At 40.9% G+C, this 252763-nt stretch overlaps 11 protein-coding genes across 12 annotated transcripts; 4 read left to right on the top strand and 7 right to left on the bottom strand.

Moving 5' to 3' along the window:
- Positions 1 to 15233: 15233 nt before the first annotated feature.
- macir (macrophage immunometabolism regulator) lies at positions 15234 to 21918 on the bottom strand. Its single transcript, XM_084572725.1, has 2 exons — positions 21832 to 21918; positions 15234 to 18713 (listed from the first exon to the last, which is right to left on the bottom strand). Exon 2 carries the CDS (start codon positions 18704 to 18706, stop codon positions 18053 to 18055), a length of 654 nt encoding a protein of 217 aa, XP_084428851.1. The 5' UTR covers positions 18707 to 18713; positions 21832 to 21918; the 3' UTR covers positions 15234 to 18052.
- A 6553-nt stretch (positions 21919 to 28471) lies between these two features.
- reep5 (receptor accessory protein 5) lies at positions 28472 to 37605 on the top strand. The gene is made up of 5 exons (XM_084572906.1): positions 28472 to 28690; positions 28955 to 29048; positions 34685 to 34823; positions 35336 to 35504; positions 37317 to 37605. The coding sequence occupies exons 1-5, from the start codon at positions 28573 to 28575 to the stop codon at positions 37364 to 37366; spliced, it is 570 nt and encodes a 189-aa protein (XP_084429032.1). The 5' UTR covers positions 28472 to 28572; the 3' UTR covers positions 37367 to 37605.
- Positions 37606 to 38153: 548 nt separating this feature from the next.
- On the bottom strand, positions 38154 to 58163 carry chd1 (chromodomain helicase DNA binding protein 1). Its single transcript, XM_084572008.1, has 35 exons — positions 57917 to 58163; positions 56488 to 56695; positions 56020 to 56151; positions 55680 to 55876; positions 55226 to 55500; positions 54781 to 55006; positions 54470 to 54570; positions 54199 to 54377; positions 53903 to 54027; positions 53474 to 53690; positions 53062 to 53151; positions 52748 to 52938; positions 52222 to 52410; positions 50386 to 50548; positions 49805 to 49957; positions 49606 to 49677; positions 49363 to 49512; positions 49058 to 49206; positions 48833 to 48929; positions 48636 to 48731; positions 48372 to 48548; positions 47596 to 47756; positions 47465 to 47506; positions 47256 to 47386; positions 45465 to 45603; positions 44839 to 44989; positions 44049 to 44171; positions 43813 to 43956; positions 43421 to 43723; positions 43166 to 43297; positions 42744 to 42922; positions 42378 to 42477; positions 42239 to 42290; positions 41899 to 42151; positions 38154 to 41590 (listed from the first exon to the last, which is right to left on the bottom strand). Exons 1-35 carry the CDS (start codon positions 58048 to 58050, stop codon positions 41302 to 41304), a joined length of 5520 nt encoding a protein of 1839 aa, XP_084428134.1. The 5' UTR covers positions 58051 to 58163; the 3' UTR covers positions 38154 to 41301.
- Positions 58164 to 66429: 8266 nt separating this feature from the next.
- On the top strand, positions 66430 to 86785 carry syk (spleen tyrosine kinase). Its single transcript, XM_084572128.1, has 15 exons — positions 66430 to 66613; positions 66717 to 66811; positions 70169 to 70640; positions 71173 to 71333; positions 77764 to 77899; positions 78808 to 78877; positions 79076 to 79113; positions 80517 to 80579; positions 82450 to 82525; positions 83420 to 83579; positions 84423 to 84629; positions 85471 to 85660; positions 85912 to 86052; positions 86269 to 86381; positions 86465 to 86785. The coding sequence occupies exons 3-15, from the start codon at positions 70239 to 70241 to the stop codon at positions 86535 to 86537; spliced, it is 1830 nt and encodes a 609-aa protein (XP_084428254.1). The 5' UTR covers positions 66430 to 66613; positions 66717 to 66811; positions 70169 to 70238; the 3' UTR covers positions 86538 to 86785.
- A 12750-nt stretch (positions 86786 to 99535) lies between these two features.
- On the bottom strand, positions 99536 to 109492 carry auh (AU RNA binding protein/enoyl-CoA hydratase). Its single transcript, XM_084571733.1, has 10 exons — positions 109056 to 109492; positions 108004 to 108071; positions 106438 to 106525; positions 106122 to 106208; positions 105532 to 105624; positions 104402 to 104458; positions 104028 to 104215; positions 103861 to 103911; positions 102671 to 102718; positions 99536 to 101299 (listed from the first exon to the last, which is right to left on the bottom strand). Exons 1-10 carry the CDS (start codon positions 109285 to 109287, stop codon positions 101222 to 101224), a joined length of 990 nt encoding a protein of 329 aa, XP_084427859.1. The 5' UTR covers positions 109288 to 109492; the 3' UTR covers positions 99536 to 101221.
- Positions 109493 to 110304: 812 nt separating this feature from the next.
- Positions 110305 to 117811, bottom strand: nfil3 (nuclear factor, interleukin 3 regulated). 2 transcript variants are annotated; one of them, XM_084571731.1, is made up of 2 exons: positions 117104 to 117811; positions 110305 to 114297 (listed from the first exon to the last, which is right to left on the bottom strand). In XM_084571731.1, the coding sequence occupies exon 2, from the start codon at positions 114190 to 114192 to the stop codon at positions 112816 to 112818; it is 1377 nt and encodes a 458-aa protein (XP_084427857.1). In that variant the 5' UTR covers positions 114193 to 114297; positions 117104 to 117811; the 3' UTR covers positions 110305 to 112815. The 2 variants fall into 2 exon arrangements, with proteins under 2 accessions (XP_084427857.1, XP_084427858.1); XM_084571732.1 differs by lacking the exon at positions 117104 to 117811 and adding an exon at positions 114440 to 114718.
- Positions 117812 to 121401: 3590 nt separating this feature from the next.
- On the bottom strand, positions 121402 to 167119 carry ror2 (receptor tyrosine kinase-like orphan receptor 2). The gene is made up of 8 exons (XM_084572255.1): positions 166943 to 167119; positions 146969 to 147040; positions 136755 to 137100; positions 128976 to 129097; positions 128516 to 128830; positions 127872 to 128126; positions 125435 to 125640; positions 121402 to 124782 (listed from the first exon to the last, which is right to left on the bottom strand). Exons 1-8 carry the CDS (start codon positions 167004 to 167006, stop codon positions 123325 to 123327), a joined length of 2838 nt encoding a protein of 945 aa, XP_084428381.1. The 5' UTR covers positions 167007 to 167119; the 3' UTR covers positions 121402 to 123324.
- Positions 167120 to 169310: 2191 nt separating this feature from the next.
- sptlc1 (serine palmitoyltransferase, long chain base subunit 1) lies at positions 169311 to 178495 on the bottom strand. The gene is made up of 15 exons (XM_084571841.1): positions 178288 to 178495; positions 176787 to 176894; positions 176579 to 176673; positions 175532 to 175625; positions 175376 to 175448; positions 175140 to 175272; positions 174820 to 174949; positions 174571 to 174660; positions 173750 to 173857; positions 173302 to 173397; positions 172822 to 172918; positions 172531 to 172585; positions 171473 to 171590; positions 171067 to 171140; positions 169311 to 170776 (listed from the first exon to the last, which is right to left on the bottom strand). The coding sequence occupies exons 1-15, from the start codon at positions 178339 to 178341 to the stop codon at positions 170683 to 170685; spliced, it is 1419 nt and encodes a 472-aa protein (XP_084427967.1). The 5' UTR covers positions 178342 to 178495; the 3' UTR covers positions 169311 to 170682.
- Positions 178496 to 179512: 1017 nt separating this feature from the next.
- On the bottom strand, positions 179513 to 186733 carry chsy3 (chondroitin sulfate synthase 3). The gene is made up of 3 exons (XM_084572007.1): positions 185475 to 186733; positions 184277 to 184560; positions 179513 to 183992 (listed from the first exon to the last, which is right to left on the bottom strand). Exons 1-3 carry the CDS (start codon positions 186049 to 186051, stop codon positions 182421 to 182423), a joined length of 2433 nt encoding a protein of 810 aa, XP_084428133.1. The 5' UTR covers positions 186052 to 186733; the 3' UTR covers positions 179513 to 182420.
- An 11946-nt stretch (positions 186734 to 198679) lies between these two features.
- Positions 198680 to 237635, top strand: megf10 (multiple EGF-like-domains 10). Its single transcript, XM_084572724.1, has 24 exons — positions 198680 to 198941; positions 201331 to 201432; positions 204013 to 204113; positions 206762 to 206854; positions 218022 to 218268; positions 219295 to 219415; positions 219980 to 220116; positions 221929 to 222141; positions 223768 to 223942; positions 224690 to 224810; positions 225324 to 225487; positions 225889 to 225991; positions 226621 to 226767; positions 227159 to 227293; positions 227655 to 227783; positions 227899 to 228027; positions 228727 to 228855; positions 229012 to 229140; positions 229281 to 229508; positions 229890 to 230005; positions 230101 to 230224; positions 230937 to 230981; positions 231065 to 231274; positions 234300 to 237635. The coding sequence occupies exons 1-24, from the start codon at positions 198823 to 198825 to the stop codon at positions 234464 to 234466; spliced, it is 3384 nt and encodes a 1127-aa protein (XP_084428850.1). The 5' UTR covers positions 198680 to 198822; the 3' UTR covers positions 234467 to 237635.
- A 1409-nt stretch (positions 237636 to 239044) lies between these two features.
- Positions 239045 to 252320, top strand: LOC311507681 (long-chain fatty acid transport protein 2). Its single transcript, XM_084572123.1, has 10 exons — positions 239045 to 239803; positions 241917 to 242120; positions 243339 to 243497; positions 245288 to 245412; positions 245866 to 246060; positions 246477 to 246567; positions 246681 to 246879; positions 249212 to 249309; positions 250451 to 250581; positions 250668 to 252320. Exons 1-10 carry the CDS (start codon positions 239326 to 239328, stop codon positions 250842 to 250844), a joined length of 1857 nt encoding a protein of 618 aa, XP_084428249.1. The 5' UTR covers positions 239045 to 239325; the 3' UTR covers positions 250845 to 252320.
- Positions 252321 to 252763: the final 443 nt, after the last annotated feature.

Genomic DNA, 252763 nt, shown 5'->3' with positions numbered 1-252763 from the left:
TTTATATTCAATTCAAACGGTCACAAGATACACAGAACTTAAGTCTGAAACCTCCAGAGTAAGCACTGAGAGCAGCAGTAAGCAGAACCTAGCTCATGGAGGGACCCATCTGTTTGACACCAGCCGAGTAGAGCCAGAAAACGAGAGAGAAGATAAGATTGGAGTGAGCAGCAGGAGGAACAAGATCATACACACAGCTGAATAAAGCATACATGCAGTACAAGATATATCTGACGCATGTTACATGAGAGAATGAAAATTAATTAAAAAAGGATGGATGGAGCTAGCATTCCAAATATTCATTGTAGAAAGGTTTAGCGTGTTTGCAGAGAGCTTTTGGTTTTCGGAATAAACTAGAGCACAGGGGTATAAAACTGTCTAGTAGTTTAATTAAAGTATGATGATATGATAACGTAAGAGGTAGCATAAGCAGGCTGGATAATTAACATTCATGTAGGAATGGATAACTTAAAGCCATGAACAAAGGCAGGTTTATGAGGCCAGGACTGCACATCAGAAACATACAGTTGCAGGCAAGAGACACCCACAAGAATATGGGGGAGGAGGAGAAGGGGGGAAAGGGCGACACACCTCATTACATACTATACAGTAGTAGCACAGTAGTAATGGGCGTGCTGCAGTAGAGCAGGTTGTCCACGAACCAGAGGGTTAGGGTTTTGATCCCCGGCACATGGATCACATGCAGACGTCCTTGAGCAAGATACTGAACCCTGAGTTTTGCCACCAAAAAGGTTAGCAAAAACAATAATAAAGAAACAAGCTCACCCTAACACAGAAATTAACTAATACAACCAACATGGCTGCAACACTGAGGACCCACTGGCCACTGAGTGGAGGTATCATTCATTCATTCATCTTCTGTAACCGCTTGTTCCTGTGAAGGGTCGCGGGGTCTGCTGGAGCCTATCCCAGCTGTCATCGGGCGAGAGGCGGGGGTACACCCTGGACAGGTCGCCAGTCTATCTCAGGGCTAACACAGAGAGACAGACAACCATTCACACTCACATGCACACCTACGGCCAATTTAGAATCACCAATGAACCTAACCAGCATGTCTTTGGACAGTGGGTGGAAGCTGGAGTACCTGGAGAGAACCCACGCAGACACAGGGAGAACATGCAAACTCCACACAGAAAGGCCCAGTGGGTCCTCGAATTCAAATCCGGGACCTTCTCGCTGTGAGGCATCAGTGCTGACCACCTCGCCACTGTGTCGCCCTGAGCGGAGACATCTTCCATCTTAAATACCCAACTGATCACCTGCACCTGTGCGCATCAGCTGACGGTCACCGGATGGGTGGAGACAAGAGCACAAGCGGTGTCACATACAGGAAGCCAGTGAAGAGAGCTAAAACTGGAGTAATATGATCTTGCTTGTTAATTCCAACCAGTAATCTTCCTGCAACATTTTGAATGAATTGGAGGATTTTTAAAGATTTTTGGACAGCCAGACAGTAATGAATTACAGAAATCCAGCCCGATAGAAACTAATGCATGAACTATTTTTTAGCATCACTCTGAGACAGGATGTTCCTAATTTTGATGATGAGAAGGCATTCCAAGTCACTTGTTGTATGTATAAATTAAAGCAGTCTTCAAGTCTTCAATGTTCAAGTCTTCAACAGGGGGTCTGGGACCCCTAGGGGGTCCACGAAGGTGCTGTAGAGGGGTTGCGAATTTTTTTCCCCATAAATGTAAATGTCTTTAAATACACATATACATGAGTAACATCAGTTTGGGGGTCCTTGGCCTGGAAAAGTTGAAGACCCCTGAATTAAAAAACACATTCTTGTCAAATACGTATAACACCAAAGTTTCTCACAGTAGTACTGGAGGCCAAGGTAATGCCATCCAAAGAAAGTAAGATACCATTCAAACTAGTGTAATGTGGTTCCTTTAATCTTGATCACACTTCCAAATCTTTAGTAAAATATTGCAATCAATAGTGTCAAATGCAGCAGATAGTTAGTAAGGCATTATGACAAGGAGTGTCTCCACAAAGGTACACCTGGTAACACAGGGTAAGAGGGTCAAACTGAAAAGTAGATTTGATAAAAAGTCTGTTAAACATGTACATACTGTATTTAAACATACAGCTATATGATCATTTTCTCAATTGTCCTCATTTGAGAGTGGAAGCATCACGGAATAAACAAGCTCCGTGCTGGCAACCCTCCAGTGGCTGATGAGATTAAACAGCTTTAAGCTGCTTTGCGTTGAGAATAGAAACAATAAGAAGTGGAGCAGTCTGAGAGTCACAGACAATGTGGACGGTGTGGAGAAGCAGCAGCTGCTCACAGACCATCCGTCTGTCTGTCCTGTCATATCCAACATTTAAAGTTTTGATAGCACCTATCAGGACTTGACACCAGTAGGTAAGTTCAGTTGTTTTGTGTGGGTTTGTTTTGTGTTGGGTATGTGTAGTTTATAATCCACCAGGTCATCATGACCTCATAGATACACTGTTTTAAATATGCATTCTCATAGCATTGTACTGTAGCTCTCCAACTGGACTCAAAATAAATGGAATACTTAAATTAAAATAGCTTAGAAACTGTCTGATTTACTTTATTTAGCGTATTTTCATTGACAATTATCTGCTTATATCTTTCTGATTAAAAAGAAACATACAACTTTAACAAATGGATAATATATAACAAGATCTGACAATATAAACATTTTTCAGTTTTATCTGTTTATAGCCAGTGTTCATTCAGACAGAATGAACCTTTTACCTCAGCAGACACTTAATTGTGGATCTGCTGGCTCTGTTGGCAGGAGCACCACAGGTGTCTGATGCACATGTCAGCACAGTCGTGTTCATTTGGATGCCAAAAGTTTAGCCTCGACTGACAAATGTGCTTAAAACATGTAATTACACATTTGCCGTTCATAACTTTTTATATCTTAATGTTCCTTTTCGTTCAGTGATGTGGAAATATTCCAGCAGTCAGTCATCTCTATGATGATGTATTGTACAGATGGAATATTTGACAGTTAAACATTTAGATGGAATATATTTTCTGCTTACTCTGTTTACACACTGTTTTCATGTCCATGTTAGGAGGAGTCTGCTCTGTGTGCTATCCGACAAATGTGCTGACGTTTACATTTTAAATGTCTTGTCATAGCTTACACAAATGCAAAACCTCTTTATTTTCATTGATTCATCTTGCAGTTGATGTGAAACTGTGCCGTATTTAAGAATGAGCAAAAGGGGGAGGAGGAGGAACAGCAAGAGGAGGAAGAGCTCCAGCAGCAGCAAACGTGAGTTGGAGCTTTGGCTGGGGGCGTGGAGGGAGTGAGGTTAATCTTGTGCTTAGCTGAGTCACATTTTTCCCACACCTGCATGCGGTTTGCCAGCACTCGGACTTATTTAGAACAGTGGAGGACTCGGGATGGCTACTACTAAATAGTGTATTTTATCAGTTTGTATGAGGTAGATGGGCTCAGCTGGCTGCTCCGTCAGTCAGGATCAACCTGTTCACATGGGCTGTCCCTGTAATAAAGATCACCATTTACATTACTCCAGAAAATTACTGGGTGAAACTCTGCCATGCGTAATACAGAGCGCAGAGGAGGGTTGTAAATGGGCAATCATGTAGAGACAGAAATAACATGCCATTGTGTAAATAAGTAAAAAATAACATAAGGTTATTTAGTTTGTTTAATAAAATCACAAATAATGGTGAGGGAAACACAAAGGATATATGTAAATGAATTAATACTGAGTGAAATCAGAACAGAATCTCATTGTATCCTGCCACTTAACTTGAACGTTAATATAAATAATATTCAGATATCATTAATATGTAGAAGACTAAACACCAGAATTTTAAAACATATTTGAAACTAAACCAGTCACTCCCAAGTTTGAATTAATGTCAACATTTCAGTGTTTGACATGAAGTTTGTTGTTGTCTTTTACTTTCAGAGAGTGTCTCGCCATACATCTTCCAAAAGCAGAACAAAAGCAACAGCATCAGCTACAAAGATGACATTGTTGAAAAGGGGGAAACAGACTGCCTTCGAAAGGAGAGCATTCTGTCGGTGTCTGAAGATGAGGAGAAAGACAACAGTGCTCCGCCCAAGGAGAAAAGATTTAAACAAGATTACCACATCATATCGTTTCCCCACCAAAAGAGCATTTACACCAAGACGACAGAGGACGAAGAGAATGGGGTGAAGATAGTAACGTCGGTGTCTGTCAGTGACACGGAGGATTCCTCTCCAAACATCTTGTTTCAGCAGTCACATGAACCCTTGTCTGAAAATCTGTCCGACTCATCAAAGCCAGTTACCAACATCCTGAAAATTAACTGCACCGGATCACATGTCAGGCTGGAAATTCAAGAAATGATGCAGCTTAATAAGTCTGGCTTCAAGACCACGTTTGTTTTTATGAATGAAAACATGAGCAGCTCTGAGTTGTTGTTTAACAGTACATGTGAGAGGACGTGGATGTCCAACAATGAGTCATCTGAGAACTCCTCACAAAGTGTGAGCAATCGCTGTGCAAATCCAAACACAAATTACACGTTCACCTTTGGCAGCGCGAGTGAACAAACTGAAGCTCGTAATGATTCTAAATCTGTCAGCTTAACGGACATGTGGGACAACCCGAGCTGCTGCCAGTGCTGCAGCGCTCGCAAACAACACCTATCAGCAGCCAGTCATCCATCAAACCCATCACTGCTCAGCCCTCAAGGAAAAAGGAAAAGTTTTCACAAAAGCTCCAGCGGTGATCATTTCTGGGACATTCCTCCCCCGCAAGAGTTTGCAGACATTAAATGTAACACTTTAGAAGACCTGGCACATGACCTGGCTTCCTGCAGGATTGGAGTTTGCAGTCCTACTGTCAAGCAGCAAAGGGAATTTCACCAGACCCTCAGTGAAGAATCTAGATACCCACAAGAAGAGGAACAAGCAGATCTGGCATATCCTTTTGATCAGTTATCAGAATCTGACAATTATGAGCCCATGTTCATGAGACCCTCCTTATCCACCAACAGGTCCAGCTTCACCAACGATTTCATCAGCTGTCAGAAGAGAAAATCCTGGATTAGAAACAACAGTATTGGCACCGTTGAACACAGAACCTGTTCATTGCCAAAGAAAAGACGCCAGACATTTCCCGGGATGTCTCAGGGTCCCGGATTGATGCAAGAAGATTTTCTGCTGCCCTGTAGTGAGTCTTTTTCCTCTTTGGTCATGTGCCCACTTCCGTTCCAGACAGAGAGGCTGGGGAGGATTCACCAAGGCGACGACAGGTTTTCTGCATTTGGAATAGGAAGTCATATTTCTTCACAAATCAAAGGGAGTTCTCAGGCTGTCTCAGAAATCTCAGACAGGCATGATGGAAAACACATGTTGCTCAGTCCATTCTATGTGACCAGCTCTGACGATAATCCCGATGATGTGTTCGCTGTCAGTGAGCAATACAGAAGACGAAGCAGCAACAGACAACAGGACGTGGACTCAATGGGGAGAGTTTGTAAGGACATGGAAAGTCTGGACACTGATGAATGTGAATATAAAGTTGATCAGAGTGAAGTAGCAGACAGTGGATTTGACCAAGAAATGGGAGATGTAGAATATCACAGCCGAGAGTCCCTCAGACTGGGGCTCAGTCCAAGAGCCCTTGCTATACAAGTCATCCCTCCATCTTGCAGTGGGTCAGAGGAACAGCTACAGCCGGGTCAAAAGGACACTGTGTCTGTTGTCCCTGTACACAGGAAGTCCTCAGTCATGACGATAACTGTTGGTGCTGTGGAGCAAAGATTCCTGCAGACGGACTCAAGATCTTCACTGGGTAGCAGTATGGAAAAGGATCTTAGAAACGCTTTGGAGGACCCTTGCAATTCATCTTTGCAAGACTCAGATGCAAGTTCATTAAACACAAACGATGTTCCAGAGGAGACTGAATCTAAACGGTCGGGAAGTAGCTGCCTTTCTCTGCCACAGGGGACAGATTATCTGCAGCTGCACTCAGGAAATGTTGGCACAGACGACTCAAATAAATCTGTCGTCGCATCATGTCCTGCCAAAGGATGCACGGACACACAAACCAAAGCAAAAGAGCTGCCCACTAAACCAACAGCATCCAGATGTAAGTTCTAGTAATGTTTGTAAAATGTTTTCAGATTAGTTTTGTAGAATTATTTTCATGTGAAAATGCAGCATACATGGAACTGACCCACTGTGGCTTTTCATGTCCACTTCCAGCTTCCTTAGACGCCAAGGAGCATCTGAAGCTTGTGGTTCCTAAAGACCAAGACAGTGGTGGCCCTGACCACTGGGCCAAGAGGAGAACACTCTTTAAGGAGACCAAGCAGTGGAGCTCTGCTGGAGGAAGCTCGATCACCAGCGACATCACAGAGGAATCAGGTACGTCTCACAGGGGACGTCTTACTGGATGTGGCACAGTGGTGAACGGCCACTTTCACTGAGTGCATGAACTCAAGTGCTGTGATTTCCTGACGTACTCACCACTCATTTGTAGCGCCTCATCACTGGGAGTCACTCTCTCACTGTTTTGTGGTTCATTTTTAAGTTTTATAGCCATTGAAAAAAAATTACAACTTGGGTTTGACGTCATGAAAAGGCTTAGTGGCCAAGCTAGGCCAAGGTTGTAGTCTGAACACTGAAAAGGGACGAAGGGACACCACAAGCATAATTATGAACTTGCAAGGCAGTAAAAAGACCAGGTACAGACCAGGTAGAAATAACAGCCACCAAGAAATGACCAATGTTAGCTAACAATGGCCCGCCTTGTATTCACTCATAGTAATGTAAGGTTTTCTGATCAGGATTTAACAAAACTAGAACTGATCATTTAACAATTTGTATTGTTACTGATGCTATATAAATGAAATTGAACTGAACTGAATGAATACTTGCAGGAGTATTGATACATACCAAAGCAGAAAAGAATGAACAAGGATTAGCAACTCTTTTCATGACATAAATCAACATTACCATCAACATTAAATGCAAAATCAGTTGATATTTGACATTTCTAATGTTTAACAACTGATGGCTGTTTCTTTGGGGCATGCATTTCTACACTGGATTTGCAGATTATTGGCTCGTATGTGTATGAGCTGACCTTTGATGTGTTGCAATGTCATGTACTGCAAATTATGGTTAAAAAACCAATGTTCTGACATAATGTCCAGATAACACGCTTAAAAAAACAGTACATATCCAACTGGTTTACATGGAAAAATATGGAATATTGTTTATTTAGAATAAGAGTTGAAGATTATTGTCCATGTAACATACTGACTGATTTCTAATAACGGCACTATACATATATTTTTCCAGTATCTGAGGACACTCGTTCTATGGATGTGACAGTTCAAGACAAAGAAGACAGGGGCTTTTACACAGAGACATTCCACTCTTCAGCGTGGATTTACCAGGGAGATGACGTGGTCTCTGGGGCCATTTGTCCCGGCCTCACCAACAGAACTCGAGCTGTCTCAAGTAAGATTTTACTCGAAAATCAACTTTAATCGGCTTGGCCAATGGGAATGTTTATTCAGTGTTTTATCTAATGCAGATTATTTTTCTGAATCTGAAAAAGCGGTTCAGATACCACAAAGAAATGCTCTTGTAGACTGAACTAAGTAAATGAAACGCACAGTGCATACTATATGTTGCTGCACTGACTTAAACGTCTCCTTCTCTCTCAGTTCGAGAAAGGACTGTCAAGATCAGCAAAGGGACAGGGGAGTATCCTTGGGGCTTTCGGATACAGTTTTCTAAACCCATTGTGGTTACAGAGGTTGACACAAGTAAGTGAATTCCTACTTCACAGTGCTGACTCCACATGGCGTTATACTGTAGTCTCTGAATCGAGAGGCTTCTTCAAAAAGTGTCAAATCAGGGTTTTAATCCGTGACTGACACCACTGGAGATAACCTTTCTTCAAATCTGATAGTTTGTCTGCATTAAATTAAACGAAAAATTAGGTTTATACCACTTTTTAGGGTCACAACTGACCATTCCACCAGGCTTTGGGAAAGAGCTGCGATGCACCCTAGCCAGGCTGACATGTCACATCAGCAAACGCACGTACAAACACGTACAAATTCACACCAGTGGTCAGTTTGGAGCTTCCACTTCACATAGGCTGCATGTTGTGCGGGAGAACATCTAGTCAGACACACACAGAACACAGAGGGGTTGTCTTGTCAGTGTGAACTTGCGATGTAACTGCATTTGTTCAGTGCTGATTTTGTCTGTTTACGTCAGTGTTGTCATTTGTTTTGGTAAGTGCAGGTCTTTGTGTTTGCTCTGCAAGGTACAGTTTGAATTTCTGTGGTTTCAGATGGAGCTGCCGAGGAAGCAGGCTTGATGGTAGGAGACTATGTCCTAGCTGTCAATGGAATAGATGTCACCAGCATTCCACATTCTGAGGCAGCTGATTTAGCCAGACAAGGTATGCTATATTATCAGCCTGAGGCCGGACAGTAATCACTCTGCGTGCTTACAGCCTTGTTCCACTAAGTACCTTGTTAAAATGATTGTTGTCAATATGGCAGGTCCAGATGTTCTAACTCTGACCATTGGGTCAGACATTGCTCGCGATCCAAACACGCCCAGGCCAGCATGTCGTGGTTACCTTCACAAGCGTACCCAGTCTGGTCTGATTAAAGGCTGGAGGAAGAGATGGTTTGTGCTCACACATGACTGCTGCCTATACTACTACAGGCATAAACGGGTGAGAAGGGGAAGCCATGCATTCTGGAACAGCCCAGACAGAAATGAAACCAGCCTCCTTTTAAATTGACTTCATATTCCCCACAGGATGAAGGCAAGAGGCGGGCTTTGTCAGCAGTAAAGCTGGAAGGCGCCGATGTGGGACCGGATCTTTCCCTGGGAAAACCGTTTGTGTTCAAGTGCCGCCCACCGTCTGGCAGTCGAATGTACTTCTTCTGTGCCACTTCAAACCAGGAAATGAAAAGGTAAAGTGCAGATTAGAACCATCCATAACAAATATTATATTAAAAGTATTTACATTTAGCCTCAAAGCCGGGCAGTTTTTTGTTTGTGGTGGAAAGATGATCTGGATTTGCTCCAATGGGAGCTGATTAGGCTCTGGTAAAGATCTGCCGGGCCTAATCAAATCATTTGGGCAGGCTTTAGGCAGACATACATGTCATCTGAAGACTAACAGCAATGCAGTCGTACATGTCATGTTCATGCTGCTGATTTGATTTTAGGTGGCTGGAAGCAATGGAGAAAGCCATTCATCCTGTCACACAGGTAACAAATCAGATGGGCACCATTCCTGGGGTTAACCTGTGACTGTATCTATCACAGAGGTGGTTTAGACTCTGGCCGTTGATCAAACTGGCTTATCACCTGTCACGTTAGCCTCTCAGGCCGATACTTATCTCCTCAATTAAATCTCATGTTTCAGAACCACGTGTGGGTGGATGTCACCAGACACAACTCTAATCTGCCGCCGCTTGCTGTGAAAAACCCGGACTGTCTCGGGTTGCTTCATAAAATGGACAAAAGCAAGGACACGTGGGTCCAGAACTACTGCATTCTGAAGGACAGTTGCCTCTACCTGTACAGCGGCATCCGCGCAACTCATGCACACGGTACGTATGTGTTTCATGTTTTAAACAGGTAGTTTCAGAAGGTGCTAAGAACTGTAATAAAACTGTAAAATGTTTGACTGTAAAATGAATTTGACAGATTACCACATGTCACCAGCAGGGTGTGCTAAAGGGCCAGTGCTTGCTCTGTAGTGCAGCTTTACCTTAAACTTCTTACCTTGTGCTTATTAAATCAAGACATAAGACATCACCAGACAGGACATTTGAATTTGATGTAGTTTTGGCATTGACAACATTAGTTTTTTAAAGACAGAACATATTTCTCCTGATACTGTAACTTCATGCAGCCTCTCCTTTAGCAAATAATGAGCTGCTGAGAAGAGGAAGAGTTGTGCACACATAGTTAATTGTTTGTGTTTAAAATAACAATACAATTCTGTTTCAGTCAAGGCCATGTAGCAGGAATACACAGCATAGAGACTGCATAAAATAGTATACAGACAAGAAACAGACAATAGAAGACAAGCTATAAAGTGTACTTTATACACTGTTAATGAGGGGGCCTGTCTGTGCCTGTCTTTTTGCAGAAGTAGATTCCCATCTTGTTTTGTGGGTGTACTGAACCAAAGATGCCATTCATGGCGTTATATTGTTACCATTAATATTATTGTCACAGATGTTCTTTTTATTTTTCTATCTCTCTATTCACCGCTTTGATTTTCAGTTAAGGAGAAAGTTAAGGGAACCTCAACTCACAGCGTGGAGTGAACATTTGTCCGTTGTATGAGCCTGTTAATGCTGTAAAAGTGTATAAGACATTTTAGGTGAAACTAAAATAGAAAGAATATTTGAACTCTTTACATCTGGACCTATTGGTTAATCTGGAAGTATTTTGGAAGTTTGAGTAACTTAAAATACGCTGGTCCTACCTGGTACATGGCATGCATTGTGAACAACTGTGATGCACTATATCTGTATTGTAAGAGTGTGCTATTGTGATTGAAATGTAATTTAATTCATTAAAATTAACTAAAATATTTATTTTGTAAATTAAACTAACTGTTTTAAAGTAATGCAGTTGAGGTAACCTTTTTTTTTTTTGCAGTTTTCAGTAGTTCATTGTTCTATGAAGGATCTTTACTCTTCTAAATGAGTTATATATTGATCCTCGTGTGTCTTCAGGTGGGATCTACCTTCAAGGTTACATGGTGCGAGAACAGCCCTACGGACCCAAGAAATCCACCATTGAGCTGAAACCTCCGTCTGATGAGTTCAAGACTTTCTACTTCTGTGCTGAAAACCCAAATGAAAACAAAAGGTGAGAACTCGTCAAGATGACACACAAACCGGTCAGTTGCCGTTAGCTGTGGTTGCTTTGTGTAGTTGTTTTAAAATGTATTGATCTTTACCGTAAGACCCTCTAGGACACATGTGTTGTTGTTATTCATTATTCCTGACTGCCTTCACTGCACAGTAGCACAGTGACACCAGCACATCTGTCTTAGGCAAAAAATGTTCATCTCTCAGTATTATATATCTTCGGACTCAGTCACTGTGGTTTGGGGTTCAGTTTCCCTCCTTCATTAGTGGTTATCCAGCAAATATCAGGCTCACAGTCCACAGGGAAGCTGTATTAGTTCCACTGGCAGACTGTTTGTTTTGAAGGAGAGGTGGAGAATGCAGGTGATTCCCACTGAAAGCTACTGGCCCAACATAACAGCAACAATGTGCTATTTGGTCAATAATGACACCTGCAACACTTCAGGGAACACTTCAAATCATAATAAACATAATGCCTCAATTGTCTGCCAGGCATTGTGCAAGAAAATGAGGAAGTGTTACTGATGGAGCATGTTTATATTCTTCATTGTGGTATCATATTAATAATATATTGATTCGGTGGGAGCCAGGTATTGTGTCAACATTACATGTCACCAGCAGGGGGTGCTAAAGGACCAGTACTTGCTCAATAGTGCAGTTTATTTTAAACCTCTTAATTTATGCCTATTTAAGCAAGACTTAAGGTATAACCAGACATTTGAGTTTGATGTAGTTTTTGTATTGACAACATAAGATTTTCAAAGATAAGATCCCAGTTTAGGGCTGGGTAATTATGAAAATATCCAATTTTCACAATTACCCAGCCCTAATCTGGGTAGTTCCTGGAGTGAGAAGAGACACCAGCTGAAGACTCAGTGAAGTCATGTTGATTGTTCTGGTGCTCTTTACAGATGGATCGCAGCTATCAAAGCTTCCATAAGTAAGTGGCTGCTCCTACACCAGGCCCTTCAGGACTACATGAACTGCCCGTCAGAAGAGACCAGAATGTGAGACACAGCAGACTCTGCAAGTTGAGTCAGCGCACTGGACCACTGGATGAGGCTCCTGTTTGAAGATCACCGCACTATTTGTGGAGGTGCTGGCATTTAGTTGAGACTCGTGGCCTTCATCAGGGTCACCTGGTTTAATAAAGTTGTTCCATTTTCTAAAAATGCTTGTGGAGTCTTGACCTTTCTACAAATTATTTTCCTCCTTTGTGCACCTTGGTAGCACGTGAAGTTGCACCAGAAATATAAATCTTCCTTGAGGATGATTTCACATTTTCAAATCTGCAGCTAGAGTGATTCAAGCCGTGGTGAGAAGTCAATTTTAAATTTTTTTTTTTTTTTTAAAGCACATGTACTAAAATTAAATAATTTCATGGAAAGATTGTTGTTTCATCAGGGTTTTAAAAATCTCCAGATTATATAAATCGGTCCACTGTAAGGACAATCCTCCCTAAGTGGTGGTCACAGCAGACATGTTTGGCACAAACCAAACACAGCTTTTCAAGAGAAGAACTTCATACCAATTGTAAAGCACGGTCGTGGGTGGCTTTGTCAGAGGCCAGGAAGCTCGCATTCAAGGATTCAACTATGAATGCAGCTTCATATCAAAGAATGCTTGAAAATAATGTGAGGCAGTCGGTCTGAAAGTTGTATTTGGAAGAGAAGTGTACTTTTCTGCAGCTAGAGTGATTCAGAAAGGAGGGTTATACAACAGCCCTGGCCAAAGCCCAGATTTGAATCCCACTGAAAAGTCGTGAGGTCATTTGAAACGGGCAGAACATGCAAACAAATGTTCACAATATATCAGCTTTATCTGTGGGCACTGTGTCAAAGAAGATCAAAGGTTGGCTTTTACAGATAATCCATGTTATAGATTGTTTTTTATTTCTGGTGCAACTTCACCTGCTACCAAGGTGCATGGAGGAGGAAAAGAAATTGTAGAAAGCACTTGTAGGCCATGGAACAACATTGTTAGACAGACGCATTTCGGCTCGTGGCCCTCCTCCATCAGGGTCATTAAGAAACACATTGCAAAGGACATTTTAAATAGTGTATGAAGTAAAGAAAAATTGTAATTTTAACTGGAAACTATTTCAGATATTGTATGTGAAAAGAGATCCATGAACTTACTATTAACTGGAATGTACTAATGCCAATGAGGCATCTTTGTGAAATGACCCTTGATACTCTTTGCCTCTATCAGCAGAACCTGCTACCCAAGCAGTGTGAAGGTTATGTTCTGTATCGGGTATTTGGATTGTGCCATAAGCTTTCTAAATAAGATTCAGCAATTTATGAAACTTCTGATGGCCCAGTTGTTTTCTGAATGGGGATGTGGCATCCTTTTATTCTCTGCCGTTTGCATGTACTGTATATTAATTCATAACTTTTTAGACAATCTTTCAGTCATTGTTTAAAAATTTCCAGGGAGGTCTCATTTTGTCATATGTAATACTGAGATTTGTATGCTTTTATACTGACACTGTGATTTCTGCTACACGTAGAATAATTGTGTGCAATCATCTTTTGATACGGCTTTTACTCACTGTAGGACAGAGTAATGCCTCAAAGTGTTAGCCAATAAATTCTACTATTATAATTTTTGACTACTTTATTGTCATTTCCATTTACGTCTTACAGTAGAAGACTAAAACAACTGTCCACCGTATCGTTGCTGCTTCGTTCGTGACTTATGACACTACATGTTCTTGTACTGTCTTGTACTCTTGGGAAAGACGCAACAATAAACAGGTTCAAATTGGTTCAGGCGTAGGCGTCTGTAAGCGTATGTCTAATCTCCTCAGATCTGTTAGTAATAAGCTTTAATTCATTTAATTAACAGTCATTGGTTAACATCAAGTGTCCATTTTCTTTTGGCTTAAGGGCTTAATAGAAGTGCACAAAGAGACATACAGTAAAGAGTGAAACACAATGAAAACCCCTTGAGTTTTAATAATAAAACTGATGTCACCAAATAGGTTTTTAAAGAATTTTGACACAAAATGACAAAACAATTTTAGCCAGTATTTAATGTAGCCACATTAGTAGCTAAGATTGAACTTATTCTACACAAATGTATCACTAATATCTAATAATATGATTATAATAAGAAAAAAAGAGAAATGTGCCTTAAAGGGGAATTACTGTTTTTTACAATCTGGACCTAATTTCTGGCATAAAATGCGATCGTTTACTCACCCATATAACTTTTGTGTCATTTGTAGTCAGTCCGGAGATATCTAGATCTGCGTATATCCATATAGTGGGAGTGACTGGGGCACCGAAACGCAGCCTCTAAATAATGCATTATCTGCCACGAAACTCATTTCATTTCACCAATATTTACTAGCTACTGCTATGGTTCGTCCACAACATCAGAATCAGAAAAATATTCAGCCACGTTGCAAAAAACTAGCAGTAGCAAATTACAGGTAAACAAGCCGACCCGTGGTGCCCGTGCCGGTCAGAGATGAAATCATCCAGGTCAGAAGACATGATGATAACAGGCAACTCTGGATTCAACGGGGAATAGCACTAGTGTACGATAACAAAATATTGGTGAAATGAATGAGTTTCGCAGCAGATAATGCGTTATTTAGAGGCTGCGTTTCGGTGCCCCAGTCACTCCCACTATATGGATATACGCTGATCTGAGTATCTCCCAAATGACTACAAATTACACAAATGTTATATGGGTGAGTAAACAATCATATTTTATGCCAGATATAAGGTCCAGGTTGTAAAAAATGGTAGTTCCCTTTTAAACATATAAAGGCTTGGATGACATGCAACTCCCTGCTCTTAAACTCAGACAGAAGTCCTTGTATTTGGACAATACCTTAGTTTCCCTGGATGGCATTATCTTGGCCTCCAGTGCTACTGTGAAAAAACTGTTACATGAGCATATGTCCTTTAATTCGCACATAAAGCAAGTAACCAGGACTGCCTTCTTTCACCTGTGGAATATCGTCAAAATTAGGAACATCCTGTCTCGGTGATGCTGACAATCTAGTTAATGCATTTGTGTCTTCCAGGCTGCATTACTGTAATTCATTACTGTGTGGCTGTCCAAATAGCTCTTTAAAAAGCCACAGCAAGAGCACTGACAGGAATTAGCAAGAGAGATCATATTACTGCAGTTTTAGCTTCTCTTCATTGGCTCCCTTTAAATACACCTGTTTGTGTCTGTAACATACAGCAGGATTCAGTGCAACAACTATAAGGCGTTCTCCTTATTATTCTGTAATGTGGATCATGACAGCAGCCATTACAGTTATTGACAACAAAACAACAGGACAGCAGCACCCATGACAAAGTTACTTTTATGAATTTATTGATCAACCTAAAAATACTGAACACAATAAGATGAGTACAACAAAGCTGAAGAAAAGAAGAATACCACCCAACATGTCTAGAAGCGCCACGTTCCACTGGTTGCAGGATGGCAATGTCACTGTAGCCTAAACGACCAACACTTCACATCCTCCACTGCTAAGATTCAGCTTTTAGTCACATACATGCTCACTGATGCCAACCTTAAAAATGGCTGTAGCATTATCTTTTTCCTCTAAACATTTATAAAAGGTCTCAGTGAAATTCTAATGAACTCTGAGACATCATGTGACATCCACTTCAAGCGCACATAAGAGTTGGGCTCCATTCAAATGTATTTCAAATCTCAACTAAATCACCACAACCAAATACAAATCAATGCGTGTTTCCATCCTCTGACATTGCAGAGGTCAGCGTGACAATATGAGGACAAGAGAAATTCAGTTCAACCTTAAGACAAACACATGATGTGCTCTCTTACTAGTTTCATCTATTAATTTAAGGAAGGTCACATTCTCGTCATCAATCCACAAAGATATGATGTTTTTGACTATGGCCATTTTTGCTGCAGCTTCAGTTTTTGTATGTCACAATTAATTTGCTGTTTCTATATGGAAAACAAACCTCATTATAGTAATGAGCATATTCACTTAAAATAACAACCACTAAATTATTCAAAATACTTCATTTTCAAAGTCATGCTCTTCACGTTGATTCTAACAAACAACTTTTAGACCAACTTCAATACTTAAAGAATGAATGTATATACTCTAAATTATAAATGAAGCATAACATCTACTTAGAGATGTGTATTTGAACATTTCTAACTGGTAATTGTCTTGTCGTATTCAAAAGACAGTGTCAGACAGGAATGCACTGTCCCTAATAATCTGACCTGAGAATACCGAGATGAATGGGCTCAGACTACACCAGTTTTACTCAGATTGTTTCATTTTCTACAACAGAACAATTAGAAAGATGCATTTATCACATTCAAATTCAACACAGAAGCCTGTTACATGTGGATTAAATAAACTGAACGTTCTAGTGTTTCAGTGTAACAGAAAACACAAAGTTCTGAGACAAAAAAGGAAAGACAAAGCACCACAAACTGTGCTAAAACTCAAGGGGTGAACGGATTTTTCCAGAGAAGTGTAAGTGTTCAAATGGCTTACTTATGTACAATACTCAAGCGTTTACAGTGAACGCTGAATCGGTGCCATGGCGGTGACGATATCAAGGTGCACTGACATTTCCAGAGATAGTCTGACAGTAGATGTCCAACAGTGCAATCATGTGCAGAAAACCCGTTTCTGCAGTAGAGGCATTGGGAACCCATCCATTACCAGCTGTAAGGGCAACATACACACACATTTAAAAAGACACGTCTACATACTGCTGTGCGCTCACAACCAATATACAAAAGTAATGATACACCGATATGGTTTTCTAAAGCCAACATATTCCCAAATATATTTGCAAACAGTAACCAATAAGTGGATGAAGGAAAAATGAAGTGATACTCCACTCATGTGTATCTATGTGTCTGTGTATATGAACTCTCCCACTCTCTATGTGGAGTGGAGAATACTGTAGCCTCTTAGAACGATTCACACTATAGCAGCGGTTCACAAACTGGGGGACTGGCCCCACCGGCAGAGCCGTGGATGAGCTGGGACAGGATATGGAGTGAAACTAACCAGAATTAGTATGATTTATGGATTAATGCTTTCAATTATGGAGTGATAAGCTTGTTTTGGCTACATTTCAAAAAGTTTGAGAACCACTGTATTAAAGCAATCAAAAGCCCAAATAGGTAGCTGGTTGCTATCATTCTTCTGTCCTATCAGGCTAGGAAGTGGAACTCTTAAGAGAAGTCCCCGGTCTGTGTAAAAACACATTTTTAAATTCTATCCCACACCTTTAACAGTGGAGTCGCATTAGGAAGAGGTTGTTCTGGAGCGTTTGCATCACCAGAGGTCTAAGGAGCTGACCAAAGTGGCCAAAGATGCCATTCCTCCTCTCATTATTTCCAATGTCCCTCTAATGGTGCTAAACTACTCCAGTGTATAAAACAAAAATTCACAAAAGGGTTCACTTTAGCAGCAGTATGGACAGAGAGAATGTTCGCATCAACCACTAACTCTTAAAAATGGCTAAAGAATATTGTATTAGGGCTGAATTTAAGAAGTATATCCTTACTCATTCTTCAATAAATAAATTTGGAATGGAGTATCACCTCTTACATCACTGCCTTATGGTATACAAGAGGTTTGGCATTGACTGACAGCAATATAACATAAATAAATAAATAAATAAATAGCCTACATTTGCAGCACAATAAAGTATCATCTTGCCAAACTGACAGTTCTATTCAATTCCATATTCTAAAAAAAACAACCACTAACAACTCCTCACGGTTCAACAGTAAAACTAGTATTGGACTGATAGCGATGGTGCATTTTAAAGCTGATACAGTATGTGATATGTGCTTCTCTCAGCTGTAAGCTGATATATCAGTGCGTATCTGACCAGTACACACACACACACAACGCTGTCAATACATAGGTCCACCAGTTATTGCTAAGTTTATATAATTCACATTTTTAACCTCAATGACCTCACAATGTTATGCGTACAGTACACAGTAAACCCCTCACATAATAATATAACAGGATTATCAGGCTGTCTGCTTAGAGAACTGTCTATAATCTGAGTAGAAAGAAACAAGCTGGAAATAGCACCTAAATCCCAAGGAGGGTGAAAAGACGCCTAAAAAAGTCCCTCCGCTGTGCTTTCATGTCTTGTTTCTGGTAAATACTCGTTCCCCTCGCAGGTTGAGGTGTTGCAGTTGGTACTGTAACACCTCAGTGTCTGATGACTCTTTGATACTTATTTTGTCCAGATTAAGGTAGTCCAGAGACTTGGACTGGGCCCCTTTCCCTTTGAGCAGACAGAGGGGAAGTGGAGAATGCAGAGCCTTCCCAGGCTCACTAAGAGCCATGGACCTGAGGAGGGTTTCACTTGAGCTGGGCATGCGCCTTCGCCTCCGCCCGTTGGCAGCAGGAATGTCGTAGGGTTGGTAGTAGCGACCTTTGGCTTTAAAGATTCGTGAGGACCGGTGGATGCCCAAGTCTGCAGACTTGGGGGCAGTGCTCTGGATGGAACTAGGCACGTCTTCTGATACAGAGCCCTTCTCTGGCGTGCCCTCTGACCACTTGTGGGCCAGTTTGAGCAGCTCCTCGCCAGTGGTGAAGCCCACCAAATAGTTGGAGTCCATGTGGAGGATCTGGTATCCTGCAACAGTTCCTCTGATGGGTGAGCACGGGGTGCTGGCACAGCGAGGTCTCTCTACTTCTGGTTTCAATGTGGCTTTGATCTCAGATGTGGGAAGAATGGAGACATGTGCCCTGGACACTCCACTGACATCCATTTCCATTCCTACAGACATTTCCTGACTGTGGAGAGGTAGAGAAAAAACATCACTTAGGGGCAAAACAGTTACCCTGAAAGCAAACACTAAAGGGCACACATTCACTGTAAACACTTAGATAATCATTCTGATAATCACTGACTTTGGCTTTGAAAGAAGTAACAGGACCACATCTTGGTGATACATGCAGATATTTATTGCCTTATCTGTGGGACCTTTCCCCTAATATTTAATAAGTAAATATTTTGTGCAACAGTTAAACCTCTGTATTCTTCCAACATAGCCAAACAATTGGCTCCGACTTCTCTTATGGCATGGCAAACTAGAATGGCTTTGGACATGTTGCTCGCTGAAAGAGGAGGCGTATATTGAATGTTCGGAACGTTCTGTTGTACGTTCTGATGGCGATCTGAGGATGCTGCTGTGTCCCTTGCATCAGAGGACTCATACAGTGCTGGATTGAGACCATCATGCTTTATATCACTGCTTTATCTTACACACTCAACCTTTTAAACAGAACTAGTCTCTGCCTTTTTCCAGCAGGATTATTTAGTCTGTCTCTTTCAACAGAATTATTCAAATTAACCAACCCAAGAGTTCAGTGAGCCCGTTGTGTTCTCTTTAGGATCCCGTCACCCTTCCTCCTCCCAGCAGGTACCGGCCTCTTAACACAACAATTCAGTTGGAGGTCTTTCTGTAAGAGTCCCAGACTAACACTTCCGGTGTCGGCCCCCAAAACCTGGACGGAGGAAAGGCTGGGATCCAGCTCAAAGGACCAAGTTGTTCCGGAAATTCATATATATAAGGTTACATTGACTTTTCTATAGTAGGTAGTCCCGACCTAGTAATGGTTAGAGAGAGACAGCCCTGCTCAATTAGTCATAATAAAAGTAGACTTAGTGCAGCGGTACCTTATCTGTTACCTACCTAATATTTAATAAGAAGATGAGAGTAAATATTTTGTGCGACAGTTTAACCTTGGTATTTTTCCAACAGAGCTTCTGAATGAATGAGGGAATTACAGTGACTTGTTTAGCAGCAAGTGAATGAATGAGGTATTAATCCTGAACTCATGAATGAGTCAGGGTTAAACGGTTGAGCTAACCACTCATTCAGTTGTACTAGTGCACCCGTTGTGTTTGAAGATGGATGAAGGCTTACTGAAGGATCAAAAATATAATTGTTTAAGATAAAAGACAACTTGGAAAAAGAAGAAAAGAAGAAAGGAGGCTTGGGGAGTAAACTAAGAAAACTTAATAAAAAAAAAAGAAAAATTACACAACTGGAGGAGATTTAAGACGACAATTACCCGCCACAGTAGTTGTCAATCAACAAAGATCATTACAAAAGCAAGACACGGAGGTCACATAGGAACCCAGGGTAACTTCTAAGCAGCTAAATGCCTCTTTTACATTGACTAATGTTCAAGAATCCACCATCAGAAGAACAACCATGGCATGCATGGCAGAGTGGCAAGGGTAAAGCCACCACTCTCTAAAAAGAACATTTCTGCCCATCAACAGTTTAATAAACATCATGTGGACAAGCCAAAGACATTTCTACTATGGTTTAAATGAGATGCTCATGTCTGGAGACTAAAAACCACTGTACTCCAGCATCAGAACCTCATCACGTCTGTGAAACATGGGGGTGCTAATGTTCTCGCCTGGGCCTGTTTTTTTTGCATCTGGACCGGGATGGCTTGATCTCATTGGTGGACCAGTGAATCTGGGATTATTTTATTTTAAAAGAAAATGTCAGGACATTGGAACTTGGTCGTGCAGCAATACAATGACCACAAGAACATGTTTTTAACATGTGTTTTATGTCATGTTTTTATCTATGTTTGTACTGTCTGTCTATATGTTTTATGTAACATGTTGTTAACCATGATCTACAGTTTGTTTTATTTGTTCTATACTGTATGTTTCATGGTTTGTGTGGTGTATGTCATGTGGTGGTCTATCAGTGTAAAGGATGTCCTGCCTCTTAGACTGTAAACCTAGTTTACCTATGGGTACCAATAAAGTAACCTGAACCTGAACCTGAATCATTCTACAAAATGATGGTTACGGAGGAACTAAATAAGAGTTTTGGAAAAATCCTGACCTTAAATCCAGCAGAAATGTTGTGGAAGGATCTGAAACAAATAGTTCATGTGAGGACACCCACCAAGAACTGAAGTGGTTCTGTATTTAGGAAGCTCCTGGCAACTGAAGATGACTGACTGTATATACTGTGTTGTCTATACTACATACACTCAATATTACACTATTATTGTAAAACACTTATGCAATAGTCATGGCTTGTACCCTATCACGGCGTTCATTTTGCCCAGTGAAAGTGCATTTGCTTGTGTACCCATACTACATGCAATGGTAATAAAATAGAACATAATCTAAACTAACTGAATGAAATACTACACATATTTTTGTTATTTGTAAATAGGGAGGGTGTATGCTCATTCCTGGTTTACATGTCATGTTCTAATTTAAGATTTAAGCTAAGAAAAATAGGCTATGCTGCTTCCACTGTAAATGAATAAGGCGTACTCAGATGTTTAACATAAGAGGAGCAGCACACAGAGGAGTGAAGCCGCAGCAGAATGGCGGGGCCAGTTTGAGCCAGTCTGGAAAAGCTGCAACAGCGACAATTAAAGACTGAAGTGTCTTTATCACTGATGTAACAGGCTCCAAGTCTCAGACTTCACACGCTCAGACACGTAACCGGCATGATATAGGCCCTATTCGTTAATACATGTAGGCTAGCATTGTCAGAGCACCAGTAACAGATAACATGACAGTGGAAAAGATGGCTGTTGCAACAAACGACAGGTCGGCTTCATTCTGTCTCTGCTGAAAGGGACTCCGAGCAGCACCGGGCTGACAGTAGCACTAACATCCTCTCAACACGCACAACAAACGCGTTTCCATTTGTCTAACACGCTCTTAAACGCGACGTATCGGTCATTTTTTAACATCGGCTCTGCTAACACATGACTGTCAGGACCAGACCATGAGCGACGTTTGCGGGGAAAAAAAATAAATAAGCACACTTCATCTTCGCCGTTTAACCTTCTCCGAATATGTCATAATTTCACAACCCGTGGCAAAACTGACTGGTTATTTTTTTGTAGCACTAACCTGTTTGACAGCGGAGAATCCAAATTCTACCTTCCCGTCCCTCTGTGCGGTCGAGTCTGCACTCCGCTGTCTCACGCCCTTGTTCCGTCAACAGCAGCAAGGAAGAGGAACACTTCCGGTCTCCTCACACACACACACGCACACAATGGCACGCGCACACACGTAGCCAGGCTGTACGTAACTGTCTCTAAAATTAAATTAAATTAAATTAAATTAAATTAAATTAAATTGTAATACACCTTGACTTGTTGTAAAGTCCTTTCTTCAGTGTAAGCCACTTAAAGAAAAATATTTTTCAGTTGCCCATGACAGCTGACAGTAACAGTAACGGTACCCTAACTCCACTCTGTTATTTTTTTCCACACAAAAACTGACAAACATGAGCACAAACATCCATCGACATTAACAGAAAGACTCGTCTTTCCAGTAATGCTGCTGCGGCTGACATGTCTACCTCCTGCAGGAGTGGTGAGCAGGGGAGGTACTGCTCTATCCACTGGAAACTGATTCAAGTCAGGTGACCTGGATTGACCCCTTTGCCCCCACTCCTGTTTGACAGAGCTGTTATGGCAGCAGGCTCAATGGACAAAAAACACCAAAACCGGTAGACTGGTGCACATTCTATAAGCACTGTTGTAGGTCATGTGTTTCTGGGATGTGGGACATGGTCCATTTTTTATTTTATTTTTATTTTTTTTTGTGTGTGTGTGTGAGGTGTGTGTAGTTTTTCCTCTTGCACAAGTCCTGCAACACAGTTTTTGAAATTCCAGGTGAGTCTGTAGCCACAGTGTCTGCTCTTGTAACACCTATAATTAGTGCACATTGATCGATTCTGGTAAAAGATTGTTATCTCTTGCTTTGTATCTTGTGCCGTCTGTTTTGACATAATTGGGGCATCCAGTGTGAGAAGCTGGATTATTACTCCTCTCCACACCTGCAACATTTCTATACTTCATTACAAGCTCTCTCATCGTGGTCTTCCACACATTTTCGGTGCCATTCCTTTCCTTTCATGTGGCATCTCTTGCTCATACTTACAGTGGTTAAAACATCCTAAATGTAGTCGTACATCCTTTCTAATTAAACCTCATTTACCCAAGTCAGTACTTTTCATGGTCATTCATCATCTTTAAAGGTAAGGAGCGCTGGGATAGATCCTCATTTTTATTTTTTTTACCTTTGACCTTGCATTTTCCTCTTATGATATGGTAACCTTCCACACTGTTATCATTAGCTCTTGTCCAGACTCACCTATTGATGCATTTCAGGACTCCTTCAGTTTCTGCACCTGAACGCAACTTGAGGACTGTGACTCCATCCTGTTGGTGCACACATGTGACCTCTCAATTGTTAAGACAGCAGCACAAATAACTTCACCTTTCCCTTTTTTAAATGATTTTGATAACATTACAGGACTGGCAAGATAAAAATTTGGGTTGTGGTCAAATAGTATTTTTGCTTAGGAAGGCTGTAAACTGACTGTAATAACCCAGAGGTCTGCCCTCAGCTTTAATTGGGAGTTTTGCTCTGATTTCATTTTCTGTATTTTATCCTACATAACTATTGTTGGACTTTTTTTCACCTTTGACATGATTCTGTATTCAAGGTATGTTCCTGCTTATGACATTTCACTGTTCCACACTCTATTTTCCCATGGGTAGGTGGACGGTTGGTGAAAAGAGAACAGGAAGGATGACCCTTGTACAGACATGACCTGGCAGGCAGGAACAGTTTAGATGGTTCATTGTTAAAGATCAAAAGCAAGTTCACGTGCAGGTTTGTCAGGCAACAAGAACAGGAAAAACCAGGAGACAACAGAATGACATCATAAAACAAGATCAAGAGCAACAGCACAGTAAAAGGCCAGGTGAGCAGAAGGAAAGTATGGGGCCATCTGGTGTACGGCTGTGGTAGGACAGGAGACTGAGCTCATTTTCTTCCTTTAACACTGGATCTGTTTGTTTTTTTTCTGACCCAGCAATATGTCTGTAAAACAGGCCGTTTAAGTTTTACTGCATATTAAGTAACTTTTTTTAACATTATATCCATCTAAAGTGAGTGTGAACACAGTATGATGTAATTTAAAATTTAATTTAATGTGAGAGATCAATATATAATTGCAATGCACACAATTAACTGGTGGTGTTCTACTTCAGTTTTCTTCTTCTTTCTTACCCACAGACACAACATTGTAGTGTAGTCCAAGTTGATTACATATTTAAAAAGGGATATTTTTTTTGTATGTACAACATCAGGTGAATAATGACTGTTTCTGCCCAGTTTCCTACCAACATGCTTTTGTGTAACTTAAAGATATCTAATGCAGTTACAAACTATTTCTAGGGAAAGAAACCAATAACAAAGAATACAGGCTGAATTTTAGTGAGAGAATCAGCAAACATTATTTTCTTTTTTTCCACTACATGAATGGTATTGATATATTGAGTAGTTTCAATCCATATTTTTCCCTGTGGTGATTCTTTTGCACTGACTCTATGCATTATCCCAAGCATGACCCCCCCCCCCCCCCCCCCCCCCCCCCCCCCCAAAGTTCGGGCCTGTTCAGACCTTGCATTAAGATCTGATCTGGGCTATCTGATCCCAAGTGACCAGCTTTAGGGTTCAGATATGGCATTTACATGTGTCTCCAGATCCAATCTCAGTTTTCAACCCTAACATCACTTAGAGGACAGTAGAATATTTTAACAGTCACTGTCTCTAATGGACAGGATCTCGAACTCAGGACACATTGTGTTCACACCACCAAAGAAATGCGGACACATGTGGACACACGTGATACAGACCACCTCCAAATGTGGTCAGAGATCGGATCTCAAATGTGATTTTCGCACCTGTCTTTTATGTGATTGGATCACCCAGATCAGATCCTTATGCAAAGTCTGAACAGACCCCTTGAGGACCACTGACCTAATGGAACATGGGCACTAACTGTGTCTAGTGATTGTTTGGTTGTATATCTACAGTACAGCATGGTTTTCTTACTAAGGCACTCAAACAAATGAAACAGTCAAACTCTAGCGCTATCTGAGCAAATGTTCCTTCCTTCTAATGCAAGACGGAACCTGCAGTACCTGTGCATCCAGTCTCATGAGCTTTCAAACCTAAAACTATCTTGTACACATAGTGATGATGAAGATAATTTAGTGTACCCAGCACTAGATACCCATTCACTATCTACTGTTATGTGTTTAAATCTATGGATGTCTCACAAATAATCTGGGAGGTAAAGGATGAGACTGTTTCACGTCCTCCCTCTCATTTTCACCTGTATGGCAGCTGTAGCGGATAGTTTTAATGCCCTGAAAAATATTCTTTCTTGAGGTTGTTGCCATAGAGAAACAAATCCGTCAACCCAGACTTGCAAAAGTGCAGCTTTGACACGTCTCGCTTGAATACAATGAAAGAATTGTTGATATTGAGGTGATTTTATATGAGAGTAACTTTATTACTATATGTGTTGATACAATTATCTCATTTAGCTACACTTACAGATGATAAAATATAAAAATATTGAGCAAAAGTTAAGATTGACATTCAAGTGGCCATTTATCTTATGGACACTGAAATTACTGAACTCTTTTCTGACAGTAATTTATACAATTAACGGCTGGTCAGCTCTGTCCTGGACTGCTCTCTGGACTCCATCGAGGAGGTGGGTGAGAGGAGGATGTTAGCCAAGCTGACATCAATCATGGACAACCCCTCTCACCCACTGCATCAGACCGTAGGAGACCTAAGCAGCTCCTGACTGCTGTATCCACGCTGCAAGAAGGAATGCTACCGAAGGTCCTTCATCCCAACTGCCATCAGGCTGTACAACACCAGCCTGAGTCAACAATAACCCACACCCTGGACTTGGCTTCGTTTTTGGTTTTTACAGTCATTTTTTACACTAATAAATCCGCCACACTGTACATATAGAATACCTTTATATTTCTATTCAGTGTTCTTTTTTGTAATATTCCTGTCAAATTCATTGTTGTTGTTTTTTTGTATATATTCTTGTCAAATTCAGTGCTACTGTGACAAGGAAATTTCCCATACATGGGATTAATAAACAGTTTCTTATCTTATCTTATCTTATCTTATCTTATCTTATCTTATCTTATCTTATCATATCTTATCTTATCTTATCTCATCTTAATCCTCGGCTCTCCAGTGGGAATGTTAAGCTCCTTCTTCAGATTCTTCTTTATCTTTATTAACAGTCATCTATTACTGATCCTCCATCGTCAGTAATGTACTACAGTATTACAGTAATGTAATGAATGATCAGGCTATTGAATGCATTAGATTATGCTACAATATTGATTGTATTGTTAGCTGTCTGTGTTGGTCTCTGTGGATTTATTTTCAAACTGTAGCATCACAAACTACAACTAATATTGCAACATTAAACATAAAGATTGTTTTCTGACAGGTTTCAGTCTTTCTCTGGTGTTGCAGGTGCACCGTGGACAATGTGACATGGTTGGGCCTTTGAATGAATGACTGACTACAGCCAACACATCATCTAACTGGAGATCAGGGGTGTCACACTCATTTTAGTTCAGGGGCCACACAGCTCAATTTGGTCTCAATATGGGCCGGACCAGTAACAGAATAGCATAATAAGCTATAGAAATAACAATAACTCCAGATTCTTCCTTTGTTTTAGTGCAAATAAGTACATGCACTTCATGTTCCTTTGTTCTCATTTTTATCTTCCTCCCCTCCTCCTTTTCGCCTTCCTCCTTCTTCTTCTTCTTCTCCTCCTTCCCCATCTACTTCTCCTCATCATCATCTTCTTCTCCTTCTGTCCCCCATTCTCCCCCTTCTCCCCCCCCCCCCCCCCCTTCTTCTTCTTCCTTCTTTCTCATTTTATCTTCCTCCTCCTCCTCCTCCCTTTGTTCAATTCATTCTGGGGTCCAGATTGGACCCTCTGCTGTGTCGGTTTTGGCCCCCTGATGAAACAGCCTGCGTTTTAGGAAAACCTACTAAGCAGAGGAAACGAGCAAAGCCTAAATGCATCATAAATTATTAAATGGACATTTTTAAATGGTATTAAAACTCCTCTCCCTAATTAATGTCAGGGAAGATTATGAGTCAAAAGCAGCAACTGGAAGCACACAGCCGGCTGTCTGAAATAACTGCATTTTGTGCTAGCAGTTGTGTTTTGCATTGTCATCAGCCTGTAGGAAGGGTGTGTCTGCAGCGAGGCCAGTGTTAGCTTTACATTATTGATGCCCTCACTGTAACCTCTCAGGAGATATTCCTTGGAAGTCATCAGTTCTGCAGCAGCTAACGGTAATTTCTAAACAAGCCTGATCTCAAAACCCCATAACCCGAGGGCTGCCGATGGCTCCAGTTTTTTGCCAGATTACACACTCTTTACACACTGTAAATTTACAAAGCCTGCAAGACATCAGTGAGGGGAAAGTCTTCTCTTTTATAACTGTTGCGCACCAGCTGCATCAAGCTAGCCCGGGTTACAGTGGCTGACACTTCCATTTACCTTCACAGTAAATGCAGATACGAGGAGGAAACAGGAAAAGCAGCTAAGCAAAAGAGGGTGCTTGATGACAATGCAGCGGAGTCCAGACAAATGAAACATACTGAGACAGGTAAAACGTCAGCTTGAGGCCACCTTTTCAGTTTTTCTGCTAGGGTCCATTTGTAAGATTAACACCTGTAAACCTGGGCCTTGTGCAGACGTGCAGTAACAGCTGAACACAAACACTTGTAGTCATTGTGGGTGATGGTAAACACATTAAAACACACATTAAGACAGGAGAATATCTCACAGACGACTGTGCTGAAGCTCACGTCATGGATACATAAGCTTGCTGAGGAAAGAGGAAGAAGCTGGCCATTTTCAAGGGTTTTCATCAGCTGCTTGAGTTTGCTCACTCGTCACGGAGATACAACAGTGGTCATCTGTTTAACCCGTCTGATGAGAAAGATCACAAGACGCAGGGGGGAAGAGCTAAACAAAATTTTGCGTCTCCAAATGCGACCTTCTACTCTGACACACAGTGCTCTGGGAAAGATTTAAACACTTAATGTAGATTCTGACTACATATAAACTTCTTATGCTGTATGCAGTACCATCAGGGATGTGTCAGAATGCTTCCACATCCATTCTGCAGCAGGGCAACATTCCCTAATGTCCAGGCAGAGTAAAATCATTCATTCTGGGTGTGTTCACACGTGTACTTTAAGATGACCCCTCACGATTGCGGATTCCCAGGACGTTGATGCGAGATTTGAACGCAGGGCCGAAGTAATAAAGAGCTATCAGCAGCTACAGGAAGAACAAGGTGATTCCTGAGGCGCATGTGTGGGCCCCAGAGCTGTGATCTTAACATCATGGAGTCGATCTGAAATCACACGGAGAAACAGATCACTGAGACAGGTCAGCTTCTGTTTTAAAGACAAATCACATTTAGTTTTTTTCATTACTGCACTTTGAATGATGTAAACTAAAAACCCCAAAAATATTTCATTGTTTCGTGTGTCTGTTTCTTCCGCATTAAGACACACGTGACTCGAGGAGCTCTAAACACGCCTTGTGCTTTTATTTTGGAGCGTCCGGTGCCAGGCAGCTCCCTCACATCCCGTGTGACTTGACTTGACTCTTCTCTCCGAGCGTCTGAGACCAGCGGCGTGTTGGGTTGCAGGGGTGTCGCAGTTTGATTCAGGTCTATTTCGTAATTCATCGCCGAAGGAGGAAGTGCAGCCATGGCGCAGGGGATCAAAGAAAGATTCGAAAAGTTTCTCCATGAGAAGAATCTCATGACAGACCTCCTCGCCAAAGTCGAGGCCAAGACGGGAGTGAGCAGGACGTACATCGCTGTCGGTGAGTGTTGACAGGGAGAGGGATGGAAAAAGAGAAAAAAAAAACAAAAAAAACGGAAGGAGACCGCCTGCATCACAAAGGAACGGATCTATGTGAAGAGAGAGATGCATTTGCTTTCAATCACAATCGAAGAGTAGAAAACGAATTATTCTTATTTTTTAATCAGCTGTAATCCAGCTGTTTTGTATCATTTCGTTAATGTGTTAGAGAAAAAGAAAAAAAAAAAAAAAAAACGTGGCAAACATGTGGTGTGATTTCTTGCAGCTGTCATCGCTGTCATCGCTATCTACTTGGTGATCGGTTACGGAGCCTCCCTGCTGTGTAACCTCATCGGATTTATTTATCCAGCCTACATATCGTAAGTGTATTATTCTCAGAACGCTCCTGTGGAAGAGGAAGAGGGGGAGGAAGAGGAGGAGGAGGGGGAGGAGGGGCCTGGGCCGCGCCACTACCCAACACACAAACACACGCACACAGGAATAGGTCTTAGTGCATATGTGTAGCCTGCTGAAGCCTTACGCACGATTTAAAGGACCATACTTGAAATTTCTGTATTTTATTTTTGTTAAAAAAATCGATATCTAGCCTCTAAAAAGACATAATTCTTGCTGGCCAGTTCATTATTATTAAATTGAATAAGTTATAAAATCTAAAATGACATAGATTATAAAAAATGATCTTGAGCCATGATCTTACAAAGTGATGACTAAAGCAGAGGCCCCTGTACACTAACATGTGGGCCATTTTCATTTCACTAAATCCTCTGACACTTGATATCAGACAAACAGGATTATGGGTGTTGGTTGTTTTTTTTCACCGCAAAGCACACCTACGGCCAGGGAAAACATCATCCACATGTTTCCACAGGCTGCTAGTAAACTCAACTGAGCCTCGCGTGTGTGGGAAGTTTCCCTGTGATAACCTCGTGATCATTTCTGACGGACGGGACCGAGCATCAGATTTTGAACGCAGAGATTTAATTGGCTTGTCACGTGAAGTTATGAAAGATTATTCTGGAATGGTTTCACAATGCCTCCATGCAGACAGTGCTGTGTCACATGTCGGCCCGCCGCCGTCCTCATCCGTCCCTTTGGTTCTGCTTTGTTCTGGCCTCGAGGATGATACTTAGAGTTACAGTCAAATGATCAGTCTGGCAGGTTGAATTGAAGTTGCCGATGCACCAGTTGTCGTCTTTATGAAGTAGTAGTGACCTAAAGCAGTCAGTCTGATGGTATCAGGACCACAACCGCTCTTCTTCCTTCCTGTTCTTGTTGTCATGGTGATCAAGTTACATTAATGTTGTGTCAGTGACTTGATGGTGCATTAAAGCGGCTGCAAAGTGTGGTTTTATCGTCGTCAGGTATTTGTGACTAATACCATGTAAATGCATAAATAACTTGCCAGCCGTTGAAGCTTCACAGCTTAGTCACGCTGAGGTAGGTAATTTCCTACTGCTGTCCTCTATTGATTCATTACTAAAGGTGAACTAACACCCCCAACCTGCAGGGCTTTGTGTGAGAGGTGCCCAGGCTTGCCTTGACGTAGAGACGATCATGTGGATAATAACATCTAAAGCTAACAGCCATTATATTTGATCAGTGAACGACCACCAACGCTACGTCTGACAGCCAGAACCGGTTTTAAACTTGGCTCTTTTTCACTTCTGCGTTGGTTTTTGAATCGATCAACACGCTGATCAGCCGTGCTCAAAGTGAGCAGGGTTATTAAACACTAAAAGGACTTGAGCAGTGGTTACACCCAGGTCGTTACAGCGTCATCAGCACAGGGATATCAGCTCCGCTTGTTCCTATCATCTCCTTGATAAGTAGCGGGTCGGACCGATATGAACAGGGTTTATAGCATTGATTTAGTCTAATTGCCCCATGTCGGTTGAAAGAAAAGCTGTCACTATGTTACTGTTTATATTCATTTTAGAGAGTCTGGTGAAAGAAATGGATGTTATGACACTGCTTTTGAGTAGCTAAAATAATATATAGTTTAGACTAAGACAGACTGTATCCACAAGAGAAATTGCTTGGTCACAGTAGCTCAGTAGCACATAAAAGAAAACACTCTGGAATCCACTAGTAAAAGATTGGTGTAAGGTGTAACAGTAAAAATAAAAAAATATTGGTGATAATGGTAAGGTGTAATAACATGAATGCAGTTATCTTTTACAGGATGGAGAGTTATCTTGTGACTATATGAGCCAGTATTTAAACCCTAACCCCCCACCAGTCCTTTAGAACAGAAGTATCTACTTGGATGAGTGGAGAATCATCTCCAAGGAACTCTACCAGTCAAGTGGCTCTTGTTTCATCTTGTTGTTTTTGGAAAAGTGCAATATAAATAAATTTTGATTTGATTTGATTTGATATGTGACAATATGACAAGAAAAAACTGAGACAAGTCATCGACCAAACACTAGCGTCATGACATATGATTCAATATGCATCATGTCAAAATTTCGTGGGCACTTTAAGGGAAACGCAAACACTCATTTCAGAGTGGATTGTGAAGTATCTTAGTTTTCAGAGTTGCCTCTGCGCTTGGAAGCGATTACGAGTATGTCACACTGGTTTTGACTGATACCAGCGATGATCTGAAATGTAAAATTGAGATTAATTAAGATGACGTTAGTAACAATAGTAGCAGACGTGTGGAGGGTCACCTCTGAGAGCTCAGTATTTTAATGATCACCGTCCTTTTTGTGTCGTTACCAACAGCTTTGCATATGCCACCTGCAGACAGGTACGCCTGCAGGCACACTGTAGTGAAAGCCGAGGCCAGCCGTAACTTTGCCAAGCTTTTCAGGGGAGTGTTGAGACGATCTAGATTGTAGCTGAGCTGTTTGCCGGTGTCTGCAGAGAGGCCTCAGGGTGGATGTAAAGTCACGACAAAGACTAGGAAGACAGAAAGACAGAAAGTTCAACAGAGGACTAAGTGCTGGCCGTTTTTCCTCTACCGTTTCACACATCCCTCAGTGCTGCTTTCTGTTTGACAACAGGGCATGAAATGTAGTCAAATCCAACAGGAACAAGACGGCAGTGTCTGTTCCTGTAAGCCTATGGAACAATACGGCGTCTGTTTAAAAAAAGTAAACATATGAATTAAATAGTCATGTTATCTATGCTAAAGAGCTATAGTGCAATAAGCCTGATAGAAATAGAACGTATTAGAACATGTATTACATTTAAATTATGTTTATGTGCACAAATTAATAACGGGTGGCAGTCTATTATGTTATTCTCTCTTTGTTTTTCTTGACTCCACTAATATAGCTGACAGTGTAATGGATATGTGACTTTGTGTGCCTTTGTTGAAATGAATCAGCAGAAATAAAAGACACTTTATTGTCCAACTGAATTACATAATAAAACACCGGTTCGTACCATAAAACTGAGAGTTAATAACAACCACAATTTTGTTACGAGAGAAGGGACAGAAAAATGTCTCTCGGGTGCTGAGAATGTGTAACGCTAGAGACAGAGCATGAGTGCAGCAACCACAAATGGGCACTCTGGGCTAATTGCAGAGCTGAAAGGCCTGTTGTTACATTTCTGCTGTGCATTTCCACGTTGCCACATTGCGACACGGTGATGTATAGTATATTACAACTTGCGAGCACAGCGCTTGGCTACAATAATATTATATTTTGCGTGCTTTTGGTGATTGTGTTGGTCTAGTTTGGATCTAGTTTGGATCATCGATGCCGGATGTATGCAGAAACATGTGTTTGAATGAAGGAAAGCTAACATGTAATATGCCTCCGTTTGCACTTCTGAAACTGGAACTTCCAGATTTATTACACATAACTGTTGTGCTGTCGTAGGTGGGTGCAGGGATTTAAAGTCTTACCCCGCCAACTGAACACATAGAGGACAGTCACATAGTTGCAGTCAGTGCAGTTCAGCCTGTGAAAACAATTTTTACAATGTATTCTCTGGAGGAGCTTTGTCAACTCACCACAAGATATCAAGGTGTCACCAAAGATGAGAATCAGTTGATTATTGTTTGCAATGCTAAATCAGTGGGCTTCCCTGTCTTCAAACATTGCAGTGAACTTTAGATCAGGGCACTGAAATTCATGCTACTGTGGAAATTAAATCTGAATGGTTGTACAGCTTTAAGTAGATTTATCATTCAATTATTCATTTGCATTTTATTATACTCAAGTGTAACTGAATGTTTGCTTTTGAGAATCAGGTCGGAACATTTTGCATAGCTGTACAGATGGTAGTAAACGAATGACTGAATTTATGCAATAAACCAAACAAGCTGGTTTGTTGATGGTTGCAGCTTCGCATATCAGCTCATCGCGATCAGATAATTGTCTGTGATTCAGCACGCAAACGTTCATCAAGTGAGCATGATTCCTCACCGGGTTTCTGTTTTTACACATGCACTGCATTCCTGGCCATTCCTAGGCATTACCTAGGGGAGCTAGGGTTCACAAACAAGTGCTACCCCCAACGCCTGGACAGTAGTGTGCATTCAGATGCAGAGGAACAGGTATGTGTGATAAAATATTGCACTAGTCTTCACCATACACAAAGAGTAAGGAGGAAGCGGGCAGAAGCTGGAAACTTGTTTGATGAGAAAAACAGTGGGTCAGAGACAGTGATATGTCCGTCTCTCGGTGGGACCCAAAGCCACACTTAAAGGAGGGTGGGGTCGTTCAGCAGCTGAATGTGCAGCTGCTATGAAAGACTTTGTGTAGATGTCATTGTGTGAGTATAGATGTACAGATGACTGAAGTAGCTTGTTGGAAAGAGCCAACAGCTCAAATCCTTAATTTGGTATTCAAAACGGTGACATACTGCTGTTTGCAGTCCACGTTGGAGGAAGTCGGATTGGTGTTAAGGTGAAACTGAAGCAGAGAGATGTAATGCATAATATGTACAGCTATAGATAGATGTTATATTTCTCGATTCATAATAGTATCATGAATAACAGAGAGGGGAGGTGGATGATGGATCAAGTGGATGGATGAAAGGGGTCGTAGGGAACGGATGAGTGGGGAGATGGATGATGCTCTTCAGATATGAAGGAACCAAGGGAATGAGACTCAGGGGCACATCTCTGGGAGCTTTGGTTCCTTGTCCCCCTGGTTCCTGTAATGAAAGAGGGAAAAGGCAGAGAGAAAAGAGCGAGGGTGGGGAGAGTGGGGTTGGAGAACTGAGACAAACAGAGAGAGGTAGGGACTTCCCACTGGCTATATGTTTGCAGGTTATGGTAACATATGGTAACCCTTCAGTTTGGCACACTGTATATGTGGCTACAAATGAAAATGGAACTGTGCTTGTCTAAGATGAAAGCAGCCTTTGGATTTCTACAAGGGTATATTTAAATGCTCTGTAAACACTGCAGAGGATAAGTAGCTCAATAACTAGCTGCTGGGCACCGACTCTGTTTTGTCAACCGGTAGAAGGTCTTATATTGAGAAGGTAAACTGACTACACAAACAGAGTGCCTATATTTTCTCTGTTTGCCATAGATGAAGAGGGGAGCAACCGTAGCGAGGAGATTGAGTATCCTACAGCAACTAGGAGTATGGGCCAGAAACAAGAGTAACCATGGTTCCTCTGGCAGTAAACAAGCATGAAGTACAATCAAGGAAGCCTCCAGGAAATGTTTCTGATGCTCCACCTTAAAAAACAAACGGGTCATTCAGAGGAAGGCTTACAGTCTGCAAAATAAAGGGACTGGCCGCAAGAACTAAAACAGATATGGCTTCCCCTTATTGGAGAATGCTGAAAGAAAAGAAGGGTCTTGGGTTGTTGACTGTAGGCCTATATCGTGTCATCTGTTAGCAGAGTTTGTGCAATTACTCTCACTGCCAGAAGGGGGAGACAAATGTTCCGCACTGTATCTTTAAATCTGAATCTGAAAATAGAGAATAGTTTTAATTTTTTTTAAAAAAAGAACCACATAATGGATCAGATAACATATTAAACTAATGACTAACATGCTGTGTTTCTCTCTCTCCCTCAGGATTAAGGCCATTGAAAGCGCTACCAAAGACGATGATACTAAATGGCTGACCTACTGGGTGGTGTATGGAGTCTTCAGTGTGGCCGAGTTTTTTGCTGACATCTTCCTCTCCTGGTTCCCATTCTACTATATTGGAAAGGTAATCCAGCCGCACTCTGGGCTTGTTTTCTGTATCAGTGAGCAAGAATGGTAAATGTGTTCAAATATTGATTTATACCAAATAAAAAGACTCAATCAGAAGTGAGTATCCTCACCTTCGATGTCTGACATGGTGAGGGAGCAGCTGTGAGTTTGGAGCACGCTGCACGGATGTTAAAGAACACCTGAGTGCTGAGAGCTCTGTCAGCAGGTGCTCCAGCAGCCGGTAATGCACTGTGTTTGCTTTAAGGGATGTGCAGTGTATGAGATAATCTTCATCCAAACAGAGGACTGACAGGCAGGGAGCGGTAGATAGAGAGAGTCTGCTCTGTGTCGACACTAATATCATTTTGTCTTGCCATTAACTCCTGTCATACAGTAAAATATAGATTCTGATGTGGTCAACTTTTATAATGTGCAGCCACGTGCTCTGTAGGCTACTGTACACCACATGCTGGTAGTTTTACCAGACTGTGTCCTGTTTTATGAGAGAGCTCTTGTCTTCTTTCTCAGTGTGCCTTCTTGGTGTGGTGCATGGCTCCGACCCCCTCCAACGGATCAGTCCAGATTTATAACCGCATCATTCGACCGTTTTTCCTGAAGAATGAAGCCAAGATTGACGACGTGGTGAAGAACCTCACGGACAAGGCGTCAGAGGCTGCTGACAAGATCAAGGATGAGGGTGAGGACGTCATCATGTTTGTATGGTGTTCACAGTAAACAGAGTATGACCTATATACCTAGTACTACACTGTACACATGTTGTACAGTATCAGACAATATACAATAGAATCTGTATTAGAGTTTACATTAATAGCAAAAGAGAAAAACAATAGGTTTGTAATAGTAAACATAATTATTAAGGCTAATAAATAAAAAGTACTAAGAAAGTATTAAAACGCTGAAAACATTATCTATATAAATTTATATAATTTATATCTTATATATGCCATAGACTGTATAAAGGACAGTTCATCTAAAGTGAAACCAAAGCAAGCAGAGTTCCTGCTGGTGACTGGCTGCAGTATAGGTCATAACCTCCTCCATGTTAGTGGATGGGGCCATTTTAGGTAGTTAATATAATACTGATGCATGTTCAAGTGTCCACTATTCTGATAAGTTTTGTTTTAGTTAGTTGTCACATAACAAAACAGCTATAGAAACAGGATGTGACATCATGAAGTTGCCATGACAACTGTGAAGCGGGTTCATAGGACCATGAGAGTTGGAATAAATAATAAATAAGTACAGTGTATGATCCAACATTTTTTTGTAACTGGTGGAGGTAGAGCAGAGCGCAGTATTAATTAAATGAAAACACGAGTGAGTCTGGAGGAAGTCCATATTTATATACAGTCTATGGTACATGCACATCAGACCTATTGACCCATTTTAATGACTTAAATATAGCTTTACAGTAACATTATGATTTACTCTGTGTCTCAGCTCCATGCCCAAAATAGGACCAAAGTGTTTTGTGATCGATATAGAAGGTTTAATAAACCACGTTGTTAATAACGTTATCAGTTGAATGGTTGAAACAAACTGGCCTTCTGTCCAGTCAGGTCTATTTTACTAATGGTGTGGTATTCACTAGAGGGAGCTAAAGCCCAAAAGTGTTAAGTCTGGCTCTCTTATCACATAAGATAACAGCTGAGCTGCCATGTCATAATGTTCTGATAGGATTAGAATGAACCACTTCCTCCCTCTTTATTCTTTCCTCTAAATGTTTTAACAGTTGTTTGTGTAACCCTTATGAATCATTATCTATCAGTTTGTCTGTTTGTTCACACAGGAAACGTTTAAAACATTCAAAAGCCAACATGAGTAGTTATCAATACTCAGGCCTGTCTAATGCTAGAGATATACAGTGGAACTAATCTGCGTCTATTGGTCATGCTCAGTCTTGCCAAAGAGAAATATAGACAAATAGCTAAAACATCTCTGAAATATTATAAGCAAAACGATCATTTGAAGTGGTGCTGCTGGCAAACATTCACTCGTTTTGATCTATATTTTTGGTCCTGCTCCTGACAGATATATCTGGTAGTTATACACCTTGACTGCAGGAAAAAAACAGGCCTCAGATAACACATATAGCAGCATTTATGCTGCAGAGTCTGCATTGCAGTTGTAGTAAATGATTTGTGTTAATGTGTGTTAACTTGAATCTAGTGATAGCCCGAGTATATATATTTTACAAACATGAATTTTTGTTTAATTCATTACTTTTTGCCACTTCTACTTGCATGTTTCTTTTGTTTTGTTTAGAGCGAGGTCTTGTGTTAGAGAAAGTCATCATTTCCTGCATAGATATAAAAAAACAAAAACCTTCCAGTGGCTGTAAGGGGGTCATGCCCCTTTGCTGGCAGGTGCTTGAGGTCAAACATCTGCAGGAAGTGTTGGCTTTGATTGACAGCAGCTTTACACTGAAGAAGACATGTGTTGTACTCTTGATAACCAACGTGGCACCTTGTTTGTTATTTGTTCACAGCCAAGAGAGCCACAGCAAACATCATGTTTGAGGAGAAGAAGAGCTCCTAAGAACGAGGCCTTGCGCACAGCGTCCACTCTGGATCCAACCCTGTTACAGAAGAAATGTGGCCTTGAAAACGTGTGTTCAGTACATAAACGTAACCACCCTCCCAGCTGTATTAGTGTTACACATGCATCCATTAAAGTCGTTCCACGTGTCAGTTTACTTATTTAACTTGTGGAGGGCTCTCAAGAAATCTGGTCTGGGTTTGCTTTATGAAATAAATAAAAATAAACTCACTGAAGTCCTCGAATGTGGATTCTTTCGGTTTGTCTCAATAGAAAAATGGAAAAACGTCAAACTACATGCGAAAAGGTAAATAAATAGTAGCATGTCCACTCATTTTCGTTAGACCTTCTGAACAGGTTGATACACTTCTCCATCCACAGAAGAAACACAGAAGGGTTAGGCTGCTTCCAGGCTTTTACAGCAGGACTGTAAAAAACATGCAGACTGTGTTTATTTAGGAGGAGGCCTTCTGCACATAAGCAGTTCCATTGCAGAACAGGTGCACAGCAGTGGTGTGATGGGCGTGTAACAAAATTAAATTATCTCCAAGGCGAGTCCTTGTATTTTTACCTGAATTTACAATATTTATGAATACCAGCATACAACCTGTGTGTTGTGCAGATGCACAAGTATAAACTACATAAGCATTACCCATGCAGGACATGCATATAGAGGTCCTGCCAGTGTTGTGTTTAGTTTGTTTCCCAGGTTTGGAACATGTTGATCTGAAAACTTATTTTGAAATTTAATTTAGTTTATAGAAACCTTGTGCAGAACCAAGCTCATAAGGGTGTACCCATCTGCTGGATGCCAGCTGGATAGAGACAGAAAAAGGGAGAGAAGAGAGGAGAGCAGGAGGATGAGATCAGTTCATACATGCAACTGAATGAAGCATACATGCAGAATAGTAACATGATAGAAACAAGTGCAAGATATAGCTGATGCATGTTAAAGTCATTCATCTTCTGTAACCGCTTATTCCTGTGAAGGGTCGTGGGTTTGCTGGAGCCTATCCCAGCTGTTTTCAGGCAAGAGGTACACCCCTGACAGGTCTCCAGTCTATCTCAGGGCTAACATAGAGAGACAGCCATTCACATTCACACCTACGGCCAATTTAGAATCACCAATGAACCTAGCCAGCATGTCTTTGGATGGTGGGAAGAAGCTGGAGTACCTGGAGAGAACCCACGCAGACACAGGGAGAACATGCAAACTCCACACAGAAAGGCCCAGTCGGCCCATGGATTCGAACCCGGGACCTTCTCGCTGTGAGGCATCAGTGCTAACCACCTCTCCACTGTGCAGCCCTCATGTTAAATTAAGGTGTGATAATGAATAAAAAAGAATGGTAGAGATAACATTCAAAAAATTGATTCTAGAAAGATTTAATGTGTATACAGAGTGCTCATAAAGCTACTGTTACAGGGATGACCCTGGGTCAAAGAACTGTCAGTGACAGCAGTAGCAGGTGAGGTAGTTGGTATAATATATAAATGTAAAAAGTATCATAGGCAGGCTGGAGAATTCTGAATTAACGCAGGAATCGATGGCGCAGGTTGATGAGGCCAGGAGCATAAATGAGAAGTATGGAGCCCCACAGGTCAGAAACACCCTTGTATTGGAGACTGCTATTTAAGAGCTGACAACTTGTCCTCATCTCAGGTGCCTGCTAGTCACGTGATTTATTTTCTCAGTCTCGTTTCTAGGGGGAATACTGCCGGCTTCGTGAACGTGGTTTCAACTAAGAGCAGTTATAGAGATCTCTGCTTTACTCTGAGCTAAAGACGTTTCGAAACCTTTTCTCAACTAATTCTTTCTATGTCCTGGTGCTTTCTAGGATTGGGAAACATGTGCCAATGCAACTTTGACTGCATATTGCATTGTTATTGCGTTATTTTGACATTTTACATTTGTTACTCATCTCTGAGTGTTATGCTGCCCTGAGTCCAGTAGGTTTTAAGGTGTTTGGTCGTTTTTATTATGATATCAACACTAGTGTTTCCAAAGACAACATACAGGCCCCTTTAAACTAAGGTAAACTGCGATTCATCAGCTCAGAAGATGAGGAGCCTGCGTTCCTGTGCTTTGCCTTTTTTGTGTGTGTGCTAGATGAACCTCTGCATGAGTGATTCGGAATTATCATCATTATATTATTTAGCCAACAGAAGCTTGACACATGAATAGAGAATCCTTATTTGGACATGCAGAGAGCTGGTCTTAGCTGGAGATGTGGTGAGCCTTGCAGCTAGGTTGAGTTTAGAACTGGAGCGATGGTCTGGGTGTTCAGAGTTGGAACATGTCAAGAAATCATTAAGCATTTGTTTTGAGACAATGTGGTCTCCTGAGTCTTCTTCCTGCATAGTTAACCTGTTCACAGGGCTGCCGTCAAAAACAAAGCATAAAACTGCAGTGCCTATTTGGCCCTGCAGGAGGCAGAAGTGAAGCCCAAACTGTGCCCTCTTCCTTTTTAAACATGACTGAACTCTAAAACATATTTACTGTGATTGTGTTTTGACCGATGTTATTGCTTGTGCCAAATCCAAAAAGTGACACTTTGTTCAAGAGAGTTGGTACGAGTGAGTACAGTGATTGATTTTAATGGCTTCATAAACAACTATATAAAACAGTTCATAAAAATTCATGCACTTTCAGTGTAAATTCATTTGGAAATATAGAGGAAATTTATGTACAACAGTGCGAACCATAACAGTGACTTCATTCAGTTGGGTGGTTCACCACAAATATAGTTGGCTGCATAGAAAACATTGACATTATTATTGCCTACATAGAAAAATAAAAGGAAAGGTAAAAAAAAGAAAAAAAAAAAAAAGAAAAGAAAAAAGGTCATGTAAAAAGTCTATTTCATTTAAGATCTAACAGGAGCTTCTATAGAAAGACAACCGTCTTCTTTCCGAGACAAGTCAGTTCCTGCCAACTCTGATTTAAACACACCGAGAAAAAAAAACGACAACTAAGAACTAGTGAATAAAACTGAGTATTGTTAAAGAACTTTCCCTTTACCAAAAGTTACATTCTGAAAGCATTATCATGAAAGTACTATTATACACAAACTCACTCGTAGAACGACAAAAAAGCCTGAGTTGATGGGGAAAGTAGAGTCATGACAAATCCAAAAAGCCTGAGGAAAAAGACCACTGATTTACTATTTTACAAAAAATTTACAACTGTATTATTTAAGAAAAAAACAAAAAACAAAAACATGAGTTGCTCTCAGAAAAAAAAAAAAAAGCAGGTTATTTTTTTTTATTTTTTTTACAGCTAGGATATGTTATTAAATAATTCACACCTGGTGGAAAAAGGAAAACCTGCTGAGGAAATGACAAATGCTTTAAATGAGGTACTTCAGGTGGTGAGCCTGAGTCCAGACTGGATTCAACCAGACACCGTTATATCACCTTGTAACATGATTCATGTGACAACCGACTTCTCATTGAGTTAACACTTAAATAAGGTAGATAATCATGTTAAGCATGATAGAGACACAGAGACAGACAGACAAACATAGAGAACAGTCAAATACAGGATCCAGTGTCATGGGTTGGTGGGAGTATGAGGCAGCACTCAGGGTCAATTGTGTCCAGAGTTTTAAAAAAAAGTTTTATAAAAAAATAACAAAAAGAAAAAAGTGCTGCACGCTGTTGAGCCCACGCAACAATGCAGCTTAAACTCTTAAATATAAAAATAAGCTTAGATTATTTTTTTTTCAATCTGCTGCTGGGTTTGAGCCAACCCCTGGTGTTCACCTCCCAGATTCCAGAGATGATCTGCTGCTGAAGCGAGGAGATGACAGCCATGCTGAACTGACTGATACACAGTGCTTCAAACAGCTTCAGGTTGGAGTCCACAGTCCATTTAAGGCATTTGCTGTGTTGCTGAGTCTATGGCTGCTACGAGCAGACCCGGACAGCTCCTGTTATGTCTTGCGGCTGCTCCAGATCTGCTCCGGTGTGCTCTTGTGGTCTGACGAGTAGTCGAAAGGTGAGCGGTGTCCCATTGGTGAGCGGGAGTTGTAGGGCGAGCGCTGGTCTCGGGGAGAGCGGGGCCCGCTGGCTGAGGCCCGCTGCTCCGTCTGCCAGTCTGAGTGGTATCGGTAGGAAGAGCGGTGGTCTGAATGGGAATGTTCCTTCACGTCCAGCCGATGTTCTCGGTCTCTGCTGGTGCGGAATTCATCCACCTTCCTGTGTTTACTGTCGTTGTAGTATCTGCACATACACATCATCATTGGTATGACTGGCCAACAACACAGCTGCGAAGCTTTAATCAAAGTCCCTCTAAATGTCTCATGTAACACCCATTAAAGACTTTCCATCAGATTCAGATGTGGTTAGACACTGAGGTGTTGGGCTGCACTGCATGGTCAGACACCTGCTGACATTAAAGGCTAAAAAGATAGTAAAAACTATCTTTATTTGCAATATGTGACACAGTTTTCATTTTTTCCACTGTCTAGGCTGACATCAGAGGGTAGATAATACTACTAAAGAAACACTTCATGTCCTTTGTTCCTCACCTGTCCTGTCTGTCTCTGTCCCGGCTGTCTGGCCTGTAGTGGTCTCTATCTCTGTGATCTTTGCCGTTGCTGAAGGAGGAGTACGGTCTTTTCCTGGACTCTCCTGCTGTCGTCTTCCTGTGGGACTCTGAGCTGTGTCTCTCCTTGCTGCTGCTGCTTTCATGGTATCGACTTGAGGGCTGATGTCTGTCTGAGCTGTAGCTGTCCCTGCTGCTCTCGTCCTGGTGAGAGTTGTCCTTCAGTCTTTCAATATCTGAGGGCGAACACAATAAATGAATTAGTTAGCAGTGACAGCTATCTCATCTCATCTTCTGTTCCAGCAGAGGGAAACCGACTTTACCTGCATGTTTGTAGCCATGGGTATTTATACTTCTAGTGTTCTGGTCCATTGCCTGAAGAAACAGAATCATCATCATCATCATCATGACTGCGTTGAGGAGGTCATACTGGTTAATAATCACTGCTGGATCTTCACATACCTGGGCGTTCTCTTGCCTTTTCTTGATTGCATGCTTATACAGTTTATGTAGTTTTCTGGCATCAAATTCGGTGAATTTGGAAACAAATATCCACAGGTTTCTGTAAAGAACAAACATCATCAGCTTAATAAATGTAACATACTAACAAAGTTCTATTCATGGCAACCTTCTTGTGACCTGAGATGTTCTCATGTAGTTAAACAATATCCTGTCTCTTGTCTATCTCTTAGCACTCCATCTTCCAATGCTGTGTTTAAACTGATACGAAAACTAAAGACTCAAGTTAAATGTGCATTTTTGTGGAACTAAGGATATACAGTATATTTGATAAATGCATTTCATTAGAAGGAATTTGCAGGTACTGACTTTCTCCACTGTTTGATCAGGTCAGGATTTGAGTACTCCTTCAGACACTCCGTGATGTGATCTCCGATCTTTATGAGGCACTGCCTCGTGTGCTCCAGCTGTTCGCGTTCCGACAGCCCTTTCTCCGGTCTGTCTAGCTGCTTCAGGGCTGCTTTCACTGGCCGCATCCTCTCTTTACACTGCAACATTAAAGCAAAAGGAAATTGCAGGAAGTCCAATCCACAACTGCTTGTTGAACAAATTTGATCATAGTCATTAATCAATGACATGATATGATACACAAGATATTTGAAGTTAAAGAATAAAGTATTAGACTACACTCTGGCTACATACATGCAAACAGAATGTATTTTTGCGATTAACTGAGAATTGAACCACAACTTATTTCCTGATTGGAAATTTTCCTTTTTAGCTGAACATACCACACTGAAGGTCCTCTGGTCCAGTTCCTCAGACTCCTCAGACACTGGCACATTCTCTCCACTGGCTGTTATATGAACCGGCACGTCGGAGGGTTTTTTGGGCCGTTCTCGTACCTCAGGCTTTGTGTCATTCTGATGAAGAGTTGATGAAGAGAGTGAAAAAGATTATCACCTTTTTTTCTTACTGGATGGCTACAGTAGGAGCAGAACTATCCAGTCATTCAATCACTCACAACATATAGAACTATTAATTACCTTTTCCATGATCTCCTCCTGTTTATATACTGCCTCCAGAGGCTTCGTCTCTTTTTTATCTTTTGGTTCCTTTGTCTCTTTTATGTCAAAACTTTCCTCCTTCTTCTCCTTTTTTCCTTCTTTTTTGATCTCTTTTTCTTTGACGTCCATCTCCCCTGATGAAGAAGCCTCCTCCTGCTCAGGCTCATCGTCGTCTTCATCATCGTCGTCCTCCTCCTCCTCCTCTTCCTCTTCCTCCTCCTCTTTCACCACCACTCTGTCTGCTCGGCTCCGTCTGGTTGGTGCCTTCACTGGTGCCACCTCCTGAACGGGTGGAAGCATGTCACATTAACGCCAAACACAAAACACTCAATTTAGGCATCAACGAGAAAAAGAGTATTTTCTAAATGTACCTTTTCTTCCTCAATTTCATCTTCATCATCTGACCTCTTGTCAGATGGGAGATCTGAGGATGGGCTTTTTATCACCTCTTCTGTCTTAGCTGGCTTTAGAGTTTTGCTCTTTTTACTCCTTGGTTTTCTCTTCCGTGAATTGGCCTAAATAAACACAAAGAGACATGGTAGACTCTGGCAGACATACGTCATGATATCATCATATCATTGATATTTAGAGTTGTGGTCATACTTACTGTCCCTGCTTGTTTCTGTGCTTCTTTTTTTGCCAGGTCCTTGCTCAGTAACTTGATGAGGTAGTCTGCTCTGGTCTGTAGCTGTTTGGCCTGTGGCTTCTTGTCAGGGTCATCTGGTAGGAGCTGATCAACAAAAGACACAGTGATGTGTAATTTCCATTAGGGATACATTTATATGTTGTTGGCTTAAGTATCAAATTATTACAATTATGTCCATGTGACAAAAACATAAAAAGATTCTATGGTCACATTCCAAACACAGCTTTTCTGAACAGCTTAAATCATGAGGGCCTTAAATCTCACTATGTTCACTTTGTTAGTATTCAGTCATACTTCACAGGATGTTTGTTTTTGACATCCTCAAAGAAGAAAAAGGAAAAAAAGACCAGATTTCAACGATGGGATTTCTCATATGGAAATAATTAAACTTTATTTATACCTCATGTTTGTAGACAAACATTTTTTTTAAATTCCTTTTAGATCTAACTTGATTTAGCCAAGCTTGTTATTTTCATTCTTAACCAAATACACATTCAGAATGCTGCAAAAAGACTTCTCACTGAATTCAGTAAAAGACTAACAACCTGTCAGAGTGGTTCCAGCAGGCTGTCTGTTTTCTCCTTGAAGTCCCTTAACTTAGGTCTACATTTAATTAACATTATATGATAATTTTACATTTTCTATCTCTTTAGAGTACTTTTTGGTCATTATTAAAGGCATTACTATACCATCATCAGTGATATCAGAACAATGTCTAATGCACAAACAAAGAGATGAGAAATGGACTCACCTTGTGTGTGAGATTGAGGTCTGGGTCCATCTTAATCATCTCCCAGCTGCCGTAACCATACTCATAGATTCCTATGAGGAGGCTTGAGTCATCCTCCTTACCCCACTCAATGTCAAAGTGCGCTGCCTTCGAGTGGCATGGAATCATATACCTAATCAAATACACACATTTAAAACACAGACATTTAAAATACAAATACATTTTGTTAGATCACATTTAACAATAGTGTTGGTGGATGTTAGGCAATATTAACAAAACAGTTTGATATCAACCTCAGATTTAGATTAGATTATGTAAAGGACACTTTTGTCTTCTTTCATTTATTATCAAACTATGCAAGAGAGATATGCAGAAAGACTACAAGGCCACCTTGGAAAATAACAGATGAGGTACATGCTTTCTTGCACCAACCACCTTTCTCAGCTCAGCTGTCAGTTGTCTGTATTATGACTGACCTCTGCTGGCACAAGTCATACTTTTGGGATTTCTAAATAGAGATGGCTTAATATTACTATACAACCAATGCTTAATCAATAACTTACTAACTAATCACTCTGATCAACAGAATAAGTTATGAAGGCCAGACTTGATTTACAGTAATCACACAGTAGCACCAGGAGACTTACTTCTTTCTCTCCTCGGGGTCTGCAGGAATGGCCTTATGGAGAGGAGCCAGCTCTTCCTCGTGGGAGATGACAAGCTTGGCATTCACCTGCACTCCAGAGATCCTGAATGTGGGGCCCTTCACCTTCCCTCGTCTTCCTCCTGATGACCAAACAAGTGGAAAAAAAGCTGTTCAATAACTGAATAACCATTTAACCCTACATTACAGAAGTCTCAATTAATTCATATTTGAGCAACATACATGTAGGTAAACAAAACTTGAGATCATGCTGCTCAGTTACTGTTAATGTGCCCCAAGGGAACAGCTGACATTACAAGCTGAGATTACATTACATTATAATTGTGAAAATGTTCGATTTAAATAGACACAGGCGTGACTAGTGTCTGTTTAATACCGCAATCTCCTTCTCAACCACCTTAAAATCAGACAGCCAATTAAATGTCAAAATTCCCGTCCTTAAGACGACGAAAAATGTCAATTGTGAACAAAACATGGAGCAAGTGACTGAACTAGCAAGTTATCAACTTTTGAGTTAAATGTCAGGGCATCTATAAATATCCCTGATATTATCGGTACCAAAAATCCAGTACTGGTTGTGTTCTAGCAACACATGCTCCAATTTAAGGTGCGCCTGACATTAAAATTAGGGCCGGGACTCGATTAAAAAAATTAATCTAATTAATTAGAGGCTTTGTAATTAATTAATCGAAATTAATCGCATTTTAATCGCATATAAATATTTGACCTGAGAACAGTGAGAAGTAATTTTTTTCATATGGATTTTTAGTATACCATTGAATAATGACTAAATTTCCCATCCACGGGGCCAACCAAAGCGGTCTCATCAGCTTCTTCTTTCATGTTCACTGTGGTTTGTTGTTGTCTGAAGTAATGAACAGTGTTGCCAACTCTTCAGGAAATGAAATTAGCTATTGTCTGTCCTAAAAGTCGCTAGAAGTCGCTAAATGACGTCATCGGCTAATTTGCATAATTTACATTTTGGATGTAATTGTGATGGACGCTGTATTATTAACGCGCCTCCTTTATCAGGGCTTGGTATTGGCAAAATGACTCTAAAGAGACACTCTGGCACAGTAACTTAAGTTTTTTTTTTTTTTTTGTTTGTTTTTCTTAAGTTTGGTTTAGTTTCTAGCCTACAAGTCACAGGCACAGAAGAACATGAGCATTTTTTGCCATAACTAAAATATTTTTAACATTTTTTGTACAAACCGTTTTTACTTGACAAAATTAACAATCTAAATGGATTATTATTTTATTATTTATTTTAGTGTGACAGTGAAGAAACATTTACATCCCGCTCTAAACCAGGGCGCGATCAGCGGCAGCTTTGCGCATGCGTCATTCGTTTGCAGTCTGGACGCGGTGGCGTGGTTCTCCCTCTCTGCTCTGACCGCTGCTGCGCGGGGCTACTGTGAGACTGACCGCCTGTGAGTGCTTTGGGATGGGAGAGGGGCTCACGGCAGCACCCGCTGCTTGTTGAGGACACTGGTAATGAACGCTAGTTGGTGCTCCAGTATAATCGGTCCGCCGAAACTCATCCAGTGAGAAACGTTCCGCGGTGCAAAAATAAGTGTGATTAAAATGCGTTAAAAAAAATTAACGCGTTATTTTTGTGTAATTAATTAATCTTAATTAACGCGTTAAAGTCCCGGCCCTAATTAAAATGTCTTCCATGATTTAATAATTAGATCAACTGGTATTAAAAAACAAACAATCAAAAACACATTTCTCATCACTTTCATCATAACTTTAACAGATCTCTTGGGAGTACCTGAATTCCTCTCTCCACAGGGGTTTTCTCGTAGTGTTCTCACACAACCGTTGTGAACAGTCTCTGCCAAACGTTTCAGGTCATGTTCCGACTTGTCCACAAGTTCAGCATCACGAGCAATAGCATCCAACCTGAATGAAGACAATACATGTTAAGCAAAATGTATGGCATCTTGTTGTTTGTAATAAAAACAAAAAGTCCAAGCTTACCTTTCCAGTGGTCCTCCAAATTTTTTGTAGCTCTTGACGAACCTGGCAGTAATTCACACACATTAAACAGGATTAGGTGAGGATAAGCAGAGCAATAGCTACACAAAGAAATCAGTTGTTAGTATAATCACCTCCGAATCTCAGCATCACTAAAACCCTTGATATTTTCTCGTGGAATGGTCCGAGGCCGTCCTCTTTTCTTTGGCCTCTTTCGATCTGACGGGGAGTCGCTGTCGGACCCAGAGTACCTCCTGTTCCTACTCTGCCGCCCCTCATTAGAATTAAAGCTTATCTGTTACCAAAAACAAGAAAAATCGGCTGGAGTTTAATTAAGACAACAAAATGCACAATACCACTGAAATTATTATATTTTTTTCTAGACTAAAAGCTTGCAATGTACCAATACACTTACATTTGGGTACACTGCTGATACAGGGCTTTTACATAGGCTTGGTAATATATCTGCAGTTCTAACAATGGTTTAAAAATGTTTTTTCCAGACCAGATGGTAGGGTTGCTGCACTGGACCAACACCTGCTACAGTTATCAGTGCCTCCCTGCTAAAAACATAAGTTACATATCTTTATGCTGTGTATACAGCCTAAGCTGAGGTAGCAAAGCAGCAGCAAACAGCAGCATCTCTGACACACTCTCTGTATCTGCAAAGGAGATGCTCAAGCACAGTACTGAGTATAGGTCAACCGCATTTTAGAACCCCTCAGTCCATGACACTAGTACGACATAGTGCGCATGTCAATGCAGTACAACAGACTTGCATCAGGCCTTGTTTTCAGGCAGGTAGTGCAATTTGTGTTTCCATAGATAGCTTGATTAATTGAAACAGAACATTGCTTAAACGCCTTGTGTAGATGTGCTGTGACATAAATGGGTATGGCTGCAGGTGTACCTGTTTGGCACAATTCCTCATTCGTGGTAGCATGTATATTTCTTCAAGCTCCTTCTGTCTCTCCTCCTCCTCCATCCTCCTCCTCTGTTCCTCAGGAATGATATCGTCCCAACTCCGCTGACTTCGCTCAGAGTCAAGGTCTATATCCTCATCCTCCATCATGGTGAAGTTGGCCACCTGTATATGTCAGGCCAAATATACTGTAAGTGTACTAAATAATAGAACATAACACTTTTGGACGTTTTTGGAGAAATTTCTTCCAACCTTGAATTGAGACAGCAGCTCCTCTCCCACTGTGGAGGGTCCAGGGTCATTCTCTCTGGTCTCAGCTCTTTTAAGAATCTCATCAATGTCCATTTCCTGTAACACAGAACCATAACATCCATATTCACCATCATACATTACGCAATTGTGTACAGTACAGTGTAAAAGTTTTAGACATAGTGTTTTTAAGTACGTACCTGAGGTTCCTGCTCTTCACCTTCTGGTTCTTTGAAAAGCTCCTCAGCACCAAATTTCAAGATGGCAGACAGCTCCTCCTTGTTGAACGGTGCTGAACTGTATGCAATAAAACACATTCTATTGACTCTGCCAGAAACAATGAGGTCAACAAGCACAGAAACAATACACAATAGGAAAAGGGAGGAGAGTCAGTTAAGCAGCAGAATGTTGTATGAATTACTTGCCTGGAAGGAGCAGAACCAGTATGGAGGACAGTTTTCCCTGTGGTATCCATCCTCTGAATGACAAGGTGGTCTAGCACCATTTTCTTCTTTGCCTTCTCAATAATGTCTTCCTCCACTGAGCCTTTTGTCACCAGACGGTAAATATTCACCTGCCAGTCCACAAGCCCACAATCAGATACAGAACAACATTTGAACATATTTAAGCAGTGCACTTTGACATATTGGTGACAGCTTGCACATCTACAAAGCATTAACGAGCGCAAGCAAAGCAGTGGAAATGGAAAGATTTCTGGCATATTGCTGACCTGTCTTTTCTGTCCAATCCTGTGGGCTCGGGCCTGGGCCTGCAGGTCATTTTGTGGGTTCCAGTCTGAGTCAAAGATGACTACTGTGTCAGCTGATGCCAGATTGATACCCAGACCACCAGCACGTGTGGATAACAAGAAGCAGAAATCCTGGGCACACAACAAGAGGTTTGTTTATGTTAACAATCCTGGTTTATTATTTATAAAACTGTATTTACTGTATCAACAGGAAACTCACTGTACCTCTGAACCTTCAGCATTAAAATGATCCAGTGCCTGCTTCCTCATCTCCCCTTTGATGGAGCCATCTAATCTCTACACAAAGTAACAACATTTCAAAATTATGACACATGTATACATAGCATTTTACCTTTTCCGAGTTAGCGGTAGCACAATTCTCATATATATGTATAGTGTGTAGTAAGTCACAGTGCGCAGCTACCTGAAAGAGGAACTGCCGACTCTTCAGATATTCAGCGAGGATATCCAGCATCCGTACCATCTGGGAGAAGATGAGAACTCTGTGACCTCGCTCTTTCAAGCGCAAAAGCAGTTTGTCCAACAAAACCAGCTTTCCACTGCTGCGGATCAGTTGCTGTGAGAAGAAAGAAGAGCAGAAAATATACTGTAACCCAGAAATATAAAATATATATATATAAATTTATATGATGCTGCTGGAATTAATCACAGCCTCCCTTTTTTCTTTCATGCTCCCATTTTGTAGGTAATTTTAAAATCGGTCCACGTCAACGTATAGGATTTCCATCCAAATGTAGCTTAAATTTTACCTACATTTTTACAAACGTTGGTAAATGCCACTAAATGAATGCATATTACATAACAGTAGATAGAAATGATTCCATTTGATATAATCGAAAGAGCACCAATCAAATATTAAATGGTGAAATGACACAGTGAAAAGAGGGAAACTCCAAAATGTGATATTGTATTAGTATATTATTTTGATGGGTAATGCCTTAACAGAAATGCTGATGTTGTAACACATTAACAAAATAAACAGACCTGCAAAGCCTCAGCTCTGTTGAGAAACTCGTTGTCCTCTGGTGGCTTGATAAGGTAACAGTGGTTACAGCACTTCTTCAGCTCCATCATGATGTTTAGGAAGCCTGACGTGCTGCCTTTGGTACCTTTACTCAGGGCCTTGTAGTTGCGGGTCAGGATCCATCTGATAATCAATATAACATAAGCGCACATGTTACCACTAATACATTAAAATTACCATAACTACAAATTGTATAATACCATACCATCTTCCACAGCTAACTGACTGTGTCACATGAGCAGGAAGTGATTAAAGATCACCTGATTAAATGGCACTTTCACGAATATATTTCTCAATACACAGTCTGACAATTTCAGAGTAGCATACTTAGTCAAGTTCAAGGACCAGATGATCAGCATGGGCACAGATGTTTTAAAATAAGGATTATTTGGATAAATTAGCCACATACACTGCCTGGCCAAAATAAAATTAATAATTGCCATCTGGATTTAACTAAGCCAATAGGTACGAGCCTCATATTGGATGCAATGAGTAGCTTCTCATTTCTTATACAACAATGTCGAAAGACACATCCCGTGGTTGTGGAAAAGACGTTAGTCTGTTTGAGAAGAGTCAAATCATTGGCATGCATCAAGCAGAGAAAACATCTAAGGAGATTGAAGAAACTACTAAAATTGGGTTAAGAACTGTCCAACGCATTATTAAAAACTGGAAGCATAGTGGGGAACCATCATCTTTGAGGAAGAATGTGGTCAGAAAAAAAATCCTGATTGATCGTGATCTGTGATCACTTAAACGTTTGGTGAAATCAAATGGAAGAAAAACAACAGTAGGCTTTGGTTAATGGTGAAAGTAAGAGCATTTCCACACGTACAATGTGAAGAGAACTCAAGGGATTGGGACTGAACAGCTGTGTAGCCTTAAGAAAACCACTAATCAGTGAAGCTAACTGGAAAAAAAGACTTCAATTTGCTAGGGAGCATAAAGACTGGACTCTGTAGCAATGGAAGAAGGTCATGTGATCTGATGAGTCCAGATTTACCCATCATGCCTAGTGTCTACTGTACAAGCCTGTGGGGGCAGTGCTATGATCTGGGGTTGCTGCAGTTGCTCAGGTCTAGGTTCAGCAACATTATGTGTCCAAAGAATGAGGTCAGCTGACTACCTGAATATACTGAATGACCAGGTTATTCCATCAATGGATTTTTTTTTCCCTTCCCTGATGACACGGGATCTTGGAATATGCATGACAGACATCATTTTCACACATGGATTGGCCACCACAGTGTAAGACCTTAAACCCATTGAGAATCTTTGGGATGTGCTGGAGAAGACTTTGCGTAGTGGTCAGACTCTCCCATCATCAATACAAGATCTTGGTGAAAAATTAATGTAACACTGGATGGAAATAAATCTGGTGACATTGCAGAAGCTTATTGAAACAATGCCACAGTGAATGAGTGCTGTAATCAAAGCTAAAGCTTTTTGGTGGTGACTTTTGTTTTTTTGGCCAGGTTCTATCACCTGCAAAAAAGTCTAAACACATGATAGCAATTGCACAAACCATTGCCCATGGTAGGTGTAAAATGCATTCCGGGCCGCTTATTTAATTTCACAAAGTATCTTCCATAACAGTTGGAACAAAAACACTTCTAAATAGTGTAGTATTCCAGAATAACAATATTCAGGATCAGAGAATTTCAATATCACTGTATTAGAGAAGCAAGTGTTGCACCTGGATATGCTTCCAGTTCAATTCAATAAATCATTACAAGTCAAAGCCAGGATATCTTAAACAAACTGACTGGGGCATAATGACTTTCTTCAGCTCTTACTTGTAATACTGCTTCTGGATAGCACTCATCTCCACTCTTAGGATCTGCTCCACTTTAGCCGGAAGAGATTTCTCCACATCCTTCTTGACGCGGCGTAGCAGAAAAGGTTCCAGCTCTTTGTGTAGACTGGTGTAGCCTGAGTCCCTGCCCTTACCATGTTCCTCCTCAAACAGCTCCCAAGAGTGAAACCTTAAGAAACAACAAACACAGAACACATCAGCAGGGGTGTAGCTATTAGTTAACCTCTGGTCATTTTTCTTAACATGACATCACTTGAGGTTTATCAGACAGACACAGCTACATCTGGGGACATAAAAGCATTGATACAAGTTCTTTCAGAGTTATAGTTAAGGCCTGATAACTCACAAGTCTGGTGGGTCATATTACCGTTTGGGGAAAGGTATGCTCACCCTACAGTAGCATGAAAGAGTATAGACCATATTCAGAGTACAAGAACATCACTACAGCAAGAAGAAATTTTAAAATGACAAAGTCAGTCTTTAGAGTAACAACTGATATGGCTTACTTCTCAGGCATAATGAAGTGCAGCAAGGACCATAGCTCTTTCAGGGAGTTCTGTAGTGGCGTTCCTGTGATCAGAAGCCTGTGATTGGACTTGAAGTCGATCATTGTCTTGTAGAGGAGGGAGTCATCATTTTTCAGTCGGTGGGCCTCATCCACACCAATGAAGGCCCAGTTAACACTGCCCAAAAATGACTGAAGACACACATTAAAGACAAGTTTTACATGTGCGTACATCACACTACATAGCTTCAGAACTTAACTGTATGTGACAAACAACAAGTCTGGGATGCATGGTAAAGCGATGGAGCTGCTGACCTTGTCTTTGAGAAGAATCTCATACGTTGTGAGGAGGATGTTGAATTTAAGTCTCTTGTTATGGACATGCATCCACTCATGTGTTCTGATCTGATAAATGAAAAACATCTTACAATTAAAATATGTACAGAAGTTATGGAGTGAAATTACAGCAGAGCACACTTTATCTTTCTCTAGCTAACACAACACAACACCACCACTAGCTTACCACAACCAGAACCCTCTCCCTTAAAGGAATTATGTCCACAAACACAGAAAGTGATGGCATACAGCAGTGTATACAATGCACACAAAATCACCAATTATGGTGGATATGGCTCTCAACGGTATAGTTTTTTTCCCCCCTCAGATACAACTTGTTGCACAGGTATGCTTACTACTGTGTGTGTAACGGATGTTTGAACCACCATACCATGTTCCTGCTGCTGATGTCTCCCAGGTAAACCACAACATTCATCTGAGGGGCCCATAACTGGATTTCTCTCTGCCAAGAGGTTAGCGTGGAGAGAGGTACCACCAGTAGGAAGGGCCCATAGAGTTGGTGCTCATTGAACAGGTAGTTGAGGAAGGAGATGGTCTGAATTGTCTTTCCTAACCCCATCTCATCAGCAAGGATGCAACTGTTGCCTCTATGAATCAAAACAGACCAGAGGAGAGCAACAGCAAAAGTTCAGAATGCGTACACACACACACACACACAAATAACATCAATATAAAAGGCTTCACTGTAAACTGGCACGGATCCAGGGAAATACAGATTACAAGGGTTCTGTGCCCACATCGTTACAGAATGGACCATCAGACAATATTTGATAAGAATTCAAGGATTGTTGAGTCATACTTGCACCAGGAGTGGGCCATCCAGTTCAAACTGTCCAACTGGTAGTCTCTGAGCTCCAGTCCTTCACCTCCTATGTAAGATGGCTGCTTCTTCATAGGCACAAATCTGGGTCTCTGTTTCAGCACCTAAAGAAAAGAACAGAAAGCGTTTGAGTCAAAGCTCACAGTTCCGTTTATTTAAGATTGGAAGGCTGAATTGGAAAATTAAAAGTATCACCTGACTACTCTACCAAAGGTGTAAACATTACCCACGTGTAATGCTGACTCTATCAAAACAAAAACTTGGCAGTGAGTTACCTTGCAGTCTCTGAATGGAATGGTTTTAGACTGGTTTCTGCTCATGTAGTCGTCAATGCACTTCTGAAACTTTTTGGCAATCAGAGCACCATCTTCCCAGCTACATTCAGAGTATGGTAAACCCTGCCATTTGCACAGGTAGTCAGGGTAGCCAGCCGCTGACTTCTGGTTTGAATGTCCTGCTCAAAGAAAATCAGAGACATATTTAGTTCCACAAATCTACAAGTATCAAAAATATTCAGGACTGATTGCTTCATACGGACGGTAATACCTATGATTCGCTCTACAAGCTGGTATTGAGAGTGCAAGTCGTCCATTAATTCTTCTTGACAATTTAAATATTCTATATCCTCTGGTGATGCCGCTTTTAACCTGGGGAGATAGAAAATAACATTATAAGACAGCAATTTCTATTTTTTGAAATTCAAAAATAAGGCAACTTGCGACAAGAAGATTGATTTGAATCTACATTGAAAACCAGGAAACCATAGGCATTAAGTGCTGAGGCAAAAGACGAACTTTACATCCTCATACCAACCCAATGTTCCCACTTAGGAGCACTGGTATCAACAAAGCGCTCACCATCTCTTTCTCTCCTGATCCTTCTTCTTGAAATTGTCCAGTTTCTTCATGCCTTTAACGTTCTGGAGTTTCAGTGACTCCTCTGTCTCCCAAGTGTTATGGATGTGGGCCCAGTTCTTCCACTTTATTAAATACTGGATTTCACCAGCTTCTTTGTTGGGATTAAAGTTGGCATTGGGGTCCCCATCCGCTTCTATAGCATACACAGTGGTCGTACTTCCTGTTGCTGTTAGGGAGTAAAATAAAGGGGATAAATTACTTGTTTTGTTTTGAACGTGGAGGGTACAGAAAAAAACAAATAGAAGCTTTGTCACAGAGAAGTAAGAACCATCTCACTGGTCGGTCGCGACCTCCCTCATTGTCCCTACCCTACACCCTTCAAATTTTGACTACATTCCTGTTAACAGGCCAAATTAAGTTACAGTCTTAGCACTGTGTTCCTTACCTCTTTTCCTTCCCGTTCTGCTATCCATCACTCTCTCCAGTGTTTCAAACTCATCTTCCTCAGGCTGTGGGACATCTTCACCCAGAACCTCTACCAAATCGTCTGAGTCCGTCTTCAGCTCGTCGTCCTCCTTGTAGCTGATGTTGACCGTGGCCTGCCGCCGTGGCCCTGCAGACACCACTTTCTTGTAGTTATCATCCTCATCATCGGAAGAAGAACATTTCGGGGGTTTCTTCTTCTGGGTGCTGCTTTTCTTTCCATTCCGAAAATTCATCCTGAGACGAGATTAAGAGTTAGTGCTACAGCAGAGGTAAACTCAAACCACTCCGTGTATTCCTTCACAAGATCTTAGCACTCATGATCAATACCTTAATAGTTGAAGTGAGAGGCCACTATGAAATATTTAGAAAAGGAAGTTATAAGGCAGCCATTTAAAAGGCTAAAGGCCACTTACTTGGTGGGAGGCTTTTTGCTTTTGATTTTATTACTGGGCTCATAGTCTGACGCCGTTTCGTCACTGTTGTTTCTTGCTGATGAGTCTGACCCAGAACCACTCCCAGAATCAGAACCTGATCCCGAGTCAGAGGAGCCTGAATTTTTTCTCCTTTTGGATCCACTTGATGAATCGGATTCATCACTACTTGAGGAGTCCTAGGATAGATTATCACCAAAGACAAAATGAATAATCAAATCGTGATAAATTTTTAGTACACTAATCACATCTACAATTGGTGCCAATTACTTTTCAGTCAAGCAACAGGGAAACATGTGCAAGGATGCAGTTTGAAACAAACCTCATCAGATCCACTATTTGATGAACTCTGTCTCTGTTGCTGTTGTTGCTGCTGCTGTTGCTGCTGAAGCTGCTGTTTCCTGAGCATAGCAGACCTTTGCACTGCTAGGATACTTGGGTTTGACTTCCAGAACTGCAATCAATTAATGTATTGAAAGGTTAGCCAAAAATACACAAAAAGTTTAAGGAGCTTTTCCCTGACAAATGTCGACCACCATGTTAAACACCCTTAGTTAACCGTGTTCCAATAACGGCACAGTGAAAATGTGTAAAACTATGTCATTAATATTACTGCAAGTGCAAGTAAATGCTGAGTCTATTCTGACACATAGTTTCACTCAGTGTTTTTGTTAACATGGATTATATAAAAAGAATATTTACAGTTCACGAATACTGTAATTATCTCTAGATGTCTAATTTGGCAGCCTGTCTTTGATATTTTCAAATAAAACTTGTTGTTGTCGTTTACCTCAGCTCCGTCAATGTTTGACTTATTTGGTGGTTCCATCTTCTCCTTGGATTTCTCTGTATCAGAATCTGACTGACTGCCAGAGTCTGAGCCACTTCCTGAGTCACTGCTCCCTGATTGGCTGCTGCTGCTGGATGAGCTGGAACTGGAGCCTGAGCCAGACCCTGATGCTGAGCCCGATCCAGAACCAGATTCATCATCAGAATTACTGTGATGTGTAAAGACAAAAATACATAATTGTGCATTAGTAAATGTCACATGAATCATTCTCAAATTAAAACATTTGACAAGTAATTGAGAAGGTTTACTCATTCGAGTGATTCAAAATCTTTTATAGTAGCGCCCATATTATACCTGGCAATCCCTGTCTATATCAGTCTTTAGCAAGAATCAACAAGTTCTTCAACAATACAACATTTACAGAGGGTAGTTCGACTTTGTTTACTATATTGGCATCCATGCTGGCCATGAACATAGATAAACACAGTAATGCATTGTAATTTAAGCGACCACATGTGTAGTTCACATATTTACATGAACAACAAAACAGATAAATACACTCAATCGTTAATTTCAATGACATAACTGTATTAATGCAGCTGGAACCCCTGCCACTCAAAAATGGGCTTTGGTTGTTGTTGCTTCTCTTGGATGTTTGAGCTCCACTGTACATACTGATGCATGTGCAGTGTTTGACACTGAACAGCTGTTTAAGTTTCAAAAGTGGAATGTTCTTCTGGAAGTGGAAAGTTTCTGAGCAAAATTCTAATTGTATGACGTCTACCAGCTTTGTTTATATCAAAACTAATTTCAAGATAATCCTGGACCAAATAGAAACCAAAATAAGTGTGATGTGGAACACTAAAGCCTACACTGCATTAACACTCAGAATGGACTTTCAGTTATATAGGAGACGTCATAAACCCAATGCTTAATCTTGCATATTTATAGATTGTGTATTCTGAATGAAAAAAGATGTGTAGCTGACATTTTATGGATTTCTGACAGTGCATTGTAAAGTGTAACATAGAAAGGCCAGATTAGACTAAATTTATTATTTAGGTAATATGTTATCCAAATACATATGTGCATGGCCCAATTTCACTACCCAGGTACCCAAATTTGTATAATCCTGCCTCAATACAGAAACAGACTTGTACAAAACAACACTATCAACAACAGTATCATATCATTAGATTATCATTAGATAAGGGTTCACAACTTTATGACTGACACATTTCAAGATTATCTATCAGGAGATGGGTGTATCCCAAGCACAGAAATGGTAGACAAAAGGTCTGAAAGTGTTTGCTTCCGGTCCACCGTATAAATTAATGGTCATGTAAACCACATCTTTAAATCAAGATTTAAATCAGCATCTCTAAAAATACTTTTATGTCCTCTGTGAAGGGTGATGAATTGACTTTACCTTGATTCGCCACTGCTGTTGCTTACACTTTCATCCTCACTGCGTCCAGCCATGCTGAAGTCCAAATTACAGACTTCCCCCTGACAATCTGTAATATAATGTTCCACGTGATTGACCTGTGGGATGAGATACATATTAATAATTTCAGAAAAGATGTATAGGAAATAACAGACTTATGCCACAATGGACTACTATCATACTTTTCCGGCAATATGCATCAACATGGCAAAATAAAACAATACTCATGTTTGTACAAAAATGCTTTTGCGGAACAGTACACCATCCTTGGCCAACTACAACCCGTGCATCAAAGTTCAGCCAATGAACTCTCCCTACGGAGATGTCAAGACACTTAACGTCAGTAATTTCAAATAAATGCTTCTAAATGAATTTATGCTACGCGGTTTAGATTTGAGAGATGTTAACCGTAGTGCATCTACACACTTATTTCTATGAATATCTCAAGTTAAAACCACAACAAACAGACCCGTGTGGCTTGCGTTAGCTACATATAACTTAGCTGAACGCTATTTGTTCCCTCACCGCAGAGGCCTAACGGGCCTGCACATCAGCAGCGTGTTTTCACATCCACGTAAAGCTCCACGCACTAAATAAACGCGAAATAACGGAAGCCCCCCAAACAGTCTAATAGTAAACGCTCTTATGCCAACCTCTGTGTCGTCAATTTGGGGTACCATTTAGACTTAATGTGGCTACAGCTGAGCTTGTAGCGTTAGCCAACAAGCTAAACTAGCTAGCGGCTAAATACACAGTATTAGCTATTGGCGGGGTAGGTTAGCAATAATGTATGCAGACTCCCACAACGCGCCAGCCAGTATTTTATCTACAAATTCAAGCTAGGAACAATACAATTAATTAATCTGTTATTACATCACCATCAGCGCAACTTTATTGCTTAAGGATAAAGACCTTTCATATGTTTAACCAATTACAGTTTGCTAGCTTGTATATGTTATGCTAGTATTTTGGTTTTCTAGGTTAGTAAGTCATAACTCTTGTAAAACAATAAAAGCAACATCCAGTGTGATATTTCCACAACGTGTGCCACGACCACGAGGGTCAAACATTAAATGCCGTGCGATATTAACAATTTCAGGTCAACGTGGGGGCTGTAAACACGAAGAGAGGAATCATAGCGTTTACAGGGGTTGTCAAGGAAAAGTGGCGTTAGCTAGCGCTATAAAGCACGAGGCTAGCGCGGAAGCTAACAAAATGACAAAACTTTGCGCTAACAGGGAACCACTGGAATGTTCACTTTCCGGACAGATGCGAAACTCGGCGTCCGACCGTCAATGATATTTAACTATGCAAATATCTGTGAACGTAATGAACCGCAGCAGAGCGTTACACCTATTTAGTATTCATTATTAAACCCGCAAATCCAAATTAGCTAACCTAACCTAACTTCACCCTCTTCCATCTTGTTTTCATTCGCCGCTCACTTCTCGCGGCTTTTACCCCATCAACATGCAATGTTAGCTTACTTACTCGCTGAACAAGGGAATAAGTAACTCTACTCTGTGTGCTGTCTGGTGTTCATTTGGATTACCTGGGAAACGCCAAAGAAATAGTTGTCAAAATTCGCCTTTCCACTCCAGAGGTCCTTTCTTCTTTTATTTAACTGGTGAGCTAGCAGCTGCTGATAGCTAACGCTACCGTACGCTAGCTAGCTATCTCCCGGTTAGGGAGAGCAGCTCCGAACGACTCAGTTCGGTAGAACTTGTGGAATGCTGGTTTTCCTCTCCGTTCAAAAATCTGGTAAATCCCCTTTGCCGTTTAGAGTGTAAGCAAAGTCTAGTGTCCGTCGGTCAGCAGCGATTGTAGAAAGCTGGCATGTCAATCCATGGTCTTCCAACAACCGGCCTCCGCCATGACGCCGTAGGGTTCACTTCACTAGGAAACCCCGGACAGTGACGTAACGACTGTGTTCCTTACTACACTGCAACAGCAGTAAACATCTGGCAGCGGGGCTTTTAACAAGAAATACTTCTTAAGTAATTGAAATATACACTGATCAAATTAACTTGACCACCAACAACAAGACTAAAACGCGAGATCACACTTTGATTAAAGGATTGAAAAAAATCATGATCCCAGTATTTCTAAAAACATTTTCTGCGCGCGCCTGTGCACCTGCCTGATCGTGATCTTCTGCCTAAAGACTATTAAAGTGTGTTTTGGTGGTTACCATGTATAATACTGTATTGCCTTTATTGCCTGCCGATGATGCCGTTTTGGTAAAATCTATAAGTGTTACCTAAAATCGTATCGTATTGGCATTATCCCCGTTTCTAAGATTTCCAACACAAATCGGTACACTTAAAGGCACCGACTCTCGCCTCACGTTGGCAACAATTAAGATGTTATTTTAACGTTTAATCGGGACCAGTTCTCTGAATTCAAACGACGGCCTATTTCGTCTCCGTGTTTTGATACGCCAATGGATTTTCTTTTGTATTGGTGTTTACTTATGTCCAAGTTAAGTTTTTGTGCCACTCGCCCCCCCCCCAAAAAAATAAAAAAAAAATTAAAAAAAATTAAATTGTTTCCACTTCCATTTTTGAATTTAACATTTGAATTAGACTTGAGACTTGAAATGTGAGAATGGAGATTAAAAAAAAGGAAACCAAATGGGAAAATGTCTTTTAGGCCACACATTTTCATTTACGCGTACATTACTTTTGATGTGGTGCCTAAGTACTCAACAGTGAAGTGCATGGATAAGTGCGTAGCAGTTATGTTTGTGAACGTGTGTAGCAGCACCACCTGCTGGCGGTACCCTTTAACACACGATGGAGTAGTCTATAATTAGGTCTCTGTGCTCTAATAAATTACACGTTTAACCGTTTTACAATATATGCACAATATATGATAATACATGATAATAAATACATTTAGAAAAAAGATAGGCCTTATTAAACTGGCAACACCATTTGTTTCTACGTGCCCCATTGGCTGGATGAATGTGTTTATGACTATGGACCAATAGGAAGTGATCCAGGAATATCGCATCTCCGGAACGGAAGCGTTCTGCATCTACAAAATATTTAAAGCAGTAATAATAGGATGTTGCCGCTGAGCTGTGAGGAGGCATACAGTCCCGTTATCGGCACAGAATCAGACTCGTCAAGCATTTTAATATTAAAGTTCTGGGCGACCTTTCTGAACAATAATGCGGTGACAGACAGCGACTGTCCGGAATAAATGGACTGCACCTCCAGAAGGTGAGTAGCCTGCACGCACGCAAGTATCGACGCATTCTCACAGTTTCGGAGCATTCACCCAACAGCAAACACGGAACATCAGGGGTGGCTGTTGATAGACAGACGAGTTAAATTGACGGGCCGATGCCTCAGTAGGAGAACTAAACGCAATGCGGAGGATGGAATGAGACAAATTAGGGAGTCGCGTCCCAGATGATCATCAGAGAGAGGGGACCCTTCTGTCGCAGACACAAGCAGTTTACTCTGCAGTGCTTCTACAGGGATTATTTAAAGGCACGTTTCACTGGATATCATATTGAATATGGGTCATTATGCATAAGTAAACACGGGACAGAAGCCAGGCTCATATTAACCGGGTCCTCATGGGACAAAATGAGCTGTGAGCTCCTGCATTGCGTAGACATAGCTGCGTGTCTGTATTCATATTCTAATTCCCATTTCCAATGCATTACCAGTCAAAAGTATTTTCTTTTTTTATTAATATATATATAAAACACATTTCTACATTGTAGAACAATACTAAGACACAAAAGTAACACATTACTGTAGGCAGTAGCACTTTTAAACAAAGCAGAATATGTTTTGCATTATACACACTGCCCTAATCTATGTGTGTATGTGTTAAAGCTGTGAAGAAGACATTTGGTGTTATTTTCATTAACGATGAGTGTTGATCTGGTTTGTTCTGACAATGCAGATAAGTGTTTACAACAGCAATTTGGTTTAACAGATGCATTTCTGGCAATAGTCAATGGAGTACACTCCGTCATTGCTAGAACAACTGAGAAGAGGACATTGTTTAAGGTGTGTGTTATGCAGAAATGAAACTGTCACAGTCAGTGCCCAGTGTCTCCCAGACAAGTGTCAGTCTGCCACCTGCTGATTAAAGATGGAACTGTACAGGAATGCCTTGGTTAAATTAAACTTGTTTTAATTTTTTTTTAATTTTTTTTTTTTGACATCTTTGTGTGTGTGTAAAAACATCACGTCATTATGGCTTTTCTCCACATCTTAACACTGGAAGCAGCCACCAATCCACTCACTCATTCATGTGACTTTACAGTTTTTCATTTTTCTTATACTTCCGTTATTCCCACTTTACTCCTTCCTATTATATTCACACAGAATATGAATGTTTAAGAACTCAAAACCTGCTAAAAGAGAGCAAATGATAACATTAATCATGACTTTCATCATACAAACATACAGCATGTAGCAGTTTGCACTGTCTTCATAACTGTGTATACCTGTGAATATCAGTGCTGTTGATATTTACTGTATATTTAAGTAATTGTCAGCAACTGTCTACAAGTGGGTGTGAGTGCAATAAAATATGAACAGTGAAACAAATTGTACTTGTCATCTGTCCATACTTTATTTATTTTGTCATACCAATTATCTCAGTTTTTGTCTCAATAAATGTTTTTCTTTTTTCATAAGTGAACAAGCTTATGAAAGCTTTTTTTTTTTTGTCACATTTACAACTTGTATGTTCTGTCCTTTGTCATTTGTTTTGTTTATAAAGTAATTCATTTTGTAGACTGACCTTGAAGGAGGTGGGAATAGTTATTGTGTTAATCATTTAAATCCTTAACTTTTTTGAATAATTTAAATCAACTTATTAGATAAGTTGACAATATAATCCACAGAATCTGTCGCCCGACATGCTTATAAACACCTACCAACAGCAAAGTTTACGCTGCATAAAATGTTAATTAATAATAGAAGACAGGAACTTGCTGAATGCAAAAAAAAAGAGAACACGACTGCAGCTAAAGAAGAGATGTCCTTCTCTAACCAAGCTCAGTCAAGCACGCTGACATTTGGTTAATCAAAGTAAACTATTTCGCAAGCAACCTGATATGTGTTGCTCTATTATTATTTTCTACAGACATTCAGACTAGTCATAGCGGGGACATAAGAGGTGAAATAGTGTAATTTCAGTCAGTAAATAGCAGAAACTTTCAGAGCCCAGAGAGGAAGTTTAATTTGAACGCTGATATTTGGTTCTCAGTACAGATAAAGAGCAGATTTCTCGATCTTGTCTGAAGACTATCTCACGCCTTGCCAGATCCACACAGATACTCCTCTTGATGAATATTATGAAATTATACAAGATTTAAAACAAATTAAAGGGAACCATCAACAGAAATATTAAGTGCTTTCATTTTAGTGTGAGATGACCACAGCCAATGTAGTGTGTAACTGTACTGGTTTGTGGGTATAATATACTTTGTATTTAAGAAATCCATCATGTGTGCTGGTAAAATGTGATTATCCATCAGAACACCGTCATCTGTAATGTTTTCCTGGTTGACTTTAAAAATGATTTATAATAATTGTAATAGTATTCTTCCACAAGGTGGAGCCATACTGCATGACGTATAAATAAATGTGTCTACCAATCATTTTAATTTAAGTCCTGATCATCTTTTTTTTTTTTTCATATCAAATTTCATCTTAAAAAAACACCTCACTGTATGTGATGGCACTTCATGGGACATCAGTAATCCAACTTCTCATACTTATATTAGTTGTGGTTGTCAGTCGCAGATAAAAAAGGGTGACATTTCATATATGTTCGCTCTCTTTTTTTTCTTTCTTTAATTTAGCCCTGCAGCTTTTTAAGGCAGCATTTCAAAGAGCAGCTGAGCAAGCCAAGACAGTTCACTTCCTTCGGTGGGAAGACACTCGAGCAGGTTGACATAGTTGCAGTGAGGGGACAGTACAAAGACCGCAAAGTGTAAAATACACATCACACGTTAAGATTTTTCCATTCCTCAGTGCATCGAGTCCAAACAAACGTGAGCCACATCACCTTGAAGGTGAACTAAAAACTGCGTGTAGCCTCTTTAGACTAAAATGTCAGTGTTGCGCAACCTCTTTCATGCAGTGTGGTAGATTGCTCTACAGTTCTCCTTTTCACTTTTTCTCAGATCATGTGACGGAAATTGCTGCAGCATGATAAAGAAAACTCTAACTTCATCTAAAATGAATAAGCAGGCGATATTTTTTACAGTTAATGTTTGAGATTTTTCACAAACTTAGATATAGAGGATTTTCAGATTTATTATTATTATTACTTTCTATTTATTTCTATTAATTCAATCAAATTATTTCACTAAATATCACAATTATCTTTAAAAATCTGAAGAAGCCTTTGAAAGTAAAGAAGAAAGAAAACATGAACAATCTCTTTGTGTTTCAATACGTTTATAACACATTACTATCTCCATGTATCAGCTTAGTTTTAGATGTAATAGAAATGAAAAGGGACATTTGTGGTTCATTCAAAAGCATAATATATATATATATATATATATATATATATATATATATATATAAATCACTTTAATATCAGTAAAATGAAGGGTTTAATGAGTGATTTCACATTTTACAAGTGTCGTACTGGAAACCACTGTTTCCAGCGTTACAGTATTCAAATATCTGCAGATTTTCTGTACATTTGTGGTCACATAGGTTAAACAAAACACAGGCAGCTAGCTGCTAAGTGTTGGTATAGTGTCCATTTGCTGTTTTTTTTTTTTTTGCAATAAGGGACTAGTATTTCCTACTGTTAAAAGAAAAATACACATAGGAAGAATACATGTTCAAAACAGCCCGTTTCATTGATTGAAAGAAACACAAGAAGAAGAAGAAGAAGTGCACCATAAGGGTGATCACACTTGTGATACAGACAGTGCTGATGTGCTCTGAAGTTTGAGGAAGTGCAAACAGTATACAGGCCACACAAACAAATATAAGCCCCCATGTTTGTATTTCTCTGCCTGTGAGGCCATACTCCTACATGGCTAATTCCAACTTTTAATTTATCCTAAACCTAATCCCACTATAAGGGTTAAGCCTTCAATCAGGCTCTATAGCTCTGCACACACACTCACATAATTGGTCATGACAAGTCATACAGGCAGTACGGATACAGTATGATACAGTAATCTCTCCTCCTTTAGTCTCAGAGTGAAATCATTTTATATTTCCACGCATTTCGCCATTGGTCATGTTCACCAATCGGCAAAAGGCTGCAGCTTCAGGGAGCCTGTGTCTTCTGTGTCTGTGGGCGTGAGTGTGAGTATATAGAGCGTATGATACACACCAAAGCCAGCTGACACTTCCTGAGTCGTAAACACGTCTGTCAAGAGTGTCCCTGCATGCTTAGCTCTGCTCGATGCTAACACCCACACCCAGTCCGCATGTGTTGAACAGGAGTGTCAGAATTTGTGTTACACAAAAAGTGAGAAAACTTAGAAGTTTTAACTTCTTATGTGGTATTTTTTATTTTCTCATTTTTTCAAAATTACACACAAGTAAGGCTTATTTATACAGATGGTCAGTCAAAAATGGCTGATGAAAAAATCCTTAGAATATATATATATATATATATATATATATAAAAACCTGCAGCATGTTAACAAACTCCTATAACACACTCAGCTTAAGTCGATAGATCTGTGCCTCTTTTTGAAAACTAGTGGTGCATTCATGCAAATATTCCACCAAAATACAGACTTGAGGTTATGAGTATTTTGTCCATTTCTGTTCACTTTGAACTTGCTTCACTTTATTTTAAAAAATCAGCTGTTGTGTAATTACTTTTCATATAATGTTGCTTCATCCAAAGCATAAGACAAGATAAGATGCAATGTAAGTCACAACTAATTTAAATAATAATCTACACAATAAAACATGCCTGTACTGATTACTGTCAGGCATGGTACATCATTTTATATTTTGACGTACATGTGACACCTTACTCTAATTTAAAACCATAAAATAGCCATTTCTAATGAAATTAGCAGTATGATTATTAGTTATTTTTTCAGTATAACATTTACAAAAACATATATAGCTAAATTATTCATTCATTCTTTCATTTTCCATCCTTGTCCTCTGCTTGTCCTCTGGAAGACAAGCGATTGTTAACAGATATACAGTATCATGTATTTAAAATGTCTTAAATAAGTCATGAAAAGAAATTAAAATACATGAAACAATAAAAAGCTAATAATTATACTTAATAATTATATTTTATCAAATAAATGCATTACAATTTCAGATTACAGGCCAGACACTAAAACTAAATATTAAAGATTATAAATAAATAATAATAATAAAAAAATCTCCTTTTTGCTGTTGCTTTTAGCTGCATCTAAACATCTTCCTCCTCAGCACCTAGTTAAAAAAAATAAATAAAAAATATATGTTGTTCAAAAGTTCACGATATATTAAAGGTGGTTTCGCGTCATTTGTGTCATTACTGTTGTCACACCATTTCCTGGTGCTCTACAGATGTGTTGGTCAGCGTGCAGATTAAAAAAAAGGAAGTAAAAGTCGTTGAAATGAGGAAGCATCAGAGCTCCACCACTTAACTGTGTGTCTGTACATGGACTGAAGTTGAAGCTGGTCCTGCAGGAAAACTCAGTCAGGATTGCCCGTGAGTAACTGACTGTGTTTTTTTTTTTTTTTCTTTTTTTTTTATGTGGTTTTGTTTGTCAGGAACTGGTGAATTGAAGATGACATGTTCATATGTTGTTCAGACCGCCGGCAGCTGATATGCTGAAGCACTGAAAAGACCGAAAGACCGAACTGGAGGTGAATCGAAGTCTGGAACTAGTTTACCACATTACATACGGTAAGTGAAGTATTTGTGTTTTCTTTAAGAAAGACTGTTCAATCTTTACTGCTGTTCCCTGTTTTTAAATGTTCTCCTTTAGTGTAAGCAATGAATTACAGTTCCCTTTTTTTACTGTGTTTTAGACTAGTCAAGTCGTTTCTCACTGACTTCTGACTCATTTTTAACCTGAAACACTTGCTGCTGTTGTTCAGTTTTGAGTAATTAAAAATTATCTTGACAAATGAATTGCCCAACTCTGTGACTAGTAATTTGACAATTTGAATCACCTAAATTAAAATAAAGTAGTTAAAGCTAACCATTTACAACAAGTATTTAAATGTAGGATATTCAATATATTGTCTGGCACACAATAATGTTATTACTGCAAATGTCCTGCTTTACATTACTGTTTTAGACTTAAGTAAATGGATCAGAATTTTACTAACCAAGAAACTGAAATTGTTGTGTGACTGTTAGCACGTCTCCTCACTTGACACAGCTTAGATCTTGTCCTCCATGTTGGGGATAATTTAGAACATATGATCAATGGATTTAACGCTGATTTGTCATGTGCATAAATGTTCACAACTTTCTCACGTTGGAGATGCCCACATAAATCCTGCCGGTATCTAATAATCCCAGAGGAAAGACTCCTACAAGTGGCTGGAAGCAAGGTTCCTGTTAACATTTTGAACCTAATTACATTCATTACTCCTGAGACTTCAGTGAAACTCTCTGTGGCTGTAACGTTGTGTTTTATAGATATTTTAAAGATTTTTAATCAAAGAAAAATTGTGGTAGTTAGGAAAAGCTCAAGCTACATATAAGGTGTTTTGTGATTTTGAAGAGGGTCTGATATTCTGCTGAAATCCAACCCCCTGCAGAAGATTACCTTCATTTGGTACTCGTCATTGCAAAAGATGGCAACTAACACACAAACTGTGTCTTTTGCACTCTTGTGCTTCTGATTTGCTTATGTGCAGAGAAAGTCTGCTTTAACCTTTTTTTTTTTTTTCATGAAGGAGGAGGAGCTTTTAAGGGGCTCCTCATAGCGTGAGATCTGTTTGTGCGACATGAAAGCATGAGAAGGAACTTGAAAGCATGGGACTCACACGGTGGGATGTCATCTAACAGATGTCATCAAAAAATAGTTTCCGTATGAATTTGCCGTGTAAACATTATTTTCTGATATGTTTACGCAGTCATTAAATATGTGTGACTGATCTGACCTCTGAGTCTGCTGCGGTAGTTTTACAAGAACACAAAGGTTAAGATAAGTGCAGTTCAAAATGTATAAGAAATACTTCAGTGAATAATCCATCTACATCAAACAAAAGACAGCGTGCGGGTTAATCGCTGCGGTAAAGAAGCAACGCCCCTTAAACGCCCCTTAAACTCAACAAAGCCAAAATTTAGACTGAGCTTTTCTCAAGAAGCAGATCTTATATTTGGAGCTCTGGATGCTCTGAAGCTGGCCACAAACATTTGCAATATTTTGACATGGTATTGGAATTGTGGATAGATACACATGCTTTTTATTCTATGGTGTGGTAGAAACAAAGACGTAAGCTTGCTTAGTTTGAAGTCAAATTTGCAAAGTGGCTTCTCATGACTTTCATATGACCTTAATGGAGGTCAGCCACCACCTCTAGAGCTCCATACACACTCGTACCAATAAATGTTACTATGGCACACTTTGAGGAAAATGAACAGAGAACACATGGGCATAAAGACATATGATTGTGATAAATGCGATCCACGCTCCAATTCAGAATGTGAAGCTTTCTCTCATGGGGGTTTGGGACGGCGGAGCATCAAGGTGGTGTGTCTTTCACCTTGTCTGTGTAATGACAGGTGTTTTCAATGTGTGATATTAATGTTTATAATATATTTTGAGGTGGGCGACTCTGTTTTTTACGCTCCTTTTTTTCTACACATGGTGTTCACACACGTTGTGACTTCCGCCTGTGCTACTGCAGCTTCTATATTAAAAACGGAGTCAATCCCCTCCATGAATGCAGCAACAAGAGAACCTGTATCCATATTAGTCTGTATATCCAAGCAGAAATCTGATGTGTGGGTGAGTCCAGGACGATGGGATGCACAGCCAATGCTTTAAACGGGTCCCCACTTCCTTGTATTGGCCAAACCGATGCTAGCTTCCTGGGCATACGGGCGTGGCCATCTTGCGAGTTTGGCGCCAGAGTCTGTGCAGTACTGTCCGAGAGTAGAGGCGCATTATCGATGACCCTCCCATACTTCCGCCGGACTCACTCGTGTTTTTGTTAAATTAATACTGCGCTCTGCTCTACCCCCAGCAGTTAGGGTTATGTTAGGGTTAGGGTTAGGGTTGGATTTTACTCTGTACTTAATTATTTATTTATTTTTTCCTATTCTCACTTCACAGTTATCATGGACCAGCAAACATTTAAAATGTAAATTTCTCTAAAATGATCTCATTGGGCTATCTTACAAACAAATTTAACATTGATCAACCATCATTCAAATCATTCAACATAGACCAAACACAGTTTGCCATCCAGCTTTCCAAACTTATTTGTAAATGGTGAATAATGGGATTGCAGAGGCCGGAGTATTACTAGTGATCAGATATTAATCAGGCTGTGTTTTCGAACATAAGGTGGTGTGTATTAATACACAGAAATATCTTCACACAGGAAGTTTGTGACAAAATGTCATCCTAAGCGAATAATTTACACTGATCAGGAATAACATTATGACCACCATGTAGGTCTCCCTTGTGCCTCCAAAACAGTTGTGACTCATCAGAGAATGGGCATGGGCCTTCTCAGGGTGTCCTGTGGTGTCTGGCAACACATGTTGGTAGTGGGGGCCTTTGGGTCCTATGGGTTAAGGGGAGGGGCCTCTGTGGATCATCAAACAGATACTTGATCAGTTTGGGATCTAGTGAATTTGGAGGCCAGGTCAACTCCATGTGCTGTCTTTCATGGTTTTTGAGCTGTTTCATGTTTTTTGAGTTGTTCCTAAACTGTCTTTGTGTGTATGACAATGTCAAGGAGAACCATAGCTCTATACATGGCGATGTCAGCAGGTTTAAAGTCTGTTTATTGCTCTTGCAAGAGTGTTCAAATTATAGTCCGCTGGTTGGGGTGGTGCAAAATGTTATCATGCACCTGTTATGTGCTTCATTTTCACTGTACAAAAAGGAGCCTACAAACCTCATTACCACAGTAATGAGGTGACATCAGCCAGCGCTTCCTGTCAGAAGGTTCCATTATTGAGGCTACTTATTTCTGTAAAATGGAAGGGAAACATCAGAATTAAATTTCAAGATTTGAATATGTTTAAACATTTAGTAATATTCTTGATCTTTGATTATGTTTTTGTTTTCAGGTTAATTCTATCCTGGTGGCTGAACATTGTGAAGCGACTTCCTTAAGGGAGGCTCCATCCGGAAGCCAACATGGCTGACGTTGTGAATTCATTGCCATTCTTCTATGGCAACATCACCAGGGAGGATGCAGAGGACTACCTGCGGCAGGCAGGCATGGGCAACGGCTTATACCTGCTAAGGCAAAGCCGAAACTATCTTGGAGGCTTTGCACTGTCTGTGGCAAATACAGGCCGCTGCTACCACTACACCATTGAAAGACAGCCCAATGAAACGTATGCAATCGCCGGTGGTAAGAGCCACAGGAACCCTGTGGATGTAATTGACTACCATTCCCAGGAGATGGATGGTCTTGTGTGTCTGCTGAAGAAGCCCTGCAACAGGCCCAAAAACATGCAGCCCAAGGTGGGCCCATTTGAGGACCTGAAGGAAAAGCTGATCCGGGAGTATGTGAAGGAGACCTGGAACCTGCAGGTTAGTTTCACCTGTAAGAAGGAAAGTTTGTGCAATAATTTTACTGCATGCTTCTTGGCGCATCTGACTTCTTTGTAGTGGCTTCAAGCAGATGGGTCCCCCATATGAGCCTTCTTGCCGCCGTCAGTCTTATGCTTGCTCTTGTGGTTTCAGGCTCTGGGTTCTGTGAAGCATCTTCAGACAATTTGTAATAAAGTTGAAGCTAAATAAATAAAATTGAATTGGATTAATACTGAATTGATTCAACAGTGTTCCCAGATCTCAGCAATTACTTGTACTTATTCAGGGGTTCCTTCCCCATATTATATGATATCCTGCAAAGGATGAATACCTCTTATTAACTGATTCCTGGTGGTTTTGTTGCTTCATGCTGGTGAGCTGCCTTTTGACTTATTGAGTTTTTACCACTGTGTTTGGTGTGTTTTCATTGCTGACCATGTATTGAAAATCATATAATGGTTAAAGATTTAATACCCAGTTCCTTATATAATATAATTCTAATGATAATCACGTTTATCATGCATGTGTACAGGGGGCAGCTCTGGAGCAGGCCATCATCAGCCAGAGGCCTCAACTGGAGAAACGCATTGCCACCACTGCTCACCAAAGAATGCCCTGGTTCCACGGACAAATAACACGAGAAGCGTGCGAGCCAAGGCTTCAAAATGGCTCCCGTACAAATGGAAAATTCTTGTAAGTATTTTATAGCTGTCTTTCTGTACGTTATGGCTATGGTTATGATCACAGTAAATGCTGTAATTAACATATCCAAATTTGCTAATTATGGCAAGAATGTCAACAACACAATTCCCCTCATGAAACAATCAAATTCTTCTTCTTCTAACACGAGTCACATGCAATGAAACTTTTGCCTCAAAAGGTAAAACTGCAAATGTTGGTTTGTGTGTTTCTAAAGAAATTTCCTGCCCTTGAAATCCGCTTGTTAGTCAAGGTTTTACTCCAAGTATGTGATTGCCCCTCCAACAACTTTTTTCAATTCAAGCTTCAGCAAACCATTTCAGACATCTTGAACCATCTTGACCAAGTTTTCCTAAAGGCCATGACACACCAGGCCGACGGTTGGCCCCGGTGCCAGGCTGTTGGCAAGCATCTGTGGCCCTAGCTTTTGGTCCAACTAGAGCCAAGACTGTGTCCTGTGACCCCTGTCATTGGCTTTTTCAGCTGAATCCAAATCAGAACAAGGAATTTGATTTGGTGTTGTTGCACCCATTACGCATAAACAAATAAAATGAGCATGTTGAATCCGTGGTGAAGTGAGATGGTAAGACACAACGCTCTGATTGGCTGTTCAGCTTAGTGAACCAGTGCACCAGGAGAGAAACGGAAGATTTAATCAAGCGGAAATGAAGGGAGGTATTAGTTTAAGTTATTAATGAAAGTTATCAAAACAGCAAAAGTTGCTGCATAAAATTTAAGGCGGTTTAGGATTCTGTATCATTTTGACGGCGTAGCTACAGCGACGGGGACACAGACCATAAGAGCTGTGACTGGTCTGGTTGGTTGTAGCATATTTACGCTTTACTGTTTTCGGCTGCTTCTCCATCTCCGCAATTTTTGAGCGTTTGGGTGGTGTTTTTACAGAGCGAACCAGACTGACGAGCCCACAAGTATAAATGGCTCGCACTGGTGTCTGCGCCTGGTCACCCAGAGGCATAAACTCTGCTTTAGTGTGAAAGAACTAGTGTGTGACTAGCTGAAGTGTGATTTTGTTTGACACAGATATACAGGTTGTGAACAGGAAGCCTCACCTCACAAATTCCAATTTTTAAATTTAGTGATACGTGATGTGCTCGTTAACGGCTTTCTGCGACTGCTAATGCAGCTTCTATGTCAGGACTACTGCGGTCAGTAACCGTTTCATTTACATTCATTATCAAAATGTCATGTGACATCATCAGCTATATCTTGCATTGGTATCACGACTGGATTCTATATTTACGCGTCACATATACACTGTTGCCCATATAGTTGGAATAAAAGATTTTTTAGCTCTGCTCATGAAATGATCATGACAGCGTGATTTATATAGATAGGAATAAAAAAGAGGTATGTGTCTGAAAACAAAATTATTCCAACTTCATGACCAATAGTGTATGGATCTATGTCACGTGTATGTGTATCAACGCCAGACTGAATATATATTTCTGTAATTTGATCTTGCAACCTGTGTACAAACTAAAAACTCTTTATCACACACATAATATGATCAACAGTACAAAGGGAAGCACTTGATTGTGTAGCTGGATAGCATACAGCAAACATACAACCATAAGAAGAGCAAGGGGTTCTACAGCACATGACACCACAGACTCAAGATTACATGATCTCAACATCATTCACAGGGTAGGTTGCTTACAGAAAATATTCATTTGATTTGCTTTTTTCTCTTTCCTGCACTTTGTAGGAATTGATCATACCTATTCAATTTCAATTTCAATTTCAATTTATTTATATAGCGTCAATAACAATACAAATCGTCTCAAGACGCTTTACAAAAACCCGGCCTGAAACCCCCAGAGCAAGCCTGAAGGCAACGGCGGCAAGGAAAAACTCCCTTTTAACAGGAAGAAACCTCGAGCAGAACCCAGCTCATATGGAGGGACCCATCTGCCTAAGGCCAGACAGGTAGAGACAGAAGAAAGAGAGAAGAGAACAGCAAAGAGAGAAGAGAACAGCAAAGAGAACAGCAAAGAGAGAAGAGAACAGCAAAGAGAACAGCAAAGAGAGAAGAGAACAGCAAGATAAACATACATCTGTCATAGATACACGTACACATTCATGCCATTGTTTTTGAAACAATGCTTGCTTTACTCGTTTGCATTTTTTGCATTAGGTCTACTGTTGGCTCATTCAGACTAAGAATTAAAAAATGATTAGTCAAAATGAAAACAAATAAACAAATGACAAAATGAGTTTGGAAAGGCCAACATGTTGTTGTTGCTGTTTAAAATAAGCCAAACTAATTAAGCATAAAAGCAATAGTAAAAGGGACAAATGGTCCTGTACTGGGTGTGTCCCTTTATGTACATTCATTAATTCGGATTCAACATGCTCTTGACTCGGCTCAAATTGTGAAACATTGAAATTAGACCTGTTCAACAGGTCTCACAATTCTTGTAATGCAGTCAGGGGTCGTGGTCACCTTAAGTTACTTATTCTGTAGTGCTGAACTTTATCCCCCACTGTTAACTGTGCCAGACTGAAAGTAAATGACTAGGGTTAGGGTTAGGGGTATATCTGAAAAGCTTCAACGTCACTGCAATATCAACCACAGACTGTCTGCTTCATTTTGTCAGTGATAAAGATTATTGTGCTTGAGTAAAAATTTTAGTTAGAGAGAGCTGAACTTGTGCAGTGGTAACAAAAGCAGTATCAAAACAGATTTTTTGGCTTTGCTATTTAAGTTTTCTTTCGAACTGTGACACGAATGGTGGAACCACTTCCAGACAATAGTAAGTCTCTTGTAAGAGACTAGTAAGCTGGTGGTTCATATCTTGAGATTTATTGACGTTATTGTGTAACTTTTTTGAAATTTACCCCGGAAACGTCGAAGATATGGGACAAAAAGTCTGCTTGTGTGAATAAGAAATAGCTTTTAAAAATGCATACGTTAAAATTTCTTTTTGCCAAGGGCCCTGAAGCCTGATATTTGATGATGGTAGTTACTGTCCTTAGTATATGTCTTTAACAATAGTGACTTAGTCGGGGTTTTAGCAGAAAAGTGTTGCGTTCCTCCTGTGCTAATGTTACATAAGTCTGTGGTGCAAATGTCATATGGATCTACTTTGTAACCCTGAGTTGTGAAATTAGCAAAAATGCTGCAAAAGCCGACATTCTAAACAAGCTACAAGTGAAGCATTAATTACTTTTATATTTAATTCACTATATAAAATACTAATGCAAATGTTTCTTTTGCCTCGTTACATTTGAATGGAGTGCATGTGGAGTATTTATAGCCGCAGATGCTTCGGTTGAAGAAGAAACACAGGGGAACACACACACACACAGACAAACAGTGTGGTTTCCGCTCTGGCAGTTTGCAAAGGACTTCCTGAAGTAGCCATACCAAGAGGAAGAATGACAGCAGGGCGAGATGTAACTGTTGGGTCCCTTTTCTCATGAAGCACTGAGTAGAAGGCTTTTTTTTTTTTTTTTTTTTGTTCCACTGAAACATGCCGTTACAGTTTTAGCTTGAAATTTGAAAAAAAAAAAATCATAAATGTTTCATACATTTCAGCTGGAATATTCGGAAGTCATTTGCAAATTGCACAGGCTCTCACTTTCAACAGTGACCAAGAAAAGACATACAAATACAAAACGTGAACAAATACAACAGGACGTTTTTTTGCATATTTGTTATGTTTGAGAATATCATTTTAGGACCACAGAGCAGCTATTTATAATGACACACAGGCCTTGTCTCTAAGTTCCTGTTTAGTTCCTGTAAACTTGCCTCCTCTGTCTTACTGTAACGTCTCAGCGTGTTCTTTCTCAGATCCTAAATTTTGAAAATAGTTACACCCAGTCATGGTTGGCATGTTGTGTGGTTGCAGGTGGGGTTAAGTATTATTGACATCTTTTCAAGAATTATATAAGTGTGAAAAAACAACAACAATGGTATAATAACAGACATGAAGCTTTGGTAAAAGAAAGTAAAACACACGATCGAAAAGAACGGGAAAATCACAAAAACCAAGTGACATAGACGCAGCAGTTAGCTGAATGTGTACGTCTGACATCCCCCAACTGCTGATTTACTGAGTTAACAGGGGTGATAGCTATAAAACAACTCCACTGACACAATCTACAAGAAAAAACTAACCAAAAAGAACAACTAAGGTCTAATTCTAAGTTCTTCCTGATTTGTTCTTCTCTCTTTTTCTGTCTCTACCCGGCCAGCTTTAGGCAGATGGGTCCCTCCATATGAGCTGGGTTCTGCTCAAGGTTTCTTCCTGTTAAAAGGGAGGTTTTGATTACCACCATCGCCTTTGAGCTTGCTCTGGGGGTTTCTGGCCGGGTTTTGTAAAGCGCCTTGAGATCATTTGTATTGTTGCTGACGCTATATAAATAAGACTCCGAATTGCATGCTTGCTGGTGGAGAAATACTTAATGTCTTAAACAAAAACTATTAGTCAAACCATAGATAGATAGATAGATAGATAGATAGATAGATAGATGCTGTATTAATCCCAAACTGGGAAATTTCACAGTTGCAGTAGCAATGTACAGGCACTTGACACCATAATATATTCCAAAAAAGCTAAAATAACAATAAAAAATAGAAAAATAAAACAAAAAAATCTATATACACAATATTTACAAGAACTATAAAATAAGTGACTATTAAAAAAATTAAAAAAACAATGAAATTGCAATGAAATTAAATTAATTTACAATGAGAAGTTGTTCAGGCGGATGGCTTGAGGCAGTAAAGATTTCCTGTAGCGTTCTTTGAGACACCGAAGTCGTCTGAGCCTTCTGGAGAAGGTGCTCCGTTGTCTGTCTGTTGTGTGGTGGAGAGGGAGGTCAGGGACAATATGTTCTATTGTCTCACATGGAACTAGGAGCTCAGTAATATAATGTAATCATAGTATTTTCAAAGTCTACAGAGAGGAGAGCAAGGTTCTCACTCAGATCTAGGGCGGGTGGTGGTGATGTGTGTGTCTTCTTCAAGTTTGGGCTCTTTAACAGAGGCCTGAGAGTCTGATCGTTCAGGGCAGTATCTTAGCTCCACCCTTATGACTCCACTGCTCAGGTGTTGTTCTTGGGATGTGCTGGAGCCACTCTTGTATTTCTCTTACTGGGACCTCCAACCCATTCTCATATATTCCTGCACAATATCCCAGCCGCTTTATGCTTCTAGGTGTATGCTGTCACAGCCTGCACCTGGATCTGGTGTTCAGTGCTTGTTCCTGTGCTACCGTGATCAGATCTTGTGCTATTCGGTGCTATTTTTATGGCTAGAAAAAGCTAGTCTGAAGGAAAGAGTTTTTTTCTAGCCAGTGGTAGGATTTCTGGATGTCAGTTAAGTCCTCTATGTGTAGTTATTAAATGCCTCGAACTACATAAGCGGTTTTATAGTTAACACAAGTACTGTATAAAAAGTTTTATTTTGTCATTCTGTGAGACAGACTTTAGGCTTTTAGTTAAAAAGAAAATGACATGCAGCAAGTTGATGCTACTCCTGTCCACATGCTATAAGGAAACAAAAGCAATTCACAAAAATATAAGAAAGTGCTGTCACTGAAATCTCACTGTCACTTAAAAGAAGAAAATCATATTCTTCAAAGAGACACCTCTTTTCCCTTCAGACTTTTCAACTTGAGTCGAGCGTCTCTTGTAACCTTGATGTATTTCCTGTATGGTTTATTTTTCGATCTTTTACTGATAAATTTGTTATGATGAAGGGCTATGATCTCTTTTAATATTCTCTTTACTTGATCAATTTGAGCCGTTTGTCATTGCCTCAGCCGTGTAAACCTCTGGGCCTTGTGTGTTTGAGGTACATTTTAATATGCAGGTTTTGGACAGTGGCAAAAAGCTGGAATGCCCATAGAAAAGCTCCGGGAGAACATTTGAACTCCACACAAAACTAGCAGATTTGGTCTGCCTCGAACCAGAACCTTCTCTCATGCTGTGGGACGTCAGAGTTAACCACAACATCACTGAAGCACAAAATGAAAAGTGTCATAGTCATTATGGTGGGACGTTTTAATCCCTTAGTATGTACAGAACATACAGCTGTTAATTATTCATAATAAATACTTCATAGTCTGTATATCACAGCCAAAATGTATAGCATTATGTGTGAACCCATACTAAATGTGGTGATAATAAAGCTGAATCTAATCTAATCTGAGATAATATCATTGGGTGTGGCTGTGGACCCATAGGTAGAGCAGATTGTTTACAAAGCAGAAGGTTAGGGTTCAGTACCCTGTGCCAAGTGCCACTGAGCTTGGCACTGGTGTGTGAACATATTTTATTGACTTAAAATATCCTAATGCGTTTGTGTCTGATGTTACTTTTGCAGCATGTTCAGAAAGCATCAGTCTTATCTATGAAGGAATGTCAGTGTCTTATTGGTCTTGTCTCTGTGCAGGATTCGACAGAGGGATCCGAAATCCTACGCCCTGTGTTTACTGCACGAAGGACAAGTCATGCATTATCGCATCGACATGGACAGGACGAGCAAGCTCTCCATCCCAGACGGAAAGAAGTTTGACACCCTGTGGCAGGTTAACACAACGGGTTTATATTTCTGTGTCGCTCAGTGTTTTTCACCCGTTTTATTATTTCAGAAACTATATTTGGATGTATGTTGCATAGACATTTATTCTACACACTGTCATGTCGCCAAAATTTTAGAAATACTGTGGTCGGTGGTCAAAATTCCTCCGCAAGAGACACGTAACAGTTTCTGTTCAGTTTCAGTTTCTATGCACAATTGTCCCTACATTTAATACTTGTTAATGTAATCAGTGTGACACTGAATGATCACAGTCAGCTTTGCAAGCACCTCAAGTAGTGCTGAGCACTTCTTGACTGTCATCTCTGGCTACTTCCAGTTGTGTTGTCTTTACCGGAGCACTTATAGCAACCAATATGTTTCTGTTTGTATGCAGATTAAACTATTGAAATACATAATGTCTTTCCATATTTAGAGGTGTTAGTGGGTTTTACACATGGAACAGAGCCAGACCAGCAGGTTTTCTCTGCGCTTTATATGCAAAGTTAAATTTACCTCATGCTCACTTACTCTCAGCGTACATGACACCAAGATGTGAGATTAATTAATGGTTTTTGAAAGAAAGAAAAAACCCTATATTTCCCCAAATGTTGAACTATTCCTTTTAACTGATGACACGAACTTAGTGTAATCAATTGTAGTTAAAGCCTAGCATGCTTCTCAGAGGATCAGCGGCCCTTTTGCATCACCCTCACCGCCAGCATTTTAATGTTAAGCTTGTGGAAGGCTCTAAGAATAACTCTTTCAGTTCCTGTTTTCTGTGGTATAAAAAAAACACATTTTGGCTTCTGAACAGGGTTGAAAGACTTTAGACCGTTAGTCTTGTGTAGGTGTGGATGTACATACTCAATCGTGACTGGTGTCTGCCATGTTTGCATGTCTTGTCTTTTAACACAGCTCGTGGAGCACTACTCGTACAAGCCAGACGGCCTGCTGCGAGTGCTAACAGACCCCTGTCCAAGACCGGGTAATAAGAATTCACAAAACACTGTCAATCAAACCAAAGCTCACAGCATATTGATATCTAACAACAAAACGTATAGCGACCCATTTATATATATATACGTAACAGGTCATTTTCCTGTGCACTGCTGGTGTATAAATAAATGTCAAATAAGTGTTCATCTAAGATCTGCTCCATATTTGTCATATTCTGTGTTCATAGACCGGCCACTTCCACAGCCAGGACTCGTGCCTACTATTGTAAGTAGTGTGTGTTTGCATTAACAAATCCAGACTGACACAGTGACTGGTAAAACCTGCCTCAGGGAACCGTCCGCATGGGTCAGCTCGTGCCCGGCTGACTCGGCCAGGGTTTAAACCGGTTCAGTCACAGCTGAGTGGGGTCCCTGACGCAGGTCGCCAGTGAGGAATCTTATCAGTTGTCATGAACAGGTCAAACATGGGTTTCACGTGTAGAAGTGGTCTGCACATGTGGGGCCATCAATGCATTTGCAAGTTTTTACGTTTAGAGAACATGAACTAAGGTCAATTACTGCATGTGTGTCACACGATTAGCGAACGGAAACAAGGACTCTGCAGATGCTGATGCATGTATCACTGCGTTATTTTACCGTCACTGTGGAAATTCTGTTTATCACAAGTTTTCTGTGTATTTTGAATATTACAATTACAGCTTTTACATATTGTAACTTGTTTGTTCACCCTATTTCTTATGCATCGTTGACATTTAAAGGGTTGATTCAGGAAACAAGAATGAAAAAAACAACACACACCTAGTGGTATTTGTTCATGCGGAAAATGCTGGCTTTACTTGTTTAGATATCTGCCTCTGAGATCTCACATTGTCTCAGAATTTTTTAAATTACTTATCTGTGTGAATGCATTAAGAGTTTTTAATAGATATTTAAGATAACACACCATTGTCCAGCAGTCAGATGGGCTACATCCAAAGCATACCTAACTTATAGCTAGAAAACAAAACTTCTTTCGAAATAATCACTTCATTTAGATTAGTCATACATTGTATTAGAATGCAATAGTAGCTCTGGTAGATAATAGTAGTAGCTAACAGCAGCCAAAGTTTGACCACTATTGCTGAAACTATAGCAATAGCTCATCACGGACAATGTGGTGATCATGTCAATATGAAGGAAAGAAAACCATATTTGGACCAAAACACAGCCCCTCGCTGAAGGTTGGTCCCTAACTAGCTGGAATAGAAACAACAACCTATAACATCAGCTCTTACTACTTAAAGTAAATGCTAGCAGCAGTTTAGATAGTCAAACCACAAATAATCTAACCCAAAAGATCTGCTTACCTGAAATGCCATCTTGTTTTGACTGAAAAACATGTACGTTTGGGACTTTTGGACATGGACTTTTGCCTGTTGTGTTATTTTGAACTTAATGTTTTTTTTTTATTAAACTTTTAGTCCTGCCCCTGTACCTCAAATGAATACGTATCCAAATGAGTAATTTGTGAACATGACTTATTAATTTGGGGGCCATAAATAGTATGAGGTGACACATCCTTGTTTGGAGCTAACCTTTCCTCTGAATCAGTTTCTTCTGTAATGATCACATGCATGTTCTTAACGCTAACAGGTTCACTGATAACCTCTCTGACATTTTTGGTTCTAGCAAACTGCGGCAGAAGGATTTGTCTCCATGATCAAAAATATTCCCATACCTGGCCGAACAAAGGTGCACTAACACACCTCGTACCCCCTTGTGAACCTAATGGCCGCTTTGTGTAACACCAGCCCTTCCCTGCCCTCTCCCCTTCACTAATGCTTCGGTGTGGATTGGTATTTACTAACCTCGGAGTCTTTCTTCAGAGCAGACAGTTTCACAACTGGAGTTGACTGCACACTTGCACAGCTTGCCGAAGTTTGTGTGAGATCACAAGGCCTCGGCTCACTTGTGATTACATTCTAACACCATCCAGAGGTTACTTAGCGCAGTTACATCTAATCCACAGCCGGTGGTCGCATTCAGTAGCTGCCTCTTTCTGTGCGAGCGTCATAAACTGGTCACGCCTCTGTTCTCTTCCAAAGGCTCCTCTGGTACTATCTGTAAGATCCAATCCTCCTTTGGGTACTGGGATTGTTCAATTTGAATTATAAAATATTTAGTAAGGTTTTAATAATTTTGTATGGAAACTAAATATAGGGAAGACAACATTTTACAGTATTCATTTATTGTTTATTTGAATTTTTAGCCATGCCAATGAGGTAGACTTAAGGAATGTAAGTCTGTGAGCTACCACTATGACAAACTGACTTTACACTGTCACATGTATTATTCCTGCTGTAGTCACATGGGGAGTATGTGTGACTCTAACTTACCTTGACCCCTTTGTTCATAAAAAACTTGAAATACCACAAAACTAAATTCAAAAAGTCCTCTTGAATTATTTATATGCATCACTTTTCCTCATGAATTATCTATTTGCAGAAAAGGTTCTCGTGTGTCTCCTATTACCTCTAGTTTTTCTTTCAACAATATTGAACTTTTCAAATTTAGAAAACAAGACAAAGCATAAGGCCAACAAAGTGACGTCCTTAAAGGTCACTATAACAGTGCAAACAAACTGGGAGAGAGAAAAAAAAGCCACACAGCAATGCCTGGCTTACTTGTACTTTTCCATGTTAAAGCTATGGAAGTGATATACACCCTCATCAGCCAGTTGTTGTACCCGTCGCTGTCTGGGCTGTTTTACATATGCTGTGCCACTGTTGCGATGTTAATTCCTCCTGTAGATCTGAATTCCATGCATTGAACTTAGAGTCAGAAGACTCAGTTGAGGAGGCTTTCAGTAATGTAAATTAGTTCCATTCCATCATTGCTGAATTACATTTCCAGACACCATCCCCAGAAAATATACATAGCTGACATTTACTTGGAAGTATCTGGATCTGTAAAATAAAACGTTAACCACAATATGAGGAGACACCCTCATTTATCAGACAAAAACAACAATGTTGTAGCATTCTGGAGACCTAACGCCACCTAGTAACTACAGTACTGGATTGGAGAAGCCTTTGGGTTTGAACAGCAGCGTCGGCCTGTTACTATGTATTTGATTTTGAAATGTATAACTGAAAGGAGATGTGAGGCTCCGTGCTAAAAGTCTGGTGAATCCCCCTCATCCTGTTTGTGAGCTTTGAAGGAGGCAGCCCCTGAAACGAATCCTGACTGACCCTTCTGATTTTGTTGCCTGGTTTTGCTAATCTCATGCCTTCCTTTTTTCTTTTTTTAATATCATCATTTTTACATTTCCATTTGCTGAAATGTACAATGGAATTAAGAAACTCCAATCACCTGTGCTTGAGATTCAAAACAGTACTTCTGTACGTTCACATGCTTTTTAAAGCATGGGTGTGGGACAATGTTAACGCGTCATTGAACTCTAGCTATTATAATACAAACAGCAAATCAGTTTCCAAACTTGTCCCACATCCCTTCTTTAAATGCAGACAACATTTCAGCTCCGCACTCCGTGTCAAACTATGTTGTATGCATCATACACAGTCTGCTCTCTGACATGTTGTCTTTTGTGCTGAACTGATAGACGACTTCAGGACGTCAAACCAACCAAGATAATCTCAATCCTTATGAGACCAGTGTCCCCCATGCTAGGGGTAAAGGTAAGACGTTCAAATATAGATGAGCGATCGCACCTTGTATTCAACAAAATGATGAGCGTGTATTGTTCCTTTGCTATAGCTAACTTGCTTGTTAGTACATTTGTCCCGGGCCATCTGCTATTATGTAGGTCTCTGTAGAAATTTACATATTATTCTCCAGACAGCTTTTCTTTAAGGAGTCTGTCCACATAAGGTAAAGACAAAATATTACAAAGTATTTGTTTACGCGCCACATTTATATTGTCTACATTCACTGTGTGGTCAGAAGCAGGTCAATGCCTCAGCAAATAAAACCGAGATTGGTTTCCTGGCTAGAAAATAGAATGGAAATATGGGAGGATTTCTCATTTACAAGGCTGAGGTAGGTGACTGTTAACGGACACTAGTTGTGGCAGTTTCTGGTGATTAACAGAAACATGCCAAGCAAGTTTTCTGATGGGCTACACCCACAGATGTTCCTATTTAAACCTCAACTCTCCACCAGAACTGAAGAAGCTACTCGGATGAGTGGTGAAACGTCTTCTAAAAAAAAAAAAAAAAACTCTACAAGTCCAGTTGTCTTTCTTTAATGTTTTTTGGACATACCATGACCTGGATGACTGAGAACCTTCACAGATGAAAGAAAAGCATCTCTGACTTTTACCATAACTGGCCACCTAGTCCACACATTTGGTCTATCAGGCACGATAACATTCAGGCTTTCTAAATACTGAGTAGTTCACTCTTGTACACACTAACAAATTGTCATGTTGTTATCATTCTTCCTGTTCCTACCGGCCATTACAACATACATTTCTAAAATACAGTTGTGTATCGGCATGGGTGGCAGTGGCACTGTGTGCACAGCTGTCTAAACTGCAACTGTCTACTGAACTTGTACACTTTCTACATCAGAGGTCTTGCCAATGGACACAGAAGTATATGAGAGTCCATACGCAGATCCAGATGAACTGAGGACTTCTACAGTGGACCGCAGTCAGCTCTTCCTAGAGGATGGAGAACTGGGCTCTGGGAACTTTGGCACCGTCATGAAGGGCATCTACAAGATGAGAAAGTATGTCGCCTTACATCACATTACTACATACAAACAAGAGCACCCCTACACTTCAGTCATGGTTATGGCTTGTTAGATATATGCAGACTACCCCCAAATTCTCCCCATCATAAATCATATTCAAGATTGATTGCAACCACAAAGTTAGTAAATTTCGATATAATAGGCGCAGCATCTCTAATAGAAATATCCAACTTCCACACATACTTTTTCTCTGTTTTCTATCTAACTTACAAAATCCTAAACCCACAGCTCATATCAAACAGGCCATGTGTACAAACCACACAAGAAACTCACCGTGACGGACCTTGTTTTCTCTGACATAAAGATGATTACTCCTCCCTTCACAGTTTCACACAGAACCAATTTGATCCATTTAAACAGAAATTCAGAAAACACTGAACTGAATACATCTATTCAAAGGCAAAATGCCTGTATGATGACATACAGAATGGTAGACACAGTCTGCACAAGACCAAACACCAGCGAGAAAGTTGAAAAAGCATTGTAAGTGTATAATATTAAACAAGAAACGTGATTCACTGCTTAATTCAGTGATCTTCCAATCTCAATGATGCTTTAAAAAATACCATATTATTTGTCATTTGATATCATTCAGAGTTCAATAAAGTCAAACAAGCTGTTTGCCTTCTGAGCAGTTCTCCTCAGAACACACAAACAGTGGTCCAAGCTACTTGACAGGGAGGTTGTTCAGCAACAACACACAGTGTCTTCTGTCTCTTATCCCAGACTGTCAGGACTGTTGAGAGCTGGTGTCTGAAATGTCTGAGAAATGCATTGATGGTGAAGTAATCCTCTCAAAAACCTTTTCCCGTGTATCAGGACAGAAAAGACAGTCGCTGTCAAAATCCTGAAGAACGATGATAACTCAGCAGTACGAGATGAAATGCTGCGAGAAGCCGACGTCATGCAACAACTGGACAATCCCTATATTGTCCGGATGATTGGTATCTGCGAGGCAGAGAACTTGATGCTGGTCATGGAGCTGGCTGAGCTGGGACCACTCCACAAGTTCCTCCAAAAAAACAAGTATGTACTCCAGCTGGGCCTTGTCCTTTCTCTCAGTTTAGACATTCTGGCATTGGTTTTTCACATTAATTGTTAGGAACGTATACAGACCTCTCCCTCTGCAGATGGACAGGACTGGTCTCAGTGGTTTCACTTATCCACTTTTGACCCCAAATATCAGCTGGAGATAAGGGATTCTTATAAATGACTGCGCTTTGGACTTGGTCCAAAAGCTAAACATTTATCAAATATCTTAAAAGTATAAGGTCTCAGTCACTGAAAGAAAATATATATTTGTAATTACTTTGTAATACTACAGTTAATTCAATGAGGAGAGATCACGTTGGAGTGGAACATTTATTGAGGAAACATGAGAAAGCATTGCATTTAGGCAATTCGATCGATAGATAGATACAGGACCCCTGGAGTCTAGACGCTGGTGTTAGTGGAGAAGTAAATTAAGCTAAAAGGTGGATGAAGGAGACCTCTGGTGAGACAGAGGTGGAGATGGGGAAGATGCGAGCATGATTACTGGCTCAGAGAAGGCGAGCAAATCGATTATAGGACCTGAGTGGTGAGGTAGAAATTTAGAATGAATGGATTTTGACAGCGTGGGAAGAGATGAGGAAATAGAGCAGCAACTTTTTGAATGAAGTGAAGAGCTTGATATACTGCTGGTTACTCCCATGTCTAGTGGAAAGGGGCGGCACAGTGGTGTGGTGGTTGTCACTGATGTCTCACAGCCAGAAGGTTCTGGGTTTGAATCCATTGGCCGACTGGGATCTTTCTGTGCAGAGTTAGCATGTTCTCCCTGAGCTTTACTTACTTGCTTACTTTTAATATAACAACCGATCATCTGCAGGCAAACGTCCATAAAGAACATCACAGAGCTGGTCCACCAGGTGTCCATGGGGATGAAGTACCTGGAGGAGCATAACTTCGTTCACAGGGACCTCGCTGCCAGGAACGTGCTGCTGGTCACACAGCACTACGCCAAGATCAGTGACTTCGGCCTCTCCAAAGCCGTCGCTGAGGAGCAAAACTACTACAAGGTAAATGCTGACAGGGGGTTCTTCAGCATGTCTCCACTTTATTATGATCCTGGTATAGATCATATTCCTGCATAGGCACACTTAAGGTCTTGACTGGCCACCTATGGATCCGTTTGATCTGTAAATGAATGACAAAATAAATGACTGCAATACTGTCTAGTTTTGCATCCGAAATTACCACACTCATATTCAAACAACAATACGAGATGATCTCCCAGCTACTGATGTTGATCATTTGTATCCTCCTCTAGGCCAAGGGTCATGGGAAGTGGCCAGTGAAGTGGTACGCTCCTGAGTGTATAAACTACTTCAAATTCTCATCCAAAAGTGATGTGTGGAGCTTTGGAGTGCTCATGTGGGAGGCCTTCTCCTACGGCCAAAAACCATACAAGGTATGAACGATCGCAGCCCGGACTGGCGATGACTAAACTCCACACACACTGACACATATTACACATTTAGACAGGGACATAGCCTTGACACAGATTTGTTGTTCGGGTTATGGGGCTGCTGTGTTAAAAGTACACTGACTCATGGATTGCATGTGGGATGTGAGTGTATGAATATACAGTGAGAAGACTTTAATCTGAATGTGTCACCGTTCACAGGGCATGAAAGGAAATGACGTCATGCAGATGATTGAGAGTGGACAGCGGATGGATGCCCCGGCGAACTGCCCACAAGAAATGTATGATCTCATGAGGACCTGCTGGACGTACAAGTAAGTGACGCATAGTCTCTTGGTCATCGCAGGGGACTACCGACTCATTTTTCACAACCGCCTGCTATTTTCGTGTCTTCCAGGGTGGATGAAAGACCTCCATTTTCTGTCGTTGAGCCAAGACTACGAGACTATTACTACGACATTGCACAGTGATTCTTCACATGGATGCTATGAGGCTATGCAAACTGTTGGCTTATGAGAGAAACTGCATTTAAACGTATAGCAATGGCTTGAGATGGTTGACTCGTAAAAGCTGTTACATGTAGACATCAGCATGGGGTTTCTCTTTCACCTTTTAAATATTGACTTTAATTATGCAAAATAACATTTATTTTATTATTTTTATTTTTCCTCTCTGAATGTGAACGATATGAAAGTTGTAATAAACAGATACATGTCCAGCTTATTCCATGAGCGATGTTACTGAGCAAACTTACTGCATAACTTAATCATTTGGTGGACGTGCTCCATCCTTCAAGAGAATATGTATTAAAACTGCAACACTGCATGTCATAGTAAGCAAACTGCTAAAATCTTCAGATCCTTGATTGAAGGTCCGAATGTTGTCTGAATGGAGAGAGAGGAAAGTTCTCAGAATAGTGTTTCTGTACTCACATACGAATAAATTTCATGATTTTGACTTAACCCTTATTATGAATATTTGGTAACTTCCACACTCATATTAAATTGTGTCCCTGTGCTTCTCAGTGAAGTTTAGAAGCATGTGGTTTTCACGCAACCAATCAGAGAAGATCAAGGGAACATTCTCAGGTCAAATCAGGGTCTAATGTGGTCTGCAAGGTCCACCTCTGCATGAACACTGAGTAACTGCTTTATTAGGTACCAGGAAGAAGTGGCCTAATGTAGTCTAATGTGATAATGTGTGTGTTGAGAAGTGCCTGCATCAGCACTTCTGTTCTAATGCTCTAAATACAAGTTTACATTTATTTACCACTTAAGCCACTTGAGTCTTATTGAGTATTGAGTATTATACAGCATCAAACCAAAGTCAGTGGCCAGGAGATCCAGGGGAATTTAAAATAACCAACATTTGGAGTTACAAGACAGAGCAGGTACAGATGTTAGAAAATATCTGCTAATGAAATGGATCGAAGAACAATCACCTAGGAAACTAAATCTTAAAAGGACTTCAAATTCAAAGGCGTAAAGCTTCACTGAATTGAACTTCACTGAATTTCAATAACAATACAAGTTGTTTGAAAATGCTATACAGGACCAAGCCTGAAACCACCACAGCGAGCACCAAGGTAACGGCGGCAAGAGAAAACTTCCCTTTAACACCAACAAACTTTGAGCAGAACCCAGTTCATACGGAGGGACCCATCTGAGGACAGGAGGAACAAGATAAACATACATCTGTCATAGATACATACATGTAGAATCTGATAGTGATACCAGTACAAGACATAGCTGATAATGTTACATGAGAGATTAAAAATGAATATAAACCAGAGCATAACTGTCAGTGACAGCAGTCATTGTATTACAGGTAAGTTAACTGCTATAATGATTGAATATTAGTGGGATCATATGCAGGTTGGAGAATGATACATTCAGGTAGGAATGGATAACTGCAGGTGGCAATGAAGACTGGGTAGGTTGATGAGACCACAGATGAGTAGTATGGAGCTCCACAGGTCAGAAACACACAGCTCCAGGTCAGAGATGCGTAATGTGATACACAACAAAACTTGTGCAAGCCCCAATAATAAAATAATAACTCCATAAAACTTGGACATTTATTTAGTGCCAATACATCTACCTTAATGTTGTGTGGTATTATATCAACTTAGTACCCCTGTAACAGACATTTGTTTCCCACAAGTTAAACCTGCTCGGGCTTCTACTGCTTCAAAGATACTAAACATGGTTCTAGATGATAGTCTTTTCATCCACTACACTCGCAAATGTGAAAGAAATAACATGAGCTGAGTTGCCTCTGGAAAATAAAGGTAAAGGAGTCTAAACCAAGTAAAGAAACAAGCAGGAGAGCTAATGCCTGTCCTGATATATATGTCCTTTGAAGGGTCGCGGAGTGGCTGGAGCCTGTCCCAGCTGTCATCGGGTGAGAGGTCTACGGCTAACAAAGAGAGACAGACAACCATTAACACTCACATTCACACCTACGGTCAATTTAGAATCACCAGTGAACCTAACCAGCATGTCTTTGGATGGTGGGAGGAAGCTGGAGTACCTGGAGAAGAAGGATAAGATGTAGGAAGGTAAATATAGTTTGATCTCTGTATAATCTAAATATACGGTGGAAAACAATATCACTCTCCCTCGCCTGCTGCCTGACATGATTCTGGCAGGATGGCACACCTACAGTAACAGCTTCCTCTAGTTCACCTGGAACACTTCAACTAGGGAACCAATGGAGACACATTTGTAATCTGAGATACCATAGTCACGTGATGAATGGGACATTGTTTGTAGGCCTCAACACAACTGTACTTTCAGAATTTCTGGGGAGAAGAGTTTCATGTTGATCCAACCTGTAGTTAGAGAACTGAAAAGTAAACGGAACATGCTCATTGCAACAATAACTGGACAAAGTGCACAGACATTTTTTTTCCAGTCCAAGAGTATCTTATTCTTGCATCTCAATCAGCATTTGAAACCTGCGTCATCTCTTTCCCTCTCTCTCCTGCTGTGGTCAGAGCAACTGAAGGCCACCGTGTCTGTGAGGAAGCATGTTTGTGAAATATTCTAGCTTCAGAATAATAAGTTTAACCAGAAAATATATATATATATTTGAGCAACTGTAGACAATTCAGTTCTCATGTTACTGGGTCATTTACACATTTTACTTACTTATTACAAATGCCTGACTGACAAATGACACAAAAACGAACTCCTCATCATGAACAGCTTTTGGGTGTCTGTTCACTTCCAGAGCTATTGTCATCAAAGCCCTCCAATATAAAAGGAAATGCTGCTCCAAACTAAACATGTAAGCATCAGCAGCAGCTTCAGCATTTTACTGGGACAAAAAGCCCAGCAGATGCACCGTTCTCTGCCATCGCTGGGTTCAATGCAATTAAATGCATTTTTCCAGACATTAAAAGAGCTTAGGATATTGCTGATGAAACTAAAATAGCTGTTAGTCAAGGCCTTGAATTGAATAATTATTTATTAGAGAAAGAAAACTAATGAAAAATGTCAGCATGTGAATAATGGTTGTAAAGCCAAGACCTTTTTCTCAGCAGGTCTCTTGACTTGTCACAGAGGGGAAGTTTACTGTCAAGTAATTACAGGTTCATTCCACTAAGGGGAAGCTTCTCTACAGCAACAAATGCCAGCTATGAAAACCCTATTGAATTTAACACTCTGTATGTTTTCATGAGTTGAACTGCTACACCAGCAGATGGCAGCAGAGTCAAAGAAAATGGTTTCTTCAAGCGTTGAAGGTAAAGTTTACTATTACATTTAATCAAACACAGAAATAATTATAAGATTTGCGTACATACAAACATAAAAAGATTAATGTAACTTTCCAGAGAAAAGTTACATTACACAAACAACATTTAATATCTAAATGTAAGACTGAATCTGTTTCATGGCAGCATCTCTGATACCAACGATCACAGCAGACCCACAGTCACAGTGAAATGTGCTTTAATTCATCGACTCTCTGTCACCACTTGGAAACAAAAACACTCATCAGTATGTATATATTCATCAGTCTTCTGAGAAATGATTTTTCAATAGCCTCACAATAAATGTGGTGTGCTGTGTCCTGTTTGTTGCTCAGAACCCTACCTTCTACTGACAGATTCAGTACAAGGACAGAGACCAGACTGGATTTTTAAAACAATGCTCTCTTAAATCCCTTTCCACTATTTATCACAAAGAGAAGAAGAGCAAAACTATTTTAGTCCCCTAACACTGGTCACGTTGAACCACACTGTAGACTGTGACTACTTGTTGGAAAGACTTTAGAGATAGATATATTTTTTATTTTATTTTTATTTTCTATTCATGAATAACATCTGTTAGGCTTCTGTCAAATCACTTTGACAAACCTTTCTAGTGTTTGGTTTGTCATATTAGGTAACACAGGATTGTTCTGCTGAAGATGAGTTGTTGCCAAGTTAGCCTCAACATGGGAAAAAGAAAACTTTTCTTGAAAACCCCATTTTCAAAAAAGATCAAGATGCTGTGTAAAAAATTGAATCTAACTGATTTGCAAATCATCCAAATTATGTACAGCTCTGGAAAAAAATTCAGAGACCACTGCAAATTATTCTGAAACCAGCATCGCTACACGCTTCACTTTTCCCACATTTTGTTATGTTACAGCCTTATTCCATAATGGATTGAATTCATTTTTTTTTCTTCAAAATTCTACACACATCACCCTATAATGACAACATGAAAAATGTTTTTTTTTAGATTTTTGCAAATTTATTAAAAATAACTTCCTAAGAAATCACATGTACGTAAGTATTCACAGCCTTTGCTCAATACTTTGTGATGCACCTTTGGCAGCAATTACAAGTATTTTTGAATATGATGCCACAAGCTTGGCACACTTATCTTTGGTTAGTTTTTCTTTGTAACACCTCTCAAGCTCCTTCAGGTTAGATGAGAAGCGTTGGTGCACAGCCATTTTCAGATCTCCAGAGATGTTCAATCGGATGTCTGGGCTCTGGCTGGGCCACTCAAGGACATTCACAGAGTTGTCCTGAAGCCACTCCTTTATCTTGGCTGTGTGCATTGTCCTGCTGAAGTCAAGAGCGCTCTGGAGCAGGTTTTCATCCAGGATGTCTCTGTACATTGCTGCATTCATCTTTCCCTCTATCCTGACTAGTCTCCCAGTTCCTGCTGCTGAAAAACATCCCCACAGCATGATGCTGCCACCACCATGCTGTAGGGATGGTATTGGACTGGTGATGAGCAGTGCCTGCTTTCCTCCAAACATGACGCCTGGTATTCATACAAAAGAGTTCAATCTTTGTCTCATCATACCAGAGAATTTTGTTCCTCATGGCCTGAGAGTCCTTCAGGTGCCTTTTGGCAAACTCAAGGTGGGCTGCCATGTACCTTTTACTAATGAGTGGCTTCCAGCTGGCCACTCTACCATACAGGCCTGATTGGTGGATTGCTGCAGATATGGTTGTCCTTCTGGAAGGTTCTCCTCTCTCCATAGAGAAATGCTGGAGCTCTAACAGCGTGACTATCGGATTCTTGGTCACCTCCCTGACTAGGGCCCTTCTCCCCGATCGCTCAGTTTAGATGGACGACTAGCTCTAGGAAGAGTCCTGGTGGTCCTGAACTTCTTCCATTTACGGATGATAGAGGCCGCTGTGCTCATTAGGACCTTTAAAGCAGCAGAAATCTTTCTGCACCCTTCCCCAGATTTGTGCCTCAAGACAATTCTGTCTTGGAGATCTACAGACAATTCCTTTGACTTCATGCTTGGTTTGTGCTCTGACATGCACTGTCAACTGTGGGATCTTATATAGACAGGTGTGTGCCTTTCCAAATCATATCCAATCAACTGAATTTACCACAGGTGGACTCCAATTAAGCTGTAGAAACATCTCAAGGATGATCAGTGGAAACAGGATGTACCTAAGCTCAAGTTGAGCTTCTTAGTTTTTTATGTTTCATAACTTTGCAAAATTCTCAAAAAGATTTTTTTTCACATTGTCATTAAGGGGTGTTGTGTGAAAACTTTTGGGGAAAAATTTATTCAATCCATTTTGGAATAAGGCTGTAACATAACAAAATGTGGAAAAAGTGAAGCACTGTGAATACTTTGCACTGTATGACTGAGTTACAACACAAGCACACTGCATTCTACTAAATGAGGTACTAATTAGGTGACCACTGGAATCAATTTGTTTTTAACAAGGAAAAGTTTTGAGTGAGTAAAAGACGTGTTCACTTCTGGCTTTGCTGGCAGAGGGATACAATAAGCATCAGGTTGCTTCCATCCTTAACATTTCTAAGATGGCTGTTCATAAGAATAAAGTCACTGTTCTCCAACTCTAAGGATTAGTTTGTCCAGCAGAACTATGCTCCATGCTACACAGCTAGGTCAATCAAGGTGTAGATGAAGGACCACCAGCTCAAGACTCTGTCATGGTTGGCCCAATCTCCAAAAACCTCTGGAATGTGATCAACAGGAAGATGGATGGTCACAAGCCATCAAACAAAGCTGAGTTACTTAAATCTTTGCACCAGCAGTGGCATAAAGTCACCCAACAGCAAAGTGAAAGACTAATGGAGGGCAAGCTAAGATGCATGAAAGCATGATTAGTACTGCAGTGTTTAAAATTAATATGAACTTATTTTCTTGGCATCATTTGGGGTCTGAAAAAAACACTGCATCTTTTTTGGTATTTTGACCATTTGTCATTTTCTGCAAATAAATGCTCTAAATGAGAATATTTTTATTTGGAATTTGGGAGAAATGTTGTCAGTAGAAACTGATTTTGCAGTGGTCTCTTATTTTTTTTCCAGAGCTGTATGTACAGAAAAAAGACTGTTATTTGAGTAATGCTTAAGAAAAATAATTAAAAAATGACCTCGGCCCATGGACAACTAATTAGCTGGTGAAAAGTCAGGAACAAGATTGGGTGAAAAAAGAGAGAGCTGCACCACTCGCAGGGACAAAATATCTTTGAACAATTCAGAGAAGCTGCTGGAGGAGACTGTACACAAGGGACAATTAAAATATAAATATATTAAATGTAAAACTGTAGTTTTTTTTAATGCTTTTGATGTCTGTTATGCATTTTAAACCCCATCTTACTTTGTACGGTGTCCTTGAGTGTTTTAAAAGGTGCCTATACGTAACATGTATTATTCATTCATTCATCTTCTGTAACCGCTTGTTCCTATGAAGTGTTGCGAGTGTGGTGGAGCCTATAAATTCAGGTGGCACTGAATACAGAAACTATTCTGTAGTAGAAATTTGTTATTAGCATCCAGGCTATCCAGGAGTTAAAAGTCTCCCATGCAAAGAAAAAACATATCTCATCAAGATCCAGAAACACTATGCATTCTCTGGTTCTGAGCTCAGTTAAAATAGATGGAGGTGGAGTGGAAAGTTGCCTTGTGCTCTATTTTAAAAATCTTTTTGGAAATATTGGTTGCTGCATCCTCCAGCCTTGCTTGTTTTCATCAAGATAATACGATGACCTTCTGAAAGTATTACAAAAGCATGGCTCAATTGTAAGAGTTCAGGTATCAAACACATTTGTCACCCACTGAAAACATTTGGTGCATGATGAAATCACCAGAGAGCAATCATATGCAAATTAAAATCAATTGATATTGTGTAAAACAAAAAAAACAAGGAGGGATTGGGTCACATTCTGTACATTGTATGACCAGAGGTCCTTTGTAAGCATGAGTGTCTGTTGGAATTTTAAGGGTCCTTATGAGCAATGACTTAGATTTAAATCGGCCATGATGCTGTTAGAGGAGTAAGGGTCTTCTGCTCATTCATAACCTAAAGTCCATTATGCTAGTTACAGTAGAGGAGATATTTACAACAAAATATATATCCATCCTGTAACTCATCTTAGGTTTCAATAAGACTTCAGTTTTGTTGCGTCTCAGTCATTCCACAATATAAATTACCTGAAACATTCCGTTCCACTCTGGGAAAACACTTCCTTTCTACAGCAAAAGGTTTCTCTGAACACATCTGTTGTTAAAAGCAGATGTGATGCAACACAATTGTAAACATGCCCTTATTCCCACATTTATGAAATATGTTGCTGGTAACAAATTCAACACAAGCATACGCAAAACAAAAAACAGAATCCCCAGTTTCAACATTTGACATTTTGTCCCTGTATTTTTTTCAAAAAGACACGGTGGGTAAATGATTGGCATTTACAGCTCCCTATCTCACTTGAAAACGGCTTCATGCAGTGTTCGTGAGCCTGTTCTCCAACTCTGGACAATCTGCTCTATCTACAGCTGCCCAGCTGACTAACGACATGTCAGTAATGCATTAATCCAGCCATGCAGCAGGTTTAAAGGGTTTGCTCAGCCGCATTTAAAAAGGAATAACTGTGCGTCCCCCTAGTGGAGTCTATGGTGCAGAGAGGGTTTAATTTGTCCAGGTTTCTTTGACAATAAGTCAAATAATGCCCTAATTACTTTATAGCCAAGAAACAGTTTGTAATGTTGCTCTCACTTCAGTTACAAAGTCTGAAGTGGTTAACTATAGTAGAAATACAGTTGAGATAGCCTACGTTGGACTTTGAGGCGCACACCACCTGTTGAAAAACAGTTGAAACACAAACAGCCCGTCTGCATAGCCAGGGAGGAAGAGTAACATCTCCAAGGTTGCCGTGCGGTGACAAAAACTGTTCCTAAGACATAGATGAAAAAAGAAAAACAAAACAAAAAATTATTGAAGGATGCCGTTACAGTTGAACCTTCTACATTTCCCATGAGAAGCGGCTGGGGTGCAGGCCTCCAGTATTGGGGAACCGGTCTTTCTTTACGCAACTCTGACTTGTGGTGGGATTCCCCCCGGCTTAGAGTTGGGACATCTGCCGGAAGGAGGCCAGCCACAGTGGTGATGTTCAGTCTGATGTCAGGCTCTGTGCAGCAGCAACATGAAGCCACAGGGCAGGCCTGCACGCAACCGCTGGTCAGGGCCTCAACAGTCACACACACGCCTTCTACTTATATCCTCATGATAACCCCGATCCAACCATCAGCACTGTATGTCTAACTTCACCCTGACAGGAGCCTGCTTCAAAGCCTGAACACTAAACCCCAATCAAAGAATGTAGATGAACATGGCTGTAGCCTCTGTAATGTCACCCACTCAGTGTCATTGCTTTGGACTGTTGGCTAAACTTTTATCCAGCCTTAAGGTTAAAATAATCACTGTATCCACATCCAAATTGTGCAGGAGCCATTTTTATACAATCCCCTATTATCAAGAGCTCAAACATGATAGCACACATGTTGCTGCTTAATGGACAGTGTGGGATTCATTCCTTCATTATTTCCTCATCAACTAAGCAGATAAAAGGTCTGAAGTCGTCTTCAAGTGTTGCATTTGCATTTGGAGACTGTTGCTGTGAATACAAGGTAGCTGTCAATGAAAATGAAAGAGGCCATCCCGAGGCTTACAATCCATGCAAATCTATCAGAGACATAGAAGGAGCATTAGGACTGGTTAAATTAACAATTGGGTAGATTCTGAGAAAAGAGAACGCTATATGAAACTAAAAAAAAAAAAGCCTGGATGAAACAGAAGATTACAGAATCCTTTCTGTGGAAAAATTCCCATCACAGCATCCAGCCAGGTGAACATCATCATTTAGGAGGTAGGCATAGCATTATCCAAGTCTACCTGTGCATAATATTTTAAACCAATCTTTAAACTAGAGCAAATAAAGATGTTTCAGGAGCAAGCCCTTCATAAACCTCAAGGACAGAATAGAATCCATCTTTGGACAGATGAAACTAAGGGAGGAAGAAAAATGTATGGAGAAGTCCTGGAATGGCTCAAGTTCTGAAGCATCACCTGTAAAAATACAGTGGAGTGTCATTCCTGAGCATGAATGGCTTTACAGCACTAGGTCACTAGCCTTTACCGATGATATGATAGAAAACAGAAGCAGATGCACAAATTCTGGGATAGACAGTACTGTAGTGGTAAATGGTCTTGTAGCACACACACATTGACACACCAGTGCCAAGTATTGGGGGCAACCTGGGGTTCAGTGTCACACACTTCAGCATATGGTCTATGTACTAGGAACCAGCCCGTTGTACCTACTGAGTCGCGGCCATTAAAGCACATGAAGAAAAAAATGATTGGATGGTGCTTAACATACTGTAAAAGGAACCCAGGAGCTTTTAAAATAAGGTATACAGTTGAAACCAGATGTTAACATACACTGTGTTAAAAGACACATAAACATTTTTTCCTCACTGTCTGAAGTTAAATCAGACTAAACCTCTCCTGTTTTAGGTCAGTTAGGATTACTAAAATTATTTCTATTTGCTAAATGTCACAATAATGAGAGAGAGAATTTGTTAGAGAATTTTTTTGTGACTTTCTTCAAAGTCAGAAGTTTACATAACATATTTCCACATGATGTTCTTTCCTCATGATGACGTCTATTTTATTAAGTGCACCAGTTCCTCCTGTGGCAAAACAGCCCCACAACATGATGCTACCACCCCCATACTTCACAGTTGGGATGGTGTTCTCAGGCTTACAAGCTTCCCCCCTTTTCCTCCAAATGTAACGATGGTCATTATGGCCAAACAGTTCCACTTTAGATTCATCAGACCACAGGACATGTCTCCAAAAATTAAGGTCTTTGTCCCTGTGTGTATTTGCAAACTGTAATCTGTCTTTTTTATGTTTCCTTTGGAGTAATGGCTTCTTCCTCGATGAGTGGCCTTTCAGTCCATGTCGGTACAGGACTCGTTTCACTGTGGAGAATGACACTCTCTCACCAGCTTCAGCCAGCATCTTGACAAGGTCTTCAGCTTTTGTTCTGGGGTTGATTCGCATGTTTCGGACCAAAACACATTCATCTCTGGAACATAGAACCCGTCTCCTTCCTGAGCGGTATGATGGCTGGACATTCCTATGGTGTCTATACTTGCGTATAATTGTTTGAACAGATGAATGTGGCACCCTCAAGCATCTGGAAATTGTACCCAAGGATGAACCAGACTTGTGGAGCTCCACACTTCTCTTCCTGATATCTTGGCTGATTTCTTTTGATTTTCCCATGATGTCAAACGAGGAAGCAGTGTGTTTGAGGTGTAGCCTTAAAATACATAGACAGGTGTGCCTCCAATTAACTCAAATGTTGTCTGTTAACCTATCAGAAGCATCCAAAGCCATGACATCATCACCAGGGCTTTCCTTCATTGTTTGAAGACATAGTAATCTTTGTGTATGTAAACTTCTGACTTTGAAGAAAGTAATAAAAAAATCTCTCATTGTTGTGGCATTTAGCAAATAGAAATAATTTTAGTAATCCTAACTGACCTAAAACAGGAGAGGTTTAGTCTGATTTAACTTCAGACAGTGAGGAAAAAATGTTTATGTGTATTTTAACACAGTGTATGTAAACATCTGGTTTCAACTGTATATGGAGTATTCTGCAATGGAAGAGATGCTCCACCGGAAATGTACCATATCAAGCATGCATTCCACTTACTAGAAACAAAACAAAAGGCAGAAAGATACAAGAACAAACTGAAGAGAGCTACAGTAAAGGTCTGGCAAAGCAGCACAAAGAAGGAAACGTTTGGTGATGATTGTAGATTCCAGACTTTGGGCAGTATACAGTAGCAATCAAAGTTATTAAACCCCTATTGCAAATTACGTTTATAGGCAAAATGTACAAACTAGAAGCTGTTTGCAATAAACAAATCAAACAAGAACAATTTAAATAGCTCAACACAACTAATATTACAAGTGGTTTCTCCAAATTCAACACAAAATGCCACTTTTGATGACTAATGCAGTCTCAAAATTATTCAACCCTTTCATGACAAACATCTTCAGTACTTAGTAGAGCACCCTTTTGCGGTAATGACCTGCTACAAACATGATACATAGCCGGCCACCAACTTCTGGCAGCAATCCCTGGGAATCTTATCCCATTCCCCAAAGGTCTCCAGTTTACTAATATTCTGGGGTCTGCGTGCTGCAACTGCCTTTTTCAAATCCCACTGTGACTGTCATGGCCACTCTTGTACCTTCCAATGATTCTTCTGAAACACAGGCTTCGGTGGACTGAGGTATGCTTTACAGACGGCATGACATTTTCACCCAGGATTTCTTGATACTTGACTGAATCCATCTCCATACGCTGCAGGTTTCTGATGCCAGAGGAAGCGAAGGAGCCCCAGGGCATCACTGAGCCACTGCCATGCTTCACCGTAGGCAGGGTGTTCTTTTCAGTGTATGCATCATTCTTGCTCCCCCAGACATACCGCTGATCCATAGGCCCATAAAGTTTTGTTTCATCGCTCCCAAAACCTATTTGGCTTATTTATATAGTTTTGAGCAAACTGCAGACAACTTTTCTTGTTCTTTTGGGTCAGTAGTGGTGTACGTCTCGGAGTTTGGGCATGAAGCCCTTCAGTGTTTATAAAGTTCCTTACTCTGGAAACTGAAACCTCAGTGCCTGCTGCCACCAAGTCTTGCTGCAGGTCTTTAGGAGTAGGTCAAGGGCTTTTGAGCACCGGCCTCCTCAGGAATCTGGTGGCAGCCTTTGATAGCTTCCTTTTTCTGCCACGTCAATGTAGTGTAGCCACTGTCCCTGTAACTTTAAACTCCCAAACTATGCTTCCAACTATATCTCTAGGAACATTTAGTGCCTTTGCTTGCTTTTTGCATCCTTTTGTTTGTGAAAGGCAACGATCTCTTCTCTGACCTTCTTGAACAGTTCTCTTGTCCATGTTTCCATCATGCAATCACACTTTATTTGCACAAGTGTGCTCTTATGAGGAATTCTATTTAGGGGGCTGAATAATTTTGAGACTGCAGTAGTCATTAAAAGTGGCGTTTTGTGTTAAATTTGGAGCAACCACTTGTAATATTAGTTGTGTTGACCTCTTAAATTGTTAATACAGCTTCTAGTTTGTACATTTTGCCAATAAACCTAATTTGCAGTGGGAGTTAAATAATTTGGATTATAACGGTGTATGATTATGATCGCACAAATCAATTTTGACTTTTCAGTCACTTGGATTTAGATCTAATGGTTGTCTGTCTCTCTGTGTTAGCACCGCGATAGACTGGAGACCTGTCCAGGGTGTATCCCGCCTTTCGCCCGATGACAGCTGGGATAGGCTCCCAGGCTAAATGTTTATACCCCTTTGTCTTTATGTGTGCAGATCTGATCAAAGACAATAGTCAAAGTTCTGATTATTACTTCTGATTTTATAAAGGGCTCCAAGCAATACACTTCAGCGCCTACCTATACTTGAGCTTACTGCAGATACGATCCAGTTCCCACTTAGGAAACATATGACAATGTGAACTTTTTTCCATTGCATCTCACACACACTCACAAATCTAATCTAATCTAATCTAATCTAATATTGCATGTGGATAGATTATGTGCATTTAAAACAATCCAAACATAGTAAGGAGGAACATTGCTGTGTGAGTTTTTTTTATTTACAGCTGTGTGATATGGTCTCACTTCACTTTTATGTTCCATTCTACAGTTTCATAGAAGCAGTTTGAGGCTTGATACTGGTTTACAAAAAACATCAATGAAGAACCAATGTACAGATGAAAAGGCAACTCAGAGGAAATGAACACAATGGCTTCCATTTATATGGATACAGCAATGAATGCTCTCAATGGTTAAAGTCAGGAAGAAAAAAAGAAAAAAATGTGCCGAGCTGGAAAGGGTCACAAAGCACACTTCCGTACACAAGGCATCAGGTCGGTACACTGTAGCGTATAAAGCAATGTGCTGCTAATATATTTATTACTATTATAGCACAGTGTCTCGTTCTGAAATATCCGTACGATACTGGGCTGTTCAGAAAAGCAGTTTAAAAAAAATAAAAAAAATAAAAAAATGAATAAGGTCCCATTAGTAGCATTCTGACCAAATTCTCCATATCAGTGGTTGGTCTCACAGTATGAGCAAACTAACAATTAAGTACTATCTGAAAAGGATACGTCCACCCATACAAAGATGTGGGTGAATGTTCTGAAAAAATGAGTCAGTTGAACTGACTTGTTTTATGTTTTAAATCATTCTGCGGACTGCAGAATCATAGCTTTGCAGTATGTGACTAATATCTAAACAATGTACTTTTAATAATGATCCACATTTATGAACTGCTTTTCATGTCAGTCTCACTGATTAAAAATTGCATTTTCACAAATGTACTGTATTAATAATTGATATCAGCAACAGATGTATATAACGTGTGTCAAGAGCCACCGGAAACACAAATCCTCTAACCGTTTCAGCTGATCGATGGACAGATGCAGCTATGAAACCACTGATAGACATGCCACTGTACTTCCAATGTTGTCCCTCTGAAAACCATTCTGGTGACTTGAGTAGTGGTGGGCACCTGTGAATGTTTGTGATAAAAACTTTTTAAAAAAGATTATTCATTTCAGTCTACTAAAACCCAAAAAAACAGGATAGCTGATTAATTATTAATCTAATAAAATAAGTTTTGGCTTGTAGACAAATGAGACAACTCAGGTTTGAAACATGATGCAGAGTATGTTGTTTTTAATCAATTCCTCCACGGAGAGGCACTAAAGTAAGGAATCATCACAGCCTAAACATAGTCTCAAATCAAAAACTCCACTCTCTCAATATTAGTAAAGAAAAAAAATCTATCTGTTCTATGCCTTCATGCAGAAACCTGTAGTGTTGTGGAGAGAATGTTCCCACCCAAAATAAAGCAACAACCCTTCATTCATGAGCAGGATTCACAGAACTTTATGGACATTTGAATAGCTTTAGGACGGATTCACTACTGAAGAGGCTGCTGTTAGTGACTATCCACCAGTCATACTGTAAACAGCAATAACCATGGGAAGTAGATCATGGTTTATTATTAGCAGTGGCCAATGATTGGTTAGTTTGCTTGGTTTCTCCAAATCCAAAAGCAGTTAGTCGACTCACCAAGTGAAGTGCTTTAATCTGGCAAAAACATCAGCAAAGGAGGACAATAACGTCCTGCTGTCAAATAAGACGTCCTCTGGGTACTGCACAGGTTAATGTGTAGATGTGTACAGTTTCACCCATAAATATGTTGGAAGCAGTAGAACAGTAGGAGAGCTGGAAGCAGATTGTTTCTGGAGTGTGGCCTCACTCCCCCTTGAAGTGGGGACGCCTCTTCTCCTTGAAAGCAGCCAAACCTTCCAGCCGGTCTTTAGTAGGGATCACCTAAAAACAACACAGGCATGTGAGTGCTAAAATAGATCCACCTCCTTATCTGAGGTCTGTCACAAGGAAATATTTACTCCCTCCGTTGATCTTGAGGTAGACACTGCACTCAGGCGTTGAATGGTTGAAAAGCCATCCATCGCTGACAGTTATGTTTGAGTAAAATCCAGTATAATGGGAACTGTTACGGCCCTAGTGCCATATATTGTATATGTCTGTTTTCTGTCTCTGTAGCCTCAAGTGCAGCAGCCGCTTCCACTTCCCTCATCAGAAGAAGTATAACATGGGGGAGAGACTGTAGCCCAGGGCCAACGGGCCACTCAGCAGCTTCAGTGCTGTATGTGTTTTATTCCCTTCAATGGGAAGGATGGTGTTAAGATTGTTTAGCTTTCTTGAATGCTTTCCGTATGGTTTCTGTTGCCCATTTTTATTGCACAAAGTTCTGCTTCTCCAATTGTTTTTCTTCTGGAACTATTTGTAACTCCCCTCATGTCCTGGACTAAACAGGGACCCCGTGCAGTTTTTCCACCACTGTGGGTCCCACTTGTGTTCTTGTGCAAACAAGTGAAGCAATACACAATCCTGCCAAGGGTTTCACATTACACAGGCCAGCAGCAGGTTGTTCTTACCAGTGCTCACAACCCAACACACACTCAATGTACTGCAGTTACATGTGCAATACTGACCAAAATATGACATCTACACTAAAATCACACCCGTGGGAAAGATTATATTTGAAAAAATGTCTAACACAAGGCACCCCATGACCTTGGCAGCTGTACTGGTTAAAACACCCTGGATTATGTCACATGCATGTGTATTGTATGTCTGTTAAATGCAGCTGTAACGCTCCTTGGGTAGTCACGCTGTTGTCAGGTGGTCAGGTGGAACTTCACCAACAAAAACGTGAAGAAAATAGTGCTGGCAAGTAAACATCTTGAGTAATAATGTAGGTGTCAAATGTTAAGAAAAAGCTGGGCCTGGTTTCTGAAAAGATTCTGAAGGTAAAGACGGTGACAAAATCCATCTTGCTAACTTTCTTAAACTAAAGAACTGTATCCCATGATAAGCAAAGACACCTTTAAAAATGATGCAATAGTTTAATAAGTCCCTCCAGATCGTGGAAAAGGAACTAAAAGCTACACATTTTATTCAAGCTTTAATGCTGTTGTTCATTTCTCTGTACCTTTATCCTGAACACATGACGTTAGATGTCATTTGGTGTAAAACTGTTTTATGAAAATTAAATCAACACAAATTAATTCAACATATATAAACATGATGCTTTCCATTGTTCCTGCTCAACAGTTCACAAATGCCAACCTAGTACCTATTTCTAACAGCTGGGTAGTGACTTATTTAAATACTCACCTGGGCATAGCATGCCTCTTCAATTGCCAGACCTGTAGCCAAGTCCACCTGAAAAGAAAATGTGGCATCTCTCAGACAAAGCTCACAATGCAACAGAGCTTTGCTCCCCGTATGTGACTCAGTCCTGATGTTTCCAATGAACAAGAAAGCGATTAATGTAACTACGTGTTACACAACAAAGGTCATCTTTCATGTTCATTACAATAAATCAGGTAGTGCCATCACAACAATGTATTTGCTGCAAATTAATCAAATGCAAAAGAACAAAGAAGTCAGATGTTTATTGTCACATTTTTTGACTTGAGCATAATATTAAAAGTTCTGTGTTGAGTTCATAAACAATGAAAATTGTTTCCGTATCTTTTTTATTTTTTTTGTATATTACTGCACCGATGCCCCATATTCCCAAAGCACATGCCACAAAACACATAAAGGAATGTGTTCATAAGTCTTCTCCAGGTTTAAAATTACACATACAATGGACATACAAATGATCCTGACCACTCCAGGACTCTTCTGAGGCTGGTTAGAGTGATCCCTTCATAGTTAGAACACTTTCCCCATACCTTTATTTATTTATTTTAATCATAAGCACCACTATCTCAGGCTAACATCCTTAATGTTAGTATCCTGTAATGCATACAGCTTTCAGCATCTCAGGGCCCTACCACAACAGTGCTTTATAACTACCTTGCTGATCTCAAATAAATGGGCAAGCGCTTCCGCAAACCCCAAACTCTCCACAGAGTACATTACATCAGACAGGTTCAGGAGATGCTAAATCCCATCGTAGAGGATTCCACACAACTCTGTGTTCACTAAACTTTGTATGTGAAAATGATCCTAGATAAATACATTGTTTTTCCATTGTCTGAGACAATGTCAATTTCCATCCAGCCTTGGCTATTCTAGACAGCAGTGTGGACAGTAGTGTGAAGCTTATCTGCACTACGCCTATTTTTCCTCCAACCTTACTTCCAAATCAAAGAGTTATTTTATTCATGGAAGTGGAAAGTGTCTCATCCATAACCAGTGCCATCTGGTTATGGATGAGCAGTGTCAGCAGTGGAGAAACTCTAAGAAGATAAAGAATTCTAAGGATGAAAAGAGTTTTTTGTAAATGAAATATTCATGTAAAATGGAGACAGAAAACTGTAAAAGCAGTCCCTGCACTGCTCTTTAAGACTCACCTCTATTCCCTGGTTGATTGCCAGCTTTGCCATCCTTATTGCAATTGGACCCTATTGAGCCAAAATCAAAAAATATGTTAAATACTACTATACTTTTCACCAATAAGTCGGTTTTTCACTCAGTGTACATTTGTCATGTCTGCATGTCAGTAAGGCGTTCTGGATACCTGAGGGTTGATCTCACGGGCAAGCTCCAGAGCCCGCAGGTAGGCAGCATCTCCACTGTTATTCTGCTCTACAGAATGATTGACCAGACCGAGGCGGCACGCCTCCGTTCCATCCACCACCCGGGCAGCAAAGATGAGCTCCTTAGCAAGAGAGACACCAATCACCCTAGGGAGGCGCTGTGTACCACCTGCACAAAAGAGCAGCATGAAAAAACTTGGGTGGAACATGGTATCACCCACAGATACTCAATGAGTACTGATCTCTTAGTTTAGTGCGCAGTCTGCCTGCAGACCTGATTTGTCTAGGCAACAAACATCAAGTCAGGACAAAAAGGCATGTAGGAAATTGCGAAATAAAAAGAATCCACCCTTACCTGCTCCTGGAATAATTGCAAGTTTAGCCTCCACTAGTCCCATTTTTGCACTATTGGCTAAAGAGAATAGAAAAAAGCAGCATTACTTACACTTCGAATACTAATCAACTGTAAGATAAAAATTAAGAAGAAATATTATATTAATTGATCATTTAGAATGTTTTGATTCTCAAAAATAGGTCACAATCCTAAAAAGGTTAAGAAACTCTGTAACAATGGCCCCGTTCAGACCTTGCATTAATTCTAATGAACACACCCATGGACACATTAGAGAGATCTGATCTCTGACCACATTTGGAGGTGGTCTGGGTTGCATTTGTCTACATGCCTTTGGTAGTGTGAACACACAACACGTCCTGAATTACATTAAAGACCTCCTACGCAACAGAGTTGCTTTTGTGTCAGCTGAGTTTTACCTTATGATCTGATTTTACCTTAACAAATGAAAGTATTTAATACGAGTACACTGTCATTAAACAACATATCAGCATGTGATTAATTATTGATGTGATCATGTTGATATATGAAGAGGCGGGTGTAGTTAAGTTACATATTTGCTCAATCGTCTGTGTCTTTATTTACCTTTAGCATTACCATTACCAGAGATTATGGTGTGTATGGAAGCTTCCAGAGGTGGAGTTATAATCCGAGTTTTGTGCAGGTCTAACTAACATCAGGGCAGAGATCAGTAAATAATAACTTAACGTATGTGACCAAGTTATGACGTACACACACAAAACAGCGCTGTTCGTGGCTCTGAAACAGTGGTAGCAATCAATGAGAGACAGCAGCTGGTGGAATATTCGACTGCGCCCAAAATATTGTCGGAGCATACAGAGCACGAAACTGAGAACGGATCTGAAGAGGTGGCTGGAGATGCATGTGAAGATGCACTATAATGCTCAGTGTGAACACATGTACCTAAAGCTGGCCACTAAGGATTGGATTGTCCAGGATGGATATCAATGCAAGGTCTGTATGTACCTTAAAAAAGCAATATTACTAGAAATGTGAAAGAAAAAGTAATACAACAATGTGTCCATTCAGACCTACTGAGAAGAAGAGGAGGAAAAACTGACGATAAATAGTGTTTTGCTCATAGTTCGGGGGTAGATTTAACTGAGACTTACAAGAAATTCTGATGTCACAAGCAAGGGCCATTTCCAAGCCTCCACCTAAGGCAGCTCCATCAATTGCAGCAATTGTTGGTACTGGCAAGTTACCTGTAAAAGAAAAGACAGCACTAGTCAAGAGGCGTACAATGAACCAACTACATCAGCCCATTAACCACATTAGTGCAATTTTCTTCACTAGATAAGAAGCTCCCGCTGCATCCAGTCACATCAGAATGACCCAATTACCCTGATTACCCCAAGACTTGTTTCACAAAGGCTTAGTTGTGTCCTCCAGAATTTTAGACATAATCAGCTAGGCTAGGTTCCCAGCATTTGCCAAAAATAAGAACCATAAAAATGTAGAAAATAAGCATACGCACTGTGACTGTAATAGTGTCACTTAAAAAAAAAAAAAAACAGGACATAAATCATCCAAAAATACAATCTAGACTAGTTGCTTGCTCCAAATTTTCCTCCCACTTCTTTGTACTGATTATAACCAAACTACATTACAGCAACGGACAAATATTTATCATTAGAATCAAATGAGAATCACTGTCTAAAGTGCAGAACTCTTCCAAGTCACTAAATCTACTATTCTTTACCTAGCTCCGTGATGAGGGCTCTTGCTTTGGATACAAAAGGTCCCACTTCACTCTGGTGCATCTTGGCTCTCTCTTTCAGGTCTGCACCTGCACACACAGACCAACCAGTGGCTTCAAGCCAGAGTTCTGTGGCTTCCTAAAACATGCAGCTGGTGAGTACAGTGTGGAACATCATACAGGGCTTCGGTACATACCACAACTTCTGAATATCAAGATGAATACACAATTCACACCAAAACAGCCAAGATGTAAATATGACATACCAAACACAAAATATACGTGAACATACAATACAATAACAAAAAGAGGAGTGTACCTGCACAGAAGATACCAGGAACCAAACTGCATAAAATCACACTACGCACTTTGTTATTCTTCTTGATATCCTCCACAGTGTCAAACATCTGAAAGACAATTCATTTTTCATAAAAACGCTAAAGAACTTACTATATACACACATTACACACTGCCTGCCCAAAACAAATAAGTCACCACCAAAAAAAAAAAGGTCACACACTCTAATATTTCGTTGGACCTCCTTTAGCTCTGATTACAGCACACATTTACTGTGGCATTTTATCGATAAGCTTCTCCAATATCACCAGATTTATTTCCATCCAGTGTTGCATTCATTTTTCACCAAGATCTTGTATTGATGATGGGAGAGTCTGACCACTGAGCAAAGCCTTCTCCAGCACATCCCAAAGATTCTCAATGGGGTTAAGGTCTGGACTCTGTGGTGGCCAATCCATGTGTGAAAATGATGTCTCATGCTCCCTGAACCACTCTTTCACAATTTGAGCCTGATGAATCCTGGCATTGTCATCTTGGAATATGCCCGTGCCATCAGGGAAGAAAAAATTCATTGATGGAATAACCTGGTCATTCAGTATATTCAGGTAGTCAGCTGACCTCATTCTTTGGGGACATAATGTTGCTGAACCTAGACCTGAGCAACTGCAGCAACCCCAGGTCATAGCACTGCCCCCACAGGCTTGTACAGTAGGCACTAGACATGATGGGTGCATCATTTCATCTGCCTCTTTATAGTTCCTAGCAAATTGAAGCCTCACTGATTGGTGGTTTTCTTAAGGCTACACAGCTGTTCAGTCCCAATCCCTTGAGTTCTCTTCACATTGTACGTGTAGAAATGCTCTTACTTTCACTATTAAACATAGCCCTGAATTCTACTGTTGTTTTTCTTCAATTTGTTTTCACCAAACGTTTAAGTGGTCGCCGATTACGATCAATCAGGATTTTTTTCTGACCACATTTCTTCCTCACAGACAGTGGTTCCCCTCTGTCCTTCCAGTTTTTAATAATGTGTTGGACAGTTCTTAACCCAATTTTAGTAGTTTCTACAATCTCCTTAGATGTTTTCTCTGCTTGATGCATGCCAATGATTTGACCCTTCTCAAACAGACTAACATCTTTTCCACGACCACAGGATGTGTCTTTCGACACGGTTGTTTAAGAAATGAGAAGCTACTTATTGCATCAGTTGGGGTTAAATAACTGATGTTGTTGTCAGCTGGAAGATAATGTAATTATCAGTAATTTTCCAACAGGAGGCTCGTTCCTATTTGCTTAGTTAAATCCAGGTGGTAACTTTTGGCCTTCTTGGCCAGGCAGTGTATCTTGTAACAGAAAAAAATGGATAAAAGGCAAATTTATACATCAGAAAGATCAGGAGGAGGTTCTGATAAACAGTACAAAAAATTCAATTTAAAAAATAAATAAATAAAATGTTATACATAAAGTATAAAACAAGCAGGCAGACAAACATCATACATCTGACAATACCAGAATACCAACTTAACCTATGTTACCGACAATTAACTTAATAATTAACAAATAAAAAAAGTTCAACAGCAATACGCACCATTTTGACAAGGTTTTTGCTTATGGCATTTTTGGCTTTTGGGCGATTTATCCCAACAACGACAATACCTGAAAAACAAACAGACAGAGATGGTACAACATCTCGTTGATTAAGTGTGGTAATGAAGAACACAATGTGAGACATAATTCAACATGATCACAACACACAAGTACTGTCTTTTATCATAAAGAAACTGAAACACAGTGTCCCTGTTCTACTCAAGCTGAAATTAAACTGGCAACTGAGTCATTTGTATGAAGGAGGGGTGCACCAATCAGCCGAACCAATGTCATAGCCAGTGAGGCGGTTGTTAAGCAGATTTCTGCCAGATATTAGTCATTAAATGACTAATGTAAGTTAAATCAAACTTCTTCAGGGTCATTATGCAAAGAGAATTACTGTTTTACATCAGTTTTTACTGTCCAATGTTACCTAACATACAGTAAAAAGCCCCTAACTTGAATCCGAGAAAAACAAGGGACTGTTATCAGAACAAGAACTAAAGCATTGCATTAACATTATAATCTAGCTCTGTGGCAACTCCGGTCACTCAGCGTGGCAGGCGGTGACACCCTTGTGTTAACCTCTGACACTCTGTGACTACTAGCAGCAAGTCTGTCAACAGCTGAGTGACAGAGGTTGCCATGGGGGGTGTCATTGCCACTAGGAGGATCCCATCCCACTTCCAGCAGGATGGGCTGTTTCTAATCACTGAAAATGCCCATAATTAATGCTGTTTTACTCTGATGACTGTGTTTTAGAGCACCCCTGCTCCACATGCAACATTACTTTAAATGGGAGACCAGTCTTTATGTTTTAACCAGAGTTTTTATTTTTTTTGTAAGGAATGGTAATGGTGAGTGTTTGGGTCTTGGTACCCTTTTACGTTACAAGGTGACGTCAACGCGTACCTTCTACTTTGTTTGCATGTAGGTGGCGGACTGTGTCTTTGCACCGTATCACTGTCACTCCTCGTTAGTTAGAGTGCTAACGTGACTTCCCCTACCGACGAGTTGTCGTTAGACCCGGCGCTAATTGTAAGAGCAACTTACCGGCGTCTTCGCCGTCCAAGTACCTGACGCGCAGGTCATCCTTGGCGTCGGAGCTGTAGTGTCGTGTTACTGCTCCGTGGCCACTCAGGCGACTACAATGCGGGACTTTGCTGGTAAAAACATACTGTCTGGAGGAGGAGAAGGCAGCCGCCAGCCTGCAGGCGCTGTCCCGGTCCGCTGCTGGCACACGGAAGGCTTGCCACAGGGCTCTGCGTCCTGCCTGGACCGCCATACTCAAAGAGCCGCAGTGCCGTTTGACTTTCAACTTTGAACCCAGTCACGTGACGTTACCACGTGACCAACTTGGCTTTAACAAGAACTTTCAGAATCGTTTGGTTAATGTCATTCCTTTTTTTTTATGTAATGCAAAATACTAGTTTAAAGTTGCTCGATATGGGGGGAAAAAATATTAAATCTCACAACTATAAACCTTTATGGTCGGTAGCAGGGTGGTTACAAGTGAAATGTTCGTTTCAAACAATGTGCTAACAGCCATGTTTATATTTACAATAAACCATATGTTATACCTCTCTGTATCGCTTTGATATACTGTATGAGTTGCAGTTGTTTTGAACGACAAATATGTTTTGCATTTCTTTGAGTTTTTATCAGACCCATTTAGAAGAGTTCTGACTAAAATTACAATATCTGTCTACAGTGTCACATCTCAGCCAGCACGGAAAACTGACTTGGAGCACAGCCCCTCTTTTCCCTTAATTATTTGCATACGCGTTTTATAGTAAAGGCACATGACAGGATTTAACCAGGCCATTATGCCATGTTGTTTATTATAACTTAATGACTATGGTCGCTATCCCTTTCTGGAAAGGGTTGTACCACTTTCAGAATATCTCTAGTTTGAGTGAAGGTTTTCAGGTTTCTGTCTCTTTAAATCCCTCCACTATCCTCTGTCTAGGAGGGAAGTGATTCCTGTGTATTTTGGTTTACTATATAATGTTACTAATGTTTGTGGATATTTTGTTTCCATGACTCATCATCAGATTTCACAGCCCAGACCAATTGTCCACCATGGAAATGGATAGATTTCATCATTCCAACCTGCACTTACGTCTTAATAAGTGTGTTGCTCAGACTTGATTGCTCATGATTTCCAACCAAAATGCACGGTGCCTTTAAAAATCCAGTCAGAATCTATATTCAAGCTTTTATTCTTGCCATGCATTGGAGTGCACTTTGATTGGTGTACTTTGATGTGTACCTTGACTGGGATAGTATAAAAACAATGCAAATGCATATGTGATTCAGTGACAGGACATTTATTGTAAACAAAGACACACCATTACAATAAATCTTGAGGCTGCTGGGCAAAGAGACAAAGAGATCACCATCACTGGTATATTTCCAACTGTGACTGAAAAATGTACACACTATTCATCTGAAATAAAAGAAAAAAATTCTATGATGATATGATGTCAAAAATGATTTGACATTATATCCTGTGATCTAAGTTAACGTTTTTCGACTACTACAAATAAATTCATGTAGTTTGACGTAATCATCCCAAATGGCTGCAATAAATTAATAAATAAGATAACAGCTGACAGGTCTGGATTCCATGACATACCGTAAAATAACATGGATTGTAAGAGTGCAGTGACTTTTTGGTAATACAAATGTTTTAGGTTTATATGTGTTGAAGCTTTCTAAAATCCAGTTTTAGTCACCACTGCAGTCACATATTATCGGTTTAACCAGCGGCCTTGAAGGTTTAAGTAATCAGTAAAACTACTAAAAAATAATAATAATAAAAAAAGAAGCAAAGGCTATTTGGCAAACAGTGAACCAGTGAATGTAGCGGAGCCTATTTAAAAGTTACACTAAAGTGAGAGGCAAAATCTGCATCTATTTGCTTTTTTTTTTTTTTACTACGGCAGAGGCAATGAAGCGTGTACTGTGGAGTCTTTGAAGCTGCTTCTTCTGCAGTACTGTTTACTGAAGTGATGACGGTCAGCTGCAATTACATTAACAACCAGAACATGGGAGAACACAAATGCTGTATTTTATGGCTCTGAAATGCCATTATAAATTCCAACAAGGTTACCTGAAAAGAATTCATTTGAAACTTAGTATAGGGAAGATGGGAATGTCCTTGAAAGAAAAGGTCAATTTAAAGGGATAGTTTCTTTGAAGTGGGGTTGCATGAGGCACTATCCATAGACAGTGGCAATCTGATGGCAAGGTAAAGCTGTGATACACTTAAACTGAGATTTTTCTTCTTCTTTGAAACTGCTAAAATTCCAATGAGGAAGGCTGATCTTGTCCACAGCTGTATATATATACTGTATATACATACATACATATATATATATATATATATATATATATATTTATATATATATATATAATTCAATGTTAACTCATATGTGTTAGTTTGCCTGTTTAGCTGGCATTCTGTGATCTTACTAAATGAACTCTAGGTTGCACTGATATGTAATTTGAATGAATTAATCTGAAGTTGAACAATAAATATCTCCCTTTCCCATAATATGTATCAAATGAAATCGTTCTTTCCAGTAAATGTCATGGACATTATTTTGAAATTACAAATCCTTAAAACAAAGCACTACCCACCATTCCTCTAAAAGAGAAGAACATGAACTGTGTTTCCAACCCCTGTAAATCTGTCAACACACATACACACAAATGGATATGACGACAGTACATTATTTAAAAACGTTAGGAATTTAAACTTTAAGGCAAACAATGGCCAACCTGCCCGCAGTCACATTATGTAATGGTAGTAATAAAGAAATGATCGAAGGGCAGGCAGGGGCCAGCTGTTGGGACCTGGGGACCTTTTTTTTTTTTTAACAAAATAAAAGCAGTACAATGCAAACCGACATTTGGATTCTGACAGACCCCATGATAGCAGTCATTTGGTAAAAGAAAACAAGTGTCACACTTAACAGTGTCCTGCACATTTATGGAGTTTGTCACACATCGTTGATTAAAGATTTATGGTAAATTCTTGCAGACATGTAGGCTACTTATGCTGCAGAGAGAGCCAGATGTTTATTTGAAACAGGTACGGGATGTATGTTTCTGATCAGCCCGTTTTCATTTGCTGTTAATAACAACATCTCAGTCATGTTTATCTGCAAAGCATCAAACTCAATACCTTCAATATTATGTACATTTCAACACTTAACTTGATCAGTCCTTGAGTCACGTCATCATCTCCAATCTGCTGCTTTTTATAACAGAAAGCCTTTTTAGCTAATTGATTCCAGTCTTAATCCCTAATAGAGGAGCCTTCCTGGATTTTTACATTAAAAGCTTTCCCGCTTCTAAAGAAAATAACCCCACCTGTTCTTGATAGATTTTTACAGCAAGACAACAATTGCATGAAGTGTTACACTTGGTAACTTAACAGAGGCTGAAAAAATCTTTAAGTTTCAGGGTCTGGAATTGACAAGTGAAACAATATTTGTGTTGGAGATGAGGAACTGAGGAGCAGAGTGGTGAGTATGATGTAACTCTGTTGTCAGAACTAGTGCAGCGGTATTGTACATTATACTGAATTTATCACGTCAACTATTGCAGTAGAGTACTATTACAGTACAATACAGTAATCGGACTAGCAAACAGCCCTTGTTTGTCTTCACAAAAGCTGTTTGAGGCTCTTGGCATTATTTAAACACTTTTTAATTGAACATTTACCAGATTAAAACACTGCTTAACCCGAATGTGAACCACACAGTGCAACAGCTAATACGGGGAAATGCAAAACATACGAGGGTCATTCAGAGGAACATCCTTTCGACGATGACTCATGATCAGCTGTGCTTTTGGTTGATTCGATCACAGATCCTTGCTCTGTTGTGATCAGTCTATTCAAAGAGGCCGCTTTTGTGGACAGTGTGACAAGACCCTGTTTTAGATACAAGGCCTCTGCTTCTGAGTGTGCATAGGAAGTTTCTTTTACATCCACAATGGATTTGTTTGGGACAGGGCTTGGGGGTCGCTTGCTGCTCTCGAAGCCACCCTGCAGTGTCCCCATGCTGCTGCTTTTATGCCACTGCTCAGGACGCTGGGACCAGTCTTGCATGTTGGCGACCTGTACGGACCAAGGGCAGTGGGAGGATTGCATGTACTCTGAAGAGTCCTGAGTGGTCTGGTAGCATTCTGCCTCTGAAACACTCACAGGAGATGAAGACTTTCCAGAGGACTCATACGCAGGGTCAATGGCCTCCACTTTGATATGGATGGTTCTGGATTTAATCCTCAGTTTATGTGGCAAAGCTGAAGAACTGGTATCCGGCACTTTGTGTGTGGAGACAATGACACTTCTTGGGTCAGCTACGGATGGCACCAAACCTTTGGGGACTTGCTGCTCGTCCTCACCATCTGATGATTTGCTTACAGCACCATCGTCTGAGCTCCTGGGTGAGTTACTGGATGACCTGTTGATCTGTATGAATGAGGCAGGCTGAGAGTAGGCTCCAGACAAAGGGCTGGCCATGCAGTGTTTATACAACTCGTACGGACTACTCCTCCCCTGTGCATAGCTGCCATGCTCTGCTGGCTCTTGCTTAACCTCTGCTGTTCTGCAGACAGTAAAGCTACCCTGAGTTGCAGTACATGTCTCAGGCATGTGAGGTGAATGCTTGATGACTGATATGCAGCTGCTGCGCAGGTGAAGAGGCTCCAGATCTCGACTGACAGAGCCTTGGCTAGTACTGGGTGGAACAAACTCCTGGTAGAGGTTGACCGGGGTGGAGCTGGATAACTTCTGGACTTCTTGGGCATATGCTGCCGAGCTCACCAGGCCGAACTTCAGCTTCAGCGACAGCAGCTCAGCCTTGAGGGAGGCATTTTCCTCCCCAAGGGCCATCAGCTTGTTCTCAAGCACCATGTCGTTTATGCGCCGCTTCTCCCTCGAGCGCTTGGCCGCCTCATTGTTTTTACGACGTCTCTCCCAGTAGATGGTGTCTTTTTTCTCTTCTGGGATAAACTCCCTTTTCCTCCGACAAGCGGATTTAGCCTTGAAGGGAATTGAGGAGATTTTGTGGCCTATCAGGTCTCTGTTAGACCCTTGTAAGGCCACCGCCAGGACCAGGGCATCCTCTCCACTGTAGGACTCACTGGAGTCCAACTCTTGCTTGATTGATTGCATATTATCACTGTTTGCTACTGTCAGTCTGATCACAGGTCTTTAACTGTACATCATAACGCTTGTATGCAGCCACTGCCACACTCAATTAATCCAGTTGGAAGAAATCTGTGAAATAACAAACAGTGAGAAAAGTTTTACATGTCATTGTTAAGTTGAAACAAGAAAATCCAGTTGTCCATTTAATCTTCAAAGTAATATGTTTTCACAATGGGAGGTAGGCCTCCCTCTTAGATGATTCAATACACACCGAGATACAGTTTCTCCAATCTGAAACAAAAAGCATAAACATATTTCTAATGTTCCAACTCAATGATGTTTCAAATGTTTTGTTTAATGTTTTCAAGAAAACTGTGTCACACCAGCATTAATGTTTCTTGATGTGAATCATAATTCATCATCATTTATAACTTGATTATCAGTCCCTGGGGAGGATGACGATTTTTTTAATTGAGCTGCTGATGACAGAGTATTGTTTACTTCGGTTTCAAGGACAGCACCATCCATTTTAACTTCTTTCCCATACAGCATATCCAGTAAAACTATGTAGCTATGTCTTTTTTCAATTTCTGTTGAGATTACTAGCTCAAAAAGGAATTGAAATGAACAAAGCAAAACAGTGACGGAATTCATTTTCAAACAAGCATGACTAATCCTTCATCATATCCATTCAAATACCTGTAGGTCAAAAAGTCATTATTTTGATAATGAATTGATCACGTGTGTCATTACATTACAGTAAATTAATACTTGCACTGTTCAGACAAAAACACTTTTTTCTCAGGCTCTAGAAAATAGTGATCGATTAAAGAAAATAATCAAAAACAGTTGCAACAAAGAAGGTTTAGTTAGTGACACGTGCCATAAATGTTCATGCCTTAAAAATAGAGAACTATAAAAGTTACTGACACTTAACAGCATATCCAAATACTAACCATTCACCGATTTGGATTCAAAGAGCCAAGTGGCTCACATTCTTCCTCTGGCAACTCGGACACAACTTTTTTTCCCCTTAAAGTGACAGTTAAACACTCATCTCACTTAAGCATTACTTCAGCAATAATAAATTATTACTAATTTACAAATGATGTATAGTTTTAATATAATCTCTACCCCTCAGTTTAAAACTCTGGTTTCAGAGGGGAGTGTTATTTGATAAGGCGATTCAGTCTGTTTTGGCCTTCCAAGCTCCCATAGAGTCAGATGTGAAGAAACAAAGGACCACAGACAGCTGGAATCATAACACGTGGCCGGCAGAAGCCTGTAACCTGCAGGCTTCATCACTCACACTCATTCTAATGTACTCCCACGTAACTAATGTTAATCATTACTGACGCAGAAAGATCTTGGCTTACAGCTGTGAGGAAGGTTACAGGGCTATGCAAACATTTTTCAGGTAAATGTCTCCTCTGACTTTGCTTCCTCATTTTCCCCCTGATCTATATTTACATTTAGGAAGTGACTAATTAAGGGGAAGATATGTAATGTATAGCCAAAAACCTTCCATAAAAAACTAACTTGATGTAGCTGACTTAATGATATGATTCCCAACAAGCCCTGTGTTCAGTCCTTTAGTAGACAACTTGCAACTCTAAAACGTGTAATGCTTAACAGACCATCTGACATTTACCAGAGAGAGCTGTTCCAACTAAAGACCGTTCTCTTTGTCTTTTCTTACATCACCAGTAAAGATTTTACAGATGCTGATGTTTGCACAACACAGCTGGCCCAGAGCAAGGATGATCGCTCCCTTTTGTGTTCTCTAACGAGGCAACATGTGACATCAGGACTAAATTTGGATCACACGTGATAAAAATGGGTGGTAATATTATCGCAATGTGTGCTAAATGTACTACAGTCGGGAGGGGGTTAGGGTTTGGGCGGCTGCGGGTCTACCGTCGGTTCAGCCGACGGGCCGAGTCGACTTACGGAGGGGGTAGGCTCGGGATCGCTGCGGCTTCCCAGCAGCAGCAGCAGCAGCAGCGAGCCATCATCACGTCCTATTGCCCCAGATTCCTTCATTGTGTCCGTATTACACAATAACCCCACACCCCCCCAGCCCCCACCCCACCCGCCCCGCTCACGGCCTCCGAGTGGCAGCAATTTCTACGGCTGCAGACATTATGCAATATTTGCCTGTGTGGCAATAACAATATGGGCCCGTGGTAGTTCTGCTCTGCGTGCGAGTGAAACGCCTCTTAAGTAATGTAAACGTGTTAGATCATTAACGCTGTGTGTAACAGGCTGTGCTGAGACAATGTGGGCATTCACGGTGTTACATGACATCACTGCCTTGCTTACTCATGACACTGGCGGCTGGAGCTCGCGCTCTATCTACGCCCTAAAAAGTAAGCTGTTACAACGTGAGGACCAACTAAACACACAGTACACAGCAAACACCGCTTTGTTAGCCCTACTCCAATTCATAACTTACTCACTCGTTACGGTCAAAGCTGTCGCAATGCTTTGATAAATGTCTGCCACATCAAATTCCCGTGTTACAACAGTTTTGTAATCAGTAAACTCCTGCTACTGGCCGGCCTGCGTGCCTGAATATTATCCAGTACATGCCCCCCTAACCGGCCATTATCCAGCTTTTATCAGCCATGCACGGAGCGACCCACTAAACACACTCTAACGAACACAAATACAACCGCGTTAACACACATTATCGAACATGAGCTCGGTCACACCTCTAAGATGAACACCAACGTGGCCACTCTGCGTTTAAAAATTGACTTTACGCAAGAAAATACACTCGTTAGCCTCATGACACAGAAATATAATGCGATATCTGTGCGCCGCTGGTACACTTCGGAGCCCGTAAACACAGCACCATCCCGCAGAAACCTATGGGATTAACACTGAAGCGTTACAAACACTTGTTAATGTTAACCTCAAATCAAAACTGTACCTCTTCTACCACCTGATCAGGGGCTTTGGTCTCGTTTTCCACCGCGTACCAAGCACAGGGAAGCAGTATGGGTTTTCCATCAGTTTACAAAAAATAACTGTCGAAAAAATATCCTGCAACTTACAAAGTACCTTGCTCTCCTCCCTTGGCTTTTTCCTCTCAAGGTGGCTAGTGACTCATGGATCTGTGTTAGTAGGTCAGCGGTTAAGTGTATTGGCAGCGTTAGATTAAGTGACAGCCGCTGCAGCCAATCAGGACGCAGCATTTTCTAACTTCGGCCAATGACTCTTGGCCTCAGCAAGAGAGCTCAAATCTCACAAATGTACCGGGGTGTCGTCATCCACAGTAGCCTACGTGTGGAGCATTCAGGTCCGTCAGTTCAACACATGGACTTTCATGTTTAATGTTCATAGTACAGTCATCACGTAAATAAACAAGGCTGGCTGCAGAGAGCTTCACGGTGTGCTATGTTTCACCTCTAGGCTACAGTGCAGTAATCAAGAGCACAGCATCTACCTGCTAACTTAAAAAAAAGATGTTTTGCATGCCAAATCAGTATGTCAAATTGATACATAACTTTTGAATATTTTATAACTGTGTTACAAGGCAAAGAGACAGGGCTTGACGCGATTTAACAAATGAATCGAATTATACATGTGGAACAAGTGCTGTTAATATTTGATAAATAAATGCATTACAACCCATCATATCCTCTATGAAGCTGCACACTACTCATTCGTGGTCCTTGTCTCATCAGCCTGCAGTTTTCCACTCCTACCTGCTGTTAAAAGGGATTCCCCCCCCCCCCCCCCCCCCCGCCACCGTCCCCTTTGTGCTTGATCTGGGGGTTTCAGGCTGGGTTTTGTAAAGCGTCTTGACACAATTCGTTTTGTTATTGACACTCTAGAAATAAAATAAAATTGAAAACAAGTAATAGTCTTCGTATAAAAGAAATAGAATAGAATAGAAAAGAATAGCCTTTATTGTCATTGCAGAACACAGGTTGTACAGTGCAACGATGTTTTGTTATCAGCTCTGCAAGATGCTCAGTGTAAACAGTACAAACTGTCTTCAAAAGGATTTTAAAAAAAAAATAGTAAAAAGAAAAATATATAAATCTAACATCATGAAATTTAATTGAACGGAACGTCATATAAATATGAGAATACATTTGAATAACATTATAAATATGAAAATATTGCTATGAAATATACAGTTATACGTACAGTATTGTGCAAATTGTCATCCAGTGTAGATATAGGTTATTGTAAGAAAGTTCTTTATTTTTTTTATTATGTTTTGCATCTTAATCTTAAAAAGCCCTTGTATTTTGTATCTATATTTTTAATCCAGATGAAGTTAAACATGAGTCGGTCCTCTTACACTTCACTCCGTGGTTTATGGCGGTGATGCGTCGTTACTGCTTGACACCTCTAGGGGTCAGTGTTGTATAGCTGATGTGAATTTAAATGCCGCTTCTACCTGACTTAAAATGGCTGCTGCACCAGAACCTCAGTTTACATCTGTGTTCCTGAGAAGTCTACTTCTCAGAAACGATTAACTGGTACACATTACGATCGTACTCTTACTGAAGAAACACAACAAATTAAGAAAGTTTGAGCCCACATAACCGATGACATTTGCAGCTGCATGCCCACTAATTTTCATGAAACTAGCTTTAAATTTTGGATAGCTGGTGACAGAAAATATTGTGATGTTGTATGGAGGGCTTTGCTAAATGTTTATATGAAACATTAATACAGTTATGTGTTGCAGTGCTGTGTTACGCCACATTGTATGTGGTTTTACTAATGGCACAGCTGGACTCAAATAGGTTTGAAGATCTAACTTTGGTGTTAGGGACTGCAAGTAGGGACCAGCTGGTCTAACATACTTGTCTCTCTCTTTTTGGTAACACAGAGCTTGTGGTGGTAAGAGCTGGAGTGACTTTCATTAAGATATTATTATGTTACTTTGTTGTTTATTGTTCAGCTGCTGATAAAATCTGGAAATTGGCTTAACTCAATTCTGTTGTTTAGTTTGTAGGCCTAGATGAGGCGAAGTGCAATATGCAGCCTCTTTATTGAGTTATTCTGTGAGCTCAGAAGATATATTTCATTATATGCCATTAAAAAATTTTTATTGAGTGGCTAGTTTATTGAGCGTCTCATAGAGCGCATGCACTTTATGCACTTTACTCGATCTTACAGTCATGTTTGCATCCTTGGAAAGTTCAAACATTTGTGGCATAGTTTTTTGTATATATGCTGTTTGTTGTTCTATTTTTTGTCCCTTGAAAGTGTCTTGTTCTTGCACGTCATGCTGCTCACATGTGCCATAAATAAAGTTTTCTGAATCTGAACCATAACAGCTCATGCTAACCCATACAGCATGTTGAAAGGAACAATCATTTGCACAACTGTCTTTGGTAACAATGGTATTAAGAATTATGCTATGTTTGGCCCCATGTCTCACCTGTAAAGGCTCCAGGTCTTGAGGCACTACCAAGTTGAACCTCTCGCCTTTCCTTTTAATTAAGAAAATAAAGCCAATCAGCCAATATTCTGTACATATCGAGCTACAACATATTTTGGTTGAGCATTAAAATGACACTGACTAGTTGACCTTGCTAAGTACTTAAGTTGTTTAAATTATGATGTTAACAGTAACATGTCTCTTGTTGGTAGAAACATATTCATACCGGCACAATGTCAGGATAGCAAGGTGCCTTTGGTGTCTATTTTATTCTCTGATGTTACACAGATGTATAAACAGTGGTACAATGTCTTGCCCAAAGTATATGTTATACACCATAAATAGTATGGCCACCTACAGTGATGTAGCTCTAACGAAATAATAAGAGATAATGCTGTGTATATTTTATATCCATGGCAATGTTCACAGATGATAAGAACATTCACATGTGTATAGTGAGTTTGTCAATGCAGTTCGGATTTCAGTAGATCGCTGGGCAACCATTCACTGTGTAACAGAGTGCAGGGAGAAGTGTGGATAGGTTGGAGGAGTCAGGAACCAGTGAGTAATGAGTTCCTGCTTGTTACCAGAGAGTAGGGGGTGGGGTCTAGGCTGTGCACTGTTCCTCTAGGTTGAATGTCCCTGTAGAGGCCTGTTCAGTCCACTCCAGTGTGTTATAAGTTGTGTAACTTTCTCAAGAAAAAGCAAAGAGCCTTTCTGGAGTTTATACTACTGTGATTTCCTCATGTTATGTGTTACTGAATTTTATACAATGTGTTATATTCTAGTCATATTCTTTGACTTTGTTCTTTTTTAACACTTTGCACCCGCTGCCTGACTATCAGAGAATATCCCATCTTCAAATATATATGTGTATATATATGATTAAGGTGTCTCTAGGCGAGGCCACGTCAGACTCCAACGTCATCATCAAGTTTGCTGACTGCACCGCTGTTGTGGGACTAATCTCCCACGAAGACGAGACAGCCTACAGGAGGGAGGTCTTCCACCTGGAGGACTGGTGCCGGGAGAACCACCTCCTGCTGAACGTCAGCAAAACAAAGGAACTGATAGTGGACTTGAGTAGGAAACAGCAGAGGGACTTGCTTCCACTTATTATCAGTGGCTCTGAGGTGGAAAGAGTGGACACTTTCAGATACTTGGCAGTGACCATCTCACAGGACCTGTCATGGACTCATCACCTGAACACATGAACTTTTACTCTCTACTGCCATCAGGCCAGCGTTTCCGCTGCCTGAGGACAAAGACCGAGAGGCTGAAGAAGAGTTTCTATCCCCATGCCATCCGTCTGCTCAACTCTGAGCCTTAACAGGACCTAAACACCACTGCACCACTGCACTTAAGTCACATAGCTGCTTTCAAATATTGTAAATGTATGTATATACTAGCTACCCCCTCTAAGTTTACATTTTTCACAGTATTACATTTATACTTATGTTGTTTACCTTGCGTGCTATGTGCAATTATTACTGTTTTACTGTATTACTTTTTTATGGCTGCAGGTACAACAATACATTTCACTGTGCATTGTACTATGTATAACTGCATGTAACAAATAAAACCTATCATTTGCTATCATCATTTGACACTTTGTGTCTCCTGGTAACACATTTTGTATGTTTAAATTGGGATAGGACATAAAAAGTATTTATGCTTTGAGAAATTAGGATGATCAATCTGTAGGTTGTTTTGGATAGTCCACTGAAAGCACCAACAAAGAATTCTAGCACATATTTGGTTCATGTGTTTTGGTTAAATTTTAAATGTACTTTTCATTTAGTAAGTAGTATTAAGTAGTTTAGTAAGTGCCATAAGTTACTACATTTTGTTTCCTCTTTTGATTATGGACTGGACATTTCTAGTATCACTATCTATAGACTTCTTGTTTATTGTATAGCCTGACATACATGTGTGAGATGCAATTTTTACAAGTGGTCTGATGAGGACTTAAAGTGATCATCAGCTTTAGAATCACCTGATCATGCTAAACAGTACCTTAGCACGTGTTACTGACCATGTCTCTTCCCTCACAGGCTCAGACATCTGACATCTATACAAGGTTGTAACAATATTACTTGATCAACTTTAGCAATGGTTCATCTGTTAGGTTTTTTGGCATTTTACAGGAAATCTATTGTGTCATGTTTGAAGGAGTCCACCTTGGAATGTAGACAGTGGGTAGACTCACTGTACTATGTGGCCAAAAATTCCATAGTTTGTTATCAAACAAATTGGCACATTTCTTCATAAGTGAGCTAACAACACTCATGAGGACTATGAGATATGGTTGAAGGGTTCATTAAAACAATATGAAAATAGTCTTTTTTTAAGGGACAAACTTCCATGATTAACACTTTGAGGTTTAATTAAAGGAAGTAAAATCCCAACGACCTGTTATATGATGCATTTGTAAATAAGAATGGGAATTCCAGTGGAAAGGTGCACTAAATCATAATTTAGGTTATTTTATTTGCATCAGAAATGTAAGTATTTATTCACTGCATGAATATTTTCTTGACTGCGCAGTGCGTCATTTATTAAACTTTCTGCACTTTTAAGGTCAGATGACAAAATATAATCTACAAGTGATACACGATTTAACCAATGGGAAATACAATATTTTATTCATGTGACTTTATTAGATACTTCAGTATATGGTAAGCAAAAAAATGCTTAAACAAAGCAAATGTGGTGGTAAAAAACATAAAACACTGTATTAACACCAAGCTTAGCAATCTTTACCGATAAAGAAAAACTATAAACAAATACAATGTTCAAACCAAAGTACATCAATTACAAATCTATACAACTTGGTTATTGCAACTGATGTTAAATGTATCGACTCCACTGAAAATATGTCATGTGCAGTAAAACTTTTGTCACTGGCCTGAAAATAAAAAAGTTTCTGGTCTTATTTTTTTGTTTTGAGAGATGGAGGCAAGTTCCAAAAATACATCTCAGTGAGTTTTAATTATTAACACAGTTACTTAGAGACAGTTCATTTCAAAACTCCTACATCATTTATATTCATCATACATTTTCACATTCTGTGATTGTGACTTTCACCAACTCCAGAATAATGACTTCAAAAACAACATAAAAAATGTTATTAAGGGGCGCAAGAGTTGCAAATAAGCAAGATACTTGTTCAACACTATAAAACATCTATTTAGTTCTGAGTTAGCAATACCTCAACCTTGGCTCTGTAGACTAAACTACAACTACACTCCATGTCAAACTAGCAGTTCCTATTTGTCGGAGAAGATGCTGGTATAGAGGGGTATGATATCCAAGTTGGAAGGGTGTGCATTGGTAGCACAACCCTCTCCCTTACAGAACAACTGGCAACACTACTAGAGAAATCAGAAAGTACATCAATGGAAGGAACCCTTTAAAGTACTTTGCTTAAGTTAAGAAAAGGTTTTATGTTGCACAGCAACGGCAAGAACAAAAATTCTTCTGAATGGCAACATATTAAAGCGAGGTCTAAAGAGAAATTGCACAATTCATTTTTCTTAATCACTGACACAGGGGTTTGAGAGGTACAAATATGAGACACTTGACATTCAAGTGCATCTTGAATAATAAAAAACATATAGTCATAAAAAACATTCAGTCACTGTTTGCAAAATTCCTCCCTTCACTTTTTGCTGCTCATTGAATTTTTGGCAAGCAAGCACAGCTCACAGAATATCAGTCTCGCTGTCCTTCAAACGACACCGCACTTATGTGTCTGACAGGTGGATCACCAATTCGTCAGTCTGAGCTGCCTCATTGTCACCTAGCAATTCCGTTTCAGGCACTGACAAGTCCTCGTTTGGGTTTAGGTCTTCCTGGGATGCCATGTTAGCCAAGCCTTCACCATTGGTCTTGGAGTCCTCGTTTAGCAAAGCTACTCGCTCTGTGACAGAAGTGTTGGAAGGGGCAGTGGTGACATAGCCTGTAGATGTGGATCCACTTCCACTATGGTGAGAACCAGCTTTGGGGACCATTTGTGGTTGGTGGTGCATCTGCTGGTGAGGCATTGCCATTGGTATTTGCATTGGGTAAAAGTTCTGCAGGTAAGGATAGGCTGGCATGGGGTGATATCCATTGACAGGGATGTAGAGTTGTGGAGGCACCATTGGCCGATGCATCTGACCCTTCATTGGCATGAACTGAGGCTGATGGAATGGTGAGCTCTTTTTAGGGCTAGTGTAGCGTGATGCATTTGCTGTGCTCATGCTAATGTTGCTTACAGGGCTGGTGCTGAGAGAGCTGGTCTGGGTAGTGTTGCTGGTGCCGGAAGTCTGGGCAGAGCTGTTGTAGTTGGACAGGCTCTCCCAGGAACGCAGACGTGCATGGATATCTTTGAAGCGAGGCCTTCTTGCTGGGAATTCACTCCAACACTCCAACATGAGGGTATAAATCCAGGCCGGGCAGTCATCTGGACAAGACAGTAGCTGGTGGCTGCGCACCATCTCAATCACATCCTGGTTGGAGTAGCCACAATAAGGCTGAAGACCATAACTGAATGTCTCCCACAGCAACACACCATAAGACCAGATGTCAGAGTCGTTGGAGAACTTGCCATACATGATAGCTTCTGGGGACATCCAACGAATAGGGAAAGGATTTGTCCCCATGAGATTGTAGTAATCAGCAGAATAGACGTCTCTAAACAAGCCCAGATCCAGGATCTTGACACTGAGTTTGTCAAAGACCAGAATGTTTCGAGCAGCAAGGTCTTTATGGACTACTTGGTGGCTGGAAAGGTACTCCATTCCAGCGGCAACCTGGGTGATGACGTGAAGGAAATCAGCCTGCTCCAGTGCGGATTTGACTGTTTTGTCATCATCTGAGCTGCTTACATCTGAGTTGGGGGAACGCATCACCAAATACTCATGCAGATCACCAAGGCTGGAACAGGTAAATATCATGCTCATTGGCTGCTCTTTGGTGACTACACCAAGCAAACACACAATATTCTGGTGCTGCAGGTGAGAGCGGAGCATAGCTTCATGGCGAAATTCCTCACAGAGAGTGGTATCAACCTTGTCTTTTAAAGTCTTGATGGCCACCACCTGGGTCTGCTCTCCAGGTGCTGTGCCATAGAGGTGGCCCTTGTAAACCTTTCCAAACCGATCCTCACCAAGCTCCTCCATAAATCGCACTGCTGACATGTTAATCTCCCGTAGCTTGGCCTGTAGGCATAAAGGAATATCATTAAAGTGTATGGCCAACAATAAAACCTGTAATATTTTAGCACTGGAATACAACAGTATCATTTGCAGGTGCGTGAAGGTCGTATTAACTTTTATTACTCGGTGTGCAGACCCAAATCAGCATGTGGGGCCAAAAAGCTGAGGTTCAGAGGACACAAAGTTCACCATGTACTTTGCAGTAATTACAACATTTGTTTGCTTATTCCTGTATGCAACAGTGAATTTGAAGACTAAACAGAAATTACACAGTTCCTATAGTGACACTTGTGATATTACATCATGTGAAAGCCCTATCCTGAATAAGAGCTGTGAGTTTAGATCTACTTTAAAAGTCTTAAAAAAGAAAAGGATTTGCCAAACCGTGGCAAAAAACACAGCATTCTTGTTGGCAGTGTTTTTGTGAACATAAGCCTCTAAATGGTTCTCAATTGTGTTCCTCGAGTGGGTAGTTACCCTCAAAACTCTTGTTGAATTGTTGGCCTGAGAACATTTCAGGTTGTAATTCTATGGTGCAATACATTTCTCCTCAATAATTAAATTTCTCAGAATTCTTTTTATGTGGACACAGCCAAATGGAAAGACTGTGAATCCCTCTATACCACTGAGCTTCAATACCTTGTGTTTGTGTTACCTGGTGATTTTGCTGACTGAGGAGAGACAGCTCCATATTCTGGTTGGGTGAGCTGTTGATCTGGCAGCGAGGCGGCGTGTCAGTTGAAGCCTTCTGTTTGTTGCGACACATGCAAACCAGAAAGAAGAGGCAAGCGATGACCAGTGGGATGGCAATCGCAGGGATCAGAATGAACAGAATCTCCTTCCTGGTGTTTTCTGGAGGCTCTGGAGAAAGTAAGATAATACGGTCAACGGTCTTGTTTTTACATGGCGCTTTACTACCTATTGGTACTCAAAACATTTTACAGTCACAGTGTCATAACTACCCATTCGTTCACACAATCACACACACACCAGTGTCATGCAATGGGAGCAACTGGGGGTTCAGTGTCCTGATCAAGGACACTCCGCATGCGGCTTGCTCTGGGGGACTGAACCAGCATGTGGACATTCCACCGTTAGTATATACTTATAGTTGCTTTAAACTTTTGGTGAAAGTCCCCTGGTACCAATCAGTGAATCTGAAAGAGCAAAGGATGCCCTTGAAAGATGCCAGCACCCTCTTTAAAAGTTAAAGGATGAAGAGGAGGTACAGAAGACAAACAGGGCTGATGTACTGTTCTTTTCTTTACCTTCAAAATCTTCTCTCTGCAGTGCGTTAATCCTGCAGAGGAACAGCTTTACGCCACAAACAACTGGGACGTGTGAAGACCACCAGCTTCTGTGAGCCATCAGCAACCACCAGAACAAATTCAAATCAGGAGATACCGGCTAAACTGTGCATATACTGTAGCCTGTGGGTGACATCCTTCATCACACTGCAGTGTTTTGTTACAAAGCGTGTGCTGACAAATTACTCCGTGCTGTCCTTCACTGCAGACCATTCAGCTGCCACAGTCTCCTGTTTCAGCTCACTTCCACTCTGAAAGAACGCAGGGTCTCTAATCACAACAAAAGACGGAGTCTAAGATCGCCTTCGCACATTCATTCATGGACAGTGATGAAATAATTTGCTCCGACTGTTCCAGAAAAGGCAGCAGAATCTTTGTTCACAAGCAATTTATTTTAACAAGTCTGACATTCACACACAACCAACTAGTAACACTACACTCTGCTGGTCCAAATGATAGTTATACACTACAGTGTCCAATCTGCTCTCATTGACAGCTCAACAGATTTAGCACGCTCAGCTGTCAGCTTTCAACATGACCCTGGGAAATTCTGTAAAATGAACAACAAAGGCCTGGGAACACATTGAGCTCATCTCAGGATCGTCAGAACAAATAATCTGAATATGCCGTGCACAAATTTGCATTTTCAATTGATTAACCCCGGCTTTTGGAACCTTACAGTCAGGAATCCACTGATGTCTAGCCACACTGATCATGAATTATGTTATTTTAAAATTGCACTAGTATCAATGGGCCGTGTTTTGCAGCACTGGATTCTAAAAAACAATTAGAAATATCATGCTGGCTCTTAGTAGTCTTCTTTTTCTCCTTCTGTCCCCTTCGGCGGTCGCCACAGTGAATCATATGCTTCCATCTTGGCCTATCCTCTGTATCCTCTTCTCTCACACCGGCTACCTTCATGTCCTCCTTCACTACATCCATAAACCTCTTCTTTGGTCTTCCTCTATACATCCTGCCTGGCAGCACTAACCTCAGCCTCCTTCCACCAATATATTCACTATCCCTCCTCTGAACATGCCCAAACCATCTCAACCTGGCCTCTCTAAGTTTATCTCAGCTGTCCCTCTAATGCACTCATCCCTGATCCTATCCACCTGATCCTATCCATCCTTGTCACGCCCAGAGAAAACTTCAACATCTTCAGCTCTGCTACCTCATGTCTTTTCCTCAAATCCACTGTCTCTAAACCATAAAACATCACTGGTCTCACCACTGTCTCGTAAACCTTTCCTTTCTTTCTTAATGGTACTCTTTTATCCAACCTTTCTCCAACCATTCTACCCTGTCTGCACACACTGGCTCTTACCAGTTTGCTACTCTTATTCAAATTTTTTATGGTATATATTATAAATTGCATGTAACTCATTTTGGCACTGTCAGATAACGCTTCCCACAGGCATATGCAGTACATAATCTTACTTGCATTTGTCATGGTTTTTATAGACCTAAAGACATAAACAAGAAGAACATAAAGTTGCCTCACTCACAATGTTTCATTGTCAATGGTTTTGTTTTCTTTGAGCATGAGATATGGTAATTAGGTGGAACTAATTGTTTTAGGTCTGATTGATGCTGTCACTTTTAGGTAAAATTGCTTATTTGACCTATAACACTGTCCTCACATTTACATCCAGAGCATCATGTCTGAAAGACCCTGGATTGCTCCCACAGAAATACACTGTTGTTGGCATATGATACTGTCCAATCACTTAATACAGTTACATCAAAACACAGCATTAAGAGAGCCCTTATCATAGTACTTACTGCAGGGTTGGATGTCACAAAGGTCCACCCTGACCTGAGGGTCCAGGGTGAAGCACCAGGGCGCTTGCATCTGGCCCCCTGGGTTACGACAAAAGTTGTGGCTTCCCCAGAGCTCGGGGTAGTCTTGTAACTGGTTGTGGCTGTGAGGGTATTGAGCGCTCCACGGCTGGCAATGGTGACCAGATTTAGTGATGCTCAATGTGCCCTTGTAATCAGCCCCGCTTCCATTGTAGCAGCTGTAATCTGGGGGGGGATCTGTAGAGAAGACAGTGACTCAGGATGAATGTGCCCACACATTACAGGAGAGACAGCTTACATTTTTATTTCATTTTATGTGCTGACTCCAAGCTCAGACTCCAAGACAGATTTATACTTATGACAGAGACACGCCTGCCTCCTAAAAGTTATGATCAAATACACACTACATTACAGGGAATGTAATTGCTGGATGAAATCACATGGTGCTTAAAGCCACCGTGGAATCTAAATGTATGGATTTTAGTAAATGAACGAAGGACATGTCTTCCCACTTAATGCACAGTATTATGATGTACATTTACACCTGGTTTCAAATAGCGGTAAGAATGTGTAGGGCGGGGTGTCATCAATAATTGTGGTGTGTGTCTGTGTTAGCATCCACCTACATGAATCCAGTTTTTCTGGCGGCACTCCAATCCTCATACAGGAAGCAGCATCAGGTGTGCCGGGCCGCGGCAGCAAGCGACAGTTAGGGAGCTCGAGCTGCATGAGGATCATGGGGTTGGATCGGGCTATGGTGTACTCGGCGTGACACAGGTCGTTCTCCAAGGCCTCGCATTCATCTCGACAGAGCTGACGCCGCCGAGGGCCCCTAGAGCCCTCATCACACAGAGGGAAGACGTAGTAGCAGAAGGATGGGATGGCAAAACTGGAGCACTGATCCGACAGGTGGGTGGAGGTGCCAATCATAGTGAAGGCAGCTTGGAGGGAAGAAAGAGGAACATGTTTGAACCGTTTGTCATGAGTTTATGTAATCTCAGATATCTTTAGTAGCTGCAATAACACACAGTTCAGTACTGATGATAGTGTATTGCACAAGCTTGGAGAACTCGCTGATTTGCTCACCTGTGATGCGGTTTTCGCTCTCTCCCTGCATCTGCAGTGACTCAACGTAGATGCTCTGGTTACCGATGAATCGAGCACAGGCGATGCCTCGGTAGGGCTGGCAGAAACCTTTCTCACGTGACCTGAGGAAAAAACAAAACACAAACTACAGTTTAGGAACATGCGCTTAAAAAGGCAGAGTACGCACCTGTTGACCTTCCACATCTGATCCAACATGCACACTGGCAGATCAGTCTTTTGCATGGATTTTGTAAACTCAAAAACATTGGTCGCAGGATCAACTATTATTTAGTCTTACCATAGCTGGGAGAGAAAATGCAGTGTCAAAATTTGACAAAGCCTACACACATGAAACTGTCACATCTACGCCTCAGTACAGTAAGATCACATGAGTCTCATGATTAAAAATAAAAGTTATTAAAAATAGTCATAATAAGTATTTCTCCATGCTTTAAATGCACAGGCAGCATTGAGCTGTGGTGAATTATGACATGAATCATTATGTATTTTGGGCCACAGTGATAAGACATACACATACATCATTCAGACATAACATTATGACCACCTTCCTAATATCGTGCTGTTCCCTGTTTTTGCTGCCAAAACAGCCCTGACCCGTCGAGGCATGGACTCCACTAAACCCCTGAAGGTGTGCTGTGGTATCTAGCACCAAGATGTTAGCAGCAGATCCTTTAAGTCCTGTACGTTGCGAGGTGGGGCCTCCATAGATCGGACTTGTTTGTCCAGCACATCCCACAGATGCTACATTAGATTGAGATCTCAGGAGTTTGGAGGCCAAGTCAACACATCAAACTCGTTGTTGTTCTCCTCAAACCATTCCTGAACCATTTTTGCTTTGTGCTCATACACAATAGAGCCCTGCAGGGTTCTAGTGGTGTTACAGGGACTACAGTTATTCAATCAATGTAAGAAGGCTAAAGGACTGCTAGTTGGGTTCTGAAAAGATTAGACCCCAGGAATAGTGCATAAAAAAAGCTTTTGACTATTGATTTGAAATGTAGGGAAGATCACATGGTCATCAGCTTTATTCAAGAGTGCTCAGTACATTTGACTTCAGCTTGGCGAGATAATGATATTTCATATTCGCAAGTGGATGTGATGCTGTGAAAAGGGTTAGGGCTAGGCAGGGATCAGGCAGTCTCAACAAGCGTTGGAATGAAAATATGTAATGTGATGAATGCCCGAATGCAAGAGCAATGAAGGTACTGTGTTCAGGTTCTGAATCCACTAGTTGTCTCACATGGAGTATAACAGCTGGTCCACAGATTAATCAATGTTGGCCCTGCTCTGACACACAGTGGGTGAATTGTGAAGTCTGATGGTGGCTTGTAGAAAATGACTTCCTGTAGACGTCCTGGCAGTGCTGGCCTGTCTTGAGGCCCTGTGCAGACCATGACCCCCATCACAGGCCTCTCTGGTGTCCCAGTATCAAAACATGCTTTCTACAGACTGGTTCTAAATCATCTATTTAAAAACTTAAGAGTAAAGGTGTACACCGAAAGCATAAAAACTCAGACTGACGGATAACAACGTTGCATGTTCAACACTGGGACCCTGCGATATGAGTAAAAATATGACTATGAGAGAACAAATATATAAACTGTGAGCAAACGCTGCTGCTGTATAGGAAGTTGTTCTGGTTAAGCCAACTGGTTTACACTTGTATTTAAACTTGGCTTTTCGCTGAGGTCATTCATATGTTATGTTTTTACTGGGCTTAGTCTTCCAGTCATGGTTTAAGACTTAATCCACAAAACAAACAAACCCAAAGCCCAAAGCATGGGATATATTTCACACAGTAAACATTAGATACTGCAGATGGTTGAGCTGGCTGCTCTGTCCTGTTCTGTGAGCACAGATCTACAATCACATTTACACAGTTAATTGCGTTGAGCTACTAAGTATGGGAAGATATAGTGACAATGACTCTTATTGTCTACTGTACAATTCTATTCTTACCAGCAGCACTTGAATTGGATGCTATATAGAGAATAAGCCTGTGCTTTTGATCTAGCGTACTGTTCCATTTTATTGCATACCACCACTTACTAATAAACTGAGGTACCCGTGTAGTATTCCTTTTAAGTAGGTTTTAATGGCTTCTTTCTCCATCCATACAAGTCTTTAAATAAGGGTGAAAATATGTTCCTATCACTGAGCTGCCAAAACAAAAGAAGAACCAAAAATAGTTGTCCATGTACTGCCAACAAGGAAAGTGCGGCGCTGATGGGGAGGGAGTTGTTTCAAGTACATGAAAAACTAATCAGGAAGTGCAGTTGGTGTAAACAGTTGGTTAATATAGAGGAGGGATTTTACATGTGAAATGTTTTCACAGCAGGAACTACTTTATCTTTAGTCTTAGGTAAACAGTAGAAATATCCATTCCACATTACCAAGTACTTTACCTGGAGTATGCTATTTTTTTCAGGACAACCCAACATTAGCCCAGGGTCAGCAGCTAAAGGGCAACGCAATGGTTAACTTAGCCATAAGCATGACTGATATTATCAGCGGATTGCATCTTCCCGTATCAGTTTTTATTAACTTTCAAAGATATGTAGAAGGTAATTTAGAAAAAGGGGTCATAGTATGTGAAATGTCCTTCTTAGTACAAAGGACACCATAAAGACTGTCTTGGCTGCCCTGATAAGAGCGTCGTCTGACTCACTGAATGTAGACAGTTGGGATAAAGCCATGACTTTTCCACATGGCATTCCACTCCCCTTCTATGCCTGCATGTTACTGAGCCCTTTGCTATGGGAAGCAATCAGAACAACCTCCATAGTAGACACCTATACATTTAAAATGGCAGCTTTTGATGGGGGTTTGTGTGGTACTATCAGTGAAGACTTGTAAAGATCTACAAAACACATGTTCACAACGTTCTTGGTTGATCTTGGTTGACCTGATATGACCTTTTTCCTGACACTATTGTCCGTCAGAGTTGTTTTGTCACATCTTTTTACACTGGTGGCAGCATGCACTACTGACCAACGTACCAATGTGAGCTCCTCTGGAGCTAATGCAGGCTTCACCTCCAGAGCACCACTTATGTAGGTCATTTTTTGTTGGTAAAGGTGTCCTTCATGGTTGTGGTGTAATTTTCTTTTGTGAGGAACTGGCCATACTAATGGAAAAACTTGCCATTCTTCCGAAAGAAGCTCCTCCCTGACACTACTTTGCAGATCACTGTTGCTGCATCCTGGGCTTAGCGTTCAGGATTATGATTGGTTTAAAGTTACACCGAGCTACACCAGAATGACAGTGGGTTCAGCCAGGTGGCCTGTGATTTATGCTAGTCTGAAGCAGTGTTAGGTTAAATGTGTTCTTCTGGAGTATCTATTTGTGTGTGGGCAGAGTGAATTAGGAGGAACATGGAACTGTTCTGAAAGACTGTGTACTAATATCAATGTTCTGGACTACATGTAGGATCTGGAAAAACATTTAGCAAATACAGAAATAACAACCAAGTACAGGACGTTAATAATGCTGACTACGTTTAAAAAGTATCAAGTGGCAACTTAATACTGTGGCACATGGTATGGACGTTATTGTTGTTGTCATGGTGCCTGATGAAATGAATGAATTTGACTAGCTATATGTGGTGATGTAACATGTTTGTTTGAACATTCCAATGGCATGATTCATCTATCACCACAGATATTTGGCAAAATGCAAACCTAATGTTAGCCTGTTGGATTCTTATCATATTTTTAATCTGTTAATATGTTTGAATTTCAAGAAAAAGTACATCTGCTAATCACTGATTAGTCCTACAAACAATCAAAGCTATGAATTTTGTGACATATGCTACTAGCCAAATGCCTTAAAGATGCAATAACAGAATCTAAGCATCTCTCCTTTCTTACGTCAGCCGTTTGGTTTTAAACTAAATCAAGTGAACTGCCCTTGGACGTGTATAAATGTATTGCTGTTAGTCTTTTGTCCATCAAGCCTGCCCAAATGATTTCATTTGCCCAGGAATGATGAATTTCAAATGAAGGGACTGCAGAGCAAAATCCCCCCCCAAAAAATGTTATGGGTGGGTTTAACTACCAATTCAATAAAGCTGAGAGAAGGTAATCAAATGGGAGCACAAGATTAATACTGAATTTATTTACCAGTTAAATTGTGTGCCGGTAAATGCAGTTAAAATGTGAAAAGTGAATGCTTTTCTTTGTCATACGTGTCAATAAAGTTAAACTCATTGGGTTTAAGATTGGTCAGTAAGTTGGTAAATGATTTCTGCAGGAGTGTGCAAAATATACTTAACAACAATCAGTGTGCTGCACTACTAAGTTCTACTATGTTCTTCTGATGAAGAATATACTGGTTATCTGATTGCCTGCATGTTTTTGAAACAAGGGGAAAATGAAGTGTTGTCAAGGCTCCAGTGACTCAGTCATACAATAAAAAGTCGCACACTTGCTAATGCAAGAATGTTGCTGGTGTGAGACAACACTATGAGGTCACTATGGCTTTTCTGATTAACTATAAAAGTAAATAGAAACCATGGATAAACGGACAGCAAAGTAATTGCATCCATCCCAACATCTGTCAAATCTAATACTTTTTCCTCCCCCCGCTCTAGATGTAACTCAGCAAAGGAGTCATGTTGGCTAATGAGATAAGACCCTGGAAGAGGCTTTGTGAAACACTTGGTCTGACTGAGGACATGAATCAGCATTCTTTCTAGTTTAAAGCAGGTCTGTCCAAACCACCAGCTAGGGTCTGACTGTTGGTACAGGAATCTAAACTGAGCCCCACTCGGGTGACTCAATACCACAAAAGTGCGAAAGAAGAAATGTTGCATGTCGTGCTACCCTCATGGTTTGGTTGCATCAGTCAGCGCGGCATAGCACAAAGTCTTCCAACATTTCTAATAGTCAGTCAAAGAGGTGAAGGTATGACTATGAGCTGACATGTCCTTACAGGCCCATTTCAGCTTTGAGGAGGCACTTCTAACACATGTATTTGCATCTCTAATCTTACAAAGATATTTATTGACCACAGTCGTTTCCTAAACACCAACGATACTGACTAGTTTAGCTGATATAATTGGGGATTTAGTTGTTAGCTGTGGTATTTTTTTCTATCTAATCTAAAATCTAAACCTTAAACTTTAATCCCACAGGATAATTGGTGTGAAACCAAACATAGCCTTTATCCTATGATCTTAGCCCAAATTTAAATTGACACTTCAAAGAAACACAGATGAAAAGGTGCTGGTGGTAAATAGTACACTACATAGATAGGTGGAGCTGGTTCTACACAAACCAGGGGTTAGCAGTACGATCCCCAGAACATGCAACACTTGTGTCCTTGAGCAAGACACTGAACCCCAACATTGGTCCCAGGGCATGACACTGGCGTGTAATGTGTGTGCACTTGTGCGACTGAATGGATATATATGTCATTGTGACTGTAAAGTGCTTTGAATACCAAATTACTGGAGATTATGGTCCCAGAGGATGTTGGGGTTTATTTACATACAGAGCTCAAAGATCAGGTCTGGAGGGGCATCTGGAGACGCACGTTCTGACGCCAGTCCTGAACACACGTACCTAAAGCTTGTCACTTGCACCGGATAGCCCAGATCAGATATTAATGCAAGGTCTGAACTGGCCCTCTGGCAGTCAGGAAGAATGAAATGGAAGATATGTGGAGATGGAGATACATGTAACTAAGGGCCTATGAATTCTAACTCTTGTTTTATTCCATGTTGTCTTTCACATGCACAGTCCATGACGTTGGCGACGTTGCAACAACCACAAATATCAGGTTTGTTTGTTTTTTAAATGTAATCACTAAATATAATTAAACTGCAAAAGGACTAACTGTGTGTGACTGTCTTTCTGTGGCTGAAGGGTTTGTTGAGCTCACTCTGTTGCTGGTCAAAAACAAACAAATTTAGTATATTTGCAGGTGCGGTACATATCTTGTGGGCACTGGTGCATACTGACTCCAGGAAATAGTCATATACTTAGTGTGAGCACTCTAAAGCAACTCAAAGCAAGTATACTCAACACTACCCAGCTTGGCTGTTACTATTCCTAGCTTTCATTGAGACTCACGGCCTCCATTTATTTCCCCAGCAGGATGCAGCCTGACAAGGGCACACACACACAAAAACACTTTAGGAACAAGTCAAAAAAACATGAAGAACAACACAAGGTGTTGACCTGGCCTCCAAATTCACTAGATCCTCAACCCATAGGACCCACAGGCCCCCATTAACAACATTCTGTTCCCAGACACCACAGGACACCCTCAGAAGGCTCATGTCCATTCAGTCATGACTGTGTTGGAGGCAAAAGGGAGACCTACATAATATAAGGTCATAATGTTATGACTGATCAGTGTATGTTGATGCTGCTCACAGTGTTAATATAATGATGACATAAGAGCAGAGACAACACCTTTACTTCCCAGCATTAAGTGAATCTTTATAAGCCTTTCAGTGTGTTTTCTAATCTAGAATTAGATTTAGGGCCCGTCCACACAGAAACGCAAAAACGCCGAAACGCATAAGTTTTTCATCGTTTTGGCCGATCGTCCACACGTATCCTGTAAACGCATTGCCCTAAAACGCACTTTTCTGAAAACGGGTCCCAGGGTGGAGAAATTCGCAAACGCAGCTCTTGCGTTTCTTTGTGGACGGCTAAAACGGGGAAAACGATGACGTCATCGCCACACTCCCGAGCAGCCTTCCACATCCCGCGAGACGTCTCGTAACAACATCAACAACAATGGTGGACTACATGCTAGTTTTCATGCTGGAGACGATGTTGAGCCTATTAGGGTTACTAGGGCAACATATCATGCTCCTGTGCCACCACGCTGAGCAAAAAAGGCGATTTGTAAACAGCGCTCAAGCTTTATGCGCATGCTCCGCATCTTCATCTCCCTTTTTGGTGAATTTCTGAAACCGAAACAGCGCCACTTATAGGCCTGGAATAGGAAGTAGCGTTTTCGGTCGTGCTGAAACGGATCCTTGTGGACGCGGATATTTCTTGAAACGATGATCGAAAACGGAGAGGAAAAAGATCGTTTTCGTACGTGTGGACGGGCCCTTAAACATCCACAGAAGCCCCACAAGTCACACCATCAGTGTAATCTACTCTTCTCTGTTCTTCAGTGTGCTACAGCTGTGTGCAGTAAGCATTAAGCGTGTCACACAAGCCTCAGCTCTGATGAAGCAGTGTGTTTAGCCTTCTCTAAGCAAAACTAATTTAGTAGATTTACCACAGAACAGTGGGTAACAGTGCCACAGCGGTTTAAGATGGTTCTAAGGATGATTTCCTGCTGTGAACGCCTAATTTCACTGAAATACATCAGAGTTGACCACAGATGTTGCTCTCCATCAGTGATGCTACAAATGTCTCAAAGCCACGTTTAATGTGTGATACGGTATTACTTAAAAGATCTGCATTTCTTTCTTGTCCTTCACTTGGAAGACTTTTTTCCCTGCAGCTTTAAAGAACACTGACAAACATTAAAGCAAAAGGTGTTTACTCACGGTTCATCTGGTCCACGTGTAGGCATCTGTCCTGTAAATCCAAAAAAGAACATAAATGAAGTGCACATAATAAATATTAGGAGTGTCTCATTTGGTTTTATCACTCTACAAGCAAACCGTAGCTATTACAGGTTTTTGCAGTTACAGTACGAAGTAACTTTTAAGAGGCACATAATAAAAACACAAGCTCTCTGCACAGCTACCTACTGTGTAAAACAGATGTTGTATAAATTAAACACAAGATATAGTTTTGGCCCAGTGAAACTAAGCTGTGGAGTAAATAATTGTGAAGCTTACCTAGTTTGACATAAAGGACGCCTGTGGCAGAAATGACCTTGAGTGAGTTGGAGGCGACACACTGATAATAGCCGGTGTCTGTTGTGTCCAGGTCCTGGATGCGGAGCTTGGACCCGGCCTCTGTCTTGCGTATGGTTATGCGTCCCTGCTCCTGAACTACGGGGGCGTCGTTCTTGAGCCAGCGGATGGACGGTCGAGGGTTTCCTGACACTTTGCAGTGCAGTGTGGCTGTCTGGCCCTGGAAGTGGGTGATATTGTTGACAGGCTCCTGGAACTCCAAGAAATAACCTTGAGGAGACGGAAAAACATTGGGGAGAATTAAAACTGCTCTGTTTTCTTACAACTCTGATCTTATTTTCGTGGTCTGCCATCTGTTCCAGTGTTTATGATAAGACCGTTCACAGCCGAGAGTACACATCAAAGTGTTTCCAGGTGCTGGGAGTCCTAGTTTCAATGTGGGTAATGTTATGCAGGCACCAAGTTTTGAAGGTTTTTTTGAGGAAAATGAAAAAAAGTGCCTGAGAAATGATCCTTGTCTGATAATGTTAGTGTAATGCTAAATCTTGCCTTGCCAAGGAACATGGTGACATCACTGCTTGTTAGCCAGTCATACGGACTCTAAACAAACCCCCAATAAACAAAGCCACACAAAGACAAATGGTGAAACAGTGTCAGCTATAAAAATCTATCACAGTTTGCAGCCCCACTTCCTGCTTTGACATTGTGCACACAGTTTCCATACAGTAATATCTGCAAAAGCATGGTCCTTCATCACAGCCAAGAGGCCCATCTGTCCCATCAAGTCCATTTAGATGAAACCAGATGAAGAACATGCACATCACATGGCTATGATTAAAGATCAGCTTGTGGTAAAATTAGCTCCGGGATAGCAGTGACTATTCTTTTATAAACCAGGCAAAAATGTGAGTAGTGATTAGGGCATGTTGCAGTCTTCAGTGACCCACAGGGGTTTACAAAATGGGGCCAGAGCCTCCAGTATGGCTCCATGTGTGGGGACATGAGACAAACAACATATGGCAGGAGCACAAGCAGCCCACCATTCTCTGGATGCAGCGCAGATCTGCCAAAAGGGTTGATGAAACTCCTGGCGGCAGTCACGGAGACACTAGACTGTCATGCAAGTCTCCTCTTTGTTGCCATTTTTTAATACCTGATACACCTGCCCAGCCTGGTGCCGTCAGACTCAATTCTCATCATAATATGAGTCTGGTAATACACCATTTGGATCTCATTATGGTGAGTGTTTCAACTGATACAGAACAAAAATACCACTGCATGCAACTGGATAGTCCTACAACCAATCAGAGCCGTTTAGTTGTAAACAAACTGAACACAACAGCTCTCAGATGACGTGTATGAATACGTCTTCTGCCCATAACCCCAGTGATTTGACTGGCCTGGCAGATCTTTGCTGCAGCATAATCAGATCCCAACAGAGGGGTTCCAGACCAACTTTACGCCGCAACAAAATTGTACGCTGGGAAATTGGTCCGACTTCCACACTAAAGGCTCACTTAAAGTACCGCAGGACGTAGACGGTGTAACCTACGCACATAGCCCATGCAGGTGCGAGCCTTTCATACTTGTACGCTTGTCACTCTGGCTCGCTCTGTAAAAACTCCACCCAAACACTAGTTGGCGCTGTGTCTTTTTTGCCAGTTGGGTTCATTTTTGTTTCTACTTCCTGCTTCACTTTCAACAGTGGACTGAAACTTTCGCCGGAATTTCACCAAGGACGAGCCATACAAGTCTCCGAACCTCTTCACTTAACCTTTCCTCAGAGTGTTCCATTTTTATTGATTCGTAACAATACAATTGAAATTTTGCGGAGATGGAGAAGCAGCCAGATATACTACAGTGGAAATACGCTACTACCAAATGGACCAATCACAGCTCTTGCGGTCTGCGCTGCCATGGCGCGTAGTTACATTTCTGGGGAGGTGCACGTAAGGGCTACGTGACGTATGATCTGTGCTGACGTCATAGCTACGGCGTCAAATTGATGCCGAGATATGGACCGTGCATGACGCTTAGCTTAATTAAAGCAGTATACAATAGTCGTAATAAAAATACCTCCAATGAACCCCACCTTCCAATGTTTTGATGTGACATAAAGAAACTGTTGATCAAAGCTTCTGCTCACTTGGAGGTGATACTGTTGAACTGTTTCATATTTAGCCAAAACTCATTGGCATAAATGGGGTGGATAAAACAACAGAAACTCAGGTAATAGCACAATACATGGGTATGCACTGATGTACTTCTTCGCTAATAGTTTGTACTTGTTTTGTGAACTGTTGACAACTGCTTGTTGCTTAATGTCTGACATACAGTACAATGACACTGATGTGAGGATACAGATGTAATGAGCCAATCTATCTTTTCCGAAGGCAGGAAGGTATACAAAGTAATACTGCTGTAGCTTCTCTTGAACTCCTCTTGTGGAAATACTATGTTGTCAGCTCACTAACAACTGAATTAAAAAGCTGGTAGTGATTTCCTCTTTTGGTTTCTGTGTATTGTCTTTATACTATGTGCCATCTCGCCGCTAAACCACAAGACAAACGCAAGCAGCAACTGACTTGCCCGAGGCCAAATGTATGTTTATCTCTGGGTGACAAGGAAGTGTGGATTTTGCAAAGGACATTCACGATGAAATAAATACTGCCTTCCTGTGAGTCCCTCATGACCACAGATTTTGTCTGTTCTGGATATACTGAAGATAAAGGATGTTTATTAGCAAGCTTCTGAAGCCAAGAAAGAGTTTTTTTTTTTTCTTTTTTTGTATCCAGTCCTTATCAGTGTTCTCAGTTTAGACAGTAAAGATAGCATGGCCTGATTGCCTGTGCTATGTTAGACTTAATGTAATGTAAAACATACATTATTTGATTTCTTGTTTCCTTTGATCTGTGTTTTGCATACTTCCTGTGTTACTTTAAAGCGTTCCTTGTACCTGTATCTTTCTGTTTTTGCTTCTTGTGTTTTCCCTCTGATTGCTAGCTCTGCCCCCACTGGTTTCACCTGTGTCTCATTTCCCAATTGTTTCCTGTCTTCTGCCAGTTTGCCTGTTTTTCCCAGAGATGCTTGTCTGTCGTTCCCTGTAGCTCCTTGTGTTTCTTCATCTGTTGTGTTTCTGATCCTTTGGAGTTTTTTTTGGGAGGGGATTTTTGGATTTATTTTGTTGGACTCCTTTTGGATTTCCCTGCCTCAGCTCTGCAGTGCCTTTTGTTGCAAGTCTGTCTCATTAAATTCCATCTGGACTTGCCTCCTTGTGTATGCCCTACAACTGGGTCCTTCCCTTTATTTTTCCCTAAACTGGACAGACTGAGTATCGTGAAGGAAACAGACATAAATTGAATCCATTCCGTTGTTGACTTACAAAAATAACAACCAACAACTAAAGGCTCAGATATACTCCAGTATGAATGAAGTGGACGACACACACATGTGGCTCTGTTTAAAGTACACCCAGTGCGTGTATACGCAAACCTGGTCACACATGTGCAGTCAGCATGTGTGGTCAGGAGTCATAAACTAACTTGAATGTTCATTCCCTCTTGCAGCTCGGGGACATTGCACACACATCATCAGACAGCTGAACACGGCTTATTTATTCTTCTCAATACTTTGTGTCGTGTTCACTGAGTGTTTCTCTTGCCGTATTAGTATTCGTGTCAACCGCAATTAAATCTTCACCACCACGTGCGTATTACTGCTGTTGATGAACACATCAGCAGATGATTTGAGGTAGGATCTCAGTTTTCACTTTCTCACAAAGTGATCCAAGTAGCACCAAGTGCAGCACAGCAGGAGTGATAATGACAATATTAAGGCAGCCACCTTTTGTATACTCTATATTTGATAGTTCATTTAGTAATGCATTACAATAACTACTCCAACCATAACCTATAATTTATGGTCTAGAAGGTTACAGGGGCTGGAGCCTATCCTAGCTATAATTGGGAGAAAGGCAGGGTAGACCCTGTCAATGAGAGGGCTAACACAGAATGACAAACAACCACTCGAACTCACACACATACAGCCAGTTTTGGAATCATTGCATTCACCAATTAATATGCATATCCGGAGGACGTCAGAGCACTCACAGGAAACGCACATGGACACGGGGAGAAACATGCAAACTCTGCACAGAAAGGCCCCAGCTGGAGGGCAGATTGGAACCTAGTACCTTCGTGCTGATATGGTAAAAAAACACATCTACTGTACGTCTGACTATACCCCCGAACTCTGAATGATGATTTCATTAGAGCGTATTAGAACCAAGTCGACAAAAAAAAAGGCTTGACATGAGGATTTCGGGGTGGTTTGGGAGCTATGGGATGAAAATGTGTTGGTAGACTGTATCTGTAGCAACAATATGTCTTTCTTACTGTGTAATAGTAAGAACACACTACAAGAACATCTCTCTTTCAGAAAAATGACTAGAGACCGCAGTCTTTATTTGTGCAGGGAGTGCGGCTGCAGATGAAGTAAAGCTGGGCGAATGGCCTTTGGTGATAGAAAGACAGAGAGAGGGAAGGACACAAATGAAAAACAAAGGTAAACAAGGACAAGCGTAACCAGGCCACTAGAGAGCGGGAGTTGCGCCATCCATATTCCAATTTGGAAAATGAGTGCAGCTCCGTTTCCTCTTTCTGCAGGCTTAAGACGCTGCTGGCTGCTCACCAACTGTTCATTTAGAACAATTCTCCCTTAAATGGCCTTGGAGTTAGACGGATACTGGGTTCTTGTTATTCGGAAAACACCGATAGGGATTTCTAACAACTGGCCCACTGGGTATGGAAATTAATGCAGGTTGTTCTTAAACTCGTATTGCATTACATTATTTAATATGATCATAGGATAATTCTAAAACAGTTGGATGACATCTAGGTAATTAGCCAAACCATTATCATTATCCCCATTGTTAACATTTCCACATGCCATGCTGTATTTAGCTCTACGGTCAGTGTGACTGCAGAGGTGATGCAGGAATGTTGGGATATTTTTACAGTACTCTTGCCTCTCTGCGAGGGTCCCAGTTAGCTATGCAGATTATGTATATGGGAATAAAAAGGAATGGTTGGGGCGCGGAGACGACGATAAACACAGACACTCAGACGTCTCGTAGCTGTTGGTATCATCTGCATTTCCAGCAGCTGCCAGGCTCTTGGGTTTACGCAATGGAAAAACGGAGATGTGTGGCCAGCTTCCCATCTTGGCACAGCAGAGCTCTGCTCAGGGCGGGCTACAGATGAGTGATGTCACCACGCAGCTCTTTAATTATAAGGTCTTCATCTGTCATTTAAGGAAGTGCTGTGACTGTATGAATGAGTGTGTAAGGGCAGGGCAGGTAAGGAAAGATGAGACGGCGGGCTTGCTGTAGTGATTAAAGGACCCCAAAACAAACACTAATCACCAGCGCAGGGTATCAGCATTGCTCTGGGCGCGTGGTCATAAAAATATAACCATCACACACTTTTGTCTTTCAGAAACTCCTGGCACGACAGTCTCATCACTGCTCCCAACGTTTTCAGCAAATGCATTCAGGTTCTCCACCTGATCACTCATCAACCTAAGAAGACATCCTAAATATCTCTGCTTTGCTGAAAGCTGTACCTACTGAGGATGGAGCTTTATTTAATCACCTAGCTAGTTCAGCCAACCCTTTCCTTCCCGCGGCATCATATTTTTAAACATCAATCCACTGCACATTAGGTTTTCAAAATTTTACTGTATAGGTTTACATGAGCTGTACAGACATCTTCTACTTCTTCTATTTCTCAGCCTTGGGTTATTATGCTAATCAAATCCTCAGTTCCTTCCCAAAGCTGGGATCGGCTTTGTTGACACTGATGTTCTGTGTGGACGTGGCATCAAAAAATGTGATTCTGTGCAGCACTGTGCAGCAGATAATAACATAAAAAGTGAGCTTCACATTCCAAATTCCAATCTTATCCCATCAGCAATGCAAGTTTGCTGCCAAATTTTGACTGTATTATTATGAATCAATGTACCCAACTCTCCTATCCATCACATTCACTCATGACATGTAATATAATCCTGTAGAGGTAAAGGCAACGTGCCTGCATGCAGGCTGGGCCCTCACTGGCCGATTCAGACATCAACCGTCGTGGTCAAAATCCAAACTACTTTGTGACTACTAAAGTACTTAAGGCATGACTGTCTCAAATATCAAGGCTGAAGTGCTTGATTGATTAGCCTTATCCCCACGAGATAGAGGTAATGAAAAGCAGCTTTCTCGCAAAGCCGACTCTCTGGCAAGCCTCCAAAGCTCGGTCCACTTGGACCACCAGCTTGTTTGCCTAACGACTGCTCAAGAAATGCAACAAATGAAAGGTTTGAGTCAGAGTTAAGGAGCTATTCCTAAGTCAAACACATTTGGCTAAAGTAGACCAGGTACGGTAAAGATAAACCTGGTCTAAACCTATAGCTGAATGATGGTGTTTTGGTTTGATCACACAATCCAACAGAAGGAGATTATTTAAATTTAGTATCTGCTCAAGGTTGGTTTGAGTTTTTCTAATTATTTTTGGTAAGCAAGGCACGACCAGGGCCCACAGTAGGATCCAGAACCCAATGCTGTACATATTTACATTCCACTTTAACTGACTGTTACTTACTGTAAATAGTGACTTCCATGAACATCCTTACTACACTTAATTAATATAACTGAACATAATTATTGTAACAAGTAAAGAATAATTAGAAAGAAAGCCCTGCAGCAACTGCTTCGCTTTCTAAATACTGATCCAAAATGTTCATGAAAGAGATTATACTCTCAGTGCTCTCCTTGGCCCCCGGAGAACCGATGGTCAACGCAAACAGTCCTTGCATTGTACCATTTCATTTGCCTACCCTGGTATTAAACAGACCTTGCAGCAGCAGTGTTGAAGCTTCCCCTTAAATTATAACATGATTCATGCTTGCAGGCCAGGAGGCCTCACTGAACACCCACCATGCTGCATGACTGAGCTAAGTCAAGAGGACAGGGTTATAAAACAGAAGGCACAGCCATTAACAAACCTGTTTGGAATCATTAATGAACGCTTTAATACAGCCAAGAGACCTGAGGAAACCTAGTTTAAAACAAGAAATGCGGACTGCGTATCTGCCTTCGCTGCCACCACTTCTAGATTTCTCATACATCTGATGAATAGAGTGTTCCCAATGACTAATAGAAACAAAGGACATGAATACACAATTAAGACTGAGGTATTAATAAATCAAAACTGAACTTAAAACATACTTCCACTGTGACTTTTAATATTCTCCTTTTTGTCAACAAATCCTCCAACAATGTGTTTTTCATTTCTCCACACTTCCTCACTTCCTGCCCAGTCTGTTGCTCCCAGCAGAAAGCCAACAGGTTCCTTCCTAAGATGTAAATCTTCAAAAACACCTCATAAATACAGATGGAGTCCTTACCGAGCACTGTGCACAAAATACGCTCCAATATCATCTCACAGTTATGTTCATTTGAAGAGTCCAATAACATCATGAGTCCTCAGAGCAAGAAACTAGTATAAAAACAGAGGGTCTAGGCCGGAACCAAGTACTGATCCTTACTGACAGTACATAGAGACAAAAACAGGTAGTCACAAAATACCACAATAACCCCAATATATTTAATTCAGGATACCTGTCTGTACATGTAAAACAATGTAAGGGAACATGGCATCAACAATTTGTAAACGTAACAGATTTATTCAATTTGGCAGCAGACACTATAAACAAGTATAACAAATCTCGCGTTACACTGGGCCCAGTGCAGCATACGATCTGCATATCACTACAGTCACATCATATTTAACCACACTAGTGTATACATGTGCCAAACCAGGCACACCTGTTAAACAAAGCAAAATGAATGTGGTGCCTGAAGATTATACCACTAACAGCATGATAAGGCTGAGTTAAACATGAACAGTTAGGTTAAACGATAGATGCAGAGCATGCCACTGTTTTTTTTCACCTCTGGTTACATAGTCCCAGTATGAATTGATACCTCAACGGAAATTTGATTACCATAAAGTCCAAAGGAATACGCACTGAACAGGTGCCCATACTGTTTTGCTGTCAAGGTACCTTAGTTATTGGCTGGTTAATTAGTCTACTTCAGCTATGAGCACGTAAATGACCATGCCTGGCTCAGTCCACACAAACATGCAATTCCAGTAAACTCCTTCAACGTGCAGTCTTGTGTGTGTAACAGCACACTTAATCCGTGTGGTTTCTTACACACTGGGAGAGGAAACAAACCTCCCAGGAGGGCAGTACTGAACTCACTCAGGAATCACATTCCTATCTGAAGGAAGTGGTGATGAATGTCCACGCCCTCGCTACATCACACGTCGGTTACTGTAATTCTGCTTTTTTTTCTTTTTGTTTTTGGTCCACCCTCTGAATGTCTTCATGAACTTCAACAGGTCCGAAACGCCGCACCTTGCATCATCACCCGAACTCCCTCCCTAGACTGCACATATTGAGCGCAAGATCCTGCTGCTTACCTTCAAGCCTCTTCACAACCAAGCTCCATCGTATCTGTCTGAACTAATACACAGCCTCACGTACTCTCAGATCCTCCTCAGCAATCCGACTCACTGCACCCCCTGCCTGACTGTCCACCGTGGGTTTCAGAGCATTCAGTCGCTCAGCTCCACGAATATTCGGGTGACACACTCCACAATGCAAAAAAGTGTGAAATCGATCTTGAGTTTGCATTCGCGTGCGTGATTAGACCACCTCTGGTGTCTCAGACGTTAGAAGACAGCTGTAGCTGGGAGGCAGTTAGGTTAGCCTAGCCACAAACAGAGTGTCTCATTTGTTTATAGCAGTCACAAACAGAAATGTAAAAGAGTTAGTTGCAGTATACAACATGCAGTAGTGATTAAGGGATTTTCAGTTCAATTTTATTATTATTATTATGGCCTTTTTAGTTCAGCAATGATGTATTGGAGAACGGAATATCATCCAAAATATTAAATGAGTATTTTCTTAAGTACTTTAACTACCCAGGTTGGTTAGTGTATCATATCCTAAGTAGAAGCTTAGAAATCATGCATCAACAAACCACAGCAGCCAACAACCACTTTTCACATTTGGCTACTAGGAAGCCATTTGATGAGATCGTGTACTCCACTGATAGACCTATGGAGCCTCTACTCTTTGGAGAGCATCAGCTCAAACAACTGCTTGAACCGCTGAAGACAGACTGATGGCAGTGCAACAGGTATCTCCTTCTTTGCACGAGCAGAGCAGATTCAGTGCACTCACACAAGCACACACTGTCTTGGAAGGAACAAACGCACTTAGGGTTGGTTTCAAATCAGCATTAAAAACTAATTAGAAAAGCAGCCCAAATGACCCCACCCAACTCCAACTTTATTTTTACCTGCCAAATAAAGCAAGAGAGATTCGCCTAACGAGTGCATCTGTGTTTCACTTGGCTAGTTTTTAAGCAATAATTTTGAATAATCACGTCACACCCTTAGAAAGTTGATTTAACCCAAATAGCTTTTGAGAAGAACCTGACCAAGAAATACAAGACAGAGTTTACTGAGTTAATTCTAACAAGCCATTCCCATCATCAATTATTTTCCTGAACAGACTTAAATTTTAGGTTTTATCCAGTACATGTCTGCCCATGCTAAGTAACACATTTGTAAAAGTAAAATAAAATGTCCCTCTGAGCTGCACACTGACGACTGTAGTGTTGCTCCCTTGATGTGTCGTTTATAGTCCATGGTTTTAGTGGCTTGGGGCTAAGAATGTACCAGCATGAATAGTAAGACTTAATAATGAGACTCCATAACTTTAGCAAGGCTTTGTCATTCTTTGTCACTCATGATATCAGATATGGCTAATGAGCACAGCTTTTGGTCTTTGTGAAAGCACAACAGCGCCAAACATTCTGCAGAAACTTTGATGTGATAACAAGACTCCACAGAGCACGGACACAGTGCACAGTAACTGCACCCAGCTGTTGTTCATAAAAAAAAAAAAAAAACATAATTCCACCGTTTAAAATATGTTCTCAGTTTTTGTATGGATGACAATATATTCGTTATTAATTAGCGAGCTTTGTAGGCAAAAACAAAACGAGTGTTCTTACCTTCAGCTGTGGGTGCAGCTCCGCTCTGAGCTTCAGCCAGACCATCTGCATCCACTGAAAGGCCTGGATCGGCTGCGGGAAAAGCAGCGGAGAGGACAGAAGAGTTAAAACCAAAGCCAAAATAAAAACAAGACCAGGCTAGCTCTGTGTGGTGGTGGTCTTGAGAGGCTGCAAAGAAGACCACAAACAATGCGAACGTATTGGACAAAAAGAACTGCATGAGGAACTGTTTATAGAGGACCTAACATTTGAAGTTTGTCCTTAGGGTGGTGCTTGGAAGTCTTTTAGGCCTTTAATATGAAATATCAGGAGTATAAATGTGCTTAGTAGCATTTAGGGCAATCTGTCAGTTAGTAAATGACTGTATATTTAGAGATGTAATCTAATGTAATGAGCGGGCTGGTTGATCATTTGATTTGATCAGGTCAGCCTGGCTGTGAGGAAAACACATTTTTATTTCTTCTGTGTCACTGTACACCGATCAGGCATAACATTATGACTTCCTCATATTGTGTAAGTCTCCCTTATGCCTCCAAAACAGACATGGGCCTTCTGAGGGTGTCCTGTGGTGTCTGGCAACAGAATGTTGTTAGTGGGGGCCTTTGGGTCCTATGGGTTGAGGGGAGGGCCCCCCGTGGAACATCCCACAGATACTTGATCAGTTTGGGATCTAGTGAATTTGGAGGCCAGGTCAACACCTTGTGCTCTTCATTTTTTTTTTTTTTTTTTGAGTTGTTCATAAATCATTTTTGTGTGTGTGCCGTTGCTTGTGGGTAGGGGTGCATGGTCTGGTCTAGGTGGGTGCTACATACATAAGTAACATCCATACGAATGCCAGGTCCAAAAGTTTCCCAGCAGAACAATGAATTATCACAAGATGATCAATGTTATTTGCTTTTTCTGCGGCTTTAATGTTGTGGCTGATTGGTGTATATTTTTCTTTTTAACAAGGAATATCGATACTACATACTCTGGATTCTCTGTTTGATGGGGTCCGCTCTCCTTGAGAGCTAATCAGGATCAGGCGCATGCGAACAGGCACAATGTATGGCTCAGTTATTAGCTACACTTGACTTGGCGCAGGCCGCTGTCTTCTCTGTGATACAGAGCATATGCTTGACAGATGTGGGTGGTGGAGGAAATTGGTGGTGCTGAGGACTTCAGTGAACAAAACCATACAGCATTCCTTTCAGTAGCCAAACACCCCTCCATAGATGGGAGTTCAGTTCAGCCGCAGATAGATTGTATGCAGGCAGTCGCTTTTGGGATGAAAAGGATGGATTATTTCCCAAAATATGTTAGCATCAGATGAAGAGGCGCTGTTCTTGCTGTGCCTGTTAGATTATGTCTACTGTTTCCCTCTGGCCGATGCCATGTGAGGCATAGTACTTTTAAGAAAGAACACGTAATCAGCCCTTCAATATCCTTGTAGTGCCCTCTAAAAAGCACACGCATCAAAACTAATCCTAGTCCTTCTCTGAGCTTTCCATTGATCATTCTCAGCCCACTGCACCCATCTGTTACTAATCTACTGCAGAAGACATTCCCCAACGAAAAACTGAATGGAAACAACAAAGAGTGATCTGGTCCCAAAAAGAACTTGATGTAAATTGCTGAATGTGAAAATACAAATGGCTAAACATTCTCAAATGGTGTATAAACAGGCCCAGAAATCAGGTACGCGCCCTACGTTTAGATATCTAAGGTTTACTTCAGTGATTCAGTGTTACAGTTTCACAAAGGGGGATTCACCAGATAGATATATAGTTTATAGATATATAGACTGATGCAAAATAATCAAAACTGAAGTCCACAGTTGGGTTAAGCTCCACAAACAATGGATCCTACATTTCCCACAAGGCTGTAGCCAAAGCATTTTTTTCATTAAGCCCTCCCTGCCAGATAAAAGCCCATCTCCGCATATCAAGTGTGTCACGTTGACCTTCTGTTATTAATTTGCACAGAGCAGAGCTAAATCTAGCAGGGTTGGGTGCAATGGTTCCCGGCTGATGGAGCTCCATACCTAAAGAATCTCCCACCTTATCTTTTATAAACAATGTGCAGAACATTGAGGCGAGCAGGCTTCTAATTCCCAGGCAGGGATATCGTCAAATAAGAATAATAGTCAAAGAATCCAGATAGTCGCAACACATATTTTCAGTGGAGGCAGACAGACTAAGTGGATTTAATATAATGGGAAGACAAAAGAGAGGCAGATATACTAATACTGGGGTTGCCATGACAGTATTGTTTGTTAGAAAAGAAAAGACATTTTTTTCCTTTCCAGCATACTATTAATGCTGCAGGTAATCCCCAGTACCCTACTATGCTAGCCCTTTACATCCAGAGGCATTATTTCAGTTAACTGGTGTTCTGGCTCACTGTTTGGAAGAACTCAAGCTGCAGTTTTGAGTGGAAGTTGGTAAAAGTATCCCACAAGGTCTACTTTGGGGGCCCCTTTTCCTCTTACTGGAAACAATATTATCTCTGTTACACATCCATCAATCCATCTGTGCTCGGCACACGTCTCACTCCTCATGAAAAGATGCCCCAGCAGTATGTAGTATGCTTCTGCTAGTGCTATTGTACTGCAAGGTGTTATGAATACATCAACCTCAAGGAGTCACTAACGGGTCTTTAGTCTCGTCGACGGAGTTATGTGCACCCCACGACAGGGCACAGTCGTCTTTTATCATATAATAAACACATGGTTTGTGAGGCACAAGAGGAAAAAAGAGACAACCAAGACAAGACGAGTTTAGCGTCCTAAAGCTGGTTTCACAAGGCAATAGCCCTGATTGATTGCATATATCCGCCGCATTGGAAAATGAGGGACTGGGAGCAATGGGATGCTTTTCCATCCAGGACTGAATAAGACTGCTGGCTGCTGCATTCCAACAGCCTGCTGCCTCCGCCATGAAAGGGTCCTTTGAGAGCTGAGAGGCCAGGCCACGGCTCCATCTACTGGGGTTTTGACTGAGGGCCTTCTGGCACACCTCAACACTTTCCTTCCCTCTCCTGTCTAAACTGCTTGTGTGTGTGTGTGATGTGTGTGTATGCGTGTGTCCTCCTGCCACTCAGTCCTCTAACCTTTGTCTTCGCTACTCCCCATCCTCCACCCCTCTACATTTTTGCCCTTACCCCCAACCCTTCCTTATGCTTTCAGCAAGGGCCGATTAAACAGTTTGCAGAGAGCAGACGGGAGTTATACAAACATTTCCCGAAGGCAGTGCTACTTTAGAGGCACAAATGGTGTTGCTGGCTGAGTTAAGCCTCAGTGGATCGACGCAAAGAACCGCAGAGTGTCAAAGAAGGAAAACATGACTGAAAACTCAACCACTGCTTTTCTTCTCTCCAAGAATGTTAGTGGTTAATGGAGTGTTTTAACGCTGCAAGCAGCATGATGATTTTAAAACAATATGTAAGGAGTATGCAGTAAGTAACGTAGTTAATGACGCACATCCCGCTGAGCTACTGAAAAGTTTTGATCGGCATCTCTCCTTGCTGACACAGCTAATAGAAAATCACATTTCTTCTTGAACCGTGTCCCTCCTCGTCTTACCAATATTCCCACTATCTGACAAACTAGACTGAAACTAAAGGAAGGACTGAAAATGTACTGTGACAGGCATCGTTCCCCACAGCTTTTGCTTATGTTTCCACTCTTCTTCGCCCTCTTACGTAAGACGATAGAGACCGGATGAAACTCTCAATTCAGAACCAGAAACTGCTGAAAACTGCTAAGAAATGTGTAAACATTGGTAAAACGTTAGCCATGCAAACCACAGCCCCTCATTTTGAGCAATTCGCTTGTCAGCCATCACTTTGAAGATGATAGTTGGTCTCTAGCGGATGTTCCATGCTCTGGTTGCCTAGGTAACCCTCTTGTATATTTACCAACCTAAATGTTCCTGAGTGAAACAAGCAGAAGCCCTTGGATGGAGCTAGGTCTTCTTGCAGTCACTACTCTCTATTTGAAAAGAAAATACCATCCATGCTTCTCTATCTGGGTTCATCCAACACTGTCAGCATTTGGTGGTAGGACCCAAAAGTCGTGGATGGTGTTCACTTGAGGTAAATGTTTGGGTTAGTGTTATATGTCAGTCAACTATACTGGACGCTTCCATTGGTCGTTGCGTGAATCGCGCCACCTCAAAGCTGTGCCAGCCGGCCATGACATGAATTCAGGTTCCTCTTTGCAAACGTGAAGAAAAAATAAGCCCTTGATGGTATGTGACTCTCAGGGGCAGCTCCCCAGTGGGTAGTTACCCCTCAGGGAGTCCCCAGAAGTGTTTGGACAAAACACAGCTAATGTTCTGGTTACAAGAAGTTCCTGGTGACTGTTTGTTAAGTCTGTAGTGGAAAAGAGCTACAGTGTCAGCCCAGACCCCATGCAGACCCTAACGCCATAGACTGACGTACACCTCTCCAGAAATGTAACCGCGCATCGCGGCGACGCAGACCGCAAGGGCTGTGACTGGTCTGCTTAGTATGTCTGGCTGCTCCTCCATCTCCATAATTTTTTAATTGATTGTGTTGAATAAATAAAGATGTAACACATTGAGGAAAGGTTAACTGAGGAGGTTCGGAGATATAAACATTTGTACGACTCATCTTTGGCGAAAGATTCAGTCACCATTGTTGAAAGGGAAGACGGAAGTAGAAGTAAAGCAGGAAGTAGAAACACAAATTAATCTGACTGACAAAAAAGACACACCATGGACTAGGTGGCATTTTACAGAGTGAGCCAGACTGACGGCACACAAGTACAAATGGTTCGCACTGGCGTAGGCTACATGCGTCTACATGTGTAGGCTACGTGTATAAGCTACGGCGTCTATTTCCCGCAGTACTTTAAATTAGCCTTTAGTGTGACTGGAAGGCCAACACATACATTCCATGTTAAACCACTGTCATCATTTGAGACAGCAAAATTCAATTTGCTTTGATTTTTAGAAATAGGTTCAAATGAAGTTTTACATGGTAGCTGTAAATATTAGGCATCTACAATGGCTTCGGTTGTGTGCAAGACATTCATTTAAATGTGCTTTTACTTCTCTTTCTCCTCTAAAAGCATCAGCACAACCAACTGCATTCAGTCTGTTAATCTGGCACTTGACCTGCCGCGATTCAGACTCCATATACATTGCTACAGCAGCCATTATCTCCCCAATTTAAATGAGTCAAGTCCTGGTCAGCCACCTTCTTCTAGATATCCGATTCAGACCACACTGTGTGCCTCCTCTGTCTCTCTTACTCTGATCAGCCTCTCAGTTTTCTGTCATGGGAGTTACTCAGGACCTCCTCAGTTACAGAGTTAAGTGCAGTCTTAGAAAGAAAGCCCACACTGCTGCTTTGAGCTTTTAAATCAGTGGGATCACTAGATATGGGCATCTCTAGATTGTTCTATAAATGTTCCATACGTTTAAACCTAGATGTCATTTTAGCTTGTGATTCAAAAAGACGTTTTCAAGATTTGATTGTGAATATTTTATATGCATCATCATTTTCCATGCATTCATAAAAGATTATTAGAAAGTTGCTACAGAGTGTCACCGGTGCTGAGCCTAAAAACTGTTAAATTAGTCTAAAGGTTAGAGAAGAGGGCATTAAATAAAATAAACTTTAAACTCTGTAGTTTAGCCATCTTGAAGAATGCATGTGCTCAACAAGTAGAGGTCATATGAATGGGGGAGGCTCGAGAAGACTTCAAATGAGAAAGGGTTCAGCCTCTGGGGAGTACAACCTACTTAATCTCTTAATTCTTTCCTGATAAAATCTATCTGAGGCACAAGTCTTGTAAAATTAGTTGAGTGTGCTGCGTGGGTTGAGCATACTGGTTAAAACCAGAACGGCAGACATATGACCAGCAGAAGAAAGAAATGTTGAACTACCCCTCCATAAACTAAATGACAGGCTAATTTTGTGGAGAAGCCATTTACACACCACCACAAGTAACGTCCTGTCTGCTGGACCGAGCTGCCAGGGGAATGGACTTAAATCAATGGCCAAATCAGACAAGGAAAAAATGAGAGCGGAAATCCTAAATTATTACTTTCCCAAGCCAGTTAAGGGTGGGCTGGAAAGTCTGAATGTAACGTGTTGGAATGTGTTGTCGGTATTTCATCAAAATCACTTGTCCAGCACACACCTTCTCTCCACTGGGAAAGAAAACAGAAAGACACCCAGAAATTATGACCCCCTCATAAAAGTCGGAGGTCAGTGCATCTGATGGAAGCACCTCGGGTGAAAACAGCTCAAACTGCCCTGAAGCCATATACCACGGACCCACTCACTCTGATACGCTGCTCCAAAAGAAAACAGTTAAAAGCATGCCTGCAAAAGTAATACATTTTGTCAGTAAAACTTAACCTGCTCCCTTAACAATGTTAATCTGAGTTAAAACAACTGATTAGGTTACATTATCCACTGAAGAAAACACATTTTATCTTGTCACATGAACACTATTTCTACTAACATTTCCAAGTTATGATCAGTTGAACTATATTCATATCAATTGCCATTTTAAGTTGAGAGCACTAATGTTTTTGCTTCTACTTAGATTTTTCACTTTGACAACTAACGGCAAGTTTTAAAGTTCACCTAAACTTCAGGCAGATTCAACTAACATCTTGTTTGCGTAGAAATTTAACATTTATTTTATTTAGGCCATTTAGAGAGACATTAAAACTTGATCCACCAAAAACAGCCACTTTGGAATGCATTCCTGGTAGGGAAACGGCTTCTAAAATCCACTCATCCATTACGCTTATGGTGCCAATACTTTTGCTGACGTTGTAATACCGTGGTTTAATCCTCTTTGGAGGGCCTTGTTTGAAAGGTATCATCATTTTATAGTAATATATCTTTATAGTCTAATTAAAAAATGCAAAAATGGCAGCAGCCCTTGTATTTCCCGGTATTCAAATCCTATCACCCTCCCTCCTCCCCACCGCTTTTTTTCAGCTCAAAACTTAGAGACATGAGTTAAATGAACAGTGACCACACAGCCAAGACGCACAAGAAGCCAAGACAATGGGTTACTCAAAGTTCAAGTTTTGAAAACATATTAAATTGAGTTCAATAACACAAAAGTGTCATGAATATTGGAGTAAAAGAGAAGAAAAACAATCACATAACTTAGCTGAGCTGTAATATTTCACAGTGTATGTTTTCATTTTTCAGTTCCTCCTTTGCTATGACATACATCTGTGGGGATCGATAATCCTCTAAACTTAATGTACTTAATTTCACCTTGCATTTAAAGCTACTTTAATAATTTCACACTTTCACCACATGTCAGAAAACTACAGAATCATCCCCATATTTGCATCTTTTTAAATTGCTACGGCTAACCTCTAGCAACTGAATGCCACATTACATTTGCAGCGGACACAGAGCCACATCCCAGTTTTCCTCCATCTGATGAATATAAAGTCCAATGTTCACCTTTCTTTTGCTCTAGTTTGGTCTGCACCAGCTCCTACAAATATATCTGGTTCTAGCTCCACTATGTTCACCAGCTAGTCTGTCTGGCCAGAATAAATACATGCACTCATGTTTGTCTGGGGCATTGGCCTGCACATCAGAAATGAAATAAATGAATAAAAGTTTGAAAGATGCAATACACACAACGTCTATTATTGCTTTAAGAGTGCCAAATTACAGACAAATTTAACTACCAAAACTGTAAATATAACAAACCAACGCTTCCTGTATCCTGAGTACAATTCCCACAACTTTCTGAAAGTGTAAGACTGTATAAGAATATAACTTTCAATATACCCCAAACTGTAAAATGTTCCTACTTCTCCATCGAATACTGAGTTCAACCAGAATAAACTCAATTAGAAACAAATAATAGACAATGAGAATAAGGAAAAGAGAGAGAGATGAGGAGACTGTAGAAATGATAGAGCAACAAGTGAGAGAGCAAAATTATTATAAGGCTGAAATATTTAAGACTAAAATATTGGTATATAGCGCTGTCATAAGACAGGAGAGTTTTCTTAGATGTGATGAGTTTCTGGAGTTTGCACACTTGCCACCTTGGAGCTGATATGGTGAGCTACCCATATAGGAAAGATCACCTTCAATGGACATCCTCTTCCAACATTTCAGTGATAAGGGCAGTAGCCCCTTTAATAGTGAAGTTTCCAGGCAGGACTTCTGAGTCTTTATTCTGAAGTTCTGTGTGAAAAGCCTGGAGACGGAAGGGGGAGGCGTTGTTGTTGCGCCTTTAAGCCTCAAGTGGGGGTAGTTATAGAGAGTCAAATTCTGAGAAAGGGAGAGTTGGCATGGAGGAACACAACACACTCCACGCCACCGCAGTGTTAAGCCATTGTTGTGTTTCATGCATTGCACCCACAATCCCTGTAAGTCTTCCTCTTGACAATGCTTAGAAAAACACAATCTGAGAACTCGTCGCAGCAATCTCACCCTGTGCATTCTGAATCATCTGGAAATCCCTATGCTCGCTCCCACAGTGATTGATACTAATCTTGAAGGATTTGATGTAGTTTTTGAAGGTTTCACTTCTATTCATTTAATATAAACTACAATACGATAACTTCCTGAATCCACTACATAATGGAAGCATTCTTAAAACTGCAGCACCGAGCTCCAAACAGAAATGCACCGGTGGTGAAGGTCCTCTCAAATACAAACCATATCCAGATGTGATTACTTTTGTCAAAGTGGCTCCATCACTCTTATCATCTAGACATAAACATGCATGTGAAACGCGTTTATAGTCTTTCTGCCATAATGACTGTATCATGGCACTTTCTGGATTGTCAGATGGTATCACTTGCCTGCAATGGAATTTCCCCTTTTCTGGCTCCGATGCTATCTTCCCACCCTGCAAGCCATCATCACTGAGGGAGCTTACACAGGGGTAACTCCATCCCCATGACTGAGTTAAAACAACAATAGCCATCTCATAAAAAACCAAGCACTTCCCTTCAAATGTTTGGCCATTTGGAGGCTCAAAGACAAGACAATACACGAGACAGGGAAGGTCGTGATGGGGAATGAGCTGAGTCATTTGCATTTTATTGACTCGCTGATAAGCGGGTGCATACCAGTTTAGGTCTGCGGAAAACCAGAGTGAGCAGTGGAAAAGAAGGTTTTTGGATGCAGGTAAAGCAAAAATCTGGTGACAACTGTTTATCTTGCTCACTCTTAGTCACTCTTTCCGTCATCTAAATAGACTGAGGGAGGAGCAGGAATGTGGAGCTGGAAGGTACCAGCAGCAGAATATTACACAGATTTAGTCGTGAAAAAGCGTGAAAACTCTGCTCCCATTTTCTTCAGAACTCTTCCACTTTGGGCCCCCGTCTCTAAACTATGATTAACAAAGCATCTGCTGGAGGAGGAGGGACAGGCTATTACTTTGACAAGCCTGCTGTTAAAATATTTCCAGACCCATGGCAGGCCGTGAGGGCCAACCACTGCTTACAGAGCGCTTTCAGCACGCAGTGTGTACGTATGGCCACCTCCATGAGCCGATGTGCTGCAGTTCAACAAACAAACTTAAACTCTTTGTCATCAGTGGCATGTTTGAGCTTCTATTTCTTCTACTTTTTCAGTTTTTGCTAAATGACATCATCATTCTTAGGGGCATCGTATGGAGTTGGACATGCATCACTGGGGTGTTTCTTATATTCTAAATATAAAGTGACTAATAAATGATTCTACTACAACGGCTATCCTAAAAAGGCTACAAATGGTCGCTAAACATGAAAGTTAAAGGCATACTCCATTCATTCGGGGTTGTATTCCTGTAAAACCGTTTCAGTCTTGATGGACTGTGCAGCAGTCGTTTAAGATTATTAAGCAAGTTCTTACTGGTAAAAGACTGTAGCCTGTTGAAGATAGCATTAAAGCTTTAAACAGCTTGCAAAGTTTACCTTACCCTCAAGCTCAACCAAATACCCAGATTTGTATTAAACCAGAGACTTAAAATGAACTGACAAGTGGTCATTAGGTAATGGCAGCCAAGTAGAAATAACTTGATAAGTACACTTTCAAATTAAGAACCTGTGAGTCAGAGAGGAAATTCTGTAGGTTCAATTAGTACAAACTCTATGCTTCTAAAAACAACCCTGTGATTAGATGCCTTATTCATATGCATATGTGGGAATTCGTGTTAGGGGAGGGTGTGTTGGCAAACCTTTAATTTGATTATCACTTGTTAATGTAAGATAACAGCTCGTATAGACTGCAGGCTGAAAGACTTGAATCAATTCAGACTTTCACATCAGCTTTCAATCTCCTTTCAAAATGTTTGAATCACTATCAGGCTGAAAACACGTCTGTTTTCTTTGCGGTCTAAAACGTTTGCACTAGGAGGGTTTTCACTTTTCCACACATGAGCAGCTTGATAAAACGCTGAGCAACCCGGGGTCCAAGGCAAACTGTGCAGAGCTGCATGCGTTAAACCTGCTGCTATTAATTGAGTTAAGGAGGAATGTGTGAGGGATCCAAAGTCAAATATACATACATGCAAAAAGAATACAGTTACACAGGTAGAGAAGTATGCACCGTAAAACATGAGAACACATCCTGGGACACTTTAACAGGATAATTACAAACAGACTCAACAACACTGCCTGTGGCTCCAAATTTCTTCTAATCCAAACAGACGATGGCCAGGCAAAAGTTGGAAACCAGCAAGATTAAAAACATCCGCAATCTCTTCTTTTTCTGGGAAACTCACATAAATAATAGACCTTCGTGTTTTATCCGGCAAAAAAAAAAAAAAAAAAGGATTAATACGTCATAATATATTGGAGTATCCCAAATATATAAACTACGACACAAAATGCCTGGCGGCCGCACGAGTACCTCAGCTCACCTTTGACCTCTAAGTGTGTGTAGAAGGGGTGGGGCCCTCTCTCACTTGACAGACTACACAGTTTATGTTGCACAGTTCAGGAGGTGATCTGGCCAACTTCCTAAGTGAACAACTGATAAAACCTCCCAGCACAGTGAAGGGGGTGTGATCTATGATGTGTGTTATGTCTGCTGCAGGCTAAATCTGCCTGCCCTTCTATGAAAATCTAGCCAGACTAATTCACAAAGACATGTTCTACCTCCTCGGGTCCCCACACTCTATAAATTCACCCTGTTTTCTAAATTAAACTTCTTTAGTCGATGGGAAAACTGGTGGAAAGTTCCCCTCCGCACAGGAAGCAACAAATTTACCTCTTAGTTTAAGGTTTTCCCTAAAGCGCCAGGAGTGATAACTACATCCAGTGACAGTCGTACCTCCTCGCTATCTCCACCCCGACCAGTAAGTAAGAGATGTTTTCTAACATGAACACCAGGTAATGTCCAAAGAATAAGGTCCAGATATTTCTCACACCTAGCACATAACTGGGGTATGTCTGTTTCAGATGCTTCATCACTGTTGGGAATACTCCATTTGAATAACATCTGCACGATCCAAGACATAATGCAAAAAGTGTGCAGAAGAACAGAGTCTCTTGCGGTTACTTTTGTCTGGTGTTTCCTGTGTTGGAATCTCATCTGCCCATTAGACATTTTCATTGGCGTCTTTGTGTAAATCACCCTTCGTCTTCTTCTTCTTCTTCTTCAGCCTTGGATTTTTGTATTCTTTGGCTGTGTACTGCGGTCGCATGATAGAAACATCATCAGCTGATTCATTACCTGCTCATTTCCTGATCTGATCACAGATGGACTCAATCAGACATTTCAAACTTTGTAAAAGGAAGATGTCAGGTAAAGTCTTTTTAATGTGCACTCCAGCTGATTCGGACATTTGCTTTCTCACATAGAGGTCCTTCCGACAGTGTCAGCCTAAGTTCAGGGCTGCAGTGCATGTGCAAAAACAGCTTTATTCCGCAAGAGTACTGGTATGAGACCCCCACCCTGCCTACCCTCAGATGAGCCTGAACCAGATGAGTGGTTTTTTACTGCTTTCAGACTGTTTGAACATGTCCTCGTTTCAGCTTTTTCTTTTTTGCACTGGCCTTTAGTAAGGACACTGACACTTAGGCCCAGCATCAACTGGCTGGTGAAGTAAAAACAGACTCCCTTCTAACAGGAAGCAACCTCTGACAGAATCAGATTGTGGATGAGGACATCTTCATCAACTAGCCTGGATGAGAGGTCAAACTGGAGGTCACAATCCCAACAGGCAACCTTTAAACCTTTAAAGAATCAAATATATTGTTGGCGTACAGACTGCGTGACTGAAGCCACACTCACAATATTGGTGATATTGTGGAAGTCACTAGCTGCAGTACTTTTACGCAAACTTTTTTTAAACAGACTCATTTTAAATGATATCCTTATTGTTTCTGCTTACGTTCTTGACGTTTCCACATCATCTGCTGATTCTCCGAACAGTGTGCAAGTGGAGTACCTCAAGGCTCTGTCTTCAGATTCCTTCAAAAAAAATTTTTTCCTCTGATGTGGATAAAACGATAAATCTGTTGTTATTTTTTTCTGGGGCTGATTACTGTAACTCTCTTGGGAACTGTCTCTTGATCTAGTGTTCATATCATTTTAGCTGCAGACTTACAAAACAACATGACCTAAAAACCCTTTCACTAAAGAAACCTAGATTTCTCAACCCTGCTTTGGTCTGTTCCATCTTTCTGTGCACCTCTTTAGTGCTGGTTCTGGTGAACAATCGGTCCTTGCTTACACTCCACACATGCAGTAAACACCCAAACATATACAGCAGGTTGCAGAAACACAATGAAGCTTTGGAAGATCAGAAACTTCTTTTTGCTCAAACCACGTCATACTTCTTGCCTTGCTGGCAAACAGTTTGCCTCCTCTGTTCCTGCTTAGCCACTAGCATAATTAGCAGCATATGTCAGCATTATGCCTCTATGGTTTCTCATCAAAAAGCAATCAAGATAGATCCATCTATGACATTCACACATGTTGCTGTCAACGTGTAGTTCAAAAATCGGCAGTACAATTAATATTAAAACAAATGATCACTAAGTAAACAGAAACTCTGTAGAAAAAGCAAGCCAACTACTTATGTTACAGCGGCATGCTAACAGAGCCCGTTCTTTCGACCAGCCAATCCACACTGAGGCCTGTCCGTGGGAATGTCTTTTCTCTAATTAGTACCAGTTCCAGGATTATAATTAGTACCAGACCCAAGACACACGGCAGTGCTCCACCTGACAGTCATCTTTCTCTGTGTTGTCACATTAACAAATACAAGAAAATCTCTTCAGTGTTACTGTCGTTTGTTTCCAGCTTTATTGTGGCCTGACAGTTTCTCGCTGTAATTATCTCATATTCCTTCTCGTGCGAGGCTGCACGTTTGCAGACAACCCGCATGGATCTCCTCTCTGCTTTGGCATTCAACAGCAATATGCTAATTTTTAGCTAAAGTATGCTGGTAGCGGTGCAGTACAAAGGCCCATTTGTGTGTTGTGATTGTAAATAGAAAGAACACGCCAGAACTAATGCTTACATTGTGAACTTTGGCCGTTTACCCTTGATTGTTAGTTCAATTCAATTCAGTTCAATTTAATTCAGTTCAAATCACTTTATTTGTCCCCATGAGACCATGCCTACGGTCAGTGTAGTGTAAAATTGATACTTCACTGATCATAAGGTGATGAGGACAGGTAATCCTGATAGAAATGACATGAAAGCAGATACAACCCAGTTCCATTAAAGTGAAAAAACATAAAAAAAAGACATTTTTTCAGGGGATACAAACTAAATTGAAAAGTATACACCTTAAATTCTATTTTCAATTCACTTTTATTCATATAGTGCCATTAAGTATCAATCTTCTTTTGAGTTTCTTCCTTGCTCTAGCGTCTCTGTTTAGTTTAGCAGCTATTGGAGAAATTGACTTTCACTCAGTGTTTGTTGTCTGCAGGTTAAAAACATGCCAAATGCAGTTTTATACTTAATACCATGGTGTGCTTCAAATGAATTTGGCTATACGAGTGATGCCAAACCACAACTAGAGTCAGATAGCGCCTACATGTTCCGAAAGGCTTGTTGAAAAAAGTGATCTTGAGCTGGATTAAACCCCCAGATGTGATTTTTAGATAATCTTCTCCAGACAAATGCCAAAAAAAATAAAACCTCTCAACGCTGTGAGCTGATCCAACATAACGTCTTTACTTTGTCCTTCTTTATCACTTCCACTGTGGACTCCGTCTCCCTTCCTTCATACCAAACGTGTCACTCTAACGATTTCTCAGACAAAACCCCTGGTGTTTATCTAGTGTCAGGATAATAAGCACATGTTCAGCTTGTGTTTGACCCATTCATAGACTGCTGCCGTGGGTCAATCCCTCCTTATTACTGTTCACACAAGACCTGAGTCTGTTACCAGAGCGCTCTTCACATTAAAATGGTTGCTGGAGTGTTTACACTGGAGAATACTGGGTGGAAGTATGCGTTGCTGCCTGCCACTGTGATGCCAAACGAAGGACGGTTCAAACTCTGCACATAGTAGCTTCAACACTACAGCTGTTTCATTTCAATACAGATGTTTGTCAAACGCTTACTGGCATACAAAACTTGCAATTGTGCCAAAGTAACAGTAGAGCACAAACAGTTGTGATTAGGGTTTGGTGGCCAATAGGGTCTGCAACAAATCTCCCAAATGAAGCAATGTCCAGGCGTTCGGCATCACTCACATTAAGCCGTACATGTCAAAGTCTGCTTCTGGAAATGCAAAAATAAACATGTGATCTTTCTTCAGCCCTGGCTGTATGTTATTGTGCTACTCTGTGCACATCAACACAAAAGCACCCTGCAGCCTTCATCTAGCACTTTCACACTCCTTTGACTGCTTGTCACCGGCCAGTAATTAGCCGCCACCACTGTTGCAATTTGGATGACTGGGCACCGGTACTGATGGAAGCAGGTTCTCTATGAAATGTCATGATGAATCAAGTGAAAAAGGTAATATTACAAGTACCACAGGTGAGATTGGGTAAAAAAAAACCATAATCTTTGGCTTTAGTGGCAAGGGAGCAGCTCTGTATCAATCTTAAACCAGTACAGATGCCTAAACAGAAGCCTCACAACATTTGAGACTGGCCAACGCACATTACAAAAGTGAGGTGGATGTAATCATCGTGTGTACATGGAAACAACATGACATGAGAGAAAACCATGAGAGAAATGAACACACTGAGATCAGTGGCATGCTAAACATCATGTTGCAATAGCATGCTAGACTGGGATGGCAGATTCAGTTCTTGTCAGAATATGAGTCTGGTAACACACCAGTGGGATATGACAAACAATTTGACCTGCCTGGGAGATATTTACCAGAACATAATCATTTCCCTTTGAAAGGGCTCCAGACCAACTTTCCTTTCCAGGCTAATAGCACACAGAAAAGAATACTTCACAGAGTCAGAGCCACCACATCCCATCAGCCATACCAAATAAAGAAGGGCGATACCTGTGAAAGCCCTGCATGTAGCCCAAGTTTATAAAATTTCCGTTTAAAAAGGTGCCTTTTATTTATTTCGAAATAAAACCGTTGCTTTCTCGTTTCATGTTGTTCTCCTGTTGTCCTTGGATGAAAGCCACTGTTAGTACGACACAAGTTTTGGCATCTAGCATAGAATTATAAGTTCCTTGCTCTAAAACTAAGTGGAAACTCTGGACCCTGATCACTTCCCCTTGACTCCCACAAATTGCAGATGAATGGCTTGACCTCTGGCTAACTCTTCTGGTTTGTCCAGTGCTGCTATGCATTGCCTCACTTCACAGCTAGACGGGGGGAAGGGGAAACACAGACCAGAGGTAAACCAGGGGACCACAGAGTGAATAGTGAGGGCAATAAAACTTTGGGAAATCCTTGCACCGAGTGTGTCATGCGGCAGTTAATCACGTCTCCTTGTGTTTGTCAGTTACATTAGTGCTTAGCCTGTAGCAAAATAACAAAGCCATTAGTTCATACACTACTTCAGACTATAGACGGCTTCTGCCCCGGAGTGGCACATGTATTTATGAAACTGCGTCTAATTTGATTGGTGGAGCACCTGATTACAACGCCATTAATAGTTTGTTTCCGCTAACTATGAATGAGTATCCACATTAATCATCCTCACCTGCTGTTTTATGTCAGGAAGGGAAAGGCGCTCAACAGATCGGTCGGGATGGAGCTCATTATTAAAGGAAAACTGAAGTATTTTACAGGAACTTGTTATAATAACAACACTCGTTAAAAGTTCTCGCTTAGATCTCTGGATGGAGCTACGTCACAAAAAAATAGGTCCATCGATGCAGCAAACATGTACAGACACACAAACAGACAGGCTGTAAACATGCTAGTCAATAAACATCCTCCACCTGCAGCTGGTTACCTCGGAAGGAGACAGACAATTTGTGTTTTTACCAGTCAGCTCCACTATCTCTGCTAAACCAAATGAATATGACTTGTTTTGAGCTTTTGTTTCTTGTAAGAACTTGCAAAAATGTACACATCTAGGAAACTTTCATCCAGTAAGGTACCTTAATACAGTCTTGTATTGAGAATAAAACAATCAGATGTGCTGTGATTTATGTGCATTTATCTCTTATTATGTTACAACTGCATAACTGAATCATATTTCACTGCCTCATCTGCAAAAAACACACGTATACTAACACGGCATGTCCTGTTTTAATGCACAGCTGCTTTTGGTCTGACTCCCTGCTTACTTTGGGGAATAAAATAACCAACTGGAGCACTGCTTAGAGCTACAAAAAAACTAAAGCTTTAGCAAACCATAAAAGAAAGAAGATTTGTTACAAAATACAGAAAACTGTCTCTAGATCCCTCTATTCACAGTCTACCTGCCTTAAGGAGACTTTTCCATCCTCCCTCAACACACCAAACTCTGAATGTTATTTCCTTGTTCTCGGCACTGTCAACCCTCGCTAATGGAAACTTCCGTCTGTCGTCGAGGATGGGGGGCAGATGTAAGGCTGGTGTATGTCTGAAACAAATGTGTCTGAACATGACCGAAAGGAAAAGTGTTTATAGCTGCTCTGGAAGGCGGCGTGAAAAGCCTGCCGCTATAAACAAACTGTGTTTGTTCAAACGGGGATTAGCGCACACTTTCACATTGTGCCTTCCGAGGCATTTATGGTCCTGTATAGTATAAAGCCTGCAGATTTTTAACTGATGTTGAGCACCAAAAGATGACCAGAAACGCTTGTTTAACTTTTTTAAATTCATTTTAAGGCGAGAAAATCTTTCAAGTTCCAGACATTTTATCTAGGTATAGTTCTTATATGTCTGTTTATGACCAAAGAACAATTCTTTGATACGCAGCTGGGTTGGTTTTTTAGGATCCCCTACAGGCTTTTGTTCAAAAGTGATCACAGAAATGATAGAGCTCTTCCTAAACATCCTAACAGCAACAGAAGGCCCTCTGGCCTTGTTTCCTGCAGCAGCAACAGTAGTCCTGTCTTTCTACTCTAACCCCAACACGGTGAGTCATAGTGCTGTGGGTACTCATTAGTAACAAACTTCCATGTCATTCACAGCTGTTGCCTTTTGAATCTCAGCTATTTCTGTGTGTCCCTCTGTATAGTGCGCTCACAACATTTCACTTTTTATTATAAATCGCTCCCACATAGCTTTCCCGTGTAATTTAAATGCTGCCCGCTCGACTGTTGCTCAGTACCATCATCAGGAACTCTGTGATTTCACTCAATGACTGTCACTTCTCTTCATGTTTTTGTTTCTTCCAAAGTAATGACAACTGATACATTCTCTGCATGCGTTCCTAGGACGTAAGAGCTGATGAAGTCTCGTTTAATTTAATCATTAGACTCGCAGTGGGGTGAAAATGATCAGCAGCTCGTCGTTCCAATTCATCCTGTATATGGGAATTCAGAATTCTAGTTGCGTCCACCCATGCAGCTGCAGATCATATGTGCATGTTGCTGCTGACGACAACGTCTTCTTGCGTCAGAGCCCTCGATATTTGAGTTAATTTTCAGGCTTCCAGTCAGCAGTTGGCTTCCATTCACTTCACCACACTGTGAAAAACTTGCAGAGACTTGAAACAGAAGCAGGCATGATGGATGGCTTCAGTGAAACATGCATTTTTACTGAACGTTGATTTCTGTGGCTCTAACTGTCTTAAGTGTTATAAAGTCTGACTTTGCCGTAATTCCAAACAAAACAAAGGTTTGTTTTTTTTGTTTGACTACGAAGCATTGGATACCAGTCACACAATGGACTACTGCTTTAAACATGACATGGCTGCATATATGAGTTTGAAAGCATTTGTCATGTATGCATGAAACAAGCACATTCACATATGGAGATTTGTATGTTAATGATCTACATCTACATGTGCATACACCGATCAGCCACAAGATTAAAACCACTGACGGGAGACGTATATAGCACTGATCAGCTTGTGACAGTTCAATGTTCTGCTGGGAAACGTTTGTACCTGGCATTCAAGTGGATGTTACTTAGACATGTAGCATCCACCTAGACCAGACCAGGCACCCCCACCCCATAGCAATGACACTCCTTGATGGCAGCAGCCATCCCCAGCAGGATGCAGCCTGACACAGACACACACTCAAAAACACTTTAGGATCAACTAAAAAAAACATGAAGAACAGCACAAGGTGTTGACCTGGCCTCCAAATTCTCTAGATCCCAAACTGATCAAGTATCTGTGGGATGATCCACAGAGGCCCCTCCCTTCAACCCATAGGACCCAAAGGCCCCCACTAACAACATTCTGTTGCCAGACACCACAGGACACCCTCAGAAGGCCCATGTCCATTCTCTGATAGGTCACAACTGTTTTGGAGACACAAGGGAGACCTATACAATATTAGGAAGGTGGTCATAATGTTAAGCCTGATTAGTATATATGCACAAATAAAATAGCCTAAATAACAAAAACATATTTTGATATGTGGCTCAAACACATTGCCAGATTGAACACATGAAAACATACTGGAATGTCAAGGAGGATGGACACTCCTTGCTGATGATACCTAGTCTAGTATACCAGTGTGTTCATCTTGACCCTTTTTCTTCAGGCCTCTGCATTGCTTCTCCAGTTCTCACCGAGGTCAAAGAAATGCTGCTTGCAGACCCAAGAAGCAGAACGAGGGGGGGTTAAAGGTGCTAATCATTTAGGCCCCTGCGCCCCACCCCCATGCCCCTTTCACTTCATACCAAATGGTAAGCCCTCAGAGCCAAAGCTGAAAACAGGAAATCTGCACAGCCCTCGCCCCCCGCAGGGGGAGTAAATGAATTAGCATGACTGACAAAGACGCGAGATCACCTCGAGCTATGCGTTCAATTAACATGACAACGACACAGTGGCCCTTTGAGTCTGACACAAGCACCTTTTTTTATGAAGACTAGAGCCGCAAGGAACACATGTCAACAAGCTGAAAGAGGACAAAGAGGGTTTAAGTGGTCACAGAAACTTATAGGGAGGAGAGCCCCCCACCACAAACGGCCCCCCTCCCCTTAAAACCATCTTTCAGCACGATTAAATGCCCATGAAACAAATTCAACTGAGACAACTAGAAAACATAACCTTCATCTGCTCTTAAATCAAAGCTCGGAAGTTTGAAAGTGTTAAAAGAAAGCAAATAAATGAATTTAAAAGGAGCGACTCTCTTACATTAAAGTGTGCGTCTCAGATTAAAAGTTTGACGCAGTTGTGAGGGGCTCTCGGTGAGATTTTTTGCAGAGACTATGTGAAATCTCCTGCTCCAAACAGACACAACTAACTTTTATCTTCAACCGCAGAAAGAAAAAGTTTCATCTATTGTGTAAGACCATCTGGGCGCAGAAAGAGAAGAGAAACGCCACAGGCTCCCAAGTTTTCCACGCTTTATGGATTGAATATCTGCAATTGCGTGTGCAATCTAAGAATTGCGGGCAGTGATTTATCTCGTGCAGTGCATCACTTCTCAGCCAACCTCGGAGTTTGTCTTATTTGCTGTATGAAAGAAACTCACCGTCACATCTCAGGTTTGGAGCCAAGAGGAGCATCCAGAGCAGACTCGTCGGGAAGGTGGCCATAGCGTCCGTCTTCACTTTCAAACGTGTGCAGGAGAATGTTAAAATCAGACTGAAAACTTCAATTTTATCCAGTTTTTTTTTTTTTTATCCTGGAGCTGTAGCTCAACTGGGTCTTCTTCTTCTTTTTGCTTTCCAAGTCAGCAGCAGCCTGGCGCGGAGAGAAAGCGCACGGTCCAGGTCGCGGAGGAGTCAGGCATGAAGGTGCGGCGGCGCAGATGCGGGTTCAGGACGGAGGAAGACAAAGACGCGTTCATCCCGAGGACGGTCCGCCACAGACGACGAGAGCCGCGCAGCCAGCGATCGAAGACTCTGGCTCTGTCCTGGCGCTGGGAAGAGACTGGAAAACTGTGGTTGGGGGGACGAGCACTGGCACGCGCAAGGACTGCAGGGACGCCTTTGCAGAGGGCCCCATCTAGAGACGGAAGGAGTCCTAACTGCAATAAGGAAGCTTCTCATCAACCATGTTAAGACAGACTACAGTTTTCAGAACCAAGAAACTAAACATTAACAACTGTAGAAATAAAACTAAAACATGTATTGGGTCTATTTCAGGTGCCATTTTTTTCGGGAGCATTATTTTCTCCCATTAGTCTTTTAAAGGTTTCTGGCGTTATTGTCAAAATAGAAAAGTTTTTAATTTCAGTTAATGACTGGTGCAAAAAAGGTGACTGATTGGTGAAAATATATAAAAGCAGTATTCAGAAGTGGGTTTCTTTGGAGACATTCCACATGCATGAGCCATCACCCAGAGTTTATCTTTCTGTCAGAGAGTGGTCATGAAAATGGTCAGAAATGCGGTGACCTCTAAGAAAAGAGAAGTTACATCGACTGGAAAACATCTAGGTGCAAGATTAACGCAGTCGAACATGTAAAACTGTAGAAATCAAACATGCATTAGGCCTTTCTCAGGTGCCGTTTTCTCTCGGGAGCATTGCAGTGTTTTCTCCCATTAGGCTTTAATCTTTCGAAGTTTAAGACCCTGATGAAAATATATTAAAATAATCTTAGCAGTATTCACAACCGGGTTCCTGTGGAGACACCCCCGCTCAAAATCACAAGCCATGCTCAAATATTGATGTGTGATCCATCACACAGAATTTATTTTTCTGTCAGAGACAAATAGGAGGAATCTGTTTGACTGACTGAGATGTCACACAGGTAACATTTTGCATCAAATTCAAAGTGGTGAGGTTCAAATGCATCCCTACAGCTACCGCTCCTTGCAATAGGTGCCTCCAAAGACAACAAATGGGAATCTCTGAGGTTAACACAGTAGGTCTTTACCCAAAAACAGACAGACAGTCACACCCAGTCACACATTTTGAATCAAACACATTTGCTTCTGATAATAGTGGTCAGAAATGCAGTGACCCCTAACATAAGAGAAGTAATGTAGATTGAAAAACAGATCAAGTAATCTAGGTGAGCACTCACATGCACAATGAGAGCATACAGGGGTGTCTTTGTAGCAAGATTGACAAACTCAATTTCATAAAAAAAATAACAGTGATGTGCAGCAAAGGTCATGGACGTCCCCAACACCCAAAAAGAACTCTTCATTTTTGTGGGCTATTTTATTTAGGCCTATTCACCTATATGCTCAGTCTTTACATATTGTTCTCAAGCACTATGGTGGAATGTCTCCAGAGGTTAAGTGGATTCATCTATAAGGGAAGTCAGATGAAATATGTGTGGTTCAGATGCATCTGCTATCTATAAATCTGCTGCTCCTTGTCCTTTATGGGGCTTACTTTCTTCTGCCGGCATGTCTGTGATCAAAGAGCCTGGTCACTCGTTGTCTCTGCCTGGAGTCAGCGGAAAAAAATGTTAACTGCCTCAAAAATATGCAGATTTTTTTCTCCTCCCCAGTCAATATTTTAAGTCAATAAGACACGAGTAAAGTAAGTATATTTACTCAAGTATTAAGTTCTGTTCTGTACAAATTTAAAGTTCTTACTTGCACAGGAGTGTTTCTGTGTGTTTTTTCCACTACAGTTCACTACATTAGTGACAGCCAGGATTCTGTTAAACACCTAAACCACACTGACACGCCATGACAGTATCTGAAAACAAGAAGGCAAGAAGGAGCTTGTGTTCTGAGACAGTCCCCAGTAGCTGCGCTAAAGCAATTCAGCAGAAAAGAATTGGCAACTTCCACCGCAGGAATGTCAGAGTCTGATCTCGGTTATTGTTTGGTTGCTAATGTTGCTGACAAAGGTGGCACAAATATGTTTTAAGGGGGGTGATTAGTTTTGCACATTGGTGACTTAGGTAATGGATAAGTTCCTATGTTGCTCAGGTAGGTTGCCTGTTTTATTTAACTTGAAAATCCAGCACAGTTTAGTATGAAAAAAAAAATGCTTCTTTTGCATTATTTCTCTCTTGCACCATTGCTCTTTTGGGTCCTCCCTTCCTTGTTAAAAGTATTACTAAAGTGCCTGGCACTATACAAATGTCTTGAGCGGCTATAGCCTTCATCCAGAACACAATTCTGCTGCGTAAAAACACTAGAAGCCAAGGACGCTGGGTTGTAAATTATATAGCAGCCATCAGATCCTATGGGACTTCAGGTTTTACTCTGGCAGTCCAAGCCGATAATTACTGAGATTAAGGAGAGAAAAGTTTACGTCATAAGTGTCTTTGCAAAGTGTTTGGCCATAATCTGCCTGTTTAAGTGCACATTCTACATTGTTTCTACACAACACTGGAGCTGTACTGGAGGTGAGGATAGAGCAGCACTCTGATGAGTCAATAATCAAACACACCACACTGTGATCTGATTGTTGCTTCAAAGAATCAATCAATGTCCCAGATCTGTTTAAGTTAGGTTACAGTATATTCATAGAATTTATTGTATTTAAAGATTTCCCAATCATCAAACTTTCTTATAAATATGACAGATTTTTTGTGTTCTTTCAGGCCTTATAATAATCAAATATTAGACAGGTAACATTTTGGAGCTCTACAGAAGGGAATCTCCGAGATTACCACAGTAGGTTTTTACCCAAAAAACACATACACAGTCACATATTTTAAATCAGATATATTTACTTTTGATGAAAGTGTTCAGAGATGCAGTGACCTCTAACATAAGAGAAGTAACATCAACTGAAAAACAGATCAAATAATGCAGAAGTAAAAATCAATGTATTTGTAGTAAAACAGTCAGTGGCATATAAAAACACAACCATTGCATACACTTTCTGTACTAGCAGACTGCAGACATATTAAATAAAACAATGGGCACAGTCTCCTCTTTGGTCAGTACATAAAAAGCAACATGTCATTTGGTCTGTGGATATCAAGTCTAGTTCTCACCAAAACATTCTTAGTTTATTATTTCATGGGAACCATTCTTATGCGCAGCAGAAAGACAAGTGCTGCCAGTCCTGCTGTAGGCCCACACGTTACAATAACAACATGTGTTATAAGACATAATAAATGTGAGAAAGGCAAAGGAATAAAAGACAAATAAAAAAAAAAAGGCCAGGAGACGTGTATTTATTAGAAGAGGTCCTCATGACACATTCAGTGTGCAGGGCTCACAGTCTGTGGATGAGAGCGTTCAGTGGGAGTGTTGCCCTCACAGTGACGTCCTACCTAATCAACAGAGTGGGGCTCCTGCTAAAGCTCCAGTGACGTCTGTTTACGTTCAGCAATGATTAACACTACAATGTCACTTGAGGAGGGCTGAAGCTGCCTCTTTGACGCAAGACACAGCCTTCTGGATGTCGTCCTCCGTCTGTTCGATGGTGACCACCACTCTGATACTGAGGAAACAGGTGGAGCAGTCAAACACAACAAAGCAGTGTCAAGGCTCATGTCACCTACAGAGATTATTCCATTTAAAAATGTGGCCTGGACATTCTAACTTCTTCTAAGTCCAAAGAAGAAGAAGTGGTCGTTTCTACTTTTCCTATTGTCACAAAATCCCAAAGACTTTCTGACCACAAATAAACAGATGGTGGCTGTAGTTTCAGGCATTCAGACACATCAGAAGAAACTACAAGAGTACACTCTTGATGCAGTATCACCTGCACATTAAGCTCGAGTGTCTTACCTGGGTGGGGGCAGGAAGCGCTCCTCTTTTTCCAAGTACCGAGCCAGGGTCAGAGCCACGTGCCTTTCCAAACACTGATACAGAAAAATTGGAGAAGACGAGATGTGAAAACTAAACAGCAACTAAAGTCTGTTGCTAACGCGATTATGTGTCAGCCTTTTCTTGGTGAGGATTTTAAAGTATAGCGCAAAAATAAAAGCAAACATAGATTTTTGAACCTGAAATGGTTACAATTATGAAACTACTACCTTAAGGGTATAAAAATATGGAGCCTTCTAAAAATCAGCATTAGAGCTTCATGTTGATACTGTTACACATGATTTCTGAACAGTTTCTCAAAATGAATCTTGCGTCTCACATTGAGGTGTTGTGTTTGATTTAATCAGCTGGATCAGGGAGGACTTACATAATCTACAATGGAACGGAGCAGCTGTATGTCGGAGTCTCTGGAGCCTGAGCTTTTCTCCAGCTGTAAGTGAAGAGCCGGGGCCAATGGTACTCCTACTAACTTCAGACCTGGAGTCCTGTCACGCAAGGATGACCAAACAAAACAAATGACATCACATAATTTAAAACTAATACACTGCAAAAAATAAGACTGAAAGGTTTTTAGTAAACTGCTATACGGTATATTCACATGTCTGATAACGTCCTCCATTGGAAGTGAGACGTGGACCCTACGCTTTTCAGTTTCTCAGCAGAGCAGAGGAGAGTTACAATGACACCCCCTCTCACTCTGTGGATCACCCTGGTTTCATCCTCTCATTAATGCATGAGAGTTATCTTGGTATTAACCAACCTTCCACCTGTACCTGTACTGTCTAGCAGCCGCAGTATTGATCTTTGCTGCAGTAACATCCCAGACATGCCTTGTGAGCTCAAGCACAATGTCATCCAGCTTTTACTCAAGTATCAAACACAAGTTAACCTGTCTATGAGTGTGCTCTGATTCTGGAATCTATCTGGAGGACACTTAAAGAATTTCTAACCATTCTTGAAAGATCTTGAAAGCCAAGAGACAACCAAAATCATTCAGTTTTTGAACATAACACAAGACAAAAATGAAAAGGCTTAAGGGCAGGGTCACGTCATCTGTCGGTAACACTCAGTCCTTTGTATGGTAGACGTGAAGACATGGCTCAAGAAGGATAGCAGCAAAGAATATGAGGAAGAGACTCATGTCCTTTAAAGGTTGGCACCACCCCCAACTGAAGCAGTCTTTATGAGGTTAGTCCAGCACTCGTAAATAGCTAATGTATAAGACACCATTGAGCAATGTGTCATTTCTCAGCACTGTCTTTTAGTAAATAAAGTGTGTTTATTCCTAGAGAATGGCAACAAATGTTTGGTGTGTATCCCCCTTATAAACTGACTTGAGATAAATTTACACCTAAATGGAGGTCTTTATTAAACCCACAGTGTCCACATAATCACAGAAGAATCTCCTAGTATCAGTGAACTTACCCCTGTAAAGCATTGTAAACATGCTCGCACTTTTCTTTCAGGACAGTGAAAATATCTGCAGAACAGAAGATGGAAAGAAGCATGAATGGAAACAGATCTGACAACTAAACAGCTCCTCAATAAAAGAAAATTCAATCTTCTAATTATCTGGAGTAAGACATGGGAAGCCTTCTCAGAACAGAAGAACAGCTTGTCTCAAATAAAAGCATCTCTTCACAGCTGAGGCCAATAAAAGCCCCCTGAGCTGGAACAGCGCACAGAGGGGGAAGCAATTAAAAACAGATCCTGTACCTGGATCCTCCTCCATGATGTTGAGAGCCTCGATGGCAGCAGCAGCCAGCATGGGAGGCAGCGAGGCGGAGAAACAGTAGCCTTGGCCTGACAGGCGCTGCAAAACACACAAGACACCAGTCAGTTACAGTTTACAGTTAGGACTGCCTGTCTGCTGGAAACAGCTCACACCTCATTAAACTTGTTTTGGATGCTTTTAAAAAGACGTGAGACGTCGCCCTCAATAAAACAACTTTACTATTGTTCCATGGGAAACAAATCTAGATGCCGTCCATGGAAAGTAGAAAGTAGAAAGTATAACTAGAGATGTCCACAAACAAAAAAGTTCCTTGCATGATTTAAAAAAAAAAAAGCTCAGTAGCATGCAACAGTACAATCACCAACTCACCAAGCCAATCTAATAACACTGCAAATATTTTCTTGCAGTGACAGTGAAAGTAGATACATTCAACACATTGGCAAAATGTTTTCTGTACTGACCTGGTGGTCGATGACGAAGGAGCGTCCGCAGCAGAAGCCTCCGATGGACGCCACAGCATTCTCCATGTTGGCGCTGATCAGATCGATGTCATCTATCTGCATGGAGCACAAACAGTCTCATGTCGTTAGATTCATACATGTAAATAATGAACAGGAACATGGCCAAAAGCTCATTCCAAAGCTATTTGGAGTGTGTCTATATTTAAGTTACATGAAATCTATTAGTGACATTATTATTATTATAAATGGGTGCTGAAATATTGTAAACAATAAATTCAAGTAATTACATCATCACATGTGAAGCTGTGGATGAGTCTGTCAGATTAGCATCATGAAAATTTACAAAACATTATATAATATTAAATTATTAGTGAGTACATGTATTGAAGATCACAAAGCTTCCAACAACAAAATCAGTGTCAGCATACAGTGCTTTTATTTGACTCACGTTGACGTCAAAGTGTTCTGTGACCCCCCGGCCGTGTTCTCCCAGCACACCAAACGACATGCTCTCCTCCAAAAAGATCCGTACTTTATACTTGTACTTAAGCTTCACCTGCAGGGTTACAGAAACGAAAGAATAAGAAACTCTGGGATCTCCAGTATGGCCTGTATATCTTTGTCTTTAAAGACACAAGCTGTGATCGTTATTCATATGTGCAGCTGGAACTACAATAATTATCTGAACAGCTGGGGGTACAGGGGTACACTGTACCAGCTATATTAGATATGCTGGTGATGTTACCTAAACAACTTGAGTTCCTTCCTATAACACTACTGCCTGTAATGGATTCATCAGACTAGTAGATTTTTTTTTAAAGTTGTTACATAATGTTAAATGTTTGTATCCAGCAGACAATTTGCACTCAAATTTCTCATTTCATTTGAAAATAAGTTTAGTTCTGTATGTAGTGAGCAGTCCAACCCAAATGAAAACTGTGGTAATGCAGCCTGCATAAACCTGATAGACTGAGACTTAAGACTTTTAAGTAACAACATCACCCGTAATCTCACCTGTAATGACTAAGGAGTTAAGCAACCAGTGCTTTCTTTAACCTGAATGAGATTAGCTGTTGGCATGTTGTCATGTCTACGATTTAAGAATGAGACACAGGAGCACTGTGCAGACATGTTCTCTCTCTTGTGCCCCTACATGTGCCCTTTGATTATCACTAAACTGTGGAGTCTGGGTGGTACTGTACTGTACTGTACTGTACTGTACTGTACTGTACTGTGCTGTGGAGTGTATTCAGCAGTGTTTCTATTTACCAGTTCAGGGAGAGGACAGATGTCTGCAGTGTTGATATACAGCCCCTCCACTACAATGAACTTCCGGGTCACTCGAGCTTTACGAGGATTCTGCAAGATACACATATGAGAATTGTTAAAAAAAAACAAAAAAAAAAAACTGAAAGGTTATAAAAATACAATTTTAAACTCCAACATTTTGACTGGCATGACAGAACAGGGCACAGTGTTAGTCACAATGAGCAGTCCTTTATTTAGTCCTGTACTAACCTTCTGGTCCTCCAGCTCCTGCTCCTTCAGCAGCCTTTCCAGATCCTCCATGTCGTTGTGTTTGAAGTATTTGATGAAGCTGCGGGATGCTTGAAGACCTTTCTGGATGGAGAAACAAGCTGCCTCATCCCTGGACACAAAATAATAACACAAGCACATGGAACACAAATCTATCAAGTCATATTTACAGGCGTAAGAGAGCTGATTTATTTATTTATTTTTTTTTTTTGTGGAACTAAATCCGACTGGCAGTCATTGTAAAGGGTGATTTCCAAGACTGAATCTTGGTCTAACATTAGTCTAAGCATGTCAGCACTTACACAAAGATGATGTCCCCCCTCTTGGAGTAGGCAGGGATGGCACTAGCAATAGTTGCAAAGCCATATGAATAAATGATGGCCTCTTCTGTTTTCATAAACTTGGCCAGACGACTCTCTAGCTCCAAATGAACATCTGTGGGAAGGAATCATTTCAAAGGGTTTACTTCTGTTTTCTTGCCAGTGTATCTGGATATCGGATGGGACATAACAGTGGATAAAAAGACAGTTTCACTCACCAAAGGTCCCGTAGAAGCCTCTTGGACCACATGTGCCCACACCGTATTTCTTCAGCGATGCTAAAGCCTTTTGCTGTAACGGGGAGGGAAACAAATTAGTTATTCGAAGCACCAGTCAAACAAGGAATCAATGAAGAGCAAAGATCAAATTATCACCTTAACCCGCTCATTGTCGAGGAGACCCAGGAAGTTAAATGATGCGAAGTTAATGCACTCTTTTCCGTTGATTATGATTTTGTGGCTGGGCGGTCTGTAATGGAAAACTGTTTAAATGCTTGGCTTAACACACTGCTAACACTGAAGAGTTCAGAGGACAAAACAACATTGTGTAAGGATCATAGCAGCGTGGTTCATGTTCAATCTTACTGAATAGATACACTCACCTGCCATCTCAATATTTACGCAATCCATTCAAATATGACATTCACAAGAGTTTTCATTCCGGATGCTGTATTTTGTAGTACTATTGAATTTTATAGTGTTGTACTAACACAACAACCCCATTTCAAATAGTGGGCTAGGCTAAATAGCAACTGTTTCAAAATAAACAGAACATTAGAACAATCATAAAGGGGGATTAAGTCAAGGACTGTTGTATAATGTCAATTTGCAGACTACACGTATTGTGAGTTAGTAATGACATGCACCTACCTCGGTGTAGTAAATATATCTAAATGTATTCAAGCATAGGAGTATGTGGAGTAGAGTGAATACAATAATAGTTATGCACAGGTAGAAGATAAGCATTCACTCATAATCATAAGAAACAGTTGTTGCTGTTACAGAGACACCGAATACTTTGTTCAAGGAAATTATAGCATATCGGTCACGCTAACTTTTCATTTTTCACCTCTGATGAAAACTGTGGGTGAACTGTTGTTTACTGGGAATGGGGATGGCAGGAACTACTGCAATACCTGATGTTTTTATTGCATTTTATCTGATGACCTACAGCCTCATTACAGACAAAATGACCATATTTAGTTCTATTTTTCCCCCTGTGTTTAACTTCATGTTTTGAGCGACGCTTGATATTGGTCCCAAACTGTCCCAGAGAATTTTGTTCAGACTAAATACTTCTTTATCATATAATCTTTTTTTTTTTTTTTCAGCCGAGGTTTGACGGCAGAGAATGCCATGGTAAGCACACTTCAGCCAATATAAGCAGTTAAATAAAGCAGTGGGGTGTCGTGTGCGCTTTACCCTGTCACAACATCATATTTGAGCGAGGGATGCTCTTTGGAGACAGGAGGAACGAGAGGCTCCGGCTGCCACTCTTCAATCAGGTCCTCCTTTTCCTGTAATGTGGAACCATGTGACAGCTGTTGGGTGACTGAGATGACACAAAAACAAACAGCAGTAGTGCATACTGCTGTTTGTTTTTATTTTCACAACCCTGAGCTGAACTTACCTTCTCTGTCAGTCTATATGTTTCATGAAGTTTGTAGGTCTTAGAGAAAAGAAGTCTGATGATCCACAGAATGAGGATCCCCTCCAGAATCAGGTGATAAGCAGGAGCCTGAGGAAGACAAGGGTAAAGGTAAGTAGCAAAAAACAAAAAACAAAAAACAAAAAAAAACACCAGAACATTTACAACTCATGGCTGCAAATGAAACTATTTATCATGTTGCGACATTTTTTACAGTGACAGTTAATGGTATCATGTGGTAGAATCTAGGTAACCATTCCTTAATTAAATTGCAGCACATACACAATAAGACATTAATACTGTGGTTTCTTTGCAACTTCTAATGCACAACCAAACAGACAGTGATTAAACCAGACTTCACTAGACACTCCAAAAACAAGACACAAAATAGTCTGAAAGGTCACAGAGGAACTTCTAAGCAACTAAAAGCCTCTCCCACATTGGCTAATGTTAATGTCAATGAATCCACCATCAGGAGAACACTGAACAACCATAGCGTGCATGGTACAACGGTAAAGACAAAGGCACTGCTCTCTTAAAAAGAGCATTGCTACCATTCAACAGTTTGCTAAAGCCAAGGACTATTGGGAAAATGTTTTGTAGATGGATGAAACCACAGTAGAATTAAATTAGATCTTAATCTAATAGAAATGTTGTGGAAGGACCTGAAGCAAACAGTTCATGTGAGGAAACCCACCCACATCTCAGAACTGAGGTGGTTCAGCCACTGTAGAGGACTGATCAGCAGTTACCGGAAATGTTCATTTGCTGTTATTGCTGAACATAGGGGCTCACACCAGATACTGAAATCAATGGTTTACTTACTTTTGCAACTTACAGGGATGTACAAATGTTAAAATTTCTTGAATAAACAAATACACAAGTATAGCATTTCTGTTTAATTTACTTGGTTGCGTTCTCTTTATCTACTATCAGAACCTATGTGAAAATCCCATGATGTTTGGAGTCATGCTTATGTAGAAATGGGTAGAATTAAGGGCGGCTGTTTTTCCTTGCTGTTCTGGGCTCACTGTTGAGTGTTTCTGTGACTCAAACTCGACCATCTTCACGCTCACAAGTCAGCAGTGCTGACAAAAAATCAGCTTACATATTCAGCTTTACTAATGATCTAAGCTTCTGCGCTGTAACTCGCACAGTTAACGTGTTTTGATAGTATTTCCTACTTTTGTAGCTAGCTATCCTAACTGAATGAGCCAACTTCCTTGTTTCTTCGCACCTTCCCGCTGATTGGTCCTTACATAACAGTAGCCCGGGGAGCAGCTAATACACCGCAGTGGATTGGCTGAGAGAACCTGTCTATCAAACACCTTACCTAAGCCACTGACTTCATGCCTGAGAAGTTTAAAAATGACAACCACGGATACATTTTAAAACGCCACAGTGTAGCTAAACATACAAGGCGTCTACTTGTAAACGACAAAACATAACTCGACTCGAAAAAATTGTGGAAGACAAAAAATACCTCGTAAAAGGCTTGAACCATTTCCACCAACACCCATTGCTGCCCGGACGCCATGTTTATCTTTCTTCCGCAACGTCACCAGCAATGCCGCATTTGAGTTCCACAAGGAAAATCGTACACCGGGAAGTCAGTCATAAATATGGCGCCCATTGTCGATATACTGTACCTCCACTCTCTTGATTTCAGCGTTTAAAAACAACGTAAACATGTTAATTAAAATAAATACATGAAAGAACTGATGGCCAATCGAGGAAAGGAAGTTATAAATAACTCAGTTTGATCAAATCACAAATATCTAGATGTTTTTATTTAAGAATAATAATAATAAACAAACATTATTGTGGTTTGTTGCACTAATTAATTAGCCAGTCTACTGTTTCAACGCACGTCGCACTGGTGCATCTGTTACTTCTTCCTCACTGTGCACACAGAAGTGTTGGTTTCAGTTGAGTTGCTCAAGGGTAATTGCACAGCTTCCCGTGTGAGTGTGAAGCTCACACGCAGGCACCAGGTAAAAATGTCATTCAGACTGAAGTATAGTAGGAAGAATAACTTATACCTGCTGGAAATCAAAGGAATGTTGTAATGGTTAGACTCAGACTCTGAAAGGTCTTCCTTATTTTGATATAGTTAAATACTAAGTTAGTTGTTCGAATTCTATTTTCCACCATAAAGGCCAAAGTGCAACCCACTCTCCATGCTGCAATTGAGATATTCTGGTGAAATTATACAACTCATAAACTACACTGTTTTTAAATGCTTTAACAGATTGGGCAGGGCAAAAATAACTAATGTTTTGCCAGCACTGAGGGGTGGAGAAGTCTTTGTTATGCTTTTTTTTTTCTTTTTTCCTTTCCTTAGTACTAACAATTTGGAGTTTGGCAGAAGCTGATATGAAGCTTGACTCATACTCATAAGTGGGAATTCTATCCTGTATTTGAAATGAAGCGTTTATTAAAAGACTGCACCAAGGAGTCAAGTTATGTGCACAGTAGTTTATGGTGAGCTGTTGATGGGATGTCTTATTTATGCGCTATCCTGCAGGCAATGCAATGAGTGTAGCTGTGTCCCTGACATATAGTATGGGCTAATCTTAGCTGGCAGTCTTACAATCCAATTGTTTCCATTTGGTAAATGATTCCAATAGTGACTTGTACTTAAGCAGGCAGATTTACCATACAGAATGACAATATAGTATGTATAATAGCATCCAATGAAAGCAGTGAGCTCATAAAAGCAGACACAATGATGATATATCCGTTTTTATGCATTTATTATAAATAATCCGTTGATACTACAGCTGTTGTTATTGCTAGCAGACTTTAAAGACATTGTGCTTGGGCAACAGAACCATAAACTAACTCTAAATCTTGACAGAATCTATACAAATGATCTGCAGTGCACTGTAGTCACCAAAGGAATGATTTAGTATCTCACAATTATGAGGAAAGTAGCATTACTACAATAGGTGGATGTTTATGGTTGTGAGATAAAAATAAAGTAATTATGAAATGATTTTCTTCATATGAGACACATTTTTTCTTGGTGGCTGCAGTGCACTTTGGTAATGCAAGACAGAAAATGCAACATAAAGGGTTCCTGTACAGGCAAATGTTCTGATTATATAATAACATTCTATTGATATATTGTTCTACAAGAGAAGGAGTGTACAGTGATTCAGGTCTGAAAACAACTGCTGAGCACATGAACAAGAATATTCACTCAGTTACTCCAAATGACGAATGTTACAAGATGTTTTTGTAAAAGTGAATCATTTAGTCTGTAGTAACAAGAAGTGAAGTGTGAGAAAACAATGGCATTTTCTCACTCTAACTAGAAACTGGATCAAATATTCTTATCATGGTGACAGCAGCACTGTTGGAAACAGGCTAGCTAAAAGCTCTTCTGCAGCCTTATTGCAACTATCATTTACCAGATTACTCTTATGCTCAGTAGGCAGTGGGTACCATATCAGTTAAAGCAAAAGGTTGCAATGCACAAGGTGGTACGATGTGGTCCTGAGGCAGAAGTGTAAACGTTATAATAACAACGGCAGTAAGAAAAAGCTTATACATCAATGATTAATTACAGTACAGAAGCAGCCATGAAGTACCTTATTGTTACCTTACTGGTTGGTTGCAGAACAAAAGTAAAGTAATTTCAAATTTCAAATTGATGGAGGGTGCAGGGTGACTAGAGGAAAATCATGTTCGCTGAAGTTATCGTGCTGACCTTTATTCCACCAAAATTCAAACTGGATAGTGTTTTTGTTAGTTGTTTCTACCGTCATTCTTAATTATTGATGAAAATGTGGAGTGGGGGAATGTGATTTTTTGGGGGGGCTTCTGAAGCTGGGCCCTACCAGAAAAAGTTTCAGCACTATTGGCTTAGTCCTATAACTGCCACTGGAAGACATTGTGAAACTGAAAGACCTTATTCAAACCAGTCCAACGTAATTTCAGTCCAGTCAGACTAAAATGCTTCTATGGTCATGACTGCTTCTCTGCCTAGCGTTAACTCCACAGTGTGTCCAACACATCTCATGCAGTGATTGGTCAGCCGTGTGGTGGCGCCAAAAAGGCTGAGTTTCAACTTTTCTGAAGAAAAAATTCTTAAAGCAGAATCTATAGCGTCTCGTCCAAAGGCAGCGTGGTGGCGACTAGAACCTTTAAACTCTCTCCCTCCCGTTTATTTCCAGTTTTTAAACCGTGGTTCTCCCTTTTGATCTATTGGTTCCTCAAGCCTTAAAGCGCCAATCGTGCCCAGATCCCTTTTCATTTTCTTTCCACCTATTATCATAAGTTATTGCAGCTGTGTTTTTGGACCTCACTTCCCACAAATCCAAACAGTGTTTCCTGTGTTGCACAATCAGTCAGCTGAACATTAGTTCCACCTAATGATGAATCACAGATCACTAAATGTCAGTAGAGATCTGAATGCTGTAAATGCTTTCATATCATTTCAACAGTAATTTAAATATGATCACACTGAAAGATGTCAGTGTGATCATTTAAAGAGGCTGTGTTAAACCAAGCTGATATCTTTTGAATTACAAATCAGAGTGCAAAAGCACAAATTATGGCCACTCACTCTAGATAAAAGAGAAAACTGCTGGGCTTTAGAAATAAGAGGAACTGCCGAACCGGTGCTAATCTCACTAGAACAGTAGCGCAACAGGAATCACTGTGGTATGGGCAGAAATCACACAGCCTCAGCTTCAGGTCTGCACGAGGCCATTTTGAAAAATTCACCGTAGATTGAAGTAGATTAATTTAGGGTTTTAGGCCGGCTGACTTCTGTACTCACTCACACAGAAACACACACAAAGAGATTGTATAACGCAGCAGACAGTGCTGCTCCTGGCATAGCAGCCATCCACATTCCACAATGACTTCAGCCATTACGAGCAGAGTCACAGAGCATTCAGCTCAGTGATTTACATGGTTGCAGGTGATGATTCTACTGCATACTGAGACAACCTGCAACACATTAAAGCATCACTTAGTGTATAAAGCCTAACATTCACGTAATTCAGAGTCCTTTTCCCTTTGATTCCCATTCCCTTTTAATACGTTTTACTTGAAGTTAAACATTTTGGTTGAGCTGAACTTGCTCTTTGGGTCATTTTTTTAAGAGGCCAAGACTAGCATTCTTTCCAAGTTGCCATACTCATTTACACATGTGTAAAAATGACACCAGTAAAGAGTTAGAGTAAACTGTGAATTGTATGCTGTTTCCAAAGCTTCATATTTGCATCACTGCCGCAGTAAATAATACTTCTGCAAAGCTGAAGGAACTGTAAATGTACAACAAAATGTGTGATTTTCTCAGCTGGTTTGGAAGTGGATAAAGTAGCGGATACTTCTTGCCTCCACAAGTACTAGGTGCATCAATCATCTCATCTCCTTTAGAAGCCTTCTGCCCTGTTCTACCTGCTGTAAGGTCAATTAGGGTCTAGTCCATGATCCCTGTGTTGGAGTCCTGTGGAGTAGTCTTGGGTCCTTTCAGGGTCTTATTTTCCAGCCTATGAAGACCTCTGATCCACAGTCACACTACAACAGTTTTTCATCACTGTCTGTGTTCAAGCTGAACTGAGGTAAACTTGCACTCAAGAGTCCAGGAGGCTTGGAGTGTCAGGATGAAGACCTGTTATAGCCAGCCTCTATGTGTTTCTCCAGCCACAGCTCCGCTAGCTGCATTGTCGATGCAAACGTACTTGCTCTTGAACCAAGGCACATTTTGTGTTGCTTCTGCTCAAGACTTGTGTTGCAGTGGACAGGATGATAAATATGGACAATTCCCGGTTCTTGGCTGCGTAATACCTTTAAACCAGAATTAATAACTTTTGTGAACAAGTCTACATCTTCCAGTCCCCAGCCTAAGATAGAGGTGTCAAAACCTCCAGCTTTTAGTAAATCACTCTTGAAAACACAGGTGATTCCAAAACCATAATCTCGCCAAAAACCACTTTTCTTGGTGAGCACAAATTTGTTTTCTCTTGGGGCCTTTTCACCATACACTATTTTAGGATTGTACTGACTAAAGACAACAGGGAAGTAGACCTGTTTCCCTTGAACAGCATTGTCTCTGCAACGTTGCAAGGCATCAGCACTAAAGATGAGATCCACATCGCAGAAGAAGAGTAGGGTGTTATTATCAAGCTGTGAGGAGCCCAGCTCCAGAGCCAGCCCTCGTGAAAAGTTGCCTGTCATGGGGATTACAGAAAGCTCAGCTTTTGGATATTTCCTGTTGTAGTCTTTGATTAACTGAAGGTGGTTTCTTCTGCTCTGATTGCTCTCATTGTCCACCAGAATGATGGATAGCTTAACATTTTGTTTGGGTATCAAACATACTTTTTCAAAGTTCTCCATAAAGCGTACAAAGGTGTCGTAGCGACCAGAGAGTGGGACAAGAATGTTGACCTTTCTCTGGCTTTGCTCCCACATTTCCCTGGTTGTTTCATAGAACTGGAAAGGTGACAAGAACTTCAGAGAGTTGGACAAGAAAGACAGGGACTGGGATTCAGAGTTGATGGCTGCCACAAGTTCAGCTACGTCTAACTCTTCAGCTTCGGTAAAGAACGGCCGGCTAAAGGACTGCTGAAGATAAGCGTGCCGCCTCACAGGCACTGTTATTTTGCGTCCCTTATGTTTCCTGTACAGAAGCAATAAGTCTAAGATGTATTCTGCACCATGAATTGGATCCACCCTGTAGTAGCCATACTGAATCTCTTTAAAGTCAATAACACGGCCACGTGTTTTTGAATTCTCATTAATCATTTCCATGACCTGCAGTATAATGTCTTCCAGCGCAGTCCGAAGCAAGTTGCCAAGGCTTTGCCGCGCCATCTTGTTTTCAACAGCAGAATAAATATGCCGGCCAGTCAGGAAATCCCACTCGATTACATCATTTCTCTCACTTGGCTGATAGCGCATGAAGGAAGGTGGAGACCCCAGCTGTTGGTCCTCCCACTGTACTTCTGTATCACTGAGGTAACTCATGATCAGGCCTTCGCGGTGGAGCAGGATGGTGTGGTACCGTAGCCTCGAGATCTCACGGCTGAGCATGAAGCTGTGGAGCCGGTACTGATAGGCAGGATTTTTGTTGGGGTGGAGTGTAATGGCATTGTGGATCTTGCTGCTGTGGAGTTCTTCAATGAAACCTTTCTTGTTGTGTTCGTAGTTCTCATAGAAGAGCTGCTGCATCTGTGGAAAGAGTTGCAACACTACATTCATTTGATTTCAGCTTCCAGATTCGCTGTTTGATTCAAGTACTTTACAACTGTACAAATTAGCTATTTTCCATGTCACCATATTCTCAGATCTCAGCAAATATGTATGAATGCAAGGAATCACAGGAAGACAGCAAAACGTTTTTTTTTTATTTTACTTAACTTTATCTGTCACATCAGTTTGTCAAGCGTCTTGAGACAATTTATATTGTTACCGATGCTATGCAAGAACAGAAACCAGGCTGACTCAGTCCATACCTCATAAGACCACACACACTGTGTTCCTCCGAAGCGTCGCACACAGCGGCCCACTTCCACATCCTCGTGGGTGGTGTACATCTCCCTCAGGCAGGTGCTGATGTGAGGAACCATCCTGCGTAGAACCTCTCTGCTGAAGATCATCCCGGGCCCTCCCATGCAGAAGTTCTCACCAGGCTCAAGGGCCAGTCTTCCCAGCTCCTCCGGCGTGCCCAGGCCCGTCTGGCCGAGGTAATGGGGCTTGCTGCTGTTCAGTGACCGCAGGAACAACTCTAGCTTCTCACCTGGCGCAGGGGGGGCGTGTGGGAGAAATAATACAGTTATGTGGCCATCTATTGAAAATTTTGTATTTTATTAAGTAGAAAGATGCCTTCTTACAAACGATAACAATGCAGGAAGCCAAACTTACACACTTTATTTTTAATCTCGATAAATATTGCATAATAAAGTGTGTTCTAGTCAGGGAGCCCAGCAAACCTTGTCTCTACCTAAACATGTCCATGAAATGCTTTACTGAAACCTTTTAATAGCTACATACCGACTTAGCTGTAGGAACTGTAAATGTACAATGTGTGTTTTTTCTCAGCTGGTTTGGAAGTAGATAAAGTAGCAGACACTTCTTGCCTGCACAAGTACTAGGTGCATTTGGAGGCCTTCTGCACTAGTCATGTGGTTTTAATTGGTGCACCATCCCCGTGTTGGATAAAATATGTGCTGGGTCATATTTTCCAGCCTATGTTTTGCCTCTGATCCACAGTTACACTACAACAGTTTTCCACCACTGTCTGTGTTGAAGCTGAACTGAGGTAAACTTGCACTGAAGGAGGTGAAGAACTGTTTTGCAAAGCCTCTGTGTGTTTCTACAGCCACAGCCTTCGGAGCTGTTGCATTGTCGATGACAATATATTTGCTCTAGACTACACATTTTGTGTTGCTTCTGCTCAAGACTTGTGGACAGGATGATACATGTGGGCAACTCCTAGTTCTTCACTGTGTAACTATTGTGTGTTGTGCAACACTGGTGCACAACACACAATAGAATTTATTTATAAAAAGCCATTTAATGCCTGGATACCAACTTTATATAAAAAAAGTAATGAACCCTATTTTACTTTGCAGGTATAAGCCTCATGCAGTATTTCATTCTCTCGCTCCCAAACAAACAGAAACACACATAAAACACTCCCAGTATAATCACCTCGAATATAAACATCATCGTCCGCCCTCATGAACCACTCGTACTTGTCCAGGTAGTGGTCGTGGATGTACTTGAGCATCATGAACGACTTCTTCTGTGGAGGGTAGGAGTCGTCCACGCCTGCCAGGGAGATCACCGGGAGTGGGACAGGCACGCGGATGCTGCCAGACCCTGCGCTCGAGAAGAACTCCACCTTCCCGGGTATGGAAGCCGCCCACGTCTCGTGCGCAGCCACGGCGCGGGTGCCCAGGTATTTTTTGGCAGACATTACTCCGACATAGAGGAAATGCTGAGGTCTGCTTACGGGTCTCCCAGCATGTCCACTGCCGTTCCCCGCACCGAACAACCTGTCCTCCTCCTGACTGAACTGCGGGCTGCCCCGGTCTCCGACAGCCGCGGAATGGCCGAGGATGTCAGGAGCTTTAGCGACGGCGGAGTCGCTGAAGTACAAACACACGGGGGACTTTTTCCTTTTGCTTTCCAGCACGTGAGGTACAATGAGCCAAGAGGAGGCGGTGAAGCCAAGAAATACACCGAATATCACGGTCGTCCACGGTCTCCTAGACTTCAGAGCCATGTCTGTTTACCTTTCGAGGAGTTGAGCTCTGCGGTTAATGGGGATGTATGAATGCCGCCGTTGTCTGGGGAGCTGCTGACGTGTATGGACATCCAGCATCTCTGTGGACCATTATGGTGCCTACCTGGTGTGGAAAAACACAGTTTGCACTTCTGGAAGCATAAAGCATGGGGTCAAAAAGAAAGGTAGCCCCTTCATTGGAGTCGGACCCATCCTCGTCGGTCAAACTGTACCTCAACGCCCCACGGTGCAAATATTTTATGGGCCAGTTCCATCCCGACTGAAAGCCGCGTTGAATCTTCCAGATGTGCCGACTCCTCAGTAGTGCTCCTGTTTTTTTTTTATTATTATTATTAGTCTTTTCTGTCTCTGGTCGTTGCCGCTGAGCTTATCTGGGCTTTAGCTAGTCCATTAATCTGGCAAACACGCCACTGTTCCCCTCGTCTTTCCAGCAGCTGTCACTGCACTGTGCGTTGCTCACTGTTACACGGTCCCGACTCACCGTCAAGTTTATGGCAGACATTTGGTCCGTTGGTTATAAGCCAGTTTTACAGAAGCTCAGTCGCTCCTCTCCTCATCACGAACCGCTAAGTTGCCATCGTTCTTTTTTTTCCGTTGTCAAGAACAAGACGACTTCCTGCCGCGTTTTACATTTTTCAGAATAAAGATCTAATTTTCATAACACCGCAGGACTCATTAAGTAATTGAATATCGTTTTTCATACCGAACCTAACTAACTAAAAAACAACAACATGCAAATATAAAGTAAAGCGTAGAAGATTTAATAACAATTCTAATTAATAATATGTCACACAGCGGGACGTCGATACTCTTGTTTTGAAAGGTATCCGCAAACATCATATTGCTGTGAGAAATACAGAATAAAAGCCACAGATTGAAATATAATCATTTTCTACAAGTCCAGTTGCCTCTCTTGATTTTTTCGATACACCAGAACCTGCATGACCGAGAAACTTTACAGACACAAATTAAAAACTTTGTCCGTGGAGGTCACAACTTGAACTTAAACGTATAGGTTTTTCTACTGTATGACATCAACTTCCCCCTCTTTGTGGATAGCAACAGTTCCGGATCAGTGACTTCAGAATAAAAGTAAAACAAGCAAAAAAACACTAATGATTTCCTTCAGGATCAGAAAGCCACCTATTCTGTTGGAAAGCTTTAACAGTTATTGGTCGTCTGTCATTTTCAATTTTAGACTGAAATGACAAATGAAATCACAGTAAACACAAATTTGTGTTTATTTGTGACAGACTGTCTGTCAATGAAAAACACAACAATGCTTTATGCTGATTTACTCTGTGGCTGTTAAAAAAAGAATGTAGTTTTGAAAATAGCGTGAAGTCGTTTGTATTTAAGTCTGATACCCTTATCTTGATCAATCTGCGGCAGTTAATGAGGAGTTGTGGACTGTTGTTGTACCAGCAGGTGGCAGTAGTGACAAACGTTTCGTACTGAAGCCAGAAGGCTTCTAAGGGGTTACTACAATACCTGGCCAAAAAAAGTCTCCACCTGGATTTAACTAAGCAAATAGGTACGAGCCTCCTATTGGATAATTATTACATTCTGTTTCAGCTGGAAACAAGTTATTTAACCCCAACTGATGCAATGAGTAGCTTCTCATTTCTTAAACAACCACGTCGAAAGACACATCCTGTGGTCGTGGAAAAGATGTTTGTGAAGCTTTCAAATCACTGGCATGCATCAAGCAGAGAAAACATCTAAGGAGATTGTAGAAACTACTAAAATTGGGTTAAGAATTGTCCAACGCATTATTAAAAACTGGAAGGATAGTGGTTAATCAGTGCATCAGGGTATGAAGAGAGGCAGATGAAGTGATGCACCCATCATGCCTAGTGCCTACTGTACAAGCCTGTGGGAGCAGTGCTATGATCTGGGGTTGCTGCAGTTGCTCAGGTCTAGGTTCAGCAACATTATGTGCCCAAAGAATGAGGTCAGCTGACTACCTGAATATACTGAATGACCAGGTCATTCCATCAATGGATTTTTTTCTTCCCTGATGGCACAGGCATATTCCAAGATGATAATCCCAGGATTCATGGGGCTCAGATTGTGAAAGAGTGGTTCAGGGAGCATGAGACATCATTTTCACACATGGATTGGCCACCACAGAGTCCAGACCTTAACCCTACTGAGAATCTTTGGATGTGCTGGAGAAGGCTTTGTGCAGTGGTCAGACTCTCCCATCATCAATAGATCTTGATGAAAAATGAATGCAACACAGGATGGAAATATATCTTGTAACTTTGCAGAAGCTTATTGAAACAATGCCACAGCAAATGTGTGCTGTAATCAAAGCTAAATGCGGTCCAACAAAATGTTAGAGTGAATCTTTTTTTTTTTTTTTTTTTTGATGGCTACTTTATTTTTGGCCAGGCAGTGAGAGAGAGAGAGAGAGAGAGAGAGAGAGAGAGAGAGCATTTACAGCATTTCCTCTAGAGAAAATATACGTGTGTTATTGTTTCATACCATTTAACAAACTGTAACTGTATGAATGTCACAAATTGAAGTAAACAAAGTAAGTGTCTAGAAAAGTGAGTTAAAAAACTCTATAAGTCCAGTTTACTATCCAACCTTTGTGGATAGTGTCTAGAAATGACGTATCTCTACATGAGTACTTTTGGTTTCTCTGCTTTTAAAATGTATTTCAGCTTATACTGTAAGTGTGAAAAGGTCTGAAAGAACAAAACATTGGTTAACGTTTATTATTAGCATTTATTTATTTATTTTGGCGCAGTCATGCATTAATTACAAGCAATGGTATTGCCGACGACGTTCAATCCAGCAAATCAGCATATCATTTTCATATCAATGAAACCTGCAGGACTGTGACGGTCCGTGATTGGTGGAGACGCTCGTGACGTCACGAGCGCAGTCAGGCCAGTATTTTGACAATGAGAAAAGTTCACCAGGGTGTTGATGAGACACTGCTGGGGACTTTCACTCATCGGACTGAACTCTGCGTTAAACAGCGCGTTGCACGACCTCATCTTAATGTCTTCTGGGCTTTCAGGAGGACGCCAGTATTATTTAACAAGTGGACATATCATCAGCATCAGCACCGGAGGACTGACCCATGAGCCAAGGCAGGATCGGTATTCGCTCATAGATCAGGTACACGTTCCTCTTCACTAGTCATCTCTGTAGTCTGATTTCAGTCGGGATGTGATGGAACAATATGTGGTCTGATTTACTGCGGGCATTTTTGATATTGCACATCGGTATGACTTGCATCCCAGACTTTATTGAGTTAAAGCGAACTGGCGTGAATGCAGAGTCAAGGCATGTTTTGTTGTCGTGAGAAAGTCCACAGCCTCTGTAAGCAGAGCTGGAATTTGAAAAGGCATTTATTCAAGATGGCAATTAGAAGTGGGTGAAACTGCCACTTAGACTTAGTTTGACCATCTACCCATTTCAGAGGATAAATGTAGCCTGTCCTGGTAAATATACGGTTGTCACATCCATCCACATAACCTGTGAAAATATGTATGAATAGGCGTTTAAAGCAATTTTATTTTGCAACTTAGTGAATGATCCAGATAAGCATGTAGATCATTATTATTATGAATGTTGTTATCCTCAGCAAGAAGTTAACAGCTTCACATAGCAGTTTCTCATGTTCTTGTTTGATGCTGATCACTCTGATGAACAAGACACCGTCCATCTTACAGCTTTTTCTCCTTCTTTTGACAAAAAGGGATCACAGCTATTGTGACTGAGACAGGACCATAGCAAGGAGAAATATAGCTCATGAGTCCAGCCCCCATGGTCTGAAATGTTGGAGAGAGGATTGATGGTTGTTTGGCAGTATTTGTATAGTAGCCTACTAGCCTGTATTGTCCAGTTCAAGGTAATGGGCCCTGCAGGTAGAAATCCCTGGGATGATGAAGTCCAGAGCTATTATGAAAATTATTATGATTATGATTATTATGATGATGATGATGATGATGTGTCTGTGGTGGGACAATGACAAGCACACAGGATTCAACACTGGTGTATTAGCAGTTGCAGTTGGGAACAGTGTGGGGGATCCTTTTAGAAGCAAAAACGGTTCAAGCTATTTTTCTTATGGCTTGTTTTCAAATTAAACAGATGAGCGTACTAGCGAATTAGGTTTAGAAAATGTTTTCAAGCGTACGTGAAGGCTGCTGGTTCAGCTTACTACAGAATCAGGTTTGTGATGTTGTTTAATTATGATACTAATGCAGACACGGAAGATATGAGGTGCAGATGACGGACAAATTCTCTTGGTAAATCACATTTAAAAACAAACAAATGATGCATATGCTTTAATACTAAAACAAAAAAAATCAAGTCTTCTCTCTTTTTTCCATGCTGTTGGAATTCTTTTTTTTTGCAATGAGCTTGCCGTGTAGTTTATATTTTGTGCACTGGTCCCTTTTCATTTAACTGTAGCGTATATAGCTTTTTCACATGCTCCACCTGTTCCAGAGTAGCCGGGGAGTCACTGAAGAAACACAACAAATAGTGCCCCAGAGACTTGAATGGCCTAATAAGTTGCACCTGCCAAAATCACACACACGCACACTTACACTTTTCCAGACCACCAACGGCAAGTGTTGCGAGGTTGAATCTGTGAGCAAAGGTCAGTGCGTGTCAGAAGCAAACATGTTAATAAGCTGCATGTCTACTCACTTACTTGCTCGTGTTTTGTGTCTAGTATTGTGTTGATAAAATTAAATATGTCCAATAACTGATTCTTTGGAGCTTCTAAAAGTTGGGGCTAAGTAACAGACGCTGATGCTTTTAACTGAAATAATGCTGATATGAAGTTGGATCTTATCTCAAGTATCCCACTGAAAGACGTCGACGAGGCAGTTTAAAATACAGAAATATGTAGAAGTGGTCGTTAAAGAAGGGTGTCAGGGTCTCAGTCAAGAGCGAGGGCTAAATTAATTTGAAATGAAGGGCATAAAAGGATCTGTGAGCATACTAAATGCTTGAAGGATTAATATTATGCTTCCAATCTTTATAGCAATTGAGTAGCTTCCAGGATGTGCAGGAGAATCAGCAGTTTGACACCCGCCGTCTTCAGTAGTTTGACTGCAGTGATAATTACTGTGCTTGCATTTATTTCATCTTTGCTTGTTCAGTTCCAACAGCTGAAACTGACTACTTTGTGTGCTTCCTTTCCTTAAATGTCAGAAGATCCAATGGAATCCAGTTGTGACATGTAAAGGCAGTTTATTGTGGATGTTCAGTCCACGGTGCTTAGTGACGACCTTTTAATCTGAATCACAACTGCCGGCCTGAAGGATGACTTGCTGAGAGGCATGCATGGAAACACACAATGGGATAACACATACTGTGTGGTGTTTCCCCAGTGAAAGTGAGCAAGGGAAAGTCAGTTCTCACTGCAGGAGATACAGCTGACTGTGTGAGGCGAAAGCCAAAACACACTTGCATGTGCAACGTGCATGCACGCACACACACAGGAGACGGACTTACAATGATTTTCTGGAGACTTATCAAAACTACAACTACTTGCTTAACATTAACTCTTGCCTAAACCTAAAACAACCCCAACTTAAAATAAGTTCTGATCCTAAAATGTGACTATGAATATATATATATGCATATGTATGCCACAACATTAAAAACACTGATAGATGAAGTAAATAACATTGACCATCTTGTGACAATTCAGTGTTCTACTGGGAAACATTTGGACCTGGCATTCATGTGGATGTTACTTAGACATGTACCACCCCCCTAGACCAGACCAGGCACCCCCACCCTATAGCAATGACACTCCTTGATGGCAGCAGCCATCCCCAGCAGGATGCAGCCTGACACAGGCACACACACAAAAACAGTTTAGGAACAACTAAAAAAACATGAAGAACAGCACAAGGTGTTGACATGGCTTGCCTGTACACACACACATGGATATAACCTGTTGCTCAGAGGTTTCAGTTAACCCGAAAAAGTAACCAGAAGTGACAGATGTTTTCAAGTAAACAATTTAAAGACGTTTAAATCTTTGTCACTAAATCCCCCACTTGAAGCTGTCATCACAGAATGTGTCCTCAGTAAACACGATGAAAGCTTCTTTATGGTGGTCTTCTTCAAAGTTGGCTGCAAAACTGTTATCTTCCAGTCAGGGAGGTTGGCTTCTATTCTAAAGTGTCTTCTGTGCCCTTGATATGATGATGATTTTAGCACCATGGACTCAGCCTGTCTGAGTCAACACAATGTGGTCGGAGTTGTATTCTATAATCAGTCTAAGCTGCACTTTGTCAGGCTTGCTCAACATCCATTAGAGTCAGCTGTGGACCTACTTCATCAGCTTCAGCTGTTGTTTTGTCAGGCCCAACCAATGACGCTCGCTGGGAAAGTTTGAGTGCTGTTTGTGCCACTTCTTTCTTAAAGAACCCCTCAAACAAAAAAAATATTCTCTATCTCTTCCTACCCAAATGCTCTGTTGGACATAAATACGCTCATTCTCAGTTCTGTTTTGAGACTTCGCTTGCTGTTCAGTTTTAGGGTTCCTATGTGCTCATGGTTGTCATATGCAGAGTGTGCAATAGGGCCACAGGCAAAGTTAGCTGATCCTTCAATGCTGATTGTCATCACTGCCATGCTCATACTGCTGAAACACTCATCCTGAAAATGTTCTTCATATCTAATAACCCTATGAAGGGACAAACAGACAATCAATTACTATGTTGCTGTTCAAGATTTTAACCAAGTATTAAAGTAGTTTTTTTTTTGAGTGATGGGTTGGCAGTAAAAATCCAAAGAAACCTGTGTGTTTCACTCATCTAGATTGGCTTCTGGCATTCAAGAATTGCATGTGTCGACAAATAAGTATTGGTCCATGACCTGAGTGCAGCCTTTGTCTGGTCCTGGAGGGACTTCAGACAGCAGGTCTTGGTTCCTGGCAGTCCTTTGTGAACGGACAGAGAGGCGTCACTACTGTGCTGCCTGGAACAGTGTATCAAAGTTGTCCCAGCCTAATCCGCTCCGTTAGGGCTTGTGTCTGGAGCCCTTTCACACATACTGCATTGCTCTTGTTTGGGAAGCAGTGCAGTTGTCTTGGAGCGGGGAGGGTTTTGGCGTTGGTGGCTGCAGCTGTGCCCTCTCTTAGCTCAGTGAAACCAGAGAGGACTGGCCCTGCTGGCCCATAAAGCGCCTGCACAGACACGCTGTCAGCAGGCAAACAGCGACTTGAGACATCTTGCAGGCTTCCTCCGTCAACCAGAGTTTTCGAAAGAAGGCTATCCAGAAGACACAGGGCTAACCTTGTTGGCCTCGAAAGATTAGGCTCGCCCACTATCACCAAGAGATTCATCAAGCAGCTGGACTAATAAAGCAGCCATACCATGCTGTAGTCACCAGCTGTTTCTGTACCATTAAGGAAGAAGACCAGACTACTAACTGTGGACATGCCAACAAATCCTAAATATCCCTCAGGAGATTTCACTGATACTTTTAAACTTGATACTTGGATTAGATTTTAGCACCTTTTTAGTTCACACATATTTTTCACGCTTTTTTTTTCTCCAATGATTATGGGTTGTTTAAAACTTTGGTTTTAAAATGGGCTTAAAGAGGCAATACGTGAGATTTTAGGATTAAGACTTTGAATTTGCTACAGGCTAATTATCAACGGAATATGAAACAGACATTTATGTTTTGTGTATCTACTAACATCACAGTGCCAACCAGCAATTTGAAGCTGTAATATAAGTTTTGAAAAGTTGAAACTCCTTGTTTGATGTTCTACGTGCCTGGAACTAAAAGGGTTTTAGTTCCAGGCACGTAGAACAAGTGTATTCTACTTGTCTGAGTGGCTGAAACTTTTGTCAAGAAACATTTGAAGGGCAGGGTGGAAGAGAGTCATCGGGTTAGGGTAGCTTTTTACCATAAACACTCGACGGAACTACCTCTTCCTTGTCCACTGTATACCACCTCCCAAACTGAGTTCATGTAGTCTATGAACTGATCACCTTTCAATATGCTTGTTGGATCATTTGTATACCGATCAGGCATAACTTTATGACTCATCAGAGAATGGACATGGATCTTCTGAGGGTGTCCTGTGGTGTCTGAATGTTGTTAGTGGGGGGCTTTGGGTCCTATGGGTTGAGGGGAGGGGCCTCTGTGGATCATCCCACAGATACTTGATCAGTTTGGGATCTAGTGAATTTGGAGGCCAGGTCAACACCTTGTGTTGTTCTTCATGTTTTTTTAGTTGTTCCTAAACTGTTTTTGTGTATGTGTCCCAGCAGAACATTGTATTGTCACAAGATGGTCAATGTTATTTACTTATCCTGTCAGTGGTTTTAAAGTTATGCCTGATCGGAGTATGCTGGAGCAGCGCCTGGTGATGGTGGATACAAACTGTGTTGAAGGAGTAATTTGTAATGTCAGCTTACTTAAAGAGCTGGTTTGGACATTTCTAGAATGGAACAATTCTTGTTTGCTGTGTAGTGGCATCAGCGGCTGGAAACAAAAGTCTTTGTTTCATGGGGAAAAATAGGTTAGCTGGTTTAATTTAAGCTGGTGTTGGTTTATGGTTAAGTAGAAACAACTAGTTGGGGTTGCAGCTGGGGCTGGGGTGAGGTTAAGGAGCATCTCATTTTAGAAATTCTAACTCCTTTCAAGTCTTTGAACTTTTGCACAACAGTAAAAAGACAGTAACTGATGAAGACTGATGAGAACTGACGATTATCATATCAGCTTCAATTTCCTCATATTTTTCCACTACTCATTGATCATGTTCAACTCTGAGGAGGAATAATTATAGGAACAAGGGTTTTTAGACACAGTACACAGGTCTGTTAATAGTGTCTTGAGATAGACTAAAAAAAATAGAAACTGATCCTGAAACTCACAAACACGACAACAGTGTCATCTCCACTACCAAATTGTGGGAGTATTTCCGTTCCTGCACCGTTACAGATGTTGAAGTCATTAACTGCCCACATCCAGGAGATAATGTTTACAACTGTCTCCTGTTTTTATTACTACTACTGCTGTCCCGTTTTAAGTTTAACAACGATGAGCTAGGACCCAAGCTCTGGATACACAAGGAGGAAAGAAAATTCTTAAATGAAACTAACTCAAAAGGTCCTGCAGTGGGATGGCAGGCTAAATCTAAGGTGAATCCAAAACAACAGGGTAATCCCGAATAAGGTTATTAAAAAAAAATTAAAAGGAGTCAAAGAACCAGGAAGCACAGGGAAAAAACAACTAGGAACAACGTGGAAACATAGTCAAGGACATCAGGGAATCAACAAATGAACTGGAAGGCAAACTAATGAGGGAGGAGCAAACAATAATAGTGGTGGGAAACTAAAGAAAGACGAGAAGTAAAGCTGACAGAAAGACAAGGAATCAGGATTCATAGTACCAATAAATCAAGTGGAAACTATAATTCCTCACAACTACCACATATGTCAGAATTTTAGATTATTTAAATCTTCCATTGTGTCCACATGTATTGTTGTGTTCAGTGTGTGTCCCCCTCATTGCGAGAATATAGATATACAGCGTGTACCGTTTTTCAAACAATGGTTTTCTCATAATTGTGTTATGCTCAGTAATCAAGTTGTTTTCCTGTTTTTTTCCCCCGTCTGTCTTTGTCTCGGATATGTTGGTGGTGATGTGATAGGGCTACTGATGCTCGGGGTGTCTGGTTAAGAAGTGTGAGAAATCCTGAGGGACTATGGGACACACATTCAAGGACTGGGGTTTCTATGTCTTCCTTGTCCCTGTGGATATGATCACACTGTGCTTATACCAAGGCCTGGAGGATTAACCCTGCATGAGAGCAATTTGTTAAATCACAATTAGTCTAGTTGTTGCCAGCCCAGCTATGTGAATAATCTGCAAAAACCTTATGAAAACCTCAGTGGGTATTCTGCCTCATCTATGAAGGGAACAAGGCTGAAATGCTATAAGAGCAAAACACAAAACATAAAGCAAAGACTGCAAGCCAGGTTAGGATGTCTTTTCATTTAACATACTATACGAAACACCCACTTAATCATGGGGCTAGCTTTTGTTGCATGCATGCGTGACAAGCTTCGATGCATTTTTATTAGAAGCTGGCGATATGCAGTGATGAGCTGAATCTTGTCCGTTTCTGTTTCAGGTGAGACGCACGACATGAAAGTTGAGCTTCAACTTTTTTTGTTCCTCCACTGACAGTGATGCATCAACCAGTTGTTTGTTTGCGTCACTCGTTTGCGTGTTGTATATACAATCAATGTCCATTCCAACCCCTCCCAGCCAATGGCGTCGCTTAGAGCTTGAACGACACTCCCAACAGCGACTCAGCAACAATGTCCCTGGCAACACTGATCGAGTTGTGGCTTTTGCTGCTCATAGTGTGAAGGCGCTCTTAGTGTCAAAGTGTACAGTCCAACTTAATTTTCATGTCTCAAGTTGCTATAGCCTTTACACAATGGCTGCCACAGGGGTCAGGCAGTCATGGTCTAGACATCTGCTGCTGCAGAGGTTCCTAAACTGACGTGTAGAAACTATTGTCATTCTCCACTCCATGCTTTGCCAAGCTTGGTATTTCTAGTCATTAGTCAGAGCCTAAATGCCAAAAATAAGAGAAGTAAGAGTCCATTCCATATGAACTCATTCACAGTGTTCCAACGGCGCGGCTGTCCTCACCACAGCCCTGGTACAAAGCAAACTCAAAGCTGAAAATGTACTGCAGTTTGGTTGCTGAAATATGTCAGAGGGATGCCACACCACTACTGAATGGGTAAAAAAAGATACTCCTAGTTTGTTAGTGAAACCCACAGTGAAACCAGCACATCTTCTGCATGGAAATAAACCCTCAGGAATGTTTCTCATCTCCTATGATGTACACACAAACATGTGTATAAATAAAGCTGCAGAAGTGTGTATAAAATGATGCATGCGATTCATGTTATTTCTAATTGAAGGACAGGCACAGCTGTGTTATTCAGTTTTGTGTTTTTAGTGCAAATGTACCTCTATTTCTTATCAAACAGCTTTGGTCGGACAGAATCTGTCTGTGCCTCCCACAGTGTAGGTTTTGCTTGTGATGACACAAAGCTTTGAAATACCTCAATAATACCAGAGCACCGTGGAACCCTCAATCTCTTACTGGAGTTCTTTCATTGTGGTAAACAATGATATATCCCCACTGCAGCTTGGAAGAGAACTGAGTATTTGCATATTTGTGGTTCCACACCGTCCAGTAAAGATAGAACAGTGCTGAATGCTGTTGATTATATGACCCAGGTTTGTTTTAATCAAACATTTACGTTGCTAGAGTAAAGGCACCACTTTGGAAATTGAAGGTTCCAGTTGAAAGTTTGTGTGATGTGTTTAGTGGTGGACGAATGCTGCAAATTACAAAAAATAGGCTGCTATGCAAGAATTCTCCTTCGGCGGATTGTGCTGACAGAAGCAAAAAAAAAAAAAGACTTACATAAAACAAAAATAAAAACATGCACGTGTATAGAATACAAACGATAAGCCAAATGTACCTTGTAGTCTGTAGTGTCTGTCAAATTCAGACAGCAGATAAGATGCATTCAGCACACATGACTTTGGTCAAAAAGACATTGACTTTAATAGCAAAAGAGTGGAGACTGCATTTATGACATGGGGTGATTTTTTTTTATGTAACTCACCCATTTAAATTATATCAAAGCTAAAGTCATGTCCTGCCAAGATGCCAAAGGCCAAAGTCTCCACACTGAACTTTAAAACCACTCTTCAGGAAACGTATTAATGATGTCTCAGATGGTTTGTCAGTGGGAGGCAGGAGGCACAGATGTCATTTCAGAGGTCGCACAAATTATTACCCAAAGCTGTGCATTTCCAACATGTCTATATGGAGAGGAATTTCTGATTTCAATGCATCCAGTAGTCTGGAGAGAAGGGGTGCAGAGGAACAACACAGCCATTCCTAGAAGAAGCGTTGCAATGAATCCTGAAAAAAGACAAACACATTGCATAATCAAGTATGCACTTGACTAAATGATTCATCAGACTGACTCATGAAACCAAATCTGTCCTAGATCTTTATTTATACTGCATCAAACAAATGTCAGTAGTAACTAAATTGTTGCAAATACTTGTGAATGAAATGCCTGGTGCTCAGCTCACTGCCAGCTGGTGTGTGTACTCAGTCTAATCTCATTCATGAGGTAAAAGCAGCATTACTCAACATCATACTTGCAAGCTAGCTGTTTTTGTAGCTAAACCAGACCAACAGAGTGATCAGTGTTCTGTGGTGATCTAGCTGCGTTATCAGCCTTGATTGTCATAATGTTCCAGTTAATCTTCCATTCATATCCCATCAGTTTAGGATTAGTTCAGACTCTGGGCTTATGGGAAGTGATGCGGGCTATGGTCACTTGGCTACAACTGTTATTTGAATGTGTCAGATAAATGTTGAACCAGCACTTCATATCTTATTTCTAGGTTAGATGTACAGATTGTGGAGTATCCTGTAGTTCCATAGAGTTTTTGACAAAGAGTCTAGTCTCATTTGCGACTTGATATAATGTTGCAAATGATATAATGATATCTGCCCCACCTTGTATACCAACACACACACTACATACAGTATGTTAATGTTAATGTTATAACATGCAACTTCCTTATTGACATTTCTTAAGTTCTATTTTTCATTTTGTGACAATGAAATCATCCTAACTGGTGTGTTTTCCTCATTCTCCCCTGCTTCAAGGTGCAGCTCTGACTGAGATGGCTGTGTCACTACGCTGCCAAGGGACAGTCCTGTTGGCTGTGGTCTTCTGCTGTCTGCCTTGGATCACTTCCTCCCTTAACCTGGATGATCCCAATGTCTGTAGCCACTGGGAGAGGTCAGTCAAAACTTCTTTAGGACATTTCATCTCAGGGGTGTGTGTCATGATGTCTTCACTGATTATACTAGGCCTTGGATTTAAGTAGCACTTTTCTACTCAAAGCACTGTACAGTCACCATGTCACATTTATCCAGTCGTTCACACAAGATGCACAAGCAATTCTGGGTTTAGTGTCTCGCTTAAAGACACTTCGGGATGCGGTCCCTGTGCCTGGGATCAAACGACTAACCGCTCTGGCTTGTGAACAATCCACCGTATCTACAGCCGCCACACACTGGTTCCGCAAATGAGCAAAGAAATATCTTATGACTAACTTATGAGAGAATCACCTTTTCAACTACAACAACTGTGAGAAAGTTAAGAATCTATCCGTTGCCCCAGCAGGGAGGCCACAGCACAATCCTGGTGGACTACTTTGTATCGTCAAGTATTGCTACTGTTTACCTTGTTGTTTATCCGACAAAGGTTTTAGGGAAAAATGGATTATGTTTGTGTAAAATTTTTAATCCTTCATACACCACTGTACATTATGCAAAATACCTTTGCTTACGCAGCCCCTTGCACTCTTTTTATACAGGACTGTTTTGCTTCCCCTTGATATACTGTTGAAAGAAAGATCAACATTTTCATGACAACAGTTCTAAAAGGTCTGTTTTTTTTTTAGATTTCATTATGGGGTGGATTACCACCCATACTGAGAAACAAAACATGTCCCCCTTTGCACGCAATTGGCTAGTCCTACAACCAGAGGCATTTAGTTGTAAACAAACTGAAGTCCACGGCACTCAGATGACGTGCAAGACTACGTTGCTGTTACTCTTCTGTCCATCACCACACAAAGCCGAGCCAGACAATCTGATTGGCTTCCAGGCTAGCTAAAAGGTAAGACGAAGCTGTTGTGTGATTTCTGGATTAAAAGGGAGCTTGGAAATCCATTACACGAGCTGTAAAAGAAGAAAGGTGGAGGCAGATTTCCCAGCTATATTGCCTTTCACTAACTAATCTGAGGTAACAGCTGCATACACGCTCAGAGCCTCCCTCTGTGTCATTATTGTCCTGAAGACTGACGGCAGAGGGAGATTCAAGGGGGAAAAGACAGTGGAGAGAGGACACACACACACAGTTCATCAAGTTAATCATAATGAGGATTCATGAGGGAGCTAACAAGATCTTTGGGATGTTTGTGGCTTACTGTGATTTGCCATGTCTTTTCATGAGCAACACTATGTTTTTTTTCATAGTATAGACTACTTAAAATTAGTAGTAAAACTACATAAGTAGAGATTAATTTGGGGGAAAAACAGAGCAAAAAGAGTGTCCATGAATAAACATCTCTATCTTCAAAGAAGTAAACGTTCTATATAAATTGTTGATCTGGAACTTTATTCTTTGTAGGCTTGCCTGTAGACACATTGCATATCTTTACATCTTTGCACAGCAAATTGGCTGTGCATAGGCCAAAACACAAGAAACTAGACATAATAAACCATACACGTGCTTAGTTACCGTATATCAGGTACATTTATCTGCAAATATCAAGGAATTCCTTACAAATAACCAACTCATAAAACTGTTAATTGAATGATAATAATGATACTTTGACATCAATGTAGATAGTTAATTAATTAACATTAACATTTTTGCCCTCGGTGAAACTTTTAAGATTATACTGAATGTCTTTGGGTTAGAGTTAGCTTTAAGGGCATTCGTTCACCTTGTATTTCAGTTAATAGACTTAATGATTTTTTATTATATGACTAAGTGATGAAGTCATAAAAATAATTCTTAATTTTAATTCTAATTAATAAATGAAAGTTTGGAATTGAATCCGGAGAGTTGACACAAAACATATATAGTGTACAGACGGCAGTTTACTATAATATACTGTGTGTGTATATATATATATGTATATATATATGTATATATATGTATATATAGAGAGAGAGCGAGAGAGAGAGAGAGACAAGTTCACGAGGCAGTCATGAGGTATCATTTGTCACCACCCCACCAAAGTCCTTTTCATTTGCCTGTAAGACACTCTCATTCAGGTCTTTGTACAGTACAGTACAGAAATGCTGGACCACACACAGCACAGTGGTGAATGGGACGTGGAGTGGCCAGGGGACAGTTTAATCCAGCCTTCACACACACACACACACAAAATCAGATCAAACAATGCCCTGATTCAAACAGTCGGTGGTTAGTGGGAGTAAAGAGTAAACCAGAGGTGAAGCAGAGATACAGTATGTATCACTGGGAGCTACAGGAAAACATGGAGGCAGTATGCCATGCATGAAATCTCACACACCTACACAGACACGCACACCCACTAATTCTGTTCCTTATGTCTGATGTCTCTGTCTCTTCTCTCTTCCGGTGGTTTCAGTTACTCGGTGACAGTGCAGGAGTCGTACGCCCATCCGTTTGATCAGATTTATTACACCAGCTGCACTGACATCCTCAACTGGTTCAAGTGCACCAGACACAGGTAAGGACCACAGGACCACAGACCAGAATGTGTAGAGAGAGGTTGTTGTTGTTGTTGTTAGCCACTCATTTTGCATGGTTCAGCCGATACTGTGCCAGTGTATAGTACTTTGACTACCTTTACTCGTCAGCTGTTTCACAAAGCATACCACCCTGTTTTCACCCTCTCCCATGCTTAAAGCTCAAAGCTTGCTTGAGTCTGTTATGCTGCCATGTAAAGATCTTGTCTTTAATGTATTTATTTATTCATTGTGAGAAGCTAATTGTGTATGAGTAGATCAGTCTGTCACACATTTAAATTAAATTCAGTTCATGTTTTCTTTTATTTATGTTGCATCATTAACAATACAAAAAAGGAGGACACAAAGCTGTTAACATGCTGTACAGTAGTAGCGCACAAATGCACGAGTAGTAATAGAGAAGAAATTAGAGGATAGGAGCTCGGTGCGAGAGAGAAGAGAGTAGAGGACAGGTGCTCAGTGCATCAGCCCTCAGCAGCCTAGCCTATAGCAGCATAAGTAAGGGATGGTTCATTGTCACCTGAGCCAGCCCTAACTATAAGCTTTAAAAAAAAGGAAAGTCTTAAGTCTAACCTTTGAAGTAGAAAGAGTGACTGCCTCCTGAACCCAAATTGGGAGCTGGTTCCACAGGAGAGGAGCCTGATAGCTGAAAGCTGTACCTCCCATTCTACATTTTGAAACTCTAGGAACCACAGGTAAACCAACACTCTGAGATCGAAGTGATCTGTTGGGATGATATGGTACAATGAGGTCTTTAAGACACGATTGAACTAGGCCTTTAAGGGCCTTGTATGTAAGGAGGAGGATTTTAAATTCTATTCTGGATTTTACAGGGAGCCAATGAAGAGAAGCTAAAACTGGAGTAGTATGACCTCTCTTACTAATTCCTGTCAATGCTCTTGCTGCAGAATTTTGAATCAATCAGAGGCTTTTTAAAGAGCTATTTGGACAGCCAGGCAGTAATGATGGAAAGACACAAATGCATGAACTAGTTTTTCAGCATCACTCTGAGACAGGATGTTCTTTTGACAATATTGACGATATTGATGAAAGAAGACAGTCCTGGTTACTTGTTTTATGTGCGAATTAAAGGACATATTCTCGTCAAATATAACACCAAGGTTTCTCACAGTAGTACTGGAAGGTGATACCATTCAGTGAAACTAAGTGATTAGATAATAAATCTCTGAGGTGATTAGAACCAAATACAATGACTTCTGTTTTGTCTGAGTTTAAGAGTAGAAAGTTACAGGTCATCCAAGCCTTTATGCTTTTAGGCATGCTTGGAGTTTAACCAGCTGATTTTCTTCTTCAGGTTTCATGGATAAATATAGCTGGGTGTCATCTGCATAGCAATGGAAATTTATGCAGTGTTTCCTAATAATATTGCCTAAGGAAAGCTTGTATAATGTGAAAAGTATTGCTCCTAGCACAGAACCCTGAGGAACTCCATAACTTACTTTGTATAAGTGGAAGAATCATTGCTGACATGGACAAACTGGAATCTCCCTGACAGATAGCATTCAAACTAGTCTAATGCAGTTCCTTTAACCCTGATCACACTTTCAAGTCTCTGTGGTATGGTGATCAATAGTGTCAAATGCAGCACTAAGATCTAGCAGGACGAGTATAGAGACAAGTCCATTGTCTGAAGCCATGAGGAGATCGTTGGTAACTTTAACCAGAGCTCCTTCTGTACTATGATGAACTCTAAACCTGACTGAAACTCTTCAAACAAACCATTCCTGTTTAAATGGTCATACAACTGATTAGCAATTAGATTTAGAGTTCTTGAAATAAAAGGAAGGTTGGATGTCGGTCTATATTTGGCTAAAACATCTGGGTCCAGAGTAGGCCATTTAAGTAAAGGTTTAATTACAGCAGTCTTAAAAGACTGAGGCACATATCCTGTTAATGACAATGTATTTATCTGGTTTAATGTGAAGGTGTTAGTTAATGGAAAAACCTCCTTGAGCAATACAGTTGATCAAGTTGAAGGTTTTGATGACGTAATTATTGGAGGGAGCTCAGAAAGATCTATTGGAGAGAAGGATTCCAAATGTTGTTTCGGTCCAACACACTGTGCATGCCAGAAAGTTAGTAGGTTGTAGTTATACTGCATTACTTAAGCATTCTGACAAATCCATGCATGTTTTTATCATTGTGTCTGTCATCTGCTCATCGATTTCACAATTACTAACTTGTGAGACGCGGGATCCCTGGAAACAAAAATGCAAACGGTCTCCAACCCCTTCTAAATATAACTGAGAGAGTAGTTTTGTAGCTGATTGATTTTATGTTTTCATCCAGTTGTTTTCCATCTGCTTCATTTGGTGTAGAAAACAGTGCAGACACAAATTCTTTACACTATCAAGGAGGACAAGGAGATGAGCTACACGATACTTCATTTCATAATAATATATTATCCACTCTCCGTATTTTGCATTGTGGAATATAATGGGCACAAAACTAACTATACTGCATGCTGTATGTGCATCTATAATAATTTTCCTGGTGAGTGTCTGACCCTTTAGCTGACCTCTCTTTCTGTCCCTGTGCAGAGTGAGCTATCGGACAGCATATCGTAGAGGAGAGAAGACCATGTACCGGAGAAAGTCCCAATGCTGTCCAGGCTTCTTTGAAAATGGGGAGATCTGTGCTCGTGAGTTTCTTCATGTTCCCACACTCACGTTGCCATGTGTCCATCAGACAACACTACACTGACATACATTTTTCCTGGAACCACTTATAAAGCGAGAAATGCTCTTTTTCAAGGACCCTTTTTTCCACTCTTTCCAGACTTTCCACTAATGTTTTTATTTGGATAGACAACATGTGCAAACTGGATGCTTGCTCCTGTTGCTGTCAAAGCTCCCCAGACTTCTATTAAAATTTGACTGCATTCTTTAAGTCAATACACCGATCAGCCACAACTTTAAAACCACTGACAGGTGACATTAATATCATTGACCATCTTGTGACAATTCAGTGTTCTGCTGGGAAACTTTTGGACCTGACTTTCATGTGACTTAGACATGTACCAAGCACCCAGACCAGGCCAGGCACCCTCATTCCATAGCAATGACTCCTTGCAGGATGCAGCCTGACACAGGCACACACACAAAAACAATATAGGAACAACTCAAAAAACATGAAGAGCAGCACAAGGTGGTGACCTGGCCTCCAAATTCACTAGATCCCGAATTGATATATATGCTACACTTCAGATATGAAGTATCTGTGGGATGATCCACGGAGGCCCCTCCACTCAACCCATAGGACCCAAAGGCCCCCGCTAACAACATTCTGTTGCCAGACACCCTCAGAAGGCCATGTCTTCTTCGATGACTTCTTCGATGCTGTGGTGTAGCAAACCACGTAGTGCATCATGTTACCCATGCATTTCACAACAGGTTTGAACAAAGATCATTTGCAAATATGTGACACGTGACATGCACATGTGAGAAATTAAAGAAAAAAATGCACAATACAGATCATTGATTGGTTTGATCAGTATAAAAATCACATGAATCCTTGAACGATGCGACACGGTAAAAGAAAGTAAATCATCACATCTCAGTCTTGTTGAGGTGGGAGGCATTGGATTGTGGTGAAACTTGTGATTACAGCTCCTACGCGCTGAGGAAACTGGAAATAGTGGTTGAACTGAATGACTGTCACCAGTCAGAAAAAAACAGAACTGTGTTCTGTACATGTGTTGTCACTACAGTGACCTCACTTACCAACGGGGCTGCTCTACACACTACATCCCTCTCTGTGGGTAGCCAGCAGGCAGTGACAGGTGTGAAGCTGCAGTAGCCAGTGGCAAAAACAACAACTGTTGGTCAGCAGCAACAGTAAAAGAAAGCATTATGTTAAAACAGCCTGCTGTTATCGTGATGGAAGTAGTCCGAGACACCATTTCTGTGTGCGTTGGTGGGGATGTAGACCACAGTCTACATCCCCAAAGTGCCCCAGGAGTTTGGAGGGGAATTTATTCTTTTGTGAATAGGCTCTGTTGTATAAGCAACCATCACATGCTGCTCTGAAAATCTCAGAACACTGGATTTGCCAGATACTAGGGGCGATATAGCATTTTCAGATGGGTCTGAATGGAAAGGAAATAAAATTTTATTAAGGTTAGGAAGTAAGTAAGGCAAGCCAGTTTGCCTGAGATAAAAGTGCTGAGAAGCCTAGTTAATCAAATTAAATTGTTTATTTCCATGACGTTTCGCAGCATTTGCTGCCAGCTAATGACAGCCAAAACGTCTTCTTCCATAGAGAATTATCACAGCTGGTTTAATGGTTTAAATCCAAAGATCCAAGAAATATACGCGCAATAAAAGGCCACCTTTACAAGGAAAAACTGTTTCTAAAACAGATAGATAGTACCAACACAGAGCCAATGCAGCATCATGTTGGTCCATCTAATGTTTGAACGGTTTGAGGGGATGGTCTTACTGTTGCTGTCAGATACAGTTCTGGCTTCACGCACACACATTGTTACCGTCTTGTGCGCCGTTTGCAGTGTAACAAAAAAAAACCCACTAAAATTATTTACCCTTATGACAAAAAATTACCGCTTCCTAAAAACTGCTGTAAAAGTATTATATATTAATATTTTTTTCCACTTTAATCCTCCAGTAACAACCATCAAATAGTCCAGCCGGCTAAGCTTCTCCAGGTGTCTAAGAAAAAACTATCTTCACTGTGTCCTTTAATAGTCCTAGAAATCTGTTTGCAGAGAAACACATTTAATTTATGTATTAGCTATATAACATTTGTCTAACAACATGTGGTTTCCAGCTTGCCTTATAGTTCCACCTACACATTGCCGAAAAGCAAAGATAGCTAATAAATAATTCTTAAGCATCTGAGCCAGTGTAATACCAACACCCGTCTAGTCCTCGGTTAAAATACATGACTGTTTCTGCAGCAGTATTCGGGTACAAGAGAAACCACTTTCAACCAATCTGTTCCTTTCAATCAGTCTGGGTGTTTCCAGAGAAACTAATTTAAAACAGAAAACAATGACTATTTATAACTTGACTGACATACTTTATGTCGAGTATTAAGTCATGTCAATTCTTCAGGAAATTTCAAGTAAGCCAAGTCTCACAACAGACAGAGTAACAAGTCTCAGTTTTCATTATGTTTAATTCGTCATGCATTTTGCTACAGCTCTGGCAAAATAGAAATTAGCCATGTTATTTATTTGCCCCTACATGAATAATTCTTATGTGGATACGTTTTGATGTTTTTATGACCATACTGATCATGGGCCTGCCTTTCTGTCTCCTCCATGTCCAGCTCATTGTGCAGAGAACTGTGTTCATGGCCGCTGCATGGCACCCAACACCTGCCAGTGTGAGCCGGGCTGGGGGGGCTCCAACTGCTCCAGCGGTAAGTCCTCCAGCTGCTGCTGTCAGTGAACTATCATGTCTTTGTGTGTGTGACTGGTTTTCTGTGAAAGCACTCTGAACGCACAAGGGGAAAAACAGACTAGTATCGTCTTACTGACTGCTGCGTTGTACCCCACTGCCAGTCAGACAAACACCATACCATAGGTGAAAAACACATTTTTGCACAAATGTCCAGTACCTATACAAATTTGCGATAGTTATACTTTACTTTGAATTTCATAGACAAAGAATTTACCTTTACTCTTACTGTTATTTGCGCTGAAAGGGGTCATCTTTGAATAAGCTAGCAGGTTTCCCCTATTTCCAGTGTTTATGTTAAGCTAATCTAACCAGGTCCTGAATCCAGCTCTGTAGCCATCACACAGCCATGTCACTGATGATCTGTCTGATCATCTCACTCTCAGAAAGAAACATATGTAGAGTCCCCTTGATGTTAAATTACTCTTTGATGTGAAGGATGTGGTTTCTTCTTCCTTTGCTGGACAAGTATAACAGAACCCCCACTGTCATTAAAGAAAGTCACAGATTCTCTGTGTTCACAAAAACAAAACAAATCAATAATGTGAGACTGCAAAGATATGCTTGGATTTCATTATGGCGTGTGATACAGAGAAAAAGTCAGCAGACATTTGGATAGTCTTGCAACCAGTCAGATCCATTTTGTTGTAAACAAATTTAACTCTACAGCACTCAGGCGATGAACACAGGGAAGATTCACACACACACACACATTTAGTGCAAAATGCTACTCTATAAATGCAGAAAGGACTAAGTGACAAATGAAACTCAGGTGTGTACAGAATCTGAAGGGAAACCAGAAAGAGGAAGGAAATAAACCCATTAGAAATACATAAGAGAAAAAATAAAACAAGAAATAACATAGGCTGAAACTCAAAACCATGACAAGAAGGTTGGATATTTGAAAACCTAAAAAAGTCCTAAATGTTTGCATCCTCTGTGGACGTTTTGGAAAGTTTTCCAAAACCTTAATTGCACAGTTTTTGTACATATTGTGCATTGTTCTACTTTTTGTGTCTTGTTTTGCACGTCATACTGCTCACATGTGCCATAAATTGCCCCCAGGGGACAAATAAAGTTTTCTGAATCTGAATCTGAACCAATCAGAGCCATTTTGTTGTAAACAAGTTCCTCTTTGTGGCACTCAGATGATGTGTGTGACTACGCCCAAACGTTTGAATTGGCGCGGTAGATCTTTGCAGGAGCATAATCAGTTCCCAGTGGAGAGACTCCAGACCAACTTTCGACACTAAAAAATTTCTGGGCAAGAAAAACTGTCTGACTTCCAGGCTAGTGTTGTCAAGACCAGCTCTCAGTTTGTGTGTCCTTCACTGAGGTCTGGCTAAACTCAACAGACAAACACTGATGTTATGTCTCAATTGAATTAAGTAGTACAGAAGTTAATTTACAGTTCTGTCTTTCATTTACACAACACCATGATCCATAACTCCACGCATCTCCAATCCACTGCATTCCTACAACATTAACCATGCTGTAGTTACAGTCTAGTACAGTTAATTATTGTACAAAACACAAAAAAAATAAAGTGGAAATGGCCAAAATGGGCAGGAATAAAAAAAGTCAGACTGAAGGGTACCAAAGGATTAAACCGATCAGGAAAGCATGCAGAACACGGAGAAGTTTCAACGACAAACCAAGAAGAAGGACTAGACTATAAATACACATAGTCTATGACTGACAAAACAAACACAGGTGTGTACAGAATTGGGAGGGAAACTACACAGAGGGAGGAAGTAAAACCACTAGAGATACAAAGGAGAAAACATCAGCAGAAACTCAAAGGCATGACCTCAACAAGCAAAAGGTTAGGTATTTGAAGAAGCTTAGTTTGACTTTTGATCCATATTCTCTAGCACGGCTTTTCCCAATGCACATTAAGTGTCTCTTGTTGCAATGGAATCAAACTGGAAACACATCCCTCTGAGTAGGGTTGACTGTGGCTCAGTAGGTACAGCAGGTTGTCTACAAACCAGAGGGTCAGCGGTTCTCGAGCAAGGCACTGAACCTGGAGTTGCTCCCAGTGCCTGGCATCGGTGTGTAAATAAGTGTCTACTTGTGAGAATTAATTGGTAGGTGTGTCATTGTCACTGTAAAACACAGTGACAAAAGGTAGAAAAGCATTTTAAAAATACAAATCAATATCTTTCTTGCCACACATTGTGATTCAGGCTGATCAAATAGTCACAGCACTGTAAACAGGTCTTTACTGTGTGTCTTTACTTTGTTGAACCTCCTTGTTGTGTTCATCTGACACATAACTCTGTAAAAAAAAAAAAAACAGCCGTGGACAGATCTGTGGAAGTCCTCTCCTCTTGCCCCTTGTTTCTCCAACCTCAGTTCATCAGTTGACACTTCAAGAGGCCCAGGCCTCAGACAGGCACATGTCTTCAGGCTTTAATGTTGGCATTTCCGCGCTGGCTTGAACTCATCTGCACATTAATATGGTTGTGTGTTTATGTTTGCGGTGCCTTTAATAGCCACTGGTTGAAACATGAACTATTTAGTTTCCAGCAAACATGCAGACAGTGTCCACTCAGTGTCTGTGGGAGGTTATTTTTGTTTCTGCTTATGAGACTAAGAATGAGTCTCCGTCCAGGCCTATATGCTGATATGCATGAGGAGCCCACAGGGTGTGCCCCGCTGTCTTCAGTTTCAGCCTGTAATAAAGAAGCTTATTGTTGTGTCTGGGCCCCAGGGCTCTAGTGGGCCCCAATATGCCCAGCCTGTCTGTCTGCTCTCTCACACACAGTGTTCATCTATAAAAAAAAAAACTAAAAAAAAAAAGTATAGATTGTCAATTTAGTGAAAGTATAAATGATTCGCAAGTATGATGCTGATTGAAAGTGCATTCCTTCTCATTCCCTCTTTTTTCTTCTCTTTAACCCATTCTGAACATTGTGCTGGTAGGTACCATAATGCATGTATAAATGTTGAACTGAACAGAAAAGGTAGAGATGAAAAAGTGGAAAAAGAAGAAAATGGTGTGGTTGACATGACTTTACTTTTTTAAGATTTGAAAATCTTGCATAATCTTTGTGGTGCTTTGACTGGCGGCTTTGTCCATGTTCTGATTAAATTCTCGTTCAGATATCTGTTAGTTTACATTCTGGAAACCTTTGAGCCTTCTCTTCTCTTTGGCCCGATGGTTATTCGAAGTCAGCCTCAGATGTTTTTTTCCAAAACCATGTTTCTTCATCTTTTATACGTTTTTCACTTTCTCAAAACGCAGATGAGCAAAGCGTTAAGTTGATAAGGATATCAATACATCAAGGTCATCATCAGTTTTTACATTAAACCCAAGTGTGCTTAGTTTTTACACTGGCCTAAATCATTAAAGCGGAACTACCGTTTTTACAACCTGGACCTTATTTCTGGCATAAAATACGATCATTTACTCACCCATATAACTTTTGTGTAATTCGTATTCCTTCGGGAGATATTTAGATCTGTGTATATCCATATAGTGGGAGTGACTGGGGCACCGAAACGCAACCTCTAAATAACACATTATCTGCCTTAAAACTCGTTCATTTTGTTTACTACTGCTATGGTTCGTCCACAACCTCAGAGTCGGAAAAATATTCAGCCATGTTGCAAAAAAAACTAGCAGCAGCAAATTACAGGTAAACAAGCTGACCGTTGCAGGTGTGTGCGGTGCGCAGAGACGACATCATCCAGGTCAGAAGACATCATACGGGGTCTGTAGGTCAATCTACCAAATTACTCAAAAGTTATATGGGTGAGTAAACGACCGTATTTCATGCCAGAAATAAGGTCCAGGTTGTAAAAAACAGTCGTTCCCCTTTAAGTAAGTCTCATAGCGGTGAAGGTGAAAGGAGTACCGTTAGGGTCTATGGGTAACAGACATTTGTGAGCTTTTTGAATTACACTAAGTCTCTAAATTCCCATCACCAGGCCAGAATGAGAACAAAAAATGTTGAGCTAAAATTTCTGCCGAACATCAAACACGCTCCACCAGTTATAGTCCTAGTAGTGCTAAGCAGCCTTTCCATTTACGCCATATGGAAACCTTTGAAAAGCCAGGTGTAGCATGCTAGTCCATCTTTTCAAACGACTGATGGCAAGTTGCATTAGTACAGATACAGCACTGTAAAGTATATTTTGGTTTAAAGGTGTTATGTACTCTATAGGTATTAGTTTTACAGTTGAAGTAGAATGGGTTACATTCAGTCAATCATTAGCTTGTCTCTTCACATGGGATATGTTGAAAATAATGACCTAGACTTCATATCACTTTCCCAGTGGGTCTTAGTTTTGCGTTTGAATGGATTATTATTATTATTATTATTATTATTATTCACCCAGGTTCTCATATTAGACGTCGACTCAGAGTGTTGCTGAAAGATTTAGCTCAGCACATAAAATCATCTTATCTGGTGTTTTTTGAGTTAATGTTTAATCTTAATCAGTTCCTGATCAGTCTCCACTTGCTCTAGTCCACAGTTCCATGCAGGCTGAGAGCTAGACAGAGCACTGAGCCTAGTGCTGGGACTGTCAGTGTGCAATAGAGTAGCTAATAAGTGTTGTTTATGTCTGGAAGACTGTGGGAGATGTTTTCAGACATTCATAAGAAAAGACATTAGTGATGATTAAATATTTGGTATGCAGTTTTTTTTGTTTTTTTTTTTTTTAGCTTTGGGGCACAAAAAAAAAAATCACTAAACGGTGATAGTGCCCCATCTACATGTTTGACTTTTGATGTTTTGGAAGTGCAGAATTATGTCTAAACAGCATGTGTGTTCCTGTTACACAGCACCACACATATACTGAGTCAGCCAGCCTCTGTTCTTTCATGCTCCCCTTCTGTGACATATCTTTAATTTCCTCAAGACCCACCAGAAGCTCAGATGTATTGACTATGTTATACAGGTCAGTGGACACCAACAATATGTCTGTGGATCAATTTGGGGACTGAGAACAGGAAGCGGGAGAAGGCTGTGTTTAGGGGGGAAGCGGAAATAATAAGGGGAGAAAATTGTGTGGTAGGAAATGACCTGGGGCACTGGAGCTTGTGATTTAGTACACATGATAATGACACAAGATCTTCAGGAGGCCTCAAGTTCAGCTGTGAGAATATAGCAAAAACAACAGCACGGCATACCTCACATGTTAAACCCATTTTATTTGGTGTTTCGATCTTAAGGTCTAACTCAATTAACGTATTTATTTGTTTATTTATGTTGGTCCAAGTCCAGCTACTGGTCATTACATGACAGGTTTTTAATGACATGTTATTAAATGTAAGTTGTAAGTTTCACAAACCTTCTCTAAAATAACTCATGCCTATATCTCACGAATATATTTACATAAAGTATGTTCAGAGCTGACACTACTAGGGCTAAGTGGCCCTAGTGTCAGGGGTCAACAGAAGGGTCTAGCTCAAACTATGATCAGCACTTTTCATGTGAGCAACCCAGTGCAGTATTAGTATCAGTGTTGCCCCATACAGGTTATAGAAAAAGATGATCTGTGGTGTAGGTTTTTATTTTAAAGCCACTATACAGACACTGCTTTACGGTGAGTTAGGTTTATTGTAATTTCTTCAATAATAAAAAAAAAACTCTGTGGGAGGACACACATTCCTGCCCAGCACAGAAAACTGGCGGAATGCTACAGATGTTTTTTCTCACTGGGAATCCTCCGTAGTGTGAAAGGCACTTTCTGTTCCCATGAGTGCACCATTCCTGGTAGACTGGGTAATCACTAAATAGATGGAAAAACATCCCAGTCCCAATCCCTCCCCAGTGTGGAGAGTCTGAGCCGAGCCAACTCTCTACAACTGGCATCTCGAGTTACTCACAGCTTTGTCTGTGCTCCACCAACTCTTCTCTAGAATCTCTCTTGGTGTGAGATGTGAAGAACATTTTTACATGTTGATGACTTGTTGTGGCTGCGTTGATTCAAATGATGACACACAAGTTCTAATTGAGTTCATTGCAGTACGTGGTGAGACATGAACTCTGGATAACATTGTGAGGTATTATGGATTTTTTATTTTTTTTTACCACAATGTACCTAAAATAAAAAACAAAAAACAAACATCAGGACCTGCATGAGACTGTGATGCATCCAGCCTTGTGACCAAACCCTGGCACAGTACAGTCTTTTTTGTTCACAGCCATCTTGAATAGGCCGATGAAAGAGAACAATCTGTTCTCCGGGAAGCGGATGAGGAGCCGCAAGCTCCTGGAGTTTGGCCTTTCTTCAATCTAGGTCAGGTTTCACAAAGGTACCAGGATGACAGGCTTAAATGCAGGAGGGTTTTACATGTGCATCTTAGTATCTCTAATCTCCTCCTCTTCTTTGTCCCCCACCCCTCCCCCTCTGGTCCTCGCCACTGTTTGACACACAGGGCCAGACTGCCCGAGGAAAGGGAAGTACGCACTTTTATCAGGTCAGAGTGAAGCTCTCTAATGCAGCGGGAATAAAAGGAGCCTGTTAATCACTTGAACAACTTCAGAGTGGTGGAATAGTTGGAAATGGCTGTTATTCTGCATGCTGGGCACATAAACACTAGGCTGCTTATGTAGTAGAAGAGAGAAGCCTGAGCTAAAAGGATATTCATTGTTAATTCAAGAGGATACCATCTTTGTAGGACAGTTTGTGTGAATAATTATATGAACTCCTGCATCAATGTATGCAAAGAAAACCTTATTAATAAAATAAACTCTAACAAAAACAAAAAAAATCACAACCAAAAAGTACAAAATAGAGTCGTGGATTGAAATAGGTACAACTGAAATGCTGTGTTTTTATCACGGAAAAGAAAAAGAGAGAAAAAGCAGTATATCAGAATACTGGAGGACAGTATGACAAGGAAAGAGAGCACTTGTAAATGACAGGGCTACAGAGATGGGTATATTTGATTGGGCAAATCAAAGGACCACAAGGCTCCCAGGGTTGCAAAAACATTTTAATTTCAAAATCAACTTAGATTTAAAAGACCATGTCGGGTTGATGTTCATTAATGTTTTTCTTTATAATTTATTTACTTAAAGTGATCACAGCCCTGTTTTGCTCCAGGCCATCCTTGTGAGTACATCCAACAGTAGCCTTCTGTCTTCTTTAAAGGACATGCGTGACTGAACTCAAGGAAATGCAGTTAAAGTACTATTTAAAGTCGCAGTACGGAACTTTTGTCTCCCCCCTCTGGCAGCACGAGTAGTTACACGGGGACGGCTCAGTAGGTAGAGCGGGTTGTCCACGAATCAGAGGGTTAGCGGTTCGATCCCCTGAATGTGCCACATGCCGAACTGTCCTTGAGCAAGACACTGAACCCCCAGTTGCACTGGTGTGTGAATGTGTGTGTGCTTGCGTGAGCAAATGGGTATATGGGTAAAGCGCTATGAGTGCTTTATATAAAAATAGCGCTATATAAAAACGAGGCCGTTTACCATTTACAAACACTGTAGATGCATTCATATGACGGATATGACATATGGCTATCTATTGAATAGAACTGAAATATTGCACTTTTATAGATATCTGTCATTGTAATAGCAACCTTTGCTTCATGGACGTGGCACATTTTTTCCAGAGCAAACTGAAAAGGCTTTGATCGATTTTTGCATTTCCTATTTGTAGCCCCCCTCTGTTGCTGTGTTTCTCTGCACTACACATTAAACGTACATCCAAATAGACAGAAAGTCACATGTGACCCTAAACCACAGGGATATCATCACTGAAAATGCTAAGTTTTTTCTGTCGCTGCCATGTTTATATTCTAATCAGAGCAGTGAAGCCACAGTAAAGCAGAGAGCAGTCACAGCCTGCCTGGTACCACAGGATAGATTTGTGTTAGTTAGCAGCAGTAGTATGGAGATCAGCAGTGGAGCCCGAGAACCTACAGCCAGATGTTGATGGTGGGTTGCGGAGATGATGTCAGAGTTTGAACTGGGCCTTTGCAGGTGACCCCAATACTGATTCACATACACTGAGATGTTTGTTAAGAAGAAACGTGTTACTGATGTGTGGTCGACTAGTCGGCGCCGTGTCTTTTTTGTCAGTCGGGTTAATGTTTCTTTCTATTTCCTGCTTCGCTTACAACAACGGCACCCCGCAACCCTTCACAGGACAAGCGGTTACAGAAGATGAATGAATGAACTTACAACAATGGCGACTGAAACTTTCGCCGCAATTTTGCCGAAGACGAGTCGTACAAATGCTTGTACCTTCAAGCCCCCGCAGTCAATCTTTCTTTGATCTTTTTTGATCCCAAACAATCAATTCGAAAATTACGGAGATGGAGAAGCAGCCAGAAATACTAAAGTGGAAATATGCTACTACCAAAAGGACCAACCACAGCTCTTGCAGTCTGTGTCACAGTGACACGTAGTTACATTTCTGGGAAGATGCACATCAGGCTACAACGTTAGGGTCTGCGTAGGGTCCAGGCTGTCGCCGTAGCTATGGCGTCAAATTAACACAAGCATAAACCACTAATTAGATCTAAAAGAAGTCATACATTTGCCTTATACTAGGGCTGTCATTAGATTAACATATTTAATCATGATTATTCCCATGACTTCCATAGTTAATACGTGTTAATGCAGCTGTTACTTGCAACTCTTTTAAATGTACCAGAAAGGCATATTCTTCAAGTTTGTATTATTCTCATCAACATCTCAGCTGCTCAGAAAGCTCCAAACTCAGTTCACATCCATAGTAAATGCAGATAACTTTGTTCTTGTAGAGAGAACCATCTGGCAGAGCTTTGAAGCTGAACCTAGTCGTTGGAAATACTAGCTTATTTATCTATTTTGCTCTTTTGTTTCTGCTGTCTTTTATCTTCTTCTGCTTCTTTGGGGATATTTGGCAGTTTAGATGCTACGGGGCCTCTAGAGGGTAAAATTTTTTACTACAACCACACTTCAAATTCTGATTGCTTTCCACAGTGTTACTGCAGCTTTGATCACTTCCTGATTTCCCAAACTACTTTTTGGGTTTCATAATAACAGAACGTGTGTGCCTTTATTGTTTGTGGACATCTTTTGACAATTGTGCCTGTAGCTTATTGTTTGTAGTGTAAATCTACAGATATACTGTGGCTGAAATATGACTGGGGTTGTGTGAATTAATGCTGGTTTGTAATCAGTGAATTACTTTTGTGAGTGTGTCACCCAAAGCTATGAAAGCTGTCAGCCGACTACGGTAATGTACAGATTGTAGGTTATAAAGTCCTTGTCAGAATATCCAGTCTCTGTCTTATTTCCAAGTGAAAGATCTCACTTTCCCCTGAACTTAATATAGAACCTCCATGACGTAGAATCCCATAATGAAGGGTCTGGCAGTCACCGTAAACCTCCCTCTTATTTTGCCCCGAGAGGGCAGTGGGGTCCCGACGTTTGCTCTACAAGATGAAAGACATCTAGAATAAACATATGGTCCAACACATTTTCATGTTTACCAATTTACTGTGGCAGCATATGGTGAAGTTGCCTTTGCAAGCATTGATGTGAAGGCCAGATACATGGCAGAGCTCACTCATGAGTTCGAGGTGTGGTCTGATTAACGCTGAAATCCCGAAGCCAAAGGTTAATGAGGTGGGTTAAGGTTGTAGCCCGCCTGACCGCACAGTAATTGAGTCTCTGGTTGCTTTTAGATTCAGAGTGTTTTCATGGCCATGATGAAGAACAGGCTTTCAGTCTCAAGAGTTAGTTCAAGTGGGCTGCTTAAAGTGATGATGTGGTGGGACCTCGCTGTCAACTTTCAAGTTCTGTTCAGGCAGCGCTGTGGCCCATGAGGGATTAACATATAAACAAGTTCAACTTGGACGTTACTCGATGCAAAACCTTTGTAGTTAACAGTAAAATCCCAGGCCAAAAGGATCCAGTGTGAAGAGGCAAGAATGGGACCTAATCAGATTTTCTAGAGTTTGGTAAAACCCCAGCAGCAGCATTTTAATGAGCTGCAGGCAAGTAACTTACTTACGGGCTTTGACTGGAGTAAAGAGTTCCAGGCGTCCAAATAAGGAGAAAAGCATAAATTAGTTCATTAACATCATAAACTGAAGCTCCACAAGTGTGACTGTGCTACCCTGGTTTGTTGGGATCTGTCTACAACCAGAAAGTTTTGACAATTTAATGTTGGCTTGTCCACGGGATGAATGAAATGAAAATATAGCACCTGGAGCCTGGAAGATCTACAGTATAGATCAAATGAAATGTAGCTATGTAACACCAGCCGTATCCGTTAAACACCTGTCACAGAACTCCTGCGGAACCAGGTTCCACACCAAGTGTAAAAGGCCTCTCCTTTGTCTTGGTCCCACTTAGAAGTCAGCTATGTGCTTCCATCGTGAGTCACACGGCGAAAGAGAACCATTACAGGTCCAGTGATCACCTGGATGATAACAGAACAATGTGCCTCATCTCAGTGTTGTATCTCGTGTTCACAGATTGACATGGGGATATCACGTTACATGTCATTTGGTTTGATGTAAAAGGGTCCCACAATGCATGTTAAACTTGCAAGCCTTGGTGAAAAGAAGGATGAATACACGAAGGAGATCTTTATCCATGGAAGTATGTTGACAACAATAGGCAGGAGAGAGCACAAAACAAACTTTACTCTGCAGGTCAGCATTCGACAGTGCACAAGCCCATATTTGTAGGAGAACAATTTGAGTGTGCACTACTAATAACATAGACGTTTATTTAGAGTCTGCTTTCACAGTTTTCTCCAGCTGATCACAGGTAACCCAACCTCTGCATAGCAGGCTCATTAGGTTTGGGCTGCATTCTGCTCAGAAGAGAGTTTAAAAAAGAATGAGAAAATCATACATGTAGTTTACAAAGACAATTGCTTTTACATTACACTGACTCTCAAACTTTTATTTTGTCATCTCTGGTGGTTATACTGTAAATTGTCACAGACAGTAGACTGCCAAAAGTGAGCTTGATCAGCTTTATTTAGTGCAAGTGTGAGAATCCTGCTGCTCATTCAGTTCCCCTTGCACAAGGAGTCCTCCCTAGCACGCCTGAATCACTCAATCAAAACAAACAAATGCCAACTTGTCATCTATACTGCAATACTTGACAAAAAAAAGATGAGCTAAATCTTGAATTCTTTCCTCCACCTCTCCTCAGCTTGTGACAGTAACCACTGGGGTCCCCACTGTAGTAACCGATGCCAGTGTCAAAATGGAGCTCTGTGTAACCCCATCACTGGAGCCTGTATCTGCACTCCTGGATACAGAGGCTGGCGCTGTGAGGCCCAGTGTGAAGTGGGCACCTACGGTAACGGATGCCAACAGAAATGCCAATGCCAGAATGGAGCCGCTTGTCACCATGTAACCGGAGAATGCAAGTGCTCGCCAGGATACACTGGAGCTTTGTAAGTCAGGGGGGGTATTCGGTGTTAGAATCTGTTTCTGTTTTATACCGCAACAGTGATGTTTTAGTGCAGTTTTAATTCAGTTAATACTGTGCTTTGCCTTACCTCCACCAGTTACAAAGAAATGTTGGATTATTCACTGTACTACACTGTTTTTTTTCCAACTGTCATGGTCCTACAGGCCTGCTTCACGGAGCGGCTGGCATGGCAACTTGTAGTCATCATGATGTCACAACCTGTTTCTATAGCGTCAAATAACTAAAATGAAACTTATCAGAAAAATGGACACTTGAACATGCACCAGTATTATATTAACTATCTAAATGACTAAATGACTGAAACCATCCACCTAAACTTTAATGTTTTAGTTTTCCCCAAGTCCCATCCACTAACCTGGAGGGGGTGGAGCTTATGACCTATACTGCAGCCTGCCACCAGGGGGAGCTCTACTTGCTTTGGCTTCACTTTAGAGGAGCTGTTCTATCCTCCATCTTAATTTACAGTCTATGTTTCCAAAGCCACTTTGTCAACTGCCTTTGTTTTGGACCAAAGCATGAGCTCATCTGTTTCCATGTGTTGACTTTCATCGTCAACTTTGACGTTCATCTTATTGTTAGTATTTAGGTGGACAGGGTTAAAGAAGTTTCAAGTATAGCAAATATATCACATTTTAAAACTCTTTCAAAGAAGCGTGTTTAAATTGTGATGAATTTGATATATGTCTATGTGACAGGCTGCTGGAAAACTGTCTGCACCTTTCAGCTTTCAGTCCAGACTGAAGCTGATGACTAAACCTTACCAGACACAAATTCCAAACACTGATGGTTTCCAACCTATTAAATATAAGGATTTCTTTTCTTTGCTTTATTATAACTTAAATTAAATGTCTTCGGTTTTGGACTGTTGGTCAGACAATACACATCATTTCATGATGACAGTAGCATAATTTGCAATAAAAAAAAGAGTAGACTTTCATATAATACATAAGCTTCAAAAATGAGTCATAAGTTTTCCTTTTCTTTTCAGCTGTGAAGACCTTTGTCCTCCAGGTAAACATGGGCAGCAGTGTGAGGAGAGATGTCCATGTCAGAATGGAGGAGTGTGTCACCATGTGACTGGAGAGTGCTCCTGTCCTGCTGGCTGGATGGTATGTATTTTTAAAAAAAAATTTTGTGCAGCAACACAATGCATACAACACCTAAAATACACAGACTGTAATATAAATCAAATACACCACACATACAACAGCATTTCTGAGCAGACTGGACATGACAGAAGCATCATTATGAAAGAAGACCTGCCAACCAAGGCAGACAGTTTATCACAGTAATGGCAGTATCTTCAGACCTCTGATAAAATGTCAACATGAGCTGAACCAGAGACGAAGTCACAATAAGATTCAAGGAGTGAGCCGCTCCAGTAAGAGATAGAATTATGTAAGTTAAGAGACTATCTGAAAAGTAGCAGACATCCATATCCATATGAAAGTCTCCTGTATTGTATCTTGCGGTCATAATGAGATCAGAGCTCTGTGAATTCTTGCCAAGGAACCATTTGGTTTTGAAGTTTTAGACAACACAGAGAAGAGGAGCTGTATCAGTGATTAGGAAAAGGAGTTCATGCTTTCCTTGCCAATCACACACATCAGCACTTAAAGCTCTGGAAAATATTAACAGTACAGTCTATATGTCCTTGATGTTGCGGTCTGCAGGGGACAGTGTGTGGCCAGCCATGTCCAGAAGGGAGATTTGGACAAAACTGTTCCCAGGAATGTCAGTGTCACAACAATGGCTTTTGCATGTCATCCTCTGGACAGTGTCTTTGCGGCCCTGGATACATAGGAGAACGGTAAGAGATATATATATATGGTATATTGCTATACAATATACCATATAGTATGTGGCACACTGAGGACAATTCTTTTTATGATGTTGTTTGCTGCGGAACCAATACAGGACGACTGGACCGGTTGCTGGATAACAATCCAAACATATAGTGCTTACAGTTTTTGCATGTCACTGATTATTTACGAAGACATTATAACATATATTTCAAACTCAGATGTGCAGCTTTTTGGTGCTTTCATGAGGAATTTGAAAGTTTAAACTGAAAATCTGAGGTGGGACATTCTTAAGTGCAGGCAGTTTTTCAAAAACAAATATTGTTAGATCTAGGTGTCTGTCAATTGAAGCAGGATCAGTGTCACCCAGGAATTGTTGCAGAGGCTGCTTCCCACCATTGACACAAAAAAGAACTCACATATTTGTGATTCTTCATTAGGAGATTTACAAGTGAGTCTGGGCCTGAAAGACACAGGCAGATTAGGAAAGCTTTAGGAGCTTCAGACCTACTTATGTTGTTTTTGTAATATCTTTTGAGTGTCTGTATTGCCATTTGTTCATATATCAAATGGCACACTGTATTTCAAATATGGCAATAATTCATTTGGAGATGCACAGTCGTTTTGTGACCCTATTCTGTAATCTTAAATCTCTACAGACTGATCCCTGTAAAATACAGAGGACATGACCTTGTTGTCCTCACTGGACCCGATCATGAATGCATGCAAAAACCAAATCAAATGGTCTGTGTCTGCTTAACTCTTCCACATCCTCCAGGGAAAAGAGAGAAAACACAACCAGGAAGCTCGGTGTATGTTGTCACAGACTAATCTCAGCAGAGCGCCACGCAGGGTTTCGGGCCCATATAATTACAAATATCAGAGCATGCACCATGTACTTAAGCAGACCAGTGACGAGACAGGAATAGCCCTTCCAAGTGCACTTTTATGAGTAAATAAGAGTTTGAGGGAAACCAAACGTCACAGTATAGCACTGTTTGGAACTGGGCCGGCCATGCCACACCCGAACCACTGGAATCCATTAACAGGAGGGTGCATTATTTGCCCCTTGAGAAGGACACCAACAACTGTGAAATGAATTGCAGTGCTTACTAGTAGTGCTTTATATATTGAATGGGTTATTATAAAATGTATCAATGCTGTCAGCTGGAATGGAGATGTGTCTGGTATTAATAGAGACAATGAGCACCCACTGCTTTTATTTACAACTGTTTGTGAGTCTTTTGTTTTGCTAAAGTGCTTGCTGTATTAGTTGAAGCTCTGTGTTCCAGCAATGACTGGGATTCAGAATAAGCCAAAGCACCGCCAAGCCCTTTTTACTGCAGTCAGCAGTATGAAGTGATGAAAACTTCTTGAATCCCACACTCCTTTTCTGGTGGCATGTGATCTACTTACTGTGTCTGTGCTTACAACACTGTTTGGAGGCTGCATATCTTAACATTTGGATCATGGTCCCCAGAACATGATTAGCAATGTTTGATCGGCCGAACAGGCGACATTGATGTTGGTTCCAAGAAGAGGATATGAGTTCAGGGAAGTGGATGAGTCTACATCAAACATGCTCATTTTAAATCTGTTAAATCATAAAATAAAAACAGTCAAAATATGGTCATGGATGAAATGTGGAGTTGAAAATGCTGCACATATGGGTAGTAGAGTGAGCGATTGCTTTTGTTGTCCTTTTTTCCTATAATGGGTGACACACACACACGCACGATAATAATATCCTATTAGAGAACAGTTATCAATCACCTCTCCAATGGTTGATCTCCAATCGCTGTGTCTCTTGCTGTAAACAGGTGTCAGAATCAGTGTCCAGTTGGTACTTATGGTGCTGGCTGTGCAAAGACATGTCGCTGTAAGAACAACAGCAAGTGCTACCACACCAACGGAATGTGTCTGTGTGAGCCGGGATACACAGGGGAGACGTGTGACGTCCGACTGTGTCCTGAGGGACGATACGGCCTCCGCTGTGATAAGAAGTGTCCCTGCTACGTCCAGAACACTCGCAGGTATGCAGTAAATAGCTTTGCCACCCATGACAAACCGTGTCAGGGTCAGAGTTGAATACTAGCTGTCCTTCAGTTGTCTAAAGTCAAAAAACATTACTCTGAGTGTTGAAATGTCGAATGTGAGTGTATATATTCGTCAGCGTGACTTCTAACGCTGTAGACAACTGTCTGCAGTCAGTGATCAGTCAGGCTGGCACAGCTGGAGGGTCACATGTGTCGTTGCAGAGAACAGCTGCTCTGCTCCTTGTCAATGGGACTGCTGTGTCAGGTTGGCCAGCTGTCAGTCAAACACAATCATTAACAAATAAAGGCAGGCTCCACTTGTGTTCCTGCACATAATCTCCACACTGTTGGCATGGAATGAAATATCATGAGTCACCATTGTGAGTTCTGCTACCCAGAACAAACTTAATGGATCCCAACAAAAAAGTTATTGCAAGTTCTGATGTCATTTTGTTGTGTAAAGCTCATATTTGGTTTTTATGCCTCCATGCTGGCAACAGTAGTGGTTATAGGAATTATGTTAATACTCAGAGATCAGGATATGCCTCGCAGCTGTTCCCAGTTTATGTCATCCCTTCTAATTTGACTCCAAAATTGACTTAAAGATAAACTGATATGACCTGTCACATACATAGACTGTATAAATATGGACAATGGGACAACTCCTCAAAAGTGAAGCCAAAGCAAGCAGAGCTCCCCCTGGTGGCTGGCTGCAGTGTAGGCCATAAGCTCCGCCTCCTCCAGGTTAGTGGGTGGGACTTGGGGAAAACTAAAATGCTAAAGTACATGTCAGATACATTTTTTTCAAGGATAGTTTCTGTCATTTTAGGTAATAATAATACTGATGCATACTCAATACTGATGAGTTTCATTTTAGGTTTGTTATTTGACGCTATAGAAACAGGAAGCGACATCATGATGACTAGAAGATGCCATGCCAACCACTCCATGTGTTGGGAAAAAAGTGTATAATCCAACATTTCTTTCTAGCTGGTGGATGTAGAGCAGAGCGCAATGTTAATTAAACGAAAACATCAATAACGTGGCTCTGCGTCAGTTTGGCTCTGCGTCAGTTTGGCCAATGAGTGGGGATGCTTTGTCCATATTTATATACAGTCTATGATCACGTATAAGAAACTGATACACAGTGTCCAGTGGGAAGATCAAATGAGACACAGTGTAGCAATGCATCATGAAATAAAAAGACACTGAGGACACTTCTCAAAACCAGTCTTTCATTAGTTGGTTGTCAGGTGGCAGAGATACTGCGGTATGTGTTTAAGTAATCTTTTCACAGATTTAAATACATTTAAAGACATCACTGTACTTATTCTGATCACAGTCAGTCGTTACAAGCTGGGTGACGTCTGTTTGTATGAGTCCGCATTGTTTAAAGTGCTGTTTAGATGAGACTCTAGAGGGCACACCTTCAGAATAGGAACAAACCATGTGACAACAAATGTGGTTGGTTCAAACATACTAAAGCCCTGGTGCACTCTCAAGTAGGAATGCTTGCTTTAAGTAGTCGAACTGCAGTATAAGCTACACCTTAGCAAAGTGCAATTTGTGATGATGATGATGATGATGATGATGATGATGATGTATTTCTCCCTCTGTTACTAGCTGCCACCCAATGTCAGGGGAGTGCACTTGTCAGCCTGGCTGGTCAGGTCTCTACTGCAATGAGACGTGCACCCCAGGATTTTATGGCGAGTCCTGCCAGCAGGTGTGCCAGTGCCAGAATGGTGCCGACTGCCACAGTGTGACCGGAGTTTGCATGTGTGCTCCAGGCTTCACGGTAAGCCCATGTCTGACATGCTCAAACATCAGTGAAAGCTTGTCTGGTCACAAGTCATGTTAATTCACTTGGCTTATGTATAGATTGTTGGCTGTGGGCTCAAAGTCTCCAAATAGACAATAATACTTGTACTACAGAAACTGAGTGAAAATGCTCTCCCTACTCTGCTAATACAAACTGAAGTGGACATCAGCAAACCTATAGTTCAGTGCTAACACCTAGTGGCAGCAGTTCAAAACTACATCATTGTATTTATCACTTTATTTTTATTTTGTACAAGAAAAATATCATTACCTTACACTAACTAATTAAATCACGACGGACAGCAGTAATGCATTTTATTCTCACATCATCAAGTAAGGTGCCATTATGTGTCCTCCTCTGGACTTTAATTTATAGAAATCTGTTCACATTTTAGAAAATATAAATATTTGCACTCTTTCTGAGAACAAGGTAAGAATGTCTCCATCAGTCTCGTGTTTGTATTTCAAGTAGGAGACTGGGGTTAGGTGATTCTGCTCAAAGTTTAAATATATAATTGTAAAGGTCCTTCACTGACATGACAACATAGACGACATGTTAAGATTCCAGAAAAGTGCCAACAGTCACTGCACCTTCCTGTTTCACTTTTACCTTTGTGTGCATGTAGACTAAATTATACTCATAAGACTAAATGATGCATTTAACAAATTAAATTGTGTTATCCTCGCAGTCACTTTTAACTATTCTATCTACTGACCTTCACAGGGTCCCAATTGTTCCATCCCCTGCCCAGCAGGAACCCATGGAGTGAACTGCTCCTCCAGCTGTATCTGTAAAAACAGAGCCCAGTGTTCACCCGTGGACGGGTCCTGCTCCTGTAAACCAGGTGAGCTGTGGAGGCCACGCATGGAGGGGGAGAGAAGTAGAGGAGTCAAGGGAGAAGATGAGAGAAAAAACTGGAAAGGAGGAGAAAAGAACAGAGGAGACATGGTTTTATGGTGTCTTTTGCTTGATTGGCCTAAAGAAGTCCATTTGAGCTGTATCTCATAATACTAAATGAAATCATCTCTGTAGGCCTTCCAGCAGTAAATTCTGTGTATGCAATAGCTTTCATCCTGCATCTCCCAATTGTAGGAGGAAGTTTTTATTTTAAAATATTTAACCTAATTTAATTTATCATGTATGGTGCCATTATTTGAATATATTCTCTTCCTCTCCTCTCTTTCAAGGCTGCTAAAAACACCACATTTGAAACATCTTAATAATTAAATAAATTGTTAATGTAAAATATAATAAGTAAAAGGATGTGTTGATCCATGTGCAATACTGAATGTAGGTGAAGGTAGCTGCTGGTTGATCATGTGAGTGTGTTTGAGTCTAACCTGCCTCGTCTAATCAGGGTGGCACGGCGTGGACTGCTCCATCAACTGTCCCAGTGGAACCTGGGGTCTGGGCTGTAACCTCACCTGCATGTGTGGGAACGGAGGTGCGTGTAACGCCTTGGATGGTCGCTGCACCTGTGCTCCAGGCTGGAGAGGAGAGAGGTGTGAAGTCCGTTGCCAGGTGAGAGAACACAGATCATCCCAGATGTATACAGGGAATAGGCATTGTTCATGCACATGTCTTGTTTGTGTTGAGCTACACTATTGATTTAACTAGTTTTCTTTTTATTTGAAAAATGTTTACACACATACATATATATTTTTGCTTATTTGAATTTATTTTATTTTATTAACTGTCTTCCACATATTTTTCTTTTTACTAGCAGTTTTCCAGAGTTTATTTTTTATTTTTTATGTGAGCTACTGTGACCAATCAAGTCCCCCTGTGGATCAATAAAGTCTATCTAAGTCTAAATCTGAATCTAAAAGAGTCAGGCTTTCTCTCTGAAGACTAAATGAGAACTGTGTGTTATGTGTGGACATGCATTTCATCTCTGTGATGGTTCTGCTCTTCCTCCTCAGGATGGTACTTATGGTCTGGATTGTAAAGAGCGCTGTGACTGCAGTCATGCTGATGGATGTCACCACTCCTCTGGTCACTGCCGCTGTCTGGCTGGATGGACTGGTATGGCCTAATAATAATGTCCTTGTGGTTAATTTTTTATGAGAAGTCTGAATATATCTTATAGTTTCTCAAACACACTTTTATCTTGCTGTTCTCTTCTCTCTTTCTTCTGTCTGTACCCGGCTGGCCTTAGGCAGATGGGTCCCTCCATATGAGCTGGGTTCTGCTCAAGGTTTCTTCCTGTTAAAAGGGAGTTTTTCCTTGCCACCGTTGCCTTCAGGCTTGCTCTGGGGGTTTCAGGCCGGGTTTTTGTAAAGCGTCTTGAGACGATTTGTATTGTTATTGACGCTATATAAATAAATAAATTGAATTGAACTTTCCAAAATACTTTCCATTACTTCCTGTTCTCTGCGGTTCTGGTATGTGGGTCATAGTTTGTCTTGAGTCTTCCTGGGCTGTCCTCTACAGGTGTCTTACACCCAGATACTGGGTATAAATCTACAACCGTAAAGTGTGAAGAGAGGAGATCTGAATGCTTCTAGAAGTAATTGTGTATTGTTAGATTTAAGGTTTAGACATGGCTTTAGCTCGGAGTAATGTGAGTAGTGGTTGAGGCTTAGTCTCCACGAAAATGAATGTACTTTAATAATATGACCTCTGACATGATGGATATTCATGTGTGTGAACAGGTATCCACTGTGACAGTGTGTGTGCGGAGGGTCGCTGGGGTCCAAACTGTTCTCTTCCTTGTAACTGTAAGAATGGAGCATCCTGCTCTCCGGATGAAGGAACCTGTGAGTGCGCTCCAGGATACAGAGGCACCACCTGTCAGAGGAGTAAGTCCTACAGCAAGATACACCCACAGCTGGTGCTTGACTTAAAGGATTCATTCCAATAATAATAATATTTAGGGCTGTCAAAATTAACGCATTAATGCGGATTAATCCCTCATCATGATTAATTTGATTAACGCAATTAACCCATCTGCAGTTTGTCCAAGTAGAGTTATCATCGCGCATGTGCAAATGGGCAATGATCCGGTTGTGGCAGGCAGCAGAACCAACCCATAAAGATAACGTGCTGTTTAGTGTCTTCCATCTTTATCAGACAAACTGCACGAAATGCAGTCATTCAGCGCTGCAGATGGGTTAATGGCGTTAAAATTTGGAAAATCCGAAATCTGGAACTTTAAATGAACTCATTGTGTTTGCCCTGTTTTTCCTGCAGTCTGCTCACCTGGTTACTTTGGTCATCGCTGCAGTCAGACCTGTCCACAGTGCGTCCACAGTAACGGACCGTGTCACCACGTGACAGGACAGTGCGACTGTCTGCCTGGCTTCAAGGGAGCTCTTTGTAACGAGGGTGAGCATCACACCACAACACACACAGCCATTTAGCCATGCAGCACACTGTTTCTACTGGGATACGGTAGCAGCTGCAGTTTTCACCTGATGAGGGAAAATGCTGAGAGTGGTCTGAGCTTCCTGTTGCTACTATCACATAGAGTTTCCTTCTGCAAATGATCAAAGCCTAAAGACCTGGCCTGTTCCTTTTGATGGTACACATTTCACTGCAGGGGTCTGCTCAACAAGATTCAGTAGCATAACACGTGAGAACACTATTGAGCGGCAGAGCGCCAGATCTATGGGCGGCACAGTGGCGTGGTGGAGTTATAGAATTGATTTGAGGAACATGAAGAATTAACACACACATGTCTGTGCAGTGTGTCCCAGTGGTCGCTTTGGAAAGAGCTGTGCCTGGAGCTGCAGCTGCACCAACAACGGCACCTGTAACCCCATTGATGGCTCCTGTCAGTGTTATCCAGGATGGATCGGCAGCGACTGCTCCCAGCGTGGGTTCTCTCAGTAAAATAATAAATAAGATACATGGCCGTCTTAATGTGCTTGTTTCTTCAAGAAGTCATTCATACTGTAGTAAAACCTTGTTGCATTGTCACTGTGTCGCAGCATGCCCGCCTGGTCAGTGGGGACCCAACTGCATCCACACATGCAACTGTCACAACGGAGCCTACTGCAGCGCTTATGATGGAGAGTGCAAGTGCACACCAGGATGGACCGGCCTCTACTGCACACAACGTAAGTCACTGAGACACACACAACACACACAAAATGTTCAGTGTTTTAAACAGATACACATTAATAGGTACACCGATACACATTTACATTAAAGTAGTTGTATGTTTCACACTGTTTCAGCTGGACCTACAGACATCTGGAGACACTTAAAGCTCTCTCACTCAGAAGATCCATAATGTTTGACAGAATAGATGGTTATTTTGTGTCAAAGGTTTCTTTTTGCCTTTGGTTCCCACGCATTCTTCTTTCCATCATTTTGATAGAGGTTGAGATTTGTTTTATCAGCCAATAGAACACAGCTGCAGAACCTTTTTGGACCAAGTCTTTCTGTTTTTAATTGTTACCCGGGCTTTCTGAGCCATGTGTGAGCACTTTTGTACACAAGCAAATCACGAAAAAAACACAAAGCTGTCCAAGTAACATTTAGCAGCCAAGAGTCACATTGCTTCAACATTAGCATAAATCTACTCAAATTAAAGCTGAGCCTTGACGCTTTCATGTAGCTTCAATTGCTTTATTCCAAACTTGCTGAAGCACGGAGCTTGAAGAACAAAGAAGTAAAACTATTCAAATATGATACTCAACATCTGGACTTTGCATTTACAAAACAACACTTGTTTGTTACACAGCATTTGTCATTTAATTCAGAAATAGTGCATCCTAAAAGTATAGCATATGAAGAGGATGACTGCCTTGCAGGGTGCCCCTTGGGTTTCTATGGGAAGGACTGTTCTCAGATCTGCCAGTGTAGGAATGGAGCTGACTGTGACCACATCTCTGGACAGTGCACGTGTCGCACCGGCTTCATGGGGCAACACTGTGAACAAAGTATGTTACACTCTCTTACACAAGGGTGACTACTCTTTCTTTCTTTCTTTCTTTCTTTCTGATTTCTTTTATTAATTCCTTGTTAACTCTCCAGCTCCTCTAACACTTGAGTTTAATGTCTTCTACTCTTGCCTGATTTGAATTTGTCCCTTCCAGAGTGTACCCCTGGTTCGTATGGTTATGGCTGCCGTCAGGTCTGTGACTGTATGAATAACTCCACCTGTGATCACATGACTGGTACATGTTACTGCAACCCAGGCTGGAAGGGAGCTCGATGTGACCAAGGTGAGAGCATGCCTCAGAGAAAATGGAACCAATGAATGTTGATAACAAACACAAACTATGATTAGGTCCACTGACTCCTATATCCTTCTAAAACTCCTTTTTTTTTCTGGTCGTACATTTCCTCCATCCCCTGTCTGCAGCTGGTGTGGTGGTGGTGGGCAGCCTTAACAGCTTGACCAGTGCAGCCATGCATGTGGACACCTACCAGATCGGAGCCATCGCGGGAATTATCGTCCTTGTGCTGCTGGTGCTCTTCCTTCTGCTGCTCTTCATCATCTACAGGAAGAAGCAAAAGGGCAAAGAGCCCACCATGCCGGCCGTGACCTACACTCCTGCTATGAGGGTCACTGCTGATTACACCATGGCAGGTATATTAAAGGGTGTCTTGTTTCAAATCTAAAACAAAGTTAAAACAAAGGAATCATTGAAGCTTTCTTGAGGACGTTCAGAACTGAATCTGGTCATCACAGACCCTGGTCATGTGGGTTTAAGGTGGGCCCTAAGATGTCCTATTTAAACCCCAAATCCCATCAATCTTCTTGGACTGAAGAAGCCACCTGGTTGAGAGGCACAAACTTGAACAAGTCCACTTGTCTTTGTTTTAGCTATGTTTTTGGATATGTCATGACCTGGATGACTAAGAACTGTATGATCTTCATGATGTCACAGATTGAGATCATTTGGGATCTTATCTCTAACAGCATTCAGTGCATCTTGTTAACATTTCTTGTCAACATGTCATTCTTCAGATGCTCACCCACCAGCATGTGAGACCCACCCCACAAACTACTTCTCCAACCCCAGTTACCACACTCTGACCCAGTGCATCAGCCCCCCACATGTTAACAACGGTCCATATGGAAAGGTATGGGAAGTAGAGGAGCACATTATTATTTCACTGTAGAGTGTCAGTTAATTATAACTGTAACAACAGTTTTTGTGGTCCCACCTTATTTTTAGGCAAAGAACAACCAGCTGTTTGTGAACATGAAGAATGTGGATCAGAGAAAACGGGCCCCTCTTGTTAATCATACTGGCACACTGCCAGCAGACTGGAAACAAGATGACTGCTTCAATGAACTGGGTAAGTTGCGGAAGTTACAAACAATTTAATGAGAAGCCTCTCTTTGATTGCTTTTTTTTTAATTTTCAAGAGGACAGGTTTTAGTTAATTTACTCCATGGGATTTTGTATCATATACACATGTTATTGAATGTATGTGGTGTTCCACAAGAAAACATTCTGGGCCCTATTCTGTTTTTAAACATGCCTCCCCCGAGGGCAAGTATAAAGATAATCACTTGTTGTTGTGTTAAGTTCCACTATATGCAAATGATAGACAACTGTGTGTCTGTGAAAGGTTTAAAATGAAGTGACAGAGAAACATATCCATTTATACCATTACATGGCTAAAAGCTGAACCAAAGAACTAGTACTCAGTGTTTAGCTGTCTAAACCAGGGGCTCGTGTGAGGAATTTGCAAAGTGCAAAAATTACAATTGCAATTTTTCAATAAAATTGTCACCTATTCTTAAACATTTTCCTAATGTACTTATGCTTCTTTGCACTAAAACAAAAGGAAAAATTTAGATTTGTTGTTATTTATAGGTTGTTATGCTATTATATTACTGGTGTGGCCCGCTTGTGATAAAATAAGCCGTATGTGGCCCCTGAATGAAAATGAGTTTGACATCCCTGGTCTAAACAAACAGATTTATCATCTACATGTACTGCATATTGCACAAGTAACGTGAACTTAGTCAACAGTCCATAATCCCACTGCTTCTTCTTGCCAGGAGCCTATGGAGTTGACAGGAGATACATGGGGAAATCTTTAAGAGGTAGGTATTGCACATCAAAGCTTAAATACTCAGATTAATGCTGTTGTTCAACTCTCACTGGATCCTTTGTCCATGTTATCCAGATCTCGTGAAGGGCACACCCTATCATGCCAGCTCCTGTTCCCTCAACAGCTCTGAAAACCCATATGCCACAATAAAGGACCCTCCCATGCTGACAGCCAAAAACACAGAATGCGGCTATGTGGAAATGAAATCACCGGCCAGACGTGATTCACCATACGCTGAGATTAGCAACAGCAGCCCGACCAATAACCGGAATGTCTATGAAGCTGGTGAGGAGCTTCATCTTATGTGTTTCCTGTCATCAAAACTGATTTATTGAAAAGTATTTTTTAGTTTGATGAACAACATTCTGCATTGCTTTGCGAGTCACAGATGTGCAGTGAAATGTAAAGTGGATATGCTTTTTAAAGTAACACCACGGATAGCTTTTTTTCAGACATTTTACTTCGTATAAAGAGGAGCGGAGAGAAAAATATCTGTCTTCTACTTGATTCAATTCAATTTTATTTTATTTATATAGCGTCAATAACAATACAAATCGTCTCAAGACGCTTCACAAAAACCCGGCCTGAAACCCCCAGAGCAAGCCTGAAGGCGACGGTGGCAAGGAAAAACTCCCTTTTGACAGGAAGAAACCTTGAGCAGAACCCAGCTCATATGGAGGGACCCATCTGCCTAAGGCCAGCCGGGTACAGACAGAAGAAAGAGAGAAGAGAACAGCAAGATAAACATACATCTGTCATAGATACACATATCTGACTAAAGTGTACATGTGGAATCTTATGATATAAACTGATGATGTTACATGACAGTTTGAAAATGTAAGAGGAATCATAGGCAGATTGGAGAATTGTTCATTCAGGTAGGAGTGGATAACTGCAGGATTCCATGAAGACTGGGCAGGCTGATGAGACCACGACAACAGATGTAGTATGGAGCTCTACAGGAAACGCACAACTCCAGGCCAGAGATACTCACAAAAAGAAGGGGGACACACACACACACACAGCCGTAAACATTCTACATAGTAATAGCACAGAATTGCATGACTAGTAGTAGATAGGATATTAGAGGGCAAGAGCTCTGTGCCAGAGAAAAGAAAGTGGAGGATGCGAGAGAGGAGAGAGAAGAAAGGAGGACATGTGTTTGGTGCATCGTCCCCCAGCAGCCTAGGCCTATAGCAGCATAACTAAGGGATGGTTTAGTCCAGCCCTAACTATAAGCTTGATCAAAAAGGAAAGTCTTAAGCCTGACCTTAAAAATAGAGAGAGTGTCTGCCTCCCGATTGATCTGATTTCTTCTCTCTTGCTATCCATTTATTTGTGTGCTACTACTGTATAGCATGATCTGCTATTGTCATTTACAGTTTTATGCCCCGTGCTCTTATTTATTCATTTGACAGTAACTGTATGAGCACTCTAAACTTTTCTACAATTCTGCAATATTGTAGAAATGCTACCTCCATCCATTATTTTTTTTTTTTAATTCATGATCAATCTCCCATGTAACATACACTATATTACCAAAAGTATTCGCTCACCTGCCTTTACTCATTCTATGAACTGAAGTGCCATCCCATTCCTAACTCATAGAATTCAATATGATGTCGGTCCACCTTTTGCAGCTATTACAGCTTCAACTCTTCTGGGAAGACTGTCCACAAGGTTGAGGAGAGTGTTTATAGGAATTTTTGACCATTCTTCCAAAAGCGCATTGGTGAGGTCACACACTGATGTTGGTCGAGAAGGCCTGGCTCTCAGTCTCCGCTCTAATTCATCCCAAAGGTGTTCTATCGGGTTCAGGTCAGGACTCTGTGCAGGCCAGTCAAGTTCATCCACACCAGACTCTGTCATCCACGTCTTTATGGACCTTGCTTTGTGCACTGGTGCACAGTCATGTTGGAAGAGGAAGGGGCCCGCTCCAAACTGTTCCCACAAGGTTGGGAGCATGGAATTGTCCAAAATGTTTTGGTATCCTGAAGCATTCAATGTTCCTTTCACTGGAACTAAGGGGCCAAGCCCAGCTCCTGAAAAACAACCCCATACCATAATTCCTCCTCCACCAAATTTCACAGTTGGCACAATGCAATCTGAAATGTACCGTTCTCCTGGCAACCTCCAAACCCAGACTCGTCCATCAGATTGCCAGATGGAAAAGCGTGATTCATCACTCCAGAGAACGCGTCTCCACTGCTCTAGAGGCCAGTGGCGGCGTGCTTTACACCATTGCATCCGACGCCTTGCATTGCACTTGGTGATGTGTGGCTTGGCTGCAGCTGCTCGGCCATGGAAACCCATTCCATGAAGCTCTCTGCGTACTGTACTTGGGCTAATCTGAAGGTCACATGAAGTTTGTAGCTCTGTAGCAATTGACTGTGCAGAAAGTCGGCGACCTCTTTGCACTATGCGCTTCAGCATCCGCTGACCCCTCTCCGTCACTTTACGTGGCCTACCACTTCGTGGCTGAGTTGCTGTTTTTCCCAAACGCTTCCATTTTGTTATAATAGAGCTGACAGTTGACTGTGGAATATTTAGGAGCGAGGAAATTTCACGACTGGATTTGTTGCACAAGTGGCATCCTATGACAGTTCCACGCTGGAATTCACTGAGCTCCTGAGAGCGGCCCATTCTTTCACAAATGTCTTGTTTCACAGTCTGCATGCCTGAGTGCTTGAATTTATACACCTGGGGCCAGGCCAAGTGATTAGAACACCTGATTCTGATCATTTGAATGGGTGAGCGAATACTTTTGGTAATATAGTGTACATCAACTAAATATTGATTGCATCATGTGCAGATGCTGAATGTGTGCTTTATTCAGATATATTTATGATAGGGCTGGGTTCTGCTCAAGGTTTTTTCCACAGACTGTATAAAGATGGACAGTGGAACAGCTCCTCAAAGGTGACGCTAAAGCAAGTAGAGCTCCCCCTGGTGTCTGGCTGTAGTATAGGTCATAAGCTCCATGTTAGTGGATGGGACCTGGGCTAAACTAAAACACTAAAACACTTATTATTTTTGGTAGTTAATATAGTACTGATGCATACTCAAGTGTCAATTTTTCTCATAGGTTTCGTTTTAGTTATTTTATGCTATAGAAACAGGATGTGGCCTCATGATGACTATCAGCTGTCATGCCAGCCGCTCCATAAAGTGGTCTGTATTAGCGTAGTATTAATTAGACGAAAATGCAAGTGAGTCTGGAGGAAGTGTGATCAGTTCATCGATAACACGGCTCTACTATTCCAAAGGCTATTCCTCCTGTAAATGCCTTCTCATTTGTTTTTGATTTCAGAGCCGACTGTAAGCACCATCCAGCCCCCTGAAGACGGCAGCAGCCATGTGCAGTTTCGCCAAGATCCATACGATCTACCCAAAAACAGCCACATCCCCTGTCACTATGACCTCTTGCCAGCCAGAGAGAGTCCTTCCTCAGAGCTCAAGGAGCTAGACATTGAATGATGCCACTGGATGTTCACAAACAAGCATATTTAACTGTATACCCACGGCCTATTTTCACCTGTTTTTTTTTTTGTTTTTTGTTTTTTTTAATCTTTGATACTATCATTGTAATTACATATTATGATTTAAAGTGGGTTTACAGATTGGAGGTTCATTTTACGGCTGTTATTTTTTTAACAGTTGCCGTAACTACGATAAAGTCTCTGCAGATCATTCCGCAAGTCTGAGAGGTGAGGTGTACGTATGCTTTGAACAAAGCAGTTTGGATGATGTGTTGCTCGACCACTGTTAAAGCCAGTGTTTACGTCTACTTGTTCCAAATGTAGCCTCGCAGTCATAGTCTGATCTCTCTCCGAGAACTCAGTTAAAAGTTTCAAGATCTGAGCTACACAATCCCACCAAATTCCAGTGACTGAAAGGTGGTTTCGGATGCTGTTAAATAATCTGAGCACTTGGTTTCAAGCATTCTGAAGGCTTTATGACTCCTGTGTAACGTTCAGTACCAATGTTTTGTTCTGTGAGGCTGCTGACAGTGTCTTTGGTGTTTGCACATAGTAATAACATCAAATGTAGTCATGAGTGTTGGACTAGTATTTAAGTTAACCAAAGGTATAAGTGCCATTTAAAGCCTTGTCCATGAAGGTCCTTCTCATCCTAACAACATTCACTAGTTCCATTTAGTGAATCGGCACATCTCTCAGATAGTGATACATGTTTTGTTTTTTTTATAAGAACAATTTACAAATTTTGTGTATGATAATATGTGATCATCAGTGGTCACTACTCTGTGACACCTGTTGCCATTTATCCGCTTGAATCCACGTCCATACGGCTACACTTCACAAAAGTAACTCAGTGCATATACTCCATACAGTGTCTGCAGGTTGTCACTCTCACATTGTGATCAGACCTCAGCCAGGTGTAAATCTTCAATCAACTTTATTTTTCTTTTGCATTGTACCCATGATAACCTAGATTCTTGTTTGCATATCATGTTAATCCAGGTGGTTTTCTCAACAGTCCACACATTGTGAGTGAAAACCTTTGAAGAAATAGGCATGGATCTACATTATGTAGGCCTATTTTGCATGTCAACTGTTGCCATGTGCCACGTCAAAAAGCAGCATGCTGGATAAACTCAGTCCTAGACTGGACCACTCACTAACAGTGTGGCTGTATGGTAGCATTAGCAACCCAGATAAAGGACAGCAGAAAGTGTGTGCACGGATGAGACTCATTTCTTTTCTGCCTTTCTGCTGTTTCAACCTGCCTGTCAGACCTGTGTGCTGCTGCTGCAGTTGACATAACACAAATGGAGGCTGTACAGTCACACAACAAGAAAATCCAGAGGGGCCATCACATGGCCACCATGCCATGGTAGCCACGCTAACTCTTTAGTTTAGTTAACTGGTTCGCTGGCAAGTCAACTGAAAGGTAGCCTGCTGATGCTTTCTCCCTCTGTCTTACATGTCCCAATTTTTAAGCACTTGTCCTAGCCTCCCAATACAGTTACTATTACTTTAATATTGTTATTCAATTTTCTCATTTGATTTCAGGATTTTTCAAATGTGTACTGGTACAATGACACAATTTAGATATCAGACTGGTTAAAATTGATGAAAAATGCACATTGTACCATCCTGTTCTTCAAATGATGACATATAAGTTAAACGTATTCTGTTTGTTTTTGTTTTTTTTTGTTTGGTCATTGTGTTGGTGTACTGGGAAAAAAAATGTAATGCATTGAGTGTTATAAATTTTTCTGTGTGAAAGGAAACTGAGGATGCAGGACGCGACAAGGCTTGTATATTAAAATACGTCACGTTATGTTTCATTTTTTTGAGTGGGAAATTATAGTATGCATTTATAGTATAAATTCTCCCTGCGTCTCCAGCTCTCTTTGGTGCATGCAGTGACATGTTGGTTTGTCCGACGAAAAATCCTCCACTTTCCTTCTCGTTTGTGTATTGGTTGTCCTGCACCGTGTAGATGGTTATTGTGTTTGTTTGCTTGACCGATCCCAATTGACAGGACTGCTGGCAATCCCTGAAAATACCTGGAATTTGCACAGCCAAATACTGAATTACAGCGATTTAGACAGATAGGACACTTGATGTTTTTGCAGTGACAACACATTGTGACTGCATTTCATCATAAGGACCGCTATGTGGAGAGTTTCCACCAGTGGCCATATTTAGAAGGAAAAAACTCAACAATATATTGTCAGGTGTGCTAGGAATTCCACAACAAATCATTCTTCATGTTGTCTCAGTTCAGTGAGCACCCTCATATTACCAAAGTAACCCAGTCATTTGTACAATTGTAGCTAGTCGATAAGGCAGATGATAGTCTCTATTAGCGTGCAATTTAAAGGGCTCAGCATATCTGATGAGATGTAAGCTTAAGCTGGACTTTGGCTTTTTGAAAGAATCATTCTAACAAGAAGAGATCACATTACTAATGTGTTATAAATGTGTCATATCTCATTGTTCAAAAAATATGTTGTTTTTGAATGTTTTTTCTTTCTTTTCTTTTTATCTTTCCTGTATTCTGAATGGGCCAAATAGCAAACGGTTTTACTATTCTGAGCCTATTTGTAAAATAAAATGTACATAGTCTGATCGGTTCTGATGTGATAATTAACATCACCTAGTGTCTTATGTTCTAAATTGAAAAAAGGAACAGATGTGGCATTTGGATTCAAACTGATGGATTGTAAAAACTCACGACCCTTCTCATCTACAGACACTACAGTCCTTTTGTAGATGTTTCCCTGTGTAAACTGCCAGAGTACTAGTACTGTGTATTTAAGTGATCTCTGCTCTGAAACGAACGCTTGAGATTTTCTCAAGATTAACATACCAAACTCATCTTTTTTCTTAACTGATATTTCTATCTTGTAGTTTGAATTTACACATTTACACGCAAGCCACCACGGCACAGTTCTTATCCAAGAAGGTGACAGTGATTTACACAGTATCACCATGGGACTCTATCATGCTTTCGGGGGGTTTGTTTTTCATTATAGAGTTTTTGTGCAAATGCTTTTGAATAAAATGACATGAGAAGACAGATGGGCCTCTTGTGGAGTTTGTCTTTATTTCTCTCTACAGGAGAACCTTTTCCCACGGCAGACGTTTCAGACATGCTTTTTTAATATTGTTTAGTCCTAAATATCATTTAATTATGTTAATTTTCAACATGTTATGCTCCTATTAGTGTCAGATTTTATAGGAAAGGGGACAGACACAATATAAGCCTCAAAGACTTGGACTTAGACTTTATTGATCAACGAGGGAAATTGGTTGGTCACAGTAGCTCAGTTGTACATGAAAAGAGAACACTCTTGAAAACCACTAGTAAAATGAAAAATAGTGTAAGAGTTGCAACAAAATAAAAAATTAGGTTATTAAAATGATAATAAAAAATAAATAAAATACATAGTATGCAGAAATAAATTACAACTTTTGCATATGTACAAAAATGGGATGGTGGAGAAGGAGATTTCCAACAAAGTAGTATGAGCTATCTAAAAAGGTCAGGAAGGCTACAAGGTCTGCTTTAATTTTTGCATTGACAGTAAATAGTTTAGCCATGATTCCATTCATACCGGTACTAAAAGGGGAAAACATGAAAGAGGTGAATGCTTTTTATAAACACTATACATGGACACACTCATCTGAGGGGGATAACACAGGAAGCTGCAAGCTTTCATTGTACAGGTAGATCTTGTACTTCTCATTATCATGTGTAGTTGTAGATATTAGTAACAATGTACAGTTTTTATATGCAGGTTATGCAAGTTATGTCAACAGTGAACACATAGCGACGTAGTCAACAGGTTCTATGACCTATAGTTCTGAGACTATGCTCTCTGTGATGTGGCTGTGGATCGGCTGGTTGTCCACTCACTTTGAGTACCAAACGTAGAAAAGTGCAAATATAAATACAAGACCATTTACATTACATTACATGGGCAACTGAACTGTTTACACTGCACTACCCTTGGTGAGTTGACCCCAAGACCATGTCCTGGTACTGATTTTTGTGCCTATATTAGGCATATTTTTGTCTATTTTACATCAATTGTATATATTGGTATTATTCTGTGCCTGTGAGTTCACCTTCCAACTTTAGTATCTAATTGTATTTGTTTTTATTATCTATTCCTGTTTGCATGCAGGATTTTATTTTCTTTATTTATCCTTTTAAAATTTTAGTAAGCTTGACTCAGGGAAAAGCACAAGATTTCCAGTGTACATGTACTGTATTGTACTTATGCAAATAGAAATAAATATTCTATTCAATTCTATTCTAGACAATTTAAATCGTAATATAATTGTTCTCATTTCAGTTTTTATTGTCAGAATATGAAGCAGAAATGTCATCGTAGAGCATAAATTTGATGCGTTGCTGCCCTGAAAATCTCCTTTATCTACCTTTGTGTTCAGATTTACATTCTCTGGAAAAGTTTCAGTCTGGGAAACAATGTTTCAGTCTGAAGAGAGGGCTGAAACACAGAAAAAAAGATATGGGGGAAAACATGTAAAGCATCTTAATGTGGGAAAGGTTTTTTGATAAGTTAGAGTATAAAGGGCATTGTCTCTTTCAGTGTGGGGGTAGAGGTGGGCATTCAGCCTCTCCTGAGGGCCCCAGAATAGTTGGTGACAGGCCTGTTCAATCTCCAGTCTGTTCATCTCGTCGCTCGGAGCTGATTGGCTGTGACTGCGCTACTGTGAAATTGCATAATGAGAGGTTCTATCAGCCTGGCTGCGGGCTTCCTATAGGCATGCGCGATTGTTGCCTGTTATTTTAAGTTTTGGAGCAGTCTTAAAGTGAGGTGTGGTGTTCTTTTTAAGATGATAGCCCTGCTGTTTAGCAGCGTTTTGGCAGGGTTACTGGCTCTGTTTCTCTACCAGAGAAACGCATATCCCTTCTTCTGGGTGGACTTGATGTATTACTTGAAGCTTCGGAGCTACAGCAAGACTTTGCAGGCTCGCATGAAGCAAGGGATCATCACATACCTCGACTGTTTCCTCTACCAAGCGAGGACGATCCCGAACAAACCCTTCATTATCTACGAAGACCAGAGGCTGACATACAGAGATGTGGACAGGAGAAGTAACCAGTTTGCGAACGCGTTCAGGACGGAGGGATTCTTGAAACAAGGAGACATTGTCGCTGTGCTGATGTGCAACGAACCGGACTTCATGTGTGCGTGGTTGGGACTGTGTAAACTCGGCTGTGAAGTGGCCTTTCTCAACACCAACATAAAAGCCAAATCTCTGCTCCACTGCTTCCAGACCTGCGGAGCCAAGACGCTCGTTGCTGGCGCAGGTACTACACGTTTTCTTACACGTTTTCCTGCACGTTGGGCAATCGCTGTGGACTGAGACAAACTCTTGTCTGTCCTGCTCACTGAGCTCTGGTTTCTAAAGCTGAACACAGAGACTTTCCTGTGCTGAAGTCATCTCCGTGTGTGCGTGCAGATTGCAGCCACTCCCACAGAAAAGGGAGTGGCTGCAATCTGCCAAAAGATGTATATTAAAAAAGTCAGTAGTTGTTATTGGTCCAGGCAGCAGAACAGAAGAAAAACTGCTGGGGGTCATTCCTGGATTTTCCCAGCATGTTGTTCTGGTCACTCTGGTTTCACTCCGCGGGCCTGTTCAGACCTTGCATTAAAATCCGATCTGGGCGATCCGATCACGTAAGAGACAGGTGTGAACACTCCCAGAACACATTGAGATCCGATCTGTGACCACATTTGGAGGTGGTCTAAAGGTGTAGAATGGATAAAATGGTGAAGGCGAAGACACCAGCAATCAGAATATGTTCCCCCTGTCATAAAGTTGCCATCAGGTTTAGGTTTAGCCTGTTGTAGTTTGGGTGTATAGAGGTTTATTTGTGTTTTTATAATATATATGAGTAAAACACCTATATTCCCGAGAAAAACAACAAAAAACCTTACACTCTCAGTAAAAGCTCACTGCCTATGTGCAATGTACTGTTCAATTCAATTCAATTTTATTTATATAGCGTCAATAACAATACAAATCGTCTCAAGACGCTTTACAAAAACCCGGCCTGAAACCCCCAGAGCAAGCCTGAAGGCAACGGCAACTGTTCTTCAATACAATTGAAAAACTCTAAATTCTTGTCCAACCCGGCATTTTGTTGCATTTACACCTGAAAAGGAAAAACTTACCATTATTCTGACTTATTCCACGGCAGTTACCCATGTTAGCCTTCTTGTAATCACATCAGATACAATAAATTTCCAGCACGGATGGTTTCTCCAAACACCCTGCCAAAGGCAGAGAGAATGAGATTTCTTCTACTACATTTAACCACAATGTGACTGCCTGTCAGTGATTGTCCATGCTGTAGACATTGGACCTCTCAATATATACCATCAGTGTCAAGCTGTTCTTTGAAGTACTGCTAGCCTGCCCAGGCGATTTCAATATGGCAAATCCCCGGGATCATATAGACGCTCATATTAAAGCAGTTTAAACTGTGGAGTCTGCAGTGCATACTGATTGGGTTTTGAGAGGACCTGCGCTAACCTGCTTTTTTAAATCACCAAAACAGCAATTTACCTCCTGATCAAGACATCCACGTGAAATGCAATTGGTCAGGAATGTATGAATGTAGTGGTCATGCTTTCCTTGAAGCCGGAACTAGTTAGGAGCACGCCTGGTTGCACTTAGAGGGGAATTTTGTTGCTTCAAAAGAGAGAGGAGCAAAGTCTTAAAATAAAACTGGAAGGTGTTAGGCTGATGCATGGCTGCCATCTCGTATTTACTGGCGATATTGCTGCTTAAGTTGAACAGCAAATGGTCAGACCTCTAGTTGACCCACTGTTAATGAACTGTGTCATTGTTGGTGGTGCATAGTACGTGTTAGCGTATACTTTCTTGGAGCAGATTGCACTGGAGCTTATTTTATCTAAACTCAAAGAACATATGGGAACTCTGGAATAACTGATCTAAGCCTGTCCTAGGTAAATATTACATACTTAATAACAACCAGAGGTTCAGTCTTTCCAAGTGTGAAGTTCAACAGATATTCAACTAGTCAAGTTTTCACATTCTAAATACTTTCAAGCAGAGATTTTTATTTATTTATTTTTTCAAGTCAGGCATTCCTGGTGAACATTTCTAAACGTGTGAAAAGCTGCCAGTTGTATTGATATCTGACCAGTAGAGAGTAAAGTTCAGTATACCATGAGGTCTCACTTAGCATACAGTATGTATTTGATGATACTTAATGATCCATTTAATCACATCTACTTACAGTGAAGGATGAAAAAAACAGCTAAGTGTCTATTTCAACCCAGACTATAGCCTCTAAAATGACCAGAGTTTGAATCAGCAGCTCTGCATTCATGTTTTCTTTGGGGGGGTTGGATCTGTCTCCCTGGAATGACCCACTGTTCCGTTTCCTGCAGATTTGCTGTGTGTGGTGGAGGAGGTGCGTCCTGACCTGAAGAAGGACAATGTGGCCGTGTGGGTCGTGGATCACACATCACCCTCTGAGGACTTCAACAGTTTACTAGATAAGGTGGACAACATGTCTGCAGAAACCTTAAGCGACCTTCCTAAAGTGGACATCATGTCAAACTTTGTCTACATTTTTACCTCCGGCACCACAGGTACAGTATGAGTACTGTGTTCTTTCAGTTATTACACAAATTACAGACGACCAGTCTTACAAAAACCACATCTATTAGGCCACATGAATTAAGAAATGAACAGTATGGGTTATGTGTGTTTGTAGTGATTGACCTTTAGATTCAAGTCACTGGGCCAACATTTGAACTTTTCCAATACTTTGCTTTATGACCAAATTTTTTTAATACCAGGAGCGTTCCCTCCAACCTCAGGTGTACTTATTTAGTGCTAAATGTTTGTATGTTAATTTAAAACAATCATTTATAGCTACTCTGCCTCTGCATGTTAGCATACTGATGTTCGGCAAGTAGCTCAAAGCACCAGCGAGCCTCACAGAGTAGTTAGAGTCATTATGGAGTACTGATAGTAATGGAAATCACTTTGAACAATAAAATAAATGGAAATAAATGAAACCTGATTAATTGTCCCACAAATACATTTATCGTAGTCACCTCATGTTCTTGTTTAGCTAGGGAAAATGAAAAGACTGTAAAACGTAGCATCCTCAAAGCAGAGATAAAATGTTAAAGGTCATAGCTATTGAATTTGTTAAAGATAAGATAAGATAAGATAAGATAAGATAATCATTTATTTATCCCACAGTGGGGAAATCTGCAGTGTTGCAGCAACATATCGTTAAAGACAGTGCACAGCAGGCTTGGTTGTACAGCCTCACAGCAGCACGAAGGAAGGACCTGCAGTAACGCTCCTTCATACAGCGCGGGTGAAGCAGTCGGCTGCTGAAGGCGCAGCCCAGTGCTGTTTTAGCGCCATGGTGGGGGTGGGATTGGTTTTACATGAGCTTTGCTTCCATCCTCATATCACCCACCACCTCCACAGGCTCAAGAGGGCAGCTGACCTTCTTCGCCAGTCTGTTTAGTCTCTTCTTGTCTGCCGCTGAGAGACACTGTCTGCCACTCCAGCAGACCACTCTGTAGTAGATGGCTGAAGACAGTACAGAGTCATAAAACTCTTAGACTCTGGCCTTTCCTATACAGACATCTGGCACAAAATGCAATAAGAATGTTGCAACTATATTTTACATGACTACAGCAAGTCTTAGAGGAGCCATGGAATCATAAAATCAGTTTAGACAGCATAGGTTCAAATGTCTCAAACATGTCTGGCTAAATGTTTATTTAATGAAACGTCTTGCATGTTCGACCACAGCTGCAGTCACTGTTGCCATTCTCTTCCAGGTCTCTCCAAGGCAGCCCGTGTAGGTCACCTGAAAGCCATCGTGAGCATGGCCTTTTTTCACATGTGTGGAGCAACATCCGATGACATCATCTACATCACTCTTCCTCTTTACCACATGTCTGCCTCCCTGTTGGGGATCGGAGGATGCATTCACCTTGGTAAGAGGAGAAAAACTTCAGTCAGTGTAGAATTAAATCTCAGCTCCGGTTCAGACCTGGTTATTTGACTGTTCCGACCAGCTTAAAGTGCAGGTGTGAACACACCCAGAACGCACTGAGGACGCAATTAAGTGATCAGTACATCATGGGTCACATTAAGATAAGATAAGATTTCAACAGTGGGCAAATTTGCAGTGTTGCAGCAGCACACAGTCCAAAGGACAATGCATACAGGCGATAAACAAATAAAACGCCCAAATAAATACAAAAAATAGAAAATCAAACACAATAGAAGTTCTACGTATGTGGTCTACTGGGAGCAGGCTTGGTTGTACAACCTCACAGCAGCAGGAAGGAAGGACCTGCTGTAAGGCTTCTTCACACAGCAAAGCAGTCGACTGCTGAAGGCGCTCCCCAGTGTTGTTGAGTAGCACTACCTATTCAACAGGATGCTCTTGTGAAAGTGGAGTTTTAAAAGGTTTTTGAAGTATTTTTTCCTTGTAGATTTTAACCTATAAATAATAAATAATAATAATGATCAATACAATGTTAGTGTTTCTTTGCATACAGGGTACAAAATTACACAGATCACAGCATAACATTATGACCACCTTCCTAATATTGTGTAGGTCTCCCTTGTGCCTCCAAAACAGTTGTGACTCATCGGAGAATGGACATGGGCCTTCTGAGGATGTCCTGTGGTGTCTGGCAACAGGATGTTGTTAGTGGGGGCCTTTGGGTCCTATGGGTTGAGGGCAAGCTGCTGCCATCAAGGAATGTCATTGCTATGGAGTGGGGGTGTCTGGTCTGGTCTAGGTGGGTGCTACATGTCTAAGTAACATCCACATGAATACCAGGTTCAAAAGTTTCCCAGCAGAACATTGTATTGTCACAAGATGGTCAATGTTATTCACTTCTCCTGTCAGTGGTTTTAATGTTGTGGCTGTTCAGTGTATGATTGGATTCCAAGGTGCATTTGGAGACATCTTTAAAATGTCAGGTGTGAACAGAGTATTTTAAGCAGGTTACTTGTGATCAGATCACAGAGAACCCATTCAAACAACCTGGTATGAATGGCCCCTCAGGTCAGTACTTTTTCTGGGCCTTCAGACAAGAAACAGCAGCAGACAAGGCAACAGAATCAGAGAGACCATCATATGATATTTATTTGGATAAATAAATAAAGTATTATCTTACACGCATATAGCAAGTTTTTCTTGTTTGTACCTGCCTCTTGTCCTTCAGAGTCTGTGAACCAGGAGAAAGAATGTTGTTCTTCCTTCAGTTGTTCTTTCTTTCCCATCTGCAGGATACAAGTACTTCCCAAGAAATTTGGAACAAGCAGCAATTTATTTGTTTGACCGGAACTTAGCTCTGCTCTCCTGAGTAGACTTGTTACAACAAAGTCACTGCTTCTTCTTCATCCCCCTGGAACCACAAACTGTTGTTTCTGTGCACGTCAGCAAACAAGATACAACATGTTAAAGTGAACAAGTGTCATGTGTATAATCAGGCCCAATGATGACACCACAAATATATTCTGTTCTGTATCTATGTGTGCTTTCCCACAAAGGTAATGACAAAGTCCAGGGCAAACACTGTAGGAAGCCAAAGAGACCACAGAAACCCTGTTTATAGGCCTGTAAGGAATTCTCACTTCCTCGCATAAAGGCTGAAACAAAGCAGGGGAACTTTCTCACTGCAGCTCCAGCTATAAATACTTCACACTGACATTGACATTTGATGTTTGCTTTCCTGCCTGATCTCTGTCTCCTCATTTGTCCTCAAAGGTGCAACGTGTGTGTTAAAGAAGAAGTTCTCTGCTACTCAGTTTTGGAAGGACTGCGTGAAACACAAAGTTACTGTGGTGCAGTACATAGGAGAGCTCTGCCGATACCTACTCAACCATCCCACGGTAAAACTGGCTGCTAGTTGCTAGCCATTTCAAAGTCAAAAGTCATATCTATCTACAGTATCTATCTATCTATCTAAACTACTGAAATATTGTGTGAAACACACTGTAATCAGCCTATTCTCTACCTTTTACCATTCTCTCTTCTCATCTCTACATCTTTTGTCTCGTCCATTAAATATACTGTAGCAGCAAACATTTAAAAACCATACTATATCGAGACAACATATGGACTTCACATGGGGTGAAAAGCACCTGGGTGTCTTGGTATTGCCCATCACCAGTGAATATCTCCAGAGAATACTTGATGATTGTAGTTGTTGAAAGCCTTTTTTTTCACTTTTACAGATCAGATTAACAGTTTTTCTCAAGTGACTTTAGAAGCTAGTAATTCCACTATTGCATGAAATAGTTTAATAGTACGTTTGACATGCACAGGTTTTTTTTACCCTCCAGGTTCCAGAGGAAAGAGCTCACTGTGTTCGGATGGCAGCAGGAAGTGGTCTCCGGGCAGACGTTTGGAAGGGGTTCATCACACGCTTCGGCATAAAGAAGATCAGGGAGGGTTACGGCTTGACTGAGGCCAGCGTCGGCTTCCTCAACTACACCGATGAGGTTGGGCCAATCGGGAGGGCGAGCTACTTCAACAAGGTCAGCAGAAAAAGATTGGGGCATGTTTCCTCTGGATCTGGATCTGAGCCTCACACATAAAGAATAGTACTGACAATATCAGCACGTCAGAGGCTGAAACATAGCACTCGAACACAGACTTAGAACACAGATTCAACAGGTTTGGGTGGCTTAATGGCTTTGTTGCCGTTGTACAGTGGAGCATAGCAGCAGTGTACTGTACAGTTTGATGAATATGGATGTGAAATAAACTGTTACATAAAAAACTGACTGAATGGTATATAACAGTGATGTACTGAATTTTTGAAGTTTTCATTGAAGTACATATAATGGTTTAAATTATTTAGAAATATCCCTGGTAATATAACACGTTGGTCAGATTGCTGAAGCAGTGTCACACCAAGTCAGAATGTCTACTGTCTTTTCTTGTTTTTCAGCTCTCTATGCCCTTTGAGCTCCTGAGATATGATCCGCAAACATATGAACCAGTCCGAACAGACTCTGGAAGATGCATACGAGCACAAACAGGTAAATGAATTACAAGACCTGTAACATGAAGGTGAGTCTGTCTGTAATACAAGGCTGTATGTGCAGAGCATGTTTAGTTGTCCACTAAACATAAATCAATTTTCTATGTACAGGAGAGGCAGGGATCCTGGTAGCTCCTCTGACAGCCATGAGCCAGTTCCTGGGTTACGCTGGGAACAAGGTCCAGTCTGAGAAGAAGCTGCTCAGGGATGTGTTTAAAGCTGGGGACGTCTATTTCAACACTGGAGACCTCCTGCTCCATGATCACAGGGACTTTCTTTACTTCCGTGACCGTATTGGAGATACCTTCAGGTACCACTGCTGACTGTACTGTTGCTAAGCTAAGTTTAACAGTGAGATCGGCTGTGGCTCAGTAGGTAGAGCGGGTTGTCCACGAACCAGAGGGTTAGCAGTTCGATCCCCGGAATGTGCCACATGCCGAAGTGTCCTTGAGCAAGACACTGAACCCCCAGTTGCTCCCAGTGCATGGCACTGGTGTGTGAATGTGTGAGTGCTTGTGTGAGCGAATGGGTAGATGCATCCATGACTGTAAAGCACTTTGAGTACCAGTGGGTAGAAAAGTGCTATATAAAAGCAAGGCCATTTACCATTGTCTACATCATACGTTTTAATTGTGCTTCTGACTCAGAACTTAATTCTAATACTTAATAAATAAAAATTGTATATCATGTACTCACTATACATGATATACACTTTGCCTGGGGTTGAGTACAGTGGCAGTGTATGAGAGTGTATTTTTCTGTCAGTGAAGCATCTTTTGAGAGCTTCAGCTTGTTACATTGTTTGTTTTGAAGCCATGGTCTTGATCTGTTTCTATTGATCGCACAAACTCACTTTCTGGTTAACTGTCCAGAGCAGTCCAGAAGTCTATACATTTACACCAATGAGCAATGAGATTGTCAGGGAGCTTCTATTCAGACCCAAATACCCCTACAGTCTGATTCATCTCAGTGACAGACTGTAGTATCATGCCACATACTACTAGAGTGTAGTATATACTGTTCCAGTGGGGCTTGGCAGATCTTTATATGAGAGGCTAAAGTGCAGTGTCTAAAACGTCCAACTATTTCACATCTGTCTTCCACCCTTAGACTGTATATAAATATGGAAAACTCGTCCTCACTTCCTTGCATTGGCCAAACTAGTTTCCCGGGGATACGGGTGGCCCCCACCTTGCGAGTTTGGAGCCAGAGTCTGCACAGTATGGTCCGAGAGCGGAGCTACACGTAGCCACGTTAGAGATGACCTGCCCACACTTCCGTCAGACTGACTCGAATTTCGTTTAATTACCCCCACCAGTTACAAAAAAAATGGTGTCGGAAATGTTGTACTTATTTACTTAACTATTTATTCCAACTCTTACGGTCCTATGGGATCGCTTCATGAAGAGGTTGACATGACAACTTGTAGTGTTTATGATCCTGTTTCTATAGCATCAAATAACTAACTAAAGCAAAACTTATCAGAAACGTGGGCACCATCCTTGAAAAAAAAGTTATTTAATGTGTACTTTAGTGTTTTAGTTTGGCCTCATCCACTAACATGGAGGAGGTGGAGTTTATGACCTATACTGCAGCCAGCCACCAGGGGGAGCTCTACTTGCTTTGGCTTCACTTTTGAGAAGCTGCAAAGTCATCCATTTGTTTACAGTCTATGCTTCCAACACACCTGCAAGACATCTCTGAGCTGAAATATCATCCCCAGCTAACCTGGCCTACCTTCTTCTTGCCCGCTAAGTAACGGTCAGCAAATCAGCTTGGAGGTGCATTACTGCCACCTACTTCCATTAGCTACCTGTGCATCTAATGTTGGTTACTTTCAGTATTGTAACCCCAGATTCTTTGAATGCAGGTGTAACACATGCTGTATAGTGGTATTGCATGTACTTGCATTGCACTCGCATTTACTAAAGTACATGTAGACCATGGTAACAAGGTTTCAGAGTAGTCACCACTGTAAGAATTTCTGTCTGTGTTTGTGGGGAAAATAAATTTATATTGATTTTAGTGGGAATTTACAGTTAGCAGAAAGAAGGAAAGTGAGCTGTCCTTAATGATGGTGGACCAGATTCTTGTTCAGGCAGCCCGAAGTGTGTAGAATCAAATGAATAGGCTCTTGTCAGGTAACCACAACAATATTATAAAGCAAGGATGTGACAAAACTTGGAATTCCAGTCGAAGGAACTGAATGAAAACAACAAGAATATAGAATAACATTTATGCATTAGGCTGCTGATAATGTGAGCAGTTGCAGATTTGAAAACAAGCTCCACATCGTCCTCTGCTGTCCAAAATGATGTGGTTAAACAGACACCGGGTTGTTGTTATGAATGGTATTATACTGCACAAGTTAAGTGAAGATACTTTAGATTTAAAAGCTGTAGACTGTAGATGGTCCTGTGTATGTTCATACACAGGGAACATGTTCATAGTGACCTCTAATGTGGAGTTTACTTTAAAGTGGCTACAATAAGAACATTATATCAGATATGATGTGATCACATGGAACATGTGTCTAGTAGTGAAAATAATCAGTTGAATCTGTAGCTTCCCTTGGCCTTAGAGATTGTGGCCACAAAATCAATCATTGATCGTCTATCTGTATCTGTCCTCATGTCTGACAGGTGGAAAGGAGAGAATGTATCCACCACAGAAGTGTCCGAGGCATTGGGTCTTCTAAATTTTATCCAGGAGGCGAACGTCTATGGAGTCACCATACCAGGTGAGAGGAATCCAAGGTTACACTGTGTTTTGTAATACATCTTAGGGCCTGTCCAGACCTTGCATTAAGATCCACCCAGGAAGCGCTGAGGTCGGATTTGAGAAATCCGTTCTCTGACCACATTTAGAGGTGGTCTGCTTTGGTAGCATTTTGTCATGTTGATGTATTAGGAGCCATGTGTGGTTAAGTTACGCATATCCTCAGTCCATGATGTCTTTAGTTGCCTTTATTACCAGATTACGGTGCATATGGAAACTTCCAGGGACATCTAGAACAAACTGAAAATGAAAGAAAGAAGGAATAAGAAATTATAAGAGACTGCACTGTTTGGAGAGAGTGAAGTTGCCTGAAGTTTAGGTGTTCACATAAAGTCTTTGAAGCAGTGTTGCCAGATATACAATAATTATCATATTTATACGATATACGGTCAGTACTTTTAAAAATGGCCAAATACCCCCCCTTATACTCTTATACTAAAAGATAAGAGTCCGGCTGCACAGACTCAGACACCGGTAAGAGAACAGTTGAGTTTCTCCTGTTGAGGCAGTTCTGCATGCAGTGCATAGTTCTGATGCTATTATTTTGATAGTTAAGGACATAAGTGGTGGTTGTGCAAAAAGATGCAATTGACTGGGTGGGTGGGTGTGTTGAAGTGTGACAATGGATAAAACAGTGGTTTCATTCAAATGCCTCTGTGTTTATTCCTTAGGTTATTGCAGTTCCATACACGTAATATAGCTTTGTTTTTAAATGCACTGTCCTAGTGTGTGATTTTTCAAGTTGTTTTAGTACATACGAGGGTAGATAATTTTAAAGCAACAGTACGGTATTAATTTCCCATGTGGCAACACTGCTTTGAAGCAGATCAAATCAGATCACCTACACACTTCTTTGCTCATCTCTTTTCTCTTCTTATCCCAACCCGTCAAAGCCGATAGCCACCCACTGTCTGAAGCAGCAATTCGGTCCTTTAAGTGGTGTCTTTGCCTTAAGCAATGTGAGGCTCATGGGTATTATAGTTTATAATAAATAGTTTGGAAATTGCACTACAGGGCCAGTACAGTTGTACACTATAATGGACAAAGTAAGACAATGATGTGGATAGCTTTCATTTAACTTGGTGCTTTTATTCAATCTGCAGGATATGAAGGGCGCGCAGGCATGGCTGCTGTCGTGTTAAAACAGGATCACGAGTTAGCTGGAAAAAAACTCTACCACCATTTGGTGGAAACGCTTCCCGCATATGCCTGGCCCCGGTTCCTCAGAATACAGGTACGTGTTACAGCTGTTCATCACCTTCAGCGTGTATGTTCAGGAATAAATGAATATTGTTCACGTGGCTCCCTGCCTGTTTTCAGACCTCCCTTGATGTGACAGAAACCTTTAAGCAGCAGAAGGCGAAGCTGGTCCAGGAAGGCTTTAATCCTGATGTCACGCACGATCGTCTGTATTTCTTAAACGTCTCCGAGAAGGACTATATCCCCCTGACCTCAGCGCTGCATCAAGACATTGTGTCTGGAAAGATCAGTTTATAAACGTCTTAGGACGTCACTGCCAGGGATCCACTGTATATATAAGCTAAATATAATCCATGTTATGGCCACATTTCAATTCCTCTGTACTTAAAACCCTCGTTAATGATCAGTATCATAGTGAGGATTTACTGACTTGTAACCTATTTTTCTTTCTCATATAGATTTTAATAATTTATAAGTAATTATGTCCAGAAAATGTTTTTATATATGTCATTTGTTTAATTTAGCATACTTACTTCAAATAGATGCCATGTATTTTATTGATTTTACTGACCTCAAAGAGAATCTGGTTTTATATTAGATTTGAAGAAAGGTTTATATTAGAAGTGAATTTATTTTATAATTTTTAAGAATATTTTGAGTTTCATATACAGTATTAGTAAGTCTTCGTATTCTGGATTAGTTTAAATTTCTATTCAGACTTCTTCGTCATTTATCCACATTTTCACAGTACTGAGTACAACAACAGATTCACATCAGACCACTCTCACTTCCATGAGTTCATTTATTATTTCCCTCGTGTCTGCATATCAATACTTGTACTACCGTTAAAGGACCTCAACACCAGCTGCACACGTTTCACACAAGAAAACCACAGCATGTTTCACGAGCCGTAAATGGGAGGAAAAAAAGCAGGCGTTGTGAACAAAAGACTTTTTATTTCAGGCATCATGAGTGTGTTCCTTCAGCCGTAACTGTGCAGGTATTACACTCCAACCTTATTTCTGTAGATAATTTTTTCATCTCATCAAGTCTGTTACTGAGCCGTTGAACACCATAGCGGACGCTGTGTACTGTAGTGTTATACAAAGGTTGTTCAGCATCTTGAAGAAGTTGTCACAGTTCTTCTGTAAATTTAGACTGCCTCAGTGTCTTCTGTCTCTTCATATAATTATGAGTGATGGATAAATGTTGGCACTGTGCTCATAACAGTGGCTAACAAGATGTGGTTTCATTTGTTTAGTGAGCAAAAATAGCAGCATTGTTGCCCATAAAGTTGGAATCATTGTGTTCCTATTCATATCAATCACATTGTCACAATCATTTCCATCTTTACTGGGGACAGTGTACTATGACAGTTATTCCACTTTCCGTCTTTTTATGCTCCTATGCAGGCAACAGCTACCTTAAGAGACCCTGTGTTTTTGGATTTGGATTTGTAACTGTATGTACGCTCCTGTGTGCCTGCTCCACTCATCTGTCCATCTCATTCTTGAATGCAACATCTCGCCTTGAGAGACTGTCTTCAAATTTGGTGCAAATGTTCACTTGTACTCAAGGATTTAAAGTTATCATTCATACTGTCCATGGCCTTCATTTGAATAACTTATTTTTTATTTAATTTTAATAATATCTGTTATTAAATGTTGTAATTACCTGTTTTCTTTTTTAAAAAAGAATGAACAAATCCAATCTTAAGTGTAAAGTAGGGCCAAAGGGATGCTTGCCAGACATTGAGCAAGACGCAGGGTACACCTTGACAGGTCACCAGTCAATCACAGGACTTCTTTCAAGTATAAAAATAAAAAACTGAAAAGTACTGCCTCAGAGATTTGTTAAGAGAATATTTGGGAGCAAACAGCATCGTGAAGTCTAAGGAACACACCAGACAGGTCATGGAAAAAGTTGTTGAGGGTTAGGCCATAAAAAGATTTCCCAAGCTTTGAACATCTCACAGAGCTCTGTTTAATCCATCATCCGGAAATGGAAAGAGTATGGCACAACAGCAGACCTACCAAGACATAGCCGTCTACCTAAACTTACAGCCAAACACGGAGAGCACTGATCAGAGATGCAGCCAAGAGGCCCATGGTGACTCTGGACGAGCTGCAGAGATCTACAGCTCAGGTGGGGGAATCTGTCCACAGGACAACTATTGGTCGTGCACTGCACAAATCTGGCCTTTATCAAAGACTGGC

Source organism: Chelon labrosus (genome assembly GCF_963514085.1).
Source record: "Chelon labrosus genome assembly, chromosome: 22".
In the NCBI taxonomy this organism is placed as follows: domain Eukaryota; kingdom Metazoa; phylum Chordata; class Actinopteri; order Mugiliformes; family Mugilidae; genus Chelon; species Chelon labrosus.
Note: the sequence above shows the minus strand (reverse complement) of the source record. Positions and strands in the feature narration are given on the sequence as shown.

Excerpts from the sequence above, each read along its gene's own strand:
- macir (XM_084572725.1), bottom strand. The coding sequence starts at position 18,706 with ATGTCTGTAGGAATGGAAATGGATGTCAGTGGAGTGTCCAGGGCACAT.
- reep5 (XM_084572906.1), top strand. The coding sequence starts at position 28,573 with ATGGCGCAGGGGATCAAAGAAAGATTCGAAAAGTTTCTCCATGAGAAG. Across the intron at positions 29,049-34,684 it reads ATTTATCCAGCCTACATATC|GATTAAGGCCATTGAAAGCG; the intron begins GTAAGTGTATTA and ends TCTCTCCCTCAG. Across the intron at positions 35,505-37,316 it reads TGACAAGATCAAGGATGAGG|CCAAGAGAGCCACAGCAAAC; the intron begins GTGAGGACGTCA and ends ATTTGTTCACAG.
- chd1 (XM_084572008.1), bottom strand. The coding sequence starts at position 58,050 with ATGTATCTCATCCCACAGGTCAATCACGTGGAACATTATATTACAGAT. Across the intron at positions 55,007-55,225 it reads CAGAACGGGAAGGAAAAGAG|CAACAGGAAGTACGACCACT; the intron begins GTAAGGAACACA and ends ACTCCCTAACAG. Across the intron at positions 49,958-50,385 it reads ACAGAGCTGAGGCTTTGCAG|CAACTGATCCGCAGCAGTGG; the intron begins GTCTGTTTATTT and ends TTCTTCTCACAG.
- syk (XM_084572128.1), top strand. The coding sequence starts at position 70,239 with ATGGCTGACGTTGTGAATTCATTGCCATTCTTCTATGGCAACATCACC. Across the intron at positions 77,900-78,807 it reads AGTTTGACACCCTGTGGCAG|CTCGTGGAGCACTACTCGTA; the intron begins GTTAACACAACG and ends CTTTTAACACAG. Across the intron at positions 80,580-82,449 it reads CCATACCTGGCCGAACAAAG|ACGACTTCAGGACGTCAAAC; the intron begins GTGCACTAACAC and ends CTGAACTGATAG.
- auh (XM_084571733.1), bottom strand. The coding sequence starts at position 109,287 with ATGGCGGTCCAGGCAGGACGCAGAGCCCTGTGGCAAGCCTTCCGTGTG. Across the intron at positions 105,625-106,121 it reads AGCCCTCATCACGGAGCTAG|GTAACTTGCCAGTACCAACA; the intron begins GTAAAGAATAGT and ends TTTCTTTTACAG. Across the intron at positions 104,459-105,531 it reads TTGTGACATCAGAATTTCTT|CCAATAGTGCAAAAATGGGA; the intron begins GTAAGTCTCAGT and ends TATTCTCTTTAG.
- nfil3 (XM_084571731.1), bottom strand. The coding sequence starts at position 114,192 with ATGCAATCAATCAAGCAAGAGTTGGACTCCAGTGAGTCCTACAGTGGA.
- ror2 (XM_084572255.1), bottom strand. The coding sequence starts at position 167,006 with ATGGCCACCTTCCCGACGAGTCTGCTCTGGATGCTCCTCTTGGCTCCA. Across the intron at positions 128,127-128,515 it reads GCCAGAAAAACTGGATTCAT|ATCCCCCCCCAGATTACAGC; the intron begins GTAGGTGGATGC and ends TCTTCTCTACAG. Across the intron at positions 125,641-127,871 it reads TTGTGACATCCAACCCTGCA|AGCCTCCAGAAAACACCAGG; the intron begins GTAAGTACTATG and ends TACTTTCTCCAG.
- sptlc1 (XM_084571841.1), bottom strand. The coding sequence starts at position 178,341 with ATGGCGTCCGGGCAGCAATGGGTGTTGGTGGAAATGGTTCAAGCCTTT. Across the intron at positions 174,661-174,819 it reads AGGAGCTGGAGGACCAGAAG|AATCCTCGTAAAGCTCGAGT; the intron begins GTTAGTACAGGA and ends TGTATCTTGCAG. Across the intron at positions 173,858-174,570 it reads TCTGTCCTCTCCCTGAACTG|GTGAAGCTTAAGTACAAGTA; the intron begins GTAAATAGAAAC and ends GTAACCCTGCAG.
- chsy3 (XM_084572007.1), bottom strand. The coding sequence starts at position 186,051 with ATGGCTCTGAAGTCTAGGAGACCGTGGACGACCGTGATATTCGGTGTA. Across the intron at positions 184,561-185,474 it reads CGATGATGTTTATATTCGAG|GTGAGAAGCTAGAGTTGTTC; the intron begins GTGATTATACTG and ends CCCCTGCGCCAG. Across the intron at positions 183,993-184,276 it reads AGTGTGTGTGGTCTTATGAG|ATGCAGCAGCTCTTCTATGA; the intron begins GTATGGACTGAG and ends CTCTTTCCACAG.
- megf10 (XM_084572724.1), top strand. The coding sequence starts at position 198,823 with ATGGCTGTGTCACTACGCTGCCAAGGGACAGTCCTGTTGGCTGTGGTC. Across the intron at positions 198,942-201,330 it reads GTCTGTAGCCACTGGGAGAG|TTACTCGGTGACAGTGCAGG; the intron begins GTCAGTCAAAAC and ends CGGTGGTTTCAG. Across the intron at positions 228,856-229,011 it reads GGGGCAACACTGTGAACAAA|AGTGTACCCCTGGTTCGTAT; the intron begins GTATGTTACACT and ends TGTCCCTTCCAG.
- LOC311507681 (XM_084572123.1), top strand. The coding sequence starts at position 239,326 with ATGATAGCCCTGCTGTTTAGCAGCGTTTTGGCAGGGTTACTGGCTCTG. Across the intron at positions 239,804-241,916 it reads GACGCTCGTTGCTGGCGCAG|ATTTGCTGTGTGTGGTGGAG; the intron begins GTACTACACGTT and ends CGTTTCCTGCAG. Across the intron at positions 246,568-246,680 it reads ATGCATACGAGCACAAACAG|GAGAGGCAGGGATCCTGGTA; the intron begins GTAAATGAATTA and ends TTCTATGTACAG.